Genomic DNA, 288,358 nt, shown 5'->3' on the forward strand with positions numbered 1-288,358 from the left:
ACCAACTGTGGTTCCTAATGTATATCCTCCAAACTTACCCTAAATTCAGCAATATCTTCTCCAAAGCTCAACCCAGGATTTTGCAATTCACTTTTTTCATCTACTAACTACTGTGGTGGAAATATTCCTTGTTGAAATAAAAAACTATAGAAAGATGGAGTCACCTTTGTCAGCCAGAGAGATGGTTTTTGAAATAAAGGCTTGGAGTTTAGAAAAACTAGAGCAAAGGAATAATGAGTGCGTCTTGACCTGGATGGAAGCTGGCACCAGTAAAAAGACATAACATAAACTACTGAGATAAGGACATTCAGAAGCAAGGTTAGGAAAGCCACTGAATTCCTACAGGAGGGGGTAAGGAGTGATGATGCAGTTTTAATGTATGCATGTATTTCTGTTCTGATTGTAAGAATTCTGTATGTTTAAATTGTAATTAGCCAATCAGGTGTACTGAAGAAGCTTCTTTGTCTTGAATAATATAAAAAGAGCCATTTTGTCTTGTTCGGGGTCTCAGCTTTTGGAACTTGAATTCCACTGAGTTCATTGTTTTCCTTTGTCGACAATTGGAAATAAACTTATGGATTTTCAATTACTAGGTCCTCTTGCCAATCCTATTGCTCTGCCAATCCTAGAAATTTAAGTTTCCTGACATTTCTGTTACACTACAGTGGTTAATATCTGGCTTAATCTGTAATCCTATGAATTTGACTGATGATAGCAGCTAGCCTTAGTAGAGCTACAATAGCAGGCCCTCTATATCATGTCCCAATCTTGGGGATGCAAATACCGTATATACTCAACTATAAGGCGAGAAATTTATGCCCCAAAATGGACTTCTTGACTTATATACAGGGCAACATGGTAATACTGCTTATGAAGTTCCTAAAAGAAGTGCCCACCTTCGTAGCCTGGGATCTTTAAACAGCTCCCCATTTGCCTCCCCGTGTGCTCTCCTTTCTGTGTGTGTGTGTTATCCCTCAGCCTTCTTTCATAGCCAGAGCTAACAAACAGCCCCTGAGGCAAAGGAGGGAGAGAGTGTGTGCACCTAGGCTTGTAGCCTGTTTTGCAAACCATGAACCTGGGAAATCATTTTGGCAAAGGGAAGAGAGAGAGAGAGGTGTACCCCGTTGTGCAAGCCATGAGCCTGGGAAATGCTTTTGGTAAAGGGAAGAGAGAGGAGTTTGTACCGCATTTCGAAAGCCATGAGCCTTGGAAATCCTGGTGGTGAAGGGGGGAGAGAGGGAGAGAGCCAAGGTTTGTTTCCCCATTTTCCATGCTGAAACTGGGATCCTTGGGAGAGGTGCAGAGAGGGAGGAGGAGGGAGGGAAGTAGTGCTTTGTTTCCCCCTTTAGATCCTTTGTTACATGTCCCAGTGTTTGACCCTTGACTTATTCATGGGTCATTATCAAAATCCATGATTTTGGCCCCCAAAACTGCCCTCGACTTATACAGTGGACCCTTGTTATACGCTGGGGTTTGGTTCCAAATCAAATAATAAAATCTGTGGATGCTCAAGTCCCATTAAATATAATGACATAGCAAAATGGTGTCCCTTTATAAAAAATGGAAAATCAAGGTTTGATATTTGAAATTTATACTTTTTTTTTAACATTTTCAAACCGTGGATGCTTGAATCCGTGTATAAGAAATCTGTGTATAAGAAGGGCTGACTGTACATGAGGTTGACTTATACACAAGTATATACGGTTAAATATTCAGGTTACCTTGATATTAGGCTAGTCACCAACCAACAACTGCTTGATGCTCTGCCATTCTCAAACAGGAAATCTAAACACTGAAAGTTCTTTTTAACTGAAGTTATCGTTCCCAGCAGTTTGCACCCCTCCATAGTTACTCCATACTTGAATTGAATTACCTATTCCTTGAAACTAAATAAAATAGCTACCATTTAGTTAAACACATGCATCTGAATGCTACAAGTGTGAAATAAAACACACTATCCCCCTATCCACTTTATTGTCACCTCAATACTTACAAAAGAGTATGAAGCAGCTGGGTGAGACTGCAGCATGAGCTAGTACTTGAGCCATGCGATACTCTTCAGTGGCATCACTAAGGTTAGGGTCACCACAGTGTGATAACTTGTGCTGTTCCCCCCAGCCACCCTCCTCCACCAGCCAGGCCAAATCTTGTTACCTAAATTGTTCCAACATTTACTTTGATAGGGGAATTAATTAATTAGATCAAGGGAGTAGCAAGGCTTGTGGTAACTTTAAAAAGAGGAGATCTTAACTTTTTGACCAAGTCCAAATACTAGAACTCCAGCATGCAAGGTCCAAATGTAGTTTTATTGATACAGCAAAGGATTTGCAACCTTCAAACAAAAGCACACTCGTATGAGAGTTAACAAAATAAAAGTAGGTTAAACTGTATAACCAGTTGCAGGTTAGGGTAATACTTTACCTAAATCTGGAAGTCAGCATTCCAAATCAGAGGGAAGATTTCAGGGAAGCTGGACTCAGATTGCTGCCAAGTGGAAAGGCTAACAATGCTAAGGAATTTTAGATGAAATCTGACAGCGTAATTGTTTCATTTCACCCAAAATCAATTAATGAGAGCCAAACAGCACCACCTTATACCTTTAACTTTGGGGGCAGGCCTTTGGCAGCCTTTTTAGGGTCTGGTGAGTGAACAGGAGATGGAGGGAACTCAGTTTCCTGCCTGACTAGCAGACTTACCAGACCCAGAAGGCAGCCCTTTCCCACCAGCAGCTGATGGTGGGGATGGGTGCGGGTGCTGCTGCTGCTGCTGCTGCCTTACAGTCTGTTTCTTGCTTGCCCAGCAGGCCTACCAGACCCAGAAGGAGCTGCTGGGTGGCAGCAGCACTCCACCCCCACCAGAGGTTACAGCTAAGGAATGGCAGGGACACCCTAGTAATCAGAGTAAGGAAGCCAGTGGGGTCTTGGGACCACCTGCCCCAACAGGTGTTCATACCCCTCTGAAGTTCCACCCGGTCTGCATCCCCCCCAACCTTAGTGATGCCCTTGATATTCTTCCTCCACTGTTTAGTGAAACTAACACCCCAGAATTATATTTAAAAAGTTACACCCCCCCAAACAAAGGATTTATGCTAGTCTTCATTAAGTTATAGCAATCATGTAATGTCCTGATATGTTCATTATGAAGGTGTGTGGGACTGATTACAATTGACAAATTGTTTCTAATCAGTACTTCCAAGTTCAGCAGAAAATGCACAAATAACTGTAGACCAGAAGAACAGAGGCAGCCAAAGTTGGGTATCAAGCCAACTGTGAGATCAACTTTTATTTGCTGCAGTTGCTAGAACACAAGGTTGTGGCAAAACAAAACAAAACCCTAAAAAAAAAAAAAAAAGGATTCAAAACAAAACTGTAACCAAACTGTCAGACCTGGAGAAATTTCTACCCTCCTCCTGCATTCCCCTTGTGTCCCAGCAATGTTTGAGAATCCTGTTAAGTTTCACAAAAAACAATCTTCATATTTAAAACAAATACAAAATAATCTATGAGGAGAAAAATCTATACAGAAAGTATGTACATCTCAGATAAATAGGCTAATACTGAGGTGGGGAACTGGAGCTTGCCGAGAAGGTGGAGAATGAGCTAGCACACCATAGGCCTTTGCAAAGGAAGGCAGCTGTCTTATGGTTCAATTCCCCACAATCTCCATGTTTGAGCTATAAGCCTACCCTGCAAAACCTCACTCTCCCACCCCACCCCAGGGCTCCCAATAACTCCCCAGCCAACAACCACCTGCTTGTGCTTCAAGGCTAAGATCTACTGCCCCCTACTGGCAGCAGCTTCCATCTTAAACCACCCAAACCCATCCCTACTGAAAGTGCAACTGAAACCAAATGCTGCTAGAGAATCCATAACCAGATTTGTAACACTGCTTTCTGCAGTACACAGCATGGGATCTTCTCTGACTTTTCCTGAGTCACCACTTCTGAACGAGTTCAAACAGAATCAAAGCTGCAGTATGATCTACTGCAGTGATAATATCATGCCAAACTGCTGGGATGGCGAACCAGTAGCTGTTGGCAAAAATAACCTGTAAAGCACCAACAAGGGTTATGCCACCAGCCCCACCCAAAACTGCATGCATGCCCACCAGCTAACACTGTCACTGCCTTCTCATAATGGCATAGTGGCTTGAGTGATCCCCCTGCTCTCTTCACTCTGACAAAGCATCAGAGGCAGCCTAAATTGATGCCCTCTAGAACGAAGGCAATGGAAATCTTGGAGGCTGGCAGCCTCACACTATTCATGCCAGCTGTTTGCCGCTGGCATTCCTGGTTGTGCATTACCCAACATGATTAATAAAACTTTTTGTTAAAGAGAGAGCTCTCAAAAGTAAATGTAACTGAGCACATGGCTCAATTGGCCTGGAGGAGGCAAACCATCCAGCTTGCCTGACCAAAGAAGAAATAGTGGCAACACCAAGTGACATGGTTCCAAGGTAGATTCTTATCCTCCACCCTGCTGCAAACTAATCTGTGCCTTTGGCAGTCCATTGCTCATTTCAGGTCCTGGGTCTCAAGAGTATCATCCTAAAGCCAGCATCATTCTGGCACAACTCACACTTCCCAACGGCAAATCAAAGAGCTTTGTGCCCATTTGGGGTACACATAGCTTGAAGCTCTCTCTCCATCAGCTTGGGAAAGTGAATAAGTCAGCTGCAGTAATAGGAAAGACACCAACAACCTTCTTGTTCTGCCACTTGGGCTACCACAGATGTAGTTGGTACAAACTGCCCAGTTGAGGGGCTGGGAGAGATATGGCATTCTCATGAATACAGAAGTCCTTGAGAGTTGGTGGCTGCCATACTTCTACCCCCTCCCCCAACTCTTCCTGCCCCAAACCAGAAAAGAATAGCAAAAGCTGAAGCTAGTTCCCTTGGGTTGGCAATACACAGCAGGCAATTCAGTGTAGTCTCTCATTCCCCTCAGTCAAGGGTCTGGGAGGCAATCCCTGCCAACGCTGCAGCTGATTGAGCAAGCCAGGGAACTAATGTCTCTTGGTGGAGGAGACCTTCTTCTTGCGTGCAGCCAGCATCTCATAGAATGGGTCCCGGCTAATGGCAGCCCTAAAGGAATGGAGAGAGAGAGAGAGAGAGAAAAAAGAAAGCAAACAACATTAGGGAAAATCCCAGACTGATCAGAAAAGCTCAACAATAAATGCTCAAATTACAGGAAGCCTGAGGAAGGCAAGTCTTTTTAGAAGGTTACAGTAGGGAGTAATTTAACTAAAGGGGGTAGAGGAATTAGAAATTTGCACTATAGCTTCACTGAAGAGTCCCCTACATTTTCCCTCTCAATGCAACCATAGCCCCCAATCTTTCCAATGTAACTGGCAAAGATCAACAAGGGGGCTAGCAGAGACCCTATTTTTCCCACTGTTGCCTCCCCTTTTCACTCAGCCAGGAGACAGAGGAATTAATTCTCTTTCTGTTTCCAGCCAGACATTTTGCCACTTGTTAGCCCTGGTGCTGCAGTGATTAAATACCTGTACTGCAGCCACTCACTCATAAACCATAAGGTTGTGAGTTAAATAGCAGCCAGGACTCAAGCTCGACTCAGGCTTGCATCTTTCCAAGGTTGTTAAAATGAGTACCCAGATTGTTGGAGGCAATTAGCTTACAGTTGTAAGCCACTTAGACTGCTTAGGTGGTATGAGGCACCATATAAATGAAGCTGCTATTGATATTGCTAAACCAAGCTCTAATGAATTCCCCAGATTTCTTCATTTCATTCCTGAACCTAACATATTTTCCCTTTACTGTCCCTCCTGCACTCACTTGATGCACTTCATCCATTCTTCCTTCTCCTCTGGGGTGGGTGCTGAGATACGGTACACAGTGTGGTTCCCTTCCACTACACGACCATCTGCTTCAGTCTTACATGCCTTGATCACTTGGTCTTTGTTATCAGGGATATACAGCTCAAAACAGTTCTGCAAGAAATAAAGAGGACTGGTGGCTAGCACAACCTCAAAATGATGCAAATTGTAGGAATTTCAAAAGACACAGGGAGTCCCTTTACTAGTTGTGGCCACAAGGATTCTTCTGCAAGTACTCAATTCTCTAGGACTTCCACATACACACAGGCAAAACCAGTAAGTGTCTAATTAACCACTGTCTCCTCTTTCATCCAAATTATGAAACCATGGTTAATGGCCCCAAAACAAGCCAAAATATCAAAATACAGTTTGAAGTTTATTTAATATTCTGGTTTGTTCTGAAGTGGTAACCATAGTTCCTGGTTTCATCCAAACAAAGAAACTATGGTTAGCAATTTTGTAATTCAATCCAGCATAAACAAAGTGGTGGTGTGTGGGCAAAAATCTTGTTCATCTGCTGGCTTAATATTCCAAGACACAATCATCCAAACATAGTGACTGACAATTATGCTAATGTAGCAGATGCTGCCACTCAGATCCTCTGGAATTCCTCACCACCTGGACACTGCCACAGGGCCATGTATGCTCTGGATCTGCACCGTCTAAACACAGATAACAGCATTCTGTACAAAACTCATTGCTGCCTTGAGAAATCTAGCATCCATTTTCACCACAAGTAGACAACTTTCCCAGATCCAGGTCCTGCCCATGCCTCTTGTGGGAAACTGCACCCCTCACATACCCACCCAGATTTTAAAAAATAATGACAAAGGCACTCCATTACTTTAAGGGATTATAGGGGGCATTGTGTCAAATTTTGGGAAGCCCTCAGTGCTTTGTTTTTTGTTGTTGTTTTTAACAAAATAGGAGGTGTCTTGAGGTCCTCAAATATCTCCAATTTTGGGTACCAAGATGGACATCAGTCCAGGAAGCATTTTACAGGTAAGAGGAACCTTTAAAAAAGAAATGGATTATGTATTCTGATATTCTTATAAAAACAGGAAAAGGACAAGAAATCAAAACGAAAGAACAACTTAAATTGAATTGAATTGAATTGAAATAAATTGGCTCTTTTACCATAAATTAAAAGGAAGGTACAATAAGGATAAAAATGATACTGGTGTTGAAACAGAACTAAGTGCTCTGGATAAAACATTGTTTAAGGGACAGAAACATATGATAACAAGGGTGTACAAAATTTTACTATATATTGAATTAGAAGGTGAACTGATAAAAGGAATCATGATTAAATGGATGCAGGATATCCAAGAATCAATTCCATTGTGTAATTGGGGAAAAACATAGGGAATTTTTTTTAAAATTTACCAAAAGCGCTAACCTAATTGAAAATTATTACAAATTGCTATACAGATGGCATCTATCTCCACATAAATTGGTCAAAATAAAAAATACGAAGGATAGTAACTGTTGGAAGTGTGGAGAGAACAATTAAACTTTATTTCACATGTGGTGGGATTGTAACGTTGCGAAAAAATTTTGGGAAGAGATCCATAAAACAATTCCACATATCATGCAATGTGAAATAGAAAAAAAAACCCATCTGTATTTATTAAATATTACCGAAGACTTTAAGGGAAAACTATGTCGAGATAAAATAGATGTTATATTGTACTTAGTGATGGCAGCACATTTAGTTTTTGCTATGAACTGGAAAGAGGGAAAACAAGATTTACAGGAAGAATGAAAGATTAAGGTAAATGAATAGATGGAAATGGACAAAATAACCATGATGATTAAAGAAAAGACAGACCAAAACTTCCAAAGAAAATGGAAAAAAGTAAATAAACTATGGGAATGAAAATTAAAGGGAAAAGGAAGAAAGGGAAAGGGAAGGAAGGGGAAAAGGGAAAGAGAGGGGGAAGAGGATTTAATACTTTAAAAAAAAATATATCCCTTATTTATCTTTTGGCTGGAAACAAAACAACAACAGTCCTAATGGCAAAAATGGACATGCCGCACATGAACATAAAAACAACGGATGACGACAGAAAGTAAATGTCGTACACCCCTTCTAACAGCTCAACCACGTCAGCAAAACAGAGCAACAATATAATTATGTTTTATATGTTTTATTTGTTTTCTATGTTTTTTTCTTTTTTCTGTTAAACGTTTTGTATGTCATGTTATGTCAAAATAAATAAATTAAAAAATATATATCTCCAATTTTGGGGAAAGGCCACCCTTCAACTGGCACAATTGCCCCACCATATCTAGGATGGGTGGGGGGGCACTAAATTATTATTCTTTAATAAGAAATGGGTGTGGGAAAGGGCTGCATTGGGGGCTAGTGAACCACAATGTGCCCACACCTACTTTTCGTTAATTACTACCTTAAAGGCAAGAAATATAATTAATGAAAAGAGAAAATCATATCCTAGTACCAAGAAAAATTAAATTGTGCAAATCTGTTCACTTTGTACAACTTTTGTCTGTCATGGGAAAGAGAGAATCCTGCACAAGCACATTGGAATGCTCTGATCATTGGCTCGGCCTTCCCAAACATTTTTCAAGCTTTAAAAGCATGAAGCCCATGAAACCATGGCTCTCACTCCACCCACCTACAGAGCATTCTCTGGCCTTAGCACTTACTCACCGGCTTCTTAGAATCTTCTACCTCACGGATACTCAAATTCTCCAATGGAATGATGCCTCTTGGTTCCTTATCCTGCAAGATGATCACTTGTAGATTCAGCAATGACTTAGTATATTAATGCTAATAAACATCTCATGCTTCTGCATCGCAGAGTTAAACAATGGGATGATATTCCCTCTCAGAAAGATTAGTCCCTAAAGCTAACTGCAAAACGGTGGCTACATTAGTCTATTGCAGTGAATACAAAACACAGAGCTATGATCCCTTAAAAATTAACAGATTTATTATGGTATCCTGTGGCTCTATAAAGAAAACACTACATCAGAGCCATCTAATTATGTTGTTCCACTGCACAGCTTCCAATTCTAGCCTCTCCAAGCCATTCAACTTAGATTTTTTAAAAAAATCAAAGCAGAATGATAGCAACCCTGTTGAATGATTTTGTGTACTTGCACAATTACTAGAGTACCCTGTGCCACTCACCGTGGTATACTCAAAGTAGTAAAGGCAGTTGTCTGTCAAGATGAACCAGCGTCGTTTCCATGTCTTCACCCGGCCACCTGCATAGTGAAAAAGCAAGCTTGACAACACTTGCCCAGACCCAAACATTGGCTCTGGGCATGAGAGCAGCTAAGGCAGAGGCAGAGGCAGAGCTAGATGCTATGGGCATGAACAAGCAGAGTCAGAGTGAGTGGATCAAGAGTGCAAGCAGTGCCAGCCCCATATCAGAGCAGCAGGTGGCTATATAGTGAGCATAAGAGCTGGCGGGCAGGAGCAGTAATGGTGCTGCTGGTGACTGGGGGAGCAGTGCCCTACTGCATGCCACTGAGTGGATATTTATGTGCCAGGCACTGAGGAAGAGACATTGTTTTCCCCACAGGCTCTAAAATATGTTTAGGCTTGCCATGGTGCAAAGCCTTCAGCCTAGTCAAAGAATTTTGCTTGGCTCTGACTTGATATCCTGCCTCTAAGATGATATCTACTGTTTTAAAAGGAGAGATAAGAGGAATGTAGAAGAATTTTCCTCAACAAACTGGTAGCCAGTTTTCATACAGGGCTATTTCTTCTCTCACCCAGAGTCTGACTTGACTATTCTCTGCTTTTTTTTGGTCCTCGTCTTTAGTAACTGAGAATAGCCTGTCCCGAGATGCATTGTCCTAGATAACAAGGAGAGCCAACTGCCAGGGGCAAAAGGGGATTAATACAATTTCCATCCTGTTTCAGTGTAGCTTTCAAGAAGGGGTTCCATTTAGCCTCCAGACATGGGAAGAATTAGCTACATCCCAGGAAACAGAAAGTCAGCTACCAAGCAGGTGTGCAATTACTGTCTGCAAGTCTGCTCTTTTTCACACTACACAGTTATAGCACCTTGATGACACTTTAATTGCTATAGCTGAATTCTATATGAGAATCTTGGGATTGGTAGTTTAGGGAAGGACTAAAGCCCTTTGTCTGAGAATTCTAAACACCCTAGGTTTCACAGCATGTTTTCATGGCAGTTAAAGTGGAATCATAGTGCTATGATTATGTTGTGTGAAAGATACTATGTCTCATGCTTACTCCAACTTTGTGCTCTCCAAGTATACTGGTCATGCTGGCTGGGGAAACTAGGAGTACAACTACCCAGAGGACACCAGGTTGAGAAGGGTTGCTCTGTCTAAACAAAATGGTTTCAGAGGAGGCTTCTCTAATCCAACTCTTCACTCTGTGGTGGTGGGGGCTGGCTTGGAAGTGCCATCTAGTAAGAAGAGATGCTTCCATCCTCTGATGGAGCATCTCTTCCCCTTTTCTGAAGCTGATGCTGCACTCTCTGCAGCTATGAACTTCAACAAGAAAATCAAGAGGCAGGCAAATGCAAGTCCAGGGCCTTGTGCATGGCAAATGGAAAGAGTGTGACAGCACAGATCTCAAGTACAGTACTTTCAATTAGGAGATTCTGTGACTGACAAGTCAGTGCAGTTTGTGTGTGAGAGTGCATATATGTGCACACTTGCGTAAACGCCTGCGCGCGCACACACACTACCGAACAGCAAAGGTATACAAAGTAACCAAGGCTTCCTAACCCATTAAAGCAGAAGATACTGTAGTCAACACAACCCTCTTCAATCTGACCTATCCCAGTCTGAGGCTGCAACACAGTGCATCATACAGACTGCTAAGCATGAGAAAGGCAAAAGGTACTGTAAAGGCAGATAAACCTGAAAAGGTGTTGGGGAGCAGTGGGGAGGGGGGAACAGCTTTCAGTGCTCTCTGTCAGGAGTAACTACTCTCTTAAGCCCAGAGGAGTGGAGACAAGTCAAGGAAAGATTAAAGATGCAGAGGTCTACAGATCCACCCTGAGATACCCTGACAGCCAACATACAGCCACAGGCAACAATGAGGCCTCATTCAGCAACACAAGAATTTTTCTAAAAGCAAAAACTCAAGAACAAAAAAGGAAAAAGAAAAAGCCAATGGCTCCAGAGTGCCTGCCACAGTCCCCAGGGAACACAGAAAAACCTGACATCATGGAATGGCCCAATTTGTGGCCATTCAGCAAATTAAGAAGACTTCTCAGAAGAGTTACTGCTGGAAACAGAACAGATTACAGTTCAGCAGGCAAGCACAAGACCCCCAAGTTCAATTCCTATTTTGACCAGCTAAAAGGATCAAGTAGGAAGAGATGTGAAAAACCTCTGTCCAAGCCCTTGGAAAGCTGGTGCTTCTCAGATTAGACGTAATAGTGGGCTTGATGAACAGATAATATGATCTGGTCAAAGGGACCTTCCTCTGTCCCTGCTGGGAGGCTACACAGTTAAATGTCACCACTAAACTAGCCTTCTTTTAACACAAGGTCTGGACAGGCTATATGAACCAGATATATGATTCTGAAACTCAATTAGAATTTGACTCATTGAGGTGTTTTTACTCTAAAAATCAGTAAATACAGGGCTCTTAACTTGGTGTATTCCTCACATAACTCTTTTAAGGAATCCCAAAGTGAAGCTGCCAAAAGGTGACAATCTGAAAGCAATCTTTCGGTATCTCAGAACATGTAGAGACTGGGATGTCATCACTGTAGAAACTTTCTAGCTCTTTCTAAAATGACACTTTCATATTGGCCATGCAACTGTCAAGAAGCTCTGTTACTTTGGATTACCACAATTTGCAGTTCAAGTTTAAAAGCTGAGTGCAGGCCCTGCCATGCATTATGTAACTTTGCCTCCACAGCCATGAAAACTGCATGCCAGGAGTGTACAAGATGATAATTATGGTATGTTTTTGGCAGCCCAGAAACTCCTGAAGGGGAAAAAAGGCACAAGAATTTCTGCTGATCTCATATTTATTTTAAGTCTATCCAGTTACTGAGCTGTTTTAGAAAATACAAAGCTGTAGCTTATACAACATAGTAAATAAACACTACCATATTTTAGGACACTGGGAGCTGGTGGTTTCCAGGGAATTATTACAGAAAATTAGAACCTTGTCAGTCAGGGATTCAATGGATGGCATTGTCTGCAAAATGGAAAAAGTGACCTACTTCACAGGGTTGGTGCTGAGATCATAGGGATAAGAATAAGGACTACAAGAGGATCTGCAGTATTATATAAATGGACTGATGGGAGCCATGGTTGTGACACAACAGAGATTTTATCAGCTTATGCATTTTGACTTGGTTGTGTCACTTGTGGGATCTGACTGCCAGATAAGCAGGGCTCTTCCTTTCATCAACCAGAACCAGAGCATTTGATGTCAATTAGTAAACATCAGTTTAAACAGAATTAATATTATATTAGTCTCTGTTAAACAGGCAGCATCTTTGACAAGGGCTTCTTCAGATGAAGGACTTTGTTAATTACTGGGCTTCTTTGTTTTAATATTCTTCTGTCATGTGACTTTGGCATTTCTTTATTTTAATGAAAAGTGGCATATTATACTATAATTTAATTATACCATAATTAATACAATATTTAATTATAGCAGAATTTATAGTTTGTCTATCTGCCAGTTAGGTTATACAAATCCACATACTTGATCACAAAATCTAGCCGTATCTAACCAAAACAAAGAACGCAGTAAATTTCTGGACCTAACTTGTCAGCTTCAGGTACTTCTTGAACAAATACTTTGGATTTCTATATTTTTGGCTCTAGTAAAATTTTGCAAAATTGCAAAATAATTTTGAACAAACTTAGTATTTAAAATTAATTTGACATTACAAAAGTCTTCATGCAAGTTGGGAAACAAGCAGCAAACTTCAGTTTTCTCAGGGGAAGACTGCTGGCTTTGCTCCATTTTGATGGAACTCAGTGTGGTGTTTTTTTTAAAGATTGTAGGTGCTGCCAATCAAACATTTATTTCATTTGAATCTTATGCAAAATAATCAGCATCACTCAAACCAATGCTTAACATAAATGCAAAAAGGATCCTTCACCATGAAGATAAAATTAGAATCATAGAGTTGGAAGAGACCACAAGGGCCATCCAGTCCAATCCCCTATGAAAGTACAAGAGGCTAATGTTGCTGCTGAAGGTAGCCACACCTGTGAATTTTTAAGCTGCAGAAGGAACATGCTTTAGAAATCAACAACTGTGGTACCTTTAGCAGCAAGCTTAGCTTCTTGAACTATCACTGTGGGTAAAGCACTGGGCATAGAGCAGCACAGCTTGTGAAGAAAAGAAAAGGTCAGGGGAAAAGTACTTGAAGACTGATGGAGCATTCAAAATTCTGTATGTATGGGGGGGAGCATTGAAAAGTTACTTTTTTGGACCACTATGCTCCCAAACCTGCAGCCAACATGATTACTGGCCATGCTAGTTGGGAGGATTTGGGAAGCTGCTCCCAAAATGTAACTTTTCTAAATTGTGGAGGCCAGGGAGTACTGTGATGTCCCTTACAGTGATATAGGGAGCACTATCCAACAGGTACTAATTCTCCTAAAACAGCTGCATGGCCCTGCCATTGTAAAACACCGTGTTTGCTGTGGTGGAGAAGTGCAGTTAACTTAGCTCAGGGGTAGGCAACCTGCGGCCCGCAGGCCGGATGCGGCCCGGCAAGGCCTTGGGACCGGCCCCAGGCTGGTCCTGCCGCCGATTGCCACCAGAGCCTTTGGGGGGCAATTGTCTATAGAAGCCTCAGAAACATGCATTTATATTAACATTTTTTTAAAAATCAGCAAATTTTTTCGCGTGTCCTGCATTTTTTTAAAAAAAGTGTCTTCCATTTGAAAATTTTGTCCTACATTTGTCCTGGTTTATTTATATATTTAATTTTTTAATAAATTATTTAATTATTTATTTTTTGGCTTCGGCCCCCCAGTTGTCTGAGGGACAGCAACCTGGCCCCCGGCTCAAAAAGGTTGCCTACCCCTGACTTAGCTGCTGGATGCATGGCAGTGAAAGAGCTGGACTCTCTGGCAAAGAAGAAGCCACATCTTCTGGTGGGATCAAGGAGAGCTATGCTGTCACTGTGGCTGAACTGCAGCATGTGAAAATGGCCCTTTGGAGTAACAAGACAGACAAAGTAAGGCTCAGCAGCCCCTACAGTAAGAAAAAAAAACCCCACATATGTAGGTGCTTTCTCTGCATTGGAACTTGATCACATGATAAATTTGCAAATGGGCTATATAACCTGATAGCAAGCTGCTTAGCAAATAATGGTGTTGTAATCTTCCTATCTCATATTTCACTAGCACTAGCTACAGGTCTCATTCTAGGAAATTCTCAGGTGGGAATTATCCTAGTCCTGGGATATGAACATTTTAATAAATAATAAGTAAATGGTTGATTCAGGCATAAGCCAGAGGTGTGCAAGTATGACCCTCCAAATGTTTCTGGGCTGAAACTCATACAATCTCTCACCATTAGCAATAATGGCTAGGGCTAATAGGGGCTGTTACCCAAAAACATCCTGGAATCCACAGTTGTCCATGCCTGGCCTAGATGTTGACCAAATAGAGGAGAAGGCAATTGGCAGATGCAGGCATGACTTTTGGAACTTCTTGCTCTTTTTATCTGTTGGTTTGTTTGTTCTTGTGCCATGCAGGCCACAGATACTCCTGTGTGCCCACAACCCCTCAAACCACCCCACATCTTGCCCAGTTCCCCAGGGACTGTGCAGCCAGACAGCAACAGTGGCAAGAGCAGCAATGACTAATGTATCACCAGCAATTCAAAATAAAGAGAACAGAAAAATAAAGAAGCACTGCAGGACACCCCTAGCCCCCAGCGAAGCTAGCAAGGGGATATGGGGGTACGTACCTCCTGGAGTTTGGGGGACAGGGAAAGGCAGAGCCAAAATCATGGAAACATACAAAATGAGGGAAAAAAGAAAATTAAAAAACAAAGAACTTCCAAATTTGCTCACAGCATACACCCTCAATTGCATGGGGTGCTGCCCAAGCTAAAGGGTTTTGAGCAATGGCAGAAGGGTTGGAGGGTAGACACAACTTGAGAGGATGCCAACATCTCTCCCGTTAATAATGCAGGCCATCCTTACCACCAGAATATGCAGAAGGACCAGGCCTACTCTAAAGCTTTTGGGGTCACCAGCATGCCACAGACAAAAATGCAGCAGCCTCTGGCAGAAACGTTCACCCCCATTCCTAACTACGAGGAATTATTGGCAGCATCATGAACATGCATGCCACAGAAGCCTCTGTCTGGACAGTTCATCAATTTAATGCCAGGGCAGGTGATAGGTGTTAAAATGGCCTGCAACCAGGACATGGGGGTAATGTCAGGGTGGCATGCATCATCAAAGGCAAAAGGATTCAGCCAGGGTACAGGCAAGAACCATGTCTCCAAGATCCTGACCACATGAGGAATCACCACTGGTGGTTACCATCTCATTCTCAAGTATTCATAGTTACAATGGTTTTAGTGTTCTTAGCCACTTCTTTCCTTATCTTCCATTTTCTTTATTAGGACTTATCAGAATGACATTGTGGGTAGTCCTAGACCCTGAGAAGATTAATAAAACTATCTAACAATAACTGCTTTTTTGACAAACGGTACAGGCAGCAATGCTGGGAAATCCCTTATACTGTACATTTAGTGATTGAAGAAATCTTCTGAAAGTGCTGTCCCTTATGATCTTGGGCCAAAGGACAGTCTTGCAAACCAAGGGACCTAACTTACATAAAGTTCCAGTCTAGAGTGATCCCTAGCTGAAACAATTGCATCCAGATTGAAGGCCCTGCACATTTCCCTAGGAAAAGGCCTCAAAGCTCTTTGTTTCACTACCCTCAATTGCTCTCAAGAAATAGTAGCAACAGGATGAATCCCCAAAGTAGGAGGTCATGTAGAAATTGATTTTTAATGCAACATTTGGACTCCTTGCATTAATATATCTGAAGGATCTGAGCTGCATTTAAAAAAAAATCACCAAAATCCAACAGCCATGTTCTTATGCAAGACAGACACACACCAAGACACTCCTGAAGAATGTTTGCTCAACTGGGACACAAAATTGTTGAAAGTTTGAATCTCACTGGCTATTGCTCATTCCTGTTTATTACAGGCAAGTTTTGTTTTACTAGAAGGTAAAGATCTACAGTGACCCCCCTTCCTCTACTAAGAAGATATTAAAAAGTCACTGCCAGCTATGATATATGGTATTCTGTGTATCCTTTCTGATATCCATCTTGACTATAGTACAGTCTTGTTCTCTCCATTACCTATGGTTACCCAGACATAAATATTTCAATTATGTCATTAGCTTAGTCTTTCAAAACATAAGAATCACTCCAAGGTCAAGTCTGAATGGAAGCAGCATGTTGGATCAACATGCATCTGGTTTTATTGTACAGTTGGCCTTTCCTTTACGCAGGGATCCATTCCAGACCCCCTAGCGTAAGGGAAATATCATGTATGCTCTAGCCCCACTGCAAACAATGGGGCTCGTGCATGCAGCACAGTATGGCACATGTGCCACTGCTTCTTTTGGTGCACAGCTTCAGCATAATCTGAAAGCTGTGTATGGTGCACTCAGGTAGGACACGGGTGCACTATATTCCCCATAAGCTTTTATTATACACATCAAGATAATACTGAACACATAACTTATTTATATGAATGGCTTTTTGCACCCAAACATGCTTGCCATCGAGGTGTAGTGGCTTGAACACTGGACTATGACTCTGGCAATCAGAGTTTTAAACCCCACTCAGCCATGAAAACCCACTGAGTGATCTCAGGCAAGTCACAAGTCACACTCTCTCAACCGCGTTGGAAGGCAAAAGCAAATCCCCTCTGAACAAGAAAACTCCATGACCTTAGGGTCACAGTAAGTAAGAGACAACTTGAAGGCTACATGTCCCAAGTGTCATTGCTTTTACAAAATGGTGGTCAGAAGGAGAAAGAGGAAGAAGAATTGGGACTAAATTTTTTTTTCATGTTTATGGGGTGATAAGACCCTGTTTTGAAAGAGTATATTTGGAGCATGGCTGAGTGGAAGAAATCAAATTATATTGCCTTCTATTCAGATTTGAAAAACTACAGACATAGATAAGAGCCACCCAAATTTGAAATAAAGTGCTCCTCTTTGTGCTTTCTCTTCTCACTGAATACCTTTTACAAATACCGTTGCAACTACTATTAACCTGAATGAGGCGCATGGCCATGGCACACGATCCACATGCACGCACCCCATTCAAGCCTATAGGGCTTGAATATGTGCAAGATTTTGAATTCACTGGGTGGGGGGGGGGGGGGTCCAGAATGGATCTCTCTAGATACTGGTATAGTACAAGACTCATCACTCCTATTTAGCATGCTGGGGCTGTTGGGAATGGAGTATATTATCTGGAGGGCAGCAGCTTGCTCCTATCGTAAAAAATTGGACATTTTGGTTGCCCAGCCAGCCATAAAATAAATGCTACAAGAGCACTACAGTAGAATGCAACCGTGATTTCAAGTAATCCTGTATTTGGTACCTACTAAGTCTATAACATTTGAAAGAGGCATGAGCGAAGCATGCCCCTTCAGTAGTTGTCGGAGTGCTACTCCCAGTATTCTTCACCACTGGCTACACTGGCTGGGGCTGGTCAAAAACTGTGGTTCAGCAATATCTGGTAGGTCATACTTTGTCCAACCCTTCTTTAAAATGTTCTCTCAGTATGTCGATGCTCTTAATGGCTGTTCTTAAGTGGCCCACCCTGGTTTGTTGTGTGAGCAAACCTAGTTCCAGTTGTAGCATCACATTGTACAGCCTCTGTTTCTTGTCTTATAACACAATATATAATAATCTGTAGTCATGTGTGGCACAGTTTTGGCTGAAAAGAACAGAAAGCAGGCAATATAAAATGTGAAGATTCAAACTCAGTATCAAAGTCTCAGCTCAAACATCATTTGTCAAAACTGAATGGGGTGTGCATGTTTCTGCTTAGAATCGTAACATCTGTTTTGATTATGTTCATAAAAGTCTCAAAGCAATATCAGAAAGGTTACATTCACAGATGAATGATTCCATTAGCTGCATTTTATTAGTGATTCAGACACAGCAAATTTGAATATTCAGAGGATTTGAGTTTTCAAATTTGATTTGCAGATTCCAAGAGATTTGAGAGCCCTAAAGCAGGGAAAAAACAAACAAACCAGCTAGGGAACTTGCTCCAGCCAAATCCTGGGAAGATCACTGACAACTCTTGAGTGAGCAGGAGGAGGGCGGCCAAGGGCTGCATAAAGAGGACTGGTGAATGCCTCGCAGATGCCATGCATACACTGCCAGTGCGTGGGATGCGTGAGGCGATGCCAGAGACTAGCCTGCAATGTGGATGTGAGAAGCATGGCACTATAGACAATAACTTGAACTTTTGCTCAAACAGTTGTAAGTCATGATCTTGGAACCAATGGAAACCTGATTTTGTTTGATCCTTGGGCCCACAGAACTAAGATGTCTTTCCCACTTCATGTTCTGCCTCCCCCCAAAAACTGGTTTGACCATACACAGGTTAATGAGAACCACAAGAAATTAGCTAGAACCACAACCAAGACTGTCCTTGCTGGATAAGCTGCTCTTAGGATGATCTGAAGTTTCCCAAGTTCTGTAGCAGGTATTTTGTTCTGGACTGTATGTGGTCACCAAAACCCATGCAAAGAGAAGTCACCAGGCTCCTGCAGAGCTCCATGCTTCCCTGCAGCCCATGCCTGGCAACAGCAGTCCTGCTCCCTGTGGTGCAGGCTTTGTTTTGTGCAGAAGTACTCACCAAGCTTCAAAAGCCAGCCTTCACGATCCGGATTGAAGAACGTGTGAGTCAAGTCATTACCATCATCCTCTGGAATTTTGAAAGGTTCATTTTTTATGCTCTCATAGAGATTCTGGTAGAGAAACACAAGATAGGTTATTTCCACAGCAAGGACTTGCACAACTTCCTCATTCTCTGCAAGCCTGGTTTCTAATTCTAGGTGACAGGATGAGAAGAAATGTTGACTCAGTAATAGGAGAGCACAGGATTCACATGCTGAAGATTCAGTCCCTGGCTTTTCCAGTTAGAAGGAGCTGGTAGCAGGAGGAATGAAAGCTCACTCTCTGATACTCTGGGGTGTCACTGCCAAACAGAGAGAAAAATAGACAAACAGTCTAGCTTGTTATAAGCTAGCATCCTATGAGCTCATTCTTCCTGCTCCCCCAGTCAGCATCCAACCTCTATTTTCAGAATGCTACTCCTTCTTCTCCCTTTCCACAAAGCTTACCCTGAGCAGTTCCTCAGGCAGGTCCCCACCATCATTGATACCACGGTTCATGGCAATAAAGCGCTCCACACTTGGCTTGTCTTTGACATTGGGGTTATGCAGGCTGGTGTTCAGCATGATGATTGCAAAAGAGAGAACATAACAGGTATCTGGGGTGGAAAGTGATAAAGAGGCAGGAGGGAATAAACATCATATGGGGTATCCTTTCAATTCCATTATAAAGCTTTAAGTCAAACTCTATGCTATTTGGCCTTGCTTAGCTTTACACTGAAGTGCTGGTTCTGAGCTTAAAAATCATAAAGGGCTTGGGACTAGGCAACCTGAAAGACTATTTTGTCCCATATATGTACACCCAAGCCTTATTATCTGTTTCAGATGGCATGGTGCAAGTGTGTGTGCCAAATAAAGTGAGGCAGGTAATTGCTAGGGAGAAGACCTTTTCATTAGCAACAACCTACTTGTGGAAAAAAATTCAGGGGGTGCCATCTTTGTGGCCTCTTTGTTGCTAAGTGAAGATATTTTATACCTGTTTACTGTAAACTGCTTTATGTTATAAGGTAGCACACAAATCTTATAAATAAGAAATATCCTGAATAGCATCATTAAGCCCCATAATGAAAGCTCAGTATTTCCTGGATTGTTATTCACCTTTAGGGACAGGGTGCACTCTCAAACCACCTCAATTGGAACAAAAGTGTTTTGTTTTGTTTTTAAATCTCTCCACTTCACATTTCATACAGTCCAGTAGTCTGGGTTCTCCACTTCTCAGCAACAAGCTAGAGGATTTGGCAGTGAAAGCCAGAAGACAACTGTGCTAGAAGTCTTGTCACCCTAAGGAAAATTCTGTCCCACCCTACTAAAGCTTAGACAGTATAGGATGACAAATCACAAACCTGTTGACTGGAAAACACCGGGGTTACACTGACAGTATCGTTGTGCAAATGCTTCCATCATCCGGTCAATCTTCTGTGCTTCCCCCGGCAGCCGGAAGCTCCAAAGGAACTGCCTGTAGGAATCACAAAAAACTAAGAATGTGCCCAGGTAAGGCTGTGAGCAAGGAAGCCACATAAATAAAATCAGTGAGTGAACATACTGCTAGATACAGTGGAAACGTACACTCCCAGCTCTGCACTTTGGAGGAGCCCTGGTGGCACAGTGGTTAAATGCCTGTACTGCAGTCACTCATTCAAAACCATGAAGTTGCAAGTTCAATACCAGCGAAAGGGCTTAAGCTCGACTCAGGCTTGCATCCTTCCAAGGTCACTAAAATGAGTACCCAGATTGTTGGGGGCAATTAGCTTACAGTTGTAAACCGCTTAGACATTGTTAGTTCAGTATGAAGCAGTATATAAATGAAGTTGTTTGTTTGTTTTTTGCTCCCAAGAAATAGTTGTCATCTTTCCAAGGTAGCCCCATAGCCCACACTTATAGTATTTCTTGCCTCCACAGACCAAGTTCTTTGGTGCAGCAAGCAATGGGGAAAATGGAAAATTCAACTATAGCTCTGCAACCACCACCACCATTGTCACTCACCGCAATGCCTGTACAAGGTTGAGGTCAGTAAACTCATGCAGCTCCACAAATGAGTGCAGCACCTGGATATTGAAATCATCTCTTCAGTAAGGAAGAAGAACAGAATGAAACATATGAGTAAGCAATTCAGCCATTACATACACATACACACACACACACACTACACTTGATCTTAGCCAAAAGGCCGAGAAGCAATAACCATTACATACAGTTACCTAACACACAAAGCTTACTAGACAGTGTCTGCTAAAATCAATAGATGTCCTCTGCTTTCTTGATCACAGGAAGCTGCTTATACCACATCAGACCATGAATCTGTTTAACTCAGTACTATACTACACTGACCAGCAGTGCTGTCCAGAGCTGCAGTTAGGAACCACTCCCATCTCCTGCTCCTTTTAGTTTGACTAGTGAGGGAGTGAAGCTGGGACCTTATGTAAAAAACATTTGTTGCTTACTACTGAGTTACAGTTTCTCCCCACACAAGCTAAACAACAATAAGGTGCTGAATCAATGAACATTTGAATGTACCCTAGCACCTGAGGAGCTTCCACAAGTACATTACATGGCCAACAGCACAGACTAGCTGTTGTAAAGCTCTAGATGTTAAGCAGTGTTAAGGCAGCTTTGGAAGAACATTGCCAAACACTGCCCAGCTAGAGACAATAAAATTTCAGCCCTAAACAGTTTTTAAAAAATCACAGTCCCATTTGCCATTATTTTCTAGCTCTTCACCCAGCCAGAATTAGTTAAAAACAGCTGAGTCACAGAAACTCTCCAGGCTGGGTATGGATGCCAGAAGTCCCAAATGATGTAGTCACAAAGCAGGGGAAAGTGAAACTTGCATGTTTTCTCTCGAAATTCCCCATGTGGTGATCTCTTGATGAATGTTGCTGAGGCACAGGAATCAAGATGAAGTGACAGAGTTGCTGTGAGAGAAGGCTGAATGTCATGCCAAAGCCCAGGTCTCCCTCTCAATTACCTTTCACCCAGATAGTCACCAATGGCAGTCTTGTTGAGCCCTTCCCCCTTGTAGAGAAACTGGGCAATGTCATCACGTGTGTTCTTCAACAGATCATTCTCTATCAGGAACTGGATCCCCTGCAAGCACAACACAAAGAATTAAGTGTCTCTCTTGATTCCTCTGGCACTTGGTAAGAGGCATGGAAATACAAGACATCTGTAATACATATAGAGGATATTTTAAATGGCCGTGTATGTTACATATATTATCTGAATCCCTGCAATAGAATGGAAGGCAGGCCATGTTACAAGTGATCCAGAAGTGGTCAAGGACCAAGGGAGTAGTGACTTGCCTCATACCACTGAAGAATCAAAGAATCATAGAACTGTAGAGTTGGAAGAGACCACAAGGGCCATCCAGTCCAACCCTCTGCCATGAAAGAAATCTCAATCAAAGCATCCCCAACAGATGGCCATCCAGCCTCTGCTTGAAGACCTCCAAGGAAGGAGAATCCACTACGAGGGAGTGTGTTCCACTGTCGAAAAGCCCTTACTGTCAGGAAGTTCCTCCTCATGTTGAGGTAGAATCTCTTTTCCTGTAGCTTGCATCCATTGTTCCGGGTCCTGTTCTCTGGAGCAGCAGAAAACAAACTTGCTCCCTCCTCAATATGACATCCCTTCAAATATTTAAACAGGATTATCATATCATCTCTTAACCTTCTTTTCTCCAGGCTAAACATCCCCAGCTCCCTAAGTCGTTCCTCATAGGACATGGTTTCCAGACCCTTCACCATTTTAGTCGCCCTCCTTTGGACATGCTCCAGTTTCTCAATGTCCTTTTTGAATTGTGGTGCCCAGAACTAGACACAATATTCCAGGCGAAGCCTGACCAAAGCAGAATTTAGTGGCACTATTACTTCTCTTGATTTAGACACTATACTTTTATTGATGCAGCCTAAAATTGCATTGGCCTTTTTAGCTGCCACATCACACTGTTGATTCATGTTCAACTTGTGGACTACTTGGACTCCCAGATCCCTTTCACATGTAGTCTCGGTCAGCCAGGTGCCCCCCTTCCAATATTTGTGCATTTTAGTTTTCCGCCCTAAGTGCAGTACCTTACATTTCTCCGTGTTGAATTTCATTTTGTTAGTTTTTGGCCCAGCTTTCTAGTCTATTCAGGTCATTTTGAATTTTGATTCTGTCTTCTGGAGTATTCGCTAGTCCTCCTAATTCGGTGTCATCTGCAAATTTGATGAGTATGCTCCCAATTCTGTCACTGAAGTCATTGATAAAGATGTTGAATAACATTGGCCCCAGGACAGAGCCCTGTGGGACCCCACTGGTCACTTCTCTCCAGGATGAAAAGGAGCCTGGAGGATTGTAATTGAAGGAAGATATAAACTAGGGACCTTCTAGATCACATACAAACCACTATGTTACCCCTTCTGCAGAGGTAAATCTGCCATCCTGGCATTTCCAGCATGAGCCTGGATTGTTTGTTAAAAGTGCTAGTTAATTCAAGATTAAAAATTTAAAGCCCACTTGAAAGTTTTAGGGATGGCACCAGCACACTTGCTTCCCCTGAATAGGAAAGAGAATACCAGAGCGGGAAGGAGGAAGCCAGAATACACTAGGGAGAGAGAGAAGCCAGAATACACTAGGGAGAGAGAGAGAGAAAGTGAGGGAGCATACATACATGAGACAAAATGGGGGGGGGGGGGGACACAAACAAATTGGGCAAGAAAATGCCAGCACAGTTTGTGATCAGACCCTTTAACTTTGCCTGCAGTAGAGGGCCTTGCATTCATTCCTGGAACTTAACTGCTGTCAGCAGCACAGTTAAGGCCACATTGGTTACCTTTTTGGGATCCATATTGAATTTCTTTCTTCCCATTGCCACTTGCTTGTTTCTCTGCATCGTTTTCCTAAATGGCACAAAAGGTTTGATGAGATTCCTCTCCAATTCCATCACTAAAGAACAGTCTGAAGATTCAGGCAGGCAACTGTTTTGCTCCCAAATGTCTTAAACAATATATTGGGAGTGTGGGGAATTTGCCATGGTTCTGGCCTCCTGAAACTTCTGGACACTTACTGGGCTCCAATTTCAGGTCCGGAAACATGGTAAAATCCTCTCACCTACTTTCTTTTTGTCCTCTCTATGACATGTTTAAAATACTTTTGCAATTCCCCTGGCTCATCCACATATGTTTTAGTGATGTCTACATTTTAAAAAAAAAATCTTTAGTTTGTAACCCTCCTGTATTCTCTCACTTCTTCCTGTGGTTTTTTTTTAATTCTACAGAAAATCTGAGAAGAAAGTAAAGATGAGATAGTTGCACAATGCCTTTTGTCTGACCAAAATTGGCTAAACCATGTGAGGAGAATTGCCCTTTCAGAAAAACTGACATGTGGAATTATAGTGGCTAAAGGGAAAATATAAAAAATTACATTTGCCACTGACTGGGCTCCTTTGATTGCTTAAATCAATCTCTGATGCCATCGATTCTCTGCCTACCCTGGATATGTATGTTGTATGATTGTTTTTAGAGGTTTTTATACTACTGGATTTTATTCATGAGATTGTTTGTAATGGTTTTTAATAGTCTGTAACCCCGCTTTGATCCTATGGGAGAGGTGGGGAAACATAAATAAAATTTATTATTATTATTATTATTATTATTATTATTATTATTATTAAATAACTGAGCAAGCTGCAGGGAGGCAGATGAGTCCACCCCATCAGCGATCATTTGGGGGTTCATCATTTTAAGTTAAAGGTATGTTAAAGGTATTTTATGTACGGTAAGTATGGTGTATATAGATCATCTTAGCTCCAGTTGAATATGGTAAGATATGAAAGTCTCCCAGCACTAAAATGGAGCCTGTGACAGGGAACTGGCACAAACTAGCAGGCAGGTTTCTGGGTGATACTCCAGTTGCCCAGTCAGAGTAAGACGTGGGAAGAAGCAAAACCCTTTTGGGTTGCCCTGCATCATGAGGGCCTGGCCTCTGCTGGGAGGAGGAAGGGAAACTATACTGAATGATTGAAAGAGATGACACATGTCAGTTTCCATTGACAATTGAGACCACCTAATCTGCTGGCGACTCCATCTGCCCCCCGTTCAGCGTAACAGCCTGAGACAGAGAACCTGCTGCCAGAAGGGAAACAAAACCAGCATTAAAAAATTGTGGGGAGTGAAGTGAGGACAAAGTGAGACCTAGAAACATTTGGGGAACTGGTCAGAACCAAAGATCCTCTGATGATACTAAGACCCATGATGCACTATAGCTAGCCATGCACACTCTTAATACATGGTCACTTATTCATCCCAACAATAGACATGGTTTTCCTCAGCTTCTTGACAGGCCTAAGGCACAGCCCATATGTGCTAAACATAAGCAAAACCTCTGCCTTGAACAAAATATATTACTGTGTAATTGCATACAAACACTTGATGATGATGATGATGATGATGATTTCTTGCCTCATGGATTGAAGTGGGGAACAACAACAATTAACATACATACCACATCAGTTAAAATACATCTCAATTTAAAAGGACATACATACAGTTTAAAAGGATAAGGTATACACATATTACAAATACAAATAGTTATGTTTGAGTATTGTTTTATGCTCAGCATGGGCTAAGTGCAATCTGCAGCTGGCACAAAAACTTACACATTGGCCTCCTTGAAAAAGTGGACACTTCCATTTCAATGGGCATTTTTGAATTTCTTTCAGTTCTGGTGTAGAGCTTTTGACAGTCTGATTGCTTAATTCATTTCAGTAAAAACTCTCATAATAAGGTAGTGAAAACCAGAACTCTAATTTTCACTTTCAACGCCTCTCTAAAAGAAGCACAACTCACCTCTCTTCTGTGGAGCCCAGGTTCTCGATTTCATTAGTCACCTCTGCTATCTCATCTTTCAAACGCTGGAAGAAGAGGGGGAAGGGGGAAAAAAGAATGAGAAAGAAATGAACTGATGTTCCTGATCATCTGGAAGGGTTGGAAAGAATAGGTTTAAAAAAAAAAGTCTCTATTGCCCTCCAAGCCTCATCTGACCTATATGCCTTTCCCCAACCTCATTAATCCAGGCTGGATGGTGGTAAATGATTGGGGCACAGGGGGGATAAGAGATAAGGAAAGATAAATATTTCCTCCACTGCCATCTACAGATCACTAGAAAGACTTGCCAAGACAACACCACCAACACTCAAAAGTCTGTTGAATGGATACATTGGGGGGGGGGGAGGTTGCATTCACAGATCTAACAAACCAATCTTCTCCCACTTAAGCAGAAAACCTTGTTCCCCACTTCAGACACTTCACTGGTCAAAAGTGGCAGCCAAAGCCTGCTGCTTGCAGCCATGGCCCTAGGACAAAGATAGAGAGATGTCTGCCAGTATTGGAACTGAAACAAACTAGGCTGTGATGCCAATCTGTAGGAAGACATACTGAGCTCTTCTAGGAAGGAAGGAAGGAAGAGCAAGCCCCTGGGGCTAACACAATTACTGGGTTAATCTCATTAGGACTCCAGCATATGGCAGTGATTAGCTGTTGTTGCTGCTGCTGCCTTATTTATTGTTGATGGGATTTATGAGTATCCCTGCCAAGCACAGGACCTATAAGCAAGTTGACCCAAAGAAAGGAAGCCAGTCCCAGAACCAAGTGGATGGGTCTAACTGGGTAATGGAGAATGCAATAACTGTGATGCAAAGAGGAGTATTATTTAGGAAGACATGTCACCTTCCTGAAGAATGACACACATGTTAAGTGATTATCCTGCACCTTAATATGCATAAAAAAGCTGGATAGCAGGTGGCAAGTTGCACTACAAGAGCAAGTGCAGAAGTAGAAAGCTAATACCCTAAGACCTCCCTCTATCTTATCAGGTCCATAAGGTGCATCAACCTGACAGGCCAGGGTTAGAAACAGGAAGGGGGATTTCCCTCATCACCAGCTTAATGTTTAGACACAGGCACCCCACTGGCTAACTGGGCCCTCCGGCTATTTTCTCGCCCCTCCCTTACCTTGTTAGAATGGCCAGAACCATGCTCCTTGCTGATCTGTAATGACATGTGCCCAAGCCCCTGCTGTGTAAACCCTCCAGGCTGACATACAGAGAATCTTTCTTGGGGAGGGAGGTGGGAGATCCCAGTGCTTCTTTTCCAAACAGAGCAATGCCAACAAGAATTGTTTGCTGCTAATCCAAGATGCTGAGGGGCTGACTGTTATTACCTGAGGCAAAGAAAAGGAACACTATGCATGCCCAAAAGTATTCCTTTATTTTTATTTCACTTTTTCTGGGCTGACCCATGGCAATACTTAAAAAGGCAGTGGGAGGGAGCAACCATAATGAATCAGCACTTGCCTAGAAGTGGCAGAATAACCACTGAACTTTCTCTGACCAGAGAGGGAGATTTGAAGATAGTGAAAATTACTGCTGTGGTAATGAGATACATAAAACTCCCAGTGATGTGATAATTATTTGGTTTCTTATGTAAGCTGCTGCCTTATAAAAAAAAAATCCAGCTCCTTCTGGCAGTGATCCCCCAGGGTTTGGAGAGATTGCCCTTCACCTTTTCCTACCTGGAGATGTTAGGAAGTTAAGAGGCTAGGACTTTCTGTAATGCATACACAGCACATGCCCTGTCATCTATCTCCAATCTTTCCATATGCCACTCATTTCTCTACTCTCATCCTGACCCAACACACCTGTATGTCTGCCAGCAGCTCCTGCTTGCGTCGACGGATGTTCTCAAGCTCCTGGCACTCCTCAGGGGTCAGGTCGCTGGGTACTGCAAAGGAAAGAATGAATTACATACAATGGATGTATTTATATGATAAGCCAATCTGCCTCTCATACAACTTAGATTTAAACATCAAACAGTATGCAAAGTTTTGAAATTTTATTTATTTATTTATTTGGACTACAGCTCTCAGAATCCCCCAGCTGGAATGGCCAGTGGCATCACATTTTCTCCATTGCTTCCTTGTTACACATAAGAATAGAACTGCTATACTGAGTTTTTTCATATGAGGCTACAGGAGCCTGCATTGGATCATGAGCCATGACAGCACACATTGAATGCAATGCTAATAATACAAATGAAAAACCTGCTTGGAACATGGAGCATTAGGAGGAACTTCCTGACAGTAAGGGCTGTTCGACAGTGGAATGCACTTCCTCGGAAGGTGATAGAGTCTCCTTCCTTGGAGGTCTTTAAACAGAGGCTGGATGGCCATCTGTCAGGGATGCTTTGATTTGGATTTCCTGCATGGCAGGGGGTTGGACTGGATGGCCCTAGTGGTCTCTTCCAACTCTACGATTCTATGATTCTATGAATGAGAGAGGAAAGAACTATGTTGTTTTAAGAGAAGGAAAAGCAATTAAAATGCATTGAAGTCACTAAGAAGGCCAGTGCAGCCACAGATAAAGCATCAGCAATATTCTTAAGATATATTCCTAAGAGTGAGGAAGCAGGTCAGATTCAGTAAGAGACTGACTTTTTATATTCAAAAGCTCCTTTAAAGGGAGAATTTCAGCAGACAGAATTTCATCCCTCAGAGCAGTTACAATGTCAGGAGAACCAGCATGCAATAAAACTGTCCCTTCTTCAACCGACAGTCAAAAGGCCCAGGAGCTCCCTCTCCCATTACTAAGTCTTGCTAGCTTATAGCCTGCTTCTGTATCAGACTCTGAGCCTACACTTCGGTGCATATTTATGAAAACCTCACACATACACCAGGAGGGATGGGGGAAGCAATGGCTAATACAAGTAAGGCTGTAGGTCAGTGGTTCCCAACCTTCCCAATACCACAACCCTTTAATACAATTCCTCATGTTGTGGTGACCCCCAACCATAAAATTATTTTCGTTGCTATATGAAAATACAGTATGTGTTTTCCAATGGTCTTAGGTGACCCCTTGTGAAAGGGTTGTTCGACCCCCAAAGGGGTCCCAACCCACAGGTTGGAAATCACTGCTGTAGGTGATGAAGTACTTCGTGCAAAAAAACACACTGCTCTTTAGAAACACTAGAAACCATGTGACCAAATTGTGCCACTGTATTCTGCTCTGGTCAGGCCCCACCTGGAATATTGTGTCCAGTTTTGGGCACCACAATTCAAAAAAGACATTGAGAAACTGGAGCGTGTCCAGAGGAGGGCGACTAAAATGGTGAAAGGCCTGGAAACCTTGCCCTATGAGGAACGACTCAGGGAGCTGGGGATGTTTAGCCTGGAGAAGAGAAGGTTAAGAGGTGATATGATAGCCCTGTTTAAATATTTGAAAGGATGTCATATTGAGGAAGGAGCAAGCTTGTTTTCTGCTGCTCCAGAGAACAGGACCCGGAACAATGGATGCAAGCTACAGGAAAAGAGATTCCACCTCAACATTAGGAAGAACTTCCTGACAGTAAGGGCTGTTCGACAGTGGAACACACTTCCTCGGAGTGTAGTGGAGTCTCCTTCCTTGGAGGTCTTTAAGCAGAGGCTGGATGGCCATCTGTTGGGGATGCTTTGATTTGGATCTCCTGCATGGCAGGCAGTTGGACTGGATGGCCCATGCGGTCTCTTCCAGCTCTATGATTCTATGATTCTATAGAACATCAACTCCTAGCACTTTAATGAAATATTTTATTGTTTTGTCACTGTTTTATTGACTTTATTGTATTTTGTGAGTTTTAACATTGCAATATTGTAAATGCATTTGGAATTTGGCTAACAAAAAGTCTAAATAATGTCAAAATAAGAATCTTAAAAGACAGCCTCAATTCTCCAGTGTTAAGTGGGGCTGCCAGTGTGCTTCTTCCACAAGTATCAAAAAACAAAAGGCCCAAACTACAGTCCTGTGCACACATCTTCAGTGGGTAAGTGTGGTGGGGTTGAATCTCGATTTTGCTGCAGCTACTGGCTACACACACTAATGGCAGGTCACAGAGGAAAGGTGCACAGATGGCAGATCACTTTCAGAACAGAATCCCAAGCAAAATAGAATTACCTACAACAGAGACAAGCAAAGTGTGTCCTCCTTAGATGCTGCAGAACTGCAGTTCCCATCAATCCAAGCCAGCATAGCCAAGGGGGAGACATGATGGGAGTTGTAGTTCCACAGCACTAAGAGGGATGCACTTTGCTCATACTTGACCTAGAGAGGACAAAGTTAGCCAGCACTTTCTAGTAAGAAGAAGAATTATACTCAGTACCCAGCAAACCACACAGCCGAGGAATGTGGCTACTACACATAGTAGCAGGGGATGTGGGAGCAGTGGTGAACCAGAATGCTAGCCTACATCTGTACAACAGCATAGTGTTCAGTGGGTTCTCACATCTACAGCTAGCATTGAGACAGACATTCCCCAAATACCAATGGAAGAATCTAAGCAATGCTGCCTTCCATTATATTCTGGTCCCTGCAGACAGACAGGAGTGATTTGGGTTGATCCTGCCAGTATTTTTGCTGATTCAGTTGGCTTCAGATGGGGCCAGTATGGCATGGGGTAGCTTATACAATCCTCACATCATTCAAGCCTGACAGAGAGGGTTATATGACCCAGTGGAGAACCATCAACCTGGTCAGCCAAGGAAACAAAATTTGGGAGCAGGCACTTTTCCACTTAAAAGCTTCTCTACATGTGGATAGAGTGGGGAAACTAGTCCTTATGGGAAACAGCCCCACAGTTGGGAGTGTGAACCTTAGTCCCAGCCTGGAGCCTACTCCAGAGAGAACAGAGCTCCTGACACAACAAGGCTCCATTGTGTGGCTGCTGGAACAGAGAAACCAAACAAGGGAAATGTCTTTTCGTTTGCTTTGCAGTTGGACACGAGGGCAGGAGCCCAGAGCCAAGCTTACTGCAGCTACAGCATACAAAAGAGGCTGCTTTTAAAGAGGCAGAGTGCCTCCCCACCTCCAAATGGCAGGATAAAGGAAACAGCACAGGAACCCTTTAAGGCATACGTACATTTGGCATTTGACTTGCCTATTACTTGGCTTTAGTTGACCAGTGTAATTTTTGTGCATGTTTTCATTTTTTCAAGTGCTATCTTTTATCAGAAACACAGTGTGTGATCACAGGGAGGCCCCTCTTCCACACAGCAAATACAATGACTCTTTGGTAGACCTCACTCTGTGGCACTTCTAATCTTTATGGGATCACCACTTTTTTTCAAAAATGAAATAAAACTGGGAACATCTTTAAATAAATCCAGAATTCCTTTCCAAAGGAAAACATCTTCCTTCCTACTGAAAAAAAGGCAAAGTGCTTCCCGAGCAAGTGCAAAATGCCTCTGAAAAAGGAACACTTCCATGCCAATTTGCAGATTATGACCTCATTCACACTCATGTTTTTGTACCAAGTAGATCAGGGGAAGATTCGATAATGTGATACTGAACTGAAGTTCCCACTACTCTCCATGGCATTTTATCCTTATTGATGTTCACACTGGGGGGACAGGGACAGCAATAGGGATAAAATGCCACAAGTGATTTGATCGTGGCAGGAGGGGGGGGGAGAGGAAGAAGAGGGTGAGGAAGGAGGAGGGAGGATGCTGGAGGACTTGGCACTGGGCAGAGGAAGAGGAGGAAGTAGGAGGAGAGAGGACACTGGAGGATACAGAGAGGAAGTGGAGGGAGAGGAGGACATGGCAGCACAGATCCGGACCAGTAGTTTCCAGTACCAAAGATCTGGATCCTTGAGGTGCCCCCTCCCCCCAGAAAACTGCTCCAAGTGCAGTCAGATGAATATACATACCTATGAAATAACCTGGGTTCCACACTGGGTTATTTCATAGTATGAATGGGGCATATGAAATCTGCCTCCTGCATATTTGTTCAGGTACAACAGCAGTGATCATTAACCCCCTCCCACTCCCACTCCCACTGCCTGAGAAGTGGCCTCAGGTTAGAGGACAGTTATTCAACAGAGGGGAAACAGGTCAGGCTCTACACTTGGCTAAATTGCTGGTTCATCTGCTGAATGTACCATGCAAGAATGATGGCAGCCAAGGTCCTCTTCTGATTTAGGGGTAGAGCTCTATGGAACTGCATAGCATGCACGCTTCTGATTTTATCAGAAGCACAGTGTGTGACAGAAGCAGACATATGTGCACTACACAAGTCAAATTGGGAGCAATCCCAGCCACCTCCTTCCCCTCCCCAGCCACCTCCTTCCCCTCCCCTCCCCCTCTGACTTTACCACTTGTGGAATGGCCCAAATTCTAGTTATTGAAGCTAGATTCTCATATAAGTCAGTCAAGAAAATAAGTGCTATTATAGCAGCCTGACACAAGTTATTTCCTATACACATTTCTGTTTAAAGATGCCACCAATTAAACATGCAGGACAAGCTTGGCCTTTTAGCACAACTAAGTGAAGACAAGACAAAGGGTGCCTCCTCTCTGTTATCAGAATATAACAAACAGAAAGCAATAATATAGACAGGGACATTTGTGACTTCATTGATTACTTGGCCATGGCCAAGAGGCAGGCAAGCTGTCAATATCTGATTGGTCAATTGACCAACATCCCTGACCGTTGCAATGCCAGAACTACAGATAAATGTGATGGCTGGTACTATGAGACAATGTTGTGCAGAAGGATGTTTGCATAACTGCCTCTATATGTTTAGAGACAACAAAGCAGACAAGTCACAATGGATAGCTCAGATCCAATATATCTGAGGCAATACATGTTTGGGGCTGGGGTGCAGTATCCTCCAAGAAGCTTTCATTTCCCCAGATAGACACTTGTCAACACAAAATCCCACTGCCCTATCCCTTGTATCAGGGATGTAGAACTTACGGCCCTACAAACGATGCTAGGTTCAAGCTCCCTTTTGCCTCAACCAGGCTGGCCAATAATGAAGAATTATGGGAGGAGTCAAGCTTCTGGAGAGCCATAATTCACCCATCCCTGCCCTATATGTCCTTTTCTACTCGCAGGGCCAAGCAAACCTAGATTCAGTATCTGCTGCTACCTCATGTCAGTAAAGTAAGCCAAATGGATACCAGTCACCCTCCCATGACTATCAGCCTGAGCCTGTAGGGGAGGAATATACGGTTTGGAACAGTGTCTTCCTGTCAAAGAGAGCCCATATCAGCTGAACAGAAGTCCTATCTAACTCAACTAGTCAGTTTAGTTTAACTGCATTAAGGGATGGAGCAATGTTTCAGGTGGAGAGCCAGCATGGCACAGTGGTTTGAGTGTTGGACTGTGACTTTGGAGACCAGGATTCAATTCCCAGCTCTGCCATGAAACCCACTGTGTGACCTTAGGCAAGTCACATGCTGTCAGCCTCAGGGGAAGGCTGAACAAATCTTGCCAAGAAGCCCCCATGATAATTATGGCTTAGGGTCACCTTAAGTCAGAACTGACCTGAAGGCACACAACAACATTTTAGACTATAACTCCAATCAGGCCCAGTCAGCATGATCAGTGTCAGGTATGATGAGAGCTATAGTCCAACACATCCAGAGTGTGCAAGGTTGGTGAACATAGGCATATAGGGAGACTTGAAGTATCAGGAAAAACAAAATAAATCAAATATCTCCCATTACACCTGTTAATCAAAATCTTCTCCAGCCACCTGGAGACTAAATTATGCTCAGACATCCCAGGAAGAAGTAAAATAGCACTAAGATGTTAACTGCTTTTTCTTCTCCCATTTTCATAATTTTTGCTTAGAGGCCTGTGCTTCCAATTTATTTTCTTCCTCAGGGCTCACCTGTTGGTCCCACCTTTGTTCCGAAAGGTGAGCTCCTTTTGCTCATCCAACTTTAACGTCACTGCTACCCAAAAACTCACACTGTCAGCAAGCTGCACAAAACACTCTCATGAAATGTCCTCTGTCCATCATTGGTATACACACTCTTTCCCTACTACTGTGAGGAATAATGGGGAGAACTGTACCTGGCCCCAGTACCTGTATTTATCCAGAGTACATTCCAGGTATCACGAGTTCTGCTTTAGTTTTTGAACTTTACACATCCACACAGAAGGAAACTGTGACACCTGGTTTCCACCCAGCTTGGAAGTATGCTCTGTTTTCCTCCAGATTGGGGAGAGGGATCCTGTTCCATAACTGGATTTGATAGCTAGGAGAAGTGAATTTCTGGAACCAGATGAAGAGAAATTTCCATTCAAAAGCCAGGCAATTCCTAAAACCATACTAACATTCCCAGCACCGACCATTTCATTATTCACCCTTTCCTTTGGGGCAGCTTAGTGCACCACCACCACGAAAGATAAATGGGCTTAAAGGAAAGCAGCATCAGCACAGCAGCCTCCATATCCAAAGTAAGCAATGCAAGGGGGCTGAAATAGGGAAGCAGACAGGCAAAGGAAAGCACAGTGATGACAGAACTGAAAGGCACATGGCACCAAGCATGGCTATGGCCGAATTGGCAGACTTATAAGGTTTAGCATGCATAAGGCACAGATACATGCTACTGAAGAATGCAGTTGTGTGAGATGGACCAGAGCACAGACAGGGGCCAAACAAGAGCACTTCAAGTAGATAAAGCATAAACAGAATCTCATTTACAACATGCACACACACATACACACACACAGCCTTACCACAGGTTTCCACCCTGCTTTTTCCGCCTGCTGTCAATGCAAACCCTGTGATGCACCATCAATGCACTAGTCGCCCATGTGCTGGTGAGCCCAGCCCTGTCAAGGGAAAGGGGCTGTGTCTCAGCCTTCCTCTCATTCTCCACAGCGAGCTTCTCTGCTGGTGCTGCCTTCCATAGAGGAGGCTGACAGCTTTGGAACCGCCTACCTGCCACTCCACAGAGCCCAGGCATTAACTCTCACCTAGCCAGGCTGCTGCTCAGAGAGGTGATGGAGCATAGGCACACAAATAACAGGAACAGAAGTGAATGAAACTGATAAGTCAGCAGCAGGCAGCTCTCATTCTTTCAGGAGCAGCTCCCTGCCCAAACAGGGGCTGACATCTGACTTTCTTAGTGTAATCATGTGACCAAGTAGCAAATTATTTCCAGTCGCTAAAGAGGATGATTCTTTCCCCCTACTGGTAGGTGACCCCAGTTTACAACCTTGCCAGAATCCTGTATCAAAAATGCAAAAGTTGTGGCTACATCAATTTAATTCCTGGTTCACCACTTAGTATCAAGCAGCCAGTGTTGGCAGTGGTTTGAGTGTTGGATTACAACTCTGGAGACCACGGTTTGATTCCCAGCTTGGCCATGAAACCCACTGTTTGACCTTGGGCAAGTCACATGCTCTCAGCCTCAGTGGAAGGCAATGGCAAACTTCTGAACAAATCATGCCAAGAAAACCCCATGATAGGTTCACCTTAAGGTCACCATAAGTCAGAGATTACTTGAAGGCACACAATAACAACTTCTTTCTCTCTGTGTCAAAACTCTTCAGGCAATATTGTGGCGTAACTCTGTGCCTACATTTCTTTCCCATCAAATTACAATGCAGGCCAGCCTTCCCCAACCCACAACTCTCTAGATGTGATGTACTATAGCTCCCATCATTCCCACCCAGCATGACTGTTGGCTGGGAAGGGGGATTTATAAATCAGTGATCCTGGAGGGCACCAGGCTGGGGAAGGCTGAGAGAGATGTGCTCTATTTTGTGCAACTACACATCAGGCACACATGATCTGCTTTCAAACACAGCAGAAATCAGCTTTTACTCAAAAAGTATGGTGACATTTAATCATAGTTACAAAACTCAGGCATCAACTTTAAAAATAATATTCTGTCTTGTGATTTTTGTTTCACAGATTCAGATTGTCATCAATTCCTTTTAAATAACATTCTACTCAGTTTTCAGAATCTGCATAGATGCCCCGCAATAACCTCAACCCCACCCTGCTGCCATGGACACACACCCTCTTTATTCCTATGGTTTAATATCAAGCGTTTTATTTTCATAAAAGGCAACACATTTTCTTATCCTACACATCCTCTTTTAAGGAAAGACCTTCTGTAGTGTTTTTGGGAAGTCTATCTGATTTAAAAGGAGGCACACTGATCAGACACACCACTGACTACTGTAGTTTACAGCTTGAGATTTGATTCGTCTGATTCTTCAATCATTGTGACAGCCACACAATTTCTAAGCCTCGTACGTATATATGTATGTGTCTTCCAGCTGCCTGACTTATGGTGACCCCATGAAGCCTTACCTGTCAGTAATTCATTAACACCTTCTTTTTCAGGCTTTGTCTACCAGGCCAAGAGCACAACTGTTTCTTCCAATACAGAAAGCAGATTTCTATATGATCACTTAAAAATAAATTACCTTAGGCCAAATGATTGTCCTCCATAGAGTTGGAAGAGATCACAAGGGCTGTCCAGTCCAACTCTCTGCCATGCAGGAAATCACAATCAGAGCATATACGACAGATGGCAATCCAGCCTCTGCTTAAAGATCTCCAAAAGAAGGAGACTCCACAACACTCTGAGGGAGTGTATTGAACTGTCAAACAACTCTTACTGTCAAAACGTTCCTCCTAATGTTGAGGCAGAATCTCTTTTACTGTAGCTTGTTTCTATTGTTCTGTGTTCTAGTCTTTGGAGCGGCAGAACAAGCTTGCTCCATCCTTCAAATACTTAAACAGGGCTATCATATTACCTCTTAACCATCTTTTGTAAGCCGCCTTGATCATATTTATGGAAAGGCGGGGTATAAATAAAAAGTATTATTATTATTATTATCTCTTTCCCAGATTAAACATACTCAGCTCCCTAAGTCTCTCCTCATAAGGCATGGTTTCTAGACCCTTCACGATTTTGGTCACCCTCCTCTGGACACACTCTAGCTTCTCAACATCCTTTTTGAATTGTGGTGTTCAGAAATGGACACAGTATTTCAGGTGAGGCCTGACCAAAGCAAAAGAGAGTGGCACTATTACTTCCCTTGATCTAGACACTATATTTCTATTGATGCAGCCTAAAATTGCATTGGCCTTTTAGCTGCATTGCATTGGCCGCATAGCACTGTTGACTCACATTCAACTTGTGGTCTACTAGTTCTAGACCCCTTTCACACATTGTCTCGTTAAGCCAGGTGTCCTCCATCCTATATCTATACATTTGATTTTTTCTGCCTAAGTGCAGCACCTAACATTTCTCTGTGTTGAAATTCATTTTGTTAGTTTTGACCCAGCTTTCTAATCTATTAAGGTCATTTTGAATTTTGATCCTGTCCTCAGGGGTATTAGCTACTCCTCTTAATTTGGTGTCATCTGCAAATTTGATAAGCATGCTTCCCTATTCTTTCATCCAAGTCATTGATAAAGATGTCGAATAGCACTGGGCCCAGGACAGACCCTGCGGCACCCCACTGGTCATTTCTCTTCAGGATGAAAAGGAGCCATTGGTCAGCACCCTTTGGGTTCAGCCCATCAATCAATTACAAATCCACATAACATTCACATTGCCTAGCCCACATTTTGCCAGCTTGTCTGCAAGGTTATCATGGGGGGGCCTTGTCAAAGGCCTTACTGAAATCGAGATATGCTATATCCACAGCATTCCCTTTGTCTACCAAGCTGGTAATTTTATCAAAAAAGGAGATCAGATTAGTCTGGAATGACTTGTTTCTCAGAAACACATGCTGACTTTCTGTCATAATGACATTGTCTTCTAGATGTTCACAGACTCTCTGTTTAATGATCTGTTCTAGAATCTTTCCTGGTATTGATGTCAGACTAACTGGACGATAATTGTTGGGATCCTTCCCCCCCCCCCCTTTTTTTTTTTTTTTTTTTTTTTTTTTTTTTTTTGCAGATGGGGACAATGTTTGCCCTCCTCCAGTCTGCTGGGACTTCTGTTCTCCAGGAATTCTCAAAAATTATTGGTTCCATTTTCCTCAGGTTGAGCACTCTTTTCCTTTTCTGAAAACACTGACGCAAAGAAGGTGTTGAGTAATTCTGCCTTTTCTCTGTTCCCTGTTAGCATTTTCCCATCTTCTCCATGTAGTCTCCCTGCAATTTGTTCTTGGGCAGAGATGTTGCTTTACATGATATGTTGTAGTGTATGTGTGTATTACTTGCAAGATGTCTGGGTCCTTAAAAAAAAAACAGGGGGAAAGGCATCCAGGAAATAGAACTCACCACTACCACATCCCCCTCCCCCAGGATGGAAGGATATTCCTTCACAATACCTTTCTCTTCTCAAATCCCCACCAGCCCAGTGGAGTTCTCAGTCTCCCTTGAATCTATCTTGCTTCTGGGAATGTCTTCATGCAGAGAAATAGAAATTGGGTGGCAATTTGCACCTGCCCACACAAGGTATTTTCAGGGACGTAAGGATTAAGGACAAGATCCTTCAACCTTCTTAAATGTCAGCTCAGCCTATGTGCCCTATTTTTTTTAAAAATGGAGGGAAATTGACAATCATGATAATTTCATTAGATTTAACTTAACTTTTTAAGTTATTTTTTATTCAACTCTGTTAATAAGCTGCTTCATATGCTTGTTAGCTCATTCATATGATCAGCCAGGTGGTGACTTTTTTCCAAAACATAAATATTCTATTTAGTGCTGGGGGGAAACAAACATACACTGAATTTTAATAATCTCAGTAATCAGAAATGAACTCCCACTTTGTTTATTCCAGAAAACACAGTTAACAAAACCTGCATGGAAAAAAGGAGGTTGGGTTTTTTAAAACATACTAGCAGATGACAGCCATGCATCACAGGGCTATGGGATGTTCAGGGACCTAGAAGGGGTGTAATGAACTCTTTGTTTACACCCTCAAACTATTTTGAATGCCAAAAACCTAAATACTGGTTCATTACTTTCATGCCCTTTCACACACAATCACATATTTTCAGGTCCACTAATCCCCCCCAACCCCACACAACTTAATTAGTTAGAAAGTTCTTCCATCTCTCTTATTTACAGTTCTCACTAGCAATGGATTCCCACTATGGGAAACACATAAATTTCAGCATCCTATAGTCCACAGGCAGTCAAAATAATATTGTTTGACTTTTCTGTTTCCTCCTCAATTTCAGACCATTCTCCCCACAATTCATATGTGACTTCAGGTCAACTCTGACTTACAATGAGCCTATCATAAGGTCTTCTTGCCAAGATTTATTCTGGAGAGTTTTGCCATTGCTTTCTTCTTAGGCTGAGTGGATGTGACTTGTCCAAGATCACACACTGATTTCCATGGTTGTGTGGGGTTTCAAACTTTGGTCTCTTGCAGTCCTACTCCAGCATTCGATCCATGATATCACATTAATTCTCACTCTCTCTGCGTATAAATTACGGTTTAAGATTTAAAAACTTGTAGAGGTATTCAATACACCCTTTTATTTTTCCATGTCTTCTTGTGTAATAATTTGGAATGGAAAAGGATTTAACTGGCATTCTTTTACACCTTCAGATTGTTAAGTAACTTGTGTACATCAAGTAGAAACAATGCCAATTAAACCTATTTCATTTCCAGATTATTGCACAACAAAATCTGGAAACCTAAAGTCATAGAAGTGAATACTTCCTGAAAGCACAGAACATCAATTTCAAAAATGGCCTTCCCCACTATACACCATTAACCAGGAGAGGTTGTGGTTCTCCAGGTGTTGATGAATTGCCAAACCCTTCATGATTGGCTACACTGTTTCAGATGATGAGAATTAGAGTTTAAAAAAACATCTAGAGGACCACAGGATCTCACCTTTCCCCTAATCATATGTCTCAAAGTGCAATGCATTCACAGTTATGTTCCTAAGGTCAGTTTCACCTTCAGATGACATCGGACTTATTTGCAAACAGGGTCACGTTTCTGTTTTGACCTCACTAAATCTCTTCTCCAGTCTAGTTGTAGATTTCAAGTTCCTCACACCCAAAATCTCACTCTTTCTATGCCTGGATTTTTTAAATCTTTTCAACCAAGCCTGGGGAGACCAAAACCTTGTGATGAGCATTTTTCCCTGCACACACTGAGGACATTCCTTGGCCCCTGTCATCATACTGAAACAGGGGAAAGGGTTGGACCCCACTGGGCAAACCACTTGTTGTTGCTGTATGTGTCCAAGTCATTTCTGACTTATGGTGGCCTTAAGGCAAACCTATCATGGGGTTACAGCCCAACACTCAAACCATTACACCATGCTATCTCTCTCAAATACAATATGTCTAATTAAACATGACAGCTATTTCAAGAACCAGTGCTCTTGTCAGTGTGACTTTTATTGCTCCACTGACACATGCCATACCAGTGAAGCAGAAAGTGGCAGCAACAATGAAGAAAAAACAGAAAAAATGAGATATCCACTCCACCAAGTAGTGAATGTTGGCTTATCCCAGGATACCTTAAATATATTTCACATATTGATATTTACATGGCAAAACCTTTGGGGGCTGTGACTTATCACATAGGAGTCTTGTTTTTCTTTTTTTAACCCAGGCAACTTAAAAAGCTTACAATAGATGTGGTGCTGGTGTTTAACTATGTTGAACTGTTGCATGCAAATGATCCATCAAAAGGAAGAATTGCCACTGAGGAACTATTTAAAGTAGCCTCCATGTGGCACAGAAACCGCATGTAAGTCAGTGTTTCAGACATAGTTATGGATGTGAAAGAAACTCACTAGATTCTCACTTCTGTACTGAAGTATCCATTTTGACTTTTCAAGACTGCCAATAGAAATGCATGTGCAGAGCATATAGAGAATGCAGTGCATGGGGATGGTGGGAAAGTATGGAGTATGCACAGTTTGAAAATGTCAGGAAGTCTAAAAATACAGTTGGCCCTTCTTATACACGGATTTTTTATACACGGATTCAAGCATACACGGTTTGAAAATGTTCCAAAAAAGTATAAATTTACCTTGATTTTCCATTTTTTATAAGGGACACCATTTTGCTGTGTCATTATATTTAATGGGACTTGAGCATACACGGATTTTGTTATAAACGGGGGATCTTGGAAACCCCAGCGTATAACAAGGGTCCACTGTACATACATTTTAAAACAAATAAAAATATGCTTTAGTCAATTCAATATATATACACAGACACACACACACACACAATATGTGTGTGTGTGTGTGTGTGTATACACATACAGAGAGGGAGGGAGGGAGGGAGGATACATTAGAAGGGTGTATAGAAAAAATATATTGTGAAAAAATGTATACAAAATAAGCACACATTTTGATGTTGCGGGGAAGCATGTTATGGCATTAATGAATTTTCTTGTTGCAACCAGATATGGAAATGGGAACAAAAATATCTGTGCAAAATTGAGAAACTCAGTGAGCAATAGATTTTCACATCCGTAGGCCTCGTAAGGGTTCATTTATCACCTGCAAAGAATTGTGCCCCGCACCATGACAAATTCCCACACACACTGTGGATCTTTTAAACTCCTCAAGAGGCATCCATCCATCATCCATCATCTCTCCATGACAAAGATTTGTCCTGTATGAATACTTTGGTATACCTACCAAGAATATATTTGGGGTAGCTGGCCTAGACCTCTAACATTGTCATCTTTCTTTTCCTGTATGATTTTTTAACATTGTTGCCTAATGAAGAAGCTGGTAAGGCTTTGAAAGCTTGCATGGTGTATTTTGTGCACTTTGGTTGGCCAAAAAAGGTATTACTTTTTTGTGGGTTTTTGATTTTGTTTATCCACCTGGAATATTTTCATTTTATGTTGGTTTTCAGGACAGGGTCAACATGTGATTTTGCCATTCAGGAGAACAGTCAGAGTGCAAGTTCATCATACAAGGAAGTCCAGTAAGCCACTCCATGAGGACAAAAATTAGCATGAACATTATTCTTGATATCTTAATAGTTAGCGAGGGTCAGGAAAAGATTTCTTTTCTGTCCCAAGCACATCTCTGCACCTTGAACAGACAGGGACTTTCAGAAAAATAGTATGGGAGAAGGGGTGGGTGCGGGCTGACTGTAGTTACAGACAAAAGGCTACTTGGAAAGCACCACTCAGTTCAAACAAATTCCTTCAAAACTTTCCTAAAGATACAAATTTTCTATAGGTCTTTGGCTGAATCCATTAAGATCCATGAATTTCTGCAGCTTCCTCAGTTCTGTGCCCTCCAAATGTGTTGGCTTCTACTCTCAATTACTCTTACAAGAAAGGTCATGAATGCTGGAAGCTGTAGTCTATAACATCTGAAGGGCTCCAAGAAGGCAACCCTACTGCAACTAAACTCTGTCTACATATGTTCAACTGAACCCACATGGTATTTTCTCTCTTCACAATTGCCTCACTTTTTTTCTCCTTCCTTTATTTAGTTTTATTTAAGCATCTGAATTTAAGCATTTTAAACTCCTTTGGGCAGAAATTGGTCTTCTTATACTCTGTAAAGCATTATGTATATCGATACAACCAACAATAAAAAACACTTTGCATGAATTCACTATCATCGCTCCTAACCAATACATTAAGTCAGATGGGGACAGTATTGGGACACTCTTTTGACTCAGGACTTGGGCAGCTATAAAACTATAGTTCCATAAAAGTTATAAACACATGCAGGCATAGCACAAGATGTATGAATACCAAGCAGAGCGTCTTGGAGGTATCTTGTTCATATGGCTGCCCTATCTTGAAGGCAACTTGATGGCAGCTAATAACAAATTTATTAAAAGAGAAGAGGGGTCCTCATGAGGGATGTTAATGGGGACAGAGGTGAAAGAAACAGGCCCATTGCAAGATGGGCATAAAAGGGTGCTCCAGCAGCTCAGGTGCCAGCACCATGTCTTGAGGCCGGACAACAATACCATTTGTCACATCTTGGGAGCCTGCATGTACATGTGGCCCTTGGAGACCATGCAGGTACCCAAAATGGCACCTGGTTTTCTTATTCAAAGCATCACTCCCACAAGCCAGTTGCTCTGGTGGAGGTAGGAGATAACATTGTTTTACTGGAGACTTATTAGGCTCAATAAAAGGAACACATGGGATTAACTTAAACAAAGCTCCACAGAATATTTATAAAATACATGGAATGTAAATGTTTCTCTGAACCAATACCTTAATAAGCTCACATTGTTCTTTAAAGCAAAAGGTAGCATTAACAACTGTCCAGAGTTTAGAGAGTTAAGTCAGGATCTTTGTTGGACATACTGAATAGACTTCAACCATTCAGTGGTCCGTTCTAAGAATGGCATTAGCTTACTGGACTATGATTTGTATTGTGCTTGTTGTTTTAAAGGCAAATGAAATAAAGAAAAACCAGTTACTCTCAAGTGCCTTGATTCAATGGAACCACAATTCCCAATGACACTGGGAACAAAGCATTCCAAAGTCCAAGAGATAAAATGTAACTGATAAAGATAACATTTGCTAACTGAATTCAAATTTTTATCTCCTTGACTTTGGAATGCTTTGTTCCCAGTGCCAGGTGGCCAGAAAGAGGAGGGGCCTGCTTGCATAGATATCCCTCAACAGAATGACACAACACCACCTTGAGAAAACACAGACCTGTGACTAACATCATTTTATAATTTTTTCCTACTGTGTGATTTTTAAACATTTGCCTGACTTAGAAGCCAGTGGAGCTTCAAAAGCTTGCATCATGTATTTTGTGCATGTTGGTTGGCTGAATAAATGTATCACTGTTTTGTGGGGTTTGGATGTTACTTTACTTTGGAGAAATCAAAGATAGTCCATTTCAGTGATGGTGAACCTTTTAGAGGCCGAGTGCCCAAACTGCAACCCCAAACCCACTTATTAATTGCAAAGTGCCATGTTCCTCTGGCTTTCTAGTAACAAACTCTGGCAAACTCTGTGCTGGGGTGATGGCACATATGCCCACAGAGAGGGCTCTGAGTGCCACCTCTGGCACACGTGCCATAGGTTCACCATCACTGGTCTATTTCATATTAACTTAGATTCTTTGCAGACAAACTCTTACATGACGATGTCAAAATTCAGGCCAAATTACTCAGGGCAAGTGGTCTGGAACAGCAAGGAAGTCAAGATTAAGCCTGCAGAAGAGTGACAATGTTGCAGTAACAGTCAAAGAGCACACTTAAGATAAGGCTAGAAAGGACTCTGTTATTATTATTATTATTATTAAGTGCGCCAATGGTGCCCCACGCGCCCCATAAAAATAATGTCATGAGTTTTTTTAAGGCTCCTGGAGGCCGCGGCATTTGTCTGTTGCGGCCTCCAACCAGGGGAGAAAGGTGCGGTGTCTTGCCGCCCCTTTATCCCAATCTGTACAACCCCTTGAGTCATCTTTTTTTAATCAGGAAAGGATGGTGCAGAATGTAGTCGCTGTCATCTTGACATAACGGACGCTCTGCGTCTGCACGTCGCGCCCTGGAAATGACGCCGCGAGTGCGCGACTAGTGCCTCGTGGCGTCTCTTCCGGGGAGCAAGAAGTAGCGCGATTTTCGCGCTCCTTCTTGGCAGCATCCGGGAACCGCACCGTTTGGCTTCTGCGGTTCCCGGAAGCTGCAACCGGCGGCGGTGCGCGACGGCCCCTTCTGGGCCGTTTGTAACGCGCCACTGAAACCTATAATGGATTCACTTGTCACCAGCCACCACTGCTTCCTGGAACACAAGAAGCCACAGGATACCAAGTCCAAACATAGTCCATCTAGCTCAGTATTGTTTAAGCCACAGGTGTGCAAAAAGTGCTTTGGAATCTACTGGTGGAACATGGGGGTAATATGCAGTAGACTGACATAGGCCTGTGCTCCCAATGAGAGATGTGAAGGCCAAAAAATGAAATTGATGAATTCAGAGAAAATCCTGCCCCATATCAGTTTTTCCCACTAGAAAAACTGGAAATTTTAGAGAACACTAGAGTTGGAGAAGGTGAATCCTATGAAATACTCTCACTTTTGGAATTAGTGAAGTGCCTTACAAGACATTTTTGTTTGGTCTGTGCATATAGAATGAAACATTTACTTAAAACAATCCACAGTGGAAAGAACAATATTCCAGTATATATTGTAGAGATCAATGATTTCCACATTATAAAATTTAATTTGCTGAACAAATATTCTGCTAGTTCTTAATATTGTTACTACAAGAGACCTCTTATAAGTACAATCAGCCCTTTGTATCCACTGAGTCTGCATCCAAAGATTCAACCATCCACTGCTTGAAAATATATTTTAAAAAATGATTCTAAAAGGTCAACCTTGATTTTGCCATTTTGTGTAAGGGACACCATCTTACTATGCCACTGAATATAATGAGACTTGAGCATCTACAGATTTTGGTATCCAAGGGGGACCCTGGAGCCAAACCCTAGCAGATACCAAGGGCCCAATGTAATACTTCTTTTCAATTAATTTTAAAAGATTGTGATTTCTATTTTCAACCTTTATTTTTCCTCCTATTCTGGTAACAATAGGTAAAGGACACAGCAGTATGCAGACCTCTCTCTCTTTCTCTAGTACAGAGTATATATGTTCACACAAAAATAAGGCACTTCTGCCTTTCACACTGCAATCCTATACACACTTAGAAGGTAACCATCTGCCCGAAAATAAATGGGGCCTCTTAGCAAAAAAGCAACCTAAAATACCACTGCTTGAGAAATTTTATAAATATTCATATATTGTACATAAAAATATAATTTTAAATAATAAGTAATAAATGGTACATTTATGTTCTTCACACAATAATATAAGTTTATGTTTCACAAGAGATCCAGGTCTGCATGTATTTCCAGTTTTACCAAAATGTTTGGTACTTTCCCCAGGGGAGAAAACTGGTTTTCTCCATGGCTTCAAAATTTTTAGAAACCTGTGGCCTCATAACAAAGCACGTGTTCCACCACAGAGCAGACAGATGTAATAAAACAAACAAACAAAAAGCTCTTGGTTCAAATATTACAACCAACAAACCTAAAAAATCAGAAAAATATCAGTAAAAGTACCTAAAAGTACCTAACATAAAGCAGAACTGTTAGACATATGTACACCATGCAAGGAAACAAGCAACCAGTTCATATATAGAACACAGATTACTCGGGCCGGTTACAAACCGGCAGTTGGGACGTCCTCTGGACGTCCCATTTTAAAAAAGGGGCGTCTCTTTTAGACGCCCCATGGCCTAGTACGGACTCCGTCCGTACAAGATGGCGGCGCCCCTTCTACATGGGCGCCGCCATCTTTACGTATCGGACGCACAGCGTCCAGACGCGTCGCGCCGCTGCTGACGTAGCGAGCGCGCCCCTGGCGCCTCGCTACGTCGCAAACGCGACGCAAAAAGAAGCTCCATTTTGGAGCTTCTTTTTTCGGTCCGCGCGGGAGTCGGGCCGTCTGAAGGCTCCGGCTCCCCCGCGGACCTTCTGGCGGCGGCGGCAGACCGCCGCAAAGCGGCGGTCTGTACCCCGCCTCAGTTTCACAAAATAGTATACAGAGGTTCATTAGTAAGTTAAAGGTTAGCTTCAGAAGCTTTCCCCTCCTGCTTTATAAGAGGAGGATTTTCCTGTAAGAGTGAACATAGAACTTCAGCTTGATTTTAATTTCCCATGAGAGTGGAAAGATTTTATGTAGCAAACGGCTTTTTCCTGGCAACTGAAGAAGACAGAAGACATAAAAAGATGCCTGATGTATTTATGGCTTATGATACTTGGCTTCTGCTATTGTTGTAATTTATGTCCAGCTACTTTTGACATACAAATATCTGTATGCTTCTTTGTCAATTATTAACTCATATATTTGTAACAAATTATATCAAGTTTCCTTACCAGTGTGACTTGGTTATTCCTACTCTGATAGTCTGTATATACATGTCTGATTGTTCTATTTTGTATTAAGTTACTTTTACTGACATTGTCCTAGACTTCAGCAGCATTCAAATATTTCAAAAAGAGCTGTGACGGTCACAAAATGGTTGGCTGCCTACCTAACACAAAATCTTTTATAAACTTTTACTTTTTAAAAAAATATTTTTAAAAATATAGCTGCATATGTTATTTTTTTATAAGTTTAATTTTTTTTTAAAAAACCTAATCATTGTAGGCTGACCCTGATATTGCAGGATAAAAGCCAAAAAGAAATATTCATTCCAGGTATATGTGCTTTGCTGTTTTTGCAACATCAAGTCCAATACATTACTATTTGGGAGAGGGGTTTTTTCCTGCAAGAGGACCACCCCACCCCCATCTTGAGTTTGTCGCTATTGTTGTGTGCCTTCAAGTCATTTCCAACTTATGGCAACCTTAAGTTCATGGAGTCTTCTTGGCAAGATTTGTTCAGAGGGGTTTGCTACTGCCACCCTCTGAGGCTGAGAGAGTGTGACTTGCCCAAGGTCACCTAGTAGGTTTACATGGCCAAGATGGGATTCAGATCCTTGCTTCCAAAATCATAGCCCAATATTCAAACCGCTACACCATGTTGACTCTCCCCATCTTGAGTCTCCCATCCCCTGCAAAAAAAAAAAAAAAACCAAACAAACAAAAAACAAAAACAAAAAAACTACAGCAAATATTTGCTAGATTAAGACTGTCACTGGGGAAAAGTCTCAGCAAGAAAAGGTTTTAGAAAAGAGACACCCCTACATTACAGTTTTGATTCTTACTACCTGTGGTTGCCATTTAATTACACCCTGGAAATTTTTTTTGACAGATATCAAATTTAGACCTCTAATTAACATTAGTTTTTTTTAAAAAAAAATACGATGTACAGTATTACCAATTTTAAAAAATTAACTGTTATGAAATCTAAACATCAATCTACTGATATTTAAAGTACAGTATCAATTTATCCATACCATTAAAGTTTATACTTTTAAAAAAATTAACCATTGCTGGGCAACTGTATATTTTAACTAATGTCCTACCGCCCTGCTGTGGCACACCCCATATTTCTCCCACCCTGCCATTAGGGCTCAAAAATAATGGCTATTGCATTAGCTTCCTGCAGTGTGGGTTTCAAGTGATGCAGATACCCATATGCTCAGGAAAAGTCACGTCAACATCTTTTGCACTCAGACTGGAGACACAGGAAGCAAAAGTCCTGCCCCAAACACATATTGCCTCATAGCATCCCCGTGCTCTCTTTTCAAGTTTTCCAGGTGACTGAGGGTGGAGGTGGACAAGAAAAGACAGGAGGTATCTTGCACTACAGACATGCCAAAACATGCTGCTTTAAAGCTGCCAACAGATACTCCTGCTTTACAAGTACAGTGAGTCTCCTTCCCACCCTGAAGAGAAAGTAGGAGACTTCTACTTGTGGAACATCCCTTCAAATCTCTAAGCTGCAACAGTTCCACAGGAACAGATCTACTTGATGCTGTCTGTTTTAAGTTTTCCCCATGATCTAGTGAACTCTTCAGGGATGTGCCTCTTATGGGCCTGTCTCAAGTTGCTTTTCTGCACAACAATATTGATGGCATCACTGCTATGGAAGCTCACAAGGTCCACCTTCCAGGGGACTTGCCCATTATCTCTCAGTACAGTACCAGATTTAACCATTTTTACCCAAACATACCCAGCAAAGTGAAATTCTCCTGCTAAGCAGTTTAACCAGCCATCCCCATGAGGAAGTTGGGGGCTGCCCACCATTCATGCTCACCATTCTCCATCCTGAGCACCATACTGCCAGCAGCAAGGGGACACAGCAGACCACTGTCCGTGTCTTTGCCCAGGAAGGTGCAGCTTGACTGGGTAGACACCTGCCTCTGACTTGCTGTCTGGATGCTGCTTCCTGGAATGAGTCAGGTCTTGTCCCAGCTAATGGGCGGTTCTTGCCTGAGACGGATAAGCGTCATTCATTACTCCTGGCTGCCTGCAAGTGAGATAACCAGAAACGCCCAATTCCTGTGCTGAGTTTCAAGCTTTGGAGGGATATTAACCCTATTTAGTGTTATACTACACACCAAGATACTGAGGGAAAAGTTTGGTTCAGTGGTTGGAGGGTCAGAAAAGGATTGGGAAAAACCCAGCTATACTATGAGACCTTGGTCTATCTTTACAACAATCCTTCATCTTAGTCTATCACAACAACTCTGTGAGGTGGGTTAATACAGGAGGAGGGAATCTATGTAGTATTCTGCCCAGTTAGATTGGACCTCCCAAAGACTCAGCAACCTCTGAAGCAGCATTTGGAGAACCAAGGGAGTAGTAGTAAATGCTTAATATTTCAAAAGGCAGTTTGGAAAGGAAAATGGCTTTGTAATGCTACATTTTAAACTGAGATCTAGCAAATTCCTCACTTGCCTTGAACACAATTTCATTGTCCAAAAGGTGGAAGAGGCAACAAGGGGGTCAGCTATTTTAGATCTGATCCTAACCAACAGGGATGACCCAGGGATGTAGCCAGGATTTTGGGAAGGGGGGGTCCAGACTAAGTGCCACCATTATAATGGGGCTTGGGTGCAGTGGCGGAGCAGCACGTACCATTCATTTTATCTAACAGATGGGGCGTCCAGACCCCAAGAACCCCCCCTTGGCTACATCCCTGGATGACCTGGTTAATGGGGTGCAAGTGGTGGGATCATTAGGTGGAAGTGACCATGTTCTCCTGGAATTTGTTATAAAATGGAAAGGAGAAGCCAGGCATACTCAAACACACATTCTAGATTTTAGTAGAGCTAATTTTAGTAAACTTAAAAGAAATACTGGAGGTGATCCCATGGTCAGGAATACTAAAAGAGAAGGGAGTTTAAGATGGCTGGGAGTTTCTCAAAGGAGAGATACTGAAGGAACAATTTCAAACAGTTCCAATGAGGAAGAAAAATGGGAGGTGTCTCAAGAAACCAGGATGGATGACTAAGGAACTTTCAACTGAGCTAAGTTTTAAACGGAACATGTATAAGAAATAGAAAAAGGGAGAAATCACCAAAGAGGAATTCAAACAGATAGCAAGCACATGTAGGGGTAAAGTCAGAAAAGCTAAAGCGCAGAATGAACTCAGGCTTGCTAGAGAGGTTAAGAACAATAAAAAGCGGGTTTTTTGGGTATGTCCATAGCAAAAGGGAGGAGGAGGAAGTGGTAGGGCCACTGTGTGGAGAAGATGGCAAAATGCTAATAGGTGACAGAGAAAAGGCACAGTTATTCAACACATTCTTTGCTTCAGTCTTCTCAGAAAAGACAAAGGGTGCTCAACCTGAGGATAATGGAGCACATGACAGAAAAGGGGAAAAAAGAGGATCCCAACAATTATCATCCAGTTAGTCTGACATCTATACCAGGAAAGATTCTAGAGCAGATTAAACAGTCTGTGAACATCTAGAAGGCAATGCCATAATCACAAAATGTCAACATAAGTTTTAGAGAAACAAGTCATGCCAGACAAATCTTATCTCTCCCTTTTTTAATGAAATTACCAGCTTGTTAGATGAAGAGAATGCTGTGGATATAGTATATATCTTGATTTCAGTAAGGCCCTTCACAAGGTTCCCCATGACATTCTTGCAAACAAGCTGGTAAAATGTGGGCATTCTGTCCTGGGCCCAGTGCTAGTCAACATCTTTATCAATGACTTGGACAACAGAACTGGGGGCATACTTATCAAATTTGCAAATGACATCAAATTAGGAGGAATAGCTAACACCCCAGAGGACAGGATCAAAATTCAAAATGACCTGAATAAACTACAAAGCTGGGCCAAAGCTAACAAAATGAAATTCAACACAGAGAAATGTAAGGTACTGCACTTAAGACAGAAAAATGAAATGCACAGATATAGGATGGGGGTCACCTGGCTGAATGAAACTACGTGTGAAAGGGATCTAGGAGTCCAAGTAGACCACAAGTTGAACATGAGTCAAAAGTGCAACGCGGCAGCTAAAAAGGCAGATGCAATTTTAGGCTGCATCAATAAAAGTATAGTGTCTAGATCAAGGGAAGTAATAATGCCATTATATTCTGCTCTGGTCAGGCCCCACCTGGAATATTGTGTCCAGTTCTGGGCACCACAATTCAAAACAAATGTTGAGAAACTGGAGGATGTCCAAAGGAGGGCGACTAAAATGGTGAAGTGTCTGGAAACCATGCCCTATGAAGAATGACTTAGGGAGCTGGGGATGTTTAGCCTGGAGAAAAGAAGGCTAAGAGGTGATATGATAGTCCTGTTTAAATATTTGAAAGGGTGTCATATTGAGGAGGGAGCAAGCTTGTTTTCTGCTGCTCCAGAGAACAGGACCCAGAACAATGGATGCAAGCTACAGAAAAAGAGATTCCACCTCAACATTAGGAAGAACCTCCTGACAGTAAGGGCTGTTCGACAGTGGAACAAACTCCATTGGAGAGTGATGGAGTCAACTTAAACGGAGGTCTTTAAACAGAGGCTGGATGACCATCTATCGGGGATGCTTTGAATGTGATTTCCTGCATGGCAGGGGGTTGGACTGGATGGCTCTTGTGGTCTCTTCCAGCTCTATGATTCTATGAGTATTATGTTTATATAGATGGCTCTGGTGGCTCAAAGGAGACGGTTAACAAATTGCCCAACCCAGCCCAAATCTGTGGGACACCCAGTTACTCCCAGTCATAAGATGGGAGTGCTGCAAAATGAAAGAAGCCATCCATGGTGCCAGTCTCAATACAAGTTCAGGGTTTTCAGTACATAGCATTCCCCTGAGGCTCAGGAAAGTAAGAAGCACATTAGCACCACTTTTATCTAACTAGTCACCATATCTGTCCCAATCATACATCTTCACTAGACTGGGGGAAGGCAACTTCTGGCAGGTGGAGGACAATACCACTTCTCTTGATCTGTTCAGGGCTTCATCAAGCTTTTAGCAATGGAACAGGAAGGAGAGGCACATTTTTGCTTTGAAACCAGGCACACAAGGAGCGTGCTCTTTGTTTCAACTGTGGCTAGGCATGCTATAAGGCTCAGGGTTTTCAGTTACTTTGAGACCATGGAGGAACAGTCAACATTGCCACAGCTATCATCCTAGGTATCCAAGGCGGTGTATAGACTGCCCCTTTGAGGCGGCCTGCACCCGCCCTTTTCCCTGACGGATCAGGGCCTCAGCTGTCACAGCAGCAGGCCTGAGGCCCTGATCCACCGCTTTTCCAGGCCGCGGGGAAGCAGCAAAAGGTTTGAAGCCCCAAGGACACCCCAACAGCGGCAGGGAACAAAAGAAAGGGGCTACTCGGCCCCTTTCTCCTTTGTGTCGCTGGCGCAGCCGTGTAAAGGCTGCACCAGTGACACAAACAAAGGAAGGAGCTCCGTTTCGAAGCTCCTTCAGGCTCCCAAGACGTCACGTCCGCGCTGCCCCATTTGGAGGCGGCGCAGTTGTGACGTTGTAATGGCGGTGCCCATCTAGAAAGGGCGCCACCATTACAACGTACTAGGGTGGTGGGGTGTCTGGGATGGACACCCCAAGGCAACCCTAGTACGTGTGCAGGTCAGCGCAAAGCGCCGGTCTGTACAGCACCCAAGTCCCTCTGGGATGCTTTCAGAAGTTTTTTGGGGTGACCTATCTCAGTAGGGACCCGAAACAGCAGATCTACCTGCTTCTAACTGGCTGTTTTGGAAATCTATCAGCTGACAATTAAAGCAAAATTAGCAACAAAAATATATGGGGGGCTACATCAGACTCCTGCATGGGCAGTACAATTTCCCCCCTGTTTTAAGCAAATGAAATTCACCAAGGACAACTGAATGCAGCCTGCAGACCACAACCTGCTCTATATCCTTGCTGGGATTTCAGATCCCCTGAACATCTTATGAAGTATGGGATTAAAGAGGGAACCTACTATACATGCATCTCAGTCAACTACCATCAAAGAACTGGCTGGAACTGTCTTTCCCACACTGCCAGCTATTCCACCTATTTCATCCATTTCAGGCCAGAACGGCAAAGCAGTACATTGTCACACTTGTGCTCTGCTTTGCACTTCCACCCAAATGCATATTGGCCACCTTTGTTTCAGCTGGAGTCACAATCAAACCATTCATTTATCCCATACCAGAATGGGAGAGTGAAGACTCACCCCCTTGCTTTGTTTCTAAATCTGCAGAGATTGGGATAGACAGCTTCTAAGTGACCAGGTAGAATGGAGGGCATGTTCCTTTATAGTCCAGCAGAAGAGGGAGTATCAACATGTACAGTTTTTCTCACCAGCCCCAGCAACTGCAACAATAATTTCCTCCAATTAAACTGAAATATCAGATGTGGTGACATGATATTTCAGGTTCACTGAAGAAAAGTACTGTTGCAGCTCCTAGGGCTGGTGAGAAAAACTGTACATGGTGATATTCCTTCTTCTGCTGAACTATAAAAGAACACTGCCCCCCCCCCCTTTTACCTGGTCCCCTAGAAGCTATCTATCCCCCTCCCTGCAGATCTAGAAAGAGGCAAGTGTAGTAGCTGTTCCATTACCACACAACTACTACTGAGAGGTAAGAGTGGGTATCCAGCTCCAAGTGCAGATACACCTGAGGTAGAAAAAGAGAGAACAAACACAATCCAAGTCACGAACACTAAAGGAACGGTTGGTTCCAAAAACTAGGAGCTGCACTCTCCCAGTGAGAGCAGGCATGGTGTAGTGGTCTGAGCACTGGACTGCAACTCTGGAGACCATAGTTCAAATCTCCACTCCACCATGATACCCACTGGGTGACCCTAGGCAAATCACCCTCTCTCAGCCTTAGAATAAGGCAAAGGCGAATTTCTCTCTGAACCAGTGGAATCAGTAGGAGGTGCAGACTGCACTGGGTGACATCTAAGAAGAGGAGTGACAACTGGTTGGGTCCTCTTCCCATTGTGGGGTGAGAAGGGGCAAGCACACTCCTCCAGGTTTTTCCACTGTGGCAGCTCTCTCCTCAGGAAGAGTCCGCCACCACTTCTGTCCCCTCCCACTGCCTCTTCTAGGTTTTTGCTGCTGTCCCCTCCCAGCAGCCTCCACACATATACTGAGTGACACCAGGCCTGGGAATACAATTGCTCTGAACAAATTTTGTCAAGAAAACCCCGATAGGTTCACCTTAGGGTCGCCATAAACTGGAAATGACGTGAAGGCACAAAACAAGAACTCTCCCACTGCCCATAATTTATGAGTGTCCTCAGATACACACCAAGTATGATATCACGCACCTTGGTGTTTGTATACTTTGGGAAATATATTTCTTAAAAGATGTATAGCAAGAAACTTCAATTCACAGCTAAAGCAAGCCAAAAAAAAACCCCCAACCCACCAATAAATTGGACCTGCACTTCCCTCTGCTGGTTATAGAAAGAAACTGCTCAAAGAGAGGCCTTTTTTGTTTTTAACTGATCAAGCCCGTAGGAGATAGCACAGAGAAGAAATGCTGTCCGTAGAAATATTTAAGGAGAAAGCACAACATATATTGTGTGCATTTTGGTTGGCCCAATAAAGGCATCACTCTTTTGTGGATTTTGGATGTTACAGTCGATTTCAGGATACAAGGGAGGGGGGATCTAGAATCAGCTTTGAAACGGGTGTATTTCACTTAAACTAGAATCTATAAAACGTGATGCTGAAAAATATCTTATAGTGCTTCTGGATCCTTCCTTCACCCTTCTCTTACTTCCTAGGATTTGGGAACTGATCCTTGTGCTGGCAACCTCCTTGCTACTACCACTATTGCAGTGTCAGAAAAGAATCACACATTCATCTGTAAGCAAATCTTTGTATAAGCCATTCTCAACCTGATGCCTTCTACATGATTTCCCCCCAGTCAATATGGTCAATGGCTGTGCTGGCTAAGGCTAGTGTGAGTTGTAGGTAATCTGAAGGGCACCAGTCTGGGAAAATTGTTGTACAAGACATCATTATTACAACTTATTTGTCCTCTAGGGCTTTTGGAGGTAATGTCAAAGCACACATCAATTACTCTGGAACCACTGCAATTTTGCTGGTCTAGCACTAGATCCTAACTCCTCTATAAGCATGATATCTTGGCAATTGTTAGATGGAAGGACAAAGCAATGGCACAAGAGAGTGGAATAGTTTTAAAACACAGACAACACACAAGCAAAGGCAGTTCTGTTATCATCCTTAAACAGTAGTATGACCTTTCCTCCTGTGGGCTTTGGGACATTTCTGCTCTTTCTCCAACATTGCTCATTTTTTTTACTTGCGTCAGTTAGCACACACTATTTCTTCTTTTCTGCCCACAAGTTCATCCAGTTCTTTGAAAGGAAAGTTTGTAGGAAATGACCCTCCCAGAACTCAGTCACAAAATCAGAAGTTATTGGACTGTGGCTGGGGAAATTATTTGCATCTGCTGGACCAGTTAAAAAGCTGTCAAGAAACAAAACATAAGTTAATGAATAAACCATTAAACACAACTACATGTTAGGGATATAATACAGAGCCTGCCTCTGAACTCTCTATTTCTTAAGCCAAGACTGCAGCTGAGGAAGAGCAGGTGGAAAAGAAAATCAGTGCACTCTAGAATGGTGCTTCATAAGCTAACTGATATGTAAGAGCAGCAGGGGTGTTTTCCCCCTCCGATGTGCCAGAAACTGGCGCCATATTTGTCACTAACTACAACTGCTTCTTTCTTTCCTGGAAACCTGCTGTAGGCTGGCACCTTCGAGATGGGCACCATTCCATGGACCGCCACTCTGAGTAGCACTGCCCTTGAGTAGCAGCATTCCATGGACCACGACTTTGAGTAGCAGGCCCTTTGGTGAGAGAAACCTGGGTCTAATTTGCACTGTAGAAATAGTGCTGTTTGACACCACTTTAACTGCCCTGACTCAATGCTTTGGAATTCTGGGGTTTGTGGTTTTGTGAGATACTCAGGCTTTTCTGTCGGACGAGTTTGCCACAACAAATTACAAATCCCAGAACTCCACAGCACTGAGCCATGGCAGTTAAAGTGCATAATTTCTGCAGTGCAGATTAGACCCTAAAAATTGCAAGTTGTGCTGGAGCTGAATGCTGGAGAGAGACAAAACAGAGAGGGAACTATTTTGGAAACACGCTCTTAAAAGTAAGGAAATTTGAATGCCCCTTAGGTTTAGACACATGATGTCGATCTAGATGTAAAGAAATTTGTGTGCCCCACCAAGTTGCCAGGAAGCATCAGGCTGAAGGCAACTCAAGAACTTCCTGCCCTCAGCTACCACATCCTGTTTTCCTGATGGCAATTGCCTATCACTGTTGTATGAGACACAGCATACTTTAATGCTGCCAAGAAAAAGGCCATGTCTGCTAGGCCTATCACTTCATTAGCACTGTCGCCTGCTTCCTATACATAAAGATAGAAAGAGACAAACAAACAGAAACAGAAGGGTGTATACACATACACTTACACTCACACTCACACCTGAGGTATAACAAACCCAGTAGTGTATTGCCTGGAGCTTCCTGGTTGTGAAACGTAGGAGGCCCAGTTTCCATGGACACCATTTGGCTTACATTCCTCACTCCCCACTTTGCCAAGTCTGCATCCCCTTCTGTCTGACTGTTGGGGTGGACTGGCCATCTGGGAAATTTGTCTTCCACATAACCAGTCTCTTGGATTCTCCTTCACGTTCTTCATGACAAACTCCAGCTGTGCCCTCTTTATGCGCTTCATGGTGATAAGGGGAGTCCTTTCCCAATTTGGCACAAACTACAAGCTGCCAACCATTGCTCAGCTCGTGCCATGCTACCAGATTGTAAGATGCTACTCAGATACTTGTTGATGTGTTCATTCTACAGAAAAAATGTTTACTATGCATCCTTTTGAATAGCACTGAATGTTTCATCCCAATCTACAGAACACTGATCTACTTCTAAAAGCAATGGAATTGCACTTTTCCTATTTTATATTTCAAGATACTGTAAATCATATTATCAATCCCTCTTCTGTACATCCAACAGTGGTGCTCTTGAAACCAGAAGACCTGAACTTGTAGCTCCTGGAGCTCTTGAGCAAAAAACCTAAATTTTGGGACCAGAAAATGACATATTTACAAATTTCATTTAGGAGGCGCCATTTTTGTTTTATTTTATTGAGAATTTAAGATTGTCAGAACAGGGATAGACATTTGACTTGATACCCTCCCCACATACACACTTACACCAAACTTACTTAGCTTATTAGACCATTAACATTATTCGAAAAATCAAAGTGTCATGTACAAAAACGTATTAGCTAAAAGTTATAGTGAAACAAAGAACATCTTTAAAAAGTAACAAACTGTATCAGGCAATATTTCTATAAAAGTGAATGATTCAGCGAAGTTATTCTCTTTGTATTTAACAATGGAATACCTGTATCATCTTTTAAGTACTTTTCAAAATATAAAAACACAGTTAAATTTGCAACTTATATATCTAACAATTGCTTGTGCTCTTTTTTAATGTACCTAAATATATATTTAGATATATATTTGGATACCAGTCAAGACAAATGGTCAGCATTTGGCCTTTACCATGCTGCTCAAGTTACCCTGAGATCAGAAAACAAGCAGTTCTCACTAAGAAAAGAAATCATAATAAAAAAGAAAAGGCAGTGGTACTTTTGGTTTCATGGAATATTTCAAAATAAATTAATCTGGTCAAGTAGATAGTCATTGACTGGCCTACCAGCTCTTTGTGGGATTGGTTAAGGGAAGTGGAAATATTGGCAGGTTACAGACTGCATTTTGAAAAAGGGGTGCCTCTTCCAGACGCCCCTTACCCTATTACGGACAGAGTCCGTAACAAATGGCGGCGGCCATTCCACACGGCCGCCGCCATTTTGACATAATGGACGCTCTGCGTCTGCACGCTGCGGCCCGGAAGTGACGCCGCGAGTGCGCGCTTTGGCACTTGCGGCGTCTCTTCTGGGTTGCCGGAAGGAGTGCGATTTTCCCGCTCCTTCTTTGCAGCGTGGAGGAGTCGCGCATTTTGGCTGCTGCGACTCCTCCGCGCTGCAACCGGCAGCGGCCCGAAACCGCCCCTTTTGGGCGGTCTGTAACGGGCAATTGTTTTGTTGACATGGAAGAACAGAGAAAGTCCCTCCATAATTCCCTGGAGACCAAGATAAATTCTGATTCTAAGACAGATGCAGGAATAGTCTATATATTTCCTTCATGCATTTTAGGGGCTACAAACTTTTTTTTCAAAAGAGAGGAAGAGGGAAATCAGGTCCTGGGGATCTTGGAAAAAGCTACCAGCTTCTATATTATTTGCCCTATTCAACTGTAATGATTGTGATCTCATGCACAGAAATCCCTAAATGCCTGTCTCAAAAAATGAGACATGAGAAAGACAAACAAGTGAGCTCTGACTTCCGAGACTACTTTAGAAGGCAGACCACAATAGAACCTGGGGCTTTGCCCATGAACCAGGAAGCTCAAGTTTACAAGATCAGCTTTAGCAGAGAAGACTGCATATGTACCTGAAATAACAGCCTCTAATTTTTAAATAGCTTTACGAGTGGATCAGTCTCTCTCATCTACAAACCCCGTTTGTTTAAAAAGCCACAAACTTATCAGAGAAATCAGTACTTCCACCCATCTGTTTTTCACACTGCAAATGAGCAGAGGCAAAAAACAAGCTTATCAGATATTCACACTAGATCACCTCCTTTTTGTTTTCTCTGGCAGTAGTTCTGTCCATCAGGCAGGCTTTAATCAGGTAAAGCTTTGCCCATCACTATTTGTCCATGCTAGGGAAAACCTGCAGCCAGTTTGACAGTCAGATGAACAATGATCAAAATACTTGTCAGAAAAATGGTGGCAGACCTCTCTCGAATGGCCTGATTCTGATTTTGAGTCACCTGATTTTGGAATAGGCTTTTTGGTCTGATGAAATTGTTTTGCTATTTTACTGTATCCCACCAGTTTTACTGTAAGATGCCTTAGCCATAGTATTCTTCTAACAAGGCAGGAAATAGTTTCTACAAATATGAACACAGGATTAACACTAGAGAAGGACCAAAGCATTAGGAGCATGTTATTTTAAACACAACCTGCATTCATATCCCACAAAGCAAACTCCAAACTGGCTCACAGAAGTTTATGTTCTATTACATTACAAGCTCATAATATAGTGGTGAGGTCAAGTAAGAGGTCACAGCCACAATGTCATTGCTATGCATTGAAGCCTGTTAAGGAAGAAGATGACCTTTTATAAGGGCTAATTCAAATATATTTCCCCTTCATTATTGTGGAGGTGTAAACACACAATTACCCAGGTGTATTGTATCTGTACAGAAAAATTCTTCCTTAGTACATCTGGACAGCAACCTGTCATTTTAGATAGAGCCCCAGGAGAGCCAGGATGGTGCAGTGGTTTGAGTGTCAGATTGCAACTCTGGAGACTAGAGTTCAATTCCCAGCTTGCCCATGAAATCCACTGGATGACCTTGAGAAGGTCACATTCTCTCAGCCTCAAGGGAAGGGAATGGCAAACCTCATCTAAACAAATCTTGCCAAGAAAACTCTATATAGGGTCACCTTAGGGTCACTGTAACTCGGAAACAACTTGAAGGCACATAACAACAACCTAATATCCAACTTGAGTCTCTGTGTGTGAAGAAATGGATTCAAAGGTCAAAAGCAGAAGTTTTTTCTCTTCTATTCTAATCTAACACAAGGCCATGAATATTCAGCTCTCCCTCCACCCAAAACCTGAAGGCTGAGGACATGTCACTAATATTATTTCTTTTTAGCAAAATATTGTTGGGTTTTCATTTTGATTAAGGTTTGGCTTTGGCACTGGCCAAACGGCCCCAATTGTCATTTGACAAATGAAACCATTTGGTGAATGGACTGGCTAATGAAATCAAAGCTGAAATACTTTGGCTACAAGCTATGCGTGGGCTGAACTCTTAGTTCTCCCACTGCAAACCAACTGAGTGACGTTCTGAGTTAAAAGATCATACTCACAAGGTCACATGTAGGTCAAACATTAGTATGTAAATGTTGACTTGGCAGAGGGCAACTATAATACAGGTAAAAGCACTGAAGACATGTCTCAGACCTCTTCCCAGCCACAGTCTTTAATCAGGACGAGATCGCAATAACGTATGGCTCTCATGACTCATCGTGCAAGAGAGGGTATAGCAGAACACAAGTAATACAGTTGCAGACACATACACAGTCCACAGTCCATGGGTCACATACTCCTAGAGAGAAAACAAGGGAGAAAGGATAAGTTACCTACCTGGTTTGGCGTCCACCAATGTAGACGGAAAGAGGAAAGCTTGGAAACTGGAGGCACAGAGCTCACTGACAGTGCCCATGGTGAGGCCTTAATAGTGTGCCCTCTCAATCCCAGGCAAGGGGTCACTACTGCCTTTGGTTGAGGAGGAAAGGCCTAGAAAGTCAGAGCCAGCCAACAGGAAGGTAAGGAAGAGAGCCTGGAGTCGTTCCTAAGTCCAGCTCCCTGGCACCAAATGATTTTCCCCAACAGAACAAGTAGCAGCAGCTGCCACCTCCTCCTCTTCCAGACAAGTGTGGGGAAGAAGAAACACCAAGCGAGGGATCCCTGGTCCAGCTGAAGCAGAAGGAACAGCAGAGGCTCCCACGCACTGAGACCAGCCAATCCCAGCTCCCTGCCAAGAAACTATTGCTATAACCATGCAGTACAGCTGATGGATGAGACACACAAAGCCACTTAGAGGGCAGTCCAGTTTGGGAACTTTTCCCTATCTGCCCGCCCCAGCCACTCCTCCCAGCTACCCAGGAGGAGGTTTGGGCAAGGGGTATTTTTAGGTCAGTTTTATCCGGCTTCATTCTTAGGGCTTTAAGCATCTAGTGAGCTGGGCTGTTGCATGGCAACCAGTGGCTGCATAAAGGGAAGGTGAACAAAATATAGTGTGTACAGACGCCAAAGAGAGAGAGTGTGTGTGTATGTGTATACGTGTTTATGAGTATGGAAAGTGTAATAAAGCAGCAGAGTGGGAGAGGTGCAGCCAGCAGGATTCCTGCTTGAGTCAATCCAGCAGTAGAAAAGAAGAAACAGGAGAGCAGTATATGCATGTCTCTAGCAGGTACAGTTCAGTGGAAATCTACTTTGCTAGAGACAAAGATCACATACCTCAGGAAGGAACTTCCACCCAAAGAAGCTGAGAGTGACCGAGAGGTCTGACCATCAGTAGTGCTCAAATCAAAAGGTTTCAAAAGGTAAATGGGCTAAAACTGCATGGTATATGGGAGACGTAGCAACTACTGTGCAAGTCTCCGCTGTTTAAAGGGGGATGGGGGTTAGATCTCATGAAAGCAGAAAGGTCAGCAGTGCTTGGACAAGGAAAAAAGTCTGACTCGCAACCGACTATCTTGCAACCAGCTGGGGACCCTACAAAACCTGGTTAAGGCACTTATCCCCAAGCAGCCCATGAGTTTCTTCTACCAGCCAATGCCTGCTTTAATAAACAATCAAAAGTATGAACCAATATCATACAGACCAATTCTACAATCCCAGTAATGTTCGTATTTAGCATATTACCTCCAACCAGTTCAAAGGGATTTGATTGCCAAGAAAATGTATATAGGATTGTAACCTATGTAATGCCAAATGTCTAGTCTGATTGGACAAGATTTGCCTCAATAGTCCAGATATTTTTGTTAGCTGAGAAAGGGAAGGCAAAGTAACAAAGGCCCCATACAGATAGGCCAAAATAAAGCAGCTTCGGGTCACTTTAGACTGGAGCGTTTATTTGACGTGGTTTCCAGACTCTTAGGACACATGCATCATGTAAACAGCATACCTCCAAAGTGACCTGAAGCAGCTTTATTTTGGCTTGTCTGTACAGGCCCAAAGAGACAGGGAACAAGAGTATTAAAGGGTGAGTCTCCCTTATCAACCAGAATGTGAACCTTGAAATATTCCAAAAACAAAAACTTTTTTCATGTGTGGCTGATATAGTGATGCACAAAATCATTAAAAATATTGTATAAAATTCCATTCAGGCTTTGTGTGTAAGACATGTATATGATATATACTAAAATACTTTGTTACATACATATATGCAAATACAGGCATTTTGAAATCCAAAAAAATCCAAACTCCTAAACACCTCTGGTCCCAAGCATTTCAGATAAGGAAAACACAACCTGTACATGCTTTTCACCAAAATGTTTTCAATGCACTAAAAGGAACCTGTCACTTCAAAAGAGCAAGAAGCACTGATGGGCTGCTAAGAGACACACAAAGGTGCTCATCCCTTGGTGGTTTTACACCTATTCACTTTCAAGCCTATTTGAATGCTTCCTCACATCTCTATTGCCTAAAACTCAGAAAGACACAAGCCTCAGGGCCAAACACACTCTTTAGAAACCAGTGCTTCTAATCCAGTTTAATCTCTTCTATGGGTCAAATGAATTCCTATAGGCAAAACTGCATTTAACAGGAAGCCTAAAGCAACCTTACCTGAGACATGAGCGTAAGAGTTCCACTCAAAACATGCCAACCAGGCAAGATAAATAAATGACCTTACCCTCCTGGAAGATCACACAGGATAAACAGATATGGGCATTCCTGCACCCTGAGATAAAGGGACAAAGAGAGGAGTGTGGAAAAACTGACCAGTAAGTGCCTACACTGGGTAAAGACAAGAGGCTCATTAGATGATGTTCAGCATGGGGCTTGCCTCCAGGATAAAGAGCTCAACAAACAAGACTCATGGCATTCTCCTATTCTCCTTTTTGATTCCTCACCTTCCCATGAGGCCCATAAAGAGCTGTCACCATCACTGGGGCTAGAGGCTCTGCAGCACATGTTAGACTAGCAAGTGAAAGAAGGCACAAAGGAAAAGGGGGAGTTTTGCTCTAAAGACACAGGTGCACAGCTCAGCTGCAGCAAATGCAGGGTAGGGGGAGGAAAGGAAGTGTTCACAGATGCTGGGATGTGCGCCAAATGCTTGGAGGCTGCACAAGGTAGACAGCAACATGGGTCCCTTTTCTTAAAGGCAGCTCCACAAAACACTTCTGTAACCTCTAAATGGCTTGCTATTTGAATAAAAAAGAATGAAAACAAAACCCATCTCTCATAGCACCTTTCACAAAAGTAATAGATAGCTCTCTTAATCTTCAGGAAGGACACTGTCCAAATATGATTCAGTTTCATTACTCACTCACTCAGGCAATTGGAAAAGCATGAAATTGCTAGTTTAAAAATTAGATGAAGCCCTGTGGAAATTCTTTTCTGATGAAGCACTTTCAAACTAACCCTAGTGAATTTGGAAACTGAACATATAACATCGGGTTTTTCATCTATAGAAAGTTCAACATAATATACCTTATGAAAGCACTATTAAGAGAAAGGGTAAAGACATTACATTAATTTCATAACAGTTTAATATGCTTTAGGATATGTTCATCATGGAGAAAATACTCACTAAATAAAATTACTACAGGAGCAAGCCAAACCAAATAATTTCCACTTGGCCTCAATCCTCTTGGTCTTCAAACAGATGAAAACAAAACAATTATTTCCACTCACCAAATTTGTTCAAGACTGCAGCTACAAATACCCCCAGTAAGCAAGCACTTGGTCTCTTTTTCCTGCCAATACCAATCAGGCAATAATTTTTCAGTGAATAACAGAGGGAATGTCAGCTACAACTGATTATTCTTTTATATTATACAATCTATATGCCACTGAATTGAAATAAAATGGTTTAAGAAATTGGCAAGCAACTATGCTACTCAATTAAATGGCAAACTGTGAAAAATAAAGCACTGCATCCACACAAGATGTTTATTTTCAGGGCTGAAATCACTATGGACAGGAATGAGGAAGATGTGTTTTGAGCAGAATAAGGATGACAAATCAATCAGCAGAAAAAAAGTAACAAGATAGGAACCATTTTTTACAACAAAAAAGGGCTGGCATTTCCCTTGGTATAAGAACAGATAATGCCAAAGAATCTCTATCTCACAGTTTCAAAATTGTGGATTTGGCACGACCATATTAATACATATATCCAATGAAGGAAGCATCTGAGGCTTAGTAACACCAACACAAGGAGAGACACACATACACTGACTAGATGGAGATCCAGAGAAAGGAGATATTGTAAACCCAAACCTATCTTTATAAAGGGATCAGCAGTTTTATCTAACTCTATGATCCTAGGGTGTCTTGTCATCTTGCAGACGTGAGGGCAAATTAAACATACATTAGATCAGAAGGAACACTGGCCCTGAAAGTCAAGACCAGGGGGGTATATTTTCCATCCCAAACCTAAAAAGGAAATGAAACTGTTTTTTTTTTAAAAAAAACCTCAACAAAGAAACTTGGACAAGGCAGTAAACATGTCATCCTCAGCCCCCTTTTCTCTTAATTTCATTTATGGGTGGAGGTAGAGAATTGACAAAATTAAGGACTTGTACAATGGGAACAGGACAAAAGTAGGGCTCTTCCTATTATTGGTTCCAACCAGAATAGGATCACCAAATCAATGAGAATGGAACACTCTTACAAGTTCCACTGATTCAGTGGTCTATCGTACAATATTAAACGATTTTGCAACATGCCTCACTTCAACTTGCACTTAATTTTGCAACTTGCCTCACTTCAACAGATCAAACAGCAAGCAGTATCACTGACACCATTCAGAAATATTTACGTGAAACAGTAGGACTTCCAAATTTCACATGTTCAAATGCATGACACTGAAATTTATTATCTTATTTATTTTAAAGTATTTCTGTATCCCTTCTCAGCCCACAAAGGATCCTGAAGTGATGAACAAACAAAAACTAATTGAAGCAATATAAACATATTTTAAAACCATATTAAAATACTCTTTAAAAATTCCTAAAAACAATTTGAAAACAATCCTATAATACAGCTTTGAAACAATTAAAGTAGCAATGTCAAACACTGAATGCTATGTGGAAGAGCACAATTGTGGCTGTCTGCCAGAAGCTTAAAAGAGTTTGGGCCAACCTAACTGGATAGGGAGCTTTACAGTTAAAGTGTTGTTACAGAAAAAGCCCTTTTACATGTACCCACAATCCTAATTTCATCAGGTGCTCTGGAACACACAACAGGATCTCTTTTGAAGATCTCAAATTTCTGGCAGGCTCATATGAGAGGAGACAGTCTTTCAGACATATTGGCCCTAAGTCATTTAGGGCTTTGCTGGTCAACACCAACACCCTGAATTGCCCCTGACGCCAGTCTGGCTGTTGCATTCTGCACTAGCCGATGCTTCCAAACACTTTTCAAGGTGCTCTGGAACACACAACAGGGCCCCTTTTGAAGATCTCAAATTTCTGGCAGGCTCATATAGAGCACATTACAGTAGTCTAATCAAGAGGTAACTAAGGCATGAACCAGTGTGGCCAGATCTGCTTTCCTCAACAAAGGGTGAAGCTGGCACACCAATCACACTTGGGCAAAGGTGATCCTTGCCACTGCAACAACAGAGCTTTCCAGGAGCTGCACTGAATCCAAGAGCACCTCCAAGCTACAAACCTGATCTTTCAGAGGGAGCGCAACCCCGTCTTGAACAGGCTGTGATCCCAATCCTCTTCTCATGATGTGACCAAAATACAACAGCCTCAGTTTAGTCATCCTGTTTTCCAAGGATAGTTCAGGTTTGATATGTTCGAGAATCCATTTGTTTGTCTTCTTGGCTATCTATATATTCTCAGAACTCTTCTGCAGCACCACATCTCAAACTAGTTGATGTTCTTCCCATCTGCCTTCTTCACTGTACACCTCTCACATATGTACATGGTAATGGGGAATACAATGGGTTGGATGATCTTCACTTTAGTGTTCAGATGTATATCTTTGGTATTTATTATTTTATCCAGTTTTTTTTATAGCTGCCCATCTCAATCCTAGCCTTCTTCTAATTGCTTGACTGCAGTCTCCATTCTGAATAATGTTTGATCCAAGGTATGAGAGCAATTTTACAGTTTTAATTTTCTCATTATCTAGGATTAAGCCTACCTTGGCACTTTCCTCCTTGACCCTCTTCAATAATTGCTCCAGGTCTTTGATGGTTTCTGCAAGTAGTATTGTGGTGTCTGCATATCTTAGGTTGTTAATGCTCCAATCTTTACTCCTCCTGCCTGTTCTGCATACATTGTTTTCTGTATAAAGGCTGAATAAATAGGGTGATAGAATTGACTGACCCCTTTTCCTGCTGGGAATTATTCTGTTTCTCTGAGATGTCTCATTTTCAGATATGGTAGGAGTCTTTTCTGAAGTTTTGGGGGAAAAATGGAATATAAATGCATCTAATGAACTTATCACTTAGTTATAAATTGTCTTGCAGAAACAACTCAAGCACTTCAAGTGTTGTCATTCCCCAACATTATTTGCCAGAGGGGTAGAATGCAGAGAAACATAGGGGAGAAACAGATGGCCAATTTGGGGCAGCCTGGAGCCACCCCTTTTAGGCTGGATTGGGGCTGTGGTAAACAGACACATGGCCCTGATCCAGCCAGCTTCCGCCCCAAATAGGAACGGAAAAAATCAGGTCATATTTGGGGTGGAAAAAAGCCGCCCCTTTGCCTCTAGAGCTCGCTACGGGGAATAGAAGCTGGGTGATGTCTAATTGCCAGAACAGCTTCTGTCCAGCTTGGGTCTAAACACCATGCCCTCAAGTCAGCATAGAGTCGGACTTGAGGGGCCATCTGTTTCGGCCCATAGTCATGTTAGTCTGTGATAGCAGTATGCAAAGTGATCTTGTAGCACCTTTGAGACTGTGCAAAAAGAAGTTGCAGCATAAGCTTTCACAGGTCTACTTCCTGAAATGAAAGGAGGAAGTAAACCGAGACTATAAAAGTGTCTACAACTTCTTTTGCACAGCTAGTCTCAAAGGTGGTATAAGATCCCTTTGCATACTGATTATTTGCCACAGAATGGGTTCAGGTTCCCAGTATATGGTTCTTGAAGCAGGAACAGCAATATATGAACTGCCCTCTTTCCCTAATTTATCTCCCCTACAATGAACATCAACAGAAAATGCTCCTTAAGCAAGGCCAAAACTTCAACAGTTGTTTCATCAGCTGCTACGACAGAGATTCTTCCACAAAGTCCTGCTGATGATCATTCTTACCCTGTACTTCACCCAAAAAGGCACAGAAAGGGAACTCAAAGTAATTGCATGATGACATCTGCTTCAAATGAGTAGGCAAAGAAATGAATGGTGCTTTTCACTTGAAAAATTCCCATTCATGGTATGGTCAGACCATGATAAAGATCCACAATGCATCAGATATAACCAGCAATAAAATATATCGAGTTAGCAGTTGCGCATGTTGGAAGTGCTATGCCCCAGAATGGGAAACCAAGGTCATCTGAACTGAATATAAATTAGAATTTTTTCAGCAAGACCAATGCTACACAAAGTTGGAAAGTATGAAAAGGCACTTCTAGAATGAAGCAGCAAATTGTTGCATATGTTTTTTACTGAATAAGGGCAGCAAACTAAAGCTGTAGCTGCCAGCCAGGCATTTCCTGACTTGGTGCCCTCCAGATTTTTGTACTCCAAAACATCTGGAGAGCATTAACTTGGAGGAAGTCTGCATCAGAATATCACGTTCAGCAAAACTCTCAGATCAGATCCAAACATGGCTCTCGTCAGGTGTAAGCAACCTGGCAGTTGCAACTTCAGAGTAGTGAAATGTCATGAGTGAACAGATACCAGCTGACTCTAACTGATTTTCTATATTTCTAAAACTGATATTGATTGAAAATAATATACAAATATCTGAGAATGTGTTACAGTTGGCTTCTTGTTATGAAAATATTGAGGAAACGGTAAAGAATTTGGGTTATTTTATGGCAGCACCTGTTGAACCTCTGCAAACACAGGATATTACCAGGTGAATTTTGCTTTCTCCAACTGCGTTTTGCTTTTTCTGTTAATGTGTTAGTATCTTTTAAAATAAATGACCAAACTATTTAAGAGCTTAACATTTATGTAACATAAGCATGTTTTTGCAATACAGTGATTGTTATACTTAATGGAATTTAGTGGTTTAATCATATCAGTTACATGTTATTTACCACTTGTTGGTTTTTTACTTAGAACTGTTGTCCACATTCTGTTCTGTTAGACATTAACTTTATCAGACTTAGCCACTGCATCCAATGCACAGAGATTTTAAGAGTTAAGTACTTAATTACAAAGTACTCAATTCATTCAGGTAATCACTCAATACATAAAACAGCTGACGTAAAACAAGTGCACAGCTAAGCAAATTCTCTGGAAACATCTATAGCTAAATCCCAGAAACCTGGGTGGAATCCTGCAGGAACTTAAGAATTCTTGCAGCCTACTCTAGGAGAAGGAGATCTGCGAGACTGGAAATTAAAAAAAGTGATATCTAGTTTGTCTTAAGAAATGGTCAAAGGGCAGACCAAGCTAATGGGAAAGTCTGCTTATAAACAGTAACATACAGGGTTAGTTTTCAGCACAGGCCCAGACCTTAGGGCTCAAACTGCCACCAATTTAGAGGCATATCTCACCATAAGTTAAAGACTCAAAACTCTTCAGCACTCCAAAAAACCAGAATATATCTCTGAGCAAGGCTGAGAGTGACACAACCCCTTGAAGATATATTCTACATGTCCTCTCCCCAATATCCTATTTATTGGTCCTCAATCATGTAAAGATCTTTCAGTGAGAACTCAAGGCCATTAAATATTTTTTCATATCTTTCCTGATCTATTGGAACTGAGACCTTCTAATCTAAATAGCTGCAGTAAGCCATGGGTGGGGGAGATGGGACACAGAGAGAACTGGTACGACAGTCTTGACAGGCAGCCAGTTCCTCAGTGTGAGGAGGGCCCCAGTGATGAAGTGTCAAGGGAAGGGAGACCTTCATATAAGTTCAGCAACAAGGCAGGGCACCCAGCCCTTCTTCACCTTCTGCTGCCAGATAACTGAGCGCTCCAGGAAACCAACCAACCAATTTTAAATCTACAACATATTTTAAAATTATAATAAAACATAGACACAACTGTGAAGACAAAAAGTCAGCAGAAGTGTGGCAACTATGCTGCTCATTGCACTGTGTGACATGTATATTACCTGCTGACTGGACAGAGGTTATGGGTATGGGCTGCAATAAGCTCTTAGTCCTAAGGGAGCATGTTGGTTCCCTTAAGGGCAAGGCAGCTGACCTGCAGGAGTTGAGAGAAGCAAAGCAATTAATGGGCAAGGCCTTCAGGGGTATTGCAGTGCCATCCCACTCCACAGGTGTTTCTGCAATCTCAGAGGATGAGGTGACCATCACTTACAAAGGAACGGAAAGGATCCTTTAAAAAGCATATTTGGGTTGTAGTAGATAGAGCAATGAAACGGGGAGTATGTGGATGTTGTGGAAAAGCTGAATTCCATGTTGGGCATCATTAGAAACAGAATCAAAAATAAAATTGCCAGTATTATGATTCTAAAATCCATGCTACAACTGCATCTGCAATACTTTGTTCAGTTCTGGTTACTGCATCTAAAGAAAGGGACAACCAAAATTTCCAGACAGGCTGGAGAAACTGTCTTAGAAGGAAAGGTTGTAACATTTAGAGCTGTTTTGCATGAAAACTAGTCTTGTAAAGGGACACATGACAGAAATAAAATTGTGCATGGTATTCAGAAAGTAGAATGGGAGAATCTTTTGTCCTTCCCTCACAACACAACCACCCAGTTTCATCCACTAAAGATAAATTCTAGACAGACAGAAGTAGTTCTTCTCCCTGTGTACAGTTAAACTATGGAACTTACTACCACAAGATACAGTTAGGAGTGCCAGTTTAAATAGCCTTACTGGAGACTGAATAAATTCATGGAGGATGGAACAGTGTCTGCTACAGTAATTAGGATGGCTATATGGCTCTGGGTTTTTCAGTTGGATGAAGGGTGCAGATGTACTCATGTCCTGCAGGCAGGCTTCCCAGAGGTCACTGATTGGCCACTGTGTAAACAGAATATTGGCCTAGATAGGCCTTTGGTCCAATCCTTCACAGCTGATCTTAATGTACTTATGAGTTGAACAAGTGATCACCTAACTGCTTACTATTATGTACTTTAAACAGCTGAACTCCAAGATCAAGATCTCCTTTACACTGTGCTGCAATAACAAAAGCAGCTCCACATGTTGAAGTCCTTCCTGTTTTGCAGGCATTTAAGGACCAGGACAAGTGACTTACGTGGCTCAGAACTCAGTACCTTCTACCTCAGTGTGCATATACCAAATGCAAAACAAGAATCATCCCATTATCCCGCTAACAACCATACACATAATACACTGGATTACTTCGGACGCTATCTGTACGGTGCAAGGGAGTGTCTTCAGTGGCCAGTACATCTGATAAGTGTGCTGCCAAGGTTCACTACTTCCAGATATTGCAAAATTACCATGTTCAACATCATGCAGGCGTAATACTCCAAGGGCTGCTTGAGGGAATGAGGTGGGGTCCATAATTCCCAGAAAAACAATGTTATCTTTCTCCATATCCCAAGCCAAATTTGGTGAGATAACATGAATACAAACATGGGGACAGGGGACTTGCCAGAGAGGACAGCCAAGGGAAGGGCAGAACAGCGTTTAACCTCCACTCCCAAACCTAGCTGTGTATAAAACATTTAAGAATGGCTTCAGTAGAATACTGTATGTGCAGGAGAGAACTGGAAAACAGCTAAGCCTGCTAGTACACTGAAGAATTAATACAATTTGACACTGCTTTGATACTGCCCTAAAACAGTGCTTCTCAAGTTATTCAGTGCCTCAGAGTGGTGGAGTCACCTTCTTTTGAGGTTTTTAAACAGAGGCTGGATGGCCATCTGTCGGGAGTGCTTTGATTGTGAGTTCCTGTATGTCAGGGGGTTGGAATGGATGGCCCTTGTGGTCCCTTCCAACTCTGTGATTCTATTATTCTGTCGGATAAGCAATTCCACTCCCTTCATGTATCCGGGAACAGTATCATATTTGTGCCATGTTATTATCTTTATTATTATCCTGTAAACTAGAAAGGGAAGTGGCAGCCAGTGACTTGTAAACTGATACCAGCACATGGACCAGCACCTTGAGTAGCACAGAAATAAAACACCCTTCTATCCACTTTTTCTCATCTAGAATCATAGAGTTGGAAGAGACCACAGGGGCCATCCAGTCCAACCCCCTGCCATGCAGGAAAACACAATCAAAGCATCCCCGACAGATGGCCATCCAGCCTCTGCTTGAAGACCTGTAATTCTTTCCTCATTCTTTCAAACATGCATGCTATGATGGAAGCATTAACCTGAGGACCTACTAATGTTTTGTTCTGTTAGTGTAAGGGATAGTCCCACCTACTGTAAAAATGACCCTAAATTAAACACTGTTGCTTTACTGCTTGTAGTAAGGAACAACAGCATATTTTCCAGAGCCAGCAAAAATCTTTCCTTGATCAGAGGAAGTAAGAAGCCCCTCTGGACTCTCTCAGTCATACATACAACCACCATAACTCCAATACCAACCCATCTCCCTTCCCCTCCTCAGCGCTTTTTACAGAAATCCTTTAATCCTGGTGGCTGTAATCCTCTGTGCAGCCGGATTAATGCCACAGTCAATCTGCTCCAGGCAGGGACAGGAAGTTAAAGCCTCCAGACCCACATACCTGGGGAAGAGGCACACACCGTAAGAAATCAGAAAGCTAGGTGACAACCAGCAAACTAGAAATCAGAGACACTCCAAACACAGGTTCTTCTATGCCAGACAAGATCCCAGACTGACAGAATGCAACCCAGACCAATCCTAGCATCTATGACACAGACCACTTCTAGGGTTTTAATGCAGAAGTGGGGGGAAAGAGCAAAGCCTAGTTTTTGTCTGGCTCAAATGGCAGAAGATCATGAAGGACTGGAGCGCAGCTTTGGTGCAGTTTCTGGCCTCTTAGGAGGCATGCATCATTTAAACAGCATACCTCCAAAGTGACCTGAAGCAGCTTTATTTTGGCCTGTCTGTACAGGCCCAATGTCTACCAAATGTGGCTCTGTTAAACTAATCACATTTTTCCACAACTGTGAGGATTAGAGACTTCTTTTTAATGAAAAAAAAAGTTATACTTTTGCTGGTAGCAAATATCTAGATTCTAGTGAAGATGACAAGACACCATAGAATCGTAGAGTTAGAAGAGACCACAAGGGACATCCAGTCCAACCCCCCTGCCATTCACCAATCAAACGTTTCTTATCCTTGACTCATCACACATATTTTGGTATCTTTCCCAACATCACAGCTGTGCAATTAGTGCAGGAAGAAAAGTATTATGAAGTTTTGGCATGTCAAGTGCAAGCAACACACAAGATGAGGAATCCTGTAGTGGAGTAGCAGGCATTATCTAAATGCAAGGGGAACCTAGCAGATTCCTGAATTATTTTCCTGGGAAAGTAAGAGTGAAGAAACTGGAGCCATCCAACTGATCGTGTAGTTTAGAATTTGTCCCCTTCTCATTCATCTTTGGCCAAGCTGCAGCGTGTTGCACACATAGCTCAAAGTCAACTCAGCTTTTCCTCACTGTGATCAGAACCAGGAGATAGAAGTTGCATTCTCAGCAACACTGCATCCATCCATTCGCCCTCCCCCCCCCATCCCCGTGATTGTGTCACAGCAGAGTGTCTGCACATTTAGAGAGAGTTCCCCTGTGAAACTGCTGACCAAACAAAACCCCTTGGTTGTGAAGTGACTTTTATCCACAAACCCATCACATCATTGTAAGCAAGCATTTCCTCCATAAAACAGGGTTTCCACATGCTTGCAAAAGAATCCACAGCAAGCCTCTTTCATAGATCAATGAAGCTTATGCTAGAAATACATCAAAATACTACATTCCAGATCACTTAGATGTAATGCGCCCCCCCCCCCCCCCCATGGACAGTTCCTCATAACAAAACTGCTCTAATGAAAATGATTTCAGGAAGGAAGCCTGTATATTAACTAAACAATTAGCTGACAGAGAGTATCCACACAATGACTCGAGGTTTAAATAAGGCAGCTCAAAAGCCATGTTCTGAACTACAATGGACCCTTCCCATACATGGGGGATCAGTTCAGATTCGAAAAATGTACGCTGTCTCATCCCATATTATTCAATGGACAGCAATGTGTGCACGTCCACATCACCACTGAATAATATGGGGCATGGCAATCCGTGACAGGTTAAATCTGCAGACCAGTAGCCCACTGATGCAATGAGCCCACTGTACTAAAAAACAAGATGGGCTACAATCCAACTGCCTCAATTGCACTCTTTTTTTTTTTAATCACCAGTGGCTTACAGGGGTTCATCAAATAACTTTGGTACTTCATTCAAAACATACCAGGTTGTAAAGAAAATTCTCAGATTTCAATTAAAAGTACCAAAAATACGAGAAATATCTTAGTGAATAGCAATTTCAAGGAACAAAAACAAACTTCTGATGGATGCATCCCTGTGACCATTGTGTCTATTACAAACATACCTCCACAATGACTGAATTTACAAACAATAATAGCAAACAGAGGTACACTTTGGTGAACTGTACTACTTGGTCGTCTATGGGGGTGTTCTCACTGGCTTATACTCCGTGTTACAAATCGAATCCAAGGTACATCGTTCCTATTAGAAACCAAATTAAGTCTAGAACAGTTCCCACTAAAATGCGAATCGTAAAGCGGATTTTAATTTAATCCGTGTTAAAGGTGTATAACCCGTGTTAAAAAAATAGAAGGGTCGAACCTACATTTTTTCCTTGATTCGGGATAGGATTCGGAGTATGTAAATAGGAACGTTTCGGCCTTTGAATCGGGTCAACTGGATGGGAGGAGCGGAGCACGATGGGCTGACCTGGGGGTGTCACCTTCTTTGGTCTCTTTCTGCATCGCCAGCGCCATTTTCTTCCATTCGCATAATAGCCTTTCCTCTGGTGGATTGCAACCTCCCCTCTGCTCCTCTTTCATAAACCAACTTGTGAGGAGAGCCACTGAACACCATTTTTAACTATTCTTTCTTTTTCACCTCTGCCTGAGCACCAGATGGGCTTTGGAGGACAGCCCAGAGATCAATGGGGCAGCCAAAGTGAATTTTGGGAATTCATGGCTCCCAAGACAGCCCATTCTATTCTATTTCAGTCTGTTTAGCCATTGTTTAAATCTCTCTATTCTATCCATCCATCTGTATGTATCCTGTCTGTCTCTCTGTCTGTCCAACCATGTATGTATCTATCTACCCATATACATCTATCTATCCATCCATCCATCTGCCCATTCAATATACTTGTCCAGTACATCTGTCTGCCTGTCCAACCATGTATCTGTATATCTATCTATCCATACATCCATCTATCTGTCTGTCTGTCTGTCTGTCTGTCTATCTATCAATCTGTCTATCTAACTATCCCATCTACCTATCCAGACTATAGTTCCATCTATTTGTCATCTATCTATCTATCTATCTATCTATCTATCTATCTATCTATCTAATTATCCGGTCTATCTCTCTGTCTAGCCAATGTACCTATCTAATTAGTCTGTCTGCATGTCTCTCTCTCTCTCTCTCTCTTTCTTTGATGTTTATCACACTATACTCTTATAGTGCTACTATTCCACTTTGACTGCTCTAGCTGCCTCCTGTTGCATTCTGGGATTTGCAGTTTTAAGGAGGGGTATTTAGAATTCTCAGGCAGAGAAGTTCTGAATCTGCCTTCTCCTCCAACCCTGGAAAGAGAATCTTTGGGAAGAGTGCTCCCATCCCATAGTTCCTCTGGAAGCAGCTTTCCCTAAATTCGCTTTGCCTGCAGCCTCCCCCAGCCTGAGGTCTTTTTCCAAGGCAGCAGAAGTGCTTTGGGGAGGCAGTTTTCTCTCCCTCAACCATCCTTCCCCACGAATAATTGCAGGACTCGGCACTTTAAGTGCCTCCTCATTGGCTCTTTTATAACAAACTGCGAAATTTAAAAGTGACATTATGATGACGTTGCTTTGATTGACAGCCCCAAAATGGTGAGTGGGAACGAAATAAGGCTAAAACCGGTTTATATAAACACCGTTTTATTTGAATAGGAACGAAAGAGGATCACTTAAAGCGAATCAGTTGGTAAATGAGAACGAAGGAAAAAAAGCGATTCGGAACACGGGATAAGACCAGGGTTATTTTGAATCGATTTAACTGATACCGGTGTATTTTAAAGCGTTGTAAATCGCAAGTGGGAACACCCCCTTTGATATACAGTGCAAGTGTTCAAAGATGTATGTGGGAAAGATTAGAAGGCCTCTTTAAAAATGTATAGAACACCTTTCAAACATAAGAAACAAAAAGATGCTTCCTTGATAAGTCATTTTTTGAAATTCCACCATTCTGCAACAAACTCAAATTTGGGGTTATAGAAAAAATAAATAATAACAAGGAGAAGACTTTATTGAAAAAAACAGTAGAGTAGCCTTTAAAATGAAAATCTTTGGTGCCTGGAGGAACTTGATCTCCTCCCAATTTTGTAAATGAGGAACTTGATCTCCTCCCAATTTTGTAAATTCCCTCTCTTATTTGTTCTAGCCCAGTTGCTTGATATATCCATGAAGGCCATCTCACTCCCGCTTCCTTCCCTCCTCTGTAATTTTTTTTAAATTAAGCCTGGTTCTCTAGTTGTTTATAAGTCCAGCAAACGGAAAGATTTTTTAAAAAATATTTTATGTTCATTAGATTTTAAAACCTAGATAAATATTTGCAACACCCAGTAATAAACCTAATGAAGAACTTAAAAAGTGAACAAGGAAAAAAAATCCTATAATACATACTGTAATATCTATACATTGTATAACAAAGATAACAAACTGTTATTTACCATCTTCCTGACTATCTATCTATCTATCTATCTATCTATCTATCTTTATGCCTGATTCTCTATTTTTTTTCTCAGTCTAATGGAATGAGTTTCAGCTCCAGAAATTTCGACTGCTAGTTGTGCATATTTTATAGGCTTGACACAATATACAAACATTATAATGTATTATGAGGTTTTATATAGCTATTATGTCCTTTTTATTTTTAATTTGACATTTATATCTGTATTTCTTTTTATACAGTGAAATATTTTCACAGATCAAAATGCATTGGACTTGTATCAAAATAAAAAAATAAAAACTATCTACAGAGCACTTGGAGACATATTTCCTCCATTTTCTTCTTAGGAAAACTCTGAAGCATCTGCCTTGAATCTGGAAATCTAACACAAAATCCAAAAAAACTCAACAATCCCCCTTTTCTTAACCAAGTTTCTGTCCCTCAGTGATCAGTGATGTTTTGGAAGTATTGGTAGCCACAATAAGAGATTATAAAAGAGGTGTTGCTAGTACTACTAGATTAGGGGTTATGTGAAAAACAGAAACCTTGAAGTCTAAATCACTTTTGTTAACCATTAATGTCTCATGCCTTCCTTCCTGCTAGAACATTTTAAATCCTGAAAATCCCACCTACCCATAAACCAATTAAAAATATAAGAATACAAATGAAATGCACACAGATTTGCATGACAGAAGCATGCATTTTTCCCTGCACGGTGCAGACAGTACACTAGTACTAAAGTTTATTGCCTTCCTACCACCCATACTGACTTGTTTTGGACAACTGGTCCTACTAATACCGTCCCTAGTTGCCTGATCAAAGACTCAAGAACTCTCAGGCGCAGCACTGCAAGCATTTCCTCCCCTGAGATTTCCACATGTGTGCAAAGCATCCCTCCTAGAGGACCAATTGACCACATGAGCTCAGAACAGATGGATGAGCAACATTTTTGCTTAGCAAAACCCACAGAAAAATACTCATTGATACCCACAGTGCTCCTGATTAATCACATAGCATCATTATGAAAGGAATATCTCCTGCAGTTAAAAGAAGAGGAGATTAGTATGAGAAATCACCCAACGTTGGAATTTAATTGGGATACACAAATACCAGCAGACTTCAGGGAAACAGCACCATCTGCTGGCTCCACAGCACTGATATTCATTAAGCCAAGTGAACAATTTCAAAGGAAATTTAGGCCCCAAATGCATGAAAAAGTATCTTGGGGAAGTTACCTTTTTGGAGTAAAAGCCCAATAATCCCCTATAATATATCTGCACAGTTGCATACAGGTCTTTGGAAAATTACTATTTTGGATGACAGTTTCCAAAAGCTAACAGCCATACTGTCATCCAAAATAGTAATTTCCCCAAGACCTGCATGAAACTGTGCAGATATATTACCTGTTGGCAAGGAGAACATGTCTATGGCAACAAGGTTGCAAGGGCAACATCAGACTCACTGACTGCATAGCTCTACAGAGACAGCGTAAGAATACAAGTGGAGCCCAGTGCCATTTGATAAACCGGCAGACACACCCTGCTAAAATTCTATAGCAGCACTTTGCATTTAACTGTTCGCCTGAAGTCGATGGGCCACTTGGAGGCCTGGGTTTAACATTCTTTGTGGACAGCTGCTATGTGTCAGAGGACACAGCAGCTGCCCACAAAGTACACAGGCTTGCACACAGCAATTGTAGGGAGGGGAGGTTTTCTACACCAGCTGAATGAAACATGAGACCATTGCCCATCCTGTGTCCAAGGCCTGGAGATTTTATTATCAAACTAACAGGCAGGAAAATGCTCACTGAATGCAAACTACAATAAGGGGAGGATGGCAATGGCAAACTCCCTCTGAAGATACTTGTGAAGAAAGCTTCATGATAGGGTCACCACAGGTTGGAAACAACCTGTAGGTACACAACAATAACAAACAACAAAGACTTGAAGAGGAGCTAAACACCCTAAGGCACCAGATTCTGTCTGATCTTGGAAGCTAAGCTGGGTCAGCCCTAGTTTGTACTTGGATGGGAAACCACCACCAAATACCAGGTGCTGTAAGCTATATTTCAGAGGAAGGAACTGGCAAAACCAACTCTGAGTATTTCTTGTCTAAGAAAATACTATGAAATTAATGGGATCACCATAAGTCAACAGGCAACATGAAGGCAGACACAAACAGACACAGACACACACACAGACACACACACACACACACACACAAAACAACTTGAAGGCTCCAAAAAAATATAGAGGGCAAGACATTGTAGTGCTATAGCCAAACAACAAAATCCAAGATACTGTCCAATAAAAATGAGGTGGTTTGAAAGGTACACCTGCTGGGTACAGCTAGAGAAAACCTGCAGTTGCCTAGCCCTCTCCAACCCCTCCAAAAGACACAATCAGTGAGGCACACAGTAGGAAGAGGGAATCTGAAGATATTCTGCAATCCCACACAGAGAGAAGGGCAAAACAGGAGGAGCAATGTGATGAGCTTGCATGTCATCTAAGAAGAGGAACCAAAATATGGGGCAACCACACAGCAAAGAGGAAAGATATACTGCCGAGGATGTGGCATTCATCTCATGAGTGCACACACAGCAGTTTCTTTCCTGTTTCTCTCAAACTGGTGTAGGTTAGAAGAGGAGAGCAAACCACTAACAGTTTCAGAGTTTGGTCCCTGAGCTGGGATCATCAAGTGGGGAGAGACTTCCACAATGGCCTTCTGTGTCCCATCTCACAGCACCACATGGAGTCTGGTTCAATGAAATCAATGGGAATGGTGAAATGAGAATACCACAGTCCAGCGATGTCTCTCAGAAAGATTTTCCTGGATATATTGTTACCATCACATCCGTTTGCAAAGGTGCCCTTGCTTCCTTGTTCGCTGGAGCAACTTTACAATATCCATGCAAATTGGGCTAAATTTAGTCTTCTCTGTAAACAAATAGGCTAGCCAAGTGGAGCCCATTTCAGAAGTGATAGCACTCATTGTTTTACTAGAGAGGAGAAACAGTGGGTTTGTTCTGAGCATCCAAAGGAACAGCTCTTATGCCTATAGCATGCCACTGCAAGGCATAAAGAAATCCACGTGGTATCCCTGATGAAAAACAATGTTGGAGCGGTGCGAGGGGGGGGGAGGAGTATTTCCCCAATCAAGCAATCAAAGTGGAACACTAAACAGACTCATCTACATCTTACTCTATTTCCAGTAGATTGATGGCAGAGAGCTTCTTGCAGGTCCAAGGCCCAATTCCATTTCTTCAAGGACACATTCCAGTGGTGGGCAAGGCCAAAGGCAAAAGGAGAGATGTGGCCAAAGGCCAAAAATTATTGTTGTTTTCCTTCAGGTCATTTCTATCATGGGGGTTTATCATGGGGGTTTCTTGGCAAGATTTTTAACAGGAGATTTGCTATTGCCTTTCTCTGAATCTGAGAGCATGTGACTTGCCCGAGGTCACCCTATGGCTTTCATGTCCTAGCTGGGAATCAAACCCTGGTTTCCAGTCATAATCCAACACTCAAACCACTACACCACACTGGCTGTCTGGCAAAAAATACTGGCATAGTTTGGCTTGATTCTTTTATTGCCAATAAGGAAGACTTACAAGAGACATTTCAACCCTCTGGATGGGGAAGAAATCATTCAACTCATTCAAGAACTGGGAAACCATCACATTATGGTGTCATGGGAAAGGTGGTGCAACCTTCAGGGGAGGCTCAGAGGGCTGGATTCGGAATTCAAGAGGGTGGATTTGGCCCCAGGGCTTCAAATTTATCATTGCTGCCACAACTGAACAAGGCAATTGAACAAGCATTCTGAAGCCCCTGCTGAGGTCACTCAGCAGGAAAATACTAAAGATTTCTTGACACACTGACTTATACTGTACTTCACTCCGAGCCCATTCCCTCCCCAATCTCACAATATCTTCTATATAGAAGTGTGTGGAGGAGACTGAAATCATAATCAGGCTAGAACAGGGGTAGGCAACCTATGGCCCGCGGGCCGGATGCGGCCCGGCAAGGCATTGGGACCGGCCCCAGCCCGGTCCTGCCGCCGATTGCCGCCAGAGCCTTTGGCCTCTCGCGTGAGGGCGTGGGGCCTTTGGCCTATCAGGAGGAGGCGGGCAAGGGGGGGCAAGTGGCGGGCAAGGGGGGGCAAGCGGCGGGCAATTGTCTATAGAAGCCTCCGAAGCATGCATTTATATTAAAAAAAATTTAAAAACCAGCAAATTTTTCCGCGTGTCCCCCATTTTTAAAAAAGTGTCCTCAATTTGAAAATTTTGTCCTACATTTTTATTTATTTAATTTTTTTAAAAAAAATTAATTATTTATTTTTTGGCTTCAGTCCCCCAGTTGTCTGAGGGACAGCAACCCGGCCCCCGGCTCAAAAAGGTTGCCTATCCCTGGGCTAGAAGAAGCCTTCACACCTTGATGTCCAGGTCATTGGGGCAGAGGGGAGAGGAAGCTAGCATACAAGACTTAGAAATATTTCCCAGCCATTGCCAATGCTATTGCGGCGAAATAATCATCACAGAGGAAACCAAGACAAATAATTAGCCGAAACATACCCAGCTGTCAGAAGCAACCAAGCAAGACATGCAGCTCGGCCTCCGCCCAGGGGCTGCTAGCCTGACTAAGGGAGGGAGGGCCACAGAGGGCATCTGTCCCTAGAGATACTGTTGTCCCTAAATTACCTCTGCTGATGAAAATGCAGGATTGCTCCATGTGACTGGGCAGCACTACCCAGGTCGAGAACACACAGAGGGCTAAATAACATGGTGTAAGCAGAACTGGGCAGCCTGCCACTTGCCTGAAAGGGAGATTATCACTATATATCCAATCCAGTACACCCAAGATACTTCAGATATAAGGGCGGCTGCACAAAAAGTTTTAGCAATGCACTTCAAGCCCCAGTCATAGTCTTTGGGATCACAGCTGGAATATCCATGTACCAGATAAATGAAGAACAAGCTTGCTGAGGACATGGCAGGGGCCATATGGTATTTATGTGCAAATGCTGCTGGAAGAGACCACTGCTTGCCTTTCAGGTCTCACCCTTTAGCTTTGATTGCTTTCATCCTCAGTGTAGGTCTGTGTGCTTAAACTGAAATATGTCCATGCTGTCTTGCTCAAGAGCCCTTGAGGTTCAAAGCCAATTTGTGCCAGAACAACCCACCAGCTCAGTGAAGACACATTAAAAGGGCATCTGGCCCTAGAGGCCACAATGCTAATAGACTGGATGAAGCAAGCCTAGGGTGTGATTCACATGGCAAGGATGTGCCACACAAGAGAAAGAATGCATTGAACAGGTCTCTCCCCCTGCATCCTAGTGCATGTCTCACACAGCTAACATGCAGATACAATGTGAACCCCCCCTCCACTGGGGAAGCCTCTCAGCAAGCCACTTGCCCATAACTGGGTCATACATATTAATTCTTTCTTTTGGTGCAATGATACTGCAGTATTGCTCTCAACATTAAAGAATTCAAGTGGATTCAGGGGAGACATGAATGAGATTAATTAAAACACACACACACACACACATCTATCTCTGGGAGGCTCCCTTCACTGCAGTGTACACACAAAGCTGAGTAAGCAACACATCAATGACTGGTGGTGGAAACAACCTCTCTTGTAAGCCACTAAGGAGCCCTGGTGGCGCAGTGGTTAAATGCCTGTACTGCAGCCATTCACTCAAAACCACAAGGTTGCGAGTTCAAGACCAGCAAAAGGGCCCAAGCTCGACTCAGGCTTGTATCCTTCCGAGGTCGCTAAAATGAGTACCCAGACTGTTGGGGGCAAATTAGCTTACTTGCTAATTAGCTTACTTGCTGTTCACCGCTATGATCTCTGGAATAGCGGTATATAAATAAAACAAATTATTATTAATTATTATTAAGTAACAAAAAAGTATTTTCATCACAAGGTTTGAACCTCCACAGTTCACTTGTGCTGTTTTCAGACTTTAGTCATTGCCTTCTCCAACTTGGTGACCCCTGGATGTGGTGGATTAACATTCCCATCAACCCCAGATGTGGTTTAACACATTGGGAACATGCCAGGATAGGGACAACATAGGACAACACATATCCTGGATCAGCATGCAGACTGTACATTTCTTTCCCCTCTCCAAGGCCAGGCATACTTCCTCCATTAAGATGTTCTCCATCAACAGCCTGTTATCTAGAGACGTAGACTGGATAGCAACTGGAGCTACAGAGTGGAGCCAGAAAAATTTATAGTCTTCTTTGTTTCTTCAAGTTTCAGCAATGTTCACATTATTCATCCCACCTTTTCTGATTTTTTCCCAGCTGCTTATACATGATGGTTTAGTCAGGAAATGGGTCCACTCCATCTCTTGTGAAAGAGATGCAAATTGCTTGCTTTCACAAAAGCCTCAGGTCTGGCTCAACTCCTTCTTGCTCAGAGTAAATCCACCTCAAAGCCACTGGAATTAAAGAATACACTACTATAGGCTCTCTCTGAGTGTTGCCATTTTGTGAGCAATGAACACACATCCCCATCATAGGTTAAGGATGCAGAGATCTTGGGCTGTAATTTGGGTTTGGCTTAAGTACAGGGCTTGGCTGAGGTCCTTCCATCAATCGCAGGAGGCAGCCAACTGACAGGGCTGTTCACCTGGATCCCCACCACCAGGCCAGCTGCAGGACTCCTGCCACCAACACCCTGTGCCACATTTGTAAAAGTCAGCCTGCGTGGGCAGGAGAGGGCAGGCAGGTCAAATGTTGCTATCAGTTAGCTCAAACCCCAGTGAACAGCCTCCCTGCTGCATAAGGCACACAATGTGACAGCTGGGCTAGAGCTTGGATTTAAGAAGAGCCATGTTCTACACACACACACACACACACACACACACTCCAACCAGACCAGGGGGAAGGAAAGCAAGGGAGGGAGGAAAGCAAGCAGAAAGGGGAAGCATCTGCTACCCATGCAGCTGTTGCTAGCCTCTAGTCATCCCCATACTTCGTCTCCCCCCCTCCAAAATAATCCCTTTCTCTCAGAGCTATGCTTCTCTTCTCAGCTCGTGTCCCTGCACACTGCCCAGTGGGTAAATGCTTGCACAAAGTCTTCTACCAAGGCATGTGCCCACCCCACCAACAGCTGCCTCTCAGTGGACCCTTTCCTCAATGCCTTGTGCAGCCTTCTCTCTCTCTCTCTCTCCTTACTCCCCAGCAAACTCTTTAAGGGGAGCTCCACTTCCCAACACCTTTACTATTAGCGCTAACTGCCCTCGAGTTGATCCTGACTCATGGCGACCCTGTGGATGAGACATCTCCAAGGCTCTCTGGCCTCCACTGATCTGCATTGGTCCTGTAAATTCATGCCCATGAGCTCCTAGCATGCGGTCTTCCTCTCGTTCTACATCCCTCCACCTTTCCTAGCATTATTGTTCTTTCCAACGAGTCATTCCTTCTCACAATGTAACCAAAATATGACAACCTCATCATCTAGAAGGTAACAAAGGGCTCGATTCTCCCAAAGTTCACTGCCCACCACTTCCACGCTGAAGGACTCCCACTGTTTCCCTTGGCTCCCATCCCCTCCTTAGCCAAGCCAAGAGCAGCTGTTGTCCTTTTTGCCCTGGGATCAGAGCCCAACAGCTATCTGGAGCTCTGAAACGGGGCATGCTCCACCCTCCTTGCCAGCTCATGACAGTCTTCAATACAGAAGGAGAGAGGCAGAAAAAAGGGACCCTCACCTGCCCAAGCTCAACACCCAGAGGCAGGGGTGTCACTAAGGGGATGCGGGCTACCGACCCCCACCAGGTGACACCACTGCTCACCAAACACCTGCCTTTTGGTAGAAACGGACTGTGGCGTTCACCTACGTCCCTTTAAAATGATGAACAGATGGTTTGAGTAGGGTGAGGCTCAGTGTGAGGAGAAAGGAGGGGCCTCGGAGTTCTTTTTAAAAAGATTTTTTAATTAAATTTAATATTTTTTTAAAAAAATTAAAAACTTTAAAAACATCACATCTTACCAAATTTTCACTTTAAACACACAAAGCGATGTATACGGGAATACATTCAGGCTGTGTGTGCGATACTGTAATTTAAAGGTATACTTTTAATTTTGCTAGCTGCTTTGTGTCAGGGCAGCTATTGCCATTACGTTCAGTGATATACGGGATTGCAATGTATGAGTGGCATTAGTACAAATAAACACTTCTATGGGTGTGGGATGTATGGTATGGGAAGGGAGCAGGTCAATGCAGGGAGAGGGGGGTGTAACCCCATGAGTTACCACACCAGGTGCCACTAACCCTAGTGAGGAAGGAGAGAAAGAAACCTCTAGGAGTATTCACTTAAGCAAGGGCCTCACTCCGCCGCCTCGCACCCCCAGCTTCCCTACTTCCTTCCTCCAGAACCCCCAGCTTCCCTTTGCCTGGGCTCTGCCACCTCCTCCTCGAGGTGGGTCTCCCCTGAAGTCTTGCCTCCTTGCCACAGAGTGACCAGAGGCCCTCCTTTTCCAGGATACATCCTCCATTTCAACCTTCTGTCCAGGAGGAATTCCAAAAGGTCCTCCATTTGGAGCCTGGAATTCTGTGTCTAGGAGTGTTTTGAGCTTTTCTTTTGGTCATGTCCTCCAGGTTTCCTTGAAAGTCCTCCAGGTTGCAGTGCTTCGTCCTCCTCTGCAGTGAGGACCTGCCTTGCACCCAGCCTCTCCTGCCCCACAGCCCTTGTGCCCCCTCCTGGCTCCCTTATTCAGCCCCTAAGGGCAGCCAAGGGAAGACCTGGCCTTGGCCCACCTCCCCACAGGCAGAGGCAGGCCTGCATCAAGGGGCCCAAGGCCGAGTCCCAAGGCAAGGCAAGGCAACTCACCCAAGGGCAGCCCAGAAAAAGAGGGGTGCACCCAAGGGCCAAGCAGGACCAGGCACTCCCGAAATGGAGGGCAGCCAAGGAAACATGGAGGACAAGACCAAAGAAAAGGCTAACCACACTCCCAGAAATAGAAATCCACGCTTCTTAGCCCTGGAGGACATTTGGGAATTCCTCCTGGACATAAAATGAAAAGCTAAAAAGATTCATGTGGATATTATTATTCTTATTAATATCAATGCATGCTTCTTAGTCCTGCTCAAAATGGAGGACACTTGGGAATCCCTCCTGGGCAGAAAATAAAAAAAGCTAAAAAAGACTCCTAGAAATGTAAATCCATGCTTCTTTTCTTGGCTATGCTCAAAATGGAGGACATTTGGGGATTCATCCCGGACAGGGTGAAAAAGGCAAGGCTAAACAGACTGATGTAAATGTAAATCCACGTTTCTTAGTCCTGCTGAGAATGGAGGACATTGGGGGAGTCATCCTGGGCATTAAAAAATAAAAGACTAAAAACATGGATGCATGCTTCTTGAGTCCTGCTCAAATAAAATGGAGGACGTTTGGGGAGTCCTGCTGGAGAGGGGGCTGGAATGGAGGAGGTGTCCGGGAAAAGGAGGACCTGCCTGGCCACCCTCCCCATCCCTCCCCTCCGCTCACCGTATCCACACTCCTCCTCCGCCTCCTCCATCTTCCCGAGCTGCTGGGGCTCAATGCAGGGCTCTGGCTGATGCTGCTGCTGCTGCTGCTGGTGGTGGTGGTGCTGGGCGAGTTCCTCCTTCCTTCCTTGGCGCAAGTGACGGACGGAGGGGAGGAGCCCTGGCGGTGGGCGTTCCCCTGGAGGCAGGCGGCCTTGGCGGGAAGTCCAGCCACCGGCAGCCTCGTCGAGTCTCCCCCATTTAGGCAAGGAAGGCAGGGAAGGATCTGCTCTCTTTCTGTTTCTGCACTGCTTTCACTGCTGGGGCATTATAGCCATGATTCCGCTTATCAGTGCACTTAAGGCACTTACAGTGTGCATCTAGGGGTAGCCCTGTTGGCCATAGAGGGAATCCAATAGCATCCAAGCCATGATACCTCCATTGGGACAACAACCAGAATGCACAATGGCACGTTGCAGGCTTTCGAAGTCACACTGGCTTCTTCTTCAGGCAAACAGGAGGAAGAAATGGAAGATGTTAGTCATAGTCAGCCTGCGTTTTCTGTTTCTGGCCTTAGTTCAGATGGTAGGGAGGGCTATCTGCAGGCTGGCACCTCCTGATTCCATGCAAGAAATGCTAGATTCCAAGGAAACGACTTTTTTAGACTGCAAATGGACACTAAATTTCCTTGACTTTGAACATCTCCCAGTGACTGCATGACCAAAGGATGCCAGCCTGCAGATAGCCCTCCCTACCATCTGAACTAAGACCAGAAACAGAAAATGCAGGCTAACTATGGGCCCAAACAGACAGGCCAAAATAAAGCTGCTTTGGGTCACTTTGGAGGTATGCTGTTTAAATGATACATGTGTCCTAAGAGGCCAGAAGCCATGCCAAAGCCACACTCTGATCCTAAGGAGCACAGCTTTGGCACAGCTTCTGGCCTCTTAAGATGCATGTGTCATTTAAACAGCATACCTCCAAAGTGACTCAAAGCAGCTTTATTTTGGCCTGTCTGTTCAGGCCCTATGACTAACATCTTCCATTTTCATTTCTTTCCTGTTTGCCTGATATAGAAGCCAGCGTGACTTCCAAAGCTTGCCACATGTCATTGTGCATTTTGGTTGGCCCAAGAAAGGTATCATGTTTTGGATGTTATTCGGTTTACAAAGTGTGTAAGCTAATTGCCCCCAACAAGCTGAGTACTCATTTTAGCAACTAATGGAAGGATGCCAGGCTGAGTCAACCCTGAGCCACTGGCTGCATTGTGGGTTGTGGGTTGTGAGTGGGTGGGTGCAGTACAGGCGTTTAACCACTGCGCCACCAGAGTTCCAGTGGACTGTAATTCTATATAGCACACTCAAACACATAGAACCATACCACAAGCTCCTCAGTAGGCTCTCTTTCCACACTGCAGAAAACAATCCAGTTTAGCACCACTTAACTGCCAGGCAGCTTGACCAGCCGACCTCCTTTTTTTACCCATGGTCTGTCTTACATTTCCAGGACACATCCTCCATTTCAACCTTTTGTCCAAGAGGAATGTCAAAACATCCTCTATTTTGAGTATGACTCAGAAGCATGGATTTATATCAGTGCTTTTAGCTTTTATTTTGGTCCTTTCCTCCATTTTTCTGGAGTGTCCTACATTTTGCGATGCCTCATTCTCCTTTGTAGTGAAGACACCTGGTCACACTGCTGCCCTGGAATTCTGGGAACTGTAGTTTTGTGAAACATTTAGCCTGGTGCTCTGGTGCCACAACAAGCTACAATCCCCAGAATTCCATATCATTGTTAAAGTGGTGTCAAATTATATCTGCACTGTGGATGCAGCCTTTGAGTCCTGCAGCCAGGGGTTCACTCCCACACAAATCCAGTCAGTTTATGAGTGACATTAGTACAAATAAACATTACTAAGAATTACGTTACATTACTGTATGGGAATCCTGACTGGAATGGGATTCCAGAGAGAGACAAAAGCAAGGGTTTAATCTGCAATGCAGAAATTATCCAGTTTGACACTGCTTTAACTGCCATGGCTCCATGCTGTGGAATCCTGGGAATCGTCCTTTGTTGTGCTCTCTGACAGAGAAGGCTAAACATCTCACAGAACTACAGTTCCCAGAATACCATAGCATGGATCCATGGCAGTTAAAGTGGTCCCAAACTAGATTGTTTATGTAATGTGGACACGACCCTAAAGCAAGCCTCCTGCTCAGGGTTGTCTGTGTTTGAGGGTGTGGGACCTCCTCTGGTCAAACAAACTACAAACCCCAGGATTCCATAGGATGTTGCCATAGGAGCTTAAGTGGAGGAATAGTGCTATAGTTGTGGAGTCTGAATGAGAACCCAGAGTTCTCTGGGAAGTATCTATTTAGAACAGAGTTGGTTTTGCTGGGCCAAAAGAAGCTTTCAGCACCAACACCACCTTCTTGGGACTACAATTCCCAGTGTTCCAGTCATCAGAGGAAGAAGCCAGGGTCTCAAGTGTGTGCTGCTTGTTATTTTATGTTGTTGTGTGCCTTCAGGTCGTTTCCAGTTTATGGTAACCCTATCATGTATCATGGGGTTTTCTTGGCACGTTTCTTCAGAGGGGGTTTGCCATTACCAACCCTCTGAGGCTGAGAGAGTGTGACTTGTTCAAGGTCACCCAGTGGATTTTCATGCTTGAGCAGGGATTCAAACCCTGGTCTCCAATCATAGTCCAATGCTCAAACCACTAAACCTCGCTGACTGTCTTCTGTCTTCCATTTTTCTTCAGCATCCTACATAATAATAATAATAGTTTTATTTATATACCGCTATTCCAAAGATCATAGCGGTGAACAGTAAGTAAGCTAATTAGCAAGTAAGCTAATTTGCCCCCAACAGTCTGGGTACTCATTTTAGCGACCTCAGAAGGATGCAAGCCTGAGTCGAGCTGTGTATTGGCCTCCCTTGCTGTTAAGACATCTGGTCACCTTGGCTATATGACAGTGAGAATTAGGTTTCATCTGCACTGCAGAAATAATGCAGTTTGACACCACTTTAACTGCCCTGGCTCAATGCTGTATAATTCTGGGATTTTTAGTTTTGGGAGATATTCAGCGTTTTCTACCAAAGAGCGCTGATCCCACAACAAACTACTAATTCCAGGATTCCATTGAGCTGTGCCAGTTAAAGTGGTATCAAACTGGAATTATGTTTGCAGTGCAGATGCAGCCTAAGACTTGGCATGTAAGGTTCGACATCAGTTAATATTCTAAACGTATTACCAGATGCAAGGCAACCCACATAAAAGTAGTGTGTTTTTTTTAATTGGAGGGAGGAATGTGCAGCACCCTCTCAAATACGTAATGTTATGGGGAAATAGGTGTATGAACTACACCTGTTGGATAATAATTGTGACTGCTAGAATGATGTGCAAAATACAGGCATACCTCAGTCAAAAGAATCTCTGCCAAAGAAGTTCCTTTTTATAGTCTTTTTATTCCTGCCGAGTCCCCTTTCCTCTTGTCTTCTTCTTGTTGTTGTTGTGTGCCTTCAAGACATTTTCAATTTATTATAATCCTAAGGCGAACCTATCACAGGGTTTTCTTGGCAGTTTTCTTCAGAGGGGTTTGCCATTGCCATTCTCTGAGGTTGAGAGAGTGTGACTTGCCCATGATCACTCAGTGGACTTCATGGGCGAGCTGGGAATTGAGCCCTGGTCTCCAAAGTCATAATCCAACACGCAAACCACTGCACCATCTCCTGGGGCTCTATCTAAAATGACAGGTTGCTCTTCCGATGTAGCTAGTTGTATCTTCCCAGTATCTTGCATTTTGAGAAAGAGTTGTCTATGCTTTCTCTATACAGATGTAGTACACTTGGGTAATTGTGTGTTTGCACTTCCACAAGAATGAAAGGAAAATGTATTTGAATCAGCCCATACAAAAGGTCATCTTCTTCCTTAGCAGGCTTGGATGCATAGCAGTCAGGCTGTGGCTTTGACCTCTTACTTGACCTGCCCACAGTATTATGAGTTTGTAATGTAATAGAACATAAACTTCTGTGAACCAGTTTGGATTTTGCTTTGTGTGAATACACTCAAACCCTGGATCTGAACCTGTCATAGTCCAATGCCCAAGCCACTACACCACACTGGCCCTCTTTCTGCCTTGTCTGGCTGAACATTTTTTAGCAACGTAGGCACTGGGAAAATAGTAGAGGAGGGCTGGAGATAGACTTTCAGGTGTAGGACTGAAGCAGTGTTTCTTGTCAACAATGTAACAAAAATTAAGCTGGGAAAGAATGAGATTCTACTCTAGCTGAGCTAGTGTAGCATGTGTGCCTGTCTACAACAGGCAAAAGTAAACAGCAGCTGCTTCCAGAATCCTTTACTGAGCATGCATGAACTGCAGAACAATGAGTAAAGGGGAGAGGAGATACTCCAGCTACCCACACCATGTTAAAAACAAAGCAAAACACAGGACTATAAATTTGGTCTCCATAAATGGGAGCTGGTGAAAGGTCATCCCTGGATGCAATTCTGAAAAATGCTTCAAAAGGTTTCTAGGAGATTCAAGATATTTTTGTATACTTACAGAAGTTTACATGACCTGATTGTTTCATTTCATATGGGTATATCCATGTTACATTTGGATTCTTTACATGTTGTTTCTGGTACCAAATTTTCTATTAAAGTAGTAACATCCAGGAACAAATCTACTTTGTTAGTCCAGGTGTAGTCATGTCTGTACTCTATTGTGGACATCTTGTACTTTTTCAGTGGAAGAAAAATTAGCACTCTGTGAATACTTACGCATAAGATGTTGGTTTTTATTTTCAGAAATACACTAAGGGACACATTTTGCTTAATAGCCATGGCACCTAATTTGGTGAACTATTCCTATTTCCTTTGGAGCTAGGGTACTTCCCTAGGCCAGTTCTTGAATACATGTTAATTTTGTTTGCAAATCAGCAGATATACTTTGCCACAAGACTACACTTTCCCTGCATCCTGACTTGAGGAGACAAGATTTTATAGTTCTTGTAGTAACTAAACAGAATGAATAAAGGATTCTTAAATCATTGGGGAAGGGCAATAAAATTAAGTCCTTCAGGTCTTATTCTGAACTATTTCTTGCCCCCAGGGCAAGCCAGATATGCGTATTATTTTTTCAAAGCCTAACAAATCTTCTGTAATGTAGGAAGTTGTTGCTAGAGCAAGCCAAAAGCAGTTTCCCCAGCCCTTCCTGCTATCTTAGATCAGCAGGCAAAATGTCAGCTGTCCATTCTGCAGAGCACAGGATGTTCATAGAATGCCAATGCTATTAATGCAAACCTCTACCAAGCTTTTAGCCTCCTTAATAGCAATCCTTAAACCTTTTACATTCCCTATTTTGTGAGCCTCATCTTCAGCTCTGAATAACAGTATTTCAGATGTTTGTTGTTTGCTGCCCTCATCAACTCAGACTCATGGCAACCTTATGGACGAGACACCCCCAAGATTCCCCGTCCTCCACTGCTCTGCTGTCCCTGTAAAATCATGCCCGTGACCCTCCTGATTGAGTCCATCATCCATCTGGCATGCAGTCTTCCCCTCCTTCTCCTACCTTTCCTAGCACTATTGTTTTTTTCCAAGTGATTCATGCCTTCTCATTAGGTGGCCAAAGTACAACAGGCTCAATTTTATCATCTTGGATTCCAAGGAGAGTTCTGGTTTGATCTGTTCCAAGGACCCATTTGTTTGATTTTTTGGCTGTCTATAGTATCCTATGCACTCTTCTCCAGCACCACATCTCAAAGGTTTTCTATCGGCTTCTTTTACTGTCCAATGGGGAATACAACGGCTTGTACAATTCTGACTTCAGTTCAAAGTTGTGTCTCTCTTCAGGATCTTGTCAAGTTCTTTCCTAGTTGTTAGGCTTATTTCTTGACTACATTCACCACTCTGGACCATGTTTAATCCTAGATGTGGGAATTTTTTTGACTATTTCTATTTTCTCATTGTCTAGATTGAATTTCAGATGTTGGCATGGGCTACATTTTCTCTTTCTTTTGTACTGGAACCTACAAAGTACCCCATTTCTGAAGTAGGGAGTGGCTCTCCTGCTGCAGTTATTCAACTGTGAATTGCATTTGGCACCCTTGGCAAGCCCAGCAGCAGTACTAAGCACAGCCTTTCCACTCTTCTAAAGACATTATTGTTGCACATCCTCTAGAATCACAGGCCAAGAAACTGCTGGCCTTATGTTTTCATATTGTCTTAATTATTGCCTCTTCCCTGCAGCACCATCTCACCCCCTTGTACTTCTCTCCCTAGCAAAATAAATGCTGCAGTCCAACACAATCTGGAGGGCTGAGCTTTCGTCCACTCCGGCACTGTATTCAAGTCCTGGGTCACAACTACGTTTATTTTATGTGCCTCCCAGACAGCCAACTCAAGACTTGATGACCTATGATCAGGTTTTTGGGCAAGGTTTATTCAGAGGCAGACTTCCTCTAAATATACTAACCAATATTGAGGGAGTCACAACTACAGCCACACATAGCACAAGGTAAATGGGAGCAAAGAGAATGTGGGATTTGAAAAGCACAGAGAACGGGATAAGGACTGGGCAAACAGGATTACCAGCTAGAAGGTAGGGAGCAGGAGATAATCTTAGCAAGCAGTACAGGCTACAGGCAAGATCAGGTAGTGAAACAGAAATCCTATAGAAAATACTGGAAGCTGTCTCCATCCGACACTCCCATGCCAGCTACAGAAAAGACAAATGCTAGAATAGAGCAATAGCCCTTTCAGGTAAACGCTGGCTGAGAGGTCTTACTTTTCCCCATTTAACAAATAGCGATTTCAGCATTGTATCTTTTATTACAAATGGGCAGGGCACCATTAAAAATTGGGTCTTTCTCATTCCAGGAGCATCACAGTGGGGGGAGGACTGGAGACTGCATCAGGTGTAAACCTAAGGGGGTGACACCACTGTTCCCCAAACATTTGTCTTTCAGTAGAAACAGGCTCTGGTGTTCGCCTGCATCCCTTTAAAATGCTGACAAGATGCTATGAGTGGGGCGAGGCACAGTGGGAAGAGAAAGGAGAGGCCCAGGTTGTAAAGGAACATAAATTTAAGAATTTTAAGTTTTCTTTAAAAAATCACATCTTACCAAATTTTCACTTTAACCACACGGAACTATGTACATGTATACAGTTAAACTGTATGTATGATATTGGAATTTATAATCTATAATCTGTAAATTTTTCCTAGTTACTTATGTCACAACTATTGCTGTTACATTCAGCAATATACAGGAGTTACAATTTATAAGTAACTTGACTACCAAAAATATTACTAAGGATTCTGTATGGTTTGGTATGGGAGGAGATCAATGGGGAGGGGGATGATGACACCGTGAGTTACAACATGGGCTGACTCCCACCCTAGTGACACCACTGCCTCACTCACCCACAAATTATTGCAACTGATAGGTTGAATAAACAGGAGACATAGACAAAGCATTCCTTTATTGCACCATGAATCATTGCTACAAGAGGGCTATTGCAGAAAACCCCCGCTTGAGGTGCAAATGTACCCATGTTCAGGGTCTCCATGTGTTGGCAGGAAACTGCAGAACTGGCACTGCCAGAGGGAGAGAGACCACTCCCCAATGAGAGTGAAGAGTCTAAGCGCCCCACTCCCCAGGGGTAAAGTTGTCAGTTCAAAGTAAATGCAAGGGCCAAAACTGGCAACTGCTTTGATGTGTTACAGAGCAGAAGGAATTAAGCAGGTTTTCAACCTTTGCACCCAATCTGTGTATAGAAAAAAGGGTGCCAATGTTGAATAGGCAACAAGATGAATGAGATGCAGGTGTTGCAAGAATAGGTGGGATGTACACAGACTGCCCCTCAAACTGATCATGCACTTTTGGGAAGTTACAGGTAAAGGAGAACCTGCCAGAACACAGCCACCAAAGTTACTCTTAGTTTAACATGTACCAGGATCTTTTTTCTTTAAATATGGTAGCATTCAAATATTTAATAGCCCACCTGTTAAGCCTAAAGTGGTACTATTCCAGCAATAGATACATCACCATCTCAATGTTCTGTGACTTATGGCTAGCGGATGCTACTGAGAATTCATTATTAGGTTTCACTCTTTTAGGGCCCAGTGATTTCCTTTGATTTAAGAAACAAAAATAAAATGATACCCAACTGTACAGGGCAGCCAACACCATTTCCAGCTCTCCTTTTGCTGTACAGAGTGTGTTCCTGACTGTAGAAATAGGACATGGAGGACAATTTAGAAAAATATATCTGTCAAGGAATACTGTGTTCATCTGACAGGTAGTCAGGACACACATGGCTGAAGAAAAGCCACAAAAGTTACCCTGTCATTATGACACAGCAGGGAAGGGGATAAGCATCACTTCAGGCAATACGGTGTCTACTTCTCAGAAGTTAAGACACAGCTCTTGGCTTTCTTCATCTCCTGGCAGAAATGCAGCAGAGGGACAGTGTAGCTCATCAAACTTAGGCCTTGAGTGGAGATGAAGGCAGTGCAGGGGTGTGTTTGTGACTGTTCACCCCGACCCCACTCTTGGTCCACGCGAGGCTCCCACTGCCACCCTGGGATGGTGCCTTCCTCAGGCAAAGGCTCCCTGTAACATGCCTGTAAACAATGCTGACAGATGCCTGCTTTCCATTAGAAGATGTGCAGAAGATCCATTGAGAGCCCTCTGAAACAACAGCATCCCACTTGGGTCACGAGAAAGACTTCCCCTGCAAATTCTGCAGAGCTAGCAGCTTGTGACACTTGACATTTCAATGTTGGTCAAAAGGAGCGCCAAGGTATAGGAATCTGCCATAGCACTGATGCAGCTACTGATGCATCTCAATCCGTTGAGTTGAGATTTACAACAGGTGAGTGCCACAGGAAAACCTTTATCTAACTGCACCATCTTGACCACTGATCAAAGCACCAACGATTCTGAAAACATAAGGCAAAATATGTGTGCATAACTATATTTGTGTGCAAAACTCCTACAATGTCCCCATTTATCCTCTTGAGAATTTCATACAGGCAGAACATAGCTTCTGTATCTAGAATACCATGGAGTTAGACTAAACAAGGACCACATTTAACTTCCCTAGCATAACATTTCCTACAAGTAGTGCTTGTGGCTACAAATATATTATGTAGGTGTATATATGTGTGTAGTGATCCTAAGGCGAACCTATCTCAGGGTTTTATGGAGCTGATGGTATATTGCTCATTCAAGGTCACCCAGTAAGTTTCCATGGCCAAGCAAGGAATCGAACCTTGATCTCCAGAGTTGTGGTCCAAAGCTCAATTCAGTACACCATGCTGGCTCTTATTTATAATCAGATACAAATAACAAATATAAATACAAATATAATCAGGTACAAATAATCAGAAACAAATAACTAGCTACTTCTTATTAATGTATTTTCTGAGTAACAAAGCTATAATTATGTAACTTCTTAACAAGAAGCAACTTCACTCTTTTTGTGGTGCAATGATAATTTTTCAGTTACTTTATTGTTATAAGCATGTAGTCTCAATGGTGGAGGAGGTGTTCTAAATGATTCTCTGTAAGGTACTGAGTAACTGTCATGGTGGATGTTAAGAAGGTGTTTTGTAGCACAGGCTTGCAGGAATCAGATTAAAATAAATTATTTTAGTTAATTCTGAGAAATGAGAAAACAGTGAATTACCATTATAGTTATTACTATAGCTCCAATTTTTAAAAGTAACTAACTACTAGGGGGCACTGTGTAAGGTCCTTTCTACGTTGTTGAACTTCAACTCCCAGAATTCTTTACCAGTAGCTATGCTGGCTAGGGATCTGGGGAACTGTAGTGCAAAAACATCTGGGAAAACACATGATTCTCACTTGGGTTTTAAAGTTATCCAAATGTCCTCCATCAATTATTATCCATTTGCTCACTCCCAGAAAGGGAAGTGTTGCAATTCCAATACTCAATACAATTACCCTCCAGTTCCTCACCATCTCACAGCCGATAGCTCAGGCTAGCCAATTTAGCTGGATGTGTCTCAGTCCAGAAGTTACGCCGGCTTTGCAATTTCTGGAAGGCATTGAAGTTTCTTCTCCGCTCACGTTTGAGCTTCTTCATTTTCTTTACCTGACATAAACATAAGAATGTGTATTTATTTAATCTGTAATAGTGAAGCCACCATCCCCCCCAGAAGCAACACAGAAAGAAATCCCAACTGCAGAAAAGAAAGCAGATGATAACACAGACAAGCAATGAAAAGGGGGGGGGGGGGGGGCAAGTGGCCCCTTTCTCCTCCTCCCCACCGCCACGGGGTGTCCTTGGGGCTTGAAGCCCCAAGGACACCCCTTTTCAGGCTGTGGGGAAGCGGCGTTTTGCCGCTTCCCAGCAGCCTGAAAAGCGGAGGATTGGGGCCTCAGCGGCTGCCGTTCTGGCAACTGAGGCCCCGATACACCGGGGAAAGGGGCGGGTACAGCCCGCCCCAAATGGGCGGTCTGTAACCCGCCGAAGTCTCCTTCTTTTATATCCTTCTGTCCATTAGACAAATGTAAAGAAGTGTGAGTTTTTGAACCAGTGGTCCTTGGTTTTGCTACTAGTTCTTTTCCCTGCATCTACTCATTCTATTCTTTTGAAGAGCTGTTTACAAGAACTTCTTGGATCTGCACTAGGGATATCCCAAATTTTTTTTCAAACTGCAGTGTGACTGGTTGATGTGGCCCTATGGTTTGAAGGACAATTTTAATCCTCCCTGAATTTTTCTACCTTTTTTTAGTTATACAGCAAACGTATAATCTCACTGATGCAGCACAGCACTATAATAACTCTTAACAAAGAAAAGAGAAGAGAAAGGACTAGTTTTTCATTGTTCTGGTATGTCTTAAAGAAACCCACTCAAAGATGGGAATAAAATGTTACAGCTGGTGCCAGGAACAACAGAAACATTGTATGGATATTTTAAAAAACAAGCCAGCCAAGAACTACAGCAACAAATACAACAACCCCCCCAATACCTCTGCCTTATCTGGAGGAGCCCTTAGTCAAAGCTTCTAGTTGAAGCTTCTATCTTGTCCTTTCCAGCATGAGGAGTGCTAAGAGACCAGAAAGCAGAATAAAAGACAGTTGGATGTAGATAAGGCCAGATGTTTAGATCTGGAAAGGGAGGAGGCAAGCAGAAACAAACAAAAAAAAATGGATGAAGGGAGTTTGGAGAGACCAGATAACCAATCACACTTTGACATCATGTGATTTTCAGACTTCTGGATCACTGGAGAGCTGTGCAGCTACATCTATTGGAACCTCCACAAGGAAGCGGCACATGCCATGTTTATAAACTGGTTCTCCAAGGCTGGTAAGAAATTCCCTCCTGGCAAGGAGAGAACACCAGGATTATCCATGTTGCTCCAGAATGCACTTTTAAGTTACGGATTGTTGCAGGCAACAACGATCAGACATGAAAGGGACAAAGAGTTCAAATTGCCATCTTCACAGAATATAGCATGTCTCTGAACAGCTTGGACATGACTTTCCTTTGAATCAATAGACTGGATTTTAAATAAGCAGAAATTTAGGAAGCCTCCCAAAGCCTGGAAACTGACTTTTTTCTTGGAATGGATCTTCTGCCCTTTGTCTACTGATGTAAATGAAGATATAATTTGCAGTTATATTTCTGAGAAGCAAATGTAACTTTCGAGGTGTTCTGTTAAAATTAAACACCTGCAAGGGAAGAACTTCTTAATTTTGTAGCTATCTGAAATGTATTTGCTTACTTTTTTATCTGGGCAGTGCAAATCAGTATAAACAGGCTTTCAAGTTATATAAGCAATTATTGGAAAGATTCAAGGTAGATAAAAATAACATTTGTGGTTTCTAAAAGAAATAACTGTTAGAATTGAAATTATATACTGATGATGAGCTGATGATCACTGGGAAAATGTACAAGATGTTAATGAAAACAGAATTAGAAGTCAGAACAGGTAAAAGACTATATGGTTAAATTGGCTTAGAATTTGGCCTATATAATATTGGGATGGAGCATTGAGGAAAATATGTGGAATTCGGGCCTGAAAGAGCTATCATCTTACAATATGAGAGAAATTTTTACAAGATGAGGTACTGATGGTACTTGACACCAGGCCGATCATCTAAGACGTTTAAAGAACTAAAAATAAACATTGAAATGTTCTGTACATAAAGGTTCTTTTTAATCACATGTGGTGGTCTCATGATAAAGCGAAAAGCTATTGGAGACAAACAGAAAAATTAATGAAATCTATTTTTCATTGCAGAATCGAGTTAAGACTGGAGTTGTTTTTGTTGGGTATACTGCAGAAGAAATGTAAAGGTATAAACTGTAAAGTGATGCATGATGTGATTATAGCAGCAAGATTGTTGTTTGCCCAGAAATGGAAAATGGACTGCCTTCCTACAGAAAAGGAGTGGATAGTTCCTGAGTTTGCTGAAATGGACAAAATGGTGATGCTGATTAAAGAAAAATTGTTGGACATTTTTTAAGAGATTGGAAAAGTTAAAAAATCTTATATGTTGCAGAAATTGAGTCTTGATGGAAATTTGGTTAATTATTTAGGTCAGAAGTATGGTCAGTCCTCCTTATAGGCAGGCTTGCCTTCTGCGGCTTTGAGCTTACATGGAAGACAAGCTCAGGCAGAAATAAGGGGGTGCCATGAGCATGCACCCCATTATTTCTTATGGGGCTTGAGCATACGCCGTTTTCCCCATACACCGGGGGGGGGGGGGACGGATCCCCCATGTTCGGGGAGGGCAGACTGTAATATAAAATAAGATAGCATTGCTAAGAAATCATATACAGTCGTCTCTTCCGATTCACAGGGATCCATTCCAAATCCCCCCCGCCCCACGAATCAGGAAAATCGCCAATACTGGAGCCCCATTGATTACAATGGCAGTGGGCATGCCATTATGTCCCTCCTGGCTTGCCGTCCAAAAAAGACTGACAGATGCGAACAGCAAGACCACAAATCGGGAGGGATGACTGTATACTGAGCATTACTGTATATACTCATGTCTAAGACAAGAAATTTTAGTCAAAAAAAATTATCAAAAAAAGTTGACTTATCCATAATTCAATGTAAGTACTGTTCTTTAATGCTTATTTAAAAAGAAACTGTCCCCTGGTGAAAGATAAGTGTGGTGTAATCTGTCCTGGAAGTACTGACGCCCCCCTCTACTCTCTCAACCATGCAGCTTTTAGGTTGAACCCAAACAGTTATGCCTGCAAGAATTTTGGAAGTTCTTTGGCACTGTTTTCCTTTGCTTTATCCTTTAGATTCGTTGTTACATGCCACTAGGTTTACAATCGACTGATCCATGGGTCATATCAAAATCCGTAACTTTGGCTCCAAAATCTGTCTTCAACTTACACATGAGGTTGAGTTATAGGCGAGTATATATGGTAATATTTTTAGGCTTGGGAAGTGAGAAGTCAAGTATGGTTTGTGTCACTTGTACTAAGTGAGTTTGTGTTTATTGTGTTAATAGTTTTGTATAGGGGGAGTGAGCTGAGGGGATTTGGGGGGGTTAAGTAGTTCAATTTAGGCTATCTTTGTAATTTGGTATAGGATGATGTTATGTGGTTTTTCTTTTAGCTGTTTTACCTTTTAAAAAATTGAATAAAAACCACTACACTAAATGTCATGGGATTTTTTTTTTTTTTGCCTCTTTGGGAAGCAATGGCCATGACTGTCTTTGTATAGATGATTTTTCTCATCACCCCAGAGAACAAATGTTCCACTTCACATGATCATGTGTTTTCTAGCTCTGGGTATTCAGGTAGTATGGCTGCATCCACACTGCAGAATACAGTTTGACACTGCTTTAAACTGCCGTAGCTCAATGCTATGGTATTCTGGGAATTGTAGTTTTGTAAGGCATTTAGACTTCTCTGTCAGAGAACTGTGGTGCTGCAATAAACTATAATTCCCAGAATTCCACAGCACTTACCCATAGCAATTTAAGTGGTTCAAACTGGATTATTTCTGCAGTGGGGAAGCAGCCTATATTGGATATTCCAATATTGGGTGCTGGAATTCTCATGGGGGTCAGGAAATCTCTCATATTATCACACTCAATGGAAGGTTTTCAAGGTGCTTGGAAAAGCGTTAAAGTCAATCAAAAGCCACAACTGGATACAATAGTCAGGCTTGCAACTAATGTCTCCTTACCTTTCCACTGTCAAACTCTTCATCCCAGTCATCAAGAACTGTTTGGCTCCGGAACCATGCAGAATCATGAATGGCATCTTGGCTGATAGCAGACACTTCACCATCCCATGTCAGTACTGTGGAGCAAGTATAACAGTCAGAATTGTTAGGAATTGTGGCATCACTCTTCACTATCTGGCTTTGCCTCATTTCTCCCCTGAACACTAGTCATCATCAAAATAGATGTATGCAGCACTTACAGAATGCCAAAGACTTCAATTATTTTCTTCCTGCCTTAGAGCCTCATGTGTCAAGAGAGAGGGGGGAAAAACCTCTGTTTGCTTCCAGCAAGGTATGACATCTGCATGAAACTTTTAGTAAGTGATTTGCAGTCCCAAAACACTAAAGGTGGAGCATATGCTCCTCATCCATGTTCTAGTAGACAATAACCTTTATTCTGTTCTCCTTTCTTTGCTCAGTTCCTTAAAATCCTCCATAAAGATAGCTTCAGCAGGAGAGATTAGGAATCTGACCAGAGATAGGCTAATTAAGTAGAACTACAGACTTTATTCTTATCCGTCCTACATTTTTTGTTGCTGCTGTGACAATCTGCTCACAGACCTTGGATTCCTCAAACTTTTTTAAAATCAGCTTCAAATCACTCCCACAGGCTGGGAAAGCTTTGTTTCTCTACCAATCCCTCTTTCTCTCTCCAGACTTACCTTGCTTTCCGTAAGCCTTATCCAGGGAGCCCTTCAGCAGCTCCTGGACTACATCAGACTGCCCATGCTTATGTTGAATCTCTTCCTTCTTTGGACTCAGGATGTTCAAGGAGCATTTGTCCTCATGTCTAAGCAAGCTGCTACAGTCCAAGGCTGCTGTGGAAAGAGCAGAGTGCTGGTTTCATGAAAATGTTGCATATGCAAGTCTAACTGTGTTGGGACAATTAAAGGCATGCAGCTGGGTGGCAGTAAGAGAGCAAAACAGCAGGAACAAGTAATGAATTATTACTTAGTATCAGATGCATTCAACTGATACCTCCAAGGTGAAATAAGCAAGATACCAACACATTCCTACAAGCATTTCCATTTTCCCCACATTTCTCCAAGACAACCAATCCACCACAAAATAATGGTAGTATGTAACTAAAGAGGCTACACCCCCAAATGAATCACAAAGATGCATTTAAATTGAGTGCAGGCACAAAAGCTGCCCTTCCATGCTAGACCTCTGGGGGATACATAGCTTGCTTGCTTGGCTGCTTAAGCCATGGCAGATGACAAATGGACACATCTGCTCAGCACGGAACAGGCGCCCAATTTGCCCAAGTTAAACAGGGAGATGTTATGAAGCCTAGGGACAAAAACAGAGGTCTTGGATAGAAATCACATTCACATATTAGACTAGCACTGGGTAGAATCATTTATACATGTTCACTGGTTTGCTTACATAAATATGTAGAAACTACTTTATTTATTTTTTAAATAAGAGAGCTATAAATAAGTGGTGGTTCTCGTGAGTTTCAAAGAACTCATATCTGATATCAATGTGATTCCCCTTGGGGTAAGAGACAGTTTAATACAGTGGAGTTCTTTTACAGCTAAATTCAGCCTGAGAGTCACAGCAAGGGAAAGCTCACCCATGCTGGTCCTAAAGAGCAGCGAACCTGATCAGGACTGCAGTGTGTGTGTGTGTGTGTGTGTGTGTGTGTGTGTGTGTGTGTGAGAGAGAGAGAGAGGGGGGGGGATTAGATGTACAGGGGGACATCCACTTTCACTGAGGCTAGGAGAGTGCAGGACCCCCATGAAAGTGGAAAAAACGCAAATAAAAACCCCACTATTTTTTTACCTGAGTGAATACCTTTCTAGAAATCTCTAGGTCCTCCAGTGCAACTCTATTGCAGAGGCTGACCACAGAATCATGCTGGAGGACCTACAAATGCCTAGAGAAGTGTTTTCTCTAGGAATCTCCAGTATGACTCTATGGTCAACTTCCAGCAGAGTCACACTTGAGGATCAAAAGATTCCAAGAGAGAATGTGTTAATCAAATCCACAAATAATTTAAGCAACAAAAGTCAAAGCTACAAATGTGGAGAGCCAATTGTATACTAACTTTATTATCACACATATGCTAACTCCCCCTCCCCCCCCCCGAGGTAGCCACATCTCCAACCTGAGGGGCTATCATTCGCTGAGCAGAGACCATTTCCATGTCCTTTTTTGAGGGGGTTGTTCACTGCAGCCACCAAGCCCCCCTGTCTCTCCCTCTTCTTGTGCTTCCGGTGCTCACTCTCTTCAGCAGAGCTGCCTTTGTCTGAGCCTGTTGAAGGGACCAGCTTTTTCTTCTTTTTCTTCTTCTTCTTTGTGTTACAGAGCTCCTCTCCCAATACTCCTCCCTCACGCTGTGGAGGGCAGCTATAGACAGTGGATTTTAAAATAGATAAAAAGTTAAATTTAAACTCCAAGTTCTATTTGAAGAAGGTTGGAATTCAGCACTTTGAGGAGCAGCTTTGCATTTCAAGTTAAATCCCAGAACAGATTCACTTCTCAATTAACATGGGAGCCCCCAGCCAAAACTGCCCCCCATCTGAGAATGGGGGTGAGAGAAGCAAACTCTCAGCCTTGCAGAGAAATTTTTGTGGCTTTCTACTCCACAGAAAATACCAATATTGTACCATCTTGAAAGGAAAAAAAAGGCTGTGTTTTCCCTAAAGATGCAAGGCACTGGCAGGCCATACAAGCGTTGCTCATATTCTGGGCATCAGGCAACACTTTGGCACTAAGACAAGCAAAATGCTTACCTGTCCATGGAGGACAGTGAAGGTGTACAGTCTTTCTCCCTCTGCTGCAGCCTCTTTTTCTTTTTTTTTTTCCGGATGGAGTTAGTCAGATTAGAATCTGGTGCCCTGGAGTTCAAAGATGCTCCCCTTTGTTTTTCCTTCTTCGCTGACACCAAGTCACTTTTCTGTATAGAAGAGGCCAACACATGGCCATTTTCCTTCAGTTGCCTCTTCTTCCTGGGAGGACTGGACAGCCAGGTACCCTCAGCACTGAAGTGTGTAATATTCGCGTTGCAATGGGTACCTTGCTCTTTCTCTGGAATACTATGCTTCCTTTTCCTCTTCCTTGAACTAGCAAGGAAAGGTTCTTCGTCCCTGTCTGGATACGAGTGGCTCAGGGCCTGGGTGGGCACAGCAGGTGGTGACAGAGGGGCAGCAGAGAGGCAGCGTGGTTTGAAGCTGGATGAGGGTGTGACGTTGACAAAGGTGCTGTCAGCTAAACGTGGAGGTGCTGAAGATTTGGAAGCAGGTGAGAGCACCCTACAAAAACCATACATATATAAAAACTAAGATGCAACAAATTCGGGAGCAGTGAACGTCTAGGCTGAATATCACAGCAGTCTCAGTTTTACAAAAGAATCGGTGCCAGCATCCTCACCAATATTGAAGATCAGTGCTCTTTGCATCATCCAAAGTGGATACAAAAACATTATCAGCCACTATCAGCCTGGAAAAAAACTTTTCCCACTTTTCAAATGGCCTGACCACAGCTTGTGTAGCCATTCCAAGACCCAATGTCTTCCCCAACGCAGCACACTTCAATTCACATTCAAACAAAATTTGATGGCTAGGAAACAGGATACACACACAGAGAGAGGAATAGTAACTAGCATACTTCCTTAGAACAGACATGGAACTTTCTGGGTTGCAAAATATCTGCTTCAGTGTTATAGAGTTCCTTCAGTACTGAATTTGGTTATTGGTACTCATGCTTGTAAATATACAACTGAAGAATTCAATCAATTCATAAGAGTCTCTGTGTTTGAGAATGCAAGGTAGGAAACCTCTGAGATATACACTTCTTGTTTTTATCCTACATAACTAGAAGCTACTTCCTGCATATAACTTCCTTCTGCTACACAGTAGTGTTCGAACACGTACAACCTAGCACACTGCATCTTGCAAGAAACAACCTGCTCAATTCTACTGGTATTCCAACAATGCATATAAATCCTGTTACTTTATGCTAAATAAATGAATAGGATCAAGAGTAGTGAAATTAGCTGCAAATAGTGAAGAGCATTATTGCAACATGGAAAATATTCATTGCTGAGTGATGCTACTGTGTAGCTCTACTGATAACAAGCCACAGTGAGGCTGTATACCCAGGAGGTCTGTTTATCCTAGAGAGCTTAGATCTCCTGTGCCGAAGAGAACAGGCTGCTAGATTCCAATAAAAGCTTGCCAAAGATTGGGGAAGGAGAACCTCCCAGCAAGAAACTACTCTTCAGCATCATATCTGTGTACTGGCAAAGACAGTCAATCTTAATGGGTATGATCAATTTTCACCTTAAAGTAGAGACCAAAAATCTCCCAAAACCAACAAGAGACACAGTTATCTCCAGTGCAGTCCTAGACACTCTAGGCTAGAACTTCAGAAATACCACCCCCATATTTCATTTTGGCCATGTGGGATGGGAAGTCATAGTCCAAGACATCTTGAGGGCACCAAACTGGCTACCCCTGCTCTAAGGATTCCCTGAAAGGCTTTACTGAGGAAAAGTGCCGAAAGTTATAATCTTAATTCTCCCTAACCAGGTGTCCCCCAACTGGATACAACTCCCACAATCCTAGCAAACCGCTAGTCATACAGGCTGGGATGATGGGAACTGCAGTCCAGCACACAGAGAGGGCACCTGTTGGGAGAAGGCTGCCTTACAAAGACTAGTATTACCACCCATACAAACTATGTGGCAAAGATCACTCTTGGGAGATGCCCAGGACTGTCATTCAGAAAAGCAGGTGAGGGCATCGCTTACCTGGGACAGCCAAGCGCAGCGGCACAGACAGGGTGGATGGTATTTGTGGCAGCTGGTGGGGAGTGGGGCGGCGCTCGATGCTCACTGCCGCTCACTTTCTGCAGTGTGTTGCTGCCCTGTAGTTATCGACATAAATAAAAACTTGGTGGTCTAAAAAGGAGGTTTCCATGACCCCAGGGGGCAGAGGGTAGAATAAGAAAAGAAAGGGGGGAGGGGCAAAACCAAAAAGAGGTGGGGGTGGGACAGGGAGGGGAAGAAGAATCAGAGAAGTGTTTGTTGTTAGAAACAAAGGGAAAATAAGGAAGGACATGTAAAAGAGACAAAGTGTTAGAATTGATAACGGACAGCTGATATCTCTCTTTCTCTCAGTGGCATGCCATGACATCTCTCCCTAAAGGGAAATACCTTGAATTTCTCTGCATTGGCCCTCTAAGATGGAGTCTCCCTTGAAGTTGTGTCTCATATACCTCTGGGTACAACCCCACCAACCAAAAGGGCTTGGGAAACAAGTAAAGGTATAGGCCAGCTCTACACCAATTTCACCCCCAGACTATGGGAAAGCAGACCTCTCTGCCTAGATTCTCAGCACAAGGCAAGTTGTACCTAAATAAGGACTCAGACTTGGCAAGCCGAGCAAGTGAGAAAGCCTCCTGGGCTATCCCCTGTGCCAAACATGGCACTGATGTATGAAACACTGTCACAAAACTGAAATGCTCCCCTGCTCCTTCCTGAGTCTGGGGCAAGAACAGGGCAAAATTCCCACCACCAAACGCACCTTCCTGGCAGAAAGTGCCAATTTCTTTGCAGGTGGGGGTGACATGGTACTTCCCAGCTCCAGATTGTTCACATTAGCCAACAATGGTGACTTTAGCTTGGCAAATTTGGAGTCCTCAGAAACATGTTTTCCAGAGGCACAGTCCGTTTCCTGAGAGGAGCAGTAGCCATTGATGCCCATCGTGGTCTGCGGAAGCCCCTTAAGGGAGTTATGTGCAGGACTGGATGAAGAGGAACTGCTAGAAGATGATGACGATGGTGATGAAGAAGAGGTCAATGATGAAGAATCCTTACTTGGTAGCTCGGTGCCTCCTTCACGCATTTTGGCCTCAGGATCTCCTCTAGGAGAAGCTCCCAGCTGCGATGATGCCAATCCCTTATCTCCCCAGGAATTCTGCTTACCCATCTCCATCCTGGCACTGCCAGTCTCACCAAAGTCCTGAGATGTTTTGAGTGGCAGGAGGGGCTGTTTCTTGGACCTCTTGCTTAAGTCATCTAGGAAGGCTGGCTTGATAGGTAATTTGGGAGATGAGAACCCAATGGTAGGGATGAGCTTGGGAAGAGGAGACGAAGGAGAAGGAAGTGTCCCATTCTGAAGTTTTGAGTGGGAAGCAAAGGAACTGCGAGGAATAGGGACACCAGATTCCTCAGTTTCTGAAGTCTTCTTCACCTGAGTCACATCTTGCCTCTGTGTAGAAGACAGACAATGGTGCTGAAAGAAGACAGAGCCAACACTACACAACATAGTCATACAAGTTGGGATGACGGGAACTGCAGTCCAGCACACAGAGAGGGCACCTGTTGGGAAAAGGCTGCCTTACAAAGACTAGTATTACCATCCATACAAACTATGTGGCAAAGATCATTCCTGGGAGATGCCCAGGAGTGTCATTCAGAAAAGCAGGCAAGGGCATACACAACACAGGGCTACACCGGGCTACTGAGTCTGCATAATATAGCTACACAACCATATGCACACGCACACATGGACACATGCACTGCAAGACCACTAGTAAAATGCATTTCAAGTCACCTTGTTTTGTTAAAGTAATATAGCTTCTGTACACATTATTCCCGTGTTTCCCACATCTCATCTATTGAAGAGAGTGAAATAATACTTCTCAATGTTATCATTAAAGCGTATGGTCTCTGGCCTAGTAATAGGCTAAATTAGCCCTCCTCTCAGATGTTCACAATTTTGGGGCTACTTCCGGGTTCCATACTGGAAACTTCACTCTGAGACCAGCTCCCATATTCTGTAAGACAGAAACTCCCACTCACTTTTACAAGACAAGACAAAGCACCACAGTGCATATGCTACAAAGCACAGGACCCCAGCTCACCAACCAACAAAGCTTGTAGCCTCATATAAGGTGTTGGTATGCTTGAAGTGTGTGTGTGTGGAGGGGGGGGGGGGGGAGAGACAGACCCAAGATCTCATCAGCCAAGGAGATGGCTGAGTCAAACTTGCAGAGTTTAGCACACAAAATTTATGACTTTTCTCAATTCACGTAAAATGTTTGCAGACCACAGAATTCAGCTTTTCAGTCCAGAATTTGGACTGGCTGCATGCAACATTTTCTTTCCTTCCTCTTTAACATATGATTTACACAGTCTCAGGACTATCTCTGGAGGGCAGGTGGGCTGAGACAATGCTCACTTTACTCATTAGTGGTGATGAGAGGGCACCATTGGTCATGCTTTTCTTCATATTGTCAGAAACTATGCTTGCTCGGTTGGACGCAGGGCAGTTACTTTTGGAGATGGGCCCTTCGGAATTCTTCCTGGTACTTGGGATCCTTGAAGAAAGAGCAGGAGAGAACAAGAAAAAAGTAATTAGATCACTGTTGTTTTTAAACCCTACTCTGCAGATAAAGAACCTTCCCAACAGTCAATATTTTGATCACATGAAAACCACATTAAAAACAGCAAGGAGGAGAAGGTAGTTAAAAGCAGCAGATAATAATAGTCTCAGGCTGCTGCCACACTGCAAAAATAAAGCATTTGACACCACTTTAACTTTCAAGGCTCAGTGCTATGGAATTCTGGAAGTTATAATTTGATGGGGCACCAGAGCTCTGACAGGGAAAACTAAGTATCTCTCAAAACTAGATTCTGGAATGGCCTACCAGAAGAGATCCATCTTATTAACACTCCAGATGCCTTTAAGAAAGCACTTAAGATGGATCTCTTCCAGCGGGCGTACCCACCTGATCTATTATGCTTGAACCCTGAAAATGTTTACCTCCTAAGGATGATGTGCACATAGATTGTAATAATAATTTTTATATTGTTTTATAATTGACTGGTAATCAATATATGTATGAAATTGTGAGTTGTGAAATTTATGTATTGTAATTCTGATTTTAGCTGTTGTGCTCCCACCTCAATCCATGGGGAGAGGCGGGAAATATAAAGATTTTATTATTTATCATTATTATTAACTACAAATCCCAGAATTCCATAGCACTGAGTCATGATAGTTAAAAGTGAAGTCAAATTTCTGTGGTGTGGATACAGCCTCAAACTCTGAATCTAGAAGGCCTGTAAGAAGCATCACAGAAGCCTCCTTGGTGAGGGTGCTTTGAAGCTGGAGTGCCAGAAGTGAGAAGGTCATGTTACTTGTCTAACATCACCTCAGAACAGTGACCCAAATAAGGATCTCAAAGGAGGATCTTAAATAGGTTTGTGTGGGATAAGACAGCCTTTAAGGTATCCTGGTCTGACGCCCTTTACGGCCTGAAAGGTTAACTCATCACCTAAAGGTGAGACCAGAAAAGGAACCAAATAGCGCAGCTGTGAGACTGGAGGGATGTCATCCATACCCTTGGCCACACTAGCAAATTAAGTGCCATGCTTTGAACATAAACATCTATTAAACTACATCTGAAGAATATTAAATATGAGAACTGGATTACAGATCCCACACTACACACTGCTGTCAACTCAGACTGACAGTGGCTCTCCTGGATTCTCAGCCCTGCTTAGAAATGCCAGAAATTGAACTTTTCTGGACACAAAGCATGTAGTAGAGATATCACTGAACTACCACCCTTTTTCAATATGAAAAATGGCTGATTCAAATAGAGAACCAACACTAGAAAATCCACATTACACAAGACTATCTGGGTTCCTTGTCAACAGAGACAGATCAAGAACAGGCTTCTCACCTACTCTTCCTGCACAGACTGGCATTGGCAGCAACCATGTTACCATTCCCTACACCCAATACAGCCAGCTCCATTATCTGTACTTTATAAGTCCCACTCAGTCAGCAGAAAATCAGGGCCAGACAGCAAGAAAAGAGGCATGTTGGATGGAAAGTCATTCTGACTTGTGCTAAATATCACAGACAGCCCATTTACCTTAGATAGAAGAGCACATAGGCTTGTTGATTAAGAACAACTTTGATGTTGCTTGAATGTACTAGGGAATCATTCATCTGGTACCATTGCCCATTACTGGCCTGAAAACATGAAGAGGAAAAAAGGACTTGTAATGGTTTCCTAGTACTGGTGGACAGAGGAGAAGAAAGTGTGTAAAGAGAACTTGTAGCACCTTTGAGACTAACTGAAAGAAAGAAGTTGGCAGCATGAGCTTTCATAGACTAAAGTCTACTTCCTCAGATGCATTTGGGAGGACAGCCTATTTCTTCAAGGAGTCGCCACTACTATCATTAAAATGGAATTAACTCAGGATGAGGAGCCTCTATCCAATACTCTGTATGTTAAGGCTACTGTTGCCATAATCTCATACTCTCTAGAATGAATAGGGGTATGAATCCATCATCAGATGGAGGGCCACAGATTTTCCATTCCTGGATTACAACGTGTTAATTGCTGACCGTAAACTGTCGTAGCCAAATATCCAGCTTACATATTCACGGCATACAGTGAGCTCACTGTGGAAGACTAACCCTGGTAGAAAGATACTGCTAACTCACTCCTTGTGCCATTTAGCAGTCTACTGGGGGAAGGAACTCCTTACAAAATGGTTCTTGACCTTCCTAATACCTCAACCTTTTAATATAGTTCCTCATGCTGTGGTGACCTTCAGCCATAAAATTATTTTAATTGTTATATGCAAATATGTGTTTTCCGATGGTCTTAAGTGACCCCCAAAGGGGTTCCGACCCACAGGTTGGGAACCACTGCTTTACAACAAAGAAAAAACACTTGTTCCAGAGTTATGGGTTTTTTTTTCTAGGCCTTCTCATCTATAAGCATGACAACAGAACACAGAATGCCTTGTGAAGTGCCATTACTTTGAGCCAGCTCTTAGCTTTGGACATAGAGGCTATACAGAATGGCGATAAAGGCCAGCATCAGGGTGGAGTGGGGATGTGGCATTTGCACAACATGTATCCCACTACACAGCAGGTGGTGTCACGGTGCCCCTCTGGCACAGCGTCCAGATGATGAAGCCCCAAAGCAGTGCCGAAAAGCTACAGTGTCAGTAGCTATGGCGTCCTTTCCACAGTGCAAAAAGGAGTCACTTTTTGCAGATCATTTTTGCCCCACAGAAAGGCCAGATTGGGGCTGCGGCATGTAATTGCTGCGGCCCCAATGGCTAGGAAAGGGGCGGCAGGGGCTGTCTGTAAAGCCAATAGATCCCCAAATTTAAGCATTATGTAATATCTCAGCTAAATTGTTGCAAAAGCTTAACATTAACATCCCAAAGCTTTGAATGCAAATCATCCAAGGCTCATGCTGCCCTATTGGCACAGTTGCCCCTTACCCAGTAGCAGAAGACAAAGGACTCTCACCTTGACATAGCAGTAGTAATGCCCTGCATGACAGCTGTATCCTGAATGCACAAGCACAGCATAGAGGCCATACATGACAGGATCACCATTGTTTTGTGACATGTAAGGACGGATATTTAGGAATTCAGGGTAGCCTACATCCTGCAGAAGGAAGGGGAATAGTCTGTAAGAAATTGTCCCACCTGTGTAAAGCCTGTCTCTAAGTATACAAGCCTACGTAACTTTGAAGAGCAAAGCCATGCAAGGCACAATAAACATAAGGAGTTCAAGGACATTAAGCCATGTTTCTTTTCTTTTTTTTTAAATCTACAAGAGGTAAAAATAATGTGACCTTCAAAATTTTGCTGGACTGCAATTCCTCATCATTCCTCGCCAATAGCTAAGGTGGCTAGGACTGTTGGAACATGCTGTCCAAAAACATAAATAATAAATAAAATAAATAATTTTTTTATTTCTATCCCGCTTTTTTCCAGGCAATCAAAGCGGGGTACAACAGGTTAAAATACATCCATATATACATAAGACCCCCCCTTAAAACAAGATTAAACAATGTAAGATTAAAAACTACATATTAAAACCAACTAAGCTAAATAAAATCATCATGGGCAGAGTTCGCTGGATGGGAAGTCTTATTTGTGGCCTTACATCTGTAAGGCTAGGTGATTAGCTGGACAAACATCAGCAAGAACTGGCCAGCTGAGCTCTTCCAAATGTTCTCCATAGGGAGAAGGGAACACTGTCCACCCCCTCCCACCTTCCAGATCTTCACACCTTGGTGATCTTGCCTCCACTGAAGTTGGCAAAGCGCTTGAGAGAGATCGTGAGTACATTGGATGCTCGATGGATGGTAAAGCGCTTGCTGGCTGGCACTTTCTTCTTGCACCTGCAGGGTGAAGAAACAACACCAACATGGCACATACATAGGATGGGGCTGCTACTACAGGGGTTTGTGTGGGGAGAAATATATGGTGAACAAGAGATATTCTAAATGTCCATCTACAGTAGCTATGCTCAGCTGCACCTTAAACATGAGATTTTACAGACCTTGTACAGAGCTTGCTTTTCTATAGAGTAGCCTCCATGTGATTAGCTACATATCCATCTGAAATGCATGCTGCTGTCTCTAACTATTTAGAGAAATGGTTTTGTTTCAAGCAGGAGACAACTGTTGCAAAGGTAATACACACTGTGCAAATGTATACCAAAACTCTGCTTCTGCTCAGTTATTCCCTCCACCTAATCCACAAAGTCTCAATGACATTAATCTGTCACTGTCTAAGTGAAGCTACCCTTACCCTGCTGCGTTTTTTCAAAAAGGCCCAATTTATATTTTAAGAGTGAGTCAGCAATTACTGCAGCTGTGAAGTAGAACAAATCTGTCTAATCTCATGTTAGCCCTACCATTCTAGAAATGCACGTATTACTGTGTGTTTTTTCTTCAAGGCATAATGGAGTGAGGAAAATGGCTCACGGGTAAGTAAGAGGGAACAGGTAAGTCAAGACAAAAAGCCAAGGTAGAAGGCAACTCACTTGGCACACATGTAGGCATTCTCCCCACTCAGCACATCTGATTTTACAAATAACTCTAACGCCCGAACAATGTTGGCAGCCTGCTTTAATGAGAGACAGAAGAAGTTCAGAAGAGAGAGCTACATGAGCATACAAATCAGTTAAAAGAACAGCATCACCCAGTTTAAACTCAGATGTTTACAAGCCTGGCTTTCCCCTAGTGCCCTCAAAATAGGCTATGACTCTTTATCCACAGCCAACACATCTGGAGGATGGCAAGTTGAGGGACGTAAACTAGTCCCTGAAAAACAAGCATTAAAGGAGGACTATTGAAGTCATGAGAATGTACGCCCACAGTATGTAAGGACTCACTGTAGCTTCTTTTGATTAGAGGTTCAATATAAAGGGCTTGAAGACAAACACATAATGCACCAGTGAAGCAAGTTTTAAACATTAGCTAGTATGGAATTTAATTTATACTCCAGTGATCTGATTGTCCATCACAATCAACACAAATTGCAGAAATATGAAACACTTTTTATTCATATCCTTCTTCCAGAAAATATTTAACATCAATGTTATAAAATCTTGAAATTCACTTTTGAGAACAATTAAAAGTGCTCAGATTCTTATCTTCCATCCCCTCAGATTGTACTGCTGCAATTTTACAAAGCCTTCCAATGTATATCCTTAATGTTAAAAGGATTAATTAATCAAGAAAAGTTTCATTAGATTTTAAGAAGAGCTCACAAGGAGTTGTACATGTACAGTTTGCCCTCCCCATATGTGGGGGAACTGTTTTGGACCCCCCCCCCCAGCATATGCTCTAGCCCCATAGAAAATAATGGGGCATGTGTTTGCGGTGACGCACACAGTGTGAGTACGTGCTCCATTCTTTCTGCTGGTGCTTGCCCTCCGTGTAAGCTCAAAGCTGCAGAAGTCAAGCCTGCCTATAAGGAGGGCTGACTGTATCTAAGTCCTATTCCTTTGACTAGACTATGACACTCCTCTGCTTGGATGATAGATGGTGCAACCCAGACAATTTACTGGAGAACTATAACAATAGCATGAAGACAAAGCAAAAGGTATCTCTTTCTGAAGATACTCACTGCCTAAATAAATGGCTATAGATGTAGCATGACCCCATTCATTTTCTTGGAAGTCCATGTATTCCATAATCTGTTTTCCCCATAACATGCCCCTCTCCATTCTCCCATTCCTTTTCATTTTCTATGTATTGCTGACCTACTACTAGTAGCTGAACTATTATAGAGCATAAACACATTACACTTTTGAGCAGGCTGAACACTATTCTAAAAGCCAAGGGTGGTAACGATGTGGCCCTCCAAATGTTATTCAACTGCAACTCCCAGCTTCCCCCACCATGGGCGATGTTCACTATGTTTAATGGGAAGTGCAGTGCAACAACAATTGCAGGGCTATTTTGTACTATTTTTTAAATTTTATTGCAGTTTTAAAACATTGTATGCTGCCTTCGATCCTCTGCTGAGGGAAAAGGCAAGATACACATTAAATAAACAAACAGCATCTGGGAGACTGCACAGTTCTCATGGCTGCTGTAAACTGTGACCATGCAGAAATCAGAAAGGCTACAAAGCTATGTACAGTGGACCCTTGTTATACGCTGGGGTTTGGTTCCAAGATCCCCCGTGGATAACAAAATCCGTGGATACTTAAGTCCCATTAAATATGGCATAGCAAAATGGTGTCCCTTATAAAAAATGGAAAATCAAGGTTTGATATTTGAAATTTATACTTTCATTGAACATTTTCAAACCGTGCATGCTTGAATCCGTGTACAGTGGTCCCCCGGGTTACGAAATTAATTCATTCCGCTGCCCTTTTCGTAACCCGGAAGGCTTTCGCAAGCCGAAAAGCCATAGGCGCTAATGGGGAAAAGCCGCGATTTGGTGCGAAATCACGCCGAAAAGCACCAAAAGTTTTTTCGTAACCCGAAAAAACTTTCGTAACGCGGAACAGTTTTTTTAAATAATTTTTTTTCGTAACCCAGGAATTTCGTAAGGCGGCGCATTCGTATCCCGGGGTACCACTGTATAACAAATCCGTGTATAAGAAGGGCCGACTGTATATATCTATAGCAGGCGTGGGCAGAGTATGGCCCACATGTAGCTCCCAGGACCATTTTTGTGGCTCCCAAAATATCTGGGGGTTTTCAATTTTTCCCATTGTTTTTGCCTCAAATGTTCTCTAAGGGAAATGGGGGACATTTTCACCCAAACTTCCCCCCACTCAAGCGAGTTAAGTCCCAGAAGAAGCTTTTTTGAAACAGGAAGTGAAACAGAAATGACCTCCACTCACTTCCTGTTGTTAAAAAAGGCTTCTCTTCTGCTAAAATAGCCCAGGGGGCCTAAAAACATAGGGAAAATGCCTCCCAGAGCCCTGCAGAGAGGGTGGAGCCCTACAAAGTGTGGACTTTCACACAGAATGAATACTGTATTTTCTGGCGTATAAGACTTTTTAAACCAGGAAAGTCTTCTCAAAAGTTGGGGGTCGTCTTATATGCCAGGTGTCATCTTATATTGCAGGTGCTGAAACTTCTGAGCCGGACTGGAGAATCTGCCGCATATGGTGGGGGGAGTTCAAAAACGGCTGCAGCCGCATCCCTTCCATATGTTATGACCATATGAAAGCAGCAAGGACAGCGCTGTACAAGTACGGTAGAAGAAAATCTTCAAGACAGGGAGGGCTGGGCAGGCAGGGAGAGCCGACCAATCCAAGCAGGCTTTGTATACAACAAGTTTTCCTGCTAAGTACCTGCATGTCATAATCATTTGAATTAAAATTACCATATTGAAATCAAATCTGATGTTTTTTTAATTTTTATTTGGTGTGCATTGGAAGAGGGGTAGTCTTATATGGCGAGTATATCCTAAACTCTATATTTTAACTGAAAAAGTTGGGGGTCGTCTTATATGCCCAGTTGTCTTATACGCCGGAAAATACGGTACATGTTTTAGCATATCTTTTTACCATTTTTTGACTAATAAGTAAAATAGTTTAAACAGTTGAACAACTGTGACATACCCTGATCTCCAACGCCACATCCAGGTAGGGGTCATAGGTATCTGAAACACTCTTGCACATGGAGCACTTCACTGTAAAGAAAGCAGAAGAGTTACTTGCCTGCTCTTCGCGGCCACTGCTGCCTGCCATGGTCACATTCCACAATAAGAAGGTTGAGACAGCAACACTTCTTTCTCTAGCCCAGCAAAACCAGCAGTGGAAGCCTCTAAATTCCAGGATACCCCAAATCCCCTTCACAGCCTAGACTGAGGCCAAAGAAAGCTAGCAAGAAACTGACTCAGAGCTGCTGCATGCCCACAGGATGATTGGCACGGCAGAAATACTGCTGGGCACAGGAGGACAGTCTGGAGGAGTGATGTTATTTCTAGACTGAGTCAAAGCTTGAAACACTAATGATGTTTCAATACTAAAGGACCTTCCAGCCAAAACTCAACAAGAAATTTAAAAAAAGGTAAACCTGGGATGCCTAAAGCTCTAGGGGGAACTTCCAAAGCTGTGCTCACCACGAGATCGGAGGTAACCACCAAAGATCTGATGTACCAATGTGGTAGCCTGAGTCTGACGATCCAGCCTGGAAAAGCAAACAACCAAGTGTTCAGAGAGTCAGGAGCAAACTTCTGAATAAGACGTCTTCAATTCAACATAACAGCTTAGATACCAAAGCAGCCATACTGCTCAGGGAAAGCCTTTGCTGTCTTAATAGGACTGGATAAAAAGAGGCAGCCAGTACCAGCTGAATGGCTGTTAACCTAGCATAGTCTTCCCCCAATCATATGCTGTTCATCAGTTTGCGAGACATCACACCTACACTAAGTTCCATGCACAAGGTCTCAATATGTTCATTTCTTAAACCCAATGAAAATGGTATTGTCCCTCCCGACAACAGAAACAGGGAGCTGTCCATACTTGGTATAGCCATTGAGGCAGGCTTTCTGCATGGCATCAATGGTGTAGCGCAAGAACTCATGAGCATCCTCCTGACTGCCAAAACGGAAGTGCCGAGCAATCTCTGCCAGAGAAAGAAAGAGAATCAAAATTTTGTTTCCTAAGCCCCCTCATCAAGGAACAGATGTTATCAAATGAAACTCAGAAATCTCAATTTCACATCATAAACCAAAAATCCATATTCTGCACCAAGGAAACTCCAATTTCACACTCAACATAACTATGCAAGATGCTAATGAGTGAAATGTATGGTGCACTCCTACCCTCATATGTGAATTTCTAAAATATTTCCAGCTGCAACTTGAATGGTTAGAACACGAGTGGCCACTTATAAGTGGGCCAACTTCTGCCCGTCCATAGTACATCAGAAGTGATGTTACATCACTTCTAATTGCCATTTTAGAAACTTTAGAAAGTTTCTGGCCACAACACAGGCCACTTTCTTTAGCTGGGGTGGTTGGGTAGATTTTTATATGTATATAAATATGTAGTAAAACATAAAGAAGGAATGGTTGAAGAGATAATAAAAACAGAAGCAGAAGAAAGCAAAGAAGAAATAATAATGAAACAAAGAAAAAATGGAAATACAAATAAGAAGGAAAAGATGGCATGTCCACCAGATGACACTGTATATATAAGAATCAAAATGAACTATATAAAGAAAGGAAGACATGAGTTAGGATAAAACTATGTATTAGAAGGATAATGACTATAACAACTGGAATTGTAAGTGTAAAAATAATAAATGGGATGCAAGATGGTCCAATAAAGATAATTTTTTTAAATAAGGGAGTGATGTCATATCACTTCTAGTTACATTTTAGCAAGTTTCTGGCCACAACACAGGATTTTTGGTGGGTTGGGAAGGCAAGCCACCACATCTACATGCAGTTTTAGTGCAGAAAATCACAGCTTGGGAACTGGAAAAGGGTGTGTGTGTGTGTGTTTTCAGAGCTCTGTGTGACCTGCAGGCCACACTGTTCCTACTGTAAAGGAAAGCAGAGGAATACCCACATGCCCTTAAGGTCATGACTTACACATGTATGACTGTCATGATTTCATATTGCTCAGGATTTCATATCAACCAATCCTTGTTGTTGCTGGTTTTTTTAAGCCAGTTTTTCTCAATATTCTATGGGCTGTGCATAGTGGACATATATGCACATAGGATCTAACACACACCAACATACACACCAAGAGTATCTCTCACACTGAAACACCCCCCACACCACACACACACAGGATCTTTGGTCTCTTCACCCTATAAAAACTGATGAGATATAGTATTCTCTCATGACACTTTTCAGAAGCCTCCTCCACTGCTTACTTTTAAGATCTCTGATGAAGGACACTGGCTTGATGGCATTTCCGCTGTTGGCGAATGCCTGTATCATGTGATTCTGCATAACGCACATCATGCAAAAGCCTCCCTGGTGGCCTGAAAGAGACGAAATCAGGAATTAATTCACACTCTTTGGAGCAATATCCTGCTTCCAAAGAACAAATACATATTTGGCAGAGCCAGAAAACCCAGGAGAGTAGCATACCAAGTTTGCCTAGGCAATACTATGTAGCTTGCCTGAAAATAATGACAGAAGAAATATAAAGAGAAAGGTGCAAGTGCTGCTTCTGCTGCATGGTTAAGCACCTCCAACATCGACTGCATGCCCATCAAGCACCAACAAAAAATTTGCCATTTCTCTCTGCTGGAGGCAACATAACACCCCAGAGGCAGAACTGATACTTACTGTATATACTCATGTATAAGTCCAGAAATGTAATCAAAACTTGACCTCCAAAAACCTGGGTCAACTTATCCACGAGTCAATGTAAGAAGTGTACTTTAATTTTTACTTTAAAAAAATATAGGAGTCATCCCCTTTCAGTGAGTAGAGTGACTAAGGCCTGTTACAGACTGCCAAAATCAAGCTGCTTCGGGTCTCTCTGGAGGTATGCTGTTTAAATGATGCATGCATCCTAAGAATCTGGAAGCTGCACCAAAGCTGCACTCCAGTGCTTAGGAATGGAGTGTGGCTTTGGTGCGACCTCCGGCTCTTAGGACCCATGCATCATTTAAATAGCATACCTCCAAAGAGACCCGAAGCAGCTTTATTTTGGCAGTCTGTAACAGGCCTACAAGTGAGTACTTAAGCCATCCTGAGAGCACCTAAAATAAACATCGGCCACCTATAACTACTCTCTCATCCATCCAGTCTTTATGAGGAGCGCAACATTTATGCCTACCAAAATTTTGTAAGTTCTTTAGCATCGTTTTCCTTGGCTTCAGGCTTTACATCCTTTGATGCACGCCCCTATGTTTTACCCTCGACTTATCCACGGGTCATATTAAAATCTGGAATTTTGGCCCAAAACCTACCCTCGACTTATACATGAGGGCGATTGATAGTTGAGTATAAACGGTATCTGAAGGCATTTTCTTATTGCTTACATCAGGGAGCCATCATCTTGCTAACAAGCTTGCACTCTGACTGCAGTCAAGCATGCATGGGTACTTGTATACTTTCCTAATCCTATCATAGCTACATGGCAGAAGCTTCCTTCCCTGCATATCTGAAGAGGCTCAAAATGCTATACTTTCTGCTGAGCAAAAACAATAACTGAGAAACAGGTTAAATTTCTGAAGCCTGCATGTAATGTCTACAGGTGCAACATGACCATTACTGCAACTCAAATAGCTACTAACCACCTCCAATCACAGTCATACACATCTCTTTCCAAACTAGGAGTCAGCACTACCAGCAAGAACAGGATGGTTGCTTAGTGCAGCAGTTCTCATACAACTAAATCCTGGCTCTCCTCCTTTGCAGCTGTTAACACAGCCTGACAGACCTTTGCTGCAAGGATAAATGCACTGGCCTGTAAAGCAACTTTCTGCTGCAGAGCACTCTTTGGGGTGGGGTGAGATGCACTGTGTGCCAATTTGTCCTTGGATCTACATGTCCTGCGTCCCTGCCTTTCATTCCTCCACAGTCATTACATGGCAAGTATAACCTACTCCATGAACTCACATGGTACTAGGGCCTGATTACTGCAGCTAGATCCAATGCGTTTCCTTTCATCACATGCACTCTTCTGAGACTTCAGCTACATAAAGCCTAGGACCAAATAATTCAGCATGCTTCCAAAACCATTACAAAAAGCAACAAAGTACCAACAGTATCTTTAACACTATAGCTTCTTATTGTTATTATCTGCCTTCAAATCAACTCTGATTTATGGCGACCCTATTCTGGGGATTTCTTGTTAAGATTTAGGTAATCAAAGGAGGTTTTCCATTGTCTTTCTCTGAGGCTGAGACTTTGAATTTGGTGGCTCTTGTGGCTATCAATTTACCCTCTTTCACCCTCTTCAGGCTATTCTAACCCCTGCTCTGCTATTTGTTTAGATAACTAAAGCTAGGGGACTTAATTGTGACCCTTAAGAATTTGCCAGACTTCTGACTCCCAACAGCTCTGGTTAGTATAGCCATGGTAAGGGGAGTTGCACTCCAATAACATTAGGAAGGCCACAATTTGCCCATCCCTGGCTTGATTCCAAGCCCAACACTTGAACCTTCTGCTAGAGTGACACTAGGATGCAAAGCAGGGCACCACTGCAGCCTCTGCCTTCATCAACTCTAAGTAAAAAAGCACAAATCAAAAGCCTCAGACCACTGGCAGAAGCATTCATTCCTCTGCATGAAAGAGAACGCTCCAAAGTCCCAACACTACACTCACAGTTGCGGCTGTGCTCCTTGGAAAGCAGGTAATTGGCTAGAGGCGGAGTGTATGTCAGACACTGCAAGGTGGAGTTGAGGAAGCAAGTGTTGCCCAGGTTGTGGAGCCCAGCTCCGACACGGTACACCCTCTCCCATTTCAGAGAGAGACGCTCCAAAGGGAAGAGGACCTTCTGTGGGGCTGGCACTCCATCACCTCCTAGAACATGCTCAGTGCCTGTGAGAGAGAAAGGAGAAAGAGTCAGCAACACCAGGCACAACAGCAGCCAGTCCATCCCATCCCATCCCATCCCACCCCCCCACCCCCCATTCAGGTAGAGCACAAGAAGCACCTTGCTTTCGGTTGGGTCCTTCTTCAGTGCCCTTGTGCCGACTAGGATTTTCCGTCTTTGGGTTCAATAGAACATACTTGCTTTTCAGGCTCTCCAGCTGGTAGGAGAAGCTTTTTGAGGCTGGTTCAAATTCAATCCTTTGCAACAAAATCTTCTTGGCAGAAGCTGCCAACAACTTGCCCAGCTCAACATCATCAGCAGAGTCCTTCCGCCCAGGTTTTAGGGCTTCCTTCAGTTTGTCCACTATGGGCATTGTGCATCACTCTGTAGCAGCATAGGCTGCCCTGCTACCAGAGGAACTTTGCTCTGCAAGGGAAAGCTGCAAGAGAAATTATTTGGCCTCAAAACCAAGTGTCTTCACAATGACTCTTACACAACCCCCACATCCCCACACGCTTCTGTTACTGAGCCTAAATACATATAACAAGATTTACCTTAAATTCCCTGTTTATTCCAGTCTCTGTTCCCCCTTCTTCTTCCTTTACACTCTCCTCAGCTGAATTTTAGACTGTGAGTAGGTTCTCTTTTACTTTGAGAAATGCCATGTACACTGATGCTAAATAAACCAATGTGTGTGCAAGTGCATGACTTCAAATCTCCTGTTGATGTATGGTAACCCTGTGAATTTCATAGGGTTTTCTTAAGTAAAGAATAATCAGAGGTGGTTTTGCCAGTTCTTTCGTCTGAAATGTACCCTACAGCTCCTGGTATCATTGGTGTTACCCATCCAAATACTAACCAGTGCTGGCCCTGCTTAGCTTTCAAAATCAGCCACAATCTGATGTCTTTAGGATATTTAGGCTCCTTAAATCATTACCACCACTACTTTAGTTTCAAAACAAGGGGATCCAAATGTAACTCCAGACTTCTGGAACACAGTTCCGAATTTTTGCATTCCACTTGAGGCAAATTGGAAATATAGCCATAAATTCAGTTTTCCCAACTACATTATTTTTTCAAGTTGTTCATGATAACCACAGACACCCTAACTACCAAGAAAAACTAAAAGAAAACTGATATATATATATTCACAAGAGACATTGCTCCTGTACTTCAAGACAACACTCATGAGCGGAAGTAGAAACTTTACTTTCTTGAAAGCCAGAATACAATACAGTTAGCCTTCCTGCGGCTTTGACTTTTGAGGCTTTCATTATTTGTGGCTTTGATTTCTATGTTTTCTCTAAGAACCTCTAGGTCAGGGGTAGGCAATCTTTTTGAGCCGGGGGCCGGGTTGCTGTCCCTCAGACAACTGGGGGGCCGAAGCCAAAAAATAAATAATTAACTAATTTTAAAAAAAATTAAATATATAAATAAACCAGGACAAATGTAGTACAAAATTTTCAAATGGAAGACACTTTTTTTAAAAAAATGGAGGACACGCAAAAAAATTGCTGATTTTTAAAAAAATGTTAATATAAATGTATGTTTCTGAGGCTTCTATAGACAATTGCCCCCCAAAGGCCCCGGCAGCAATCGGCAGCAGGACTGGGTTGGGGCCGGTCCCAAGGCCTCGCTGGGCCGCATCCGGCCCGCGGGCCGCAGGTTGCCTACCCCTGCTCTAGGTCCTGCAGTACAACTCTGCTGGAAACTGACCACAGAGTTGTGCCAAAGGATTTAAGAGATTACCAAAGAAAACACTTCTCTGGGCATTTGTAGGTCCTCTAGCATGATTCTGTGGTCAATTTCTGGTAGGTGTTGACAATAGAGTTGTGCTGGAGGAGTTTACTAGAGGTGTTCTCTCAGGTCAAAAAACAGTATTTTTTTTAATTTGCAGTTTCTCCACTTTCACAGGGGTCCTTTGCCCCTAACCCCAGCAAATGTGGAGGACCCACTGTATTTTTACATGCAATATAAAAAGAAGTTCATATAAATCCCAGGATTCCATAAGATGGAGCCATGACAGTTAAAGTGGTGTCAAACTGCTTTATTTCTACAGTATGGAGTATGTCTCCAATGCAATCACAGTCAGTAAGGCTCCTAAATATCTAACTGTTAGCATCCCTTGTTCTGGTGATCCACTATCCTCCACCTATCAGCAAAGAGAAAGCTCCCAAGAAAACAAACTAAAACTTGTCTGTACAAAGAATTTTCACCATAAAGAAGGCCACAGGAAACTCTCAAAAAACAAAGTCTACAGACAAGATCTCATGACGTGGACAGCTAATAGAAATTCTACTGACCAAAGACCTATTATAAAGTCCTGGTTAGTACTTGGATGGGTGAACACCAGTGTTTTCTTCTGAGTTCTGGAGCTATATAAGCTTTTTAATTATTAATCTGGAGCTTTGTCACATTGTTAGGTTAGCAGCAGCAGTATGTAAGAAAAACACTGTGCTACACCTGTTTGAATTGCCCTAAAGTTTGATCACCAACAGAAAGAGGAGAATACCTCAATGAAAAACCCCAGATGTTTCTCCTAACAGAGGATTTAAAACATGGCAGCCATACATGCTGAATACAAGAACACATCTTCTTAAGTATAACAGATTTCCATGACAGACAAACCCATGCTTGGTATTAAGGGGTTCACCTCCTCATCCTGTGCTATGGAGACCTTAAAGCAGAAAGGAAACTTTCATCAGAAAGGTCACAACTATTCTGTCAGACCCAAAGCCTGATGCTGGACACATACATGGGTGTATGTGGAGAAGCTACTGTGAAAAGAAGCTACTGTGAAAAGAGCATGTAGTATTGCCATCTGGAGAAGACAGGGCACAGTGACATAGGTAAACAAGCTGCCTCACCAGAGACAACCCTGCACTCCCATGAAGACTGCTGGCAAGGAGACGTCAGTGCAATGGAGCTATTTACCTGGTGAACACTGCTAGATGTTAACAGTCCCTGCCTCCTGAGTCACTTCACCAAACAGTCAGTTTTAATGAGCAACCAGACCATCACTATCAGAGACACCCACAGCTGCATCCTTACACAGGGTGGTGATGGGAGAGGGGGAAACGGTTCTTTAGCAAGGATGCTTTCATTTCAGCATCAGCCTGGCCTTAGATGTGTACTTCACACAGCTACGCCTGGAAGCAAGTTGCTCACTCACACCTTTTGGATTCCAACAGGGACACACAAAATTGTTCCATATGTATGACAAACCTGACAGCCAACGGGTGTTAGCTAACAGGACTCAGCTGATTTCTGTCAGAGAAGCAGCATCAGCATCTCACACTGCAGTCAAGGGCATGAAGGCCACAAATGATACAGGAACAACACCGAGGGGATGGTGTTGCCCACCATGTGCACCCTTAGACCTAAGGAGCAAATTGACTTGAGGACACTGGCATCCACCCTGGGAGAAGGATTCCCAGGAGTGGCATGATGTGACCACACTCTGAGGTACCACAGAGACCAATAAGCCTAAAGGAAATGAGGGTTTGGGGAAGGGGCACTGTGCCAGAAGGAAATGAATGTTTAAAAAGGAGGCACTAAGAAGCACTGGTGGGGGGTCCTTTAGGAGCTATTATGCCAAAAAGAAAAAGGTGTTTGGAAAAGGGGTGCTAAGAGACACTTGGGGGGGGGGTCTTTAGGATCTAATACGCCTAAAGAAAATGAGTGTTTAGAGAAGGGGCACTAAGATGCAATGGGGGGGTCCTTTAGGAGTATTTGGAGACGGGGCACTAGGAGGCATTGGGGTGGGGGGGCCTTTGGGAGCTAATATGCCAAAAAGAAAGGGGCCTTTGGAGAAGGGCGTAAGGGACGCTGGGGAGGGGGTCTTTAGGGTCTAATACGCCTAAAGGAAATGAGTGTTTGGAAGTAATATCCCTAAAGGAAATGGGCTTGGGGGGGAAGGGGCGCTAAGAGGCATGGGGGGGGGCTCTCTAGTGCCCATACCCTTAAAGGAGAGGGGTGTACTGAGGAGGGGCCCTGTGTGGTGGCCATGGGGCGCAGAGGGAAGCAAGGCCTAGGTCCCCCACATCCCCCTCCTCCTTCCTTAGACTCAGCGGCAACCTCCCTCCGCACCGAGAAGGAAGGCCTCCTCTCTCTGCCTCAGGCGAAGAGCCCGGCCTGGCTGGGCTGGGGGCAAAGGCCACCGGCGGCACCCGGCCCGGCCTCCCTCTTCCCCCGGCGGGCTCCGTCCCACTCGAGGCCCGGTCGAGGGGGCCATGGCAACCGAGGCCCCGCCGCGGCCTAGAGGAGGCCCAGGAGGACACTCGTCTCCCCCACCCGCCATCTTCCCCTGCTGCTCCACGCATTTGCGGGGCTCGCTTCCCTTAGCTGGGTGCAGGGGAAGGGGGTGCTCTTAGTCCTCCTCCGCACTCACCCATGCGAGCATCCACACGAGCAGCCCCAGACACGTGTCTCCGCCGCGTCCTCAGGAGAGCAGAGCAGAGGCGCAGCGCTGGAGCAGCGGCCCGAGGAGCAAGGCCCAGTCCTCGCCCTAAAGGGGCGGAGGAAGCGGAGAGGCCCGCCCGACTCGAGGCCTCTCTCTGAGTGACGCCAGGCCCAGGCCCCGCTGCTTCCTCTTTGTGCGAATAATACTGTAATGGCTTCCCCTTCAGGGCCCGGGGAGCCAGCCGCGAAACGGAGGGCTCACAGAAAGGTCAATCTGTGCTTCTTGCATTTGGGGACTCTTCCTGGGATTGGGAAATAAACGCTAAATAAACACATGGAAAGGTAAATCCGTGCTTCTCGGTCCTGCTCAAAATGGAGGACGCTTTGGGAATCCCTCCTGGTCCTGGACAGAAGATAAAAGCTTAAAAACACCCCTAGCAATGTAAACCCATGCTTCTTGGCCATGCTCAAAATGGGCAGAAGGAGGAGGCTGAAGTGTGGGGCGTCCTGGAAAAGGAGGACGGCAGGAGAGGGCGGGGGAAGAGGCCGGATTGTGGGAGGCGGAGGAGGAGGAGGAGGGAAGCGAGGCCCAAACACCGCAGTGTCCCGCAGAGAAGGCGCCCTCCTCCCTCCCTCCCTCCCTCCCTCCCTCGTGCCTCGCAAAGGGAGGAGGAGGGAAATAGAGCAGATCCCGGTTGGGAGGATGAAGGTTTGCAATTGGGACCCAATCCCTGCAGCTGCAAATGAATGCAATGCCCAGGTTCTTCCTCAAGCCTGGCTGCAGCTTCATCTCCCAGATCTTGAAAGGCACATGGCTGTGCATGCAGTGCTATGTGTGGAGGGGGGAAGGCTGCATCTGCACTCTAGAAACAATGCAGTGTCTGACATTAGCTGCCATGGCTCCCTCCCATGGGATGCTGGGATCTGTAGGGCAGTGAAGGAAGCCCAGGCAGAGGCCCAAGCCACGCGGCAGAAATAAGCCACTTTGAGACTGCTTGAACTGCCCTGGCTCAATACTAGGGGATTCTGGGAACTGTAGTTTTGTGAGACATTGAGCCATCTGTCAGAGAGCTTTCCTGCCACGATTAACTACAATTCCCAGGATTCCCTAGCACTGAGCCAATGTAGTTAAAGCAGTGTCAAACTGGATTATTTTTGCAGTGTGTTTTGGACCCTTGTCAAAGAGGAAGCCTTTACACAGGAATAAACACTTCTAGAACACGGCCTCATAGCCCCAAAAACCCACAAAAACTATGGGTGCCGGCAGTGAAAGTCTTCACTTTTACCTCTAATGTAGATTAAGCTTCAATTTGTTCATCCTCATCGAGTCCATTATTGACAGCAGATGCTGGTTTAAAACAGAGAGCCTCTTCTTGAAAGAGGGTGAGGATTTATAATGAGGACTACTAAAAAAATAAATCACAGATGTACCTCATACAGTTATGATGTTTTGAGACTAAGGGAACGTAGGAAGTGATTAATCAGGAAGTGACAAAACATATAACCTAGATTGTGATGCTATTTTATGTGTATTGTTTATGTATTATAGAAATAAAATTATTATTTAAAAAAACCCAGAGAGCCTCCTCAGATTTAGCTGGAGAGGAAAAATAGCGTTGAGTGCCATCAGCACACTGCTCCTCTCACCAACCCACAGAGAGAGAACCTCTCTGGGCCATTTTCCATCTGCATTGAATAGAATGGGAAGCAGCAGAGAACCCCAAGTGACTCCAGAAGCAAATAGCATTAAGTAGCATCACTTCTGATTTCACTTTTGTTGTTGTTGCAAAATGGCCATTTTAAGAGGTTGTAGGGTTTTGTGGGAGGTAAGCAGATCCAAATGGCCAGATGTTGGTAGTGGTTTGGACAACTTTCAGTCATTGGGAGGCAATTACTGCCCCTTTCAAAATTGGAGGTAGGTTCTGACGCCTTTGGGGCCCAAAACAGGATTCTGTCCACACTTCCCCATCCCTGCCCTTTATTCACTCAGCCAGTCCCAACCCCAAGCCTTTTCATTTAGCAGGATGGACAGGAATCTAGCAAACGCATGGTGGCTCTCATCTCTCCAAAGATCCTGTCAATACTCTTGGGTAGTACAAATGGACAGATATCCATTATGACTGAACAAGTTGGGGCCAAGGTTATGTCCATTGGGTCTTTATTAGCTGGAAAGTTAAAGTAAAAATGGATCAGAGTGATTGTGCTTGCAAAGTGCTGAGCAAATTATTCACAATGGCTCCATACAGACAGGCCAAAATAAAGCTGCTTTGAGTCACTTTGGAGGTATGCTGTTTAAATGATGCATGCGTACTAAGAGTCCGGAAGCTACACCAAAGCCAAGATCTAGTCCTAAGGACTGGAGCACAGCTTTGGAGCAGCTTCCAGACTCTTAGTACGCATGCATCATTTAAACAGCATACCTCCAAAGTGACTCGAAGCAGCTTTATTTTGGCCTGTCTGTATGGGGCCAATGGGTTCTTGAAAGGTCTTTAGTCTCTTTTTGTGGCATATGTTGTTAAATATCCTTGATTACACAAAACTGCTCCTAGCAAATGCAGATGTCTGCCCATTATTTTTTGGTAGTAAGCCTTCAAAAAAGATCTAGCCTATGTTCAGTCAGACTCTCCATGTTTTCTCCCAAATGTCGCTCTAGTCACTAATGCACTGATTTCAACACCGATGGCTCCCTAGAAACCGAAGCATCTGGTTTGGATCCACTCTATGAGAGGGGATGCTCAGGACCCATCGTGTCCACTGACATGGCCATTTCACCAACCTCCACTCAAAGGTTAATATAAATATCGTCCCATTCTGCACTGAAAACTAAGTCCAGAGTGTGTTCAGCACCATCATTGGGGCCTAATACCACTTGGAACAGATTTCAAGGCTGTCATCATGGAGTTGAAGTACTAAGCCATTCCCAACAGGGCAGCCCCAGTAGGGATGTTGGAAGTCCCCTGGTACCACAAGCTGAAGGGACTCTTAACACTGTCCCTGACACACGCAGCCAGCCAGCTGTTGAGCAGTGGAGTGTGCAGAACACCACCAGAAGCCCTTTTCTGCCATGTCTGTACAACATTAAGATCCGTGTAGGCATCCATGACATCTAGAAAGTTCCAGGACCATTTGCTAGGAAGCCATGAAGCATCCTTGTTTCAGAAATATGACAATTCTGCACAATTGCTCACTAGGGCCTGTTACAGACTGCCAAAATAAAGCTGCTTCGGGTCTCTTTGGAGGTATGCTATTTAAATGATGCATGCATCCTAAGAATCCGGAAGCTGCACCAAAAGCTGCACTCCAGTGCTTAGGAATGGACTGTGGCTTTGGCGCGACCTCTGGACTCTTAGGACCCATGCATCATTTAAATAGCATACCTCCAAAGAGACCCGAAGCAGCTTTATTTTGGCAGTCTGTAACAGGCCTAGGTAATCTAAATAAAATAGAAGATAAATTAAGTCTGGGCTTCCATTGTTTTTGAGAGCTCTTAGATTCCTTCAGTGAAGAGGAAGCACACCTGTTTGACGATACATTAAATCTGTTTCATTACGAATCACTGTTTCTGAATTAAGAGTTTGCTATCACTTAAAAACCAGGGGTGATATAACCTCCAGCTCTGAGAAACAGAGGCTTGATGGGCATCAAAATGAAGAAAAAGCATTAGGAGTCTTTGTGGAAACAAGAACCATGTAAATCAGTAGCCTTGGACACTATAAGGTAGAGATCAATTTGTGCCAGGGGGCATGGGTTGCAGACAAGGATCCATCCTGCCACCAACATGCCACTTTTCTGAACAGTTCTCAGATGTTAAAAGGCTCAGGAATAATTTCTAGTGTATATTTTAAATGCCTACTCCTCAGTAGAAATAAAGCATACTCAAGACAATTAGAGACTATTCCCATTTTATTTGATAATACTGTTTATTGTCCGAAGACTCAAGTGTCCACGTATGAATTATACAAAGCATCAGAGACATGCACAGTCTGCTTGTCTATTCAACAACTTTCATGTGTTCCCAGCACAAGAAAATCTCAGCTTTCAGAATCCAACAACAACAAAAGAGGTCCCCCCCATCCCTGCCCCCCCATATTACTCCACCCACCAAACAACATCCCAGCCCCAGCTCCCCAATAAGCTTTAAATTATGGCAGCGTTAAGATACTTATTTTTCATACTTACTAAGCAAAGATTTGAAAATAATGTAAACGTTTTTTAAATATTTTGAATGGCTGGCATGAAGAAGGGGATACTGTTAAGTGTGTGTGTGCATATATAATATATCATGGAAGGTTCAGTGAGCCACTAAAACCCACAACTATAAATTAAGCCAATCGAGGAGTCTTTGATAACTGCTCTTCCATAAATAGATCTTTCATAATGGTTGCCACTGGAATGGCAAATATATCTTGCTCACTTCCAGCACACAAACTGCAAACTGGCTAGCAAGAAGCAGTCACATGTCACAACTAGCCTCCAACCTCTAGGAAAAAAAGGTCTGTGCGTGTTGCGGAGCCATGAATAGAAAGACAGAAGGAGAAACATTATTACTCCCGCTTGCTCTGAGGAGTAACGGGAGGGACTCCACCCTCCACGTATTTCAACCTTCTTCCCACTATATCTTAGAAGTTTCCAATGCAGAACCCCTTTAAAAAACAAGAATAAGTGCAAATCTAATAGCTAAACATGGAATTTAAAGAAAAAATAATGGAAAGAGGAATGATACAACTGATTGCCAAAACAAATGGAAAACATTAAAATCAAAGAATATCAGCAGAGAGAGAGGGAGAGGAAGGAGGGAAAAAGAGAGAGGGGTAAATGTCACATAGACTATAACCATACAGGAAGCAAAACATGAGTTTTATATTGGACTGAACAGGTTTTTTTTCTTTTTTTCAAAATATATTGAAATTAAACAGACTGGTCCAATATGACATCTTTAAAACTCTACCTTGATGAACAGCATGAAAAGCCACTAGAGGCAGGTCTGGCATGGAACTCTTTTGGACACCCTCCAGATTGATTTTGAGTATGGCAAAGAAGAGGGTGGCTGTGCAGAGCATGTAGGGGGAGCAGAAGCACAGCAAAGGAAAATAAAGTGGCTCAGAAAAGGGGGGGGGGGTAAAGGGTTGGAGGCAGAGACGTGAAGTGATCTTTCACTTTATTTTATTTTGTGCAGGCAGCCAAGATCTGATTCATTACTCCAAAAGAGCATTTTATACTCACAGTTTAGAAGGATAAACCTTGATCTGCCAGCTCTTGTCATCACATATTTGGGAAGAAAACACACATGCTCCTGTCTTCTGAGGAGCTCTTGGCATAATAATCCATTTTTATATAGGGTAGATGACAGGGCTTGTAGCTCTGCTGGCCATCTTAAACATCAATACACTACACAGCAAGAATTTTCAACCAGGAAGTTCAACCTCCTTTGAGTGACAAAATGCTGAACCCTTAATAAGAATAGCAAGTCTTTCCTCTGGCCTGGAGGGGCTTTGGTACCAGATTTATATGAGTGGCACAAGCCTGCATTAGGTTGTGAGTAAAAGCACATGATTCAACTAGGAGTCCTGATGCACAAACCCCAAGTCCCAAGCAAATGTACTTTTACAGAAACTTCACAGCTAAGAACTCATAGTCAGAATGTGCACATCTCGCAGGAACTGGGGCTTAATATCCATTAACTAGATTAATGTCTTTAAAATACTGCCCTTGGAAAGACTGACATCCATCCCACCCTCTGATGGCTAATTCTCAATAGGCGGCTATATTATTAAAATGCAACTCTTCTCACCAATGCAAGGGGAAGTCATGATTCATGGCAGAGCCACCACCATCTTTGATAGAGGCTAAGAGACAGATTAGCACTTGTTCCACCGTATGTGTGTGAAATGTGGCAGACAGAAGAGAATGACTCTGAAGGACTGAACATGGGTTAGTTAACATGGGTTTGATTGCTATACATGGGTTTCAGCCTAGGGAGAAGGCAGGAGTGTGGGAAACAGAGGGGAAGTAAGCTGCCTTCACAACAAGGGATGCCCTCTCTCAAGGCAATAAGAACCTGGTAGGCCTGCTACACAGAATCAGAGGCAATACCTTTCAGCCAATCCTATGTTCACTCTTGTTCTCCCAACTGTGCTCTGGCACATTGGCAATGGTGACCCAGAAAGAAAATATGCCTTGGCGCAATACAGAAGAGGAAACAGACTAAGCAATATACAAGTGGTATAGACATCCTATTCCCTAGCCCCCCTCCACCCTCTCTATTATTGTACCTGCCTGGGAGACCTTATTTTCATGCTGTTTCCAGGAAGTGATGTCAAAGGTGGACCAATCTAATTTCTTATAGGCTTTGTTGCTATTGGCTACTGGACTGCCGTGACCCTGGGGACTCAAGGGTCCTCAATGTCAAGGAACTCTTGCTTAGGTGGAGCCACCCCACGATACCACGCACATGAACCGTCACTCCGTTTGATGCAGGCATAGTGTTTTGCCTGCCGACCATTGATGTTCTTCTCTGTCACCCAATCAGTCCACAGACATTCATCCTGAGCAGAGACATAGCAGGGGATGGAGGGGCAGCGGGAGATCTGCAGGGAGAAAAGAGGCATGCCATAAGCTTGTGTGGGCTTACCATCACCCTCATCAGCCTAAAAGCCATTTATGAGAAAAACAAAAGAGCTCTGCTGGAACTGGGCCAAAGTTCCATCCTGTCCAGAAACCATCTTCCTCTTGTGGCATTCCAAATGCTTCTGGCAAGTCAGTTCTTCTTTAAAATCTTTGAGCATCTCATGCTCATCATAGGATTCCAGAGCTGAAAGAGACTCAATGTTACCCGTATTTTTATTATGCTTGATCATGGGGCTCTGCAACCTTACCTGGGAAATTTGCTTGAACATTAATATAAGGAGCATCTCCTCAACTTTTCTGTGTGGTGATGTAACACTTCACTGAATCACATTAAAACTAAGTCTGTATCTACACTGTAGAATTATAGCAGTTTGCTACCACTTTAACAACCACAGCTCTGTGCTGCAAAATCCTAGGATTTTTACTTTGGTGAAGTACTTAGAATTCTCTAGTGCATTTTTCTTTGAACTGCAGCATTAGAGATCTCTGGCAGAGAATTCCAAGTATCTCCTAAAGCTACAAATTCCAGTATTCCATAGGATACAGCCATCTGAGAAGGTGTACAAAGGCCCAAAATCAGGAGAAAGGGAGGGTGCTTTGAGGTGGAAGGCTCCTAGCAACTATGCTATCTTTTTCCCCTTAATGTTTGTTTGTTTTTGGTGGGGGGTGATAAGAAAAAAGATGGAAGAAGGTGAGAGAAAACACAGGAAGGTTACAAATGGAAGACACTGTCTGGACACTCAATTCCTGTAAAATTCTTTGAATAAGGGAGACAACTGCACAATTAAAAAAAAGTATCTGGAAGCCTTTCCACTTTCAATCAACCCCTTTAAGGTCTGGAGTTCATTTGCCCTTTTTTACTTCTCAGTTAAGAACAAAAGCCCAAAATTTTACTGATAGTGTAAAGCTTGGTGAAAACAAAGTGTGGACAAGACAACTATTCCAGAATGAAAATTAATATTTAAATGTTAAAGAGGCAAACTACTGCCCTGCTTTGCCACAAAACAATACAAAGTGAAAACAGCACATCTCCAGCTTGTTCATTTACTACAGTTATTTGTGCTTCAACCCGTCCCCCTCCACACCATGCCTTCTGCCATGTGAGATCTTGATCACTTGTCATATTCCGTGCATAGATCCACGTGTGTGGACAGTGATTTTATTTCTGATTGTTGCTGTTAACCTGCAGCAATCTGCTTTATATCTCAAAGGATGGGATAGAAAGGACTGGCATAAATGAACAAACCTAGCAGCAGGGACTGAAGGCAATTGCTTTCTCCTAGTGTCTCCCTACTTGACCCGCAAGAATCTGGTAATCAGTGGCACACTGCCTCCAAGCCGTACTCCAAATGAATTTCTCTAACCTGCTTTTGAAGCCATTCAAGAGAACCATATTCTAAATTATTAATGAATATTGCTCAGCAAGTCTGCAGTCTTAGTGAACTAATAGGGCGAGTATTCCCTGGCTTCTTCTCTACTAAACTAAAAGAATCAGTTTCTACTAGTTATACAGCAGAAAGCATGCATGTCAGATACCTCAGGTTGGTCTTTGGGCTTAGCAAAAACCAGATGTTTATCAAAAATCAAGAGGTTTTTAAAAAGACAAGATGTGGTGTTTCCAAACCATTGATCTGTTGCATAGGTAACACACAGTTGTCAGATACTGCTCAGTGAGATCTATAGCAAACTGCTTTTCCATCTTTGCTATTCCACTCTACAATATATCATTATTTCTTTGCACATATCTGCCTCATGTTGAACAAGTGACTAAAGCAAACAATTTCTTCTTCCGAATCAAACTCACATATACATGGTAGCAGGAGGTCCAAAAACTGAAAAAGACTAATTTAGATATACCTTGCACTCACAGCCCATCTGATATCGCTGGTTGAGACTCTTCTTCTGGGTAGGACTGAGGGAATCCCAAGAAACGATGAAGTCACACAGAGTAATGTGCATCCTGCCATTGCCTTCAGATTTCCCTGACAAAGCAAAGGGATTGTTAGTTGGGGCATGGGCACAGGCACACACATACACTATGTCAAATGCTTCTTCAAAATGACCTTAACAGATTCGAAAGCTGGGCCAAAACTAACAAAATGAATTTCAAGAGCGAAAAATATAGGATACTACACCTGAGCAGGAAAAATGAAATGCACAGATATAGGATGGGTGACACATGGCTTGATGGCAGTACATGAAAAAAGGAACTAAGGGTCTTAGCAGACCACAGGTTGAACGTAAGTCAGCAACGTGATGCCACAAAAAGAAAGCCAATGCAATTCTAGGCTGCATCAATAGGAGTATAGTATCTAGATTGAGGGAAGTAATAGTGCCTCTGTATTCTGGAATACCGTGTCAAGTTCCAGGCATCACAGTTCAAGAAGGATGTGGCAAGCTAGGACATATCCCAAGGAGAGCAACCAAAATGGTGAAAGGTCTGGAAACCCTATGAGGAGTGGCTTAGGGAGATGGGTATGTTTAGTCTGGAGAAGAAATTATTAAAGGGTGACAAGGTAGCCATGTTTAAATATTTGAAGTGATGTCATACTGAGGATGGAGCAAGCTTGTTTTGTGCTGCTCCAGAAACTAGGGCATGGAACAATGAATTCAAGCTACAGGAAAAGAAATTCCACCTAAACATTAGAAAGAACTTCCTGAAGTTAAGAGCTGTTTGACAGTGGAACATACTGCCTCAGAGAGTGATTGAATCTCTTTCTTTGGGGGTTCTAAAATAAAGGCTGGATGGCCATCTGTCCGGAGTGCTTTGACTTTGTCTTCCTGCGTGATAGGGGTTGGACTGGATGACCCTTGTGGTCTCTTCCAATTTGATGATTCTATGATCAGTTCTCAGAGTCAGTAAGTGTCTCATCTGGGCCACAAAGCACCAATTACAAACAAACATGAACTGCAAGAAGGACTCAGTTATGCCACCAGGATGTACTGATATGCTGAGTCCATTTCACTTAGCACTTGATCTTCCAAAAAGCAGCCAGCTGTATACACGACAGAAGTCCCAGAATCATGTTGAAAACTCTTTATGTCAAAAGTTAACACAATACCTCATTGCATGAAATGTTGATTTTTGTGTTGTTTCCTGCTTCCCACACCTATTTAATTAAGATATCCTGCAGTTTTGCATTTTGAGACACTGAAAGCATTTCACAATTTCCCCTTATCCAGTCTCTCCATGCTATTCATATTCTTAAAAGCTTCTGCATTGCCTTTGCTCAATAAACTTTTATATGAGTTGAACATGCCTAGTTATTAAAAGCTTATCCAGGTATGCATTTTGAGGAACTCACAATATGTCTTTTATAAAGGTGAATATAAAACTGTTCTTAATCTGTGATGTTCCATGGCACTTTCTAGAAATGTAGGTTTGACATTCTTGTTTAGGATGTTGCAACAGAGAAGACAGAAGAGAATGGAGACCAGCGAGGGAAAGGCCCTTGTCCTTCATGCTCTTCAATATGCAAAGAATTTGGGGTAATAATGGGGAAAGTTCCCATCTTCCCATGCTATAGCCCTCTTTAAGTATCTGAAGATACGTCATTTAGCAGATGAAGTGAGCATGGTGATATCTCCGTATACAAAAACACCCATAAAGAGTTTTAATATCACCTAGAGAGGCTCTCCTTTCTGTCCCACCACTTTCTCAAGCATGTTTAGTGGGGACAAGGGAGAGGGATTTCTCAGTGGCTGCTCCCAGACTTTGGAAGTCTCTCCCCACAGAAAGGCCAGGATGGCCCTGTTCTTGCTGTCCTTCCAGCGGCAGGTTAAAGCATTTTTGTGCCACCAGGCCTTCAAAACCTGTTGGAGTTGGGCTCTTCGTGTTGTATGGTGGTGGTTTTGAAGTTTTAAAGTGTCTGTATATAGTTTTTTATTTTAATTGTTTTTAATGCATATTAATATTTTAATCGTTTTACTATATTATTGTTTAATTGTATATTTTATACTTTCAATTAGCTTTTATAGTGTTTTAACCTGTATTGTTTTTAAATGTTGTTGGCCACTTTGAGTCCCATTATTGGGAGAAAGGTAGTATATAATTTATTATTATTATTGTTGTTGTTGTTGTTGTTGTTGTTTTCTGCTGCTCAAGAGATTAGAATACAGACCAATGGATTTAAATTACAAGAAAAGAGATTCCACCTAAATATTAGGAAGAATTTCACTGTGAGTACTGTTCAATAGTGGAATAGACTGCCTTGGAGGGTGGTAGGCTGTCCTTCTTTGAAGGTCTTTAAACAGAAGTATGCTGGGTATCTTTCAGGTGGTAGTTATGCATTTTAGCTGTGTATTTCTGCAATGAAAGAGGATGAACTAGATGGCCCTGCCAAGACTAAAAGTCTATGATTCTATGGTCCCTACCTAACAAGAAATGTCAAACTGCTAACCACTATCAGACTTCCCAGCACACTTCATTAACCTGGTGAGGCTGTGTGTGTGTTCAAGTTTCCTGTTGAGCTGCCGATTAAACCACTGTCTCATGTTCTTCATGGGAACTCCAGGAGATGGCGCTTGACAAAGCTGAACAAATTAAATTTGAGTGATTTCAGAGCTCCTCTGGGCAGCAGAGGGTAGTTTGTGATGTATCAAGGACAAACCCTCCTTGTACCATTGAAAGCAAGCTGCATTTGTTTAATCTGGGAGTGTGTTTCATTCTAGCAACTGTCAGTCCACATAAGACACATAAGGGAAAGGGTAGATTTGTTCCATGTACGTTTTTGTGTTTGTTTTAAACATTCCTAGACAAGATCATCCATCATCATAATGGATTCCTGGATGCTGTACAGAAGCTAGAAAATAATAAAGCTAGACCAAGGCAACAAATCCAGCTCAAAATCGTGGATAAACAAGTATTTCTTGACTTGGCATAGAAAACGGGTTTAGGGAAGCATTATGTTTATTTTCCTCTTCCTCGGCCTTTTGAGTTTTATAAGTTAGTCATGAAATTTTACCAGTTCCAAGCCCTGCAGGTTAGCTATTAAAAGTAAAAAGTCTTAACAAGATAAAACTTGATTGAGAACATGGGGTAATTGATGGTGAATTTACTGGGTTAGAAAAGTGTTATTTCTATTTAGAGAAACGATATACTCCAGCTGTCTGGGTATAGTGCCTGCTAAATATAAACAGAGATAACAAAAGAAGAGAGTGAGAGCCCATCTAGATGCAATGCAATGAGGCCTGATAACAGATAGCCAGATCAACAGATAATGTCTTTTACCTCTGAGGTCTTTTGATGTGCAGAAAAGCTTGTCTCTTAATTAGCTGATGATCAAATGAGGAGATGCATGGTAAAAGAGATAGACTTAGATTATATAACAATAGACTGCTAAACTATAAAATGTTTATAAGGATGTGGCTAGACTATGTTAAGCTGTGTAATGTTATTATCTTCCTCTTGGAGTGTATGAATGCATAAACTGATTGTAGCTGGAAAGATTATAAAGCTGCAATGCTTATTCTTCAGGAAGACAACTATCCTGAAATTCCAAAGCATAACACTGATGTTAATCTGCCTACTGGAGAATATTGCTCTTTACAACCGTGGAGGCTTAGATGAGCAAAATGGTAAACAAGAAGGAACTTCAGCTAAAAATAAATTGTCTCCAATCACTCCATAAAGAGAAGAGGTGGGGGAATGGCACAGGGTTGATTCACAGGAACAATCTTTCCCCTTTTCTTACCTGCAATGAGATATTCCTTCTTGCCACCGACATCCAGCGTCACTCCACACACTGCTGAGGAAGGAGCCGTGTAGATGAATTCAATGTCTTGGTCAGGACCTTTGAACATCTAAGAAGGAAGAGGATATGTGAGGCCAAGACCAGTAATTATTGTCGTGGTGATGATGTACATTCAAGTTAATTCTGACTCTAAGGAGAACAGGGTTTCTTGGCAAGATTTCTTCAGAAGATGTTTGTCTTTGCCTTCCTCTGAAGCTGAGAGAGTATGATTTGCCCAAGGTCACACACTGGGTTTCCATGACCGAGCAGGGATTTGAACCCTGCTCTCTAGAGTCGCAGCCCAACACCCAAACCACTATACCATAGTTCTGGCTCTATTGTGTAAATAATAATAATAATCAGAATTTCACAAGACAATCTAGGGATGAAGATGCCCCACATAAATAGCATTTTTTTCATAGCACTAAGAAAGGTATTGTCAATGGTCGTCACTTTCAGCAACAACTAGTTTTGCTAGTCTTGGGATAAGAGTGGGGTGGGGGTGGGGTAGACAAGATAATACCAGAAATCCAGAAACTTATTTTTTGTAGTTCCAGCACAAAACCCAATATTTATTTTACTATCTGTTTGCCAACTGGTCAATAAGAAAGTGACGAATGCAGGTGCAGACAAAGAGAACATCTGGGCCTGCTCTCAATGGACTCTTCTCTCCCCCACCAGTCATATGACATTGGCTGCCCTGTGGAAAGGAACATTGTGTCAACTCATACTCCAGGTAAAGAGGCTGTGTTTGGTTGGTTTGTTAATTTGGCTACATGACACTCTGGATATACTATGTCTGTTGCAATTAAAACTAATTGTTCGCATCTATAAATTTAGCATTTATAAATTCAGAATCCTTCTGATATTCTGAGCAACAAAAATACAATAAATTCATAAAAACAAAGTAACTAAACACATTTTCTTCACTGCTCCATTTTGCCAAGCAAAATGTTTCCCTGCTCCTACAGAACTGGAAAATGTAGTGCAGTGTCACAGGAACTCAGTGGACAAACAGTCAAACAGGAGCCACCAGTCCAATCTGGATATAGAAGAGGAGAGAGAGTGGACACTGGACCTGGTACAGGATGCCCTGCCTGCTTGAAATTCTCATGTGTATTTTCCTCAAGGCTGTTTTCCTCTTCTCAGCTCACCCTCAAACTGATCCTTTCCCCCTGAAATCTCAGCTTTTCCCACAGAAGGATAGCTAAAACAAAAATATAGTTATCAAGCATGTAGTGATATCATTCATATTGATCTACTTAATACAGCAACATGGGACAAGGGCTCCTTCAGCTCAACTGCTCTCAACCTTGCGAAATGCAAGTTTCACAAATTAAGTATTGGTATGTATATAGGTCAGTGAAAATTTAAACTGTGCTCTGACAAATGTCTCCATTATTTATTTTTTTAAAATCTGCAATGTCCTAGAAGAGGACTTCTGATGATTTAGCACAATGAATCTCCACAAAACTATTGAAGCCTCTCCAAAAGCAACTAAGGACAAGAAAACTTTAATGACTTGGTTGGTGACACTCACTCTCCTCTCAGGTTTCAAAGACTGACAAAGCTAATTAAAAATCAACTGAACCTTACAAACCCATGTTATAAGGCAAGATTGTCAGGAGATAGAGAAAGCTCATAAAATGCTCACCCTTTTCAGACTCTGGTTGTTTGAAAGCAAGCAACAGAGGAAAGGGGTAAATGTTCTCTCGACCTGCTGGTGAACAAACAAGTACAGCAAAGGCTTCTGCTGGGTTCAGATGTCCTGAGAAACTATGGAGCAAAGGCTTGTGACTTATTTAGCCATTTGGGGTACAAGACAGAATTATGGGCATGTACCAGGATGCAGCTGGTGAAGGGCACCCTAGAACTTTTCTTTGTGTGAGAAGCATATTTATATTTAAGCAAACAAACAAACATTTGCCACCTGTGGAGTGTGAGGTCCTATCCATTCATTATTTTTCTAAAATTGCTAATTGTATCCACAAAGTACATAATTAATGAGTTAAATTAATAACAGTGCAGACAGTTTTTTAAAGTAATATATCCATAAATGTATCCTGGAACATTTAAGACAAATTCAAGATCAGGTAAATGCATCACATTAAGGTTTGGGGTGGCTTAAGACACTCCTATTAGAATAGAAATCATGTTCTCAAAATGAGATCAGTGATCTAGCCACCTTGCTCTGAGACGGAATTCTCACTGGATGTTTCCTTAACAGGGAGGCAGGAAATTAGTGGCCAATTGCCTGCTACTTCCCTCGCCAAGCTAGTTTTTGCTTTCTAGCATGAAAGATGACTTTCTGAGCTTTTTCGCTCAGTTGGTCTTTTAAAAATACCCACCTATACTGAAATAGACAGGAGGGTTAGTTATACCTGCTCAAGGAGAGTATCAGTTTGGACTCTGTGGGAGACTGAAGGTTTTGGATTAAATAGATCTGGCCGTACGTTTGACCTGCCCATTTGGGGATCTATCATTTGTGGCTGATTTACACCAGAAGAACTTTCCAGATGCAAAACTGTTCTCTGGGACAGATGACTCCTCCATAGGTTGAGTTCTTCTCTACCAGGTGAAGGTCTCTCCCTCTAACAGCTCCCTGATGGAGATGGATATCGAATCCCTGTATTGTTTGTCCATTTCAAGTGTTCTAGTGCTTAAGTTATTTTCTGGTTGCTGTCAAGCAGAATAGTACTAAATCTTAGTTATGTAGGCTAGTTCTGGAACTCTTTAACAATTAGCAATAAAGCAAATAATGGATCCAGGTAGACTGGAGGTTGCACTATGTCTACATTTTCATGAAATACTATCAGAAATCCTGTTATCTCAAAGCAGGACCACCAGATGTGATATATTTCTGTCTGTGAAATATCTGTAAGTCTGTGTGACAGAGATATACAGGATAAAATCCATGCAAATAGGCCTCCCATGTGATGATTTTTACTTTTACCTTTATCTGCTTAATCTCGTACTGGATGCGTTTGATGGGGTTCCCATAGATGTCATTACCGGAGTCCACCTCTTTTGCAGAGACAGCCTTTGCTCTAATCACTGAAACAGAAAGACACAGAGAAAATTAGTGGACAGATGTAGCACCACTGATGACTGCAGCCTTCCCAAGGCTTACTACTATCCTAGCAACAGCGAGCCTCCAAAGTTCATCAGTAGCTGTGCCAGCAAGAGAAACTCAAAGCCATTAATCCCTGGAGACAGTATGTGTTGCATGCTACAAATAATAATACAGTGCCTTCCGTTCCTTTTTACTCTCTACACTTCTATCATTATAAATCACAATCACAAAGAGAGCTTTCAGCCATGTTTGAAATTCCTTCTTGCTCTATTTATTTCAGAGATAAGACCATGAATCTCACTATGTGCAACCAGCTTCCAAGACAGGGGAAACATGCAGCTGAAACATGTTGAAGTAAGGATATTTGTTGTTACTAAGATGTGGAGGTTAAAAGCTTTTCCTGTTAAACATATTTGCCATCAGAATTTGGCATATTTGCCATTGGAATAAACTCTTCTTTAACTATCTGCACTGAAATATTACCCAGATAAAAATATTTATGCTTGACCTCTATTTAAAGTCTTCAGGTACAGTTTAATAAAGAGACCAACTGCTGTCCTAGAGAGCACCAAAGATTCAAAGCAAGAAAGACACTGACTTCTGAGTATTGGTTGCATATTTTCATCAAGTACAAAGATAATCAAAATACTTACGTTGTGTCATAATCAATCAAGAGTCCATTGACCACAACATTATGTCTTCTCCTATCTAAACTTCACATGGGAGTTCACAAGAAGAAACCCACAGTGATTCTCCTCTCTCCCCGACCCTCCAATTAGTCAGAAAGAATTCCTGATAAATCTCTGCCTCAAATTAACTCTCACCTATCCACTGTGGTGAAATTCATGCTCTTAAAAATACTGATGCAAAACTGACACAATACAGTATATTCTTAAAAGCAGCAAGCAGGAGTGGACCGAAAGTCAATTAGAATCTACTGACAAATCGCTCAGTGATTCACAGCTGAATAGCCAGGTTTCTGACTCCAAAAGCCTAAATCCAATGTCAGCTGTCCACTAAGTGAATCTTCCCCTCACTATAGCCCCACGCACTTGCATGAAAACCTGCTTCAGAAGGTGTCCTAGCCCTATGGAGTAGGCTTTCAAGATGTATGGGGTGGGAGGTATCTGGAGGTAGATAACAGAAGCTCTACTAAATACAGGTGGTGCTGGAATCATTTCACTAGACTCAAGTCAAGCAACAACAATAAAATTATTATTTAAAAAGCAAATTAAATTCGTCTACTGAAATGAAGAAAGATGACTGAATTTTCAAGTGAAAGACCACTGAGCTCAGTTCAACTCTGACACTGAAAATCAAAGACTCAGGATGTGTTCAGGGCTACCTTGTATGTGGACAGCCAGAATGGTGTAGTAGTATGATTGTTGGACTAGACCTCTAAGAGATCAGGGTTCAAATTCTTGCTCAGTCGTGGAAATCCACTGGGTGATATTGGGCAAGTCTCAGCCTTAGAAGAAGGCAATCTTTCTATGCAAGATTTATTCATCTGAATAAATCTTGCATAGAAAAGAGTTGTCATAAGTCTGAGTTGACCTGAAGGCGCATAACAACAGATGTGTCTTTTTCATATAACTCTAGTCAGTGGAGCTCGGGGGTCTGGCAAAAAGCAATTTAATTTAATTTTGCCTTCCCCAGTTGATAGTACAGAATTATTTGCTTTTAGTATAGATTCTGTTACTGTATTTATAGGCTTTACATCTTGGCCAGGGAATGGAAAATGATAATCAAAAAGTATAATGAATCTCTACCATAAAATATGATTTACACGTTAACTACCCACAAATCAGCCACAAGCTGAAAACCATTGTGCACAAGTAGAAAGCAGGAGCTAGTCTGATAAACCAGACCTGATTTGATAAAAAGCATAATCATAGGTATCAAGAAAATACAAGAAAAGAAAGACACAGTACAGGATGTTCAAAATACAACATACATGCTGTTTGTTTTATTTAGGAATCAGGAATTACTTGGGAATTATTTTCTTCCTTTACATCTACATCAGAGGAGACTAGAAAGAAAGGATGTGAAGTAATCTATGGGTCATTTGAAGTAGTGATAAACTAGTAGCCCTTCAGCTGTTGCTGTACTGTACCTCTCACCATCCCTCACCACTGGCTATGCTGTCTTGGGCTAATGGGGCCTGCAGTCCCATAACATCTGGGAGGGGTCACAACTTTCCTGCTTCTGCTTTAAAGCCCTGGGTTCTCTGCCCAGGATTCTTTGCTTTTGCATAATTTGATCTAAACTGAGCAAGCTAGTCCTATTTTCCATGAAGTTCTGTAAACCAGAGAGTTATGTTTTTACATATAAGGTGAAAAAGCAGGGCTAAAAGTACAAATATTTGTAACACATGTCAGTGGGGGTGGAAGAAAACAGTTTTTAAAAATTCTCAATAGCATCAGCAGGCCCTCACAACTTCCTGTAACAACAAATTCCATCAGTAAACTGTTCAGTGTGTTAAGAAGAACTTGCTCTGTTTCTTCTTACACATGTTGCCAATCAGTTTAATAGGGTCTAAATTCCAGAGGGTAAGCCATGTTAGTATGCAGCAGGCAACAAAAACATCAGAGAGTCTTGTGGCACTATAAATACTAACATATTTATTATAGTAGAAGCTTCTATGAGCCAGAGCTTGCTTTGTCAATTGTACAAAATGCCACAATGTATTTGTTAGCTTTCACTGTGCCAAAGAACTCTTTCTTCATGTTGTTGTTGTTTAACTGTGTCTAGAGTTTTTCTTTGTTAAGGCTAAATGTATTTTCCTTTTACTATTAAGAAGGGCACAAGCCTGACTTGAATTCCTGTTCACCAGCAAATGATATCTCAAATAAAGCTGTAATATATAGTGAAATCACTGGTCCATCTGGACCAGTTCTGTCTACTCTCACTGGCAGTGACTCTCTTTTAGGAAATATGCATAAACTCAGCACATCCACGCCAAATGCAAAAATTCAAAGCTGGGCAGCCTGTGACATCCAGAAGTTGCTGGATTACATCTCTCATCACCCTTCATCTTTGACTGTGGACCTAGAGCTGAGAGGAGTTGCAGGGCGACAAAAACGGGAAGGCAACAAGTTTCCCACTTCTGTTTAAAATCCAGTGTGGAAAAGCATGTTCTGGATAACTCCAAGTTCCGAATGTTAGATTATGTGAACTGACTGATCACAATACAGTAAAGGTATTATTTAACTGAACATGTGAATTAGGAGACAAGGCATCACTCACTGCAGAGCACTGAACTGAAAGAAGATGGGTGTGAATTTCAGGTATATTCTCCTGTGGATGGCTATAGGCAAGAGGTTTAAGCATCCAGGCCAGAACCTGGAAAACATACTTTTGAGTATTATCACTCCCACAGTCCCCCAGCCAGCATAACTGATATAGATTCTAGGAGTCATAGTCCGAAGAGAGTAGCTCTCCCCAGTATCTGCAAGCATCTCAAAGCAGGGAAGCATATCTCTCTGTTCAAAGGGCTCTATCCCAGCATCACACATATGCTGTATCCATCATCGGCCTCTGTTTCAGAGCCTCCACTGCCACTTCATCTGTTGCAATCTGCCTGTGGCCTGGCCTGGATGCTTTTGGCCTGGCTGAGACGATTGTGTGACAGTGGCTGGGAGTCTTTAGGTCTGGCTAATAGTTATGGCTCCAGGCTTTTCCACTCACGTGCTGCTGAATCACTGGCAAAAAATGCAACCTCGTAGAAGGAAGATTTCTCTTCTGAATAGTGTGGCTTTGTAGAGAGGGAACTGCTACTTTGCACTTTCTAAGCCAAGCACCCAACAGCTCAGCCAAGCCAGGGACCAGGCCTGGGGGGAGATGGGGAAGAAAGAGAAAGTACAACCGCATATGCATACAATGTAGCATGCATGAATCCCAAACAAAAGATCAAGGAAAGGAAATCCCATATACCACTGTATGTCGTTTGTTGTCCCACCACAAACAAAGGAAGATTCTTGCTTCGGAGGACTTTGAGTTTTAGCAGCTGACATATAACATGGCAGGGACCTTGTATATCTAGTGGGAGTGTGGAAGGAATAAATTTGACCCAGATCAATATATACTGTGCTTATCTGGCAACACAGTAACAAGCATCTTTAAAAACCAAACCAAAAAAAAAAAAAACCCCCACAAAAAAACAAACCCCTACAGCTTACAGAAATTCATCCCTGTGAAACAGGCAGACATGTTTTCAGGCTGGTGTCTATGGCACAGCCAGATGAACAGAGGCAGTCATAGCTATTATTAGAACATACACAAGTTCTTAGACCCCATGAATGCTGAAGGGACATTTGAAAGCATATGGGTAGTAATGCCTACTGAAATCTTAGAAGCCAAATAAGTTGCCAAAACAGTCTGCTTGGCAATAGTGAATAGAGGTGGGTAGAGGAGGAGACACCAAGACCACATGACTGCCAATATTGGAACTACTGTAGCAGCAAAGTATCACATCTGTATAGTAATGAAGCAGCAGTGTGATTGGGAGCTTACTGACAGGTTTTACCTGTCAATGAAAGGGGATGCTCTATCAATGCTTCACAGGCACAGCAGCTATAATGATGATAATAATAATAATAATAATAATAATCTTTTATTTATATACCACCTTTCCTCCAGATCAAGGCGGTTTACATATCATATTACAATAAAATACAATACAATATATCAAAATTTCATACAGATTAAAAACCTTAAAAACAATATATCAACAGTCACACTATCAGTTTTGGTTAGGCATACTGGTCTTATCATATAGAGTTGGAAGGATATGCTAACTGAAAAAGATGTCATGTGATGAGTATTTTCAAATACGCCATTCTCCAGCTTTAATCATGGTTTAAAAGCTTTGTGTGGTAATGTTCTTAGTGTCTTATCAGTAATCTCTCGTTCTAATAGCACAGTAGGTGGACATGGCATGTGGATGGTAAAATTAAAGAATAAATAGGAAAAACGCAGGTTCACAAAGCTAAAGAAAATTAAGAAGACAATCCTTCTGAGCCTAATTCTCTACATACTACATTTTATAGCATGTTTTAAAGCACCCTCACAGCTTAAAGCAAGGGTGGGGACTGTGTGATCCACCAGATATTGATGCATTGCCTCTCCCATCAGCCATAGGAATGGGGAGAAATGATGCAAGTTGCAACCCAGCAACATTTTAAAGGGAATATGATTCCAGCCTTTGCTTTAAGTGGAGGCCTACCTCCTTGGAACCTGAAGGACATAGGGGTGTAACTGACTGGGGAAATCTACCTTGAAGCCAGTTATCTTTCTCAGTTAAGCTTGGCACAAGCAATTCCCCAGGCTTTAGAGCAAGAGGCTGGAAGAAGTATTCATAGCCGATCTACACATTTGTCAGTGCTTCCTGTTCTTTTAAAGTTATGGTAAATTCTCTTGGTGCATATTTCAGGGGAAGGAAACTACCTTGCAAAACCACTTCTAAGTATTTCTTGCCTAAGAAAACCCTATTAAATTAATTGGGTTATCACAAATTGATCAACACCTTGAAGGCACATATGGACACAGATTCTCCTGACACCATGCTTCTTCCCTGCAGTTACTACAGATGTTATTGTTATTTGCCATCAAGTTGACTTTGATTTATGGCGACCCCATGAATGAGATACCTCCATGTCACCGTATTATCAACAGCTCTGCTCAGCTCTTGTAGACTCAGAGCCATGGCTTCCCTGATTGAGTCTATCCATCTGGAATGTGGTCCTCCTCTTTTCTTGCTGCCTTTTGCTTTAGCAAGAATTATTGTCTTTTATACTGAGACATGGCTTCTCATGATATGGACAAAGTACAACAGTCTCAGTTTAGTAATCCTGGTTTCTAGGTAGAGTTCAGGCTTGGTTTGCTCTAGGGCCCATTTATTGGTCTGTTTAGCAGTCCACATGGAACTCTTTTACCACACTTCAAATGAGTTTTCTTCCCATCAGCTTTCTTCACCGTCCAGCTTTCACAACCATACATGGAAATGGTAAATATAATAGCATGGACAATCCAAAATTAAATATTCAATTATCTATCTTTATACTTCAGGATCTTGTCTGGTTCCTTCACAGCTTCCCTTCCAAGTCCTAGTCTTCTTATTTCTTGACTGCAGTCTCCATTCTGGTTAAGGACTGAGTCAAGGTATGTAAAATCTTGAACTATTCCAATGTCTTCATTGTCCACTTTACAGTTGTGAACCAGCATGGTGTAGTGGTTTGAGCACTGGACTATGACTCTAGAGACCAGGCTTCAAATCCCAGCTCAGCCATGTAAACCCACCTTGGACATGTCACACTCTCTCAGCCTCAGAGGATTGCAATGGCAAATCCCTTCTGAAGAAACTTGCCAAGAAAATCCATGATAGGTGTGCCTTAGGGTTGCTATACATCAGAAGTGACTTTAAGGCACACAACAACAACATCAAATTATCTGTGGTCATTCTTCTATTTTCTTAATGTTCAACTATAAACCTGTCTCTGCACTTTCTTCCTTGACTTTCTTCAGTAATCATTCCAAGTCTGCTATTTTCTGCTAGTAGTTTGGTACCATCTGCATTTTTTAAACTGTTAATGTTCCTTCCTCCAATTTTCACATCTCCTTCCCCCAAGTCTAATCCTGCTTCATGTATGATATATTCTTTCTACAACTTAAACAGGTGGGTTGATAAAATGCAGCCTTGCCTGACCCATTGGCCAATTGGAAGTCATTCCCTTTCTTCGTATTCTGTCCTAACAGTAGCCTCTTGTCCTAAATATAGTTTATGTATTAGGACAATCAAATGCTGTAACATCCCCATTTCTTTAAGAGCAATTCATAGATTTTCATGGTCTACACATTCAAAGGCCTTGCTATAATCTGTAAAGCACAGACTGATTTTCTTTTGAAATTCTTTAGCGTACTCCATATCCAACATGTTACAATATGATTGCTAGTACAGAATATTGCGACTCACAACATGATAATGCACAGAAAATACATAGTGCTCACTAATATAACTTCACATAAAAGCAACTCCTACACAGACTTTCACAGAAGTGCTGACCAGTTTACCTATGGTGAGCACCTATTAGCTTTGGATATGAAATGAGTGGAGAATCTGACTCACAATGAGTTACGGAAAAGCTGGCAACTCAGTATGATGCCCTATAGATTAACAAACCTCTTTGTTGTTCAGTACTACCGGTTCAAGACACACACACCCTAGCTTAGAGCCAAGGAGGCATGACGTTATAATTGTGCTGATGGACCATAACTGTGCTGGTGGACCACTGTCTCCAAATCTCAACATGATGTCATGACCAGACCCTCTTCTTCCTGCTTAGATGACAACAGATTTTGGCTAACTACGAAGGCCAGCGAAAAACTGTGGATCGCCTGCTACAGAAAGGAACACTAAATAAATTTAGCATCCCAACAGAAGACATAAACACATTATATAACTGCACATAGGAGCAAAGAACACAAGTGAATGGACACAAATTCCAGTGGGTCCTTGGAATCCACTGAGGTTTGCCTCAGAACCTCCCATGGATATCAAAATCTACAGTCTCAAGTCCCATTATATGCAACGGAATAGTAAAATGGTGTTATTTGTATGAAGTGGCAAAATCAGGGTTTGTTTTTTGGGAGAGAGGGAAATTCTGAATATTTTCAAGCTGTGGATGGTTGAATCTATGGATGCAGAATCTGTGGATACAAAGGGCCATCTGTATACAACAACAAAACAAGTGGATATATACAAATGTATACTAAATCTCCAAAAACAGAATTAAAGGATAGTACTACAGCCAGTGTTGTGCAGTTGCTTGAGTAACAGACTGTGACTCAAGATCAGAGTTCAATGTGCCACTTGGCCATGGAAACTCACTGTGTGACCTTCGGCGAGTCACACACTCTCAGCCTCCCCCCCCCAAAAAAACATGCTAGATTCACTCTAGGATCACCACAAATCGAAAATGGCTTGAAGGCACACAATAACATTCCTAGTGTCTCTTACTAGTTATGGTGTTGTTTTGTGCCTTCAAGTCTTTTCTGATTTACAGCAATCTTAAGGTGAACTTATGGCATTTTTTGGCAGAATTGTTCAGGGGAGGATTGCATTTTCCTTCCTCTGAGGCTCAGACAATGTGACTTGTCCAACGTCACCAAGTAGGTTTCTATGGACAAGCAGGGATCCAAACCCTGGTCCCCCAGTGTCCTAGTCCAACACTCAAGCTAGTACACCAGCTAGTTCACTGAAAATGGAAGAGAAGAGGATCAATTAGTCCCTTTTCCTGCACTATTATTGGAAAATTCCTCCATCTGTCTAGATATAGCCTAACAGATAAGCCTACAACCATCTCACATGTTATACAAAAAGAGATGAGGAAATGCCAGATCCCCAGTATAAAAGCACCATAAGAGAAAGTAGATCTGTTGATCCACATTTAACACATGCCACATAATATACCAAAATGACTTAACTGAAGGTATCTAAAATTTTAAGTAGTTTAAAAAACAAATAAAATGCATTTTGCATTTTTACCATATGATTGGTCTTGATTTTATTCACACTTGTGTAAAGATGTAGCGATTTGGTACTGACACTAAGACGGGATACATACCTCTATTTTGTAACGTGGCGGCAGCGATTCTTGGGTTAGGGAGTGTGCACCATTCACATGTTCTCTAACCCTAGTACGTACTAGGGTTAGCCTAGTATGTACTGGCAGCCCATAATGGCGGCACCCTGTACATACGGGCACCACCATTTTGACGTGACAGACGCCTAGCATCTGCACGTCCTGGCGCCTTTGTGATACCGCAAGTGCGCCATTGGTGCATTGCAGCGTCACAAACATGCCACAAGAAGAACCCACTTTTTGTGGGTTCTTTTTGCTCCGAGACAGAGCTGTGCTGTTTGTCCACTGCGGCTTCCTCGTGGAGCAAAGCAGAGCGGAGGGAGACCGCCCAAGTCACATTTGCCTGTAAGAACTGTCGCTTTGCTTTCTGACACCCTAATCCAAACAAAATTTATTCAGAAGTGAGACATTATATTTGATAGGATTTCCAAACAAGGACTGTAGCCTAGAATGCTCCCTTGCACACATTTCACTTCCTGTGGCTTTTCCTACCGTTTCTGTATAAAGACAGCTGCAACTGCATAAGTAGGCTTGATGGTGAAGAAACAGCACCAATGAGCTGAATATGGCTGTTACCTGCTTTCAATCTGTTTTTACATGGGATGGGAATTATCTGAAGGACTCTATCTATTTTTATGAGCTTGCCTGTGTCCTGGGGAGGCCCTTCTTTCTGTCCCTCCACCTTCACAGGTACACTTGGTGGAAACATGAGAGGGCCTTCTTGGTAGATGTTCCAAGGTTCTGTAACTCCCTTCCTAGGAAGAGTTAGGCCCCATTCCTACTGGGCAAAAAAAAGCGGCTTATTTCACTGCGATTCTGACTCAGATTCTGACTCGAATCTGACCCTTCGTTCCCATTAAAAACAGGTGCAAACAGACCCGGGTTTTTTTACCCCTGTTTTCATTCCCATTAGTATTTTCCCTGTGGTAATTTGAAGTGGGTTATTTTGCTCCCCATTCCCATTGCCCTTCCGGGATCTCTTTTTTTATTTAAAAAAATCAGCTGTCAATCAAGCACTTGATGTCACAGCCAATCAGCTGCTTAGGCACTTGTCCCCGCCGGAGAGAAGAGGAGCCATTTGCCCCAAATCCCTTTGCCTGCCCCATTGCTCCCTGCGCTGTCTGGGGGTTGATCAAGCAGGCATGTACTGCAAAGCCCATCTGCTGCTCAGGCACTCAGGTGGTGGCAAAAAATAAAAAAATAAAAAATAATAGTTTAAAATGTTGTTCAATGGCTCTCCTCACACGTCGGTCTATGAATGTGGAGCAGAGGGGAGGTTGCAGGGGGAGCAATGTGTTTACTGCGTTTGGAGCTCAATGTAGCGTGATCGCCTTACCCTGCTTCCCAATCCACTAGGGGAAAGGCTATGTGAATGGAAGAAAACGGCACCAGCGATGCAGAAAGAGAACAAAGAGGGTGACACCCCCAGGCCAGCCCCTTGAGCACTGCTCCTCCCATCTCCAGGTTCCCAAATCAGACACCCTTTCGTTCCCATTCATTTGCCCCAAATCAGACTAGGGAGGCACAGGAAAACTCACTAAAAAGCCACTGTTTTTTTAAACCAGTTTACCGACCTATAATTCAGGTTTTTCAGGATAATTCGATTCAGATTCGAATTCCAATGGGAACGATATCGGAGCAATGCGGGTCAAATGCGCGCTCAAATGGAAACGATGCACCCATGATTCACGTCCTAATCCACATTATAGGCCAGTGGGAATGGGGCCTTAGATTGACATCCTGTTTGCTGACCTTTCATAGGTAACTAAAGACTTTTTTGTTTTGGCAGGTCTTTGAGAGCTGACTGTTGAGGGGGGGAGGCATTTTATGCATGGCACTGTTTATATTTGTTCTTCTTTTTAATGGTTATGCTTTTAACTCCTTTTCATTTTATTGATAGTTTAATTACATTTTAAAATTTTGTACGAAGTAAGCATTTTAAGTGTAGTTTTTAACTGTTTTACCTTTTGTAAGCCACCTTGAGTCTCAGACTGGAGGAAAAGCAAAACAAATATACATATAATTATCATTGTTGTTATCACCAGTTGTAAAGGAGGACTATACCTTACTGCCTTATCCTGTGCCTTATGCTTCTTCAGTACTAAAGGACGGATAGGGAAGAGCTTAAACACGACAAATGACTTCTCTAATTTTAAATACATCAAATGAGGTTGATTGGATCAGAAGAAGGCCTATCTGGTCCAAAATTTTATTCACACAGCAGCGGACCAGTTCCATCCAGAAAGACTGCCAGTAGGACATGAGAACAATTGCGTCCTCCATCTCTCACTCTCCAGCTACTGCTAGACAGAGGCATACTTCTTCTAAGGGGCAGCTAGCATGGTGTAATGATTTGAGCACTGGGGTATGACCCTGGAGACCAGAGTTCAAATCCCTGCTGGGCCATGAAAATCTACTGAGTGACTCTGGGCAAATCACATGCTCTCAGACTCAAATCTCTGAACAAATCTTGCAAAAAAATATATCTACGAATAGGTTCACCTTAGGTTGAAAGTTGGAAATGACTTGAACGTACACAACAATAAATTTTCTCTCATAATAGAGGAACTACTTATAGAACAGACTACTTATGGAAGGGAATAATTAAATCGTCCATCTAAGGCAGGGCATATAGTTTGTTCCATTTCCAAATACAGTATATCTGCTAGTGTTGCCTTTAACCCAAGGGAAACATTAACCAATGGTAAGGATGGCAAATCAAAGGAAAATCTCCTCTTGGGCACACTGCCCTCGGTCTGCTATCTATGGAGAGTCTGCCATTTAAGAAGTCATTATACTTACAGCTGACTATCTGATATACAACTAAATGCATGGGATCACTACCGTAGATCAGTGACACATTCACATGCCAAGCCATCTCACTTTTAAGCAAGAATGTTATAATAGAGACAGTGGATTGGTCATCCCACAGTCAGCAATAGTACAACCACAAGTATAGAATCTGGACTCAATCCAAGCACAGAAACAGGATGCCATATGTGAAATGCCATTTCACACATGCAAGTAGCTGCAGCAATTGTTGGGTTGACATTTCTAGCAATGAAATAGATTTCCCACATGTAGGGAGCCCAATCCAGAGATCAACAGGTGTTATTTTAGCATGCTGAGTTCAGATGAGACCTGCTGCACTGTAAATCATGTTTCAGACTTTGGAAAAGGGAAATCAGATACATGTTAGGCTGGCCTCTGATCCAGCATGCTTTTGTTGGCATAATTTCAAACAGGATGGTTCCTTGGGTGAGAAAGGAACCAATTTAACCAGAGGGAAATGGAATTACTTACTTGGCAACTCTGGTTTTGGGAGTGATGCAGTACTGTATAGATAGAGTGACAGCCCTCAAGTTTAAACACAAAGACAACAGCAGGCAGGGCACCTAATTCTGCACTTGTGAAGCACTTTTGCCCCACTGCATGGTAGATTTTGGGCATGTCCCTATTCTTTTCTCATTGACCATCTATCTGTATCCCACTCTGGCACACATAAAAAAGAGACTAGGCAACACACCAGGGACGCCTGTAAGAGAAGCACCAAACAATTATAGTTACAAGTATAACTGCCATAGTTCAATCCTATGCAATCCTAGAATTTGCAGTTTAAAGAGGCGCATTTAAAATTCTCTACGAAGGAGCTCTAGCACGTCTCCTAACTACAAATCACAGAACTTCACAGGAAGCAGCTATGGCAATTAAAGCAATAGCCAAGTGCTATAATTGTGTAATGTGAAAGAGATCCTAGCAAAGCAAACACAAACCGTTTAATCAAAACAAAATGAGGTAAAATGAGTCTGCCATCTATCCCAGACTTTTCAAACGGTCACCTGCAATGTCTGAAAACTGTGAGAAATATTTTAGTCAAGACAAGGTCCTCTGTGTTATGTATGGATATAAAAGATTCTGAATGAGCAGTGAAGTGAATTAGAAAAAGGTGTACAAAATACAAAGCCAGACATAAACATATTTTTTAAATGCAGAAATTTGCTTTCCACATGGGAAAAGCTATAAAGCTTTTTCAGAAACTGTACAATCTATGTAAACAAAAGACAGGAAGTCTTAAAAGTACATAATAGTAATGCAGTCCTGGCTATGATCTACAGATCTGTAGTATTTGGCAATGCAAAACACAATAATTATGAGGTTTAAATGGATTCCATGGCAGATGTCCCAGAAAGATTCCCAGAGTAAATTATCAGAATGAAGTGACACGTGGAACTCTAAGACACACTGTCTCCAGCTCTTGTAATAAAAAGGCCCTCCAATTGCACCTCAATTGCAACAAGTCACCTATCAATTCTCCCTATTTTACAGTTTGCTGTTGCAGCCTTCTATGGCCTCCAGCAATATACTGTTCTCCTCAGAGCTTGGAAAAGTTAAGTTTCCCCCTCTCACACTCCTAATGGCCATGGTGACTTATGATTCATGAGTTGTAGACCAAAAAAGTCCCTTTTCTGAGCTCTACTTCTCCTTACTCCTTTCCAGCATTTTGTACATATTGAGTGCAAGTCCAGTGAGCCTCGAAATATGTTAAAAATGGGGGGAAGGGAGGTCCATGACTTAGGTGGTATGCTACTTTTTAAAACCACGTGAGTGGGTGGGTCTGATTTTAAAAGACCTGTACTACATGGACGCATGCCTCTAAAGGTCATACAGCCAGCCAGTACTGAAACCTCTCCCTACTAGTTCCCACTGCATATGTTCCAGAAATGTTTTTCTTTTTCCTCCAGCAAGGCTTCAGCATCTCCACTGGAAGAAACAATGTCCTGGGGCAACTGAATGGAGAGAAGATTTCAGCTTTCTTCTGCCTGGCAAAACTCCATTCTGAGGTTCATTGTAAAATGAAGTAAAAAGAGAACTGTCAATATAAAAATGCTTTTGCACCAGGACTGGGCAATTCTGATGGATCTAGGGACCCCCCCCCCCCAATTGGTCACATCTCCTCTCCCTATGCCCTCCACTACCAAAATTCAGTGGCTCTATAAGCCATTAAAACAAGCATGAATTTGAGGTTCTCCCAGTTTGCCACTGAATTTCAGCAGGAAACCATAAAACCTAATTGAAAGCCAACATAATAGGGTCACTTTAATTGTGTTTAGCAATTTCTGCTGAAATCTGATGATGTTATTTGCTGTCAGATTTTGGCAGCACAGCTGGAAGGGGGCTAGGGAACATAAAACAGTCTTGGGGACTGCATGCTGCCCAGCTTTGCAAAAATCTACATTGCGAGTATAATTGTAATACTGCATACAGTTCTGGTCATCTCAGATCAACCATCTGTAAGCAGCTTTCAAAGCCTTTGTGGCTGAAGAGAGGGATATAAAGACTCTAAATATTTTTTTAAGGATATTGTAGATTTGGGAAAGTTATAGAAAAGAGCAACTGAATTATTAAGAGGCTGGGTCACTCTATTCAGAAAGTTTGCAATGTTTAGGGACATTACCTTATGAAGAGAGGCTGTACTGTGAAGTCGAATAATAATAGTAATAATAATAAGTTTTATTTATAAACCACTATTCCGTGTTGATCATAGCGGTATACAGGTAAAAATTGCAGTATCAAATACAAAATATAGGATAAAAATTGCAATACATAAATAAATCTTCAATAAAAACATTTCAAAATACAGATTAAAATCATACATCAAATCCAGGCCAGCTAAATGTGCTCGATAATGCTGTACATATAGCGGGGAGTCATATATCATCAAGGAGCATCGGGGAAGGCTTGCCGAAACAGGAAGGTCTTAAGTCTCTTTTTAAAGAGATCCAGGGAGGTGGCGGAGCGGAGTTCCTCAGGAAGGGTGTTCCAGATCCCAGGGGCCAAAATAGAAAAGGCCCTTTGTGATGCTGATACATATCTCGTTGTCGGGATCCTCAACAGATTCTTCCCAGACGACCTGAGTGTGCGGGGCGGACTATATGGGGAGAGGCGGTCCTCCAAGTACCCTGGGCCCAAGCCATTTAGGGCTTTATAGGTTATAACCAACACCTTGTATTGTGCCCGGAAGCGAACAGGCAGCCAATGGAGATCATGCAGAATCGGTGTTATATGGTCGGCCCTGGGACAGCCAGTGACCAGCCTAGCTGCCATATTCTGCACTAGCTGAAGCTTACGGGTTTGGTACAAGGGTTGCCCCATGTAGAGCGCATTACAGAAATCCAACCGAGAGGTTACCAGAGCATGTACCACTGTTTCAACGTCCTCCCGGCCTAGGTAGGGTCACAGCTGGAGTATCAGCTGAAGCTGGTAACAGGTGCTTCTGACCGTCACATCCACCTGAGAAGTCAGCTGGAGCGACGAGTCCAAAAGCACCCCCAAACTGCGAACTGAGTCCTTCAGGGGGAGCGTGACCCCATTCAGGACAGGTGGACAAATTTCACCACCCGGACCGGGCGAGCCTATCACTAGTACATCCGTTTTCTCTGGATTCAAGCTGAGTTTGTTTTTCCTCATCCAGCCCATTACCGACTCCAAGCAGGCATTTAGAGGAGAGATGCCATCCCTAGTTACTGCATCAGTCTTTCATGACCGGCATCCATAGTTTTTTGTGGCTGGCAAAACATCAGGAATAAACTCTTCTAGAACATGGCCACATAGCCCAAAAAACCCACAAAAAACAGTGGCTGTACTGTTTTGGGCTTTTCGGTTATGGTGAGGGGAATGGTTAATCGAGCATGGGCTTTCATCAAGGTCCCCCCCCCTTCTCACTGCAGAATAATTTGCTGAAGAAGAAAGACAAAAGGAAGATAAAAGGAAGTACTTCAGCATACAGTCCATATTTAAACTGTGGATACCACTACCACAGGAAGTAGAGATCACCACTGGCCACCTATCAAATGACTTCTAGTCATTCTGACTGCATATCATGTCTCGCATCAGAGGCAGTATGCCTCTGTACACCACTTTTGGAGGGACAAAAATGCTGTTGCCCTTATGACATGCTGGCAGGTGAGTTTCCCAAAAACAACAGCATAGCCACTGCATGAACCAAATGCTGGACTAGATAAGCCTGACTCAACAAGGCTCTTTTTATATCATGAGGTTAATGCACTTCTTTTGCTTTTTAAAACCATATATCCACCCCACCCCCTGCTTCAAATACAGAACAAGATCTAGATGAACAGGTGAGCCACCTCCCAATTTGAAATTGCAATTTTGAAGTATAATTACAATCATCAGGAAAGACTGGGCTTAGATCAAAGGAGATTAAAACTTTGACTGTTCTTCCATTTCAGAATTTGACTGTGTGTCTACACTACAGGAATAAAGCAGTTTGACACTACTTTAAGTGCCATGACTCAATGCTGTAGAATTCTGGGATTTGTACTTTTGTGAGATATTTAGCCTTCCCTGCCAAGAGAACTCTTGCATCCCACCAAACTACAAATCCCAGGATTCCATAGAATTGAGCCATATCAGTTAAAGTGGTGTCAAACTGCTTTACTTCTGAGTCTTGATTTTATAACATTTCCTTGCTTGGTGCTGGAGATCAAGGACAATGACTGATCAGAAACAAAGAACAATTATGCTAAGGGAGTGATCTGCTCCAGCCTCAACAAACAAACGCAACAGCTGCTGGATTGTATTGATCTCTTTGGTGTGCTGTAAAACACAAGCAAAGATGATCTTCTGAAATACTGCTTCTGGCTCAACATTTCCACTTCCTCAGCTCAATGTTTTACTCAGTGAGTAATATGCCTACACTTTCCATTTAACACCAAAATAAACAATTATCTGGTCCACAGCTTCCATAGAACTCCTTGCAGTTTCCTATCTGGTATGCACAAGAAACCAAGGATATCTCTCCCATCTCAACCACTTCCTCCCACTTAGTGGTGGATTAAGACACAATGAGTCTCCCTGCTATTCACAGGAAAAGGCTGAGCTCATAAACAGAAGTGTCTACACTCACAATAAACTAGAAATTGTCCTTTCCTGACCATCATATTTCTGGCTAATCAGCACATCTCTTTTAAGCCAAAAAGAAAAGAGAAAAGAAAAGGAAAAGTCCTGAGGTGGTACAAGTTACATTCCAACTACTTACAACAGCAAGGGTTCCAATCCCCTCTTTGTTTGCTGCCCTGGAGAGGACCTATACCAAAAGCCTAAACCATCTTACAGGTGCCAAATATGCAACTTAAGTAGTTGAGGTTGTTATTCATGTGCTTTTTTGGGGATAAGAACCAACAAAGCTACAATTGAGCATGGACAGAATTAGTAACACTAGCTACTCCTACATCTTGTGGGAGCCCATCCAGGTTCTGAACTCTTCCAAAACAAGGTAAAAAACTGTTTTATTTGCCAGCCACAAACATAACAAAAAGTGAAGGGTGGTTCTGGCGGGAAACCTCAGCTGCCAAACGGCGAGGCTTCCCGGTGGTGGAAAAAGAACCCACAAAAAGCGGGTTCTTTTTGCGTTGCACTTGTGATGCCCGAGTGTGCAAATGGCACACTCGTGACGTCGCCAGCACGACGGGACGTGCGGACGCTATGCATCCGTCGCATCAAAATGCGGCACCCGTGTGTGCAGGGCACCACCATTTTGATGCCCCCGTCATGTGCTAGGGGTGAGGCCGGTATGGACGCTGCGTCCTTGGCCAACCCCTAGCACGTGACAAGGGCAGCGCAAAGTCCCATTTAAATTGGGCCTAAGACATTTAAGGTGGCATATTTTGGATGATGTAGAACAGTATGAAGAAGAGACCATACCTAGGACAGCCCTTTTTAAACAGGGGAAATCTGTCCAGTGATGTCCTGGCATCTTCTCCTGTGCCAGGCCCACAAAAAAAAACCTCAATCAGTGCATATCTTCTCCACCCTTTACATGCAGAGATGAGTCTCACCAACCTAACTCAAAACACTGCTTTGCTCATACAGTATGATATTCAGGCCTACATCACATAACTTTCTAAAACATTGCCCTAAACAACATGATGCAACTTTTCAGTGTTCTTAGACACACAGAAGAAGACATTGTATTTCATACAGAAATTAATTGTCAAATTCCATTTCTTTTCATCTTTTCCTCCAGTCTGCACCTCTCTTATTCCCCATTGAGAATGACTCCCCCAATTTTCTACTTGGGCCAAACTACATGTTACATTAAATGCAAGAACAGGACACCACGTGAGTCTTTTCTAAACTTCAAGCAGCAGCCAAGGACATGAGGGTTTTAAATAATTGGTTACTTTTTTAAAGATACAAAAAAAATATATGCTGAGAGCCAGTGTGGTGAAGTGGTTTCAGCACTGAACTATGGAGATTATCACATGGTGAAAAAGCCAGGAGTAAAAAACATAATCCCGGCATAATTGCACATGATTGCGCTGAAGATTTTCAGACAACAGCAGGCACATCCAGGACTTCTCCCATGAAGAACCTGGTATTCTCCTGCAACAAACCATTCACAGGGCAGTCCCATGAATGGCTTCTCAACAGTGCAAATGAAGTGCGATTGCAAGAGTGTGAAAGTTAATCGTACTTCATTTGCACTATTGTGGAGGCAACCAGGGATACCCAGAATGCACTCTAGTGGAGGCAATCCATTCTCTTTGCCAGGATCAGTTTTGCAGTAGATTTCAATCTTCCTTTGAGTCATGGGGCACAATTTTGTTTACACTGGATTAAAACAATGTGGTGAAGTAATAAATTTTACTTTGTTGTCTTTTATTCTGTGTGGGACAGAAACATGATTTCAAGACACGTGTCACAGCTCTGAAACGGTGCATGCGTGAAACGATCAATTCTAATATACTAGCAATTCATTCATGATGTGTGAGAAACACAATTATGATATTATAGGGGAATGTCACAATAATTGCACGACTGCATAACTGTGCGAAAATAGTGAGCGCTGCATTGCTACTGTTGTGTTTAGCTTTCATTACTGAATTGGCCCTGGTGTGATAAACTCCTATGATTCTGGAGACCAGGGTTGAAATCCCCATACAGCCATGTAAACTCAGTGGGTGATCTTGAGCAAATCACACTCTCTCAGCCTCAGAGAAAGGCAAAGCAAACTCCCTATGAACAAATCTTGCTAAGAAAACCCTGTGATAGAGTGGCCTTAGGGTCGCCATAATAATAATAATAATAATAATAATAATAATAATAATAATATAGTTTATAAGTCAGAAATGACTTGGAGGCACACAACAACAAACACAAAGTGCCAAACAATGTAGCACATCAAGTCTCAGATATGTAATTATGCTCATCTGGTTCTGCAGACTCACTGTGCACTGATTAACTATTATTAAAAAAATAGTGGGCTTATATACAAGTCAATCAAAAATCTTTACTTTTCTAAAAAAAACATTCGACTGCTCAGCATTAATATGTGATAAAATCTGTATAAGACTTTTTATAGTAATTGAAATTAAATTGTCTTAAATGTGTGTGCACGCTGTGTAATTTAGCGAGAGCTGAAATGGAGTCCAGCCCCTACTATAAAATGAAAGAAGGGAATCAAGAAAAAAAGGTAGTGGGGAAGAAGCCCTATGTGCTTCCTAAAGTTTAAAACTATTATTGTATTATTATTATTATTATTATTATTATATTTATTTGTATCCCGCTCTTTTCCCAGGACTGCGACTCAGAGTGGCAAGACTAATTAATAATTAAAACTAGTATTAATGAAGATTAAACCAGTTATTTAAAAATAACTGATAATATGTAATTAATTTCTTTCTTAAAAACAAAGATGTAAGTACACTATGACTGTAACTTAACAAGGGATACCTTCACTCATTTTGCAGCACCATTTCAACTTATTAGTTACTTTTCCACCAATAAGGTGTGCAGTACCACTAAATGGTGGAGGAGAAATATCACATGGATCATTACTAGATTGTAATGCTCCTCACACTGCTGCCTTGCACCTATTGCAGGTGTTATATCAAATGATGAGATGGACAGGGTGTTTTTTAAACACATACCAGTTCAGATGGGCTAAAAATAACAAACCAGTTAGTCCTGAGAAATGGAAAAAGTTAACCATTGTCTTTTAAAAATTGTCATGATTTTTTAATATTGTTGTTTTGTTCCAAGCTATGTTCTGAATTTGGAGAAACGTAACATAAACATTTATACACTCCATGTCTGATCTGAGACTGTGATGCACTTTCTTGTGTCTGATTTTTGCTCGTTGCAAATTAATTTAGATACAAATACATATAAGTATATATTTCAAAATGTTTATTACCCGTCTTACCAGTACCCAAGGGACAATCCCAACCAATCATCTAAGTGTTGAGAAACTACTTCATGGTCTGGTTTAGGATATGTCAGCACATTCTGCTGCACTTAAGAGTAGAAGGAAGAACTAGAGCCAAAATGGACATTCTGGAAGATGGATTTCAGCACCGACACAGGCCATGGTAGAAGGAAGGAGAAAGGCCCATGGCAGTCACCAGAACAGTTCAAAACCCCATATCCTTCAGTTGGAAAGAACTTCAGGAGTTCTGGCAGAATGTGGATGGAGTGTGTGTGTGTGTGTGTGTGTGTGGCTAATCTGACATGATAGATGAGGATGGAATGGGGGTGCATGAGAGATGCTAAACACAAGTCATAGATGCCAGGAGGAAAAAGGCTGTCACATACTGCCTAAGTGTCATACAAAGCTGCTACTAGAATTCTTAGACTGAAATGGAGCCCCGTGTGGGTGTTCTGTCATGGACTGGTGCTGTGGGGGATGGCATGAAGGCAATGCCAAGAATATTGTACTAGTAAACTGCAGACAGCATGGCTGCTGCTGACTCTAGTACGAGAAGCCTGATGGAATGCAAGCAGAGTAAACAGACATCTGTTGCTTCTCCATGGTTCATGCCAGCCAATAGGGTTTCCTCAAGGGAAGTAAAATCAGCACAGATGTACATGTGTCTGCATTCTGGCTTGTGCCTGCACACCCAAGAAAATAGTGTAAGAATATGAGATGAGCCTTGCTGATTGCAGTCCATGGCAATCTTGCTAAGCAGCCAACCAGATGCCTCTGGAAAACTCAGAAAGGCACTAAGGAAGTTTCTTCTCAGAGTCAAGTATTCTAAGGTATATTGCTTCTTAGCAAGAAGTCTTCATTTAGCTATAGTTAAAGTTTGAGGGTTGGACTACAACTCTGGAGACCAGGGCGTGAATCCCCATTCATTTTGGGCAAGTCACATTCTCTCAAAGAAAAGCAAAGGTAACCCACTTCTGAACAAATCTTGCCAAGAAAATCCCATGATATGGCCACCATAAGTAGGAAAGAACTTGAATGCATACAACAATAATAACTAATATATCTATTCTCAGGCCCACTCTTAATATTAAACAGAAATAAGTAACTACCTCAATCAATGAATGCTGCTTAGTGGAATAACAGCCCCTCACTGCCATTCTTCATGCCCTCCCTCCCACTTCAGATGTGGTATTAGTTTGGCAGTCCTATAGCACTGTGTAATTCTGTAGGAAGCATTACAATGTCTTAAGATGGCTTTATCACTTACTCATGAATTTGCCTACTCATTTTAAAAGGCAATTCAATGGGTTCTGGTTTGTTTTTTTAAAGCAAAGTCTCTGGTATATGTGAGGAAAACATGGAATAATAACCCACTGCACTCACCAACATTTGTGAGCACCACTCATATCCAGAGGCAAAATAAATTCCCCATGCTTGCTTCAATATCTTTCTGCCAAAGGAGGAAAAACATGCAAAAGGATGTTGAGTACAAGAAAGGTGCTGGGAAGTATCAGTTGAACCAATGTGCTGTAGTGGTTTGAGTGTTGGACTATGATGCCAGGAGACTGGGCTTTGAATCCCTGCTCAGCTATGGAAATCCTCTAACTGCCCTTCTGCAAATCAGCATCAAAGAAAAGCAATGGCACATCCCTCTGAAGAAATCTTGAAAAGAAAACCTTATGACATTGCCATAAGTTAAAGTCAACTTGAAGCCACATGATATAGTAAGTATTAGTTATTTCTTGAGAAGGGGGCAAATTTGTTGCATGCAAAATGTCCACATCTCTAGGCAGAACTAAAACAGAATTGCTCCAAAATCCTAGTCAGCCATTGCCAATCTTTGAGTAAACAATACTGTACTAGACGAGCCAATAGTCTGACTGAGATGAAGGCAACTTCCTCTGTTCCTTCTGTTCCTACACCAAGATCATAAAATCTGCCAAAACCACAGGTGTACCCAGAAAAACCAACAGAGGTTCAGGGTGACTCACCAACAGCCTTTCTCCTAGCAGCATTTCTTTCCAAACTGTATTTACTTCCAGATAATTCACAGCAATTCTTTTTAGTTATAGAGTTAGCCCTCTGTATCCATAGGTTCTTTTTCCATGGATTCAAGCACCCATAGCTTGAAATAGCACACCTTAATATAAGGAACACCATTTTACTCTGCCAGTATATTTAATGGGACTTTACCACCCACAGTTTGGTGTCCGGGGGGGGGGGGGGCAATCCTGGAATCAAACCCCAGTACATACCAAGGGCCCACTGTACTTGCAAAATTAGCATTCTTTGGCCAGGGAACCATCCTGGAATGCTAGTTAACAGAAACAAAAACTTATAAGAAACAAGAACCTAAACAGGTTGTGAGGAAGGGAAAGGAGTCCTGACAGTGACAGGGCCCCCTACCACAAAGCAGTGTTTGTGGGGATGGAATTGGGGAGGGGGGGAGAAGACTGAAGAAGCACAAGGCTCTGGGCCAACATTTGCTATGATGGTTCAGGAATCCGACATGACACTTTCCTTCCCACTAACAGTAGGGGAAAAGTTCTTTTTCCCATGCTCAGCCACACTGAAATTCAAATGGCAGGTCTCCCTTTCCTTCTATGCTGTACTAGCTTTAGTTCTTGGACGTGTGTCACTGGGTATATTGTTCAGCCCATGACCGATCATTTCTGTGACTACCATTTCTCATATTACATTTCTTGCTGTGATTTACACATTCCTTTCCACTTCCAAATTATTCATTTCACTATGTAGGGCCCATCCTTTAGCAATCATTCTCTCCCCCCCCCCCCCAACCAGATGTGAAGGAAGACTCTGTTTGAGTGCTAAACTACAATGACACTGACCTCTGGGCCTGGATTCAGGCATCTTTCATGAAGAAGAAAATAAAGGAGAAGTCTCTACAGGTGCTACCACTATGAAATATGATTTTTTACAAATTGCTAAAAGGTCTAGAATCCTCCTTCACATAAGAAGAGGGCAGACACTGTAGCAAGATGGCACTTTAGCAGATATAGCACAGTATGACTTCATATCTTTGGGCCCTTGCCAATAAAACTTGAAAAACACTTGTTTGAAAGAGGTTGGAAATGTTACTTTTGGGACTACAGCTCCCAGAACTCACTCAGCCAACATGGCCAAAGGATTTAAGTAACAGTTAGACAGTACCAGGGCAAGGAATAACCAATGTTGTCTCTTTCAAACTTTCACTCTCTTGAGACCAGGTTGCTGACTTTTCTCTGTAAGCTTTAGGATTGTTCTGCTATTAAACTGGACTTTGGCATTCAATTTAAGGAAAACTAATGGAACTGAAGACATTAAACTGTACAGTCCAATTCCAGATCTAAAACTATGGAGAGGCTCAGATGGTCCTTGCTGCTAGTATTGTGGAAACTGGGGAGTGGTTCAGGAGTCGTGGTGGCTAAAGATGGTTCCAGTACTCATGTAAAAACAAACAGGATCTTTTCATGATAGTTTGAGGGACCAAAAAGGTCCCTTGGGGGCCCAAGACATCAAAGGAACAGCTACAAGATTCTCATAGGCGAGATTTAGTCAGATGTGAATATATGCTTCTGGGTGGATGCAAATAACAAATTCTCGTATCTGAAAAATGTCTGCTACTCCCATGGAAGGAAGAGATACTGGAACGCAAAAAGAAACCGCAGACAGCTGCTGTTGACAGCAGCCGCTCAGTTCCTGGACACATTACAAAATCAGGAAAGGCAACTTGGGGCACACAGAGTGTCTGGAACTTTTAATGGATACAATCGTTGTAGCAGAGAGGCAGGCTTGCCAAGGTATTTCCAAATTCCATCTGTAGAGCAAGATCTGGAAGCTGGGGGCCTGGGCTGCTTGTTTAATGCGTTAAAACTTAATAAGCGGATTATGCACGGAAAAAAAGTGGAATTTGTGGTCCGGGCCTGCCAGGCCCAGCCCTTTCAGTAGTTTCCAAGCTGAGCAAACTGGGAAGGGACAAAGACAACGCCTACAAATAAGGAATAACTGGTGAGTGACCTAGTCATGATGAGTGCCTAGTTTAAAAGGGCAAGGCAGCCTGTCATTCTCTTCCTCCCCAGCCTTCCCAGTCCCTTTTGCCAGTTGCCAAGTATAAGGGACACACAAATGACATCACAAAAAAGGAACCATGTCAAGCCTTCCTCTTCAGTATTTAGCTGAGCCGGCAGATGAAGGCCTTGATTGAAACAAGATGGAAACACGCAGTGCTAATTTTTCTCATAAGGGCCTCAGCCACACTGGGCAGGAGGCCATGGTGAAGACATCTCTCCACTCACACTGAGAGCTAGTTCCCATAATGCACTGTTCGGCATGGAAAGAAATGAAATGGTCTCCAAAACCCTGCACTTCCTGAAGCCAGTGTCAGAGGCAGAAGGTTGAGCAGAAACAAAGAGCCTTCTTGCTCCCCAAACCAGCCAGATCAAAGATCTTCCTTCCCAGAGCAAAGTTAGAGAGGAGGGTCTCTTCTCTTCTTCCTTTTAGAAAAAGCACCTGCCAATTTGAATTACAGTAGTTAATTTCTTGGGCTTACCTACAAGCCACACCTACTAAATTGGAAATCTCATTCACTTAGAGCCAGTATGGTGTAGTGGTTTGAGCACTGGACTAGGGCACTGGGAGACCAGGGTTCAAATCATGGCTTGGCTATGTAAATGCAGTGGATGACCTTGGACAAGTCACAATCTCTCAGCCTCAGCTGGAAAAGGCAAACCCTCTCTGAAGAAACTTGAAAGAGTTGAAGGCACAGAACAACAACAACAGATGCCTGACAGCCTTGTGGTAATGCAGTAGGGAAGGGCAAGGCACAGGCTCACCTTTTCCTTTATTATCATTTCACATATTCCAGAATTCCACCTTGGCACTGAAATCAATTTCTGTGGTTTTGGTGAGATCTGTTTCAATTTATTTCTCCACTGACTGGGTCATGTGATGAGATTTCAGAGACTTTTTAAAAATCATTACTCTTTTGAAGAGAGTGATTTTATTCCTCTGTTCTTACGCTAAAGAAAGGATTTCGAAGCCAAATTCACTACTGCAGGTGTAATGTGTCCCTTCTCCCCCATTTCTATACCAGACACAGGCTGCATCCACACTGCAGAAATAATCCATTTTGACACCACTTTAACTGTCCTGACTCTGTGCTATGGAATTCTGAGAACTGTAGTTTGCAGGGATCTGGTGCCACAATCAACTACAATTCCCAGAATTCCATAGCATTGACTCAGGGCAGTTAAAGTGGTGTCAAAATGGATTATTTCTGTAATGTGGATACAGCCACAGTCTCTAAAGACCACAGGGAGATGCCTTTCATGATAAAGATGGATGTTTTGAAGTGTAATGAGAAGGTGAGGAGTGCATTGTGACCTTATGACCTTCCTCAATGATTGCCATACTGGCTGTTTGGCTGTTTTCTGGAGAATCAAAATAAACCAAATAACATGGGTTCTGAACTTAATGAGAGGTGTTTTGTTTGTGTTTTTTAAAATGTAAACTGAACCACTGGATTTATGTGGGCTGGAAGGAGATGGGGATGGGGCAAGCAAACAGCCCTAGGGCACCAAGAAATAGGAAGCACAGGTTTATGACATGTAGCTGAATGTAAAAGTGTGGCAGGAACATGGCCTCCATTTCAAGAGAATCAAATGTCTCCTATCCAAGAGGGCAGTTTCCTTTCCTTGAGCCAAGAGCTTAAGGGACTGTGAATATTTGTTATTGTTGTTGTTGTGTGTCTTCAAGTTGTTATGGCGACCCTAAGGCAAATCTATCATGGGGTTTTATTGGCAAGATTTGTTCAGAGGTTGTTTAGCACTGCCTTCCCTTGAAGCTGAGAGAGTGTGACTTTCCCAAGGTCACATAATGGGTTTCATGGCTAAGTGGGAATCAAACCCTGGGTCGCCAGAGTCACAGTCCAACACTCAGACCACTATTATTATTATTATTATTATTATTATTATTATTATTATTTTATTACCACAGCTGGCTCTCACTGTGCATATACAGTAAATATATATAAACCAATGTGGTATAGTCGTTGGAGCATTGGACTATGACTCTGATGTCCATGGCTCAGATTCCTGCCCAACCATGGAAACCCACTGGGTGACTCTAGGCAAATCACACACTCTCAGCCTCAGAGGAAGGCAATGGCAAACCTCCTCTGAACAAAACCTGCCAAGAAAACCCCATGATAGGTTTGGCTTAGAGTTACCATAAGTCAGAAAGGGCTTGAAGGCACACAACAACTCCAGTGTCATAGTCCAACACTCAGGGCAACCCTGTCACTGGATTTTGGTGTATTTGGGATCTGTGTGGAGATGGTGGATTGAGTGATGGACTATGACACTGGAGTAGTCAGAAATGATTTAAAGGCATACAACAAGAAGCAGATGGAAATCTGTTTTGTGCTGATCCAAGTGTCATGAAACCCTGCAGTCTCTCTACTGGTGCCATTAGACCAGCTCTGTGGCCTTGTGTGCTTCCATGCCTCCTTCCATCTGTCTGTTTGGCTTCCTTCACTCTCTTGGATCCAAAGGACTTTAGGCCATTTGAGCCTTTTGAAAAGTGCCAGCCCAGCACTGGACTATTTGCACTTCAAAGGTTTTTACAAATTAATTCACTGCAAGTTACTTCGCAGTTCCCCCAAAATACTAATAGCAGTGTCTCTGCCCCATCTGTTGAAAGCAGAAAAATGGTCACTTTGCGCACATGCTAAATTCAAGTAGGCTTCTTTAGCAAGGTGGTGTTGCCGGTTGGTTTACAAGATTTCAAAAGAGGTGGGTATTTGGCTCTTCCCTGTTCTCCCTTCCTCATTCTAGCAATGCTGGAGGTTTTTTTGTGTGTAGAAAAGTTGCATTTATTTAAATAGGCCCATACATGCCAACAGGAAAAGAGCTGACACTCCACCCACAGGTCTATGCCTGAGAAGATGGCTCTGTGTTTTCTGTGTCCCCTTGTGAAGTTTCATTTTCTGGTGGTTTTTTGTTCCAGTTTCCACCTCCTCCTCCTCCCCCCCCCCCCCCCAGCCCTTCTCAGTAGCAAAGCTCTTTCCACCACCAGCCCCTGGAAGCCTGACATCTTGCAAGAAGAAGAAAGCCAGGGCCAGGGACTGAGGGATTCCAGTTGGTGGTTGCAGTTGTGCTTTCAAACGAATTCCTGTGGATCAGGTCAGAAAGAAAAGGAAGAAAGAGAGGCAGGGAGAGAGAGAGAGATTTGAGCCAGGGAAGGAAGGGAGGGAGGGAGGAAGGAAGGAAGGAAGGAAAAGAGAGAGATAGAGCTTGGGCAGAAGAGGGAGGAAGGAAGGAAGGAAGGAAGGAAGGAAGGAAGGAAGGAAGGATGGAAGGATGGAAGAGAGAGAGAGAACTTGGGCAGAAGAGAAAGGAAGGAAGGAAAAGAGAGGCAGAGGAAGTGAGAGCTTGGGCAGGAGAGGAAGGGAGGAAGGAAAAGCAAAGCAAGGCAGGCAGAGAGGAACACTTAGGGCCAGGGGAGCGTGTGTGTGTGTTATTTTGTAAAGCATGGGAGAGGGCATAGGAGGGGAAGGAGTCGGTAGAAGGGCAATCTGCGGAGCAATAATAATTGTGATTTCCTTGTGCCCCGCCTTTCTCCCAGTTGAGGTACTCGAGGCGGCGCACAGCCCATTGGAAACAACGCAAAAGGCAGCCCAACGTCCCAATATGAATCCCAAGCGCAGTCGGAGGCAGGAGGGCACCCAGAGGAAGAGGAGGAGAAGGAGGAGGGGGCGCGTGGGCCGGGCGGGGAGGGGATGCGGCGGCGGCGGCGGCGGCGGGGCTTTCCTTACCTACATCTGCATTGCAAAACGCCTGTTGCGGGTGGACCGGGGAGCAGCTGCAGGCGTGGGCCAGGCGCTCCCTCTTGGCCAGGAGCAGCAGCAGCAGCATTAGGGCCAGCAGGCTCCGGAGCACAGCGCTCATCTTGCCGCCTTCGGGGAAGGAGGGATGGAGGGCGAGGCAGGCGAAGGAAGGGCTCGCAGGGGCTCACCGCCGCCTCATCCAGGCCCTGGCCCGCAGGGGCTCCGACAAGGCGAGGCAAGGCACGGCGGGACGGGGCTGCAGCAGCTCCTGCCCTTTCCCCCTTTGCTGCTGCTAGTTCTGCTTCTGCTGCTGCTGCTGCTGCTGCCTTCTATGGAGGTGTTTTCTCCGGCTCCAGGGCTGGCTTTTTAATGGGCTCCCTCCAGGGCTTGGGCGCCCCGCCTCTCGGTGGCACTGGGCCAGGCAGGGCGGGCTCCAAGGCAGGCAGGGCACCAGGCGTCCTCCTTTCCCCAGCCCCGGACGCCTCCTCTGCCTCCTCCTCCAGTCCAGCCTTCTCTTCCTCCAGGAGGGAGTTCCCCAAAGGTCCTCCATTTTGAGCAGGACCCAGAAGAAGCGAGGGTTTGTCTTTCTCCAGAGTAGTCCTGAGCCTTTTCTTATTATTGGGGATCGTCCTCCATTTTTCAGGAAGATCCTGCATTTGGCGGGGAGGGACATCTGGTCACTCTGCCCACCCTCTCTTTCCAGGACCTGCCCTCTATTTCAGCCTTCTCTCCTGGAGGGATTTCCCCAAAGGTCCTCCATTTTGAGCAGGGCTCAGAAGCAGGCTTTTGTTATCTTTCTTTTTTATTTGGGATTGTCCTCCATTTTTCATCAAGGCCCTGCAAGGACGCCTGATCACTGTGTCCAACACCCGGAGGATGGAGCTCAGCTGTCCTCCTTTTCCAGGACCTGTCCTCCAGTCATCTCTCCAGGAGGGATTTCTCCAAAAGCCCTCCATTTTGAGCAGGACTCAGAAGCAGGGATTTATCTTTCTGAAGAGTATTCCTGAGTTTTTTATTATTATTGGGGAGTGTCCTCCCCTTTTGTTGATGGTCCTCCATTTTGCGGTGCCTTGTCATCATTTGTGGTTAGGACATCACTCACCCTGCCCATAACCCAGAGTAAGATAGCCAGCTGTCCTCCTTTTTCCCGGACCTGTCCTCCATTTCAGCCTTCTCTCCAGGAGGAATTCCAAAAAGACCCTCCATTTTGAGCAGGACGAAGAAGAATGGATTGACATTTCTAGCAGCGTTTTTAGCTTGTTAAAAAAATGGTCACATCCTCCATTTTTCTTGCATGTCCTCCATTTGGTGGTGCCTCATCCTCCTTGGCGGTTAAGACATCTGTTCACCCTGCCCACAAGTCAGAGCCCTTGGTCCCTGGTGGGGCAGATGAAGGGAGCCTTGAATAGCAGCAGCAGGAGTGTGAGGGAAATGTGGTGGCAGGGTGGCCAAATGTCCTCACCGCAAAGGAGGACCAGGCACCGCAAAATGGAAGACATTCCCCAAAAATGGAGCACATGACCAAAGAAAAACTAAGAACACTCATGTATACATAAATTGATACTTCTTAGTCCTGCTCAAAATGGAGGACATCTGGGAATTCCTCCTGGACAAAAGGTTTATTTATTTATTATTTATTTACAGTATTTATACCCCGCCCTTCAGCCCTAAAGGCTGTCAGAGTGGCTTACAATTATTATTTTTAATTAGACAGTTCCCCGCCCTCAGGCTTACAATCTAAAAAGACGTGACAAAAAGAAGGGAATGGTAGTGAGGAAGGGGATCAGGTCCAACAGTTCTTCTCTCCCTCTGAGGCCTGGACTGGAGGGAGGGCTCTGCTTCTTAATCTAGGCCCGATGGAGCTGGGCCTACATCTCTCCCTCCATGGCCAGATGGCACCAGGTTGAAACGGAAGACATGTCCTGGAAAAGGAGGATGGCTGGTCACCCCTTCCTTCATCATTGCAGAACCCAAGTTAGCACTCCCACAGATGATTCTCCTTCACTGGTGTTTTATGTTGCTGTTGTGTGCCTTCAAGGCATTTCAGGCTTATGGCAACCCCAAAGCAAGTCAGATTTTCTTGCCTCAGAGGAAGAGCCCTGGTGGCGCAGTGGTTAAATGTCTGTACAGCATCCACTCACTCAAAACTATAAGGTTGCGAGTTCAGTACCGTCCAAGTGCTCAAGCTTGACTCAGGCTTGCATTCTTCCGAGGTCGCTAAAATGAGTACCCAGATTGTTGGGGGCAATTAGCTTACAGTTGTAAACCGCTTAAACACTGCTATTTCGGTATGAAGCGGTATATAAATGAAGCTGTTTGTTTGGCCATGTCAAACCCCCTCTGAAGGAACCTGCCAAGAAAACCCTATGACCGAGTTGCCTTAGGGTCGCCATAAGTCAGAAACAACTTGAAGAGGTACAGCAGCAACAAAGCAACTCGCGTGGCTTTGTTGGCAAGATTTGTTCAGAGAGGTTTTGCCTCAGCCTTCCGTGGGGAGGAGGAGGCGTCAGCCCATGGCCCCTGCTCCTCTCCTCAGGGTTTTGCCAGTCCTGAGGTGTCTTTCCAGGGACTCCTCAGGACTAGCAAAGCCCTGTGGGGAGAAGGAGGCGTCGGCCCATTGCCCCTTCTCCTCCTTGGGGCTTTGCCAGTCCTCAAGTGTCTTTCCAGGGACACCTCAGGACTAGAAAAGCCCTGTGAGGAGGAGGAGGTGTCAGCACGTGGCCCCTGCTCCTCTTCTCAGGGCTTTGCCTGTCCTGAGGCATACCATCCCTCTTCCCCACAGACCTGTCCTGGCCCCCAGGATAGCTGGAGGCTGGAAAAGGTCTCTGGAGAGGAGCCACTAGCATGCACCGGTCACTCCTTCTGTCTTCGCCCTTTTCCCAGCCTCCAACTGTCTGGGAGAGGCTGGGAGGAGGTGCTAGAAGTGCACGCCTCTGGCTCCTTCACCAGAGCACCATTTTCTGGCTTCTCGCTGTCTCAAAGAGGCCCAAAAATGGCAGGGAAGAGGTAGAACAGGCACGCAAGTGCCTCTTCCACCTTCTCCCTCGCAACCTGTGCCAGGTGAAATGGCATTGCGTGTCACTTCCAGCATGCGTGCCATAGGTTCGCCATCACAGCCTTAGGTTTACCATATGTCAGAAAGAACTTGAAGGCACACAACAACAGCTGCAATTCCACTGTCGTAGTTCAACACTTAGTTCACCATCTCCACACAAAACCCAAGCACACCAGAACTAGAATAGTGTGTCCAGTTCTGGGCACCATAATTCAAGAAGTGTGTTGAGAAGCTGCAGTGTGTCCAGAGGAGGACAACCAAAATGGTGAAAGTTCTGGAAACCATGCCCTATGAGGAGAGACTTAGAGAGCTGAGTATGTGTATCCTGGAGAAGAGACAGTTAAGAGGTAATCTGATAGTACAGTACTGTTTATTGAGGAATATGAAGCAAGCTTGGTTTCTGCTTCTCTAGAGACTAGAAAGCAGAGCAATGGATGCAAACTACCTGTATAGGAAAAGAGATCCCACCTCAACATTAGGAAGAACATTCTTACAGTAAAAGCTGTTCCAAGTGTGGAACACACTCCCTCAGAAATTGGTGGAGTCTCCATCTTTGGAGGTCTTTAAACGGAGGCTGGATGGCCATCTGTCAGAAGTGCTTTGATAGTGTTTTCCTGCATGGCAGGGGGTTGGACTGGATGGCCCTTGTGGTCTCTTCCAACTCTATGACTCTAACAGCAAGATTAACCCATATGAAGTGCTAATGCCCAGCCTGGCCCCTCTCTTTCCAGGGCCAGGGATGGTGGGCAACCTCTTATACCGGGGCAGAATTTCAACAGTGGGCAGGGCCATGGCCTCAAAGAGGGACAAAGCCATGTGAGAGGGCACAAATCTAATTCTTCATTAACTTGGCCCTTTCCCCAAGTTCAGATTGATGCATTTCTACTCAGAAGTAAGCTTCAAATAAACATTTTCCCAGGCTGTATACCAAAACACATTTCTTCACAGCCCCATTATTCTCCTCTAAATAGCCTCATCGCTCCAATTACTGATCAGAGATAAAAGAAGCCTTGTGCTACATCTAGGCTGTGACCGGTGGATCCCCATGTTGTTATTATATACCTTCAAGGTGAGCATGAATTATGATAACTGCATGCTGTGTTTTTCTTGACAAGATTTATTCAGAGGAGGTTTGCCACTGCCTCCCCTTAGGCTAGGAACATGTGGCTTGCCCAAGGCCACCCAGTGGGCTGAGGAGAGATTCAAATCCTGGAGTCCTAGTCCAACACTACTACATCACACTGGATCAAGAGGTCCTGACCTTAAATATTTCCCTCAAATCAATCAAACCTAAATATCCAAAAGACACCAGATCCCTGCTAAGCAGTGTCAAACTTAGTTAGTACAGTGGGACCTTCTTTTATGGAGAGGATCCGTTCTGAAACCCCCCCCCCCCACGTAAAAAAAGTGCATAAGCTCAAATCCCATTAGAAGTAATGGGGCTCATGCTTGCTGTGCAACGCCGTGTGTACACTACGGCAGTGCACCTCATTACTTCCAGAGTGTGCAAACCTTTTTTCCAGCACACCTTCCAGCATATGCTGGAATCCGCATATGACACAGGCGCACTATACTTAGATGGGAGACTGCCAAAGAATATCAAGTCCTGTAGGCTACATTTCAGAGGAAGGAACAGGCAAAACCACCTCTCTGTATTCCTTGCCTAAGAAAACCCTATGAAAATTTATAGGGTTGTCATAAATTGACAGGTTACTTGAAGACACAAGTGTAGCCAGAACCAAGACTGTCTCCATCTCTGTGTCCCATTTAGAGAACATCCCACTGGAAAGACGTAGGGCCCGAACAGACAGGCCAAAATAAAGCTGCTTCGGGTCACTTTGGAGGTATGCTGTTTAAATTATGCATGCAATCTAAGAGGCTGGAGGCTGCGCCAAAGCCACACTCCAGTCCTAAGGACTGAAATGCCGCTTTGGCGCAGCTTCTAGCCTCTTAAGATGTGTGTGTCATTTAAACAACACACCTCTAAAGTGACCCAAAGCAGCTTTATTTTGGCCCATAGTTAATTCAGCAGCACTAATTATCCTTTCTCTTTACCCAACATCCAGGAAAAAGTGGCCAAGCAGCCACTCCAGTTTAAGGTTAATGTTGGATACCAGGTATGGCATTAAATAGGCTATTGTTGTCAGGGCAGCCTGTGTTAACAAAAGCTCCAGAAGGCATCTGATGTGGTTGTGCTGTAAAAAAAATATACAGAGGAAGGTGTAGACATACCTTGCAAGCAATGACAATATGTGCCACTGGTACCTTGAGACTGTTCTGGAAAGAGACATAATCACTGAGGTTTCAGACCTAATCTTCCAGATTATTGTCTGGGTTTTCTTGGCAACTAGGATCTCTGGATTCAATTATTAATTTTTTTAAAAATAATAATTGTAATTTTGTACCAATCCACTTTGACTATCCTCCTGATAACATATGTTTGAGGCTGTTTATGGGTCCCTTGGCCAAAGTTCTCTGAGCAACAAGGAGACTTGCATTTCTAGAGAGGAGACCCACCATTTCCTTTCCATTGCAGCTGACATTGCCAGGTGTAAACTGATACCCATGAACACCTACCAATGACTCATCAACCGTGGATTTTCCATCTTGAGACTGTTTTTAAATGTTTAAAACATGACAAAAATAACTAGTTACATTTTTTAACTTCCACCCCCCCCCCCTAATTTTTTAACCACCTGTTTCGATGAAGAGTTCTGGAAAACCTGAAAGTTTGCACACTATTATAGAATTATAATTGGTCCTGGGGGTGTTGTTCTAGTGAAAGAAGGTTTCTATGGATGTTCTTGCTAATTTATTATTACTTGACAAGTTTTAGGGCTGAGTTGTAATAGTGAAACAGTTTCTAGGGTTAAACTGGCAACCTTGGCTCAAAGTAAGCTGTGGAAATTGTTTTCAGTGCTGCAGTTCAACTCTGAGGAATCATAACAAAACAAGTTCCCACCCTTGTTGTGCCAAATGGACTCTCATAGCAGACAAAGGAAAGATACTTCAGCTCTTGGCTACAACTGTTAGATGGTCCAACTTTCTTTTCCAGTAGGCTCTTGTTCTAGCACTGATCAGGGCTTGGGAAAATTATTGTTTAGACTACAACTTTCAGAAAAAACAGGCCAGGATATGGGGTATCTTAACCTGAAGTTCAGAGTATAGTTGCTGAGAAGATGCTGAGAAATGCACAATTTGTCTCCATATCACCAAGAGACAAAAGGCTGACGTGTTGTATTTTAGTATTTTTCATAATCCCGAACAGGCATTCTGAGACATTCTCTAATGTAGTGCTGCTAAACTGAGTTTCCTATCACACTGTGTTCTTCATATGCACTGAGTTTCATCTCATCTAGGTTTCCAACCAAGGCCAAATAATATAATAGGGGTGTGAGCTCCTCAAACTATCTGAAAGGGCAGCTTGTGTATTGAATGCTGAATTCACTCCCTCTTCTGTTTCTATGAGCGGCTAATAGGCTCCAAGAGTTCTGTTGTTGTTTTCTGAAGTATTTCCAAAGAATTGACACATATATCCTGATTGCTATGTTACTCATAGCAAGGACTGTATCATCTTAATCAGAACCTTGGGCATTCAAGACTGGCACCATGTTCCTGATGATCATTGCCTAGTTTTCCAGAAAGGAAAAAAATAATACAGTAATAAAAAGTTATCTTCATTGCTAACAATGCCTTGTGTCTTGTAACCAGAGCCTGGAGATGTTACTTTGTTGGAATGGCAACACCCCCAGTCAGCATGACCAGTAGAGATTTGGGGAATTGTAGTCCACACTTCCTAGTTTTGTTTCTAACCACTTTTTCTTGTGCTGAGATTTAATGACTCTGTGTCACTTACTCTGAAAACAGGTGGAGGTGAAACTTTTCCTGTCAGGACTTCACTGTCCCTCCACAGAACCTCATGCAGTCAGACTTGCCCTTCTCCTACTCCACCCTCATATCTGAACTCACCAAGAGCATTGCACATTTCAGGTCCTCCATTTTAAACTCACACCAAGATGCTGAGGAAAAAGACACCCAGTCACAGCCCAGCAGCCCCTGAATGCTCTCCCCACCATGTCAGTATATAGATAGATATTTGCCACGGGCACAGAATGGCTCTGTCTGAGTGTTTTGACAATGCTTGGGTCAGGAAGCCAGGCTGGAGGGGGGTCCTGCGGACGGCCAGGGAGTGGAGCCGGCTGAGCGCCCAACAGTGAGTCATGGCTGTTGGAGATAAATGGAAACACATGTGCAGCCATTTGCGGGCTTTATTGCTCGCAGCACAGAAAGCGTGGACACTTCGTAAACACAGGCCAAGGGCTGGTCCACCATTCCCACACCCACTGTTGCAGAGACTGAGGCGTGGAGGGTGGAAGAAAGCTCTTCTAACTCATTTCCCAGAGCTGGCCCAAAACAGATTGCTGCCTGGATTAAAGCCCAAATGCCCCTCCCTCCTCTCTGAAAGGGCCAGCACTTTGGAAAAGTGTTTCTCTACCTTCAGATACCAATTCCTACCTAAATCAATTCCTCTCTCCTTTCAAATGGTACCCACTCTCGCTTTTCAGTTCATCCTGCTTCATGGCAGCATCAACCCTGCAAAGTCAGCAATGGTTTTCCTTATGCTGTCTAGCTTGTTATTGTTTGTACTGCACATTCAGTAACACCAATCCTGAAATCAGAAACAATCTGTAAACTAGGATGTTTTGAACTACAGCTCCCACCATCCCCAACCACTGTCTGTGTCAGCTAGGGTTGATGAAAGTTGTGGTTCAACAATATCTATAGGGCCATAGGTTCCCCACCCCAGTTTTAAGTATCTGACCTGTCCCCTCTCTCCAGCACAAGAGGGTATGGAAGCAGTCGTTTGGCTCCATGATGAAGGAGGTAAATTATCCTATAGGTCAGTCTGTTTAGGAAACATAAATATTTCATTATCATGAGATGACGTGATTCACTGGAAAAGACAATAATGGCAAAGTGGAAGGAAAACTGCAGCACGGGTGGCTTGATTAAATGAAGCTGCAGCCCTGAGTTTGCAAGACCTGAGCATGATAGTTGAAGACTAGGGATTCTCTCATCCCTAGGGTCACCATAAATCAAATGTGACTTGATATCAGATAACAAGAACAAACACATATTTCACACATTTCTGCTTTTGATACTTGTCAGTTGAGGTGTCACAGAACTCCTCTCTCATGAGGGGGCAAAGCTATCCACTTCTCTCTCCTTTCACTCCTGTGCCAGTTCCTCACAGACAGTAGTTAAGATGGGCACTGATATGTGTAAGATGTGATTATGTTTGCATGTAGGATGGTTACATACATCTTAAAGAGAGCTGATGGTCCAGGAACCAGTTTTCACCCATCTGGGATCCTGCAGGGGGTTGCATGGGCTGTGCAACATGTCCAGGGAATGGGCCAAAATGGATGTGGCTGGAAATCCATTACACATTTTGAATTTCAAAACTGGGAGGTTTCTAGGAGAAGGCAGCCCTTTTTCTTTTTGGCTAGAAAATTGGGGGGGGGGGGGGGGAATTCCAAGGAGTCTAGAGGTGTTGAGGGCCACAAACTAGCCTTGGCGACTGCACATAAGTCTGGAGTTGCATTTTGCCCATTTCCATTCTGATAGGATGCTGAGCATTCTTTTCTCATAGTTCTTTGAAGAAACTGTTTGACTAGGGCTGCATCTTCACTGCAGAAATAAGCCAGTCTGACACCACTTTAACTGCCATGGCTCAGTACTATGGAATTCTGGGAATTGTAGTTTACTGTGGCACCAGAGCTCTCTGATAGAGCAAGACAAATGTCTCACAAAACTACAATTCTCAGAATTCTATAGCGCTGAGCAATGGCAATTAAAGTGGTGTCAAATTGGGTCTTTTTTGCAATGAGGATGGAGCCTAGGATAAGCCAATATAACTTCAGTGTAGATATGTGGTATCAGACTTGGTGCTGCTTTTCCTTTTATTATGCAGAGAAGCAGCAGGAAGGGCATGCTGCAAGTTAGGAAAAAGAAACTTTGTGTTAAAGAGATATTTGGAAATTTCAAAAAGTTATGTATATCAGCAAGGACTGACTTCTAGTGGATGCGTTACATTCCTTCCACTTGACTGGAATTATTATAGTTGGTCCACATCTTTTTTCTGGAGAATCCAAACAACATCTAGCATCTTCTGTTTTTTCTTCCCATGTTTCTTCAGACTTAATCTGTGATGTCTTCATTTTTATTCATTTTTCAAGCAAATAGCAACTGCAGCATTAGTCTGACAAGTGTAGATAGATGAGTCTCTCCTCAGGGTTTTCAGGGCTCCTTGGGCCTTTATTTTAAAATTTCATTTTTGCAGACTACAATTATGTCATTATTTCCTGGTAGTGGCAGTTGGGGGATTTGTGGTGAATGGCTCTTAAAATTAATTGTTTAATAACCATAACGACAGGTACAGTTCTAGGGGAAGTGGCCTTTCATTACTGATTTTGTCTCATTTTTTCCTTCTTTTTATAGTAAAACAATGCTGTTTTACTATATGAAATGGCAATACTGCAACAGATTGCTACATGAGGAGGAAGAGGTAAGGAGACACTGGAAAGAAGAAAAGGGGGAGAGTTAAAGAATGCTGGTGTCATACTGCAGAATTAATGCAGTTTGACACCACTTTAATTTTCATGGCTCAGTGCTGTAGAATCTTGGGATTTGTAGTTGTGCATTGGATTTCTCTAAGACAGAATGATAAATAGCTGTCAGAACTACAAATCCCAGGATTCCATAGCATTGAGTCATAGCAGTATAACAATGTGCATTAATTCTGCAGTGTAGATTCAGCTGAAAAGAGGATGTAATTGGCTACTTTAGGTTCTGGCCATTCCCACTACTATGGTTTAAGACCAATCTACTGTATGCATTATGTAGGTTATACCCAAAGGAATAAGGTCTTCAAGAGAAAAAAAGATAACAACCTTCCCTAAAACATCACTATATTTGTTAAGCAGAACCTTTCTATTTTGATTTCAGCTAGTAGTGGGAAAGCAGTGTCTCTGTGATAACAAGCTATAGTATGTAAGCCACCTATAAAAACAAGAGATACTTAACTGCTTGATTTTCATTTTGAAAACACATGACAAAAATAAATGGACACAGCAGAACAAACATCAGATCATCTGAGTGAAAAACAGAAACAATTTTGAACTGCTCTTTTACTAGAAGCACTGAGGGAGAGAGGTTTGACTCTTGATGCTTAAATCCAAACTGTAGGAGGGTGAATTCTGAAAGAAACCGGAGAGCTTCTGTTTATGCTGTTAGGAGATGGGAGTCACATGCAGATGCAGCTGATGTTGCTAGAATATATGGAAGAAAAACATTATCTGCATTCCTAGCATGGGATTAATGCCACTGTGAAGTCTCCTTACAAGGCATTTTTGGGAATCCATGTTTGCTTTGTTGTGATGTGGCTTTCTGGTCTGAAATGCTGACAGTGTGCATCTAGAGCCATCACACCTGAACATTTCAAGCAGCTTTAAAATAGTGAGCCTGCTCAGGAAATGACACATTCCTAGTATGTCGCAAGCAGGCTCTTTGAGGCTGAAATTGAAACCTCTCTAGTGCAGGAGATCCACCACTGCCTCCACAAGGAGACCTAAGGACACCGTTACACACCAGAGAATAATGTAAGGAAGCCCAGCAATCTGAAAGTCTCAGCTGGAAATCAGTATTGCAGTTGCAGATGTGTAATGTCAAGTTATAGATCCATATCTGATCCATAGTTACGAGCATTATATGCCATAATTGTGAATACACCCCTCCCAAACCTACTTTACCAGGCAGCTACAAGGAGATCCATTCATCTGGTGATTGGGATACTGGAGGACAATGTTTCCAGACCCCTCCCACCAGCCAGCAAGGTTGTGATAATCAGAAGCATGTCATTCAGTCACCTTGCACTGGATTGCTGAAACTGGTTATTAAAATTATTAAAAGACACAGGATCAGTTGACGTTAAAAGGGGAGCATTGAGTGGTGAAGGAGGAGAAAACCAGAGTGGCCAGGGAGGATGGAGAAGCAGAAGGATCAGAAGGAGTGAAAGAATGGATCTCCAGAGCCACTAAAAAGATCTGGGGATGAGAACCTGTCATTAATTATTTTGAATGGCATTGCTGAACAGGATGAGTCACAAGTCCTCAAATCTGTCTGCACTGAACAATTATGGCTATTTGATCCCACTTCTTGAACTACAGCATTGGAGCTCTCTTGCAGAGGAAGGGAAGTGCCTCCCCAAACTACAGATCCCAGGATTCCATTGTATGGATCCATGGAAGTTAAAGTGGAATCAAATGGTGGTAATTGGATAGTGTGAAAGCACACCTCATAGAATCATAGAGTTGGAAGAGACCGCAAGGGCCATCCAGTCCAACCCCCTGCCATGCAGGAAATCCAGATCAAAGCATCCCCGACAGATGGCCATCCAGCCTCCGTTTGAAGACCTCCAAGTAGGGAGACTCCACTACACTCCGAGGGAGTGTGTTCCACTGTCGAACAGCCCTTACTGTCAGGAAATTCCTCCTAATGTTGAGGTGGAATCTCTTTTCCTGGAGCTTGCATCCATTGCTCCGGGTCCTAGTCTCTGGAGCAGCAGAAAACAAGCTTGCTCCCTCCTCAATATGACATCCCTTCAAATATTTAAATAGGGCTATCATATCACCTCTTAACCTTCTTTTCTCCAGATTAAACATCCCCAGCTCCCTAAGTCGTTCCTCATAGGGCATGGTTTCCAGACCTTTCACCATTTTAGTCACCCTCCTTTGGACACGCTCCAGTTTCTCAATGTCCTTTTTGAATTGTGGTGCCCAGAACTGGACACAATATTCCAGGTGGGGCCTGACCAGAGCAGAATACAGTGGCACTATTACTTCCCTTGATCTAGACACTATACTTCTATTGATGCAGCCTAAAATTGCATTGGCTTTGTTAGCTGCCGCATCACACTGTTGACTCATGTTCAACTTGTGGTCTACCTGGACTCCTAGATAAGTATTCCCCCAATTTTTTCCTCCAAGTCATTGATAAAGATGTTGAATAGCACTGGGCCCAATACAGAGCCCTGTGGGATTTCACTGGTCACTTCTCTCCAGGATGAAAAGGTGCCATTGTTGAGCACCCTTTGGGTTCATCCGGTCAACCAATTACAAATCCACGTAACAGTTGCCTTGTCTAGCCCATATTTTACAAGCTTGTTTGCAAGAATGTCATGGGGAACTTTGTCAAAGGCCTTACTGAAATCAAGATATACTATATCCACAGCATTCCCTTCATCTACCAAGCTGGTAATTTTATCAAAGAAAGAGATCAGATTTGTCTGGCATGACTTGTTTCTCTGAAACCCATGTTGACTCTTTGTGATTATGACATTGCCTTCTAGATGTTCACAGATTCTCTGTTTAATGATCTGCTCCAGAATCTTTCCTGGTATTGATGTCAGACTAACTGGACGATAATTGTTGGGATCCTCTTTCTTTCCCTTTTTGAAGATGGGGACAATGTTTGCCCTCCTCTAGTCTGCTGGGACTTCTCCTGTTCTCCAGGAGGATGTGTCCTCATCACAGCCTCACTGGCTGGTGGTGGAAACATCCTCCTCCTTAATTTTAATATGCTGTATCCCACCTCAAGCCCTGAGGAGAGGCAGGAAAGAAATAATTTATTACGTATTATTATACTCCTGTCAACAGCTAAATTGACCCCGTTTGCCTGATCCTGTGGCTGCCTGGTAAAATAGAACCATAGATTTGGAAGTGCCCACAAGGGTCTTCCAGTCCAAACCCCTGCCATGTAGGAGTCAAAGAACTCCCAGAGTATGGCCATCCAGACTCTGTTTAAAAACCTCCAAAGAAGGAGACTTCATTATATGCTGAGGCAGTGCATTCTAATATAAGACAGAGGAAGGTCAACCCAGGGAATGCTATCTAGGCTACATCCATACTGGAGAAAAAATCTGGTTTGATGCTGCTTTAACTGCCATGACTCAATACTATGAAATTCTGGGAATTCTAGTTTCTTTCTTTCAAAGACCTCTGGTGCCATGACAATTCTCAGGCCGCATTCCCACTTACAAATAAATCACTTTGCGGTCTGAATCGATGAATCGGTTTGGCAGCAGAGCGTGGTTCACACTACATTTACTCAGATTGCATTTTCATGCTGCAAAATAAAATAAAATAACCCACTTGTAGTTCACATTGGCAAATGAATTGGTTCAATTTGAAGTGTTTTCAGTGGGATATTCCCTCCTCATCACTGCAATCTTATTTACGTACTTCTGTACAAGTGTTGAAGAGTGGACTAATACAGGTTGTTAATTCCCGCTTCCCCACCCAATGACCCCTTATCACGTCATAGTAAATCATTTCCAATCCGCATCTCATTCACATTGACACTGAATCAATTTGTGAATTCGATTCTTCAAATCGATTATTGAAATAGATTCCGATCCACATCTGGTTCACACTTGCGCGGAACTGATTTATCCAAAAAGACGCAGAAAAAGTCAGCGTTAAAAAGATGTGGGTTAAATGGGTCTAGCGCATGGCCCTTCTCTCTGAATTGCTTCAGCAATTTGGTTCATGTGTAAACCAGGGTCATTTAAACCGCTTCAAACCGATTTGCAAACTGATTTAAAACATAGTTGAAATGAGGCCTCAGAATTCCATAGCATTGAGCCACGGCACTTAAAGTAGTGTTAAACTGGATTAATTCTGCAGTGCAGATGCAGCCCAAGTATCGTCCGATTTATTTTCTAGTGTGGACGCAGTCCAAGTCTCTTTGGATTTATTGCAAAGCTCTGCAGTTCCCAGAATTCCATAGCACTGAGCCATAGCAGTGTTACACATCCAAGTGGACTGATATCTACAAATCTCATGCTAAAATATCAATCAATTAGTCCTCAAAGTGCTGCTAGATTTCCTTTTTTCTTCCCTCCCCCTTTCCTCCTTTTTATTTCACTTTCCTCTGTGTTTCTTACTCACAATCTATCTCTCCGCCCCCACACACAAACACACAGTCTCTTTCTATGAATTTGTCATGATTGATCACGGAATCACCAAATGTGTTGTGCTATCTAATTGGGCCAAAACAAAGGCCACTGCAAGGTTTGAACCCAATCAGTCACTTATTACATAAAGACTTTTGATCTCCGTATTTTTTCTCCTCTACAATACTTATTAATGATCTGATTTTGACCAAACCTGCTCTTCAGGTTACCATGCCAAAACATATTTGTGCAAATTCAGGACCAGTCTGCAAGCTTGGTTTGTTTTTTTCTCCAGAAAATTACAGGAATTGGTGTGTTTTGCATAGAGCTTAGTGTGAAACAAGTTCTAAGAATTTTAAGTGTTACCATTAAACTACTGTCTTGTTTAAATCATAAGCAAAATCATAAGCATCAACCCAGCCAACACTGCATATATTGCCTTTGGATGGAAATAATTTATTTACTTGTATCCCAGGGTATTATCCTTTGAATGCCCAGCTTTCACCATATTTAGATAAGTAAGAAATGTAATTGTTAGTATCCTGTTTCATATTTTCTTGACTTACCTGACTTAGCATTCTTTTTGATTTTCAATAAATAAAGATTGCAGTCCTGTATACACTTGTTTGGGATAAGCCTCCATGGTGCTTATTTCAAAGTTCATATACATAGATCTGGGGCATGAGTGCCACTTTTGCTCTCAGTACTAGAGTTAAGTTTATCACAAATGGTCTTGCAAAGAGGGCATATATTCTTTAACTCTAGGGATTTTGTTACTTTTTTAAAAAGAAATCAGTTCCCTTTTCATTTTGCACATGTTCAGAGGCACTAATATATTAGGTCATTTTTTAAAACATAGTAGCTGATTCCCTTTGCAAAGAAAAGAAATGGTGAAGATGACAATTTGTTCTTTAATTTTATTCTGCGAAAGCAAAGGAACTACAAATGTGGCATAACACACCTGTATTATTTTCTCCCAATCTCTCCAAGGTGGTGTTTTGGGCTATGCACATAGAATAGTCAGAGGCAAAAACCAAGAGATAAGCCATTTGTAGTGCAATCAAAGCTGAGAGGCAGAAAGAGGACTCCAGATCAAGACTGTTTGAACAGACTTCATCGCAGCAGAATCTCTCACACTCAAGGGGGGAAACCAGCTGGTAAGGAGTATTAATTCAGTATCCAGTTAGAATGCTGGATCTACATTTGGAGTGCAGCCAAGACAAAAACAGGGACTGTATCAAATGTGCCTCTAGGGAAGATATTGACCTTTTACAGATTTTTTTTATTCCTGCAGAAAAGAGGTTACAAGCTTTTTATGCGTTCAGTTTGTGATGAAGACACACTGCATCAATAAAAACCCAGTAGCCACGTGGCCAAGGGGGAAAAAAACAGCACTGGTAGCACTGGAGATTACAACAGTGCTATTTTTAAACTCAGTGACACTTTTGATACAGAAACCCCAGCCCAGCAAAAGTGCTTTTTTCTCACAGTGGATGGTATCATCAGGAGAACCAGCTGGAGAAAGGCAGAGAGTAGGGAAATAATTTGTGGAGCTGAAGCTATCATTCTGGCTGCTTTGTGCAAAGGCTTTGTGGGGAAAGGACCAGGTTATCTTATCATACTTGAAAGGCAGCTAGGGTGTGTGTTCCTCAGGATGCTGAGGAGACGGTTCTGCTGAAATTACAGCAAATGCACTACTGTTTCAAGAAGTTATAGATTGGCTGCATGCTCCTAAAGAACCTAGTGTAAAAATGAGAGATATAGCTGGCCCTCCACATTTCTGGTTTTGCCTTTTCCAAATGTGGTTATTTGTGGAGTTAATCAATACGTCCTCTCTAGGAATGTCTAGGACCTCCAGTGTGACTCAGGTAGAAGTTGACCAGTCATGCTGAAGGACCTAGAGATTCCTAGAAAAAAACACTTCCCTGGGCATTTGTAGGTCCTCCAGCATGATTCCATCATCAACTTCTGGATGATGTTGACCATAGAGGTGCACTGGAGGACCTACAGATTCCTAAACAGGTGTTTTCTCAGGTAAAAAACCAACCTGCCAGTGTTTTATTTGCAGTTTTCCCACTTTCACAGAGATCCTTCCTGTAGTCCTACATCAGTGAATGGGGAGGGTCCACTCATTTTATATGGCTCATCTAGAAAGTCACAGGTGTTATTCTGCTTTAGGAGTCTGAATGGGATTGTGTGGAACTAGTCAAGAGACCCCACCACAATCTTCTAGAAGATATTCTTACAATCCTCATAAAGAGGCAGATTTAACTACAGCTCAAACAGGTGTTCTGGAATGAGCATGGGAAGTGATATCTTTCCCATAAGAGTCCAAATCACACTGCAGAAATAATCCAGTTTGAGACTCCTTTAACTGCCCAGTTGTAGGGAATCCTGGGAACTGTAGTTTATTGTGGCACCAGAGCTCTCTGACAGAGAAGGGTAAACGTCTCATAAAACTAGTTTCCAGAATTCCCTAGCATTGAGCCAGGGCAGTTAAAGCAGTCTCAAACTGGATTATTTCTGCAGTGTGTTTTGGATGAAGGACTCTCGTTTTTAGATTAGTTGAAAACAGTGCCCCAGAGCTTTTAACAGTGACCATTTATTCCTAATCATCACATCTGTATGCAACTGCAGAACCTCCATCTCCTCTAGTGAAAGTGCACTCTTGGCTTCAAATTACGTCAAGGCCTCATTTTTCTCAGCCAGATGCTGCATAATAAAATCCTGCAACTGAATAGGATGTAGTCATAGGTTAGGATGTAGTCATACAACTCCATCTGAATACGGTAAGAGCAGACCAACAGGACATGGCATGGGAAGACATGGCTGCACTCAGTTTGCAGGTCTGGGATCCCATAGGCTGAAGCACTTTATTTACTCCAACATGATTTTAACTTGCCTTGAGTGAAAGTACCTGAGTGGTCAGAAAAAAGCAAAAAGTGAGAGCAATGCTGTTCAGCTTTTTCTCCTCCTCCTCCTCCTCCTCCTCCATCTGACATTTTTGAATGGGGAATTTTTAGATCTTTAAGCATAATGTTTTGTTTCCAAACAAAATAAAACAAAAACACAACCCAAACAAAAATTAGGCTTTACATTTGTGTTAGAATAAGAATAAACATAAACCATAATACAACAGTGTATTTTAATAACATCACCTAAGATCATTCACACTTATATTACTGTGTGACATCCTTGTGTGCATATTTGTATGTGCATGTAGAACAAAATTAAACTCTAAAAATAACAGTTTAAAGCAATACAAAAACAGCTATACTAATATCAGTTTATATAGCACAAAAATATAGCATTTCAGTTAATTCTGCACATTAGCTTGGTTCACTGTCAGGGACAAAGCACATGTTACACACATGTACAGCAAACACCGGAGAGGATTTATAGTACATTTTGTTCATGGAAAAGAGGTAAAAGTAAAGTAAAAAGTGCGCACTTCAGCTTTTCTCTGCTAGTTATTTTTCTGCTCAAAATCATCCAGTATGTCTTTATGTTGACAAGGGTAATTATAAGAGTATTTGGAATTGCATAGGTAGAAGAACATGCATGGAGCATTATGGGGCAGCTGAGCAGAATCCCAATGTTTCCATCAATTAAAATCTCCTTCCAAAGATTAAAGAACACAGTGCTTTATTTGATAAAATTGCTGGGTTGAAAAATGAACAAATGCAGCTTTGATTTTTATTCTCTTTGAATGTCATAACCAGCACAGCAGTCCTTTTTGCACAAGTGTTTAGTGCATGCACGTGGAGTTCAGAATTGAAGCCATCCTTGTCCTGCAGAGACCTGAAAATAAAAAGATTGTGACAGAGTCCCAACTCCACATGCATCCTTTTCATTTCAAAACAGTCTCATCCATTCACTTCCAACCTTGACAGCTTGCACAGTCACAATCATTGAGCACAGAGAAAAAGAGCATAGGTAAAGAGAGAAGGGAGGAAGTGTTGGGGGTGGTGGAATGGAGAAGGATGCTTTCATGCTGCAAAGTTAAAGCACCACAGTTCCATTTTAACCACCATGGTTCCATATAAATTTGCTGTTTATGGGAGCAGTATTAAGACTGCTCAGCCAGGGCACTCTACCGCCTCACTAAACTACAAATCCTAGGATTCCATAGGTGTTAAAATGGAATCAAAGTGCTATAACTGTACTGTAAAAGGGGCCTACAGGTAGAATGGCTTAAGGCTCTGGCTGTGCAGACTATATGCAAACGTTGTCCCCATCTTCAAAAAGGGGAAAAAAGAGGATCCAAATAATTATCATCCAGTTAGTCTGACATCAATACCAGGAATGGTTCTAGAGCAAATCATTAAGCAGAAAGTCTGTGAACATCTAGAAGGCAATTACATAATCACAAAAAGTCAACATGGGTTTCAGAGAAACAAGTAATGCCAGACAAAGCTGATATCTTTTTTTTTTTTTTTGATAAAATTACCAGCTTGTTAGATGAAGGGAATGCTGTGGATATAGTATATCTTGATTTCAGTAAGGCCTTTGACAAAGTTTCCCATGACTTTCTTGCAAACAAGGTAATTGTTTATCAATGACTTGGATGACAGAATTGGGGGCATACTTATCAAATTTGCAGATGACACCAAACTAGGGGAAGTAGCTAATACCCCAGAGGACAGGATCAAAATTCAAAATGACCTGAATAGACTAGAAAGCTGGGCCAAAGCTAACAAAATGAAATTCAACACGGATAAATGTAAGGTACTGCACTAAGGGCAGAAAAATGAAATGCACAGATATAGGATGGGGGACACCTGGCTGAATGAAACTATATGTGAAAGCGATCTGGGAGTCCAAGTAGACCATAAGTTGAACATGAGTCAACAGTGCGACGCGGTAACTAAAAAGGCCAATGCAATTTTAGGCTGTAGCAATAGAAGTATAGTGTCCAGATCAAGGAAAGTAATAGTGCCACTATATTCTGCTCTGGTCAGGCCCCACCTGGAATATTGTGTCCAGTTCTGAGCATCACAATTTAAAAAGGATGTGGAGAAATTGGAGCATGTCCAAAGGAGAGCGACTAAAATGGTGGAGCTGGGGACGTTCAGCCAGGAGAAGAGAAGGATAAGACATGATATGATAGCCCTGTTTAAATATTTGAAGGGATGTCATATTGAGGAGGGAGCAAGCTTGTTTTCTGCTGCTTCAGAGACTAGGACCTGGAACAATGGATGCAAGCTCCAGGAAGAGATTCCACCTCAACATTAGGAGGAACTTCCTGACAGTAAGGGCTGTCCGACAGTGGAACAAACTCCCTCGGAGTGTAATGGAATCTTCCTCCTTGAAGGTCTTTAAACAGAGGCTGGATGGTCATCTGTCGGGGATGCTTTGATTTGGATTTCCTGCATGGCAGGGGGTTGGACTGGATGGCCCTTGCGGTCTCTTCCAACTCTATGATTCTATGAGATTTCTTCCAATGTCTTGACAAGGACCTATTCAGAGAACTTTCCTGGATCTACACAACATCACTTAAAGGCCTTTGAATCCACTGAGAATATAAGTGGAAGAAAAAAGAGACAAGAGAGGGGGAAGAAACTGACTTGCTTAAATCTCTTGCTATATCCTGGAGAATGGGTTTTCATTGTGATTGTGATTGTAGTTAAGTGCCTTCAACTAATGGTGACCCTGTCCTAGGGTTTTCTTTGTTATTTAGATGAAGTTTGCTTTTGCTGTTCAAAAGCTGAAAGTGACTTGCCAGAGTCACCCAGTGTGTTTCCAGGGATGAACAGAGATTTTAACCTTGGACTCCTAGTCCGAAGTACAAACCGCTACACCGTGTTCAGATTATTTTTAATGTGAGATTAATCCTCCTTCACAAACTATACAGGAAAATTTCAGGACTGGGGAAATGCATCTCCCCCCTTATCCCTCTCTTTAGATCTCCTTGCACAAGATACTGTATAGAAATAATGTGCAGGGCTGACAACCCATTCATTAGCATTATATAGAAAGGTAGGAAAACTATAAAGAGGAAATAGGGAAGAATAATCCCCCCTTCTTGTAACTCCGACTCCATCAGACTCTGAATAGGTCTTGGCCTCTTAACATGCTTGTTCCAAACTAATTGGGGATCCTCAACAAGAAGTGCTCCCCCTTAGGGGATGGGGAATACACTTCATATTATCACAGGTCCACATTTGTATATTTAGAATGAAAAATAGTAAAAAGTAAAAAAAATACTTCTCAATGCTTATTTAATGAATATAATTATTTCACAGATTAATGGGATTAATTCTGCATCAATTCAGTATGAGATTGAACTGTGGTACTCAATTCCTTAATGTGAATATGTCTCCAGCCAGGTATATTCAATATATTAGTTAATCAATAATAATAAATAATAAAAATCTTTTATTTCTACCCCGCTTGTTGTAAAGACAATTAAGGCGGCTTACAATGTTAAAAGTATACACCATATATACAAAATATCCCTCCCCCCTTAAAAAGAATAAAATAGTTTAAGGTTAAAATTACATGAACAATTATACAATAACGGTGGGCAGAGTCATCTAATATATTGGGGGGGGGGGTCGCTACATGGCCGAGTAATTTATTCTGGGAAGGCCTGCCAGAACAGATCCATCTTAACAGCTTTCTTGAAGCTATCTAGATTGGCGATTTGACCGATCTCGTCTGGCAGGCCATTCTGCATTCAACAATCTTTCATTGGATGTTCTCATTGGCAAATTTATACAAATTTGCATCTGTACTTGAACAATTGCCCAGAAAGGGTGTTTGATGCAATATTGAACCAATGTTAGAAAACTCTCAGTACCTCAGAGGTATGGAAGGCAGTTCACCATAGGCTTTGGAATCAATGAAGCAATGACTGGGTTCCTGAAGAAAAGATAGAAGCAAGGGAATAGAAGGGAAAGTAACTAAACAATAGAAGCAAAAAACAAACATGAAAACTCTGATCTTGGAAATCTGGGTTCCACTGTAGTGTAAGTGGTGTGGGTAGATCACAGGAATTACTTTGTAAAGTGAAACATGGGAACATTTAGAGGCGACCAACACAGTGTCCAGCCATATTGCATTTCGTAGATCTCTTTGGTCCAAAACACACTGCAGAAATAATCCAGCTTTAACTGCCCTGGCTCAGTGCTTGTGAATCCTGGGAATTGTAGTTTATTGGGGCAACAGAGCTCTCTGACAGAGAAGGCTAAATGTCTCACAAAACTACAGTTCTCAGAGTACCCTAATATTGAATGAGGATGAATACCATCCTAGCAGAAGACACATTACATTGGTTGCTTGAAAAATGAAACAAAATACCCACCACAGTTGAACTCAGTAAAAGTCCATAAAGTCATATTCATTTGATCCCTTTGTCATTTTAGCTTGTACAGTAAAGAGCAACCAAGCTTGTTCTACTTAAACTTATGTGACAAGGTTCTCAATACAATATGGTAGGATATAAAATATTGTTATTATTTTCTGTTGCTCTTTTATTTTTTCTTTATAGGCCTTGTAATCTTACATTGTGGTCCAAATTTTATGTACTATACGTAACAGCAAAATGCTAAGGGGCACAGTGCTCTGACTTGACACATTTTATGTAAACACCATACCACACCCCTGCAGACTGAGCTGGTCCTTCCAGGGATGACTGAAGGAGCTCTTGAAGTCTTCAGCAAACCAGTGCCGCCATCTAGTGTCCAACCTTTCTGAACATCATCCACTCTTAAGATGCCAGGAAACATATTCAGTGATAAGTGTGCTAGCAGTACAGCAAAATAAAACAAAATCCAAAGCCCACAAAAGGGAGATATCTTCATTGGCCTCCCAAAAATGTACAAAACACACAATGCAAGCTTTTGAAGCTCCACTGGCTTCTTTATCACTTCCTGTTTTGAAAAAAGGGTTTGTATGGGTCTCAGTAGTGAAAGGGCCCTAAAATATAGCAAAATGGCCAATAGCAACCAACAGAGAGGGGCACCATTGGCCATTGTGGGATAGAAAATAAATGTAACAAAAATTGAGGGGCGGGAGCATGAGGACCCTGGGAAGAATGTGAAAATATCCTGAGGAAGCCCATAAACCAAACTCTGACAATCCATGATGGAAAATTATATAATTGGGTTTCTGTGAGGTTCATGAAGCTTACATTCCCACAAGCTTTCACAAGACTCATGTTTTCTTAAAAATAATGTACAAAAGTCTATCTGAAAGTGGATGGAAGCATTCTGTGTGTTTGCTGTATTGTTTATGAATCAACGCAAGAGCTCATCAGGCAATGGCTGTATTTGTTTGATACTTCCAGGTGGGCAAAATCACCACAGGCTCTTGGACTAGGAAAACAGTTCATAATTTATTGTAAGAATACACACAGTTCTAGAGCCACTGTAAAAGCACAGTAAAATGTTCAAGATGGGTGGGATGGGATAAACCAGGTTCACATGACCCATCCTGTCCCAAAGGAACATTGCATACTACAGCCAGATAAAACAGCAGAAATAGGTACTGCTTGTTTCAGCTGCAGTATTCCTGTATGATACACACTTTCTGATACCAACCAAACCCACTCTTAAAAAAATAAAAAAAAACAACAACAAAGGATTATGAAGGCCAGACTTGGATGAATTGCTCCTATACATGTCCTGTGACTGAAATATTTAGTAGACAGTATCCTAAAGAGAATACTAGGCAAGCATGGCTTATGATGGAGTCTTACAACTCTCAGGATTAGTGATGGCATAGAGTACTTTATGGAAACAAGCTCTCTGCCTGAATTGTAAGACAGAAGATACTTTTGCTCCATTCAGAAAAACTCTGAGCTATGTTGTTAACCCTCTCCCTTGCTGTTGCTCTGAAAATTTATTATTTTTTTATTAGAGCTCAAGAGTTATAGTGCCAAAAAGGTAACTTTTCCCAGCTCTGGTATCTGGCATATTCTGGACCAGGGCCCATCTAGGATGAAGTGTCCATTTGGATAGAATCAAAACTAATTAGTTAAGAGCTAAAGGAAGACCTTCTGAAAAGTCAGATAACCTTGCCAGGCAATCAGGAGTGAATACCTTACTTTAACAGCAAAGGCACACATAAATCATAGTAAAAGTGGGTGGTGACCTGTTGTAGGGAAAGATCAAGCCAGCTCCTCATGGGAGTTGTGCCAAATCATTAAATCAGTTGAGTAATGTAAGGGGCCAGGTGGAAACCAGTCTAGTTCCCCCGCAGGGTTCAATGAAGCAGGAGCATTAAAACTGCAGGGGCTCTGCCCACTCTGCACCACTAGAGGTCATCACAGAAACAGGCCAGCATTACAGGAGCAATTTTATAAAGGTGAAAACTATGACAAGGCAGCACTCCACTGTCCCATTGTGTTCTGCATCTCAGTCACTCAGAAGAAGATGCCTAGAATGCAACTTCTGTTCTCGACCCCTCCTTCAAGTTCATTGACACTGTTCCACAAGCATCCATTCTATCAATTAGATAAACTCGATTCCCTCATACTTGACAGAACCAATGCGGGTTTCTGGCAGCAGGCAACGACCATCCAGCATGAAAGCAGTGATGTATGTTGCCACGTGTCCAGCATCCTCCTCAGACTTCAATGCGACAATTATCTGGTCATCGGTGTCAGGTACAAACTTGAAAGAGGAGAAGCCATGAGTAGGGATGATATCACCAACATGGCTCACAGTGATACCGGCAAAGTCTGGTGTGGAACTGAGAAGTAAGTTAGTGCCACGATGCTCATCCTCTTGCTCATTGTAGCGCCCATGACTGGCACGGCGTGGCAGAAAGAACCAGCGTTGGAGTCTCTCACTCCAGGAGGCAGACTCATGGATCAAGTAACCTGGGTGACAGGGAGTAGGGGGAATGGAACAAAATGAGTTATTGGCAAGCATCGTACCAGAAATATGTATAAGAAAGATAGAGCAAGTCAGACTCACTGGGAAGAAAATGGGTAAAGGTCAGAACAGAATCAGGAAATGGAGACATGAAAATCTGGGAAAGGATAAACTATTATAGCCACTTGCCTTGACAGATCTATGTGCACAAGAACAAGGAGGAGGCCCTTATTTCCTATCCATCTCTCTTCAAGGGCATCCACATCCTGTCTCCTCAAATTTTTCATACCCCATTGCCTGCCTTTCTGTCCCCAACCCATCTGATCCTTAACAATAAAGCTTCAAATTCTCTCAAAAACGCAATCTTGGAAGCAGAATGACACAAAGGACACAGATGCAAGCATGTTCAATCCTTCAGCCTAAGAACCTGTTCATTACTCACCTGGAGGTTTGATCCCAGCAGCTGTCCTGAGTGCATTGTAATTGGCCACCCAGTTCTCATGAGCCACATCACCTTTATAGCCGATGACTTTCACCCATTCAGGGTTTTCGTTTAGCACCTCCCCTGTGGTTGTTGTCCATTCCTTGCCCAAGCCTCCCACATATAGATGCTCATCCTTCACTGCCAGCCACTCTGCCTTAAACCCTAAAAAAAAAAAAAAAAAAAAAGTAAAGGCATGGTTCCAATCTAGAACGTACACCATGGCTACACAAATGTAAGTTAGTTCTGATTCCTCATAAAGAGGAAAGGTGTGTGCATTGAAATATTTCACTTCCCAGGACTCTATTTAAAAATGGCCTAACTTCCCTTCTCTAGGTTACCTGAAGGACTATTTTTTCCAACCAGAAATTTCTGCTCCCTCCCACTTGGCTTTCTTCATCAAGGCTTTGTCACACATTCTAAAACTGGTTGAGATACACTGAAGGCCTTTGTAGTTATGGAATTCCAACCCTGAATATGTCTGGATAACACCCTCTCTTTTGAAGACTTTTTTACCATATCAACTTTTAAATCTGTCCCTTGGCTTTCTCCTCCTGACATGGTTTTGTATCTTTTTTTAACTGGCTCATTTTAATGCTTGCCCCCTACTACTATTTTTACTGATTTCATGCTCTCAGATTTTGTTTCTTAGATGTACTATACTGTTTTAAAATTTATTATATACTGTATTTGGGTTATTTAATTTGTAAGTCAACTTGGAGGTATAAGTTTTTAAGGCCAAGAGGCAGGGTAAATAAGTATCTTTTACTTGTCGGTGAAGTATAACAATGATAGCGACAGGTCTCTCAACTGTACATTAGCAAGGAAGACAAGTAATTAAATTAAGAAAATAGTTTAACCTCACCTGGAGAATACTGAAGAACAATGGTTCTCAACCTTAGCTCCACCTGAAACACTGGATGTTTATCTCCCAAAGCCTCAGCCAGAACAGCCAATGGTCAGAGGTTTTGAGAGCTGAAGCAGAAAACATCTGAAAGACCAAAGGCTGAAAACCTTACTATAGGGAGCTTTGGGCCAGGTATATCTGGGACAGAAGGCACAGTAATTCTGAGAATGCCCACAAATCTGGGGTGGCCATAGCTACATTTGGGGCCTCAGGAGTCAGAAGGATAGCATGGGTATAAGGAAATTCTGAGCTCACCCTTGCCAACGGAACCATCTCCATCAGACAAGATCACCCAAGGCACTACGTTCGTGCCATCAATCTGGTAGACTACACCAGTGCGATCATCCACAGCATAGAGCTTGCCGTTGAAAACTACCAGTTCTGAAAGCTCCATGCCACGTCCTTTCTCAGCCAGGTGAGATTCCAGTTTATAATCCTGGGTATCCCATTCAACAGAGACATGGTCTCCACTAGATGACAGCGTCAAGTAGCCTTTCTTCAAATAGCTGAACCAAGTATGCTCACTGGGACCCTTGGAGTTCGTGTCGAGGTCAGCAATGAGTCCAATGCGGTAGCGCACACCTTCTGGAATGCGCTGGGGTGGTGAAAGTGGGTAGGTGTCATTGTACCGTTCATTTGGCAGCACACTGACCTGCCAGTTGTGAGCATTGGGAAGAACTGGCCTACTAGCCGAGGGTGAGCGCTGGAAGCAGAGAAGCAACAGGACAAGGACCAAGGCCAGAGAGGTTGCTAAAATGGCCTTCCAACGCAAGCGGAAACGGGGATCAGCTGCTTTGGTCATGGAAGCCAACACTGGAAGGCTGCCCACACTGATCCTCAAGGGATTCAGAGACTCATCCCATTGCAGGCGTGGACGGGTTGAGACGGGCATGAGCCTGAGATGCCCGGGAACCTGGAAAGAAAAGAACAGGGTCAGCAGAGACATAAAAGAAGTACAGAGGGTTGACACACAGCTGTTGTGAAGTGGGCAAGTAGACAGGAACATAAAGCAAAGTACTGGGATGCTTGCTCATGCCTATGGCAAAAGTAAATGTGATAAGAATATTAAAAAGGGCAGGTGTTGCTTCAGGGCAGAAAGGTGGACAACTGGATCAGGAACTCTACAGGGGAACGGCAAGGAAAGAAGCCAAGCATTGGTCCTTTTAAATAGAACCTGACCAGTATTCCTGCTAGAACTGGGGGGAACTACACAAGAGAAACTGATACATTCAACTAACTTAGGGGCTGTGCGGACCGTCCTTGAAGGAGTGGCCTGTAGCCGCCTCCATCTTCGCCAGATCAGGGCCATGGCAAAGGCATGCCACGGCCTGATCTGGCCTTTCCAGGGTGCAAAAAAGAGACACAAAAATTGGTTCCTTTTTGCACCCTGGAAAGGGCGCTGTAATGCCAGCGCCACAGCTTTACAGCGCTCCTTTGGCGCTGTATCATGTAGACTCAGCACCAAAGGAGCACCGTGATGGCATGCGCCATGTGGTGTGGCATGTGGCATCACACCGCCATTTCCATATCTAAATTATTTTGAATTTGAATTGACATTCTCACATACCTATGGCATATATATGTCTGTCCCTGGCTTCCATTCCACCTACAGCATCTGAGGAAGTAGACTGAAGTCTATGATAGCTCATGCTGCCAACTTCTTTCTTTCAGTTAGTCTCAAATGTGCTACAAGATCTCTCTTTATACTGAGTCTACAGACTAACATGGTTATATCTTTGAATTCAACTAACTTAGATTAGGGTAGAAATCATGTGGCCTTCCAGGTGCTGCTAGACTGCACATTCTAGCAGACCTTGCCAAGACAGCAATGGTGAAGTATTTTGGGAGTTGCAATGCAACAAAATTGGGCGAACAGCATGATTCCTACTCTAACTTTTAACATTTCACTTGAAATTAGTCAGCTCCCTTTTAGCTGGTTATTTGATCAACTCATCATAGAACCAAAACCTTTAAAAAGTTGCATTTTGCAATAATGAAAGAAAGAGACCACTGCTTTATCATCATCTTCCTCATTTTCTCACTCTTTCCCCAAGAAGCTCACAGCAGTAGCATACATGTATCCCTTTTCCATTTTATTGTCAAACAACCCTATCAGGTTGTTTAGGCTGAAAGGTAAGGACTGATCCCAAGGTCACCTCTAAGTTTTACACTCTAGTCTAAGGGAAATCTGAATCCTACTTTTTCTTGCCATGGTGTCTCTTAATACAGAAACACTCCCATTTGTTGTTAAAAGGCAACAGCATTTTTAAAACTAGTCACCAAACCAGAACCAATACAGTGAACAAATAAGCAAGTGTGCTCTTAATTCACAGAATTTGTCCCCAGCCATTAAAGTAACCAACACCAATTAATTAGTAAAGTTTTACTAATTAAACCATTGGACAAAGTAAAGCTGCTAGAGTGTGTTCAAACAAAAAGGCACACTAATGCAGGAAGTTAGCTATAAAACCTAAAATGGAGGCCACCCAACCTATGAACACCAACAGCAAGCCTTGAATCCATGGCATGCCCTTACTCCAAACTCCCTTTTCCTTATCAGCTATAATTTGCCATGGATATAATCGCGGTTCTTTACCATAAGCCTTCTGAGATTTGACTCTGAGAATTCAAGAGTACCTTCATTCATCAATACAGATTTTTCCCACCCCAGAAAACTGGCTCTGTGTATCATTTTGAGTACAAAATACCAAGGCCCCCATCCTTCCAGACCTGTTTGCCTGTTCCTGACTCATCGCCTGCTGGCAATTCTGGGGATCAGCCGCATCTGCAACAGGTGGCAGAACTCAGTTCCCGGATCCAGGAAATGTCGTCAGAAAATGTCAGTAGGTCAAAGATTGTTGACTTGCCCAACCAGTTCTCCTTATAACAGACCTTCCTTCCCGTTTTACTCAAACAGATGATGTGGTCTAATGTGTTTCAAGATTTCTGTAGCTTACATAGGGATGGGTTCTTCCAGTATAACTCTCTACCTATCAAATTTTCTGTAAAACCTTCCCTAGGTGATCGCCATCATAGATCCCAAAATGCAAAGGCTACTTACTAGAAAATATGCATAATGTCCACAGATATGTTTACACTAAGAGTCCAAAAGCTGCTGGGATGTTCCCTTTCCATCACCAGCTCCACAGCTTCACTGCTCCTTTCTTTCTCTTTGTCCACAAAGGCTGCCAGGAAAGGGAGCAGCCAATCTAGATGAGGGATAACATCCATTGCCTAGTCTTACCAAAGTCCTTCTGCTGAGGGAGTCAATCCAGTGGACCCACAGACTTCCTTAGCTAGACACACAGAACGCACCCTAGTCCTATGAGGACAGAACTGTTTGGGTCAAGATTGGTGAAGAAGTTGCAGTGACAACTTTACATGAATGCAAATGCCTTTCTATAAGGGGATGAACAGCCCCATTTTTTTTAGACAGTACCCAAAAGGATCTCACAGCATTGTAAATTTTGATGTGAGTCAGCATGAACATCCTGCAATGCCACCTTGCTGTTTGACCATTTTAAAGGTGTGCGTTGAGGTGAAGCATCTGTGTTGTTTTGAGCAGAGGGCATTAACAAGTCAGACATCTTAGGAAGTAGCTTTGAAGGAACACCTGAAGGGAGGGCCCTGTCTCAGCCTTCTTCAGTATGGTTCCCCCCAGATGTATGGACTCTCACACACCCTCCATCCACACACAGAATAATCCAGATCAACCCCACTTTAACTGGCATGGTTCGATGCTATGGAATTCTGGGAACTGTACTTTGTTCTGGTACCCCAACAAACTACAGTCCCCAAAATTTCATAGCATTGAGCCATGGCAGTTAAGGTGGGGTTGAACTGGACTTTTTCTGCAGTACAGATGCAACCAAGACTACCCAACTGGCTTCTCCCTGTGCAGCCTCCCCCCCCCCCAAAAAAAAAAAAAAAAACACAAGTGAGGCCCTACTTGCTTTCTCTAGCTATAGAGGGGCAAAAATGGCTTCTTGGAGAAGATCACAAAAACCAGGCAGTGATTCTCTAACTCTGGCCTTCCAGATGTTTTGGACTTTAGCTCCCAGAATCCCAGGACACTGGCCAAGATGGCTCAGGCTTCTGGAAACTGAAGTCCAAAACATGTGGAGGACCAGAGTTTGAAAATAACTGAAATAGGGGATCACCCCCAACCGCCGGTGTTCCTGCTTCTGAGATTTACTAGATTACCACACTACACATTTAGTGTTGCTATTCTGCTGTAACTGCTCTGGCTGCCTCCTCCTGTTGCATTCTGGGATTTGCAGTATAAGGAGAGGCGTTTAGAATTCTCAGCCAGAGCTCTTAGGCCTCACTGAACTACAAACCCCAGAATGCAACAGGAGGAAGCCAGGGCAGTAAAAGTGGAATACCAGCACTATAAGGGTGTAGTTTGATAATGTGGTTATTATCAACTAATTCTAGTGATGCAAAAGCATCAGTCTCAGTGGAAATCAGTGGAGGAGGGCTTAGGCTTTCCATCACCAACCCCTAGATCCCCCTGTATCTTCATACCTGTGCATTGAGGCAGGATTATATCTGCAACTATCCCTAGCCAGTATCGCTATGCTAGCTGGGGATGATGGGCAGCTCAGTCCAGCACAGAAGGAGAAAGCCAGGTTAGCGAAGGCCATCGAAACCAACTCTGGCATGTGTGAAGAAGTCTCTTCAGCTGGGATTTTTCAAGAGGGTTAAATATAAGGCTGTATCCACACTGCAGAAACAATCCCAGGCTGACACAATTTAAGACTACTATGGCCCAATGTGCATGGAATTCTGGGGACTGTAGTTTTGTGAGACATTTCTCCTTCCTTGTCAGAGAGCTCTGGTGCCACAGTTGGCTACAAATCCCAGGAGTTCATGGCATGGGGCTGTGGCAGTTAAAGCAGTGTTGAAGAGGACTGTAGCCTAAAGTGAAGAAGAGGAAAGGAGAAATGGAGGAGGAGGAAGAGGGGGGGAGGACAGGCAAATTTTGTGATTATCCTTAATGGGCCTGCAAGGCATGGACCCTGCTGCACTCAAGGTCTGGCAGGCCAAGGAAACTACCTTATCATAGAATCATAGAGTTGGAAGACAGCACAAGGGCCATCCAGTCCAACCCCATTCTGCCATGCAGGAACTCTCAATCAAAGCATCCCCGACAGATGGCCATCCAGCCTCTGTTTAAAGACCTCCAAAGAAGGAGACTCCACTACACTCCAAGGGAGTGTGTTTCACTGTCAAGCAGCCCTTACTGTCAGGAAGTTCTTTCTAATGTTGAGGTGGGATCTCTTTTCCTGTAGCTTGCATCCATTGTTCTGGGTCCTGTTCTCTGGAGCAGCAGAAAACAAGCTTGCTCCTTCCTCAGTATGACATCCCTTCAAATATTTAAACAGGGCTATCATATCACCTCTTAACCTTCTTTTCTCCAGGCTAAACATCCCCAGCTCCCTGAGTTGTTCGTCATAGGGAATGGTTTCCAGACCTTTCACCATTTTAGTCGCCCTCCTTTGGACACGCTCCAGTTTCTCAATGTCCTTTTTGAATTGTGGTGCCCAGAACTGCACACAATATTCCAGCTGAGCTCTGACCAAGGCAGAATAGAGTAGCACTATTGCCTCCCTTGATCTAGAGACTATACTTCTATTGATGCAGCCTAGAATCGCATTGGCCTTGTTAGCTGCCGCATCACATCTCCCACAGCCTCCCTGAATGGGAAGAAGGGTGCCAAGTCCCCCCAGGTAAATGGGGACAGGCAAAGGGCCCACCACCTCCTTTTGGGGGGAACCCAGGGGCCCTCCATAACAACAACAATTGCAAATAAAAGGTATATACCCCCTCTCCCTCCTCCTCCTCCTCTTTCCCGCAACCACTCACCGATTAGGCTCCGCCCCTCGCCGGGAATAACCGGAGGGCGGGGGAGGAAGGGAGGGAAGGACCTGCCGCCACACCCGCCCTCCTTCCTTCCTGCCTTCTGAAAGGACTACGCCTCCCAGCATGCGCCGCGCGCGAGGAACTACGACGCATCCCGGCAACCCCCGCGGCCTATGTTTCATAAAAGGGGGAAACGGGCACCTGCTGCTGCCTTCATTCTGAACTACGCTTCCCACTGTTCTTTGCGGGCCAGACTAAAAGCTGAGGCCTATTCTGAGGAGGCCTTCTTCCACGCGAGAGAGGGTTTCTCTCAGCTGTTGCCTCTTTTTGAGTCTGACGCTGCTTCGTTTCCCCCCCCCCCCAAAAGGCGCTGGGCCTTTATGGCTTCCAGGAAGCAGCGTTGATTTTGGGTCACAAAGGTGCCTCAGCCCCGATCTTGGCAGTGGTTGCCCCCTGAGGTTGGCGAGAGCTGGAGTAAACACGTAGTAAGCACGCACTAAGCGTACAGGGGCTCTGCTGTGGAAGTGAGGAAACCACAAATAAAACAAAAAACACTGTTTTCAAAAATATATTTTTTAATGCTCTTTTTAAGTTAAAAAGAAACGATACGAAATAGAAAGCGCATGTCATGTTTACACGCACACAGACAATACACATTACGTTACAATACAGACTGCTCCAACCTTAACACACAGGCCAAATGTCGACCCAGCCCAGAAGGAAAAAGACAACAACTTCCTGGACGCCAAGAAATGAGTTTTTGAGAAGTTTGAATTTTTCACTGAATAACAAAACAAAGGTCTAAAACACACTGGAGGAACAACCCAGCTTTAACTGCCCACAGGCTCAGTGCTAGGGAATCCTGGGAACTGTAGTTTATTGTGGCACCACCACAGCTCTCTCTGACAGAGAGGGCTCAATGTCTCAAACACTACAGTTCCCAGAATTCCCTGCCATTGAGCCAGGGCAGTTAAAGCAGTCTCGAACTGGATTATTATTATTTCCGTAGTGTATTTTGTACCATTCTAACAGTTGACCTGAAAGAAAAATCAATGGTTATTTCAATGTTTTTCAGATAAAGTTACCAGGCAGTTAAACTGGCCTCAAGGTGGATTATCATTGCAGTGTGTTTTGGACCAAAGAGACATATTGGGAAAAGCAATAGTAATAGAGATATATGGTGTACGCTGATCCCTCCACATTCGCTGGGGTTAGGGGCACTGGGCACAGGACCACTGTGGATGTGGAAAAACCACAAATAACAAAGACACTTGTGTTTTCACCTGAGAGAACACCTCTCTAGGAATCTCTGGGTCCTGCAGGCTGCAGCACAACTCTGTGGTGAACATCTGCCAGAAGCTGACCACAGAATTACACTGGAAGACCTACAGATGCCAAGTGGACTGTTCTCCCTCAGAATCTCTGGGTCCTCCAGCACAACTTTTGGTATAAGTAAACCATAGAGAACCCAGAGGTTCCTAGAGAAAACATATTAATCAAATCTGCAAAAGTCAAAGCCGCAAATGTGGAGGGACAACTGTACCACATATGATGTTGTTGCATAGGCCCTTGTTGTGGTGGGGATTGGGTGCCTTCAAGTCGTTTGCAACTACTTATGGCAACCTTAAGGCGACCCTATCACAGGGTTTTCTTGGCAAGTTTCTTCAGAAGGGGGTTTGCCATTGCCATCCTCTGATGCTGAGAGAGTGGCACTTGCCCAAAGTCACCCAGTGAGTTTCCATGGCTGATCGGGGATTTGAACCCTGGTCTCCAAAGTTGTAGTCCAACACTCAAAATCACTACACCAAGTTGGCTCCTTGCTTAGGCCTTGCTTTAAAAAAATCTTTTCAGGCTTAACTTTGGATCACATCTAATATCTACCCTGTGGTAAAAGGCCTTTTTAAAAAAGGCTGTCTATGACCTCCCAGAGGACCTTTTCAGCTGTAGCTCCCAGATTGTGGAATGGCCTGCTGGAGGAGATCCGTCATATATATCATCACTCTAAACAGCTTTTAAAAAGCTATAAAGACGGATCTCTTCCGGCAGGCCTTTCCTGAATAGTTCCCTGGCCATCAGCAGGAAAATCAAATGCTGACCTCTGACTTCACCACAGTTTATTGAATTGTTTTTAAAGTATGTTTTATGTTTTAAACTCTACATTGTTTAATTGTATTTTAAGGGGTTTGAGGGTTCAGATTGTATATTTTTAATCTTGTAAGCCGCCTCGATTGCATTTTGTAGAGAGGCGGGATATAAATAAATTTTATTATTATTATTATTACATTCCTTCCTTATTCCAGTTGTAAAAAAATAAGAATAATCAGTATTTCTATACCATATTAATTTTGTACTTGGTCTTGTTAATATTTAGAACAGGGCTGATGCTACTCAGATTGCAAAGGGATCTTGTAGAACATTTGAGACTAGCTGTGAAAGAAGTTGTAGCATAAGCTTTCTTAGAATTGGGCTAATTCTGTACTGCAGAAATAACGCAGTTTGACACCAGTTTAACTGCCATGGCTCAATGCTATGAAATCCCAGGGTTTGTAGTTTGCTGTGGCACCAGATTTCTCTGACAGAGAAAGCAAAATATCTCAAAAAACTACAAATCCCAGAATTCCATAGCATTACTGTATAGAATCATAGAATAACAGAGTTGGAGGAGACCACATACTCATGTATAAGTGTAGAAATTTTAGTCAAAATATGACCCAAAAAACCTGAGTCGTCTTATCCATGGATTAATGTAAGTACTGTACTTTAATTCTTATACATACAAAAAAGGAGCCATCCCCTTTCTCTGAATAGAGTGGTAAAAGCGAGAGCTTAGGCGCTTTACAGACCAAAAAGGGCGGTCTGCCAGCGCCGCTGGTCGCTGCAGTCCAGGAACCACAGAGGACAAACCGCGCGATTCCCGGACGCAACAAAAAAGAAGCCCCAAAATGGGGCTTCTTCTTATGGCGCGGAAATGGCGCCACAAGTCGCTAATGGCGCACTCACAACGTCATTTCGGCTGCGCGACATGCGGACACTAGGCGTCTGTGACGTCAAGATGGCGGCGCCCGTGCAGAACGGGTGCCACCATTTTGTATGCACTCGGCGCGTACTAAGGTTAGGGGCGTCCAGAAAGGACTCCCCTTTCTAACCCTAGTACGTGCCGAGCATGTACTTTACACGCGTCTGTAACGCGCCTTTGTCCATCCTGGGAGCACCAAAAAGATGCATGGATCCCCTCTGCTCTTTCATCCATCCAGCCTTTTGGATGAGCACAGCTATGCCTTCCAGAATGTTCTAAGTTCTTTGGCATCATTTTCCTTCGCACCATCCTTTATATCCTTTGTTACATGCCCTAAGTTTTACCCTCTACTTATCCACGGGTCATATCAAAATCAAAATCCATAATTTTGGCCCCCAAATCTGCTCTTGATTTATACATGAGGTCGACTTATAGTCGAGTATATACGGTAAGTCCATTGCAGTTAAAGCAGTGCCAAACTGCATTATTTCTGCAGTGCAGATTCAGCCTTGGTCTACTTCCTCAGGGGCCAAGCAGATGACACAAAAGGTCTGCGCCATCACTGTTCACCGCAGGATTGCGGCAGCCGCACATGCCCAGCCTTGATCTGGGTTGCTGGTGCAGTTTTGAACCGGGCGCCAAAAAGGAGTTGTATTTTACTGCTCCTTTTTGGGCTGGTTCTTTGGCAAAGAGATGTGCTGGGGGGTGGCTTCCGGCCGCATTCGGGGTGTGCGTCATCTGAATGCCACGCTCCCAATGCAGCCTGATGGCAGCACTTCTGGGCCATCGGTTTGAGGCCTCATATGCATGGAATGAAATGGTACCCAGTTACTGATACTGCTCAGTTTTGGCCTATGGATCAGTGCTGTTCAGTAAGGCATTGGTTGTCCGTCCACAGCAAGTTTCCAGGAAACTATGTGAATATGATAATAACATGGCACAAATATGGTAAAGACCTCTGACACATTTTGGGGGAAAGACTGCTGGTCCACCACATTAGGATAGCTTGAGAAGCACTTGGTCTAGAATGTATGTCTAGAGGAATCATAACCTAAGGTAGTTTGACCCTATGATGATGAGATATGCAGTGGTTCAGAATAAAAAAGCCATTCCACACAAAGAGCTCACGGTCCATGCAACTAGAGACAACAAAAGCTGTTTGTCAATGGAACCAGCCCCAACCTCATGCATTCAGAATGCATCTGTTAAAAAGAGGCTTCTCTTTAAATGGGTGTCCAGAACATTTAAAGAAAGAGAGCTGCTGCAAAAGAAAGAATTTGGCAAAAGTATTCGGATGTGAGTAGTGGATGTTTGAAGGTGGGGGAAATCTTGAGTTTCAGTCTAATAACTGGCTTTTTTCTGCATAAGATAAAAATAACAGAGATTAGAAAGAAAACAAATAGAGCATTTTTTTTGCTTAACAAGCAAACATTTCAAGCACAAAACTTTTGAAGTCGAATGTGCTTTGTGTTAGTTCCTTTTAAAACTAGTAATATATACATACAATACTAGTGATACAGACCAATTTTACTTTGTTTAATTCATTTTCTTACTTTCTAAAAATCCTGCTATGTTACTTTACATTCATATGGAAGTAAACAGAGAAAGGCATGAGGATGCCAAAAATGGATTTCAAGGCCCCCATGACTTTGACTGCTATGAGGTTAAAAGAATTCAGGGCTATGGCCAGTTTAAAGTGCAATTTTAGGAAAGAAGGACTGCGGTTTACATGATAATGGTCATTTCTCTTGATCTGCTTCATTTCAGATTACTGTAGGAATCAGACAGTCCTCCGGATGTCGGACTGCAGCATCCAGAAAGACTTGGAGTCCAACTACATCTGGAGGGACACATTATTTCTACCCATGTTTTAAATGATGTAGTGACTCCTATGTTCCAAAACCAATAGTTATTGTGGGCCCAATTGAAATGTTATGTAATGATGAGCAAATTTTTCACTTCTCCAGAACTCTTCATCATGCTGGATATTTTAGGAAAACTGGAGCCAGGGGGACTGCCCATATGGCAATTGTCCCTAAATCCTGCCCTATGATCTTCAAACCACAGTAAGATTCTGGTATACATAGCTAAGAATCAAGTCATGATGTGTGATACTTTTCAATTCTGAGAAGGTTGAGAGTCTTTTCTACTGTCTCATTTTCATTCCTTTTTCCAGTGTCTTTGTGTACACTGTATTGACATACAGTTTTTGTTAAGAATGGTTGGGTAGGAAGCATGCAAGGTATTTTTATTGTAACGTAATGTAAAACAACAATGATGATGATGATGTCCAGTGTCTCAGCTTTCATCAGCCCTCATAGTAGTGAACCCTATGAGGTCAGGGCAAAGCAATGGAGAGAATGTACTAACCACCTTCTCTAGATGCTTGTCCACAAACAGGCATGCTGTTGATTGTCATTGGGATTAACGTTTATGGTGCATCCATATATACAGCAGGAAATAATCTGTGGGCAAGTATGAGTTGGGCAGCTGCCCAGGTCATTTTTCTTCTTATATGTGATGCTATTGACTCAGGCGATGCCAGATTTTGATGGACCACATGGCACCAAACATCTGCCTTCTGCTACTATGTGTCTCCTACTTTCCCAGCACCAAAGGTGTCCCACCCCAACACCTTCACTCACCAACTAGATTATTTTCCTATCTCGTGGTAGAAATAGATTCAGGTGCCAGTTTAGCTCCCATTTAGATGGACTGCCATCAGATGGGAACATTTGCCAAAGGAGAGTGGTTGGTTGCCAGAGGGGATACCAACATTTCTGAAAGGGATCAGATCTCTTCTCTGGGCCTACCAGCTGACTGGCCTCAGATTGCCCCAGATACAGTGCCTGAGCTGATATCACCATCAAGTTGAGTATTGCGCTCAAAATAATCTAAGATGGGAGCTGGATGACACACAGTACAGCCAAACAGCTTGGCTCCCATAAAGTGCTTCTGCCCAGCAGGGAAACTTGTTCACAGGGCTGAGAAGTTGCTGTGTTTCCCTGGGCACCCAACAGCTGGCAATTTGCCCATCCAGCATCAAATAATATTAGCTCTCACATTATTTGCTCCTTTAGTGAAAGGGTAGAAGAAGTTAGAGAGCTTCAGGGAATACAGGATTAATATGTCATTTTTCTTCCTTAAATCTTTGCCTCCAAGAGTAAAACAGTACTACATTTATAAACAGCTTATACTATTTTTGTAGTTGTGATATTTACATGTATTTCTTTGTTCAGGGAATACAGAGCATTATTTTAGCCCCACAACAATCTTGTGAGGTAGATCAAGCTAGATAATGGTTCCAGGGTCACTTAACAAGCTTTACAGATACAGAACAAGCTTTACAGGGTTGATCTATCCTCCCAACAAGATCCAGGCCCACTGCCCTAGTTCATTTACCTTCTTGTCTTTCCACAATATATCCATTGGCTAGTTTATGCATGAAAGGTCATTGCTTTCCTTGCTTCTCCTGCTCACTACAGGAACCAGTTTACCTACTATTATGTCAATGTGATACCAAGTGTGATGTAGTGGTTAGAGAGTTGGACTGGGTTTTTTGTTGTTAACCGCCTTTGAGTCAGTCCTGATACATGGAGACATTGTAGATGAGACATCTACAAGACTAATGGCGTCCATCCATCTAGGATGTGGTCTTCCTCTTTACCTTTCCTAACATTATTGTCTTTTCCAATGAGTTGTACCTTCTCATGATGTGGCTGAAGTATGATAATCTTGATTTTATCAGACTGGGATAGGGAGATAAAATTCACTGATGATTATAGGACAGTCACTTTGAGTCTGTCAAAGAGTTTTGTTAAGATTAAGTGAAGGGGTGACCTGGGCTATTTCCAATGGCATGTGTGCCCCATTCAAGCCTATGAGGCTTGAATACTTGCGAGCCTCTGTTTTTGCAGGGGTGGTGGTGTCTGGAACTGTACTATGCTGGCTCTTGCAAACTACATTACAGTAGTCCATTACTGTTTTTACCTTCACACTGAGACTGCTGGTTTTGTATTAGACTTACCTTTGCAGATTTCACTTTGGAAAACTTAGGCCACTGTTTTTCTCAAATAATTATCAATAGAATAATTTTGTGTAGAAAATTCGGCCTTGAATATCTGTGGAGGGGTGACCTGCATTATTTTCAGTGGTGTGCGTGCCCGAGCCACACGCACGGGGCGCACCCCATTCAAGCCTATGAGGCTTTAATATGCATGAGCGTCCATTTCTGCAAGGGGGGTCTGGAACGGTTCCCCTGCAAAAACGGAGGGCCAACTGTAGTTGCAATAGCATTATGAACACAGCTGTTCTATCAACGAGCTAAGAGCTTTCTCTTGGCACATCCTTCTTACTCAGGCCTTCAGAAATTTCACGTGCAAATAGTCAGCAAGTAGTCAGATACAGTAGAAGGCAACTTCTTGTGTTGGTGGTGGCTAAGCAGGTTGAGACTTTATTGGAGGAAACAGATTATCTGGGTCCATTTCAGTCTGGGCTCAGGCTTGGATTCAGTACTGAAACAGTCTTCGTCACCCTGATTGATGACTTGCTCCTGAGGGAAGATGGTGATGGAGAATGCAACCCTGTTGATCCTCCTAACCTCTCAGAAGATAGAGATACCATTCACCATGGTATCCTACTGAAGTGACTGCAAGAAGGTAGTAGGAGGCATATGCCAAGATCCTACATCAAGCAAGCACAGCATAGTGCTTCATCCACACAGTTTCCTATCCTCTCCCTGTCCTGTTACTTGTCAGGCTAATATCCATGTCTTTCGAATATCCATGAATACCCATGTCCTTGTCCCTTGTCCCCATGTTCTTCAAACAAAAAGGCTCTAAAGAACTATGTTTGACTCTATGCCTAAATCTCCAAGGTTCAGGAAACTAGGCTTGTAGAACAAATTCTTGAAGACACATATACTCATCCCTCCATATTTGCAACTTTGATATTTGATTTGATTATTCACAAATTTGATTAATATGTTCTCTCTAGGAATATCTATGTCATCCAGTGCAACTCTATGGTCAACTTTAACTAAAAGTTGCACTGAAAGACCTAGAGATTCCTAGAGAGAACATTCCAGTAGGCATTTGTAGCTCCTCCAGTGCAGTTCTATGGTCAGTGTCTGTTGGATATTGACCATAGAGTTGCACTAGAGGACCTAGAGATTCCTAGAGAGGTGTCCTCTCAGGTAAAAACATGGTGTTTTTGTTATTTGCAGTTTTTCCATATTCATGGGGTTCTTGTGCCCCTAAGCCTACCGAATATGAAGGGACAAGTGTATATGCAAAGACTTATTTCTAACTATGCCGAGGGTGCAGGGATGCAAGTGACAAGGTGCCAGTTGGCTTACACATAGGTCTCCACTACTTATATTTCCTGCTGGCAAGAAGAAAAGCATCTATGTATATTTCTGCTTCCCTTAAAAAAAAAGTTCCAACTCCCCAATATTTGTCCTATCCTGCCTTTCTCTGTGTATTTGAATCTCAGCATATTTTTACAGAGCATACCCCAGTTTCCAAAGAAATCTTGTAGCACCTTTGAAGGAATGTATCTGATGAAGTAGACTCAAGTCTATGAAAGCCTATGCTACCAGTTTCTTTCTTTCAGTTAAATCTCAAAGGTGTTAAATGATTCTTTTGCATACTGATTTTCCAGACTAACACAGCTATGTCTTTGAATTATACAAATTTTTAAAGAACATTTTCACACTGTTTCCCAGCTGAAAAATTTCCCAAAAGTGGCTTACATATTTCATCTGAAAACAAGACAGGACCTACCCTCAGGCATATGTGCAAAACGAAAAGGATTGGGGGTAGGAAGAGGGGAGAAAAGCAAACTCAGGTAAAAATTCTTAAAGAGTAATAGCTGGAATGAAAGCAATTCAAGAAGATGAGCAGTTGGCTGTTTATTCAGCAAAACCGATGGAATGATCTTGGTTCCCATCCCTCCCTTTTGAAATATAGCACTTTAGATTGGAGTAAAATGCTTTGCATACAATATCTTCTAATCCTTAGAGCAATTCTGTAAGTATTACTGTTCCCATATTTCAGACAATGATGGTTCTGACTAAAAAAGAATAGCTTGTCTAAAGTTATTTAGTGAGAAGAGATCAGTCATACTTCCTAAATCGTAGCACAGTCTCTTGGCCATTAAACTGCACCAGCTCACCCTTTACCCACTTACCCTTCACCAGATATAAGTACTCTGATATGTGTATTTCCATCCCAGGGAAGCAGATTCTGGAAAAAGCGGCAAGATGTAGGCTGACAATTTTGGGTGCATCCTGGAATGCAGAGATCCCCCTTTGGGACTCTGATAGGTGTGTGCGCAGCAGATCTGTTACTCAGTGTGAATACATGTTGCTTGCTTCTGCTTATGTAGCTGAACCAAGCAAAAATGTAAATCAAGCAGAAATTACAATGCTTATGCAAATAAACTAGGCATTAAAAAATGCCTCGAGTCTCTGAAATGCTCTTTCCTTCAAAGGAAGCCAGACCCAAGTGGAGTGTGCCTGGAACTTCTGGCCACTTTGGGGAAGTGTGGTGCTCAACACAAAAGAGTCAGAGGTGAGCTGGCAGTGGGATTTTGTGCCAAGCTGACATCAGCTTCAGAACTGTCTATCTTGCCTGCCAATCTGATCTTCATTGCTTTAGACCGCGGCTGCATTTTGCTTCCCTCCCTTCCTCTCTCCTTGGCGCTGGACCCCAACATCTGGAGATACTTTTTGGCAAAGGAAACTTGCCTTCTCTGTCCCAGCTGTGGGTGCTGGGCATACATATGGTTAACAGCAGCTGTGTTCCCATCTGAGGGAGGAGGGCCCAATGTGCACAGTGTCTGCCCCCTTTCTTTCCCTCTTTCTGTCTCCCTCTTGGCTTCCCAGAAAGCGTCTTTTCTGCCTAGAAGTTGAGATCTGAAGGCTAGAGAAGCAGGGCTGCCAGCTTTTCCTCCTCTTTACTCCACTAGCAGGGTGGTAGTGGTGGTGGCAGCAGAAAAAGTGTTTGTTCAGAAGAGGGTGATGCTCTAGAAGACCAAAGGCAAAAGCAAGCTGTGGCTCTGGCAGCCTGTAGCCCTGCCCCAAAGGTAGGTACCAGCCAGTTGGGCAGAGCTCTGGGATCAAGTGCTTAGGAGGGCTGTGTGGGGATATGTGTGTGTGAGCACAAAAGAATTGGGATTGATTACCTGTGTTGGCTCAGATGTGGGGAGTAGCTGAGGTTTAACATCCCAAGGCTGTCTGGGAATATTCCTTTCCTCAGGAAGGCACCGGGAACCTCAGGTTAAGATGCTTTATATTTGTGGGCAGGGAAGGGTAAGTAGGGGCCACAATCTGCCATGTGAGGTGTCCTCCCCATTACAGCAGGTGTGGACAGCTTGTGGCCTTCCACATGCTGTGGGACAGAAACCAGTGTGAGATGATGAGACAGAGCAATGGACTCAAACTAGAGGAAAAGAGATTCCCTCTACATTAGGAAGAACTTCTTGAAGGTAAGAGTTGTTTGACAGTGAAATCTGCTGCCTCAGAGTGTAGTGGAATCTCCTTCTTTAGAGGTTTTTAAAGAGAGGCTGGATGGCCATCTGTCAAGAGAGCTTTGATTGTGCATGGACATAGCTAGGGTTTTAGGAGGGGGGGGGGTCCAGACTAAGTGCCACCATTATAATGGGGCTTGGGTGCAGCGGTGCAGCAGCACACACCATTTTTCTAATGGAAGAGGGGGGTCCAGACCCCAAGAACCCCCCCTTGGCTACGTCCCTGGATTGTGTCTTCCTGCATGACAGAATGGGTTTGGATGGGATGGCTCTTGCAGTCTCTTCCAATTCTATGATTCTATGAGTTACAAGAGTTATATCTGCCTGTAGAACAGGGAGGTTGCTTTTGCCTCTCAACATCTTGCTGTCCACTGCTGCTTAGAACTGGTCTGTACAAAGTCACAAACATCCCTAGCTCCCTACAAGATATCTTTGCATACTGATCTTCCAAACTAACATGGCTATATGTTTGAAAACATTCCTAAAGATAAAGTGTTTTTCTCCCTTATTAAGCAGGAGTTCTTTTCTTTTTCTTTTTTTACTGTAGGCAAGCCCTCATCCTTATATAAACTCTGTTCTTAGGGAAATGTCAGCTGGGGACAAGCTCTACAGGCCAGTCTTGAGTGAAGCACCATTGCCCTGGAACAGGAAATCAGAACAGTGATTCTCCCTGAGTCCTATGTCTACTGGCATAATTTTCATTAGCAGCTTTTCAGTAATTCCCTGCACTTTGCTGTGAACAATTGTGGACCACCTTATGTTTTCTGGTCCAAGAGTGGTTTTCCTTCCTTTATCCTTTATCCTGTCCAAGAGGTTTGGCAGCAGTAAGATGAACACATAGGATCCATAATCCTGTCCTCCTCACCCTGCAATGTCCTCTCAGTGAAATGAACTCTAAGTACAGTATTGGGGTCTCTACAGCTAAGGGGACATTTTCCAGAATATGACAGCTCCACATTCCCAGGCGTTACTGGCTGCTATATCAGGCCCTTGAGAGATGGAGGGTGGCCAAAGTGAACCGGAAAAAACAAACAGTGTCTCATAACACACATCCCTGTATGTGGTTCTGCTCCCGCCTTCATATATACAAGCCTGTGTTTGTCCAGTTATGTGTCCTGTCTCTCTGGATGTGCAAATACGCTTGCTCCCAAACAGATCCAAGCTCCTTTCTTGTATAGTTCATCAGAGATTTTTGTTTTATAAAGAGTAACAGGAGTTAATGGGATGACATACTCATTCAGATTTCTTGTTTGTCACATTCCAGCATTTTAAAGCATGTAACTTTATGAACAGCTAAAAATAGATTAACTCACTCACTAAAAATAAAATATGGTCATATTAGAAGGATTCCATAACATTTGAATAGCCTAAAATAGCGTAGCAGTGCAAGAAAATTATACTGCCTGTCCCAAAATGCTTATGCTCAGACTTCTGTGGCCATCCCATCACCATGGGATGACAGTTTTATAACCCCAGATCCACCATGTCTTACAGACTTCCCCTGGCTTCTATGCAGGTCTTTCTCTGGTGTTCATGATAATAGATTGTGGTCAGTGTGGGGGGGGGGGGGGGTGATTTTGGAACTAAGCAGGGCTGAGTGTGCTGCTTTCCTGAATGGGAAACCATCTGGTAATCTCCTTTATCCACTGAATGTGATGATGTAGAAAATATAAGTGTATTAACATATGAGGATTTTACATTAATGACACATGTATGTTTCTCTATTTTGTGCATTTGTGTGTGCATGTACACATGTGCATACACATGTATACACGTAGCTAGTTCTCTGTACAGAAGAGATTCCTATCAGTATATGGCATAAACAATGGCCAGGATTCTTTTGTCATAGAAACGTGTGCCTTAAGACTAGGTATGGTTTCCTTCCCAGCCCCCCTTCTTTTTCTTGGTATTACCAGATCTTAGAAAGGCTGCTCTTTGGATTATAACTCCTCCAGCAAATACTGGGAAAGTAGGAGCTGTAATTTAAAAGTGAAATTTCTGAAGCTTTGAGCATTACACCCCAATATACAAAGTCTGCCCACCTGGGCATTTCTAAAAACTACACCTGTGTGTCTTACTAGAAATATAGTTAAGTTATAGCAGTTAGTTGGCAAACTCTTTATGTATGACACACCAGGAGCAAGCACATCTGTGTTGTTGCATGGGGAGGTATATCTGCCATGCATAAGGAGCATATTTAAGTATATGTACATACAATGAGAATGGTGAATGCTGGTTTCATTGCAAAAGAACATTAGTTAGCATAGCTTCTCTGCAAACATCCTGAGAATTATACTTCTGCGCAGGGACTAAGATTTCATCATCTTCAGAATACTGCACTTCCCATAAATCCTTGGAAAATGGCAAGTACATTTCAAAATAACTTTTATTTCCAATACAGATCATGTACCCATGAATATAGTGTAGAATAAATTGTGAGTTCTTCACCCAGCACGGGATACTGATATATCTATAAACCTTATGACTGTGGCTCAACTGTAGCACATGCATGGTTGGATGCCAATTCCATAAATATGTCTTCTATGAGAACAATTCCTGCTTGCACATGGCTTGTGGCGATGTCCTTTGGTCTGTGTGCCTTATCATTTTGCTTTGTGAGACATAATTTCTGTTACCATGAGAATCCTCTGGTTCCGGATTTTGACCCAGCTAGTCGTTCATTCCATGAGAATATTCCCAAAGGCCCTTTGACCACAAATCTTAGGAGGCTCGCCCAGTTTTCCTTGAGCTTGCTTCATGGCCTTGGCTAATGATAGAACAAAGGCAGGGCATATTTTCACATACGTTTTTATACTCGCATGCAAACTGACATGGACAGAGCTAATGGATTGCTGCAGCAAGCAACCAAAAAACACCCAGGAGGAGGTGACTCAGGGCAATATCCCAGTACTGTTGCAGACACAGAGTGGTTTTCTCTTCAAAACCTTTCTCAGTCTTCAACCACCCATGTCTGTGTCTCTAATTTAGATGAGAACAGTATGAAGATTCAGGTCCCCTTGGGACTCTTCTTGCTTGGTTGGTCCACATTAAAAGCTGAGCTATACTTTATATTGGAAACACAAGTCTGGAAATCTCCATTGCAAAATGGTAGTGAGGGGACAATTTGTAAGGGGGATGAATGGGTAAGGAGATATTCAATTCTCCATGCTACCCGATATTTTCTACTTGTAACACTTCCCAGTTTCTTAGCAATGTTAAACACTATATCACATAATACTTGCTTTGGGAAAAACTAGTGCCCTTGGTGGCTTGGGATCATGGGAGTTATAGTGTAGATTGCCTCAGATAGTAAGCTGATTGTGCATAAATGGATTTCAACCCTGCTGATGGTTGACTGTTTTCTAAGGATGACTAATAGCCCTTGAAAGCCAGCATGGTATAGTGGTTTGAGTGTTGAATTACAACTCTGGAGACCAGGGTTTGATTTCCTGCTTGGCTATGGAAATCCACTAGGTGCCCTTAGATAAGTCACATACTCTCAGCCCCAGAAAACCTCACTATAGGGTTGGAAATGACTTGAAGGCACACAACAATGACAACAACTAGTAACCCTCACTATAGGACTACAGTGATAGGGACATGTTTAATCCAGTGCCATCCACTTCCCTTCATTTACAGAGCTATCAAAGCACAAAGTGCACATTATCAGGGACCAACAGTTGGCATACCTCCCTGGTGCCTGTCCACTTTGTGTTCTGAGATACATGTACCTACCCTTCATGTTCAAATGACCATCAGGAAAATTACCACTGGAGCCAGCCTGCTGTGCAAAGAGGTGAGTGGTTCTTGGGCATTCCACTTTGGTTGGTATAAATGCTTGTTGCTCTGAAAGATTATATCCAGGTCATTTTCTGCCTGGCTGTCAGGGTCAGTCAATTCCTCCCTTCTTCCTGAGACTCAGATCTATTTCACACCACACAATTATAGCAGTTTGAGACCACTTTAACTGGCATGTCTCCATTCTACAGAGTTTGTAATTTCACAAGGTATTTAGAATTCTTTGACAGGAAGCCCTGGTGCACACACAGCCCATTAAAAACCCAAAGATTCCATAGGATGGAGTCAAGGCAGATAAGTATGATCAGGCTGCTATTATTATATAGTGTGAAAGATACTTCTGAAGAATGGTGAGCAAATGGAATGTTCTCCTGGCCCATCCCCTTCCACATGTCTCTGCCTCCAACATTTCTACTTGTCTGACTTTCTCTTCTTCTTCCTCTTCAATAGGGCCCAAAGCAATGAAGAGCCCACTGGTACTCTGTGCCCTTTTGCTCATCTGCCTGCTCTTCCAGGCTCATTGCAATGAGAGTGATATGGAAGAGAGGCCTGGAACAGCAACACAACCACCACCCCAGTATCACACTTCCAGGTGGGTCATGATGGTGATGATGAAGAAACCAACAACAAGCAGCAGCTTTGTCTTTGAGCTTGGGCAAACTATCACGGAGAGTGCTGCTTGGCTTGCCTGCAGGGACCCTGATTAGAGATACAAAGACCCTGGGCAGAAAGTCGATGTGGTGTAGTGGTTTGAGCACTGGAATATGACTCTGGAGAACAGAGTTCAAATCCCTGTCCAGGTATGGAAACCCATTCATTGACCTTGCCCAAGTCACACTCTCTCAGCCTCAGAGGGAGGCAAAGTCAGACCTCCTCTGAAGAAATCTTGCCTAGAAAATCCTAGGATGGGTTGCCATGAGTCAGAAATGACTTGAAGGCACACAGCAACAACACCAGAATGGTTATATGCCTCGAGCATAGAGGTTAAAGAAGTAACTTCATGGTGTACCGCAATGTCCAATTAACTACATTAATGTGCATCTTATGTGCACAGTTAATGCACAATTAACTCTATTGGCCTGCCCCACTTTAAATGAACCCAAGGGCTGCTGGGTGATAATGGTTCTGGAGGAAGCATAAATGATTGCAAATAGCTGTATTGGGGCATAAAATTAAGGTTACTTTAACCTGAGTGAGCATTCCAACTATGTAACTCTGTGATGCAAAAAGCCATGTTTTCTAAGACCCCCCCTCCACCATACACTGTGACTACCTCTATACCACTTCAAAGTTTCATCTAGTCTGAAACTAGATGAAACTGGCCTGGTCATTGCAAAAGTGTTTTGGGATAGAGGTATCTTTTGATAGACACCCAGAATGAGGCTAACCCAAAACATTTTGCTGCCTGAAGCAGAGCAACAAATTTCTTCCTTCAAATTATCCAGTAACAATGCACATTAAGCAAAGCCAACCAAGTTCTTTTAGCACCTGGGACAGGCAATCCCATAAGTACCTTGCCCCACACAAGGACACAATAACCTCTAGTTAAGTAACAGACCAGCCCTAAATGCCCTAAAGGCACCAGGTGCCATCTGATTTTGGAAGCAAAATAGGGTTAGCTCTGGTCAGTACTTGGATAAAAGACCACCAATGAGTACCAGGTGCTGCAGGGTATATTTCAGGGGAAGTAACTGGCAAAACCATATCTGAGGATTCCTTGCCTAAGAAAACCCTATAAAATTCATAAGGTGAAAGATGATATGAAGGTGCATGCACACACACACGCAACACATCATTTGTTGTCCATTCAGGATGGCAAAAAACTGCTCTCTGTTTCTTTACTTCATCCTGCCTCATGGTGGATTCTAGCCTGACTTGCTTTGGTGAAGGAGATTGTTCTACAGATTTCCTCCAGTGGGGAAAAAAACCCAGAAAGACCCCTGCCCCTAGATTTATTCAACAGTCATAGCTGTCTGGTCCAGATTTTTTTTTTGAACCATCACACTCATTTTCATCTAATAGACAAGAGATGATTGTTTAAACATGGCTGCACTTTTGAAGATGGCTGAATTGCTGAGTGAGCAAGTGGGTGCTGGTTCCAATGAGACAGTTTTCATATTTGAAATATTAGTGAAATTCATAGCCCATGTAATGTTTTACATACTGAAATCACATCTCTCTCTCTCTCTCTCTCTTTCTCCCATTCCCCTGCTGAGACTGCAAATCATCTTGCCAGTTTAGGATTTCAGACAGAAGTCTCCGTAGGAATTATGGGGCCCCATCTTAGAGCACAAGGGGAGGGAAACACTGAAAAACACCTTGCCAAAGCGGTGCACCTTCTTCCTTCATTAATGCAGTTGTGGCAGTTACAGAACTAGGTGGCTGTGTCAGCTAGTTCTCAGAGCTGTGAAAATTTTGCCCAGTCTTCCAGATAGATTATCTGTTGTTTCTGTAACAGACCAATTTTGTTCACCCAAATCTGGCACCCGTCAGCAACAGTCTGCTGCAAGTGATGAGAAAGTAAGCCATTGTGCCTATTTAATGGGTACAGTGGGAGGGCATATCTGTTTCACTTACAGATGCATAAGTACAAAGTGAGCTGACTGACACAAACCCAGTGCTAACATGTGCAGAGTGAATTCAGTTGCTATAGCACTTCTCAAATGTTTGGGGGGCAGCCTTCACACCCCATATGTCTGATTTGCTTTATTTAGAGGATTAGGATTTTCTGGAATTCTCTTCAGTCCAGTTGGCCTATTCAAAGCAGTGCTCCATCCAAACTCCACCAAACACTTCCCCTTACCCACACTGGATGGAGCTAGGCAAGGAATGGAAATTCATACCCTCCACTTGCCCCAAATTGGCAGTGAGAGTTCTGATTAATCCCCTATTGTCCCACTCTTTCAACTGCTTTTAAAATGTTCCACTTTCTCTTTTCTGCTCCTACTGGCCCCCCCATCAACTGCTATAAACTGAGTTCAACATGCAGACGTTATTGGCACTCAGTGGGGAGAGAGCATGGTGGGCATACTCTTGCCCTTTCCAGTAGGCTCAGTCAAAGGTAAGCTGCTGCAGTCTCTCACGTTTTCTTCCACATTAGTAACTTTTGCCATCCTGACCACATTCTGATGTTGTTTGGACACACGTATCCTTGTTTTCATGCACGAAGTGTTGAAGAGTAAGGAAACTGCATCAGCACATGGGCAGACTGGGATTAGGAGGGGGCCCAGGATATGCACAGCTGGCTTTCAGCTCTGCTATAAATTTGGAACAAATGTTCACTCAGCCCAGGTGAAGGCCTAGACATACTTTTATCAGAAGCCAGGGAGAGTAGAACAAGAGAATGCAGAGAAATTGGTTGTTTGCTTGTAACGGATAAAGAAGATCTATCGCAGTGTTTCAATGAGGCTTTCAATAATTCATGTCAGCTGGTTCTACCCTTTCTTCCATGTATTTTTCTGAATTTGGGGTCACAAAAAATGGGATTATCCAATAGGATAATAAAAAAATAGGATTATCTCCTAAAATGAAGGGAGTAAGGTTGCCAGAGAGAAAACTAGAGAATTTCCTGTCCCTTAATAGTAGGATAAACAAAGGAATTTCAGCAGATGTCACTCATCATGCAGCCAGGGAAAAGCAACACCTGTAGAGATTCCCTCATCTGTACAGCTGTTAAAGGGACATGAGGCATCTCCAGTTTTCACTCTGGCAACCCTAGAAGGGAGTTATGTGGTTACTGGGTTCCAATTCCTCTCTCCTCCTCCCAGACCCATGACCCAGCCTATCTGTGCTCTTCCTGCCATCCAGGGCTGAAAATGACTATGAGAAATACAGCAAGCGGTCTAGAGGTTCTACGTGCGTGCGCTGCTGTGATCCTCCTGAGGGTTTTGCAGCATATCCGATGTACCAGCCTTTGCCTCAGATCAACATTACTATCCTGAAAGGTAAGGGGGCACGGATTCCACCTCTGTGGACTCATGGAATCATAAGTAAACAGGAAGCTGGGCTTCAGAAGTTCTACTTGCTCTTCCAGCTGGAGCAGGGTGACCAGATGTCATAACTGCAAAAGAGGACAAGGCACTGCAAAATGTAGGACATCCAAGAAAACTGGAGGACATTACAAAATAAAAGCTTGAAACATTTGTATAGTCACACTTCTTAGACATGATAAAAAGGGAGGACATTTTGGAAATTCCTCCTGGACAGGAGGTTGAAATGTAGGGCATGTCCTGGAAAAGGAGGACATCTGGTCACCCTGAGCTGAAGGTCTTCTTTGTTGGGGAAACAGCTGCTGTTCCTGCCTGGTTGTTCATTCACCCAAGGCCTGAAATCAGTGGATAAGTGAGATCATTGGGTTTTATGTAATCATGTCCAGCTATATGAGTGAGTCCATGATGAATAGCCCTCTTGTGGAGTCCTTACTGGGAGTGGGCCCTGGTGAAGGCAATGTAATAGTGGCACTTGTTGGAGCCAACTGGCTCTGGGGAGAGCCATTTTACTTTCCTGCACAGTCCCCAATGTAATGTTGCTCTTAGCCACTGTGGGAAATTAAAATGATGTCTCCCAACTGAGTTTAACAAAAGCCTTGCTGGAAAATCAAACCAAAGGCTTTTCTCATTCAGCATCCTGTTTTATACAGTAGTCAGCAAAGTGCATTTGGATACGAGGGCAATAACTCTCACCTACTGTTCCCTGGTATAGTGGTTTGAACACTGGACTGTGTCTCTGGAGACCAGGGTTCGATTCCCACTCAGCTACCAACCCCATTGGATGGCTTTGGGAAAGTCACTCTCTCAGCCTCAGGGGAAGCCAATGGCAAACCTCCTCTGAACAAATCTTGCCAAGAAAACCCCATGATAGGTTTGACTTAGGTTCGCCACAAGTCAGAAATTATGTGAATGCAAACACAATTTTTTTCTGTGAGTCTTTTGGTCTGTGTGGCCATGAAAAACCCACAGAAAACTATGAATGCCAGTCATGAAAGCCTTCGACTTCACAAAACACACACACTGTTTCCTAGCAATTGGTGTCCAGAGTCTGCTTCCTCAGACCCTAGAGTAGTATGTAATAGCAGTCATTGACAGTCTCTTTCTCCATGAATGATTTGTCTAATTTCGTTTTACAGCCATCTATAATGGTGGCCATCACCTTATGTAATGACATCAAGCTTAAGTGCCTGTGCTGTTTTTAACACTAGAACATTAATTAAAACTGTTGGTGGTCCAAGCTGGGCTTCTGTAATGGGCTCTTGCTGCAACAATGGAACTCTTGCAGCAGTTTGAGCTTATTGCATGCTGCATACATTCTAATATCTTACAGATGAAATGTTGGACACATATGGCCAGGCAATATCAGTGTGGGCAAGATGGCCAAAGTTATTAAAGAGAAAGAATACCCATACTAGGAGAGGTTGTAACATATTGCTTTTGACTGAGGTTACAGGGAAGGAAAAGATTCCACCTCCTCTTTCTCACTGATTTTTCACTTTGAATTCATTTTGTAGCAACCCAAGTAAGGTGAGGACAGAGGAGAAAGTGAGAGGAGGAAGGAGGAACTGGAACATTTTAAAGCATCTGAAAAAAGTGGGATGACAAAGGATTAATCAGGATGTCCCTGCCAAATGGGAACAGTTGCAGTGTATGATGCAGATGTTGAGACTGCACACTATAAAACCCATACTTTTGGAAAGAACACCACCATAGCTTCTCTTGCCAGTTCCTCCCTGGAGTCCTGTTGTCTTTCCCCACCTGCTGTGAAACATGCCTGGGGTCCCCCTTTTGTACACTACATAAATCCTGTTTGTTGTTAGTTGTTATAGCAGATGGGGAAAAGGGTGGACAACAGAGCCAAAGGAAGAATGGGTGGGAAGAGTTGCAGCTGCCTTTACTTCTAATGCTTCAGAAAATTTAAAGGCACACAGGCGGGCTGAGTCCCTGGCAACTATGTGTCCTGTGCAAGGTAGAATCATGACTGAGTTTCTAGTTTTTTGCATTCTCTAAAGTGCCCTCTGTCCCAACAAAACTGTATGCATTTAGCAGGGAGCAAGAATAGGGTGGGATTATAGAAGAAGGGGTGAGTTTGCTTTCAGTCTCCTTGTTCTGGTCATAGGGTGGGGTGGATATCTTTGGATGAACCTTTGGGTTCTTTAGATTCCAGAGGGGCCTGCTTGGGATAAAATGTATGAGCTAAATAAATTTCCTGGCCTGAGGCACTGTTATTATAATTTTATCCAAGCCGCTTCCTTAACTGCCAAACTAGTCTTGAGTCAAACCCAGGACTACAGAGGTTGCATTAGGACATGGCCTGATTGGGCTGGAAGAATGTGAAAGATGGAGAAATTGTGTCATCAAAGTAGGCCCAATATTGCTGAACCCTTAAAATCTTCTCAATATATTTCAGAGATGGGTGTAGCTGAAAAATTGTGTGTGTCTGTGTGTACAAGGTTCTTTCCCTTGGCTAAGGAGATTACCGCACAGTTCTTCAATAGTGGGATAGAATCAGGATTGACACTGTAATCGATGGATCTTATCGCACCACATCATGGCCAGGCGGTAGGTATCCTGTAGTCAATCTGTGCTTCTGGCACTGCTTTTAATGAATGAAAAATTCCAGTGAATAGCTGTCAATCCTGCTGTTAACCCATTCTTGAAGTATGTGCCATCGGTCATTGAGGGTAAATCAGAGAGCAAGGGCATTTAAAGGGGTTTGACTGTACCCCCCCTTCCCAATGAAATCAAGACTTCTTAGTGCTGAGGAGGCAACCCTTTCATCAGGGGCAGGAACAAGAGGATTTAAAGGGGTATGACTGCACCCCCCCATGCCCAGCCCTTTTATTTGGGACAGGAATAATGGGATTTAAATGAGTAAGACTTTACTTACTTAATCTTGGATAGGTAATGGAATGGTAGTGTGATAAGATCCATAGCCAAGCTGTTATCAATTCACAATTGTGTGGTAATGTGAAAAGAATTGTTGTTATTTTGGATGTTTAACAAACCACAACAGCATTGGGAGGGAGGCTTAGTGCGACAATCTCCTAAGTATTCTTTCCCAATACCTGATATTCTAAAGTCAACAAAACTAACCTTTTAATATTTTGGATTAATTCAGATTACATTTCTATATCATATATTTCATTTAAGCAGAAGCCTCTTACCTTGTCTTCAGATTTGCTCCAGATAAAATTCAGTGGCAATTCTATTTAATACAGAAGACAATTTGTCAGGTGATTTTACTTTCTGTAGTGGATAAATGAATCGTTCTAGTGCCTGCCATGAAATTCATTCCACTTGGCAACATTATTTTCACCAAAAGGGTGAGCATAATGCTTACTAAAATGCTCAACCAGAAGGTGACAGGACTGGACTGACTGGATCATTCTAATTCCAGACTTCTCTCCACAAGAGCAGAGGAGGGAAGGATATGATCATTTTATCTCCTGATAAATTGTATCAGAAGTTTCCAACCTGGGTGCCTACATCCCCAGGGGTGCAAAATGGAATTTCAGAGGGTGTGACAAATAGTGGCTTGTTTCCTTGGGTGATGAATTATGAGTATAAATTTGAATAAATTAGAATCTAATTGCTAAGTTTAGATTTGCATTTTATACTCTGAGTTAAAAACTATTTTTTAAGTTCAGTTTGTTCACTCTCAGTATTATATGTGGTTCAAAAATTAGAAATTAGAGTTTTTAATCTTCAAATGTGATAATTGTAGCGGGTGTGAACATCAATCAAACATTTCCTAGGGATGTAGGGCATAGAAAAGGTTGGGAACCACTGAATTATATTAAAATGTATCAGCTGCTTTTTTTTTTTTTTTTTTAGTCAAAAGGGCTTTCTTTCTAGATCACCCCATTGGCTATCTCTCTTGAACTGAACACATAGGCTGGGATTGCTGAGGTGAGACTGACTTATGACCTCTTTATTACTCAGGTGAGAAAGGAGACCGTGGTGATCGTGGCCTCCAAGGAAAGTTGGGCAAGGCTGGTTCTGTAGGGAGAAAGGGCCAGATGGGCCTCAAGGGAGAAAAAGGCAGCATGGGAGCTCCAGGGGAGCGGTACAAGACCAACTATGCTGCCTTTTCAGTGGGCCGAAGGAAACCACTGCACAGCAATGATTACTACCAGACACTCATCTTTGACACCGAATATGTGAACCTCTACAGCCATTTCAACATGTTCATGGGCAAGTTCTACTGCTACGTGCCAGGTGTGTATTTCTTCAGCCTCAACGTGCATACCTGGAATCAGAAGGAGACCTACCTTCACATAATGCATAATGGGGCAGAAGCAGCCATCTTGTACGCACAGGCCAGTGACCGAAGCATCATGCAGAGCCAGAGCCTTATGCTGGAGCTACAGGACCAGGATGAAATCTGGGTACGGCTCTTCAAGGGTGAGCGTGACAATGCCGTTTTTAGCGATGAATACGATACATATGTTACCTTCAGTGGATACCTAGTTAAGCCTAGTTCTGAGCCATGAATCTGCAGGCAGATGGACTAAATACTATTAAGAACTTTACCTTGCTCCATACCTTTCTGTGTACTGTTTTGTAACACTACCTTTCTTGCCAGGAGCAGACTCTAGCTTTGAAGACACTTGTAGTACTTGGATTTTTATCAACATGGCCTCATTTTCCTTTGAAAAACATTCTCATTTACATTCTCTGATCTTCCTACCCAGTCATTCAACCACTGGTTGCATTACTTATTACTTTGATTACTAGGGCTGTCAAAGTGAAAACTGGAGACATCTCCTGTTCTTTTAACGATTGTGTAGAAGAGGGAATTTCAGCAGGTGGTGCTTGCTACCTAGTTGGTGACATCCAATGCTTGCTGAGATGCCCTCTTGTAGACAACCATTAAAGGTACAGGAGCCCTCTCCAGTTTTCAGTCTGGCAGCTCAATAACTTGTTACTGTTATTACAGTCCGGAAAATAACTTGCTGAATATTTACCATAATTACTGAGACATTACCATTACTCAGTGGAGTCACAATGGGGTGTGGGGAATGCTGACCACACTGGGTGACACAGTTAGAGGAGTGACACTAAAATGATTTACAATACATCAACCCACTTCTTACGACCTGGGAGAACCCGGTCTACCCCTACCCAAGTGGGCCTGATGTACTACCACAACCCTGATCTCATAGCTGGGTACAACATTCTGGCTGAAGCCTTTGGTCACATAGAGCCATTTATCTTTGGAGTGGGCCTTGGCTGGGAACGCAGCAATGGTGGCCCTGAAGAGGATAATGTTTTCTTTCTCCTCAGGGCCCCTGTTGCCTCCCTGACAGAGCCCCATTCACAAAGTAGCCCTGAAGTCAAGTGGCTCTACTTTCTTCTCTTCAGGGCTGCCACTATCTCCCCAGCCCCACTCACAAATTTGCTCTGAAGTCAAATGGCTCAATATCTATCAGGCACTCAACCACAAGATAAACAGTGAGGAGGTAGCGTGCTCTAACTACCTCTCTGGTGGGAAGAAGTGGTGTAGACTGGACCCACTTATTTATGTATCTGCATGTAGGCATGACAAGGATCTTCATTTTAGTCAGTTGCAATTGGGAGAGGGCACTGGAGATGCCTAAGGCACACTAGGGCTGGGGAAGGGGGTGGACAATAAGACAAAATATATTGCAAATCTGGGATTTGGGGGTAGATTTTTTTCATGGGGGAATAACACTGGGTGACACCAACCCTAGTGACACCACTGCTGTTACTACTGTACCATTGAAAAATACCAGAAAATGCTCTCTGAGTTTTCCTACCTCTAATCATCACAATTCTGAGTGGACTACCCTGTTAGAACTGTCCCTCTCCATTAATCACACAGGCACAGCATTGCAGACCAGTGGGTATCATGTGTATTGTTCACAGGTACTTTGGGCAGGTGCATTGAAGTAATTACTCAGTTTATCTTCATTTTTCATCTCTCTCTCTCTCTCTCTCCTGAGGAATTTCTCTGAATCTCATGCTTGAGCTGGTCTCTGTGTGCAGATAAACACCCTTCCTCCTCTAAATACTATCTCAGAGCTCACATCAATTCAGTGGTCCATGTGCACACCCTGCATCACTGTTTGGAGTAGTCAGCCTGGCAAGTCAGCCTCCCCACCCGTACTCCATGCACTCACACTTTCTCTTTCTTTTTCTTGCAGAAGCAACCACCTCTTTCCTTAGGATAGGAAAAAAGAGTAAAGGGCAGCTAACTTCTTAATTTCCAACTAACCTGAATCTCCAGTACATGCATCTCACCCTTACAGCGTGTCTTCTCCATCTCTCTTTGTTGCTGAGTCTTCTACTCCTCACTATATGTACAACATCCTACAATTAAGGGTTACTTTTACTTTGAAAAATATGTTAAAGCAATATAGCTGTTCCTATTACAGACAAAACAGTTACACTGTTCCAGCACACCATTTCAAATCTACTTTCTCCCTAATTCCCCTCTATGCTATCTAGAAAGACATTATGTAAAAATTCTGCTTTTACCCAGTGCTCCCAGGACCTACTGAGGTTGGTATCAGAGAGGCCTCTGGGTTGATGTCTCTCCACTTTCTTCACCTTGTGCAGGAGGTTAACAATCTGTTCTCACCCAGTCCTTCCAGCAGTCAGCATAGTCACTAACAGAGAGCCACCTAGTACCTTGAAGTGCTCTTGAGAGAAAAGAGGTGAGTGGCTAGGGAGGGAAAAATTGCCAGGGCCTGGACCTCTGGGAGCATGTATGGCGAATATATACACTGCATTTCAAAGATACAAATTTTGGTGTCTCAACAGACCAGAAGGTGGCTCCAATATCTTTTTAATCTGAGCATAACCAAGTCTTCTGTAACTTTGTAGGAAGATTTAGTGAGAGTGCCCAATCACCTATCTTGCCTCAGTCCAGCTCTGAGGACTTGTCCATACTAGGAACAAAAGTCCAAATGGACTTCCTGACCTGTTCTGCCCCAGAGCCACCCTACTACCTGTTTCTTCACAGGGACATCAAGTAGTTGCCTACATGTGCCTGTGTATCTGGATGTGCTTTGGTCTACCACCACTGCCTTTTCTGTAGTTGCTTGCTCTGACATCCATAATGAAATACAAGATCACAGTGGCACCGAGGAGGGAAAATCTTTTTGTAACCATTCCAGGCCAGGAATCTGCCCTGCCTACTCAACCCACCCCCTGAATCCAGGGTGGATCCATTGTCCACTAGAGTTTCTTTCAAACTCTTCAGAAAACTGAGTTTTTAAACCCCAGGTTAAGATGGTATGCCACAAATATGGTGCAGATAGGGCCCTACATCATGTGACCTTGTCACTCCAGATTCAGGGATAATGTCGCATATGTGGCCTTATCATGCCAGATTTGGGGCAGGAGTCCCTTGTGGGGACAAGCCCTTAGTGGCCTTGGCTCAGCAAAGAGTCTCTGGTAACAGCAAAGTTTCCCTTTTATTCGTAGGGGGATCACTGTTGTTATGCCAGGTTTCTGCACACAAATAGCAGGGTTTTCTTACTCCTGTCTTGAGGGGGTTGGCTTTCAGATGTTGCAGTTGGGAAGCTAGGTTCCTGCTTCCCTCTAGCAGGTGAGATTTACCATGGGCTGGATGAGGTCCAAAAAGAATGGTCCCCCTCCTCCCTGATGTACATACCTACTCATCTTGTATAATCGTCTTACTAATTATAGACCTCAGTAGTGCATAACCCCCATACCCTACTCACCAAGATAGTCTGGAAACTAAAGGACTGCTTGCTGTAATGGAGGACTTTCCCATTTTATTGGAGAGATGGGCCATTAAATGGCAATTTACTTCAGATGCTTCCTCTTCTGTTTATATCTCCTGTTTTGACCTGTGAGATCCTAATAGCCTAGCTCTAATGGCAATTTTCACCAAGTACTATCTCTCATGATTGGGATTACCAGGACAGGGCTATTCCAAGGCCTGAGATTTATGGGTCAAAACCTGAGGCCAAGGGACAACCTGGTTATGACACAAGTGGCAGCCCCTAGTAATGTCAGTATGCATGATACACTAAACATTAATCACAGTTACCCAGAGTAGGTATTTCAAACATAAAACACCAAGTCTAACAAATGAGGGAAATAAACATACACACATTTTTCAAAATGGTGCTCTTGCCCAGAGATTCCTCCCCCCTGCCCTGAGCATCAGAGAAGAAAGGCCAGGTCCTGAGATCTGGGAACCCTACCCATAGTGCAAGCTGGAGTCCCAGTTCCTTGCATTGGGGTCTAGATACTATATATGAGGGGAACAGAGTTCAAATGCTGTTATGGGTTGGACTCTTATGGTAGGCAGGTGCGGGGGATCTTCTTGCTAGGAAGAAATCACTTGCAATGTCATGCCTTCCTTGACTATTGTAGAAAAGTGTTGTCAGGGTCTTTGGTGCTAAAACTCTTTTGTGTCAATGAATGGTGGATGTCCCAAAATACAAACAAGCAAGAAACAAAAGTTTATATTGTTTCTTTGGACTACTCCCAGCCAGCATGACCATTATAGGATTAAATAGGTATGCATATAGGTAGGAGCCCTGGTGGTGCAGTGGTTAAATGCCAGTACTGCAGCCACTCATTCACAAACCACAAAGTTGTAAGTTCAGTTTCAGCCAGGAGCTCAGGGTTGCCTGTACTGTCCAACTCCTCCTGATCTTGTCTGATTTTATTGATACCAAAATGTGCCTAGGTGCAGCCGGGCCATGATATGTGCCCCTGCTCCACACCTCAGTGATCCCTGTTGGATCGGTCCAGCCACTGTAGCTGGCTCTGCCTTCAGATGCCAGGACTGTCTCAGAGAGCACTTAAGGATGGACTAGGTGTAATGTCATTCAGTAATGGTGTGAATGTTCAAATACTAGTAAACAGCAGATTTGGAACGCCTGATCCAATCAAAGCCCTGATGATAGGTGGACAGGAGGATTTAACATTTCACCTCCTAATTCCTCCCTGCCCCACCCTGCCAAAGACCTAATCCTTATCAGGGCCCCACCAGCTGTTCTTTGCTCTGAGTTTGAAATGCTTAGATTGCTACAAAACAGGGGAACAAGTGCATATTTTCCATTTTCTAGCAGCCCCCATCCCTTCCTCTTTGCTAAACAGGAAGCAGCCATGTCCTGCAGGCATCCAGAACCATCATCACTGCTGCCCAGAGTCTGGAAAAGCAAGTGGTGTGTGTGTACACACACATGCACTATGGTACTCATGAATTCTGCCTTTGCATTCAACATACAAAAGCAATTAGACTCACTAGCCAGGCTCTTGGCAAACCTTCTTATTCTGCTTTTTCTCCCTCATATATAGAAACTGAAGTTATTTGGCTCAGAGGACAGTTAGAGTTTCTTTTTATAGGTTCCCCTTTTTGCACAAATGCACCTTCCTTCCAAGCATGGCTCACAGTTTCTGAAAGGTCTGCTCTCTTGTGTCGGAAGGGTGTTCTTTTATCCATGAGCAAAGGAAATCCCAATTACTTTCCAAGTAAACCTCTGGCATAGTGGGGAAATTAGCCAAGGTATCCTGGAAACCCTGCTTTCAAAATAAAAATAAATTACAATTCATACTCCTTTTTCTTTCTCAAATCATAAAAAAGGAGTTAGTAGTCATATCTTTGTCAAAGATGCACAATTTTGTAATTTGGTTGTTCTGCTTTAATGTTCTCAGACCCCTTTCCTGCTACTTAATTCCACGTCTTCCAACATTTAACAGATGAAAACTGGGGCAGGAGTGGTTAAGCGACAATAGGGCATGGTCAAGATGATAAATATTATTAATTAGGAAGGAGAACACAAACTATGAAAGGCTGTAGCAGTTTCCTTTTTCATGAGCCTAGACAGTCCCATTTCTGGTGGGTAGTTTCAGCTTCCTAAAGGAAAGGAGCCAGTTTTAAAGGATTAGGTCCCTTTTAGGCTGCACTTTAACCACGGACTTGGAATGCCTTGTTCACTGAATTTAAGGGGGAACTAGACATTTTTGTCTTTAATACACAGACCTGTTTCTCCCCCCTCCCTTGTTTCTTCTGTCTTTTATTTTCTTACCAGAGGAAAATCTATTAAGTAAAAAAAAAAAAAATAGTAGCTGCTCAGTGCTTTTGTTTTTTGAATCACCCCACTCAAAGAGACCACAGTTCTGAATGGGCTACATGAAACGGTCTCAGTAATCCTACCTTTGCTGCTACTTCTTCAAGGCTGCTCACCTAGAAATTTCTTACATGAGGCAAAGCAGCAATGACCTAAAAGTGACTCAGATTGCTAGGTGGGCAAAGTTTCTATGGTCCTCAGGAGATCTCATCTCTTGTTCTGAGCTGTGCTTGCTAGCAGATGCTGGCTAACAGCTATGGAAAACTAGCTACTTCAAACCAGCAATCTGCTTACAGATTGTTTTTCTTACCCAAGTGCAAAGAAGGAACATGCATAGGGCTGCAAGTAATGACTACTCATATCTGCCAGTTGGGTATAGATTGAGAAGCCACTGCAAAATCGCACCTTTCACCAATCACATGTGCTCACATGTGACAGCGTACCTAGGATTTGTGTGTATGTTTTGGGAATATGCAGGGAAAGTGCAATGTCGGAAAAAGTATGTATCTTACAAGCAACATTCATATAATCAATTCTTACCATTAAAATTCCTGAGCATACCATCCAGGTCCCATTCAGTGATTATTCTTGGTGCCTCTTTAGCCTTTCATGTCATGTTTTAAGAGTCACCAAGCTCAGAAGAAGGATACCAGCTTTTACTGTAAACATATCCAATCCAACCACTCCTTAAACCCAAGTAAAACATTGCCAAAGGATTTTTCATTATTTACATCTAATAAAGCATGCAATCAAGTTATGTTTGAAGGAGCCCCTGGTAATTAATAATGTACTTGGAACATGCAGATTAGGTAGGGCTTGAACTAAAGATGGCTGCAGAGGATGCTGTTATCGCCAGTGTTTTATACAAGTGTATGTGCAATCCAGGCTCTCGGGACACACGCACAGCTTGTCCCCAGATCATATCTGAGTGTGTTTAATCTTCCTATAAAGCCTGTCTTTCAGCTTCCTCCACCCAGCAATAAAGTTCCCATGGAGACATAAAAAATAAATACGCTCCTCTCTGGGAGCTAGTGTATGAATTTAAAGAGATTACGCCAACTCAAATCTAGGCCTCCTTTTGTAAAAACAAACTACACCAATTTGGGTGGGAGAGTCTTTGAAAGCCCCAATCTAAATGGCAGGAGGTTCCCAAGGTGGTGTTCAAACATGGCCACACACCTGAGTATCCCAAGTCCTGGGGCCAATCCCATGAAGGAAAAAATTGCACATAAATGTACAGTGGTTGCTCCACATTTGCTGGGGTTAGGGGTGAAGGACCACCATGAATGTGGAAAAAACACAAATAAAAAAAGATTTATTTTTACCTAAGAGAACACCTCTCTAGGAATCTCCAGGTCCTCCAGTGCAACTCTAAGGCCAACATCTCCCAGGACTTGATCAGAGAATCATGCTGAAGGACCAACAAATGCCTAGAGAAGTGGTTTCTCTAGGAACGTCTCAGTTCTCCAGCATGATTCTATGGTTAACTTCCAGCAGAATTGTGCTGGAGGACTTAGAGATTCCAAGAAAGAACATATTAATCAAAACCACAAATCCAATCCACAAAAATCAAAGCCGCAAATGCGGAGGGCCAACTGTACTAGCAACTTAGTCTTGATGGTGGCCTCATCTAAGTTGTAGCTGCTCCTGCAGTATTTTAGCCCTGGAACTGCCCCAATTGTAAGATTGTAAGCCTGAGGGCAGGGAACCGTCCAATTAAAAAGATTGTATGTATAGCGCTGTGTAAATTTACAGCACTTTATAATAAAGGTTAATAACAATAACAATAACAATAACAATAATAATAATATAATTCTCCTCCATTATCTCTGCCCTCCATAGCAACACTGGGTGGCTCTTTAAACATGCATCCCACTGTATCACCCAGTGCCACTGGTGCAGGTTGACCAGATGCCTTAACTGTGAAGGAGGACAAGGCAAAGACAAGACAAAATGTAAGACATTTAAGAAAAATGTAAGACCTTACCAATTAAAACTAATGACACTTGTATTAATGTAAATTAATGCACTTTTAGTCATGCTGAGAATGGAGGACATTTTGGAATTCCTCCTGGACAGAAGGCTGAAATGTAGGACATGTGCTGCAAAAAGAGGACATCTTGTCACCCTGCACTGTGCAAGTCACTCCCTCTGAGATCAGAAATGAGGCATCCAGTGTTAATCATATGACTGGGTGCCTCACTGTGCCCTCAGAGGGAGTGACTTGTGCCAGTGGCACTGGGTGACACAGTGGAATGTGTGTTTAAACAGGCATCTGGCATTGCTATAGAGGAGCACTCCATATTTTCCTGCAAAATGCAGACCAAAAGATGGTTTTTACACTGGTTTAAGGGAGAGAAAGGTGGATTTCATGCAGAACTCACCTTTCATCATGAAGACAGTTCACATTCAAATCAGGTATTTGGCCCTGTGTCATGTCGACAGCTTGCTGTGAGGATGGTGGTAGCGGCGGCTTTATTTGGCTCATGTTGACATGCCCTGTATCTCCCTATAATGAATTTAAGGGAAGAGTCCTTCTGATCATTTGATGACCTTTCTTTATAAAGGGTACAGTCCTGTAAGTGGATACCTTAGGAAAACTTACTATGGAATTGTTTTTTGCAAGGTAAACTTCATGAAAACAATGGATATTATATGCTTTGTACAATTTAAGGTGTGGAATAGGTATTGTGCAAGTGTAACACAAGCAAATTTGGGGTCAATGCACACTTTAGGAACATAAGAAGAAAATACTGTTTGAAATAAGTGGAAAATACTGTCTGAAAAACTAAGTAGACTCAATATGGGCATTTTGTATACTTACAATTGACTAAACAGATTGATATTAGAGTCACACTGCTCACACCGCCATCACATATGGTTGTATATAAATATAAGGCTAAGCCATTATTTATGTTAGCTGTGGTTTGTTGCTTTCATTGTTGTTAATTGCTGTCAAGTTGGCTTCAACTTGTTGCTTTAGCTATTAGTTGTTACATAGTTAAAAAAACAATTTTTTGCAATTAAACAAATTTTTGTTTTGTTGTTGTTGTGTGTCTTCACATAATTTTCAATTTATGGCGACCCTAAAGTAAAGCCACCACAGGGTTTCTTAACAAGATTTGTTTAGAAGGGTTTGCCTTTGCCTTCCTCTGAGTCTGAGAGAATGTGACCTGCTCAAGGTCATCACCCAGTGGGTTTCCATGGCCAAGTGGGGATTTGAGACCTATAGTCATAATCCAGTGTTCAAACTACTGCACCATGCTGTTTATCTTTAGCAAATTACCAACACAAAAATAGTTCATTTTCCCTATTTCTTATATGCTTTTCTCCTATCCTTTAAATCAACTAGTGAAAGAACAGGCAGCCAAGGAATAAGGCAGGAACAACCCATGGATCTAAGTTCAGAAGCCAGAGTTCATAAGCAAACAGAAGACCATGTTTTTTTCATTGTGGCTGGATAACCAACCAGAGTTTGTGTGCAGGTATAGGTTCAAATCTAAGATATGCAGATGACACCATACTACTGGTGGAAAACATCATAGACTTGGAACAATTAGTAAGAAAAGTCAAAGAAGCAAGTGCAAAAGCAGGCTTACTGCTGAACATAAAAAAATGAAAAAATAAGGACCATAGAGGATCTACATTAATTCAACCTTGATAATAAGAAAATTGAAATAGTTAAAGAGTTCCTGTACATTGATCAGAATGGAGACTGAAGTTAAGAAATAGAAAAATACTAAGGCGGGTTACACACCGCCATGAAAGTACGGAGTCAGTCCGTACTAGGGTTAGGAAGGTGCAGTGCTTCCGCACCCCCCTAACCCTAGTACGGACTGAGTCCGTACAAAATGGCAGCTCCCCTTCCACATGGGGGCCGCCATGACGATGTCATGACCGCGCCGCTTCTATATGGGGCGGCGCAGAGGTGACGTCGTCAGTCTGCGCCAGGGCGCTTAGTGCGCCCTTTCCGTGGACCAGGAAGGAGCTCCATTTCGGAGCTCCTTCCTGGTTTGCAGCGCCGCTTTGCGTCGCTGGGCGCAGCCTTCAGACGACTGCGCCCAGTGAAGCAAGGGAGAAAGGGGCCAAGCGGCCCCTTTCTCCTCCTCTCCGCCACTGCAGGGTGTCCTTGGGGCTTCAAGCCCCAAGGACACCCCTTTTCAGGCTGCGGGGAAGCGGCGTTTTGCCGTTTCCCCGCAGCCTGAAAAGCGGCGGATCAGGGCCTCAGTGGCTGCCGTTCTGGCAGCTGAGGCCCCGATACACCGGGGAAAGGGGCGGGTACAGCCCACCCCAAATGGGCGGTCTGTAACCCGCCCAAGAATGGGAAGAGCAGCCATGAAAGAACTAGACAAGATCTTAAAGTGTAAAGATATACAACTGAACACGAGTTAGAATTGTCCAAGTCATTGTATTCCCCATCACCATGCACAGATGTGAGAAGTGGATAGTGATGAAAGTGGATAAGAAGAAAATAAACTCATTTCAGATGTGTTGCTGGAGGAGAATGCTGAGGATACCATCGACAGCCAAAAAGACAAACAATTGGATCCTAGAACAGATCAAGCCTGAACTCTCCTTGGAAGCCAAGATGATAACACTGAGGCTGTCATATTTTGGTTACATCATGAGAAGGCATGACTCATTAGAAAAGACAAGAATGCTAGGAAAAGTAGAAGGTAGCAGAAAAAGAGGACTGAATGCCAGATGGCTAGACTCATTAAAGAGCTCATGGGGATGAATCTACAGGACCTGAGCAGAGTAGTGGAGGACATGGGGTCTTGGAGATGCCTGATCCACAGGGTCGCCATGAGTTGGGGGCAACCTGAAGGCAGTGAACAAAATAGGTTCAGAACCAACAAGCTAGAATTCAACAAATCAATAATTGACTTACTATTATGTATGAATCTGGCCATTGTGGTGAGCCAGTGTGGTGACTGTTGGACTACAACTCTGGAGACCAGGGTTCAAATTCCTGCTTGGCCATGGAAACCCATGGAGTCACACTCTCTCAGCCTCAGAGGAAGGCAAATGTAAAAACCCCTCTGAAAAAATCTTGCCAAGAAAATCCCATTATAGGTTTGCCTTAAATTGAAAACAACTTGAAGGCACAGAACAACATAACATAATGGCACTTTGGAGGCAAAACAAGAGCTGCCAGGCTGGCCTGAACTAACTAAAAACAGGTAAATGCTGTTAATTTCTTAGAATAGTGATGTGAGATATGATGTAATAGCTTTGACCTTTAGCTTCACAGATAACAGAGATGTACACCTCATCACTTCTCTACCCAGTTTCAAAACAGAGTTAAAGACTATATTGTTTAGAGAAGCATTCCCAGAGGTGAGCCCCTCTCTGACCCAGGAAGCCTCCTTTTAAGCATCTATTAAGAAGCCAAGCCCTTCCTCCAGTCCATCTGCCTTGGTCCAGGCCTCAGAGGTAGAGAAGAACTGCTGGACCTGATCCCATTCCCCACCACCACTCCCTTCTCCTTTTGTGTCGTGTCTTCTTAGATTGTAAGCCTGAGGGCAGGGAACCGTCTAACTAAAAGATTGTATGTACAGCGCTGTGTAAATTTACAGCGCTTTATAAATAAAGGTTAATAATAATAAATAGAATAAAGTAATACAATATCTTACAGTATATGGATATGTAGACTGGACGCACTAAGTGTACAAAATCACTTGGTGATATATCAGAAAAAGACAGCAGTGGATGAGGGAGAAAACAAGAAGATTCTGTGCAGGCAAATAATGGCTGAGATTCTACATCGCTTTAGCTAATGTAAATATTTACTGGTGGAGTTACATTATGTAACCCCTATACTGAATACCAATGTATATGGATTAGTGGTCAGGGTGCATGGCATACAACCCATTACACATTCACATTGTGCAAAGGCAATGCATAGAGGGAATGAGCATTCATTCACAGACTATTCTGTGCACTTTAATATGTGCAATGTTCCCACATATGATTGCGTGGTACTGTCCAAAAAATTAAGTCTGTATGCATAGCACAACTTACCCAGAGTATATTACTAACAGGATGCCAATCAGTGTATTGAAATGAAGAGCAAAGACAATTTTTAAAACAACTTTAATGCTTATCAAACAGAAGGTAAACACAACCTAGTGATATTTTTTAAAAGGAAGAGAAGAAAATTAATAATGGAATTACAAAACTAGTCTTTTATTCTTTATTCCATATATACAAAGAAAGGAAGTTACAATACCTCCATACCTAGGTTATTTACTATTTTGTTTCTGTGTTGTTTTTGATGTATAGTGTAAGATTATTAAAAGTATGTGTAGAGGGAGCTGTGGCTGCATGCTTCAGCCTGCTCACCAACCTCCTTGTAATGATGAGAAAAGCTTGCAAAGGAGCTGCAACTGCACTGAAGTAAATGTGGTTACAATTAGAAAGCTGCATGTGATGACTGGGCACTCGGCCTAATCATGACTCTTGATCTCATTATGCTCTTAAACTGTGAGTGCAGTTGGATGACATACAGTTCATTTACACCAACAGGGAAAGACAGTGGTGGGAAGTGTGGGGCTGGAAAGTACTTCCCTGGCTCCCTCTACCCAGTTTCAAGAAATAATGCCTGGAGAGAGTTCAGAAAAGTTGCTTTTCTGGATGACAGCTCCCACAATCCAACACTAGCCATGCTGGTTGGGAAATTCTGGGAGCTGTCATTTAAAAAAAAGTGTTTCCAAGTGCTAGGCCTGAATAGGGTTGTAGAAACAACTATATCATCATCTTGAAGGAAGCTGTTGTAAAAGACGTCTAATTTCTAGGCAGCATGAAAGGAAAGGTTTACCCTATGTGTTTTTGTCCAGGATGCAACAGCTATCCTGTATGCTGTCTGTCATGGATATACAGATGAATCTATGGAAATAGAAATAACATTTAGCAATAGCATTTACATTTCTATACTTCTTACCATACTGCTAAGTATAGAACTCAGCACTCTCTAAGCAGTTTACAGTCTGTAGGCCAATTGCCCGCAACAAGCTGCGTACTCATTTTACCGACCTACAAAAGGATGGAAGGCTGAGTCAACTTTGTAGCCCTGGGATTGAACTCACAACTTTGTGGCTGCAGTACTGGCATTTAACCACTACACCACCAGGGCTCCTTACTGCGCCACCAAGGCTCCAACTACGGCTGCAAGAAAGATGAGCTGAGATGGGAAGAACAAAGTGCATCTCTATCTTTAGGTGTAAATATCAGCCAATTAATTGTGCTTATTACAAAACCTGTTCTGTTACATGTGTTTATTACAACCAAACATCTGCTTGACTTTCTTACCAAACCAGCAAACTGTCTAGAAACAGCTGATTCACCGCACTTTCAGAATGCACAGTAGCTATTTGAAAAGCTTTGTTCATTGGCCACTAGCTCATGATGTGTTAAATTTGTGGTCCCCATTAACAGAACACTACCAGGACTAAATCATGGTAAGAGTGGGAAGAGGGGAAAGCATGATCCTGTGCATTGTGGCAACTGTACACATCAGGTTTTTGACAGACAGAATAAGAGCTAGCATGCACACTGATCTCAAATGCTACCCCAGTGTCCAACCTGTGTACAAGAGTCAGAAGCAATTCTAAGAAGAGACTGCTCTAGACATCAGTTTTTGGGTGCAGATGTGGGACTCATAAAGTGGGAGACAAAACTGACCCAGGGTTGGTCTAAGACATTCTGATGTATAAGAAAGGCAAAGGACAAAATGGTAACCTTCTCTCCCAATATATTACATATAGAGAAGCCACTTGGACCTTATCTCTACTCTTAAGTTCAATGCTGAATTGTATTTCAACACCAGCAATGGGACAAATCCCACCACCACGCCTGAGGCTGTTTCAAGTGGTGTAGCCCAAGGCTTATGGCATACACAACTCTGTACACCAAGAAAGAGCTCATCTGCAGTACTGCATTCAGTTTTGGGCACCTCATTTTAAGAAGAATACAGAGAAGCTGGAGCCGGTTCAGAGAAGAACAAGGATAAGAGATATGGAGAACAAAATATATGAGGAAAAGTTGAAGAAACTGGGCATGTTCAGCTTGTTAAAGAAAAGACCGAGGTGCAACATAATCACACTCTTTATAAACCCCAAAGGTTATCACAGAGGAGGGGCCAGACCTGTTCTCTGATGCTCCAAAGGGTAAAACTGTGTCTAGTGCTTTTAAGTTACAGGAGAGTATATTTCAATTTAACATTAGAAGAAACCTCTTAACAGTAAGACTGGTTCAGCAATGGAACAAACTGCCTAGAATGTAGTCTTTTTCTCTGGATGTCTTCAAAAAAGTGTCTGCACACAGCTACCTGCTGGGGATGCTTTATCTAAAGATCCTACACTGAGCAGGGGGATGGACTCTATGGCCCTTATGGCTCCTTCCAACGTTCAATTCTATAATTTGGTGGTGAGTCTTTTTTTGCTTCCAGGAAAGTGGAGGGAAAACATTTTTCACTAAGATAAAATTATGTTACACTTCTGACTTGTGTCCAAGGACAGTATTTCAGTGAGCCTGTCTGAGTTTTAAGATATTCAGGGAAAGGCTTCCTCTTGGTTTGATGAAGACACTGGATAGAGTCTTTTTGGTGACACACACAGGTTGTGGAACTTCCTTGCACAGGTTACCCCACTCTCCTCTCTATCCACCGGCACCGGCAGGCAAACACTTTGTTACTTAGCTAGGCTTTCAGCTCCAGAAACCCGTGATAGGGTTGCTTTATGGTTGCCATAAGTTGGAAATGACTTGAAGGCACACAACAACAACAACAACAACAACAACAACAACAACAGCACTTCATGTGGTAGAAGGGGCTTTTAATGAGGCTGTACATTTAATTTTAAATATGTTTTAAACTGTTTTAACTTAGTTGTTTTTAATAGATTTGTTTAACTGTTTTTTTAATTTCTGTATAAACAGATTTTTATTTGTTTCTTGTTTTGATTGGATGTAAGCTGCTTTGGGTCCTGTGCAAGGAGAAAGTCAGGATACCCCCCCCCCCACACACACACGGTACTAAATCCTTCCCACCTTCCCGCTGTTGTTGTTTTTACCTAACCACTTTGACAGGGGCTCTGGCTGTCAGGCTTGGAAAGGCCCACTACAGATGCCACTGGAATCCTGCCGCTTGCTGTTTCCATCAGCCATTCCTTCTGTTTCCTGGACATCTCTTCCTAGTGGACAGCAGAAGTACATTAGGATGGCAGCTGAGTCATCCACAGAGCTAGAGTGGATGGTTATTTTATACTTCTGTCACCATGCAATATATACCTGATGTTGATTCTAAAATGGTGGTTGCCCACCACAGATCAGCACCAACTTTTTCCCATCCAAAAGCCTTTCCAGCTGCTGAGTGAACACTTCTGAGGGTCGAGGTGAGTATGAGCAATTGCTGGTGGCAGCAAACTACATCAGTGATGATAACAGCTACAGCAGTCCAGGTTGGCACCACCAGAGGGGAAGGCACCATGCTGACAGGCTCACTGAAGTCTGGTGTAAGCATCAGTGTGCACAAATGTAATGTCTTCAGAGTACCAGGACCATTATCCTCTGCTATCCCAAGGCCTGTGATGGACCTGGATTTTCCCTGAAGGTCAATGAATCACTTTTTGTTGTTACTTTCACACATGTGTGCTCACACCTAATCACCCACTATATAGGAAAATCAAGAGTTCATGTGCCTTGTAGGTTGGGAGTGATGAAAGTGGTGTTCCAGGAAAAATCAGGTAAGAGGCACAGGTAAGACTGTTGAACCAAGTCAGGCATTCTCTCCCCCCCCCCCCTCAGCTTATGAGGTTTGGTCCCTTTATTCCTTTACTACCAAGTATCTTCATGAAGACCATACCATATGCAGCTAATACTAGTTTTTCACATGAGAATTCCTTTTCCTGTTCCTTCTCTCCTGACAGGATGACTATGACACCACTTTAATTGCCGTGGCTCAATGCTATGGATTTTTGGGAACTGTAGTTTGTTGCATCGCCAGAGCTTACTGGATTCAAACTGAGGTCTTTTTGCAATGAGTATGCAACCTATCAGATTCTATTTTCCTTTTTAAATTAGCTGTTGTTGTCATTAAGAATATAATCCAGTTGGGTGCTTGCTTCTAATTCCTTCATAAAACCACATTTCAATAACATCTTTCTCATTACTTGCTTAATTTCATCCCCCCCACCAGGATATTACACAGAAGCTTTTCTTTTCCTCCCCCCACCCACAAAACTCTAATTGCTTGGACTGTCTTGTTCTCAAACTCTTCTAGCCATAATGTACTTTCTGCATCTGCCAAAAAGAAATTAAAAAATAAAACACAGCAAAGTAGTCCAAATGAAACATCTTATATGACAGATGAGAAATTAAGCAAGCAATTATGGGAAAAATATATTGATTTTTTAAAAAAATTCCACACACACACACGCACACACACATATATTTTCAGGGGCAAAATGCTGGCACAAGAACTTTAAAATACCTGTACTCATGGGAGAAAAGAGACAAATAGAAGTGACTTCACAATTCAACCTATACTGACAACTGGGGTGCGAAATATAAAAATACGCCTCTGCTGTAAAATACATTAGCAGCGCAAGCATATACATAGCTATCTAGAAGTTAAACCTTATTGACCTGAATGGGAATTACTGCTGGATAAGGATGAATAGGATTATAGCCTAAATATCTCCAAATTAGGCAACTTTTAATATTTCTTCAAAACTATTTTTCTTTGTCTCACATATAGGTCTTCTTCTCTCCTGCTAGTAAGAAAGGATTGTGAGTGGGTCCATTCACACTACCCAAATATTGTATTATATTCCACTTCAGCAACCATGGCAGCATCCTATAGGCTCCAGGGGATTGTAGTTTGGTGAGGGACTAGAGCTCTCGCTGAGAATCCTAAATCTCCCTTAAACTGTGAATCCCAGGATTCCATGGGATGTTACCATAGTAGGTGAAGTGTAATACTGTGCTATAATTGTGTAGTGTGAATGGGCCCAGTGACACTTGGCCTTCAAATGCCAGCAGCAGAGACCTCACTGTCACACAAGCTCTTTCTGTGAACCATATGGATGGTGACCCATGGGATTTCTTGTAGGAAGGGAAGAGCTGTGTATGAATATGTATGGATGGTTGGACTTGAGATCTCTTCCAACTCTATGATTCCATGATTTTATAATTCTATGTTCCAGAACAAACCTAATGAGTTAATTAACTAGTTATTTTTAAGCTCTAGGAACAATCCAGCATGGCTTACTGCAAATGCATTCACAGTTAGGTGCAGTAGCAATATTTCTCAGCACTGTCCCTCGACTCCAGCATTTTGTTGATGATATCCTGTTGGCTCTAATAATAATAATATAATTTATTTATTTTAGCGGTCTAAGCACAACTATGATGGCTTGGACCTGACCCAAGACATTTTGCTGCCTGAGGTAAACACAAGATGGAGCCTCCACTCCTTCCTTCTATGCACAGCTGTCAACCAGACTGACAGTTGAACTTTTTTTCACCACTTGTGATATGAAAACACCCTGCATCATAGGGAGGGTAGCCACTTGAGGGGACACAGAAGACAAGTTTATACAGCATACTCAACTGTGCCTAAAAAAAAATGCCCATTTCTCAGCCCTCAGCATCTGCTACCAGCAGGGCCTGATCCCACTCTGATTCACAGTACATATCCACAGATTCCCCATATCCACAGATTCTTTATCCATGGATTCCACTATCCACAGCTTGAAAATATTGTAAAAATATATAAATTCCCAAAAGCAAACCTTGATTTTGCCATTTTATATAAGGGACACCATTTTACTGCACAATTGTATTTCATAGAATAGAATCATAGAATCGTAGAGTTGGAAGAGACTGCAAGGGCCATCCAGTCCAACCCCCTGCCATGCAGGAAATCCAAATCAAAGCATCCTCAACAGATGTCCACCCAGCCTCTGTTTAAAGACCCTTAAGGAAGGAGACTCCACTACACTCCGAGGGAGTTTGTTCCACTGTCAAACAGCCCTTACTGTCAGGAAGTTCCTCCTAATGTTGAGGTGGAATCTCTTTTCCTGGAGCTTGAATCCACTGCTCCAGGTCGTAGTCTCTGGAGCAGCAGAAAACAAGCTTGCTCCTTCATCAATATGACATCCCTTCAAATATTTAAACAGGGCTATCATATCACCTCTTAACCTTCTCTTCTCCAGGCTAAACATCCCTAGCTCCCTAAGTCGTTCCTCATAGGACAAGGTTTCCAGACCCTTCACCATTTTAGTCGCCCTCCTTTTTTAATTCTGGTGCCCAGAACTGCACACAATATTCCAGGTGGGGCCTGACCAAAGCAGAATACAGTGGCACTATTACTTCCCTTGATCTAGACACTATACTTCTATTGATGCAGCCTAAAATCGCATTGACCTTGTTAGCTGCCGCATTGCACTGTTGACTCATGTTCAACTTATGGTCTACTTGGACTCCTAGATCCCTTTCACACAGTTTCATTCAGCCAGGTGTCCCCCATCCTATATCTGTGCATTTCATTTTTCCACCCTAAGTGCAGAAAAAATTTAATGGGACTTGAATATCTACGGATTTCGGTATCCAGGGGGGTTCCTGGAGGATGCCAAGGGCCACTGTAGGGACAGCCCTGAGTTAGACTTTCCAGTCTGAAGTGCAAACTCAACAATTTAATTCTGATTTCTTGGGCTTCCTAAGTTTCCACACGTAATTTTGTTTGTCCCCACTTTTTGCCCTGATAAACCACAATCTCACGCTAACCTCATGACTCACTTCCCAATATCTTCTTACAAGATGATGTACTATATTGTGTCTGAGCCTGTCTCTTGCAACACATTTGGTTATTAGTTGCCAGTTTTGGAATTATCACTTCTGGAATTAGTAGTGAAAAAAACGAGAGCTTCCCCACCCCTGCAGTACTCTATATTCAGTGGGTCTGTCATCTTCATAATCACAGCAAGAGAAATGAATGCCAATTTGACCCTTTTTGTCTCCTCATTACCCTCCTGTTCTCTGTCTGGAATTGCAGTGCCTGTTCTCATTTCCAGGAGGTGCTTGCATATTTTTTTTAAATAGCCATATCCCATTCTTGGCATCCGAGAAACATGTTTTTCCCAGATGGGTGCTAATTTTTCTTTTAGCCAAGGTGATCTTGGAAGGATGCTGGATACACTTCAAATTGCTCCTGCCTTCCCATTTATCTTGTTACAAATTATGTTACCTTTGCCAGCAGTTTCTAGCCTGACCGAGGGCTTTTAGCTGGATATCTTCTTGCAGCACTTTGTCCTCCAAATTTGTAATAGTACCAATGGACCATAAACGCATACTCCCTTTACTCTTCACACTTTCTTTTGCTATGTTAAACTGGCATTGTAGCTGATGTGTAATTAGATCATGCAACAATTCTGTACTTTTTGATGTCAATATTTGATTTTCTGATGACCAGCTACATATTGCACCCTAATACTACCAGGGAAATCCCATGGAGCATGCCACCATGTCAGTGGTAGTCACTGGGTTTATATTACTGCTAATCTCCAATAAAGGTCTCATAGGATCATGGGAGAGGGTCTGCTTGGTGGCTGCTCCTAAACTCTGGAACTCCCTTCCTAGAGAGGCTAGACATCCTCCATGGTATCCATCAGATGACAGGCATATACTTTTTTGTTTTGACATACTTTCGAGGAATCGACTGCATGGGGGGGGGGGGAGTTTTAATGATGTGCTGTATTATCTGTATGTTTTGTTTTGTTAATGAGTATGCCTTTAAATTTCTTTTGATTATGTTGATAGCTAATACACACACACACACACTTTTGTATATTTTTAGTAGTGTGAATGCCTTGAGTGGCATGGCTGAGAAAAAGGTAGGACATAAATATGTTATAACTATAGACACTCTATCCTGAATGTATGAAGGGAAGGAGCAGGGCTGTGCGGCTGGCTACTTCCCCTGACATCAACTGCCCTAGTAATCCTCCCTCCTGATCTTGATGTGCAAAAATGACAGTGAGTATCTACACATATACTGCAGTGGCAGCAGCTGCAAGTGAACCACCATAGTGGTCAAAGTTAACATGGGCAGACCAGAGCTTATGCTGCTACCTGCCAATCATGATATAATTTGCTGACATTACACCCGTATGCAGTTGTCCCTCCTAACTCGCGGATCCGAGATCCGTGCCCTTGAATATCTGCGGCGGAGTGACCTCCACTGTTTGCAATGACGTGCGTGCCTGGTGTGTGGCCCTGGGCCACGTGCCCCAGGGGCATGCTCCATTCAAGCCTGTGAGGGTTGAATATGCACGAGCCTTCATTTTTGCAGGGAAGGGGGTCTGGAATGGATCCCCCACGAAAATGGAGGGCCAACTGTAGTGCTGGTATTCCACTTTAACTGCTCTGGCTCCCTCCAGTTGCATTTTGGGGTTTGTATTTCAGTGAAGCCTAAGAGCTCTCTGGCTGAGAATTCTAAATGCCCCTCCTTAAACTGCAAATCCCAGAATGTAACAGGAGGCAGCCAGAGCAGTTAAAGTGGAATAGCAGCACCATAAGAGTGTAGTGCGGTTATCAGTTCTCCAGATTAACCCCGCATACAGAGCACCAATAACTGCAGAGCAACAAGGTGATTGCTGCAGTGTCATGGCATCTCCTTAGTACACACATAGCCTCCTATTCATTCACTCCTAGTGGCATGAGCGTTGGAATATGTCTCTGGAGACCAGGGTTCAAATCTCCACTCAGCCATGGAAATGCACATTTGGCAAATCACACTCTCTCAGCCTTAGAGGAAGACAAAGGCAAACCAACTCTGAACAAATCTTGCCACCCTGGCTCTTGCATTTACGTTGGAGGCTTATGTAAAAGCCTGCACTAAAATCTGGAAAATGTTATTCTTGATTATACACCTCTGCAAATTTTAGACATTCATACCCGTATATACTCGACTATAAGTCGATCTCATGTATAAGCTGAGAGCAGGTTTTTGGGCCATATTAATGGATTTTGATATGACTCATGGATAAGTTGAGGGTAAAACTTGGGCGCATGTAATGAAGCATGTAAAGGATGAAGCAAAAGAAAACAATGCCAAAGAACTTACAAAATTTCAGCAGGCATCACTGTTTGTACTTATACCAAAGGCTGGATGGATGAGAGAGTAGAAGGGGGGCAATGCTTCCAGGGCATATGCATGCATGCATGCATGCATGCACACGCACACACACATGTGACTTAAAACACAGTATTTACATTGACCCATGGATAAGTCGACTCGTGTATTTTGGATCAATTTTTTAACCCAAATTTCTAGACTTATACATGAGTATATACAGTACATCCTTTATAAATCAGTTGAACAAGGAGCTATTCAGGAGCCTTTTAGTGGTCGGAGCCTTGGTCTTATAGTGGTTTGGGAGGGTGTGAGGGGTCTGTGCAGCATCCAGATGCAGCTGAAGAAAAAAGCATCTGTCTCCATTCAGAAGACAGCTTGCAAAAGTGCAGCCAGATGCTGCCTGGCTTCCTGACCCCTGCCAATAAATGACTGAGGGTGCATGCACTTGCTTGTCTTTTCAAGCAGGTTTGCATGCTCAGGCAGTAGTAACTAGGACAGAAACATGTGGGTAGACCCCACACCATATAGGGTCTTGGCTAACATAGGCGCTTTACAGACCACCTAAAAGGGTGGTCTGCCAGTGCCCGTGTTTGTTGCGCGAGAGAACCACAGCGGACAAGGCTAGATATTTTATCAGCCAGAAACCCTAGCAATAAAGCAACATGTAAAGTGAAGCATACATTTCACATTTGCAAATGGACAAGAGAAGTGTTTTGGCTCCTTTCTTCTCTTATCCCCTCCATCTATCCCTTGGATCTAGGGCCTGTTACAGACTGCCAAAATAAAGCTGCTTCGGGTCTCTTTGGAGGTATGCTATTTCAATGACGCATGGGTCCTAAGAGTCCGGAGGTCGTGCCAAAGCCACACTCCATTCTTAAGCACTGGAGTGCAGCTTTGGTGCAGCTTCCGGATTCTTAGGATGCATGCATCATTTAAACAGCATACCTCCAAAGAGACCCGAAGCAGCTTTATTTTGGCAGTCTGTAACAGGCCTAAGTGTCCTTAAATAAAATTGGGAGGTGCACAGGTAACAGTCTGAAAGCCTTCTCTTCTTGACATTCTCTGACTGCAGAATCAGCAAATAAAATTTAAGAAAAAAATTAAAAAGAAAAGGGGGTGAAAAGAGGTAAAGTGAGGAGAGCCAGAAAAGGATCTTTGTAATTCTCATTGTAACACACAGCAGATAATGCTGCAGAGGGTGGAGTGGGGATGGCATGGAGCCACACCTCAGTGCAATGCCTGCCCCTTTGCAACCTATGAAATATTTTGAAACCCGTCTCTTATTCATGGGACCCTCTCTGTAGAACCTCAGTCAAAGAGAAGAGAGCTAGTCTTTGGAAAGAGGCCTGTGTTCTGGTTGAATATAATGGAGAGAAGAAGCAAATGCTTCTCTCACCCTGGTTGGCATCTGTCTTATTCAAATGTTGCCGTTCAGAAGGACCATGGGAGTTTGGGAAGTGGGCCTTAATTTATCTATAGAAAGAGAGACATGAGTGGTCCAGAAATATTTTGCATCCAGATATGCTTTGCTCATGCTTAGGATCACAACAGCAAGCATTACAAGAGCACTATTAAAAGAAATGTCATACAAATTAAACAACTGTTGAAAAAAACTGGAGTAAGAAACCAAATTGACTCATTTGCGAGTTGGCAAGTGAAGGGTAAAGTTATAGAAAACATATACACTTGTTGGATTGATTGGTTCACTCAAACCTTATTGTTACTTCTTCAGGAATGGGCTGGGGCACTGGCACATACTGTGTGTCCATGCATGTCTTCTAGCCAATTGTTAACTTATGGTGAGCCTGTTAATTTCATAGGGTTTTCTTAGGTAAGGAATACACAGAAGTGGTTGCCATTGCCTTCCTTAGAGCCTACAGCACCTGGTATTCCTTGGCACCATCCAAATACTAAGCAGGCTTGACTCTGCTGAGCTTCTAACATCAGAAGGGATGTTGGTGCCTTCAGGGTATTTAGGCTCTTTGGCATTTGTTTTACCCTTCTTAATAATTTGAGGAAGAGCTTTGTATTGCATCAGTTTCTCAGGAAAAATTCCCGTAAGTAAAAAAAATCTGTTTGAACTACCTTCTTTCCAATCTTCAGATGGCACTAGCTGTTCCATGGCAGCCTCCCGTTCCTGGAGCCTCCTCAGATCCCCACATGACCCTCCCTGAGGTCCTGACTGAACTCATAGCCATGAGATTGCAGCTCAGTTCTTTTGTTTTCCTCCTTCCCTCACCTTCCTTGGCCAAAGATAACAGGGATATTGCCTCATTTTGGCTCATTTGAGATTGTGGGATAGATCCACCCCCCACACACTATGGAAAAGTTCCCCACCCCTGTTGTTTCCTCTACCATAAAGGCAAAGATCTGTTCATCTGCCTTAACTATTGCTTCCCAGAACAACTATAACTGAGGTAAGGAACTTTTTTTATCTTTATTAGACCATTAGCCTATACTGAAAGAAAAAAGTCAACTGGAGACCATGTCAAGTGGCAGATAATCAACAATATCTATGCTTTCACCTTTGTAGGTGTGGATCAGACCAAGTGACAGCTAGCTTGATGCATGCTGCACCCCTCTTGAAATAAAATACAGTATATAAATGAAAAGGGTTGGTGACAGTTGCACTTCAATAGTATCTGGAGGGCCACACATTATAACCTCTGGTTTAGCTGGTGGTAAAGCTTGGGCAACGCCAAACCCACTTAACTTTTTGCAAAATGCACCCATGGGTTGCCAGTGAAAGGTGAAGAAGAAGACCCCTCTAACCAACCTTAAGAGATACACTGCAGCTGTATTCCTGGAATTGACAGCAGAGCAAAAGGACTGTGTGTGAAACTAGAAAGGAAATTAAAATATTAGGATTGGCAAGGGGAAATAAATAAAGTACACACACTGTCTCCCTCCCAGTCCCACCCCACAAACACAGGGGCCTTTTGAGAACAAAAACAGCCTGGAGGTCACTGGGGAGAACACTGAGATTAATTGCCTAGAGCAGAATGACAGTCCTAGAAGTGGAAAAACAGTGTCCAGATCATACCATCGGTGTAATGACTGCCTGAAATAACTGTCCAAAGACAAATGAAATCTGAATGATAGAATCCAGAGTGGAATAACAATGGAATGATCATATGCAGAGTGGGAAGAGGGTTCCTAAGATAAACTGACTGCTAAATTAACCATGTCGAAGAGAAAGTTAGCATTTGGAATGGGACAACATTGTGGGTAATAACAGTGGAATGCCAATCCAACTGTAAGGCACCCAGAGCACCTGTTTCCCCAACAGTTGCACTCTGCCTAACCCTGTCATTTATTTATGCAGACTTTCTGGTAGCAAAGACGTACATACCCATTTTCCTGTATTCGAAGAGATAAGGAAAGAAAAAAAAACAACCTCCCAGTTACATTTCCCCCTGAAATTATATCAGATTTGCTTCTCTTTAGGTTTTATAAAAACATGGGTTTCTAGATTACAATTCTACATGTATAGATTCAGTTTTGCATATTTTTCTATAACTAGGTAGTCTCCTGATGGAACCTTCCCATGCACACCGACTCTGTTGAAATTTAATTTGCCACCAGTTTAAACTATTTCTTGCCAGATGTATATTGTTTTGTCGCTTAGTACACTTAAATGTTTTTCTGCAAAACTGAGCCTGTCAAGAGAAAGCATGTACAGTGAGCTATTGGTATCCGCTGGGGTTTGGTTCCAGGAGCCACCACGGATACCAAAATCTGTGGATGCTTAAGTCCCATTAAATACAATGGCATAGTAAAATGGTGTCCCTCATATAAAATGGCAAAATTGGGATTTGCTTTTTGGAACATTTTCAAGCCATGGATGGTTGAATACCTGGATAAGGAATCCATGGGTACGGAGGGCCATTGCTTTAGTTTTTTACATTTGATCTGATATTTTATAATCTGAGATCAGTTCTGTTTTAAAACCACTTTTTTAAGCTTTAGTTTTAGGGATTTGTCTTCCTTTTAATTCAGGCATTTTGATGTATTTTGGCAGGATAATAAAAATTGCTTATATGTACGTAAATGTGTTTGCGTGAGAATCAGCCTGGTGTACTGGTCTGAATGCTGGACTATAGCTCTGGGATAAAGGGGTTCAGACTCCTGCTCAGCCATGGAAACCCACTGGCTGGCCTTGGGCAATAAGAAGTCCCACTCTCTCAGCCTCCTCAGGGGGGAAGGCCATGGCCAAGAGAGCCCCTTGATGGGGGTAAGAGTCGGGGAGGGCTTGAAGAAGAAGGCACACAGCAACAACAACAACAACAACAAACACAACACCAGCAACGACCATGGTTCCGGGGAGCTCCCTTCCTCCCACAGGCGTGGCCTGTCCGCCGCAGCCGGCTCAACAACAGGGCGCCTCCCCGGCCTTGGCCTTGCTGGGTTCCCGGGCTGGAAGAAGAAGGAGGAGGAGGAGGAGGAGGAAGGCGGGCGGCCCGGGCGAGGGAGGGAGCCATGGAGGGCGAGGAGCGGAGAGGGGCCAAGCGAGCCTCGGAGGAGCCCGAAGGAGAGGACGACCTGAGTCATGGCCGGCCCAGCAGGGCCCGCTTCAGCCCCGGCCTCGGGTAAGGGAGCCCCCGGGAAGGAGGAGCACCACCCCGGCCGCGGAGAAGAAGGGTCCCTCGCTCCCTCCTCCTTTTCCAGGACGCGTCGTTCAGCCTCCTCGCCTCTCTCGTCTCCAGCAGGAACTAAAACGCCCTCCTCCCCTGTTGAGCAGGAATTGCCATCCCAAGGGAACAGGTCTTAAAAGCCTTTTAGTCATGTCCTCCCATTCATTCATTCATTCGTTTATTAATTAACATATTTATTTATTTATACCCCGCTCTTCAGCCACAAAAGATCCCAGTTTTTTAAAAATTAATTTTAATGAATTTTAATTCCTTGCCCTCAGGCTTATAATGCCCCTCTCTCCCAAAAGGGACCCAGCCAAGGCGGCTCACAAAATAATAATAATAATAATAATGATAATAATAATGATAATAATAAAAACATTAAAACAAATTTTTAAAAATTTGGACTTTTCCTCCTCTATGTTTTTAATTGTACTATTTTTTAATGTTATGAAGCAGCTAATAATAATAATAATAATAATAATAATAATAATAAAAAGGGAGGACATGACTAAAAGGGAAAAGCTCAAAACACTCCTGGAAATGTCAGTTCCTTCTTAGCCCTGCTCAAAATGGAGGGCGTTTTGGACTTCCTCTTTGACTGCTCTGGCTCCAGCCAGTGGAAATTTTGGGATTTGTAGTTTGTCGTGGCATCATAGCTCTCCGACAGAGAAGGCTCACAAAACTACAGATCCCAGGATTCCATAGCATTGGTTCTGCAGTGTCAGTTCCCTCTTGGAAAAAACCCAGAGGCTCTTCCACTAATGAAGGGAGGGAAAGCACTCCGCAGGTGCTCAGGGGACCTTCTTGTAGGGATGATAGCCTTTGCTGCTTTGGGGAGTGATGTGACACTGTTCCACTTCTGCTAGTGATGGCCACTCATAATGCATTGGTGCACAGATGTGTATGTGTGGCTTCCTCAGTAGTCATGAGGCTTTCTCAAGGCAGCAGTGTCCCGGGATGTATCCACACTGCAGCATTAATGCAGTTTGACACCACCTTAACTGTCATGGCACCATCCTATGGAATCGTGGGATCTGTAGTTTGGCAGGGTATTCAGCTATCAGAGAACTCTGGTGCCTCGATAAAGTATAAACACCAGGATTCAGTAGGATTAAGGCTGCATCCTTACTGCAGAAATAATTGAGGTTGACACTGCTTTAAGGGCCATGGCTCCATCCTATGGAATCCTGGGAACTGAGAGAATGCTAAATGTCTCACAAAACTACAATTCCCAGAATGCCATAGCATTGAGCCATGACAGTTAAAGTGGTGTCAAACCTGGATTATTTCTAATGTGCAGAGCCAGCCAGACTCATGGCCGTGAAAGTAGTGTCAAACTGTTTTAATTGTGCAGTGCAAATACATCCCTGCTTTCTGAAAAATGAGTACCTCTGGGGAGAAGGAGACCTGGGCTTGAACAAGCAAGTCTTGTGTTTGGGGCTGATGGGGTGTTATTCAGTGGTGCTGAACACAAGAACACTCAAACTGCTGCCTTTCTTTAATTTGGCATGACTTCCATGAATGGGCAGTTGGCTCCTTGCAGGTGGTGGCCATGGCTGGGTGAGTGGCCTGTAGTTCAAGAATGGCTATTTCTCAACACCATCCAGTCTGAGGAAGCTGGAGGACAACATGGACTGGTCTAGAGATGCTCTGAAAGGCAAAAGGTTCCACATCTCTGGCATCTCAGGTCTTTGGAGACATTTTCTAAGGAGGATTGCAGGGATGAAGTATGGTTCCATAATGTTAGGCGTTTTCCTAGTGGGAAGCTGAGATAGTAGGAAGACGCTCCTGTTTGTCAGGATTCTGTGCTGACATAAATGGTGGTTGTTTAACTGGGAGTACCTGGCAAAAACTGAACTCCCAAACTTGACTCATCCAAAGTGGCCCAGCCAGGCAGATTAAGATAGGTTTTTGCTTGGCCAGTTTGCCAGTGCAACTCTAAATATCTGTCCCACTATGTTTGGTGGGATTTATACCTTGTGGTCTCTTCTAACTCTATGATTCTATAATTAACATATACATTACATATCCCCCAATCCCCCTCCCCTTAAAATGCAATTAAACAATTTACAGTATAAAACATAACTTAAAATGAAACAGTATACAAACAGTGATTGCAGCAACAAGTTAGGTTTTCTTCTGGTGGCTGGGCATCTATTCAGGAAAGGCATGTCGGAAGAGATCCATCTTAACAGACTTTTTAACATAGAAGAATCATAGAGTTGGAAGAGACCTCAAGGGCAGTCCAGTTCAACCCCCTGCCATACAGGAAACACAATCAAAGCATCCCCAACAGATAGTTATCCAGTCCCTGTTTAAAGACCTCCAGAGATGGAGACTCCACCACTCTCTGAGGGAGTGTGTTCCACACTTGAATAGCTCTTACTGTAAGGACATTATTTCTATGGTTGAGGTGGAATATAGTTTTCTGTGGCTTGCATCCATTCTTTCTGGAGCAAAAGAAATCAACCTTGCTCTATCCTCAATATAACATCTCTTCGAATATTTAAACACCTCTTAACGCTTTCTTCTCCAGGCTAAACATACCCAGCTCCCAAAGTCACTCCTCATAGGGCTTGGTTTCCCTATAAATTTGCCTTCGGGTCACCATAAGGCAATTTGAAGGCGCACAACAACAGCCAAGTGCTGTCAAAGCAGGACCATGGCAAAAGATGAGAGTACAGACAACCTCAGCATATCCTAGGAAAATGTTGCCAAAAGTATCCCAGTGGCTTCACCAGTGTTGCCTTGCCCCTCTTTCAGCAGCAACAAACCTGACTTTGTTCTCTTCCCTTGGACAAGCCCTATGCCTGTTTTCTCAGGTTCTAAAACCAGAGCAGCCATTCAAATACTGTGGCTCTTTCTAATGGTTCAAGTTACTCCTTAGACCGATATTTCTGAAGTCTCCTCTTTTTCTTCAAACATGTGGTCCAGGGCTGCTGGCAGCATTGTGGTTTTTGGATGCCACACACCCTCAACCACAGATTAGGGCCATTCCCTCCTCCTTCACTTCCTCACTGTTGGGTATGTGTGGTATCCAGGGAACATGGCAGAGATGTGGGCAGTGTGGATTCCTTTCATTTGGTGAGTGCAGCTTGCAGTCCACCAGAAACTTACCTGCATTTCTTCATTAGATTGTGGCTCTTCCTTACCCTGGGTTGGATGAAGGAAATGAAGCTGGTGGGACCCAGGAAGACAATGGATATTGCTGATGCGTTTCTAAGCCTCTCTGTTCAGATCCATGTAGAAGCCCTGCTTCAAATTCCTGCTTCCCCCATAATCAGAGGTAAATTTGGGGGACCTCTGATTGTGAGGGAGGCATTTGGAGGTACTCAGCTGGTGGCACCCTTTCCATGGAATTTCTTGCCAGTCAGGCTTTCCTTCCTTATAGCCTTCCAGGCTATTTTTCTTTTTGTCACCAGGCACAGACCATATCCAAATACCTTAAAGACACCAGATCTTTCTGTTGTTTGATGCTAACCAGGATCAGCCCTGACTAGCAGCTGGATGAGAGGCTGTCAACAAATACCAGCTGCTGTAGGCTATATTACAGGGGAAGGAAGTGGCAAAAACATCTCTTGAGTATTCCTTGCCTAGGAAAACTTTATGAAATTCATAGGGTCACCATAAGTTGACATGTGACTTAAAGACACATACCCACTCATGCACAGGAGTGCATTTGCACTGTAGAAATAATGCAGTTATTTAACTATCATGGCTCCATCCTACAGAATCCTGGGATGTGTAGTTTTTTGAGGCACTAGCACTTTGCAAGAGAAGGCTAAAGGGTTTGTAAACTACAAATTCCAGGATTCCATAGGATGGAGCTACAGCACTTCAAACTTCATTATATCTACAGTGTAGATACACCCAGAGCCTAACTCCACAGACTTCCTACATTTTAAAACATTAAATAGTTTGGACTCCTGGTCTTCATTGTGTTGCTTTTTATCTACTGTATTATAGGGATTTTATTGCCTTGTTTTGTAGCCAGGTGTAACTTCATACATTAAGGAACATATAATGAACATTGATTTAATGTGTTAATGGCAGCCTGGCTATTTTTTGTTTAAGTCTCCCTTGTCTGGGGGCAGGGAGTAGAGCAATAAAAGATACCCAGATCTTTTCCTTTTTTATTTTCAGTTTGCAGCTTGATATGGACAGCCAAAGAACTTCCATTCTCCACAAGGTGGTCACTTTTGCCCCTGATCCTCTCCCTGGTAAGAATTGGTGTTGGAAGCCATCAGTTTCTAGGTCCTCAGGAGCAGTTCCATTTATCATCTTGGGATTGTTAGCACTGACCTCTTTCCTTTCTCTTCCCAGCCAGGCAGTATGACAAGCAGACCACTGAGCCAATCAGCTTCTACCTCTCAACCTTGGAAGAGCTGCTTGCTTGGAAATCAACCAGTGATGATGCTTTCAATATCTCTACTGAACCACTGGCTCAGCGCCAGCCTCCCCTTAACAGCCATAGGCCCCGCACACTGGTGTGCCATGACATGAAGGGTGGCTACCTTGAAGACAGGTTGGTGCTGGGATGGATGCTGAAAGGGGAATGTTTCCAGATTGGGAAGCTATTATTTATTTATTTATTTCATTTCATTTATTTCATTTATATCCTGCCTTTCTCCCCAGAGGAATCCAAGATGGCTCACAGATAAAACCTTTAAAATTGTTATAAAATTCAGAAAATTCAAACATTTAAATTACATATAAATACACAATATAAAATATAATATAAAATCACATAAAATAACACAAGCTAAAAACATTAATAACCCACCTGCTCCATAAAACCACCCTGCTGTGCATTATGTACAGAAAGCCTGCTGGCATAAAAATGTTTATACTTGGCGGCAAAAGGCTAGGAGGGAGGGGACCTGCCTAACCTCCCAAGGAAGGGCATTTCAGAGGGCAGGAGCAGCCACCAAGAAGGCTCTCTCTTGTGTCCTCACCAGGTGAGCCTTCGATCTTGATGGGACTGAGAGAAAGCCTTCTGCAAATCTTCGGGCTCTTGCAAGTTCATATGGGGAGATACGGTCTCTCAAATAGTCTGGACCCAAGTCATGTAGGGCTTTATAGGTCATGACCAGCACTTTGAATTGTGCCTGGAAATGAACAGGTAGCCAGTGGACAGTGTTGCCAACAAGCCTTGAAGATATTCCCCGGAATGTTTTACAAAAATTCAAAATTCCCAGAATTCCTCAGTATTTACCGGAATATTCAGTCAAAATCCCCAGAAAGAAATTAATTAAATTCCACGGATTCTGGGGAATTCCCCAGAAATTGGCAATGCTGCCAGTGGAGCTGTTTTAACAGGGGAGTTATATGCTTCCTGTAACTAGCCCCGGTCAGCATTCTGGCTGCAGCATTTTGATACGACTGAAGTTTCCGAACAGTTTCCAAAGGCAGCCCCACATTGAGTGTATTGCAATAGTCCAAATGGGATGTAACCAAGGTATGTATCACTGTAGCTAGATCTGACGTCACAAGGAATAAGAGCAGCTGGTCTACAAGTTTAAGCTGTGCAAATGCACTCCTGGCCACTGCTGAGACGTGGGCATCCAGGCTCAGGGTGGAGTCCAGGAGCACCCCCCAGCTGCGAGCCTGAGATTTCAGGGGGAATGTAATCCATCCAGCACAGGCAAAGCCCCAATTCCCTGACCTGCCTTACAACTGACAGGAGCACCTCTGTCTTGTCTAGATTAAGCTTCCAATTGTTTGTCCTCATCCAGTCCATTACTGACAGCAGACAGTGGTTCAGTACAGAGACAGCTTCTTTGGAATCAGATGGAAAGGAGGGAGAGAGTTGGGTGTCATCAGCATACTGGAGACAACTCACTTCAAAACTCCGGATGACCCCTCTCAGCAGTTTCGTGTAGATGTTGAATAACATGGGGGACAGAACAGAACCCTGAGGGACCCCACAGGCCAGTGGCAAATGTGTCCAACAGGAGTCCCCCAACACCATCTTCTGAGTCTGCCCCTCCAAGAAACACTGGAACCACTGCATAACAGTATCCTCAAGTCCTATCCCAGAAAGGCGGCCCAGAAAGATACTATGGTTGATGATATGGAATGCCACTGAGAGATCCAGTAGAACCAACAGGGACACACTCCCCCTGTCCAGTTGTCTGTGTAGATCATCCACCAAGGTGAACAAAGCTGTCTTTGTTCCATAGCCAGGCTTGAAGCCAGATTGAAATGGATAATCCATTTCGTCCAGAAACCTCTGAAGCTGGGAGGTCACCACTCGCTCCAAAACCTTGCCCAAGAATGGGATATTAGAGACTGGCCTATAGTTATCCAAAATAGTGGGATCCAGGGTGGTCTTTTTCAGTAACAGCCTCACCACAGACTCTTTTAGACTGGTTGCTTTCAGAAGGGTTCACTGTAGTAATCTTTATACCAGCCTTGTGTATGTGTGACTGTAAAAGTTGCTAGCCTGAATTTTCCCTCTATTACTTGCACTGTGTACTCATAAAAGTACCTGCTTTATTGGCTTCTTGCACTGCAAGATTAGTGTAGGAACTCTAGAACTGAGGATGTGTAAAGTTGGGCTTGTGGACACTTCTTGTATTAAAAAAGAGGGAAGTCAATTTGTTTTGAGCAGACATCAGAGAAACTCCCATGGTTAGTATAAAATCTCTTGAGGTTGATGGTGACTGGGCCACCTTCGCCTCAGAGGGAAAACTTAACCATGTAGATTGATTTGAGTATTTTCCAAAGCTTAGAAAAGTGACCTTTTTTGGAGTACAATTCCCAGCATCTGCCAGCTAGCAGGGCCAGCAATGAGGCCAGCTGGGGGATTCTGGGAGGTGTTTGTCCAGAAAAGGAAGTTACATTTTCAGAATGTACTGTGAACAGATAATAGGTGAATGCATTGTGGTAGATTGGTCTTCACTAAATCTCTCCCCATTCTACTGCTTTCAGGTTCATCCAGGGCACAGAAGTATGTGACCCTTACGTGTTCTACCATTGGCATTACATTGACATTTTTGTCTACTTCAGTCATCATACAGTCACCATCCCACCAGTGGTCTGGACTAATGCTGCTCACCGCAATGGTGTCCTCATGCTGGGTGAGTTTGAGGGAAATGGGGGGGGGGGGAATAAGCTTAGCTGAGCCACTCCGAACATCGGATGTTCATGCTATTCTGCACCTGCTGTGAGGACATGCTCCTGGTTGTGGCTTATCCTCCCTTTCCCCTTTTCAGAGCTGGAGAGGCTGGGGTTGGAACAGGCTCTGTTTTGTGAGGAGGCTGGGAGTGGATTGTTGTTCTCTTGTTAGTTGCATTCTTTTTCTATGTGGTAAAATACCTCCTGCTGTCAAAATCTGGGACCACCCACAGCCTGTATTCCTGTTAGCCTTTCACAGCATCCCCTTTTTGAGAGATGCTAGCTCTGCTTGCAAACAGCTTTATAACTTTGCTTTGTGGGGAGTGTGATTTCTGATTTCTCTGACATGTGAATTCATGCTGTTTCTGTTACTATCACATCCCACTTGTGGGCTGCCCAAGGCATCTGATTGGTCACTAGGAGAAGAGAGTGCTGGATGTTATGGAGCTTATGGGTCTGAGGGGGCATGGCTGCTCTTATTTTAATGCACATATTTGGGTAACTATTCCTTCTCTTTGGAGCTATCCACAGGACCAGAACTATAACCTGCTTTCTTTAACACAGCGCAAAGAGGTTTGGGGCAGAGAAAATAAATTTCTGCCTGTGTTTCCTTTTGTGTGTTTTCTGTAGGGACATTCATCACGGAGTGGACAGAGGGCAGGAAGATATGTGAGTCCTTTCTGTCAGGAGAGGCAGAAGCATACCGTGCTGTGGCTGAGCAGTTGGCTGAAATAGCACACTTCTATGCTTTTGATGGCTGGCTGGTCAACATTGAGAACTCTTTAAGTGTGAGCAATATTCAGCCCCTTGCCTAATTTCCCTGTCTTTACCCTTCTAGGCCTGGGTCTACTAACTCAAAAAGCTAAGATGATTGGAAACATCCAATAGATGTGATGTAGAAAGAGACAAAATCTCAGTGTGTTGCAAAGAGAGATTATTTGGCCTGGAAATAGCAACAGCCTTCAGGGGCCGTTAAAAGAAAAGGAAACAATACATAGGAAGCAATAATTAGAACTAAAGACAAGTTACAATCAGTTGTATGTTCGTGTATTTCATATGAATTGTCTCAATTCAAAGTTCATATGAATTGTCTCAATTTAAAAATGCATATTAAAAAAAAGAAATTTGTATACTGTATATACTCATGTATAAGTCTAGAAATTTTAGTCAAAAAATTGACCCCAAAATCCTAGGTTGACTTATCCACGGGTCAAATGTAAATATTATACTTTGTATAAAATATGTATCAGAAGTTATGAAATTTGTCAAATCTTGAGCAAATAAAAGAAATGGGAAAAAAAGGTAAATATTATACTTTAACTCTTATTAAAAAGGGAACCATCCCCTGGTGAAAGGCAAGAGTGCAATCTGTCCTGGAAGAACTGACCTCCCTTTACTGTCTTCCATCCAGCCCTTAGTGTGAGCTAAAACATTTATGCCTGCCATCATTTTGTAGGTTCTTTGGCATTGTTTTCCTTTGCTTCATCATTTAGATCCTTTGTTACATGCCCCTAAATTTTACCCTCGACTTATCCAAGGGTCATATCAAAATCCAAAATTTTGCCTCAAAAACCTGACCTCGACTTATACATGAGGTCGGCTTATAGTCAAGTATACGGGTAGTTTCAAAATACTACTTACATTACAAGTTTAAAATCAACCTGCAGGGATCCTAAAAAGAATGTCCCCAAAGCTTATGCCTGGCAACTGATGATTTACACCAGGGGTAGGCAACCGTTTTGAGCCGGGGGCCGGGTTGCTGTCCCTCAGACAACTGGGGGACTGAAGCCAATAAATAAATAAATAAATAAATAAATAAATAAATAAATAAATTTTAAAAAATTTAAATAAATAAATAAACCGGGACAAATGTAGGACAACATTTTCAAATGGTGGACACTTTTTTAAAAAAAGTGGAGGACACGCAAAAAAATTTGCTGATTTTTAAAAAAATGTTAATATAAATGCACGTTTCTGAGGCATCTATAGACAATTGTCCCCCTTGCCCCTGCGTGCGAGAGGCCAAAGGTCCTGGCGGCAATCGGTGGCAGGACCGGGCTGGGGCTGGTCCCAAGGCCTCACCGGGCTGCATCCGGCCCGTGGGCCGCAGGTTGCCTACCCCTGATTTACACAGTAGGAGGCAGAACATTATACTATTCCAATTTTTTCATTGTGAATCAAGAAATCCTTATCATAAAAATTCTACAGCAGAATGAAAGGATAGGGAACGTGTTTCCAGGTTTAAAAGCACTGGGCTATTTTCAGTAATAAAATAATCTCTCCTACCAGTCCAAAGGCAGGATGCAACAAAATTTTCTCTGTAAAGAGCAAAAAAGGCCTCATGGCTGTATAGTGCAACTCAAGGTCCTTGTTTTTTTAATTGTATCTTTTTATATTTACCTACTCACTCTCTCTCACACACAAATGTTTCTGACTTAGGTCCAAAACACACTGCAGAAATAAACCAGTTTGAGACCGCTTTAACTGCCCTCGCTCAGTGCTAGGGAATCCTGGGAATTGTAGCTTATTGTGGCACTAGAGTTCTCTGACAGAGAAGGCTAAATGTCTCACAAAACTACAGTTCCCAGAATTCCCTAGCATTGAGCTAGGGCAGTTAAAATGATCTCAAACTGAATTATTTCTGCAGTGCGTTTTGGACCGCAGTTCCTTAAAGACCCTGGTCTGGCATAACTTGATAGGAATTGGGACTATACCTAGGAAGTTGCTCAGAATCAAGATGCAGCTACATTATGTACTTCCTTAAAAGAGTGGCTCACAAAGACAGTGTTTTTCAGCTCACTTCTGTGCGGAGCAACAGTTCAAATTTGCATTAGGAACTGTTAGTATACAATAAAAGGTATTGGTTTTTCCAGACTGATCTGTAATAAAAAAAGATGTGATGGTGTCTATGTATCCTAGAGGCACACTAACTGCCTCTAGCAAAGAAAGTCCCCTGTGGACTTTCTGTAGTTATATAACATTTTGCAGAAAGTTCCTGTCCCTGCAAAATATCATAAAACAGTCTGTGAAAGCTTATGAAATCATAAATGTTCCACTCTTTTAAAGTTGTCTTAAGATTCCTTTGTTGTTTTCAGGCCCAGGCAGGCTCTATAATTGAGAGAAGAGGCTGGCAGTAGCAGCATCTTAGAAATCCTGCCCACTCACCTCCTTTCTGCCACAGAGAGCACAGCCTTTTGGCCCATCTGCTAATTCTGCTGTATTCACAATTTACCAATCCATTTTTCCTTTTGACAAAAGTCTAATGCAGTCACTGTGTTCAGAATTGGAAGGTTTTGGTCTAAGGTTTGCCTGATGTTTCAGTAGTTCTTCTTGCTGAAATTGTAGGGACTCCCACCTCGCACATGGTTTGCACTGCCTTCACATAGGCTCACTTGGGGAGACTTCCAGGCAGAGAAAAACAAATGAGCGGCTTCTGAAGGATGCACCCCCCAGCTGACTGTACAATCCTTTCATGACAGGTGTCGGCAGCCCGGAACTTGCCCCACTTCTTGCAGTATTTGACAGCCCAAGTGCACAAACTTGTCCCTGGAGGGCAGGTGGTATGGTATGACAGTGTTGTGAGGAGTGGGGAACTCAAGTGGCAGAATGAGCTTAATGAGAACAACAGGTGAGTGATGTATTAAACCCACCCAAACAGATAATCCATATTTGAAGGTAGGATTTGATCTGGGACAATATGCGAAGAGCAGTGCATCCAAACCTGAGTTGTGGCTGCAGGCCTTCCCTTTTCATCCTATTGCATCTTCCTGATAGATGTTGCTTGCTCTGGCATGAAGCAGCATTCATTAGCAGGTAGTAGGCCAGTAGGAAAATTAGTGTGGGCTTGAGCTGGATGGATTCCAGTTTATATCCCTACCCAGGTTTCATATTTCCAGTTTCCATCCAAACTTCCTCTGCAGCATTGATGTGAAGATAAGATAGGATCATTTCATATGTACTGCCTTGAGTTTCTTTGGAAGAAGGGTGAGGTAATGATGAATTTATGCCATCAATATGCTTTGATCAGAATTTGGAAAAGAAGCTTAAGTTGAGAGATGGTGGGTTGCCCAAGGCCAGCTCTTGAGCTTCCCACTACACTACCAGCAGGGTCTATGGAAAGTGCTCTGGAAAGAACCAGTACTATTTCCCCAGTGTATCTTCATCTGAGCGGAACACACAGATTCTAGTCAAACAGACAGACAGATTAGCACACACTGACTCATCCTAGAGATTCCCTTCAGGGATTCATGCAGGTAATGCTACTAGGAAGGAGCCCCTTGAGCTAGTAGACTCTGGAGGACCCTGGAGGTCCTTGTCTAGCAGTGGAGAAGAAACTAAGCTTAACATGAACAACTCCCCTCCTAGCCCTTCTGGTGGCAGTGTTTTTTGTGCTGTTTATTTTCAGGGTTTACTTTGATGCTTGTGATGGGTTCTTTACCAACTACAATTGGAAAGAGGAGCATCTTTTGAGGACAAGGGAGGTAGCAGATGACCGTCGGATTGACGTTTATGTTGGGGTGGATGTTTTTGGGCGTGGTGATGTTGTGAGTAGCGGCTTTGATACAAACAAGGTAGGTGGGCCTGGGAGATGATGCCTGGGAGTGTGACTGTACCAGTCTAAGATGGAGCTTCCCTGGGGCTAAATTTGCTTCAGCATTGTGGCCATGAGCCAGCAGGCCTTACAAACTAAGGGGGCAGACAGCGCTCATGTAGCCTGTCTTTTCACATCAGTCCTTGGGACAAGCAAGGCAAAGCAAGGGAAGGGGCTGGTGCCCTCAGTGGTTTTGGTACCCTACCCCCCAGAGAAGCCATGCACTGAAGTCACACACAAAGGGTGAATGGTGACTTGGTGTTTCTTGTGTCCCCACAGTCACTGCACATGATTCGAGAGCAGGGCCTTTCAGTGGCCATATTCGCACCTGGCTGGGTATATGAGCACTTGGGACCGAAAGATTTCCTGAACAATGAGGATAAGTAAGCCCAGTGGGGAGGAAGTGGAAGGGCTTTGGCCATGAGGAGAAGGAAGGGATCTTATTCAGTTAGTATTTCTTGGCAGTTGGGGGTCCAGTCTATGTCACTTTTGACTATTCTCTACTGTTCTGCTTAGACCAGGCATGAAGGGGCTGGGCACGCTTAGTCCAGGGGTCTACTTGGCATGAAGGCATTTTCCCCAGGCAATCTGAAGTATGGCAATAGTCCTTTTTTCATATCTCCTTAAGTCATTAGTGTGATGCACCTCTTGGGCATGCTCAGAGCTGCAGTAAAGCTGCTCAGTAACAACTTCACTTTTTCTTCTAGATTTTGGGCACGACTGTCTGAACTGCTGCCAGTGCATAGTATTGGCTCACTCCCCTTCTGCACCAGTTTCAATCTAGGCATGGGCAAGAGGAATTTTGATAAGGGGCAGGTAAGAATTCAGGGAGAATAAAGTTAGGAAAAGAGGCAGAAAGAAACCCATAGAGTGACCTTGGGTAAATCACACACTGGCCAGCATTCTGCCAGTGACATACACTCCACAAAGCATAATTCAGCTATTTTGTTGCTGGTTGAGTAGAAGGAATTGCAGAAGTTGCTGGCTATGTTCCCATAGCCAGATGCAGACTGATGACATCACCTGCTGAGATCTCTGGAGGACCCTGATGGTTCTTTGTGGAGGATGTCCTTAGTTTGCATCTAGATATGGGAACAGAAATTTTTCAGATCCTGCCCCTTCTAACCAGATGATTCTCTGATTAACACCCCCCCCCCCCCCAAACAGCTATGGGATAGTTGTTGGGAGAGGGCTATTGAAACAACATAGTGAGTCCTGGTTGGTGATAGGGGAGCTGTAGTGGAGTTTCATATGCAGAATTTGGATCATGCTGGATTATGACTACTGTCTCTATGTCTGACTTACATCACAGGGTTGCTCTGAGGTTAAATTGGGGAGGAGGAGAGCACATATGCTGCTTATTGTAAAGGCAGGATATTAATGGAATAAGTAAGAGAAACAGCACTGGCTGTTTTTGACTTGATTTATTAGCTATCTGGCTTTTTATACCTGTTTGCTTGATCCAGAGACATCTAAATAGCAGGTGACTCTGCAGTCATGACCTTGCAGTGACTTCTGGATATCTAATGGGACTGTATTCCTAACCCAGACAGCTACTAGAATACTGATGACTGCCCTTAAACTCTTACTGTCTAGGGCAAGTACTTCTGAGCTAATGTTGAGACAGCCCTCTTATTGAGCCTCACATCCCATCTCAAAATTGTCAAGAACCCCTATCTCCCAGCTTTGGTTTTTTTTTTTTTTTTTCTGGGGCCAGGAGACAGATTTGTGCCCCCAGCACCATCTGTGGGCCTGAATAGCAAAAAATAAAAAGACTCACCAACCAGGCATTCTTTTCTGGTTTTGATTTTGGGTTGAGGGGAGCAGTGGTAGAACCATCACTCTTACTGGCCTTTAGGAATAGAAACCCCATTTTATTCCCTCTTTTTTGGTGCGGCAGCTGCTTGGGGTGCTGTCCCCGTGAAATGCAGACCAAGCATATCTGAGTTAGAAGGATTATGCAGAAGGTGATAGAAAAGACTTCAGTTTAATTTCCTGGTGAACTGATGGCCATCATAGGGCCAACACGCTGACTTGGAATATAACAACTTACTGCATAAGCAATTTTTTTTAAAAAAACAGGACTGCCAGTAGCTTAACAGTTTGTGATAGTTTTTTTGGTGTGCCACTTGAAAAAAAGATATAAAAACAATAATCATAAAAATAAATGCTGGCATCAGGTTTTAGTGCACTCATGTGGTTTGTGGTTAACTAAAGTTATTGAGGACAAAGATGAAAACCTTAGTAAAATTCTCCTCAGGGGATAAGTGTGAAGCAAGGGCATCCTTGCTGTGGAGGTCTTTGGCCAATCACAGAACTGTCAAATAGTTTGCAGGACAAACCTGGGCATGCCTGGGCAGATGTAAGTTCCGTTATTCCTTGGGACATGCTTTTAAGGCTGCAGCCTCAGTGCCTGAAGGCTTCTTTTTACAGGTCAGTTGGTCTAAAAATAGGACAGCCTTTGGAAAACATTCCCCCCTCCCCCAGATAGGTCTGCAAGTGCTTGCAGGCTTGGAGGAAGACTTTGAACTACTTCATAGGAAGGGATAAGCTCATTAATTAGGTCATTAGTGGTTTGGGTTTTTTCCTTCCCCTTTGGCCATGAAGAAACTTTGTAGTGCAAGAGGCTTGATGTTTCCATATGGGAAATAAAACGATTTGCACACAGAGGTGAAATGCAAATGCAGTGCGAGACTGGCATGTAGATAAAACTGTTCTGAGCAGAGAACAAAGATAGGCTTTTGAGGTTAGGGAAATGTAAGCAGAGTCCTATTGCAGGAAGATGTCAGAGGTCACTTGCATTGCTACAGCCTGGAGCAGATCTCTTTCTCTCAACAGGAGAATAGGACAGAGCCATGGTACAACCTGAGTGCTCAGGAGATCCAGCCAATATACACCAAGCAGAGGATGCCTCATGGTGGCTGGCTGCAGACCCAGTGCTGCCTTCAGGATGCCTGGTGTGGGGGCAGCTCTCTGCTGCTGGAGGGGACCATCCCATCTGACGCTCATCATGTCACAGCAAGGTGAGTGCCAGCTGCAAGGGCAGAAGTTGGCTTGGTCCCCTCTAAAGAATTCAGAGTAAGATCTAGAGTAGGTGTGGGAATCATGTGGCCTTCTAGATGTTGGATTGAGACTCCTTGCATTCCTGACCACAGACCGTGCAGGCTAGAAATGTGTGGACTTGTAATCCAACAGCATCTGGGAGGCCACACTTTGACATCCATGCCCTAAAGAGGGAGACCACGTGGAAGTTATAAGACAAAGGTATACTTTACTGGGGGCTGTAAGTCTGGAAGAGCCTGTCCTGGGCTGCGGCCCCCATACTTGTGAAGAAAATATTCAGGTTAAACTGTAGCTAAGTGGGTATTTACAGAAAGCGGGGGGGGGGGGGGGTATTTGCAGAAAAATGTTTCCTTATCTCTGTGGATCTGTTTCCAAAACTTGTGAGGTTTGCTGGAACTAGTCTGCTGGACTAGCACTGGAACAATCTCAAGCACCTTTCTGAACTGCTAGGCCTCCAGGCCTGGCCCAACCCTTAAATCCTTCTCTAAAGTGGAGAGAATGTGCTTACATGTCTAAACTAGGACTCTGTAAAACTTAAGAGACAGAGAGAGATTTCCCCCTCTATCTGAGATGATTGACCATATCAAGAACTGTGAGTCTCCAGAGTACATTATGCAAAATAACACATCATAAAACGGTGGGACCAGGTTCTTCTGGTAGGATTTTAAGCTCCAGAGGTAAATGTCCAATTCATTCACAGCCATAACTTCAGTGCAACTTTGGTCAGTGTCATCAGGGCATTGGAGCACGGATTCAAAGCAGCCAATAATGTTTTTTATGTCTCATTCAGTCCTAAAATATTAGAGCCAGAGGAACTGGAAGAAAAGTCAAAATGTTTACTTCACAAATATCACACAAAATTTTCTGGGAATTTTCCTTGTGAAATATTGCACCTGAAATAAATGTTCAAGTCTGCCTGTGGAAGAAAATACAAGTCACTTTCACTTATATTATTAAATGAAATTTACTAGAAACAAGTCTTGTCCAGTGGAATATACTTAGCCTTACGCATTTTTTTTTTGCACACTGTCAGTGATTATGACAAATGGAAACAAATTTCATCAAGCTAATAGGCATTGTAAGATGGGACAAGCATGGCATTGAGAGTCATCTTTTACAAACAATGTGACTTTACAAGAAGACTCAACGGGGGGGGGGGAGGGGTTGAGATTAAAAAAAACCTTTAAAAGTTAATTGGTGTAATGTTTACAGCAAAATTGCTTCCCTAGGATTAAATAAATTAAGACATGGACAGAATAATCGGTTTACTAATGGCTACAAAACTATAAAGTAGTTGGCAAACTTTTAGGACTCAAACTGAGGTGTGAAGCAGACTAGCACAATATGCTGGGTTCAGGGTGGTGTGGGGGCATGGCATTTAGACGATGCATGGCCCAACGCTGCCCCCAAGCTGGCGTCATGCTGCCCACCTGCCCATATGGCAGGTAGCATTGCAGCACCGGTGGCACGGCATTTATATGATGCAGGAATGCTGCCAATTTTAACGCCAGATCGAGGTCATGGCAATCACATGCCACAGCCCCAATTCAGCTATTTGCCGTCTCAAAAAGAAGCGGCACAAAGTCACTCCTTTTTGAGCTGGCAAAAAGCCAACTTTTCTGCCACCGGCAGAAAAGTTGGCTTTTTGCTGTCTCAAAAAGGAGCTGCTTTGTGCCACTTCTTTTTGAGACGGCAAATAGCTGAATTGGGGCTGTGGCATGTGATTGCCATGACCTCGATCTGACGTTAAAATTGGCAGCATGAAGCCGCCCTTTCAGGGCTGTCTGTTTCGGCCCTAAGTGTTACTATTAAACAAAAGTAGCAAAGAAGTCCAGAATGTGTTGCTGTACTTTTAGAATTAGAGCACACTTGTGTGTGTGTTGTGTGTGTGTGTTGTGTGTGTGTGTGCCTTCAAGTCACCTATTGACTTATGGTTTCTCATAGAGCTTTTTTGGCAAGGAATATTCAGGTGTGGTTCAGCCAGTTCCTTCCTCTGAAATAGAGCTTACAACATTTGGTATTGCCTGGCGGTATCCCATTCAAATATTATTAAGCTGATACTGCTTAGCTTCCAAGGTCAGATGGGATCGGGTGCCTTTAGCTCATATTTATAGGATGAAAGATTGTGGTGTCAGCGTGGGAAGGTGATCCTTATTACAAATTTATAACAACCCCCTCTGAGAGAATAGATGATTTGCCCAAGGGGAAGAAATCATATCTTGCTTGTTGATTTGCTAAACATGTTGATAAGTGGCCTCTGAGATATTTGGGCTGTGGAGCTACCATTATCTCTAGCCAGTACAGCCAATGGTGATGGATGCTGGAGACTGATTTAGTGTTGGGGATGCATGAACAATATAGATACTATGTGAACATTCCTTTATGTGAATGTGCAACATCTGCCCTGCTTTCATGCAGGTTACTGTGTGATAAAGAATGGTGGATGATTAAAAAAAGAACATGTATTCCAAACATGGTATTCTCAGGATCCTTCCTGGTTCCAGCTGTTGTGAGTCCAGCAATGTTTTAGATTTGGTGCATCCTTCTTTTAAGCTTCTTTCTCTCCCTCTTCCCTAGGACAGTTTGATGTTTTGTATGTATTTTATTAAAAACAGTAATGACTTGCTTTTAAAAAAATGTGCTGTTGGTGAATTACACCAAGCCAGCAGCAGCATATGTCAAGCAGCTGGACAAAGAACTAAAAGTGGCTGCAGGCAACTCATTGGCCTGAAGAGATGGTTGGTGCTGAGAGCAGCACAAACCCATGTGTAAACCCATTTCAGTAGCATATTGTCTGAAAGTAGCATTCACATTTGCATACTGCAAGCAGACTTTCTCAAAATAGTGAGTCCAGACCCACATATAAGAAATGGTAGGTGTCCTGCAGTGGGACAAACATGACCACCAGCCATCTTGTCTGTTGAATGTGCATGTGCCAGAAAAATTTATTTCAAGGGGCTAAGTCAGGGGTAGGCAATCTTTTTGAGCCGGGGGCCGGGTCGCTGTCCCTCAGACAACTGGGGGGCCGAAGCCAAAAAATAAATAATTAAATAATTTTTTAAAAAAATTAAATATATAAATAAACCAGGACAAATGTAGGACAAAATTTTCAAATGGAAGACACTTTTTTTAAAAAAATGGAGGACACGCGAAAAAATTTGCTGTTTTTTAAAAAAATGTTAATATAAATACATATTTCTGAGGCTTCTATAGACAATTGCCCCCCAAAGGCCCCGGTGGCAATCGGCGGCAGGACAGGGCTGGGGCCGGTCCCAAGGCCTCGCCGGGCCGCATCCGGCCCGCGGGCCGCAGGTTGCCTACCCCTGGGCTAAGTCATGCTTTTGCAATGATAAAGGCCAGAAAAATCACAGAATCTTAGTTGAAAGGGACCACAAGGGCCATCTATTCCAACACCCTAAAGGTAAAGGTAGGCCCTTGTCATGAATGTCTAGTCGTAACTGGCTGTAGAGGGTGGTACTCATCTCCATTTCTAAGCCTAAGAGCTAGCGTTGTCCAAGGACTGCTCTAGTGGTCATGTGGCCAGCATGACTGCACCGAATACTGTTACCTTCCAACTGAGAAGTGGTTCCTATCTATCTATTTGCATTTGCATGCTTTTGAATTGGTAGGTTGGTAGAAGCTGGGACTAGTGATGGGAGCTCACTCCATCATGCAGCACTCAGGACTCGAACTGCCAACCTTCCAATCTTCTAATCATCAGAACTGGTATCTTAACAACTAAGCCACTACATTCCAACACCCTTCCATGCAGAAATAGACAGCTAAAGAAATACTGAAAGTTCTGATTTAAAACTGTGTTTAAACCCTTTCAAAAAGGGAGAATCCCCCACCTGCCAATGCACTCTGTTCCATGTTGAACAGCTCTTAACAGTAAAGACGTTATTTCTAGTGTTTAGGTGGAATCTCTTTTCTTGCCATTTGAATCCATGAGTTCGTGGTCTAGTCTCTGGAGCAGCAGAAAACAAGCAAGCATTAAAGTTAATTGGTGTAATGTTTGCAGCTGGGTTGGTCCCTTAGGATAAAAACATATAAAAAGATCAAGACATAGACAGACTTTCTTTACTAATCACCCAATGCTGTAAAATAGTTGGCAGATTGTAGGACTCTCAGATGGAGAGGTGCAGTGCATGATCTTTGGACCTTTGAAAAAGGGGAACTGCGGGAAAAGTGGGGCAGGAGAGCATCTGTGGAGTGATTGAGAGAAATGACCAGCACAGAGTTAAAGATATTCAATTAAGTTATGACTACAGCCATAACCAGAGCTTGGAAAAGTGACTTTTTAGATTGCAGATTGTAGACTCCTCCAGGAAGGCTACACTCACTAGGGATTTCTCAGAGCTGTAGTCCAAGACCTAAATTCAGTTTGTAGTTCTAACGAGCAGACCCATGTGACCAATAGATGAGTGTTGACTTACCCTTCAACCATTGATTCTGCTTTAGTCTGGAATAGCAATTGGATTTAGTCACTCAAAAATCACCCCTCTCCCCATTCTAGATGTAACCTTTTGGAGCTGCAAAGCTGATTTGGAAACAACTTTGCTTTATTTAGTTCTCATTCTGCTAATTTGCCCCTATGGGGCAAGTTTACAAAAACATGACTGCAGATTTTGGAAAGAAAGGTAATCTAGTTGAAGAGAATGCAGATCAGCTAGAAATTCTGTTGTGGGTCTTTTCATCACATGGCAAAGGTGATTCAATCCACACCAAGGCTGTGCAGCAGAGTGGAAGGTTGCTGGACTTATGTTCAGTTTGGCCATCAGGGTAGCTTATGCTTGATGAGATCAAGGGGGCTGCAGGGAGGCCACCTACCCTCATTTGGCCTTCTGTTGAACATCCAGTCCCAGCAGTGCCAAATCTTGGTGCTTTTCTCTCAAAGATGGTGGGCCCGGGTCCTTCTAAGCCCCTACCTTTTGAAGGCTGTGCTGCGTCATAGTGCCCAGAGTTGGCACTGACTCTTTCCTCTCTTGTTTGTTTCTCTTACTGTCTGTCTGGTGCTCGGGGGGGGGATCACCAGGCTGTTTTCATTCCAGGTGCCGGCTCCCCCTCGAGTGTTCCTGCTCTTAATATATAAACAGGCCTCCCAAGCTGTGACTATTTCCCCACAATTCACCACACGCCGGCGGTCCTCAGTCTGTCCTCCCAGCCCTGAGTCTCCTTCACCAGGTAAGGCAATCTGGTCTTGGCCCTCTGGCTGCCTACAGAAGCCCTTCTGTGGTTTCCAGGTTCCTCTGAGTGGCTCAGCAGAGCAGAAGCTGGACAAATGGCAGAGATGCCTTGGCTTTACTTCCTTTCTTCCCCTGCTTTTTCTAATGGCTGCCTTTCTTCCTGCAGAACCAACGAGGCATCATCCTTCCCCACTCCTCACACCACCTCCCCGCGTTGCCCAGTTCCTTAGAGGGTGTGGACAACATGGAAAACATGGCTGGCAAAGTCGGTGAGTAGATGATGAATGGCAAAATGCCAGTTCCCCATTGAAACTCTTGAAACTTTAAGCTGGTGACGACTCCTGATTTCATTTGTGACTGCAGCAGCCCTACCTCTACTGCTCTTCTGTTAAACTAAGCACCAGGGATGGGAAGCATGTGGCTCTCAGGATGACGTGGGCTTTCAATTCATGTGATCCTGCAACATTAGTTATGCTGGCTGGAGCTGCTGGGAGTTGCAATCTAGTAACATCCAGAAGATTGCACTTTGACAACCTGTCATACACTGTAAGCCCATCTGGGTAGGGACCTGTGGTTGGGTGTTTATTGTCTATAAAGCACCAGGCACAGGGACAGTGGGTCTTATGAGGATGGCATTTGTGTGTGGTGGCAAAACACCCATCCATGGTCAGCTTTGGATGAACATCTCAGTACTTTGCAAGTGTCCAGTTTTTAACAGCTTTCTGTATCTTACCCTCTCCAGATGCTATGAGGTGGAGCTCCAGAACTGTTTCCTGGATGAGCTGTCCATTACTGCGTCCCGTAGACAGTCTGACCAGGGTGAGATGTCTTTTGCCTGCCGCCTAGGAAAAATCTGGGTAAGGAAAGGGTGTAGGGAAAAGGTTATGCAATGGGGGGTGGGCTCAGCACAGTGCTGCTGCTCTGACTCTGACCACAGGCTGCTGGCAGGTTAGCTAACTCCCCTGTTAACTGCTCCATACCTCTGTTATAGAGTGCCTCAGGTTTGAGCTGGGCCCAGAAGAAAGTTTCCTTCCTCTCTTCGTTAAGTGAGTTGTCACATCATACATCCATGCAAAGTTATGTCCTGAATGAGACTGAACTGTTGGCAGCCATCTCAGCCCTTACCAAGCCTTTCCAGAGCAGGCCAGTGACATATTTTGTAGTTCCATCACTAGTCCCAAGCTTTGCCTGTTGCCAGCCAGGTAGTCTTCAACGTGTCTTAATTTCTGACCAGTGCAAATACTCTGACATATCTCAGTATGAGGCTGGGGCTCCCAACTATCCCTGATCCTACAAGCTGTTACTCTGAGACAATCTGCAGGTCCAATCCTTCACTGCCCACCTACTTTTAGCTTCCCAATCCTGTTTTTTCCATACCCTTCCATATTGCCTTTCCTGGCAGTCTTGTGTGGAGTGACCATCTTTTCCCCTTTAATGTCTCTCTTGTATTTCTCTACAGGTGCTGGATGCTCTTGCACTGCGCTCACCTGCACCCACTGCTGCTGTCAGTCCAGTGTTGCCCATAGAGGTTACCCATGTTCACTGGCACCCGTCTTCTGCTGGTTGGCTCTCCCTTAGTCTCAATTTGCACTGGACTTATCCCTCTAGCAAGGCCATCTGCTTCCGTGTGCACTACCGGAGTTGGGCATGTGCCAGTGGCCCAGTGTCACCTCTTCTCCCCATTGGGGAGGCGCATGCCCCCCTGTACCGGGTGATGGAGCTGAGAGTGCCAGAAGCTCACTCAGAGTCTTCTTCCTGCCGTTTGGAATTCCTGGTGGAGCCAGTGTCTGAGGATGGCCTCCAGGTAGATCCTGCCATGTGGGGGAAACTGGTCTTTGTATACTCTGACCCAAAGTTACCCAGTACTGCCAGCAGTGACTCAGTATAAGCTAATTTATGTTTGGTGGGTCAGGACATTCCTGTTTTTAAATAACAAAGGCTCAGTTCTGTTGTATTTGACATCCTTTTAAAGGGGAAGAAGGCTTAAAAAAGAAAACAGCTTTTGCCATAGGATGGTTGTTCACATGCTCAAGCCTCAGAAATATAGCCATCTAATACCTCTCTACTGATATTCAATATATAAAGATAATATTTCATTAGCTAAACATTTTAGTGTGGCAGTTTTCATATACCAGAGGGAAAAAGACATTTCAGGGAAATACATTGTAATGAAACAAGCTTGCAATGATCTTGGTTGATAGAGAATGAATTTTTATATAGCTTTACTAATTTGCAGAATATCTTTTGAAATAGAGTTTAAAAATGTAAATATCTATTAAAAGTAATGTTTACCAATACTTATATGTCATTAATGTGGAAATAGTATAACGCTATCACACTGGATCGCTTCTTATTCCAAAATCCTGTAGTACAGTCTGCCGTCCTTATCCATGGATTCTTTATTCATGGATTCAGTCATCCATGATTTGAATATACACTTGTCCCTTGCCGTTTGCAGTCTTGCAATTTGGGTCCCTCGGTCTTTTGTGAACAGCAAGGGCCGTGGGGCAAAATTGCGTGCGCACCTATGGTGTGCGCAGGTGCATGCAGCCATTCAAGTCAATGGGGCTTGAATATTTGTGATCTTTCATTTTCATGGGGGGGGGGGTCTGGAGTGGATCCCTGTGAAAATGGAGGGGTGACTCTCTCTCTCTCTCTCTCTCTCTGTGTGTGTGTAAATATATATACATTCCAAAAAGCAAACCTTGATTTTGCTATTTTACTATGCCATTGTATTTAATAGGATTTGAACATCCACAGATTTTGGTATCTATGGGGGCCCTGGAACCAAATCCCAGCTGATAACAAGGGCACACTGTACACATGATTGTTTTTTTTTTCAAACAGATATTAAATAAAATTCTCATTAACAAGTGATTTTGGGGGGGAAAATCAGACAAAATGGAAGGCTGTAGATTTTTGAAGGTGTGGAAAGGATACCATATTACAACTCTTCCTTGAAGAAAGGTGTATTGGAACTATGTATTGCTGTAATTACACTTCTTTAATACATAAGCAATAGGTGTTTCCTGGCATTGTGGGTGAATTGCTTCAACAAGAACAGGGAAGAACAACAAATGGAGAGCATTCAGTGAAACCCACAAAAAAATCCAGATGTGATACTCTGACAGGTGCAGTTGTTTCTGTGGGATGTCAGCTGTGTAAAGGTGTGTCTATTGTACATATTTTCTAAAATGACTGAATGTATAGACCATGTGACAAAAGATAAATCATGCACTATTTTATCACTTGCAACAGCAGTTTTGTACTTATACTAGCCATTACAAATGTCTGAAAAACAATGTGGGTAAAAAGCTAAGTGTCTCAAAGTATATCAGTAGAACCTTTTTGTAATAAGAAATAAAAGAGCAGGTGTTCCCTGAGTGAGTCATGTTTTGGAACAAAATCACTCTACAACAGATCTCAGATTCTGGGGGTTAGGAAGGACAGATGCTAAAAAGGGGAGTGCAATTTAATATTAAAAACTTTGACTTCTCTAGGCCTCAAAGAATAGATTCAATTTCTTATACTCTTATTTAAAAAACATACCTGTAGTTTTCAGTAATTTCTTCTTTCTCCATCCCATGCATGTCCAGAGTGCCCTTAAACGTCATCAGTTTGTTCTAACATCCACATACAAAATCTTCAGTTTTCCATTTGTATGCTTTCCAGTTGCCAGGAAATGATACTGGGATCTTGTTTATCATAAATTTGTTCAGCCATTTTGTTTAAGTATGGACTGGCTATATGCAATGTACAAGTATTTAACCGATTTCACATTTCATGATGTATAGTATTCATGTTCGTTGTACAGCGCCCTGAAGCAGATTTTAAAATATGTACAGGCAGAAATACACTGGGAGTTTTTAGCTATTAAACATAGTTTTTCATCAATTTGAGATGTCTCTCCTTTTTTGGAGGGGTGGGGATGGGGGTTTCAATTGGATGCTTCCCTGTTTTTGTTTTCTCATTCTCTACTGTTGGTGCTTCATCAGAAGGGCCCCAAAGGAGATGTTCCCTAGATGTGTCTAAAGCTTTGGCTCCTTTACACTGAAAGTTTTTCCATTTCCCCCCAGAATGGAGAGGAAAAACAGCAGTGTTGCAGGGTAGAGGGATGCATCCTGAGATGCCACATCATTTTTCTTTCAGCAATTCCCTCCAAACCTTCTGCCCTGCTAGTGCAAAGCTGGTAGGGCTTTCAGTTTGGCAGCTTTTTGTCTTGAATTCTTAAAGTGCTACATCCTTAGTGGTCCATAACAGTTTGCAGCATTGCACTGAATACAGGTACATGTGCATGCATGCACTGACACACTCTGTTAAAGGATATTTTAACAGTAGGTTGTGTCTTTTAATAAGCCCTTTCCTGTTTCAACTTTGGTTGGCTTCTGAGTGTAGCACAGTTTCCACGTACCAAGAGAAAGTGCTGCGGTAACAAGTACTTTTCATTGATGCAATAACCAACAGGCAAGCATTTCCCAAGTTTCTGAATTGCAGAAGTTTAAGGTGGTATTGTTTTTTGCAAGCATTCCTCCTTAATGGCCATGTTAGAAATGACTGTATTTTTATTCTCCAATCCTGCCCATTCAGAAATGGGTGGGGGTGGGGAGACTGCTGGCACTAAAGCATTTTATTTTTAATTTTTGAAATGGATGACATAAGGGACATTATGACTTAAACAGGAGGAAGGAAGGCAAATTGTGTTAATTTATAGTTAATCACTGATGACTGAAATACAAGATTATTACTTTGTCTATTTCCACACCAAAACAACAACAAAAAACCCCCCAAATGAATAACTTCTCAATTTTTGCTATATTTTAATCCTGTTCAGCTATATTTTAAGACTCTGAGCTGTGTTTAGTCTGCAATATTTTTGCTATAGTATTAATGCATTAAAAATATAGTTCTTATCCCTTGATATGAGCTATGCAGTTTAGTAGATCCATTTTCAGCAGCAAAAAACAAATGTGTTTCCTTCTTCAGAATTGGCAGAAAAAGTTAAAAATCTGAACATTAAAGACATCAGTACGGCATATGTTGTGCATGCTTAAGTATGTGTGTTTAGAGAAACTAAGCACGAGCTAGCACATTATGGCCACAATTGGATGACTGTATCATGGCTGAACCTTACCTCCCCTCTAGATACACCTGAATATAATATGCATATTTTTCACCTAAGCTGCAAAAAATGATGACTCTGCTTCAGGACAAGCCACGATCCTAAATCAATTTCAAACTGTTTTTTAATATATTGTGGTTTCCTGCATTTACAGGTGTTTAGTGGATTTAAAAATCCCATTTCTGCGCAAGATTTGCCTCCGTGTGATGAGCTCCTATGACCAACCTCTGTCAGCTCTTGACCATAGAGTTGCACTAGAGGACCTGGAGATTCCTAGAGGAGTGTTCTCTTAAGTAAAAAGAATGCTTTTTAAAATTTGCATTTTTTCCACATTCATGTGGGTCCTTCACCCCTAACCTCAGCAGATATGGAGGAACCACTGTACTTAACAAAAAACAAACAAACAAACAAACAAAAACCCAAACAGTAAAAGACAAAACACTTCATCCAGAGCTGCTTAACCTTAATTTGCTAGTTTGGAATGTGGCAAAATATGACTAATTAATTCTTGGTTTGATATTGTTTTCAAAAGGAGGAGAGTTCGTCTGTATATAAGTCAACTGGGCTTCGGAATGTTTTCGCAAAGAGAGCATATCTATGCTTCATAATGTTGTCTCAAAGAGAACAATGCAATTACTAACTTGTGCCACAGGGTGGGAGCAAAGATTTATGTCTTAAAAGTTAGTGAAATCAAATGAATCCCTGAGTTTCCTGCAGTTTGGAGCTGTAAAGTGAACCCAGTTAGTTATTCCCATTCCACAATCTTGCAGAGTTTTGTGCCAGTATCTTGACCAGTTTGGCAAATGCTGGTATTAATACTTGCTTCAGAAGAAACCTGTCAGATGTAGTGATTAACAGACTGCTCTAGATGTGTTGATTTGCTCTGTTGTAACTTCGGAATGCAGGTATATAGAACAGTGTATCTGATCTGAAAGAAGTGGAGAGCCGGGAGCATAAACCCATCCTCTATGTCCCTATAGCACTTCCATTCTGTGCATAGTGCTGGGAGAAGAGTGCAGCTTTTGTTGTGAATGAGTAAGGTGTCATGTGTCCAGTCTGCAAAGTGAGCAAATGGTAATTTGAGGTATATGGTAGAACTTGGAAACTAGGGAAGTGCTACTCACCCAGGGCAAAACTGGTGATCCCTATGGGGACCAGGGGAGCATGCCTGCATGATTGTTCTTGGTTTGTAAATGTTCCATTTTCATTCCCACTAGCACGATCACAACTGCCCTCCTGTTATTCATTTACAAAAGGGGAAAATAAACAGCTAGAACTCTACAGAAAGTGCGAGTCTTCTTTACAACAAGATGCTTGCCTAATACCTTATTTTTACAGAAAACATGGCTGTTAGAGAATACAGTGGACTTTTGACTAATGGTTTTAGCTTTGAGCTAAAACCACTGATTTTAGCAATGGAAGTGTCATGCAGTCGGCTTGGTCTGTGTGTGAAGGAATTGATTCCAAGACTTCCCAAAGTTGGCCAAACTTGTGTCTTGGGATCACCATCCCTATTGCTCAGTTACAATCACAATTTCTGAGCGCTTTCTCTCTGTTTCACCCACTCACTCACTCACTCACTCACTCACTCACTCACTCACTCTCCTCTTGAATCTTTGAAGCAGCGCCTGCAAGAAAATTGAGAATGGCAATTATTCCTTCACAGTCTGGCATGTAGGCAATTAGCAGCAGGGAGTTTGGCCAAGCATGGCATGTGTGAGAAGCTCAGCTTCTTTGTTACACAAACCCCATCACCCCATGTGGCGGTGGCTTGAAAGAAAGGAAATTGATATGTCGACATTTACACCGCAAGTCCTGCTTAGGTGGGCATGATTGCAGCAGTATCAACAAACTGACATTTTGAAAAATGTTGACCCTGCCACATGGTTTTAGTCTTGAAATTTTGAGTTTTACCCTCAGCTCGAAAGGTACATTTAAAACTCTTGTTCCCTAACTTCTCCAGTGTTGTATAGCCATTGCAACAGTCTCGATCTTACTCTCCTCTCAGATGGCCAAGAAATTATTATTACCTGCTTATATGCTCCCATTTCTTGTCTTCTTTTTTCTCCTTACAGGAAACTCCTCCTGGTTACATAATGGGATGGGAACCGTATGGCTTTCTAAATGTTATTTGACTGCAATTCCCATCAGGTGTAGCTAGCCTAGCCAGTGCTGGGGGATGGTTGAAGCTGCAGTTCGATAACACCAGGAAGGCTGAAGAGTTCCTATTCCTCCTTTGTTGTTTTTGGTGTATGGCAACCTTAAGGTGAACCTATCATGGGATTTTCTTGGCCAGATTTGTTCAGCGGGAGTTTGTCTTTGCTGCCTTCTGAGATGGAGAGAGTGGCGGGTTACAGACTGCCATTAAAGTACGCACGGAACGTGTACTAGGGTTAGGAAGGGGCGGTGCTTCCGCACCCCCTAACCCTAGTATGCACTCTGCATGCACAAAATGGCGGCGGCCGTTCCACATGGCCACCGCCATGATGGCGTCACGAATGAGGCGGCGTGGATGTGACGCCATCGCTCCACGCGAGGGAGCTTAATGCGCCCTTTCGGCGGAGCAGGAAAGAGCTCTGAAATGGAGCTCCTTCCTGGTTTGCGTCGCTGGTGCAGCCGTGTGAAGGCTGCACCAATGACGCAAATCAGAAAGGGGCCGAGCGGCCCCTTTCTGGGAGTCCCCGCTGCCGTTGGGGTGTACTTGGGGCTTGAAGGCCTTTTGCCGCTTTCCCGCAGCCCGCAAAGCAGCGGATCGGGGCCTTGCAGGCTGCCGGTCTGGCAGCTGAGGCCCCGGTACAGCGGGGAAAGGGACGGGTGCAGGCCGCCACTTTTCAGCGGTCTGTAACCCGCCAGTATGACTTATCCAAACTCACCTAGAGTCATAGTCCAATGCTCAGACTGTGCTGGCTCTTCATCCTTTACATGCTTGCATAAGAACTTCCCCAGGAACCACTGTAACCTAAAAGCTGTTTGGCCTGCGCACACGTTTCTCCTTAACCGCCCTCCCTCAACTGGCTTAGCCACCAGAGTGTTGCCATTAAGTTACACACCAGCAGTGCTGAAACTGATCTCGGCTATTTTTTGTGTTCTTTGACAAATCCACTTTTGCCTATAGGTCCCATCACCTAGTTCTGTTGTCAGGGTAAAAAGGCAGTTGGAATCCACATCAGATTGGAAAGGTCCCCACATGAAGGGGAATTGGGAGTGGGAGGCAGAGACATGGCAAGCATAAGTGAATGCAGAGTTATTTAACCTTTTAAAAATAGTTAATACAAGATGTCCTTCAGTTAACAAAGCTTCTGAAAAAGAAGCTTCATTTACTAAGTCTTTTTATGGGAGCCCAACCCAGCCCAGCCCCTTTTTTCTTGCCTCCTGTCTAACTGGAAGCTTATTGCAGCATTGGCATTAGCAAGATGATGAAGAAGGGCTGGAGAAAGACACTTTCACTGTTGGGTTGCAGCAGTGTGTCTGCAATATGCAATGTATCTGGGAAAGAATGAGATTCTCCTGTAGGTGGTTCTGCTGTAGCTAGGTGTGCTTACACACAACAGGCAAGGTAAAAAAATCTGCCTCCAGAGTCACTCGCTTACTGAGCATGTGAGATGAGCAAATCATAAAGAAAGAGGGAGAGTGGCTAGTGGAGCCTTCCTCACTAGCTGACCTAGCATGTTGAAAATGTATAGATCTGTACATTTTGCCACCAAAACGGAAATGATAAGAAAAGTGCTGAAAAGAAGAATAATCCTGGATACATTTTGGAAGAAGTTTCTAAGTGGTCTGTAGAAAATTAAAAATGTTTTTGTTTGCTTATGCAATGCTTGCCTGATGTGATTGTTTCTTTTCATGTATACATAAAGTTGAATAAAAAGTTTGCTGAAACATGGTACTACTTTCCTTTTTTTGTCATTTAGGAACCTATCATTTCCATGTTATTCCTACCTTGGGTACCAAAGTTTCTGTTAAAGAAGTAATGCCTAGAAATACATCCACTTCATTAACTGAAATATAACCATGCAATGATTACAGAACAAATCAATATAAGTTAATAACAGCAAGGTTAAAACCATCAACAAAAAACTAGCTGCACACCATTTACCTGTGTAGAGTATTTGTTGCTGTGTGATGATGGGATGGCCATCTTGAGGCAATTATTAGGAGTAGGGGTGTGTAACTTGCAACCACCCAAGCTGGATGCAACCCAACAGCTGCCAGTTGCTGAACTCTTCTTCTGTCACAACCTCCTGTATTGTCATATCCATATGTCTATGGATCTATCATGATAAGGAATAGGAATAAAATGATATGGTGAAGTAGCGTTAGAGCTAACTAAAGGAAGGGTGAAGGAATGGGGTAGCAATTGGAGGGGGATGCTTGTGAAGCGAACAGAATGTGATGAACCACAGTTTATGACCTTGTTTATTTCCTGAGGTAGAACACTGATGGTAAACAGAGGACACCTTCCTTCCTGGGACAGATGATATGATAATGCAGAGGGGGAAATTGAGGAAAGAAGGAATGTTCAAAGGACCCTTTGATCTGGAACAAAGCCAGGGGCCCTGGGCTGGGAAGGAGGGGTTGGAAAGGGAAAACTCTTAAAGGATAGTCCGTTTGGGGAAAACTCATATTTGACACAGCAAAGCCTGTGGTGAACATCTGTCTGGAAATCCAAAATAAAGCTCTAGTTGTCTACACTACTCAGTCTTGGTTTCTGAGGTCAGAGTCCACTAAACACGACATGTGTTTGCAGACACAGGCAGCAAAAGCACAAGCAATTTACACAGCCACTGATGAGCCAGCATACATGGCAGACAGCCTGCTTTCTGTATACTGAAGAGCAGCACAGGCTGTGTAGTTGGGCAAGCAATGGAGAAAAAGGATGAATGCCTCTTGGACTGCTTGTATATAAGTTTTCCTTTATGCACAGAGTTTTTCACATCCTGGAATGCCTTAGGCTCAGTGGGAAACCTCAGACTTTAGTTGTTCCACAGTAGGTGGGTGAGTGAGTGGGAATTAGAGCACTGTGATTCTCGTTCAACTGCCATGACCGCATTCCATGGAATCCTGGAATCTGTAGTTTGGTCAGAGGCACCAGGGGAACTCCCTGGCTGAGGATTCAGAAGGCTCCCCCTTGAACTGCAGATCCCGATTCCACAGGATGGAACCATGGCAGTTAAAGTGAAATAATTGTAATGTAACTGGGTAGTGGGAAAAGGCCTCCCAAGTTTCCCTCACTCCTTGTGTTCTTCCATTCCCAGCCTTGGTTCGGCATAATGCCTGTCTCTGAGAAACTAAGAGCTCCCCTGCTACCAATCATTCATCTCCAGTGCCAATTCCTTGGTGCCCGCCTATGTGCACCATTCATAATATTTACCCAGTCCCTCAATAAAATCTTGAGCCATCCTGGTTGAAGAAAGAAACCTTTATTAATAATCTTAATAATAATAATAGTAATAATTATAATAATCAATAAATAATACTGTTTATTTGAATGTTCACACCTTAGAAGCATACAGAATGGGGCGGGTGGCTGATGCTCCCAGGGTGGGAGAGAGGGCAGCAAATGGGAGGAAGAGGAGCTTTGTACAAGGGGGGGGGGGGCAGGAGAGGTAAAGGGGGGGCTATGTACAACAGGAATAGAAAAGGAGGATCATCTGGTTGCTGGCGTGTCAGGAGCTTCAATGCTGAATAGAAAGTGAGGTTTCATGAGATGACTAAGCCCAGGTGGGGTCAGGGTCAGGGGTGGCAGAGGTGTGGGGGGGCAAGGAGGGGATGCCCTGAGTCCATCTGGCTCCAGGGTGGTATGTGGCAGAGGAAGGCAGGCTGCATGATGCGCACTACTCACACCATTGGTTGTGGCAGGGAGAAAATGAGGGCAATGGGGAAATGCCCCGTTGCAAAAGCAGCCTCTAGGGTTTGCAAACATTTCCTCTGTTTGTGCAGCAGAACAGTTCTTCTCTCTCAATTACCTTGGTGCGCAGACTGCTCCCCCACCACTCCCTACCCCAGCTGCTGCCAGGGGGGAATGTGATGTCCTGTCACTTATTTGGCCCTGCAGTCCTTAAGGAATGTGCTTGCCCCAGGCACCCAGGCAGTGGGGACAACAGCTCCTGATTCTCTTCCTCTTCCACCACCTCCACTACCTTTACCATATCAAAGGGGTGTGTGGTGCCCATTTGGCCCTCGTTTCTAGGGCCTCATGTTTGAGAAGGCAGGGTTTATCTCAGGAAATCCCAGCTCTCAGGAGAGCCACAGAGATCAGCCAGGCCTGCTATGGGGATGGTCAAGGGATGAGTGTGCGAGTGGGGGCTGGGGAGGGTGGTGGTTGAGGGTATGACCCCAAGGGGGCTGGTGGAATCTGGGGTCCTCAGGGGGAGGGGAAAGTGCAATCTCTTTAAAGAAAACCCCCTCTAAAACCCGAGATTCCCACCCACTGGGATAAGCTAGCTATACCCCAAAAGCCCCTGCTCTGGCCCGGCTCGGGAACCCCCAAGGCCAATTTGACAAATGGATGAACCAACAAAGCACAAAAAGCAGGAAGAGGTTCCGGGAAGCAAAAAGCAGGATTGCTAGCCCTGCAGGTGCGCTCGTGGCGTTGGTCTGCGGTAGAGGTGTGACCGCAGTTCTTCTCCAGGAGGGCTTGGAAGGAAGACGTGATGCCCCAGGGCCTGCAGAGTCCAGTCCATGTGTCAGAGTGCTTGTCCTCCTGGCCCCGTGGTCTGCAGTGGAGGAGGGGGGCAAGGGAACAGGGCACGATGGGTCTCCTGGGTGCAGACGGCTTTGCAGAGTCTGTGGGTGGCTGCCGTCCTGTCTGTCCGATGGGTGGGTCGGTCGGTGGTTGGTTGCGCTCCGGTTAGCCTTTCCCTTTGGGGGGGCGCATGTGTGGACAGAAGGGGGCTTTCACTCAGTCGCTTGGCTTGTTTAGTTTTGTAATTGTTTTGTTGCTTTGCTTTAAAAAATTTTTTTTGTGCCCTTCCTGGTCCCAGAAGGAAACAGCTGAAGGTTTCACTACAACAGAAAACAAAAGGCAGAACGTTCTATGGAGAAACCTGCAGGCACTAGCCTGGGGGTGGGGTGGGGGTGGGAAAGAATGGGGCAGCAGGAAGAGTGGAAGGAGGGCTTTTTGGCCCCAGGTGGGTCGCGGGCCTAAAACATTTGACCTGGGAAGTGGGGGCACTGGCACCCAGTCCCCAGCCTCCTTCACCATTGCCCACCCGCCCTCCGCACCCTGTTCTTGTCTCTTCACAAATGCTTTCCTCTTTCATGTCCCTTCTGGATATATCTACAAGGTGGCTCTGCACAGCAAATAGAGGTAAGAGGCTGCCCGCCTTCTGGCTGCACTTGGGGTCTCCATATAGATGAAGGAGCTGGGATCATTCAGCCCCTCTAGGGCTGCTCCTGGCCAACTCATTCATATCTTCATATCTATTTGCTAATGGGCAGAAGGGGAGTCTTGTGGAGCCTGGAGGGTCCCAGAGGGGACTGTGTGGGCAGATGCCAACCTGGCAGAAGGCCCATTACCTTTCCTCCTTACAATACATTCCTGCTGAAGCTGAATTGAGAACTGAGAATCCAGCCCCTGCCCAATTCAGCTCAATGCACAATCCAACCCTCTAGAAAGCCCTGTGGTGGGGGCAGAGTGGAGAAGCAGAGATTTCCATGCCCAGGGAAAGAGGAAGGAAGGTCCTCCTTTGAAGGCTGAGTATATCTAAGCATGGTAATAAAGGGTTAGGGTTAGCAAGCCTGGGCCTATTAGTATTCCAGAAAAGCCTAGCACCCAGCCCACCCAGCGCTGCTGGCACAGATCTCCCATGCGGGTGAAGAAAACGGACAGTTTATGGTGAGAGGGACGAAATCCTGAGTTCTCTTTAACAGTACCCTTTCCCTTAGTTGTGTTAGACCTGAACACCCATGGCACAAAGCGGGATGCCTTTGAGGGTCTAGCCCAAATTAAAGAGGTGCCCCAAAACTTGGAGCCTGGGAATTGGGAACTCATAGAACTGAGAGCTTGGAAGCTGGGTGGCCTCTGAGGGAAGCAAGAGGCTCTCCTTGAGGTTCTGCTTGCTGGTGGTTTGTTTGTTTGCTTTTGTCTGGTGAAAGCAGGCACCAGTCCCCTATCCCCAGGCTGGTGGTTTTGCAAAATGAAAATAAACTTGGCTGTACACAACCAGAGACAAGTGGGGTGTAAGATATGAGAGGCGGCTTGAGGTAAAGAAATAAAGTGGGTTTTGGCTGCCGAGGGCCAGCAGCGTGGGGCAGGGGCCCATATGTCCATTTGATTTTGGTTTGGTTTCTAAGGAGCAGTCAGTGTTACTACTGTGAGGAGGGGCTGGGTCTGTCTTGCTAGTAGGGAGTGAAGCGGCTGTACCCTCCTCGGTATAGACTAGCCTGCAACATCAAAGACGGAGAAAAAGCCAATCAGTATAAAGGAGAGGCACAGCCCATCCCTGCCCCGTTACTTCAGCCCATGTGGTGGTCTCTCCAGACCGCCGAGGCTGGCAGAGGCCTTGTTTTGTGGAGGTGGCCAGTAGTGGTGGTGGACACCATTCCCAGCATGCAGTGATGCTTTGGGCCTGGACTCAAAGGAAGTCCAAATAATGGGAGATGGAGAAAGCTGATGTCCATTTTCAAACAAAAGAACTCATTAGGAGAAGAAAACAGGGCTTTTGAAGTAGGGGTCTGTTTTGTATGGGCCATTCCAGGAAGAAAGATGGCTCCTACAGAAACGTCCCCCCTCCATGCTCATATCTGGCCCAGAATCCTTCTTTTGGCCTTTTCTGCCCAACAGCTGATGGATGAACTCAGTTCCATAAGCCTGTAGATTGGCTGCCACAGGCCAGGGGTGGGTGAAGTTTGGTCCTCCAGATGTTGTTTAACTCTAATTCCCATCATCCCATAGCCAGTCAAAGCTGAGGGGTGATCGGAGGTGGAATTACAACAACAACTGTTGGGTCAAAGGTTCTCCATCCCTGCTCTAGAGCATTTTCTGTTTTATCTCCGAGAAGGCTCTGACATCCACAGGTGGGTTAGTGACTGGTTGTTAGGGAAGACTTGTAAATGGCAAATGTTATCGCAGGTTGACTTTGATGTTTCTCATTTTTGATGCAGTACATAAAGCTGATTACAAAGGGGCATCCCCATAAAAAGTGTGGATGTGTGTGCAAGAGCAGGAAATGGCAAAGTGTTGTCTGCCTGCACAGGGATGTGCTCTTTGTCTCACACCAATTCTCTGCCTTGCTCCTTGAAAAATGATTCCGGAGCAAATGGTTACTTACATCCTGAACAAGCTATTACTTGCTCTGAATCACTATCTGTGGAACCAGGGCATTGGATTTGCAGGAAAACCTGACTTCTGTTTCATGGCAGATTGGCTAACATTTAGGAAGCCTCATAATAGCCACAGGTGCCAGCAGGCAAATATCTGTGCCTCCACTGGTTATGAAGACAACAGGATCTGTGCCAGGACTGTGCGTGTGTGTGTGTAAGTGTGAGTGTTCTCTCTTGGGAGCTTCCTTACATTTTCTATCTCTGTGGAGGGACTGACAACAAGACTGGAGCTTATTTGTGAGTATGTAGGTACTCCCAGAGGCATCCCAACACACCTGCTTCCTCTGCCCCTTCACCCTATGTGGGCAGCCCAGCCCCAACATGGCATGCTCCCCAGATGGCCCACTCGCAAGAGGTGGCAGCAGGGCTAGGTTTTCTTACCATGGTGCCAATGCTGTAGGTGGCAGCAGGGCCAATGGTGTGGTGGTAAGGATCTGCAGCTGCATAAACTCTGCCATAACTAGGAGCGAACACAGGGGGCAGCGTTAGAAACTGGGGGATCGCAGAGTTGCCAACCCTAAATGTTCAAAAAATCATGAATCAGGCCCCAGACATAGTATCTTTTAAAGTTATGATATGCATCACAAAAATTGCAAGATTTTCTGAATATCCCACGATCAAACATTTATCCCTGCAACTACACCCCTCTCTGAGATCACTTCAAGATTCAGACTTCCTTAAAATGGCCAGATGTGTCAGCAATTAATATGATAGAGCTAGAACCCTGGTGGTGACTTAAAGGTGATTCTTTTAAAGATGATGTTCATGGTAGCCAGAATATGTTAAGAGGCACTTCACCCAGCTGATTAGTGGTCAGAGGGATGGAGCTGGGCCAGGTAATCCCCAGCTGTTGTTGCACAGCTGGGAAGAGAGGGGCATTGGAGAAGGAGGTACTCAATACCTACTCCTGTGATTGTCAGCAAAGTACATGCACTGACATAATCAGGATTACACCAATGCTCTGATTTGATTTTAAGGCCACTCTTTAGGTCATCAACAGGATATGTTCCATTGTGAACCTAAAGAACAGTCTTAAAATCAAATCAGGGCACTGGCAGGAGCAGAGAGAGGGTGACAGAGCATAGCAAGAGTGGGGAGGAGAGGGACATTGCAGAAAGAGCTACATGATACCTCTTCCTACAACGGCCACGAAAGTATATACACTGAGATAATCAGGTTTACATTCAATATACGTCAACAACAGGATTCAATCCATTGTGAACATAAAGAGCAGTCTTAAAATCAAGTGAAGCATTGGTACTTCTCACTGAGTAGTGTTCACTTTTAATGGGAAGCAGTTCTTAAAGGTCTCAGAATGGCATGTTACATGGCCAAGATGCAGTTCCATTAAATGTTTGGAAGAACTTCCTGACAGTAAGAGCTGTTCAGCAATGGAACAACCTGCCTTTGTTAGAGGTTTTTAAGCAGAGATTGGATGGCAATCTGTCAGGGATGCTTTACTGCAATGGATTCCTGCAATGGCAGGGGGTTGGACTAAATCATAGAATCATAGAGTTGGAAGAGACCACAAGGGCCATTCAGTCCAACCCCCCTGGCCCTTGCAATTCCTTCCAACTCTACACTTTTATGTATTTTAAAACACTGAGGTGGCACTGGAAGGGTTGGTTTGTGATAGTGGAGAGTGCAAGACAGACCCATCATCCCTGAAACCCAATGGCAGTAGGAATGACAATTAAATAAGTGCCTGTCTTTTCCTTAGTGAGGACAGAGGAGAGACACTGATGCACAGAGATGGAGAAAGGTTGGAAAGAGGCCCTCCAAATCTATCTATTAGAAAAATCAGGCCAGCTCCTAGTGGGGTTGCACACTTGATGAGGTTTATGGCAGTGTTCAATCAGTATTTATCTGACTCAAGAGAGGATGAAGGGCAGTTAGAAGTGTAGGATGGTAGCTGGACAGAGAAGGAAGTCAGGCTGAACAGAACTAGTATGAAGGAGCTAGAGAATGACTAGCTTTGTGGCTGGATTTGGGAAATGGGAAGGGAAGGGACAGATCCTTTGTCAGTATTGGAAATGTGAAGGAAATTATAAGAGGATTTTGAGAGAGAAAGAATGAACAAAGAACTGAATTTCAGAGACTCTAAGGCCAATACTCCTAGAGAAGAATGGAGTTATAACTTAATACTGATATTCAATAGCTAAAATCTTAAGCAGTGAACCCTCAGGGGATTTTATAATAAGAATACTTAGTATTTATAGAGTGATTTTCATAAGTGTTCAGACTCCTTCACATACATTATCTCAGTAATCCTTCAACAGCTCTATAAGGTAGACTAGTATTATCACCCCATATTACAGATGGGAAGGCGGAGGCTGAAAGAACTGGGGTTCATCTGAGGTGACCTCTTTGCATTCATGGTTGAAAGAGGATTTGACCCTTAGTTCACAGCTCAATCTCCCAATCAGTGTTACAGCTATGCTTCTCATAGACAATCTATTTGACAAAAATATCTGTACATTTTGGACAAAACAGAATAGCTAAACACACACTTCTGCTCCACGGGATGATACAGAGGGGGGAAATATTGTATCACTCGCTCTGTATGTGTGTGCACATGCAAAAATGATCTCCAGGGGTTTTCCTTCTTATCTAATGATAAATTAGCTCAAGCAATCAAGTGGCATTCTAATCAAATTCTTTTAAAAAGGAAATAAGGTAGTACAAGGGTTAAGTGGATGATTAAGTCCAAATGTTTTCACCAGCTTCCCAAGAAAGCACTATTGGTCATCATGGTAATCATTAAGTTGATCTGAAGTACAACAGAATCATGGAGTGGGGTTCTTTTAAGACACATATGCCATGCGAGAGGGAATGTTTGATTCCCTTTGCACATCATGGCTTCAGATCGTTAGGTAGTGAGATATATCCATGTAGAAGACAAAAATCCAGTAGATGTACAATGGGGGAAGATGTGATGTTGATTTCCATGATGAACTGGAGCAAGTATGCAGTAAGAGGCAGGGAATCATGGCATATGCTCTCTATAGAATGTGTATGAATTGCTAACAGTGTCCTATTGGTGCCAAAATCCTGGAGCCTGGATGCTTTTTTGCATCCCCGCCACCCTTACTTGGCCATTATTGTCAATGGCCCCCTTCACAGGTTTGCAGGAATGGGAAATGGTGCTTGCTGGCTTGCTAATTGTAATAATGTTCCACCTTCCTGATTACCTAGAAGTCACCTGTCAGGATTGCCTTAATATAGGGGCTCATCTGTTCTTCATCACTGGGCCTAAGAGAAGAAGGAACCAAGCCAAACCAACATGCTTAGAAAGCACAGGACTGTACAATGTATACCATGAATTGATAATAATTACAAAACATAATTATAGAAAGAAATGGATGAACTCAATATCAAGACCACTAAGCATCTAACAGAATACAAAACATGAATAAGATACAAGGTATGAATGTCAAGCATACAAACCTTGCAAGGAATAATCAATGTATTGCAAAAACATAATGTGAAATTGTCAACCAAATAAACTGAAAGAACAGGGCATCTAGGTTATATCCTGTTTTATTATATCTTCCTATGTAAACTTCCTGTTGCACTGCTAATTGTGAGAAAAACTTGCCAGGTGTAACTGAACATTAAATTCCATCAATAAAGGGCCATTAATTAATTGTCTTCTTAAAAAATATTATTTGAAATACTGAATGACTTTATCTTCCAACAATTTTTGTTATATTTTGTAACGTTATATTGCATTATGTTATAGGTTTCCCAGCCATGTAGTCTCTATGCAGTTTGATTTGGTTTGGTTCTGACTGCTGCCTTCTTGTTTGATTCGGGAGGAGGAGGTAGAAATCTGACAGTACTGGAAGGCAAATCAAGTCATGATCAGCAACATCATTTTCAATGAAAGGTAAATTTGCTTACCTGTCACTGTAAGCTGCTGCTGCTGCTGCCGCAGGCTGAGCATATCTGTAGGCTGCATAACCCCCCTAGAGCAAAGAGGAGAGACCAGGCTTTAGGATGAGGGCTGTGACCATCTGCCTGAGCACGTGCTTAGGGGAAGTAGGCACCTCTTTGTGTCAGGAGGCTGGTTCTTTGAACAGAAATGGGGCATACTAGGTGCTAAGCAAGCCCAGGAGGGAGGCATGTACCCACCACCCACAAGAGTAGTCCAACACCAGTCTCATTAGCATTCCCCAGGGGTCTCGCTAACATTAACCTGCAAAAAATTAAACATGCTGAGGAGAGAATGTCACCTCCCCAGCGGGTGGCAGTGCTAATGAGATGTCGCCTCTGATAAATCCGACAGCGCCTGCCTGAAATATTGCCCACAGCATTTTAAATATGGAGGGGAAATGCTGCTGTAATACAGCATGCTGACATTGGACCAGGAAATAGATCCTGCCCTTTGCAGGAACATGTCCGGCCAGAGTAGGGTTGCCATAACCCGGCTGCAACCGGGCTTTTCCCGGTTTTGGCGGCACCTGCCCACTCACGTCACAGGTGCTGCCAAAAACCGGGAAAAGCCTAGTTGCAGCGGGGTTGCGCTGCAACCCGTGGGGCCTTGCTGCCCTCCTCCTCTTCCACCTCGCATGGCTGCGCGGAGGAAGAGGAGAACAGCGAGGCCTTGGGCGGAGGAGGCGAAGGGGGAGGCGGCGCCTCCTGTGCGCGGCCGCACCACCCTCCCCGCCTCTCTGCGGCCCCGCGCCCTCCTTCTCGGTCTCCTCGGAGGCTGAGAAGGAGGGCAGGCCCTGGTGATCGCCAGCGGCCCCGCGCCCTCTTTCCCGGCCTCCGAGGAGACCGAGAAGGAGGGCAGGCCCTGGCGATCGCCAGCGGCTCCGCGCCCTCTTTCCCGGTCTCCTCGGAGACTGAGAAGGAGGGCAGGCCCTGGCGATCGCCAGCGGCCCTGCGCCCTCTTTCCCGGTCTCCGAGGAGACCGAGGCCTCCGCAGAGGCCGGGAAGGAGCGTGTGGGGCCACCAGTGATTGCATTATGAAATGTAGGACACTTTTTTTTTTAAAATGGAGGCTCCATTAAAAAAAAAAGTGTCCTACATTTCATAATTTTGTCCTACACTTTTCCTGGTTTGGAGGTCCTGAGTTATGGCAACCCTAGGCCAGAGAGAGGAGAAGGAGAGGAGCTGTTGGGCAGCCATTTTGAGACCGTGTGCTTGTTGTTGAAGGGGCGGAGCTTCTGTGAGTCACATCTGTGAGTCACAAGGGGGCGGAGCTAGCAGACTAGCTTTATATAACACCTTCCAGAGCCTTCCAGAACAGTCTGGCCAGAGAGAGAAGGAGAGGAGCTGCTGGGCAGCCATTTTGAGACCGTGTGCTTGTTGCTGAAGGGGCGGAGCTTCTGTGAGTCACATCTGTGAGTCACAAGGGGGCGGAGCTAGCAGACTAGCTTTATATAACACCTTCCAGAGCCTTCCAGAACAGTCTGGCCAGAGAGAGAAGGAGAGGAGCTGCTGGGCAGCCATTTTGAGACCGTGTGCTTGTTGCTGAAGGGGCGGAGCTTCTGTGAGTCACATCTGTGAGTCACAAGGGGGCGGAGCTAGCAGACTAGCTTTATATAACACCTTCCAGAGCCTTCCAGAACAGTCTGGCCAGAGAGAAGGAGAGGAGCTGCTGGGCAGCCATTTTGAGACCGTGTGCTTGTTGCTGAAGGGGCGGAGCTTCTGTGAGTCACATCTGTGAGTCACAAGGGGCGGAGCTAGCAGACTAGCTTTATATAACACCTTCCAGAATTTTAATTTTCTTTACCTCAACAACTCTACTCAAGTGGCATCGGGTTAGAATCAGATATTGAAACAGAACCTTGCCTTTAGTATAAGATAGCAGCCAGGACATTCCTTTAAAGTTTATTCCCAGTAGACTGAACTCGCTTCCACAGACTGGTGAAAAAGGCCAAGTCATCAGGGGCCTTAACGTTGGCTTTTACCAGATAATTTTTTAAAGAGGAACCCCACAGTCCTGTTATAGTCATTACTAAAGACCTTGCAGTATGGACAACGAGGGATCTGCCGCAGTCACCTGCAACTCTTGTGGGATGTTTGGCTTCTTGCCTACAGAAGTGGAGAACTTCACATGCACCAAGTGCAAGTTGGTAGCACTCTTGGAGGAGAAAGTGCAGCAGCTGGAGTCCAGAGTAGCTACACTTCAGCATATTAGGGAACAAGAGGATTTCCTGGACACAACAGAACTAACGATGTTGGATGAGTACCACACAGAGGAAGATGCTAAGGTGGAGGAGGTCACTTCACATACACAGGAGGCAGACAGCTGGAGGAATGTCACACAGAGAAGTAGGCCAAGAAGGGATTGTTCGGGGAGCTTGCAGCTAGGGAATCAATTCAAAGCTCTTTCCCTTATCAAGGAGGATGAAGAAGAGCAGCATGGACAGACTTCAGGGACAGAGCAGGCAAGCCTGAGCGTCCCACCCAAGGGAACAGCCGCTGCTAAACCTCGTAGGAGGCGTGTGGTCATAGTGTGGGGGGACTCCTTGCTGAGGGGTACAGAAGCAGTGATTTGTAGGCCTGACAAGATGTCTCGAGAGGTGTGTTGTCTTCCAGGGGCAAAGATCCGTGATGTGACAGAGAGGCTGACAAGACTGGTTAAGCCTACTGACCAATACCCCTTCCTTTTGGTCCACGTGGGAACTAATGATACTGCAAGACACAGCCTTCAGAACATCAAAAGGGATTACGAGGTGCTTTGTAGGAAGCTGAAAGGAATGGATGTACAGGTTGTCATCTCGTCTCTTCTGCCAGTTGAAGGGCACGGTTCAGGAAGTAAGAGGAAAATAGCGGATGTGAACAACTGGCTTCGCAGATGGTGCCGCCGAGAAGGATTTGGATTCTTTGATCATGGGCTGCGGTTCCATGAGGAGGGACTTCTTGCAACAGACGGGTTGCATCTCACGCCAGTTGGAAGAAATGTTTTTGCCAACAGTCTCAAGAACTTGATCAGGAGAGCTTTAAACTGAATTCCGTGGGGGAGGGAGACAATATTAAGGAAGGTGAAAGGGATGGTGAAAAAAGTCAAACTGACATAGAGGAAACAAGAAAAAAAGTGCAAGGACCCAACAGTTGGAGGCAAAAAAACTTGCACAAGCAGCAAGTAAATGGGGCCCGTGATCTGCAATGTCTCTACACTAATGCATAGAGCATGGGAAATAAGCAAGATGAACTCGAACTCCTAGTACAACAAAGCAAATATGATATAATAGGCATCACCGAAACCTGGTGGGATGAGTCTTATAATTGGAATGTGGAAATAGAAGGCTATAACCTTTTTAAGAGAAATAGGCCAAACAGGAAAGGAGGAGGAATAGCACTATATGTCAGAGATATTTACACCAGTGAAGAGATCCAGCACATCAATACTGGCAGCCAGGTGGAGAGCATGTGGATAAAAATTAAAGGGGAGGGAAACAACAAGGATATTATTGTGGGAGTCTACTACAGACCCCCAAGTCAGACTGAGGAATTGGATGATACCTTTCTAGAACAGATGACCACACACTCAGAAAGGAGAGATGGGCGACTTCAACTATCCTGATATTTGCTGGAAGTCAAATTCAGCAAAATCCTCAAGGTCTAGCAAATTCCTCACTTGCCTGGAAGACAATTTCATTGTCCAAAAGGTGGAAGAGGCAACAAGAGGGTCAGCTATTTTAGATCTGATCCTAACCAACAAGGATGACTTGGTTAATGGGGTGCAAGTGGTGGGATCATTAGGTGGAAGTGACCATGTTCTCCTGGAGTTTGTTATACAGTGGAAAGGAGAAGCCAGGCATAGTCAAACACACATTCTAGACTTTAGGAGAGCGAATTTCAGTAAACTTAGAGAAGTATTGAGGGGGATTCCATGGTCAGAAGTACTAAAAGATAAAGGAGTTCAGGATGGATGGGAATTTCTCAAAAGGGAGATACTGAAGGCACAATTTCAAACAGTTCCAGTGAGAAAGAAAAACGGGAGAAGTCTCAAGAAACCAGGATGGATGACTAACGAACTTTCAACTGAGCTGAGTTTGAAACGGAACATGTATAAGAAATGGAAAAAGGGGGAAATCACGAAAAAGGAATTCAAAGAAATAGCAGGCATGTGTAGGGGTAAAGTCAGAAAAGCTAAAGCGCAGAATGAACTCAGGCTTGCTAGAGAGGTTAAAGACAACAAAAAGGGTTTTTTTGGATATGTCCGCAGCAAAAGTAAGAAGAAGGAAATGGTAGGGCCACTGCGTCGAGAGGATGGCAAAATGTTAACAGGGGACAGAGAAAAGGCAGAATTACTCAACACCTTCTTTGCCTCAGTCTTCTCAAAAAAGGCAAAGGGTGCTCAACCTGAGGAT

The 288,358-nt window shown here is 43.1% G+C and overlaps 7 protein-coding genes across 36 annotated transcripts in view; 2 read left to right on the forward strand and 5 right to left on the reverse strand.

The window, feature by feature from the left end:
* Positions 1–3,255: 3,255 nt before the first annotated feature.
* LOC149322292 (cytohesin-1) lies at positions 3,256–84,874 on the reverse strand. 6 transcript variants are annotated; one of them, XM_089538700.1, is made up of 13 exons: positions 84,793–84,874; positions 27,402–27,484; positions 25,554–25,618; positions 23,540–23,606; positions 21,698–21,816; positions 20,716–20,796; positions 20,076–20,188; positions 19,183–19,331; positions 18,696–18,807; positions 8,992–9,068; positions 8,509–8,580; positions 5,794–5,948; positions 3,256–5,082 (listed from the first exon to the last, which is right to left on the reverse strand). In XM_089538700.1, exons 1-13 carry the CDS (start codon positions 84,821–84,823, stop codon positions 5,004–5,006), a joined length of 1,203 nt encoding a protein of 400 aa, XP_089394826.1. In that variant the 5' UTR covers positions 84,824–84,874; the 3' UTR covers positions 3,256–5,003. The 6 variants fall into 6 exon arrangements, with proteins under 6 accessions (XP_089394826.1, XP_089394853.1, XP_089394817.1 ...); XM_089538727.1 differs by lacking the exon at positions 84,793–84,874 and adding an exon at positions 62,971–62,992; XM_089538691.1 differs by lacking the exon at positions 84,793–84,874 and adding an exon at positions 59,692–60,003.
* Positions 84,875–92,006: 7,132 nt separating this feature from the next.
* LOC149322293 (ubiquitin carboxyl-terminal hydrolase 36-like) lies at positions 92,007–123,396 on the reverse strand. Of its 5 annotated transcripts, none has more exons than XM_089538780.1 (20): positions 123,162–123,396; positions 118,892–119,210; positions 118,561–118,776; positions 116,151–116,261; positions 114,785–114,887; positions 114,382–114,449; positions 113,879–113,949; positions 110,834–110,916; positions 110,075–110,186; positions 109,304–109,444; positions 107,904–108,004; positions 106,199–106,337; positions 104,540–105,226; positions 103,765–103,880; positions 101,747–102,265; positions 101,119–101,360; positions 99,668–99,820; positions 98,967–99,082; positions 94,761–94,896; positions 92,007–93,718 (listed from the first exon to the last, which is right to left on the reverse strand). In XM_089538780.1, exons 2-19 carry the CDS (start codon positions 119,142–119,144, stop codon positions 94,765–94,767), a joined length of 3,363 nt encoding a protein of 1,120 aa, XP_089394906.1. In that variant the 5' UTR covers positions 119,145–119,210; positions 123,162–123,396; the 3' UTR covers positions 92,007–93,718; positions 94,761–94,764. The 5 variants fall into 5 exon arrangements, with proteins under 5 accessions (XP_089394906.1, XP_089394896.1, XP_089394875.1 ...); XM_089538770.1 differs by having other exon boundaries at positions 92,008–93,718; positions 99,668–99,823; positions 110,834–110,913; XM_089538749.1 differs by having other exon boundaries at positions 92,008–93,718; positions 99,668–99,823.
* A 3,679-nt stretch (positions 123,397–127,075) lies between these two features.
* On the reverse strand, positions 127,076–166,663 carry TIMP2 (TIMP metallopeptidase inhibitor 2). 3 transcript variants are annotated; one of them, XM_089538795.1, is made up of 5 exons: positions 166,287–166,663; positions 138,485–138,585; positions 135,493–135,601; positions 131,657–131,781; positions 127,076–129,759 (listed from the first exon to the last, which is right to left on the reverse strand). In XM_089538795.1, exons 1-5 carry the CDS (start codon positions 166,417–166,419, stop codon positions 129,562–129,564), a joined length of 666 nt encoding a protein of 221 aa, XP_089394921.1. In that variant the 5' UTR covers positions 166,420–166,663; the 3' UTR covers positions 127,076–129,561. The 3 variants fall into 3 exon arrangements, with proteins under 3 accessions (XP_089394921.1, XP_089394931.1, XP_089394941.1); XM_089538805.1 differs by lacking the exon at positions 166,287–166,663 and adding an exon at positions 142,783–142,839; XM_089538815.1 differs by lacking the exon at positions 166,287–166,663 and adding an exon at positions 139,258–139,282.
* Positions 166,664–188,680: 22,017 nt separating this feature from the next.
* On the reverse strand, positions 188,681–197,549 carry LOC149322295 (soluble calcium-activated nucleotidase 1-like). Of its 4 annotated transcripts, none has more exons than XM_089538829.1 (4): positions 197,445–197,549; positions 191,832–192,489; positions 190,631–190,834; positions 188,681–190,193 (listed from the first exon to the last, which is right to left on the reverse strand). In XM_089538829.1, the coding sequence occupies exons 2-4, from the start codon at positions 192,466–192,468 to the stop codon at positions 189,823–189,825; spliced, it is 1,212 nt and encodes a 403-aa protein (XP_089394955.1). In that variant the 5' UTR covers positions 192,469–192,489; positions 197,445–197,549; the 3' UTR covers positions 188,681–189,822. The 4 variants fall into 4 exon arrangements, with proteins under 4 accessions (XP_089394955.1, XP_089394979.1, XP_089394971.1 ...); XM_089538853.1 differs by lacking the exon at positions 197,445–197,549 and adding an exon at positions 196,978–196,999; XM_089538845.1 differs by lacking the exon at positions 197,445–197,549 and adding an exon at positions 194,638–195,037.
* A 9,924-nt stretch (positions 197,550–207,473) lies between these two features.
* LOC149322296 (complement C1q tumor necrosis factor-related protein 1-like) lies at positions 207,474–220,270 on the forward strand. Of its 2 annotated transcripts, XM_089538899.1 has the most exons (4): positions 207,474–207,543; positions 212,236–212,377; positions 215,593–215,729; positions 219,720–220,270. In XM_089538899.1, the coding sequence occupies exons 2-4, from the start codon at positions 212,247–212,249 to the stop codon at positions 220,268–220,270; spliced, it is 819 nt and encodes a 272-aa protein (XP_089395025.1). In that variant the 5' UTR covers positions 207,474–207,543; positions 212,236–212,246. The 2 variants fall into 2 exon arrangements, with proteins under 2 accessions (XP_089395025.1, XP_089395034.1); XM_089538908.1 differs by lacking the exons at positions 207,474–207,543; positions 212,236–212,377 and adding an exon at positions 212,518–212,585.
* A 25,167-nt stretch (positions 220,271–245,437) lies between these two features.
* Positions 245,438–269,501, forward strand: LOC149322297 (cytosolic endo-beta-N-acetylglucosaminidase-like). 3 transcript variants are annotated; one of them, XM_089538866.1, is made up of 15 exons: positions 245,438–245,581; positions 249,773–249,849; positions 249,953–250,154; positions 252,563–252,711; positions 253,379–253,536; positions 256,228–256,376; positions 257,154–257,319; positions 257,619–257,722; positions 258,047–258,155; positions 260,178–260,362; positions 265,438–265,586; positions 265,755–265,857; positions 266,331–266,445; positions 267,048–267,392; positions 268,611–269,501. In XM_089538866.1, exons 1-15 carry the CDS (start codon positions 245,472–245,474, stop codon positions 268,779–268,781), a joined length of 2,292 nt encoding a protein of 763 aa, XP_089394992.1. In that variant the 5' UTR covers positions 245,438–245,471; the 3' UTR covers positions 268,782–269,501. The 3 variants fall into 3 exon arrangements, with proteins under 3 accessions (XP_089394992.1, XP_089395000.1, XP_089395010.1); XM_089538874.1 differs by having other exon boundaries at positions 257,154–257,292; XM_089538884.1 differs by having other exon boundaries at positions 267,048–268,699.
* Positions 269,502–276,120: 6,619 nt separating this feature from the next.
* LOC149322298 (RNA binding protein fox-1 homolog 3) overlaps positions 276,121–288,358 on the reverse strand; it is a 545,247-nt gene continuing 533,009 nt past the window's right edge. For 8 of the 13 annotated variants that reach the window (XM_089538959.1, XM_089538969.1, XM_089538996.1 and 5 more), the window contains 2 exons: positions 283,935–283,999; positions 276,121–277,712 (listed from right to left, as the gene is read on the reverse strand). In XM_089538959.1, coding sequence (XP_089395085.1) covers positions 277,394–277,712; positions 283,935–283,999 — 384 coding nt within the window. In that variant the 3' untranslated portion in view covers positions 276,121–277,393. Of the gene's footprint in view, positions 279,093–280,412; positions 280,549–283,934; positions 284,000–288,358 lie in introns of all 13 variants that reach the window. The other 5 variants (XM_089539023.1, XM_089539033.1, XM_089539014.1 and 2 more) reach the window with 3 other exon arrangements.

This window comes from Sceloporus occidentalis, unplaced genomic scaffold, assembly GCF_023333645.1.
Source record: "Sceloporus occidentalis isolate IW3139 unplaced genomic scaffold, rSceOcc1.0.p SCAF_1, whole genome shotgun sequence".
Lineage (NCBI taxonomy): Eukaryota > Metazoa > Chordata > Lepidosauria > Squamata > Phrynosomatidae > Sceloporus > Sceloporus occidentalis.

Bases quoted from the DNA above. Each gene is read 5' to 3' on its own strand.
- LOC149322295 (XM_089538829.1), bottom strand. From the start codon at position 192,468: ATGCCCGTCTCAACCCGTCCACGCCTGCAATGGGATGAGTCTCTGAAT. The intron at 190,835-191,831 runs GTGAGCTCAGAA...TTTTTTTTTTAG, and splicing joins AGATGGTTCCGTTGGCAAGG to GGTTTAAGGCAGAGTGGCTG. The intron at 190,194-190,630 runs GTGAGTAATGAA...CCTGTCACCCAG, and splicing joins TGCTGGGATCAAACCTCCAG to GTTACTTGATCCATGAGTCT.
- LOC149322293 (XM_089538749.1), bottom strand. From the start codon at position 119,144: ATGCCCATAGTGGACAAACTGAAGGAAGCCCTAAAACCTGGGCGGAAG. The intron at 109,445-110,074 runs GTGTGAAGATCT...TTCCTTCTGCAG, and splicing joins GTGGAGGCAAGATCACCAAG to GATGTAGGCTACCCTGAATT. The intron at 101,361-101,746 runs GTAAGCATTTTG...CACTGTCTATAG, and splicing joins TCACTGTCCTCCATGGACAG to CTGCCCTCCACAGCGTGAGG.
- TIMP2 (XM_089538795.1), bottom strand. From the start codon at position 166,419: ATGAGCGCTGTGCTCCGGAGCCTGCTGGCCCTAATGCTGCTGCTGCTG. The intron at 135,602-138,484 runs GTAAAAGTAAAA...CTTCCTTCTTAG, and splicing joins ACGAGATTAAGCAGATAAAG to ATGTTCAAAGGTCCTGACCA. The intron at 131,782-135,492 runs GTAAGAAAAGGG...TTGCTTTGTCAG, and splicing joins GAAGGAATATCTCATTGCAG to GGAAATCTGAAGGCAATGGC.
- LOC149322296 (XM_089538899.1), top strand. From the start codon at position 212,247: ATGAAGAGCCCACTGGTACTCTGTGCCCTTTTGCTCATCTGCCTGCTC. The intron at 212,378-215,592 runs GTGGGTCATGAT...CCTGCCATCCAG, and splicing joins CCCCAGTATCACACTTCCAG to GGCTGAAAATGACTATGAGA. The intron at 215,730-219,719 runs GTAAGGGGGCAC...TTTATTACTCAG, and splicing joins CAACATTACTATCCTGAAAG to GTGAGAAAGGAGACCGTGGT.
- LOC149322292 (XM_089538691.1), bottom strand. From the start codon at position 59,770: ATGGGCACTGTCAGTGAGCTCTGTGCCTCCAGTTTCCAAGCTTTCCTC. The intron at 9,069-18,695 runs GTGAGTACTTCT...TTCACTATGCAG, and splicing joins AGGCTGGCTTTTGAAGCTTG to GTGGCCGGGTGAAGACATGG. The intron at 5,949-8,508 runs GTGAGTAAGTGC...TATTTCTTGCAG, and splicing joins TAGAAGATTCTAAGAAGCCG to AACTGTTTTGAGCTGTATAT.
- LOC149322297 (XM_089538866.1), top strand. From the start codon at position 245,472: ATGGAGGGCGAGGAGCGGAGAGGGGCCAAGCGAGCCTCGGAGGAGCCC. The intron at 249,850-249,952 runs GTAAGAATTGGT...TTCTCTTCCCAG, and splicing joins TGCCCCTGATCCTCTCCCTG to CCAGGCAGTATGACAAGCAG. The intron at 266,446-267,047 runs GTAAGGAAAGGG...ATTTCTCTACAG, and splicing joins GCCGCCTAGGAAAAATCTGG to GTGCTGGATGCTCTTGCACT.